Source organism: Diabrotica virgifera, chromosome 9 (genome assembly GCF_917563875.1).
Source record: "Diabrotica virgifera virgifera chromosome 9, PGI_DIABVI_V3a".
NCBI classification, from domain to species: domain Eukaryota; kingdom Metazoa; phylum Arthropoda; class Insecta; order Coleoptera; family Chrysomelidae; genus Diabrotica; species Diabrotica virgifera.
The window spans coordinates 30,127,737-30,416,094 of record NC_065451.1 but is presented as its reverse complement, the minus strand read 5'-3'; the positions used below and the strand labels follow the sequence as shown (position 1 = coordinate 30,416,094).

At 32.7% G+C, this 288,358-nt stretch overlaps 5 protein-coding genes across 8 annotated transcripts in view; all 5 read left to right on the top strand.

Annotated features, from left to right (window-relative positions):
• LOC126892617 (gastrula zinc finger protein XlCGF57.1-like) overlaps positions 1–88,161 on the top strand; it is a 96,469-nt gene extending 8,308 nt beyond the window's left edge. Inside the window, exon 2 of one of the 2 annotated variants that reach the window (XM_050662200.1) lies at positions 82,236–88,161. In XM_050662200.1, the coding sequence (XP_050518157.1) occupies positions 82,236–83,965 (1,730 nt within the window). In that variant the 3' untranslated portion in view covers positions 83,966–88,161. Of the gene's footprint in view, positions 1–20,574; positions 23,678–82,235 lie in introns of those variants that run through there. The other variant, XM_050662198.1, reaches the window with a different exon arrangement.
• A 32,122-nt stretch (positions 88,162–120,283) lies between these two features.
• Positions 120,284–236,260, top strand: LOC126892622 (zinc finger protein OZF-like). Of its 3 annotated transcripts, none has more exons than XM_050662233.1 (2): positions 120,284–120,675; positions 232,501–236,260. In XM_050662233.1, exons 1-2 carry the CDS (start codon positions 120,477–120,479, stop codon positions 233,622–233,624), a joined length of 1,323 nt encoding a protein of 440 aa, XP_050518190.1. In that variant the 5' UTR covers positions 120,284–120,476; the 3' UTR covers positions 233,625–236,260. The 3 variants fall into 3 exon arrangements, with proteins under 3 accessions (XP_050518190.1, XP_050518189.1, XP_050518191.1); XM_050662232.1 differs by lacking the exon at positions 232,501–236,260 and adding an exon at positions 149,478–152,861; XM_050662234.1 differs by lacking the exon at positions 232,501–236,260 and adding an exon at positions 166,714–168,032 and having other exon boundaries at positions 120,294–120,675.
• Positions 192,573–196,846, top strand: LOC126892615 (zinc finger protein 208-like). Its single transcript, XM_050662190.1, has one exon. It carries the CDS (start codon positions 192,584–192,586, stop codon positions 195,890–195,892), a length of 3,309 nt encoding a protein of 1,102 aa, XP_050518147.1. The 5' UTR covers positions 192,573–192,583; the 3' UTR covers positions 195,893–196,846.
• On the top strand, positions 198,077–199,511 carry LOC126892639 (uncharacterized). Its single transcript, XM_050662277.1, has 2 exons — positions 198,077–198,786; positions 198,986–199,511. Exons 1-2 carry the CDS (start codon positions 198,759–198,761, stop codon positions 199,297–199,299), a joined length of 342 nt encoding a protein of 113 aa, XP_050518234.1. The 5' UTR covers positions 198,077–198,758; the 3' UTR covers positions 199,300–199,511.
• Positions 236,261–242,088: 5,828 nt separating the features above from the next.
• LOC126892619 (gastrula zinc finger protein XlCGF57.1-like) lies at positions 242,089–274,797 on the top strand. The gene is made up of 2 exons (XM_050662213.1): positions 242,089–242,858; positions 271,085–274,797. Exons 1-2 carry the CDS (start codon positions 242,654–242,656, stop codon positions 272,881–272,883), a joined length of 2,004 nt encoding a protein of 667 aa, XP_050518170.1. The 5' UTR covers positions 242,089–242,653; the 3' UTR covers positions 272,884–274,797.
• Positions 274,798–288,358: the final 13,561 nt, after the last annotated feature.

The window sequence follows — 288,358 nt, the reverse complement described above, 5'->3', positions numbered from 1 at the left end:
CAAAATTATATGATCATATATTCATTAAATAATTTAATCGTACACAATTTTGCAAAAAAAAAATAATTTTAAAACACTGCTGACCCATATTTTTGGACCCGGTCTCCTGCACCGTGCGCGAGTATCCGATCACAAAAAGTTGGCGCGAGTAACGAAAGGTTAATAACAAAGATACTGAGTGTTTTATGTATTTTGCCATTTTCTTAATTGGTTCATAACTTTTTAACCACACTGTATATTTATTTTATATTTGGCACGCAAATATCGTTTAAGGTGTACAATAAATTAAATTATTTACAATTATAAAAGATCCAGGTCCGGATTAAAAAAATTGGAAAAATATTCCAACCCAAAAATAACACCCTGTACATTAATTTTTTTTAAAATGGATTTTTCAGTTGAAAAGAGAATGAAAAACTAAATTTAGTGTTATACTTTGAATTTTTGGCAAAATGATTTTTCTAATCAAATTTTGAATTTAAATTCTGAAATTATGTGGATTTCGAGAGCACTAAGTAGAAAAAAATTGAAATACAGCTTACAACTTGTCAACCGCACTGTATATTCATTTTATATTTAACACGCGAATATTCTTTTAGGTGTCCAATCAATTAATTTCTTTGCAAATAAAAAAAATCCAGGTCCAGATTAAAAAATATTGTATAAATGTTCCGACCCAAAAAAAAACACCCTGTATATTAAATTTTTTTAAATATATTTTTCATTTGAAAAGAGGCTGAAAAACTAAATTTAATGGTATACCTTGAATTTTCGGCAAAATAATTTTTCTGGTAAAATTTTGAATTTGTATTCTGAAATTACGTGAATTGCGAAGCTCAAAGTAAAAAAAAATTAAAATATGATTTAATTTTTATTGATACCATTATTTAATCTAAATTGGTAAAATATTAACATTTTGACACATAACAATAATTTTTGATGGTGGTAATTTTGAATAGGTACTTAAATTTTGAATAGTTATGCTGCACATTTTCTCTGTTTTGTTATAATTTTTAGATACTTTACTTTGTTGATTAAAGTGATGTATTCTTTATTGACTCTTTATTATTTATTCATTATTTAAAGATGAATATTCGCCATAAACTATTTGTCACAGATAATCAGATAATAAAAAAAACACTGAAATGTTTTAACATTTTACCAATTTAGATTAAATAATGGTATTAATTAAAATTAAGTCGCATTTTAATTTTCTCTACTTAGAGCTCTCGCAATTGACATAATTTCAGAATTCAAATTCAAAATTTTATCAGAAAAATCATCTTGCCGAAAATTCAAAGTATACCACTAAATTTAGTTTTTCATTCCCTTTTCAAATGCAAAATCCATTTTAAAGAAATTTAATATACAGGGTGTTTTTTGGGTAGGAACGTTTTTACAATATTTTTTAATCCAGACCTGGATTTCTTATAATTGTAAATAAAATAATTGATTGGACACCTAAAAGAAGATTCGCGTGTTAAATATAAAATAAATATACAGTGCGGTTAACAAGTTGTAAGTTGTATTTAATTTTTTTCTACTCAGAGCTCTCACAATTCACATACATAATTTAAGAATTCAAATTCAAAATTTGACCAGAAAAATCATTTTGCCGAAAATTCAACGTATACCACTAAATTTAGTTTTTCATCCTCTTTTCAACTAAAAAATTCATTTTAAAAAAATTTAATATACAGGGTGTTTTTGGGGTCGGAACCTTTTTACAATATTTTTTAATCCAGACCTGGATTTTTTATAATTGTAAATAAAATAATTGACTGGACACCTAAAAGAATATTCGCGTGTTAAATATAAAATAAATATACAGTGCGGTTAACAAGTTGTTTGTATTTAATTTTTTTTTCTACTTAGAGCTCTCGCAATTCACATAATTTCAGAATTCAAATTCAAAATTTGACCAGAAAAATCATTTTGCCGAAAATTCAAAGTGTACCACTAAATTTAGTTTTTACATATATATATATATATATATATATATATATATATATATATATATATATATATATATATATATATATATATATATATATATATATATATACACCTCAGTATGTTTAACTCCTCCTTTCGGAAAGCAGCTATAAGTCGTCTCCCAGAAGGAGTGAGTATATGTACTTTTCGATTTGAGTATATCGCTTGAAACATCTTTATGATATGCAGTGTGGAAAAATATAAACCATTTTTTTTTGTTATTTTTTTAAACTACTATTTTTCTCTCCTCCTTACATTGTGCAATGTTTGAATCTTCCACGTGTATAATTGCATTATCCATTTCTAACAGGTTTCGGTCTTCCTGAGTATATTTTTGTTACAAAATGCATTTAATAGATTAACCAACCTGTGTTGCCAGATTTAGACGTTTGTCTCGCCATGGCAAAATTTTAAAGGAACCGTTACGTCATGAAATCACCTGTTTGTTCATAGTGATGCGTTTGTTTAAGTTTTATTTTTGATGTTATACCTTTGCTTTAATTTGGTTTTGTTTTGTGGTTTTTAACCCGCGAGTAGTCGCGCGGTGAGATAGAATCTCAATTTTTATCCTTTTTCGCGATAACTTGATGAAAAATGTTGCAATTTTGAAAAAATTTCGTAAGTGTCTCGAGGAAGGGTGTAGTAATGCGTAGGAATTTTTTCTTCTTCTTCTTCTTTTTGTGGAATTTATGACTTTGGGGAGAGCCAATTAGCTTTAACCCGCGAGTAGTCGCGCCGTTAGATAGAATCTCACATTTCATCCTTTTCCGTAATACAGTAAAACCTGTCATTAACGGCCACTAAAAATGAAAGAACTATTGGCCGATATAGAAAGGTGGCCGCTATTGCCAGTTTTTGTAGTCAACATATAATTGGTCTGGGAAATTTTTCAACTGGCCGTTAGGACAGGTGGCCGATGTTGGCAGGTGGCCGTTAACACAGCTTTTACTGTACAGTAAAATTTGTCAGTAACGGTCACTAAAAATGAAAGAACTATTGGCCGATATAGAAAGGTGGACGATGTTGCCAGTTTTTGTAGTCTACATATAATTGGTTTGGGAAATTTTTAAACTGGCCGTTAGGACAGGTGGCCGATGTTGGCAGGTGGCCGTTAACACAGGTTTTTTTAATAAAATTGTTAGAAATATATATTTTCAGTATAAAAAGTAGATAAAAATAGTACAAAATAAAAATTTGTTTTAAATTCTTATTTTGAGATAGAATCTCTCACGCGATTATCGACGTTACAGAAGTGAGCGCGACTACTCCCGGGTTAACATTTATATGAAATTAATACTTGTGGTGAATCTGATAATAATTATTATAAATATACTATTATCTGTTTTTAAAATGTTATAGGTATATTTTGTATTAGTTTAATTGCGTTATGTACCTACTTTCGTTAATGAAAAAGTCGATTTCTAAAATAATATTAATGTCTGTAAGGTGTAAATTTTGTTTATTCTTTTGTTATTTAACTCGGGTTCCGTAAATTTGAATCAACATAACAAAGATATTTTAGTAAATTATGTTTTACTTCAGCATTTGCCCTAAAACGAGTTTGGAATCTTAAAGTTATTGGGTGCGTTCGGACGACCATAGCGGCTGGCTGTCAGCAGAAATCGGCTGAGTGGTTGTATCCAGCCGTGATAGGAAAAGCTTAGTAAATCTCTCAGCGGCTGACTTCCAGCGATGACGTGTGACAGCTACTGCTGGCTCGGCTGTCCAGCCGCTGTGGTCGTCCGAACGCAGCCATTGATAAAACATTAATTCTTCAACTAGAAAAATCCATACTTATAAAGAATGTAGGCATCTATTCTATTTATAAATATGTGTATCATAATCAGATCCTGGAAGCTCGTAAGATTCTATTAGAAAACATCATCAGTTTTTTATTCATAAGTTCTCTTTATTCTTGTGGTAGGTATTTGTCATACCCCTATTTGGCTGGTCCCCCCACTTTGCACAAATTAAAAAACAACTGCGATAAATTACGAGCTATATATGAGAGTTTTGTACTTGTTTTGGGATTCTATCCTCATCCATTCTTTGTACGTGACCAAACCATCTTAGTTATATTTAGTTGATTTCCTCATTTATTGTATATGTGACCTTCATTATTTCTCGTATCCGTTCATTGGTGACATGTTCTCTTCTTGATCTTCCAGAAATCCATTTCGGTGACCTCTAACATTTGTTTTGATTTTTCCTTCATATGCCATACTGTGCAGCTGTACGTTATAATGCTTTATACTATGGCGTTATAGATCTATTTCTTGTTTTGATTGTTTATCTGCTTGTCCGAGAGTACTGAGTTTAAAAGCGTAATTGCTTTCCTGCCCTGAATATTCCGTTTTTAATGGCTCCGTCCAGTGTTCGTGATTTTCGTGGTTTTAGCTCCAGGTATTTATAATCGTTACATTTACTAATTGTTTCTCCTCCGTCTAGTAGCAAGTCCTGCTGCGTTCCATCGATATTCATATATTTGTCTCTTTGATCTCTAGTCTCCATTTCCTATATTCCTCTATTAGCTTTCTTGTCATGTAACAGATATCATCGTAGTCTTGTCATCGTTGTCTTAATCCCCCAAACAACCCTTTAATCGATTCAACAAAGAGAAAAACGTTGAAAAAGATTAAAATATTTATCGTACCGCAGATATAATTCGTATAGCATATAAAGTATAAGATTAAACTCTTAAAATTCGCGCATTTTGATTATTGAGCTACAACCCCCTCTCAAGAAAACCTACTCATCTTCCAGCCTTAAGAGAAAATTGAACTTAAAATGAATAAAATTAATTATTAAACATCTAATAAATTACTTACTTGAAAAAAACTTTTAATAGAATAACCTTTCGATTTTTTAGGAAAAAGTGAAAAATAAAACAGACGCCATTTCCACAAAAATTAAAATATTTAGTAATCCCTATGCGACTTTTTTATTTTTGGCATAAGTAATGACATCATAAATTTTGTATAGAGTTTTTTTTTGACACAGAACGAAATTTATGTTTCTTTGTTAGCAAAGATTTTACTTGTCTTTTTTTATTTTTGAAGGATACAAAATAACCGAGACAGAAACACTTGAAGCCTAAATTTTACTGCGAAAACCATGTAACCGGGGCCCTTTAATTAATCATTTTATCTTAAAAAATGTATTTAAATTTAATAAAATTTTATAGCTATTAAAATTGCCTTTCAAATGGTTTTTGGATCAACCTGATATAATAAAAATTAACGGAGTTATGAAAAAAAAAACAATAACATTTGCTTGGAAAAATGTTTGGAACATAAATTTGGATGCTATCAACTTCTTCTGTAGCTCAGTTAATAGGTATTTCAAAGTACTTTGACAAGTGTTAAGTAAGTGTATGTTATAAAATGCACCGTTTTCTCGTTATTTAAGCTTGAACGCTTCGATTTGAGTAGGTACTCGCCGAAAAAAAATATACATTAAATTAACTATTCGCTCCGTGCATGACTTCACAATTTGGCATTAAACATATACACATTTGAAATATTTGACGTTAATATGTAATATTTATTTGCCATTTTTGATTAAATTTGTTATACATACATATAGTCTAAGATCCGAATAGGAGGTAGAAATGTACCCATCTGCTTGCCGGATGAAACATTTTTTTTATTAAATTTCATATATAGACAAACTCGACCAGCATGAGTTGTCTATCAAGATCGTGTCATAGCAATCCCTAAGGGGGAGGGCGTAGTTTTTTGCACAATAAAGGGCGAAAATCAACATATTTATTATTGTTAAATAATAAGCATAAAGCAAAAAATATGTCGACAGCGTTACCTCAAGGAATGTCTAAAGAAAATATATACGCAATTCCAGGTGGGTCGGTCAAGTAGTTCTTGAGTTGCAATGTCTACAGCCTTTGAAAAAAGTAGTTTTGAGGAAAAGGCGTTTAAAGTATTGTCAACTTTTATTTTCAATTTCTTTTTTGTCTGTCAAATCGTCAAATGATGTACACCGGAATATCTTTTTGAATCGCGGAGTACTTTACAAAAGAAAATGAGAACAGCTGCTGACCGTTGTTCTTACGTTCAAGCGTGCTGACGCGAACCTGCTGCAAAGCGAGTCGAAGATAGGGATATTCAACACTATCTTCCTACCTTCGACTCGGTTTGCAGTATCTTCGCGCCAGCGCGCTTGAGCTTAGTGTGAAACGGTCAACAACTGTTCTCATTTTCTTTTGTAAATTACCCGGCGATTCAAAAACATTCCGGTTTGCATCACTTTATGATTTGACAGACAAAAAAAAAATGAAAATAAAAGTTGACAATACTTTAAAAGCGTTTTTCTCAAAACTGCTATTTTCAAAGACTTTTAGACATTGTAACTCAAAAACCACTTGACCAACTCACCTGGAATTTTGTACATATTTTCGTTAGACATTCCTTTAGGTAACACTGTCGAGATATCGTAATACACTTTGTTTTATGCTTATATTTTGTTTAACAATAATGAATATGTTGATTTTCACCCTTTTTTCTGTAAAAAATTTCATTGTTTTGACTTCTGAGTGATACTAAAAAGTCAAAGATCATTAAAACTAAAAGAAACTTGACAGCGTTACCTCGAGAAGTCATAAGCTAATAAAATCTTTTTGAATTTTTTGTCTACCATGATCCAATGATAAATTCTGATTAACTATTTTCTATGGGAAATAAGCCACAATTTTACTAAAAAAATGAATTTATTAACGTTTCGAAGCCCAAATCGGGTTTCGTTGTCAAAATACAAAATACTTCTAAACAATTACATGAAATCAATCCCTATTTATCGAATGAACTATCTTTTAGTAAAGTCGTCCCAGGAACGCAACTCATAAATATTGGCGATATCACTTTAAAGTCTTCTACTTTAAAATGTATAATATACGTCTGAATTGCCAATATAAATGAGTCAGATTAAATAAATTATTAGAAGAATTTTTTTACTTAGCAAAAACATTTTTGTTTATTTTAGAAGTATTTTATATTTTGACAACGAAACCCGATTTGGGCTTCGAAACGTTAATAAATTCATTTTTTTAGTAAAATTGTGGCTTATTTCCCATAGAAAATAGTTATTTATAAAAATGCCACAAGGAAATAGCTTCAGAACAACATAAATTCTGATGTCCACCGTTGGCTTATTTTTCAATATTTTTTCTTGAATTTTTTTTAAATAGTTTTCGAATTATACTTAATATGCTTATTTAATTTAAAAATAAAATTATTCTCTCATACTTTCAAAAAAAATTCAAAAAAGTGTGCTTAAAATGTTGATTTCAACCCCTACTGGATAGCTATGACACGATTTTGATAGGCAACCCATGCTGGTCGTGTTTGTCTATGTATGAAATTTAATAAAAAAAATGTTTCATCCGGCAAGCAGATGGGTACATTTCGACCTCCTATTCGGATCCCGTACTATTAAGTGTGTTCGCGGAGACAGTCAAGGACTAGTCCACGACAAGTGGAGCATGCGCACTTTAAAATAATATAAATAATACCGTTGATAGATAAATATACACGATATATTTAATATTATTAATTATACAGACAATTAAAATATACGGGGCAGAAAACTTGGTACTGAACGACAGACAAAGAAAAAGATTACAAGCTACAAAAATGAGATAGTTTAGAATAGTGGTGGGAGCAAGAAGATTAGACAAAAGAAGAAACGAAGATATAAGACATGAACTACAGGTAAAATCGTTCAACGAAAAAATTGAAGAAAAGCCGTTAAATGGGCTGGACACATGATAAGAATGACTGGTTACATAGAAGTGAAAATGGCATGGGAGGCCAAAGCAGTGGATAAGAGCACGAGGGGTACACCAAGCAAAAGCTGGAACACTAATGTAAACGAAATACTGGAGAAAAGAGGAACATCGTGGAAAGAAGAAAAAGTTTTAGCAGCAGATAGGAAGAAGTGGGAAATTTGCAGAGAGCAGCATATAACCTTGGGTATAAGAGGCAATCGATTATGTATGTATGTATTAATTATTAAAATACAGGTATATTTACTAATAAACGATAATACATTACATAAATATAATTGGAATTAAAATGTCCATGCGTTTGTCGTGGACTAAAACTCACTATATTAATTTTAATTAATATAATAGTAAGAATAGCGAAATGTATGTTTTGATCTATATTATAGAATTATATGTACACACATCTAAATCAAATGTAAGATTAAACAAAATAAAACAAATATAAAAAATAACTACTAAATCCACTGAAAAACTAGAATGAACACACAAATAAACATAGTTTAATAAACAATGGAAAAAAATAACAAAACCAAAAAAAAACAGAAACAAAAAACATCAAAAATAGAAAAACACTGAAAAATTATACACGCATTTATTTATGAAACCACTATATAGGTAGTCATAAATAAACGGTGCTAATACTTCAAGATATTAGACGATAAACGACGCGAGAGACCAACAGTCGAATATTCCTAACGTAGATTTAATTGCATGCAGTGTTGCCCGATTTGCGGAATACCTATGCTATGTAAAAATATAAACATATATTCAGCGGAAGACCTACCATCGGAAATACCTACATTTCGTATACTGCAGTCAATATACGTAGAGCGGTGGCGCCGCCGCAACTCTCGGTCATGTCTCAAACTAAATTATACAAAATGTTAAAAAAACCATAATAAGTCGTCCCTCTAAAAAGTTGTAGAAAGGTGAAATATGATAAATTAAATCGATTTACATTGATTTCTTTCGCTCCTCCATATACTGTGGAGCTATGTCGGTCGGACGACCTAACATATGAAAAATGTCAATGAATGGAAGAGTGAAACATGGTGGGGTATATATACATATATATATATATATATATATATATATATATATATATATATAGTCTAGTATGCATTGAAAATTTGAAATAAAGTCTCTCCCAATGATTCCGTCGGTTGGAATAGGAAAGCTAGGTTCCACTAATTGAAAGATATGCTCAAATCGAGATCCTTTTACTTCTAGTGTTGTTTCAACTTCTCCCATTGTTTGTAATTCTCCTTTAGTTACTCCTTTTATTTTCGCTTTTGTGTTTGGTTTCACATGTTGCTTCATAAAATCTTGTGAACATTTCAGTATTGAAATATCAGCTCCTGTGTCTATGATAAAGGTATTTGTGTTTTCTAGGATTCCTGTTTTCATTTGTACAAAATTCGTTAGGTTTAAGTCGAAGTTGTAAATATTATATTCCACTTCTGACCGTGTACTTTCCTTGTTTCGTTCATTCAAAACCCCAACTGCTGGTTTTCTGGTTCCTCTTGGCTGTCTTCTAACTCAAGTAGCCTTACGTTTCTGTTTCGTCCTCCTCTCTGGTTTTCTCTGTACGTTTGGTTGTTGAATTGTCTATATCCTCTGTTGGAATAATTCCGTTGGTTTCCTGTTTCTTCTCCTTCGTTCCGTTGTCCGAAGTTATTTCTGCTTCATCTGTCGTATTTGTTGTGGTATCCTCTTCGGTATTGCTGTTGTCCTCTCCTATTTTCATAATTCGTCCTATAATTGAACACTCTTCCCTGTGTGTTCTCCTCTGTCGTATCAATCGATAAAAATTTAGATACTACTTCCTGCGGTGTTGTGAAATTACCTGCCTCCAGTATTAACTTTGCTCTATCCGTATTAGCGTTTCGCTTCATTGTTGCTACAACTGTTTCCGTTGTGTATTTCTTCGCTAGCTCCAATGGCATTCCTTCCGCTATGTATGCTACCTTTAACTGTTCCGCTAATTCCTCTACTTCGGATGCGTACACTGCTGCATCTTTGTTTCCTTGCATTTTCTTTGCTAACTTGTCTATTATCGTTTTCGGATTGTCACCTCTTAATTCCTTCTTCAGTGCCTCTGCTATAAGTGGGATCGTATCCTCTGTAGTTATCAGATTTCTAGCCTTATTAGTCAATCTTGTTTTTATTAATGTTATTGCTGTTTCTTCATGTCCTTCTGCTATTTTTCCAAGTAACTCTAATGCGTCTAAAAATGGTTGTAGTTTCCCTGCGCTTCCATCAAACTCGTTGGGCAATACCTTGCTTGCAATATTCAAAAATTCGTTGATTGTCAGAGCCATGTTTAATATTTTTATCTCTTGTTTTATGTCGCTTTTTCCCTCTTTTATTTCCTCGTCAATTTTTTCCTCTATCTCCTCATCACTTTTTTCCTCTTCTACTTCTTCGTCGCTTTGTTCTTCCTCTATTTCCTTGTCGATTAGTTGGTGTATTGAACTTGGAACTACTGTCCTTAAGTTTACAGCTTGAAATGAGCGTATAACTTTGTCTCTTATTTTTCCGAAATATTTGTTGCACGCTTCTCTTTGTTTGTCCGATAGCGCTTCCCAATTTTTCTTCGTTAAATGTGTGAATTTGTTATACAATTTAATTAGCTGTGTCGTTACTTCTTCTTGTATATCCTTAGATTTAGGTACTTTCTTCTTCAAGACCCTTCTACTTTGTCTTGTTACTTCTTGCGTAATCTCCTCAACTATTTTGATGAAATCTTCCCAAGTAACTTTGTTGCTACTCATTTATTCATAATTTTCTTATTCCTGTACCCGTAACGAACGCATAAATTTGACAGTCTTACGAGGTATAGTAAATATATATGAAAAATATTATGTCAAAAATAGTAAAAAATATAGTAAATTGCCATAAAAAAAATCAGTATATCACTCAATATAAATCACCATTAAAAAGGGGTCTACTGCTTAGCCAATACAAATGTAATAAAAATCAGTAGTCAAATAATAAATGGATAAAAATCAGCAAAGATAAAATATGTTGGTAAATATATAAAAAAAAATCATATAAAAATCAGTATCAAATAAAATGTATCATTACGTCCTATAAATAACTAATATCAGGGTTAAAAAAAAATTCTGTATATTTTGATAAATATTGGTATCATAAGGAAATTAAAATAGAATAATTAAGTAAAAATAGGTAAAACTTAAAAGGTAATGTGCATCTTAAATTATAATTACGTTAATATTACTTTATACTTTATACGAATCAGGAAATACCATAAAAATAGCTAATATGGACTTACCACTTTAAACGTCTTTGTTCGTGTCACCCAAAAGTTCTCGCTGCACGTTCCATAGCATTGTCCCACGATGTTCTATATGGTAGTTCCGTCTCCATTCCATTCCATTCAGCTCCGCGTCGGCCTGATGTCTCCATTATTTCCATGTAGGTACCACACTGTTGTCTAGGGTGGTCGAGGTGCCGGAACATTGACGTTTTTCTCCATTTCTATACTCGTCCTAGACTGCTAGTTCTGAGTTCTCGCCTGGTCTTGGATCGCCATATGGTGGCTCCCGTCCTCTGAGCCACCCTGGATACTTAGGGGTGGTTACCCCGACTATGAGGGTTGATGTAGTAAATATAGTTCGTTGTTAAGACATTTATTTACACGTTAAATATATCACAGAAAGTAACTGGTGGTATATTATGTACTTGAAATCGATGTTACCCCGTCGAATCTCAACTGCTAATTCATTTATCTGTTCTCGTAAAAATATAATTAAAGTCGGTTATTGTTTATTTACTGTTTTGGTAAGCCGAGGTGACCGTGATTCAAAGTGCTGACTGTTAATAAACACCCACTGAATATTATTGCAACTCGACCTTGTATCAAATACTAGCATGCATCGATGCAAAAACTAGGTTAATCGTATTTATTAAAACAACCATTACCACGGGCATTTAATTATTAAAAGGTTTATTTTTAATATGATGTTTACTGAGATGCTGTGTATCCCAATTCACTGGCGAATCACCTCATAGCGAAGCCATGAAAAAAGAGAAGAAGAAAGAGAAAGGTTAGAAAGTCATAATTCATAATAATAAAAAATAAAATGATAAAAACATAAATAAACATAAACATAAAAAGACTACTGTAAAGTATTTTGGTAATGGTTAATTTACATATATTATCCTTCCAGTTTTCAGTAGATATATATTTTTTATAATACGAGATAAAAATAACAATCATGTTTAATCAAACTGAAGTAAAACAAGAGGTAGCTGAGACAACTTGCAAAAGAGAAATAGAAATAATAGATAATGAAGTTCTACAGGATACCTTTAACACCGAATTTAAGGTGGAGCCTAAGACAGAAAGTGCCTGCGATACATTTGATTTTGATTATTTAGATGTGAAGAAATGCCCTATAAAAGCTGAAATAGATCAAGATGATGGTAAGTGAATAAAGAGTAGCTATAGTACCTCCACTCTAAGTACCTTTTCAGACTAAGCCAATAGCAGCAAAGCATTGTTTTAAATAAACGAATACAGATGAGCCACTTTGAGTGTCTGGCTGATTTTAGTGGCTCAACAATGATTTGCTGCAATTGAATACCGGTGGCGGACACCAGTGTCTTAATCTGAAAGGCTACTTACTAACTTTTCCCATGCACAAAATTATTCAACAACTACTTTTTATACTAGGTCTCTTTTTAACTCACAGAAACTAGTACAGTAGAACTCCAATTATACAGACTCCAATTATCCAGATCGCCAATTATCCGGATCAGATTGAGAAAACGAAAAAATCAAGTTTGTAAAAAAATAATTCATTTTACTGTGATTCAGTATTGTGTGTCAATATTACGTGATGTAAACTTTGTCATTTACATATTGTTGTGTATACTATATTGTTTTTCATAATAAATACCGTATATATTCTCCATTGTGTTTTGCTGTAATGACGTTTCGAGACAAATCCAATTATCCGGATTTTTGATTATCTGGATCGGGTCCGGTCCCAATTAATCCGGATAATTGGAGTTCTACTGTATCGTAAAATTAAGCGGCTTTTCCATAGAAATCACAATAAGTTAAACAATATTGAATGTCTTTGACAGATTATGAATTTTGACTGTTGATGTGTTGATTTATTTGCATTTATGGTTTATTTGGTTTTATATTTATTTATTTATTTATCAACGAGCAATCACCCAATTAAAATACAGTATAAATATTAATCACATGAGATTTTTAACCTAATCTACAGTAAATTTAAAAATTTTAATCATACAAACTAGGAACATAAAATAACAAACATTAACAATAAATGTACAGAACACAAGGACATTAAGTTACCACACACAGTTTTTAAGCTGAGCTTTAAATTCTTTTCGAAAACTATAACAATCTAAACTTTCCTAATATTGGTTAGCAAACCTAGGTGTTCTAGACATGAAAGAGTTGTGTCCATAGTTTGTGCGATGGGGTCTAATGTAAAAGGGTTGATTTAGCCTTGTTTGTCTACTGGGAACATGGAGGCTAATTTTCTCCAATAGTTGAGTACCAAAATTATTGGAGTGTAGTATGCTATAAAACATTGTGAGATCCTTATGCATGCGTCAGATTTGGAGAGAGGTTATGTTGAGAGACTTTTCCATATTAGAATAGTTAATTTCATCAACCCTCTGGTTTTGTTTAAATGCAACAAATCTTAAGAACTTGTGCTGAACTCTCTCAATAGCTTGAACATGGGTGGAGACAAAACACATGAACAGTAATCTAGGTGAGGTGTCACAAGAGAACAATACAATATTTTTATGGATGGGATATTTAGAAAGTCTTTAGCACAACGTTTGATAAACCCTAAAAGTTGAAGTGATTTTGAGACAGTAGATGAGATATGGGGGATGTAGGATAAGCTGGAATCGAGCACAACACCTAGGTCTTTTATCTGAGATACAGAGACTAAAGGACAATCCTTATTAGTATAGATATGATTTGTAGGAGTTCTATTTCGACCAAAAACCATTAAGTGACACTTTTTAAGATTAAGTTCCATTCCGTTGCTATCACACCAATAGCTCAACCGATCCAAGTCAGATTTTAATTTTTGATAGTCACCATCATTCTTGATTTTCAAATATAATTTTAAATCGTCAGCAAACATTAGGAAAAAAGCAAAGTGGAAACAGGAGGCAATATCATTAACATAGATATTGAATAGAAGGGGTCCCAAATGTGACCCTTGTGGTACTCCTGAAGGTACCCTAATTTCAAACTATTGAAAAACCTGAAAACGTACTATGTATGTGTATTCTTTCAGATAGGTAGGATAACAACCATTCTAAAAGTTCACCCTGGATACTCACACCTCTCAACTTCATGATTAAAATCTTGTGATTTACCCGGTCAAACGTCTTTGTAAAATCTGCGTATACAGCATGAACCTGGAAGCCACCTTCAAGAGATTCCACAAGGAAGTCAGTAAATGTCAATAAATTAAGTTCAGTGGAGCGGCTAGAGAGAAATCCAAATTGCTGGTCGATAAAACAGCATTTTAAACTTGCTGACAAATAGTCACAAACAAGGCTCTTAAAAACTTTGGGAATACAACTCAGAATGCTAATCGGACGATAATTGTTCACTTGAGACTTATCTCCAGATTTTAATATTGGGGTATTAAAGCTAGTTTTCCAGTAGGCTGGGAACGTCCCTGTCTTTAATGACAGGTTAAAAATGTGAAAACGAGGTCTAGAAAGTAAAAAGCTTAAGTGTTTAAGAAAAGAAGGTGGAATACCATCTGGACCTGGCCCCTTGTTGCTATCCAAAATGGAAAGTTTTTCATTAATAGACGAAATAGAAATGTAAAATTGAGATATAGTAAATTGTGATAAGTTAATGTCACCAGAATCTAAAATATTATCCTGCAAAACACAATCTCTACCACTATACGTTATATTTATATAAAATAAATATAATATTTCAGTTAAATAAAGGAAGAGTTGCAATATTGACTTTTGGGTCTCCAGACAAAGACAATTATTAGTAATACCACAGTGTTGTCAATTTGTGAAAAATATTCTGCCAAATAGAGGTTTGGCAGAATACCAAACGCCAAAGTATCTACCAAAAGAGGTTTTTCCAGTAGGAGGTTTTTCTGTTTTTTACAATACCACATATTTTTAAAAATATTTGTATAAAAATAACAGCAATATCTCGTATTAGGAATAGACTATGCACTACCATGCGATATTCTGAGATACAAACTCAAATAATAAATTATTATGATACAGGGAATTTCTTATCAATTTTAGATATATTCAGTTACGGGGTATTAGATAACCTGTAGGTTCCTAGAATTTTTTGTTTAGAACGGAGTTTTGTGTATACGCTCTGAGCTTCGCTGGTGGCGCTCCTAGCGGATTACTAATTCAACTTTCAACGGTAATTTTTAAATTTATTATTTAATTGTTATCGCTTAACATTTACAACGCAACAAATTAATTAAATCGTAATCGATTATTTTAAGATTTTGCTAATCATTTTGACATTCTATTCATAAAATATGAATTTCTTACTTCGGATACTTTCACAATTATCGTGTAGATGGCGCTAAGATTTTTAGATTAAATTATAATTACATATTACGCAACATTAAAAAAACTTAAATTCAGTATTTAAAACGTAAGTATATTTAAGGTAAAAATATACAGGGTGTAACAAAAATACAGGTCATAAATTTAATCACATATTCTGGGACCAAAAATAGTTCGATTGAACCTAACTTACCTTAGTACAAATGTGCACATAAAAAAGTTACAGCCCTTTGAAGTTACAAAATGAAAATCGATTTTTTCCAATATATCGAATACTATTAGAGATCTTTTATTGAAAATAGACATGTGGCATTTTTATGGTAGTAGTATCTTAAGAATAAAATTATAGTGAAATTTGGACATCCCATAAAAATTTTATGGGGGTTTTGTTCCTTTAAACCCCCCCAAACTTTTGTGTACGTTCCAATTTAAATATTATTGTAGTACCATTAGTTAAACACAATATTTCAAAAACTTTTTTGCCTCTTAGTACTTTTTCGAAAAGTCAGTTTTTATCGAGATATTTTGAATATTTGTCAAATCCACCACATATTTGTATATGGCTAAGTACGATTATGGAGACTTGCTAATAATATGAAAATTATTAGGTGGCAATAGTGTAACGATTGACCAAAATAAGAGACACATCGATCTGACCGTTCAAAAATTATGACGAATACAAATTTCTGTCAAAATGCGAAACTCGCCCTGTACATTATTAAACAATGGGAGCAGACACTTTTTAATGGTCATTTGTTATTCCCCATAGGAGCCTCTATACGAGGTAGGAGTATGTACAGTTCCTTATGACTCACCCTGTATAATATATAGGATCATAATATTCGACTCCAGCAATAAAATTGCTGATAAATAACCTTTCTTTGTACTTTACTAATTAGACCAGCGTATTATAACTATTTTTTTTCTTCAAAATTTAAAGATTATGCAAAAAAACGAAAAATTTATGTTTTGTCGATAAAATATTATATAATCATCTCATCTTTATAATCCTTATACGTTTGATCAATGTATCATGATTATTTTGGTTATTATTGCGATCCTAAATTGTTAATTAACAATTGCATTTTTGCTAAAATATTCGTTTAATTTTCACCGACTTCTGGAATTACAATCTATATCAAGAAAGCTTTGATGTCACTAAGTTATTTAATTATTGATTAATAATTACTTACCTAAAACTTTATTTGAAAATTAGAGATTTTGTTGGGAAAACCCGCATTTTCCGAGAAAAATTTTCGTCGGAGCAAATCGAGGAAAACATATCTCTATGCAGGATCTAATTGCGGTGAATTTTTATTTGGGTGTTTTTGTTATAAAGTTAAAATCTTCGGAGTTATAAAGCAGTAATTGAAAAAAATACGATTTGTCGGCGCCATTTTGTTTATAAAAAAGTAGCACACTATCTGCGGACTTTGCATACCTATAGTATTAATATATCCTATATAGGATCTTATCATTCGATTCCAGCAATAAAATTGCTGGTAAACAACTTTTCCATGAATTTTGCTAATTAGCCCAGAGTAATAGGTCCTGTGACGAAACATGGCTTAAAATATCTGCTTTTATTTGTTCTTTAAAGTTGCATTAAAAAATTCCAGTACTCAAGTCAGGTGCATTTAAAAAAAATTTGTACCTTTAAATATATTTTTCTCCACTTTTTGAAAAGTGTAGTTAGTGAGTTTTACCTCGAATAGGACGAATATGGTTATATCTGTGGTATACCTCGTAGTTGTACCTCCTCTTTCAAATAAAATTTTCACAGATGCCACCGAACATTCCTCTCAGGATCCTTCGTTCAAATATAAGCAGAAGGTTTTCATCTGTTATCATATTTTATTCATTTTTATTTAATTACATTACGAGGATAGATTGATATAAAACTAGCCTTTGATATATGGCGTTACTTGATACCGAATTGCTCTCGGTTTGGACATTTGCCCTTTATGACATGACGTCTGTCTAAATTTTAAGCCAATAAAACTATTAGTTTCGTTTTACTGGTGTCAGAAGCAAACAACTTTTGTGTTTTCGGAAAAATGGAAAATCGAGTATCGTTCGGTGATTAAGTTCCTCTACAAAAACTGGAAAACGAATGTGTAAATCAAAGCCGACCGAGACGAAGTATATGGTGAGGCTGCACCTTCGTTAGCAACAGTAAAATTTTGAAAAGCTGAATTTGTTCGTGGTCGTACAAGTGTTTTTGATAATGAGCGTCCCGGGAGGCCAAACGAAGTCACCACGCCGGAAATGATCAACAAAGTCCATCACATGATTATGGCAGATCGTCTAATCAAGCTCCGTTAGTTATTAGGGGTCCTAAACATTTCCTACGAACGCGTACACAACATCATTCACCATTGTTTGGGAATGAAAAAGATATCTGAGCGATGGGTGCCACGTTTGCTGACAATCGACCAAATGCGAAAACATGTGACCACTTCGGTTACGCTTTTGGCGATGATACGGCGCTATCCGAAGGATTTTTTACGTCGATTGATCACCGTCGATAAAACCTGGGTGTATTATTACACACCGGAAACCAAAGAACAGTCGAAACAGTGGCGCGAACGCGGCGAAGGCCCGCCTAAGAAGGCAAAAACTGCACATTTGGCCGACAAAGCGATGGCGACTGTTTTCTGGGATGCGAAGGGCATCATCCACATCGACTACTTGGAAAAAGGAAAAACAATCAATGCCGAGTACTACACAGCAATATTGGATATATTCGATGCCAAATTGCATCGAAAATGCCCCGGTTTGGCACGGAAAAAAATACTTGTTCACCAAGACAACGCACCGGTTCACCGAACGGCAGCAAAATTACACGAATTGGGCTATGAATTGGTTGAACACCCACCGTATTCCCCAGATTTTACCTCGAGCGACTTTATAAGGGACAAATTATAAGCAAAATTTGTTATATAAAGTTATTAAAATAAATCAAAATTTTTTGAGTTATTAAAGATCAAAGATTTTAATTTTTCGTGAGAAAAATGCATGTTTTTAACCAATTTTTCATAAATAACTCAAAAACTATTAGTTTTTACAAAAAAGTTATTCTCAAAATTGAGGCTAATAAAAAATCAAATAAACTCCTTACTAGAAAAACCTTTCAATGTTAACTAAAAGTGAGTTATAGGTAATTGAATGTATATTTCTTTCGTCGAGTACCCAAATCTAACTATTCAAGCATACCGGGAAAATTACATATTATATAACATAAACTTATTAAACATTTGTCAAAGTTCATAGATATTTTGATATATTATGTTCATATGAAAAAAGAAGAAGATGTATAATGGAAAAATGTGGTGAGCAACTTGGACAGTCCATAGCGGTCAGCTGCGGCTTTTGAACTGAGGAAGCTTCTGAGCTGTGGAAGAGTTTGCTATGGAACTCTAAGGACCTCATTGCCTTCTTTATGTATGAATAGAAAACAAAAAGTTGTGACTGGCTAATTGACACCCAAGTCTATGCCATAAAAGAAAAAAAAAGTTCATAGAAATATCTATAAATAAGCCCTCGAACAAGTTGATAGCATTAAAATTTATGCACCAAAATGTTTCAAAATTTATCTTATAAAATCTTTGATATTTAATAACTCAAAAAGTATTGATTTATGTTAATAACTTTATACAGTATGTCCCTGTAAGTTGTATCCATATGGAAAACTTTTTTATTGTTAATTTTACGAAAAAAAGTTATTCTTCATAAACAGCTCTGCATGGTCCAAAACCGAAGATTCAACCATCAGATATCAAATTTTATGAATATTATACGAGGTATGTCAAAAAGTTTGAATTCCACTCAAGAGTAAAGTAGCTTTATTTTTCACAATATTGAAAATTGCTATTATGAAAACTTGTTTGGAATTAAAAACTATATTCTAATATGCAATTGCATCCTTCTAATTGAAATTTTTTTTTGATAAATTATGGATAACAAACATTATTTTCAGTAATTTTAATTCTAATAACTCTTTTATTATTAATTTTACGAAAAAAGTGATTCGTAATAAAAAGTTCTGCATGGTCTAAAATACTCTAAAACCTAAAATACAACCATCTTATGTCAATTTTATACTAGGTGTGTAAAAAAAGATAAATTTAGATTAAAAGTAAAGTACCTTTATAGTTCAAAATATTTCAATAAGAAGGATGTAATTACATACTGAAACAAGGTTTTTAATTCTTAATAACTTTTCATAATAACAATTTTCGATGTTGTGAAAAATAAAGGTATTTTACTCTTAAGCCAAATTCATATTTTTTGACATACCTTGTATAAAATTGATAAAGTTTGACATAAGATTTTATGTATTTTAGGTTTCAGACCATGCAGAACTTTTTATTAAGAATCACTTTTTTTCGTAAAATTAATAATAAAAGAGTTATCAGAATTGAAATAACTGAAAATAATGTTAGTTATCCATAATTTTTCAAAAAAAAAATTTTCAATTAGAAGGATGTAATTGCATATTAGAATATAGTTTTTAATTCCAAACAACTTTTCATAATAGCAATTTTCAATATTGTGAAAAATAAAGCTACTTTACTCTTGAGTGAAATTCAGACTTTTTGACATACCTCGTATAATATTTATAAAATTTTATATCTGATGGTTAATTCTTAGGTTTTGGACCATGCAGAGCTTTTTATGAAGAATTACTTTTTTTCGTAAAATTAATAATAAAAAAGTTTTCCATATGGATACAACTTACAGGGACATACTGTATAACAAAGTTTGCTTAGAAGTTGCCCCTCTATCGATTTCTGGTATTATTTTTAATAAAAAAACTTTCACCCTCGAGAAGGGGTGGCATCCACCCCCAGGGTAAAAGCGTAAGTTGGCATCATGTCACCTTTGTTCCTTGAAGTATCTTCTAACTACTCACCAATTTTCATGAAAATCGATGAAGGTTCAACGAAATCGGAGGTGAAAACCTTCAGTGACTCCACTATTCGGCCTATTTTGAAGAGCTCGAGCAAAAATACTATTTGAAGGAGATAAAAAATTGGAACATAGACTTACTAAGTGTATCAAGCTAAAAGGGGACAATGTTGAGAAATAAATCCATTTAATCGAAAAAAACTTGTTTTTTCTATCAAAGGTTAGTTTTATATCAATCCACCCTCGTATTCTGATTTAACAGATTATTATAATTTTAGGTTTCTGTTGTAAAGATATGAAAACTGTTGCCAGAAGCCTCTTAACAAATGATGATCTAAGTGACAGTAATTTGATCCCATATATAACTTCCCCTACCAATGTTACCGCTGGAGGACAACGTTTTATGTGTATCATTTGCAACAAACCATTGTCAAGCAGTTCTCGTTTAGCATTACATATGAGGATACACACTGAGGAAAAACCATTTGCATGTGAAATTTGCACCAAACAGTTTTCAAAAAAGGCGTATTTAAAAAGTCATATGATAGTGCATACCGGTGAAAAACTATTTGAATGTGAAATTTGCACCAAACAGTTCTCCCTAAAGGGAAATTTAACAAAGCATATGAAATTGCATACTGGTGAACAACCAGTTGCATGTGAAATTTGCACCAAACAGTTTTCAAGGAAATTATATTTAAAAACGCATATGAGCGTGCATACTGGTGAAAAACCATTTGAATGTGAAATTTGCACCAAACAGTTTTCAAAAAAGGCATATCTAAAAAGACATATGACAGTGCATACCGGTGAAAAACCATCTGAATGTGAAATTTGCACCAAACAGTTTTCAACCAAGAGTAGTTTAAAAATACATATGACAATGCATACTGGTGACAAACCATTTGAATGTCAAGTTTGCAATAAACAGTTTTCAACGAATTCTATTTTAAAAACGCATATGAAATTGCATACTGGTGAAAAATCATTTGAATGTGAAATTTGCAACAAACAGTTTTCAACGAAACCACTTTTAAAATCACATATGACAGTACATACAGTTGAAAAACCATTTGGTTGTGAAATTTGCACCAAACAGTTTTCAATGAAACATGTTTTAAAACGGCATATGGTAGTGCATACTGGTGAAAAACCATTTGAATGTGAAATTTGCACCAAACAGTTTTCAACAAAACCAATTTTACAATCCCATATGACGGTGCATACTGGTGAAAAACCATTTACATGTGAAATTTGCACCAAACAGTTTTCAAGAAACGCACATTTAACCATACATATGAGAGTGCATACTGGTGAAAAACCATTTGAATGTAAAATTTGCAATAAACAGTTTTCACAAAGTTCTAGTTTAAAATATCATATGAGAATGCATACTGGTGAAAAACCAGTTGAATGTGAAATTTGCACCAAACAGTTTTCAACAAACGGTAATTTACTGAGACATATGAGAAACCACACTGATGAGAATTCATTTGAATGTGAAATTTGCACCAAAGAATTATCACCAAAGAGTAGTTTAACGATGCATATGAAATTGCATACTTGTGAAAAATCATTTGAATGTGAAATTTGCAACAAACAGTTTTCAACGAAACCACTTTTAAAATCACATATGACAGTACATACTGTTGAAAAACCATTTGGTTGTGAAATTTGCACCAAACACTTTTCAAGAAAACAAGTTTTGAAATTGCATATGACAGTGCATGCTGGTGAAAAACCATTTAATTGTGAAATTTGCACCAAACAGTTTTCAATGAAACATGTTTTAAAACGGCATATGGTAGTGCATACTGATGAAAAACCATTTGAATGTGAAATTTGCACCAAACAGTTTTCAACAAATCCAATTTTACAATCCCATATGACGGTGCATACTGGTGAAAAACCATTTACATGTGAAATTTGCACCAAACAGTTTTCAAGAAACGCACATTTAACCATACATATGAGAGTGCATACTGGTGAAAAACCATTTGAATGTAAAATTTGCAATAAACAGTTTTCACAAAGTTCTAGTTTAAAATATCATATGAGAATGCATACTGGTGAAAAACCATTTGAATGTGAAATTTGCAATAAACCGTTTTCAGCGAAAAGACTTTTAAACACGCATATGAGAGTGCATACTTTCATATGACTTTTTGGTGAAAAAACCATTTGAATGTAAAGTTTGCAGAAAACAGTTTTCAATGAAGTATTATTTAAAAACGCATATGAGAGTGCATTCTGGCGAAAAACCTTTCACATGCAAAGTATACTAAAAAAATTTTGAAGCCTCTATATTTTGAAGAACCACTTTAGGCGAGCGACAGCAACCCCTAAAATGACGATATTCCGACCACGAAAATCAACTTTCCGGTGAATGCCCACTTTTGGTCATTCTCTATGTTTTCGAAGACGCTGAATCCGAATATGAAGTTTATTTTTATCTAAAATTGGTGGAACATGTTTAAAAATCAAATTTTATGCACAAATGCGACGTTTATAAATAATAACGTTTCGTTATTAAATTACAGTCAAATCGAAGTAATAATTAGGGCCGGTTGTTCGAACGCTAATCAACAATGATCATTATCAAATAATTAATTACTGCCACCAACTGTCAATGTCAACTTTGTTTGGGTTGCTAAAAACATAATTGATTACAATTCTGAGACTATAATCAATTAATATAACAATAATTATTAACATAATTGATAATAAATCTCATAATTGTAATTAATTATGTTTTCAGCAACCCAAACAAAGTTGACATTGACAGTTTGGTGACAGTAATTAAATATTTGATAATGATCATTGTTGATTAGCGTTCGAACAACCGGCCCTTAATATTTTAAAAAAGTATTTCTTTTAATGACGTCACACCTAAACGTCAGTTGGCTACACTGGTTAAGTTTCGTAAATTTGGTATAGAACTGCGCCATCTGGTGTTGACGATTTCATTGTCGAACGAGAGAGATTCGATCTTCACTTGGCTGTAGCTGAGTTGTTAGGGCAACTGGGAGAGGCCGCTCTCAGCTGGCGTTCGACAATGAAAATGGCAACACCAGATGGCGCAGTTCTATACCAAAATTAAGAAACTTAACCAGTGTCGCCAACTGACGTTTAGGTGTGACGTTATTAAAAGAATTATTTTTGTCAAATATTAGTTATTATTTCGATTTGACTCTAATTTAATAAAGAAACGTTATTAAAATTTAAAAAAAATAATTTTGCAGATTATTGAAGGTTTTATTACTAATGAATACATTAGTAACGTGACGGAACGTTACAACCAACTTTATTGTGAGCGTAACTTGTTTACTTTTGATGCTAGAATTTTTTTTTGTAAAACAAAAATAAAGCTTTTTTTAAACACTTTAATTTTTGATTTGGTACAATCCACAATGATCTTCTTTTCAACTTCATTCACCAAACCGCTATCATCTATTTAGTGACATACATATAAATTACTGATATCATTATCCACATACATCTCCATTATACAGGTTGGTCCTTAAGTCAGTAATTGTACAAAAAGAAACACCCGTGTTGAGCTGCCCCCCCCCCCACTTGCAAAAATTAAAAAACAAATAGCCCTGATTTATGAGCTTTCATATTCATATTCCTAAAAATTTTGAGCTCGTTCCACTGAGCAGGAATTTAATACTTTATGGGGGAGGGCTGAGTCAGCCCCCCCACTACTTAAAAATAGGAATATTGAATCGGTTTTTGCGGCAGAATTACGAGCTATTTATGAGCTCTTGAAATTATATAGTTTAGATTTTTGAGCTCATCCCCTTCACCCCCAAACAACCCTTAGTTGATTTAACTTAAGAGAAAAATGCTGAGAAAACATCGTATTGCGGATATAATTCCTATAGCTTATATACTCTAAGAATAAACTATTAAATCACGTGCATTTCGATTATTGAGCTACAACCCCTTCGCAAGAAAACCACCCTATCTTCCCGGCTTAAGAGAAAGTTGTACTTAAAGTACATTAAATTAATTATTTGGCGACTACATATCATTTACTAATTTATAAGCTCCCAAATTCCGCGCATTTACATCAGTAAATTGCAATTTATTTTGTATAGTGCAGTCACTGAAGGTAAAAATCAACGATTAACTTCAATTTCGCTGAACCTTCATCGATTTTCACGAAAATTGGTCAGTGGTTAGAGGATACCTCAAGAAACAAAGGTGACATGGTACCACGTTGCGCTTTTACCTGAGGGTGGATACCGCCCCTTCTCGGGGGAGAAAATTATTTTATAAAAAATAACTGCACAAATCAATAAAAGAACAAATTATAAGCAAAATTTATTATATAAAGTTATTAAAATAAGTCAATACTTTTTTAAGTTATTAAAGATCAAAGATTTTAATTATTCGTGAAAGAAATGCATGTTTTGAAGCTGTTTTTCGTAAATTACAGAAAAATTGTAAGTTTTTACAAAAAAGTTAATAGTAGTTTAATTCGTATAGCTTATATTCTAAGAAAAAACTCTTAAATCACGCGCCTTTCTATTATTGAGCTAAAACCCCTTCGCAAGAGAACCATCACATATTCCCGGCTTTAGAAAGAGTTGTACTTAAAATAATTTAAATTAATTATTTGACGACTACCTATCGTTTATTAGTTTATGAGCTCGCAAAATATACGCATCTCAATTATTGAATTGCCATTTTCTTTCTATAGTGCAGTCACTGAAAGTAAAAATCAACTATGACCTTCGATTTCGGTAAATCTCCATTAATTTTCACGAAAATTGGTGAGCAGATAGAGGATACCTCAAGAAAAAAATTAACAATAACAACTTAGCTGGGAGTATATTTCACCTATAGAATTTCACCCCCTTCTCGGGTGTGAAAATTACTTTATTAAAAATAACCCCACAAATCAAGAGAGAGACAAAATCTAAGCAAAATTTGTTATATAATGTTATTAAAATAAATCAATACTTTTTGAGTTATTAAAGATCAAATATTTTAATTTTTGTGAAAGAAAATGCATGCTTTAAAGCGATTTTTCATAAATAACTTAAAAACTGTAAGTTTTTACAAAAAAGTTTTCATCACTATTGAAGCTAATAAAAAAATATAATAAATTTCTGACTGGAAAAACCCTTTAACGTAAATTTAAAGTAAGTTATAGGTAATTAAATGTATAGTTTTTTCTGCGACTATTCAAATCTAAGGATTCAAGCTTAAATAACGGGAAAGAGATGCATTTTATAACACTTACTAAATACTTGTCAAAGTACTCAGAAATACCTATCAAATAAGCTCCAGAAAAAATTGATAGCATCAAAAATTCATACTCCAAAAATTTTTACAAAAAAAATGATTTTTTTTAATCACTGTTAATTTTTATGATATCAGGCACATCCAACTATTTGAAAGTTAATTTCAAGAGCTATAAAACTATTACATTTAGGCCCGATACTTTATGTCTCCATTAACAGCCGGTTAGTTCACCGGGGTTTAATCGTGACCTCTTTAGGGTTTCTTGCGTTGTAACAAATGCAATTATAAGTATTATTATTATTACTCTTATTTATAATCATAATAATACTTGTAATTGCATTTATTACAACGCAAGAGACCCTAAGGCGGTCCCGATTAAACTCCGGTTAACTAACCGGCTGTCAACCGAGACATAAAGTACCGGATTAATCTTTCAAATACTTTATTTTTTAGGATAATAGGTTAAATGGCACCCTAGGATATTCTCAAAAAGATGGTTTTACACAGAATATAACAGACATTTTATAAAGACCATTAATCGGCTGAGAGCCAATCATGCTCTTACGCCATATTACATGCATAGAATCGGCTTGTCAGATACTCCCAATTGTACTTGTGGCAAAATCGGAGATCTAACACATGTCATATTAGAATGTCATTTAAACATAAATAACATAAACGACCTTTATAAAGAATTAAGAGATTTAAAATGTTTTTTCCCAATAAACCTTAATACTTTAATATTTACAAATGATATGGAAATTCTTCATCTCATTTATAAACATGTTAAATTATGTAAATACAAGTTGTAAACGTAATATAATAGGCATAATTTGTTAATGTGGTTTGAAAAAATTTAAAATATATATATATATATATATATATATATATATATATATATATATATATATATATATATATATATATATATATATATATATATATATATATATATATATATATATAAAAACACACAATAAAATAATAACAAAAAAATTATAAATAAAAAAAAGAAAAAAAATAGAAACAAACATAAAAAAAAGAAAAAAAAATAGAAACAAACATAAAAAAAAGAAGTGTTTCGCACAAATTAAAATTTATATTAAAAAAACAGTAAAATAATTAAAAAAAAAACAAAATAAAAAAAAGCTACACAATGTACCAATGTATCTATAAAAATAATATTGTAGAATGTACTTATGTTTATAAAAAATTTATGACTATGAATCTGCAATCAATCACAAACAAGTCTGGCTAATTGGCTCTGCCAAAGCCATTTTTCAAAAAAAAAAAAAGGTTAAATGGCTCCAGTTACATTGTTCTCGTAGTAAAGTTTAGTTTACGTTTCTATCTTCGTTATTTTGATTCATACATAAATCAAAAGACAAGTAAAATCTTTGCTAATAAAAAAAACCCAAATTTCGTTATCTATTATTTTTTACGTCAATCGAGTATTGTTGAAGTTATTATTTTAAATATTATCTAAAAAAATAAAGTATTTGAAAGATTAAATGTAATACAGTTTTATAGCTGTATACTTTATAAATATAAATTTTGATGCTATCAACTTTTTCTGGAGCTCATTTTTGATAGGTATTTCTAAATACCTTGACAAGTATTTAATACCTAAGTGTTATAAAATGCATCTCTTTCCCGTTATTTAAGCTTGAATCCTTTGAAGATTTGAACAGTCGCAGAAAAAAATATACATTGAATTAACAATAACTTACTTTAAATTAACATTAAAGGGTTTTTCAAGTAAGCAATTTATTATATTTTTTATTAGCTTTAATTTTTGGTGATGAAAACTTTTTTGTAAAAACTTACAGCTCTTAAGTTATTTATAAAAAATCGCTTTAAAGCATGCATTTTCTTTCACAAAAATTAAAATATTTGATCTTTAATAACTCAAAAGGTAACAAATTTTGCTTAGAATTTGTCCCTCTTTCGATTCGTGGGGTTATTTTTAATAAAGTAATTTTCACCCCCGAGAAGGGGTGCCATATACCCCAGGCTAAAACCGCAAGTTGTTATTGTCAATTCGTGAAAATGAATGGAGATTTACCGAAAACGAAGGTCATAGTTGATTTTTACCTTCAGTGACTGGACTATAGAAAGAAAATGGCAATTCAATAATTGAAATGCGTATATTTTGCGAGCTCATAAATTATTAAACCATATGTAGTCGCAAAATAATTAATTTAAATTATTTTAAGTACAACTCTCTCTTAAGCCGGGAATATGGGATGGTTTTCTTGCGAAGGAGTTGTAGCTCTATAATCGAAAGGCGCGTGATTTAAGAGTTTATTCTTAGAATATAAGCTATACGAATTAAACTACTATTAACTTTTTTGTAAAAACTTACAGTTTTTCAGTGATTTACGAAAAACCGCTTCAGAACATGCATTTTTTTCACGAATAATTAAAATCTTTGATCTTTAATAACTTAAAAAGTATTGACTTATTTTAATAACTTTATATAATAAATTTTGTTCTTTTATTGATTTGTGCAGTTATTTTTTATAAAATAATTTTCACCCCCGAGAAGGGGCGGTATCCACCGTCCGGGTAAAGGCGCAAGGTGGTACCATATCACCTTTGTTTCTTGCGGTATCCTCTAACCACTGACCAATTTTCGTGAAAATCGATGAAGGTTCAGCGAAATTGAAGGTAATCGTTGATTTTTACCTTCAGTGACTGCACTATACAAAATAAATTGCAATTTACTGATCTAAATGCGCGTAATTTGGGATTTTATAAATTACTAATTGCTATGTAGTCGCCAAATAATTAATTTAATGCATTTTAAGTACAACTTTCTCTTAAGCCGGGAAGATAGAGTGGTTTTCTTGCAATGGGGTTGTAGCTCAATAATCGAAATGCACGTGATTTAATAGTTTATTCTTAGAGTATATAAGCTATAGGAATTATATGCGCAATTCGCAATACGATGTTTTCTCAGCATTTTTCTCTTAAGTTAAATCAACTAAGGGTTTTTGGGGGTGAAGGGGATGAGCTCAAAAATCGAAACTATATAATTTCAAGAGCTCATAAATAGCTCGTAATTCTGCCGCAAAAACCGATTCAATATTCCTATTTTTAAGTAGTGGGGGGGCTGACTCAGCCTAAAGTATTAAATTCCTGCTCAGTGGAACGAGCTCAAAATTTTTAGTTTGCGGAACATGAAAGCTCATAAATAGCTCATAAATCAGGGCTATTTGTTTTTTAATTTTTACAAGTGGGGGGGGGGGGCAGCTCAACACGGGTAAAAGAAACAGTAGATTCTATACTCAAAATAATACGATTTAACCCAACTTACTTTAATAAGTATGAGGAATTATAATTTGATGCATAATTTTAATGTATCTCATAGAGGAAGCCACATATGCCACATATTTGACATAAATTTGCGCTTAACTTTTTTGCTCCTCGATTTAACACTATTTTTCTGATAAAATATTAAAGATACGATATTTCAACAAAAAAGGTATACTTGTTAACAGCTTCAAAACTGAACAGTTTTCGAGATAATCGTATTTTACATATCAGCTGCATAACTCTGTTTAACGCAATTATTCCAGACAACGAAGGAAAAATAGAAAAAAAAACATCAGTACTTATAAATTTTGGTATGGAATACCTTCAACTAAAGTTGATAGTTTCCAAAACATTACAGAAGAAATAGTATACGCTATTATTTTTTTACATACATCATTAAGAGGATCGGTACGTATTTTCGGCTGCAATGCAATTCAAATGGGGATTCATTTTTTTCGAATCCTGAGAAAACTAATAAGTATTTTTGAAAAATTTAAACGCAGAATGAAAGATCACGTTATTAGCGAGGGCCGAAAGTCCCTGAGACCTTCTATAATGTTTATTTTAATAAGTTACAGGGGTGAAAAACTAAGAGAAAATTTAGTGTGATTTTTAATTTCAAATATATCATTCAAAATAAACTTTTTATTTATTCTAAGGGACTTTCGGCCCTCGGTAATAATTTAGTCTTTCGTTCTGCGTTTAAATTTTTCAAAAATATTTATTGGTTTTTTCAGGATTCGAAAAAAATAAACACAATGCCGTGGTAATATTTTCCAAATCTATCTTTGTCTTACAACGCACTCAGCCGAATATAATATTGTCAGCATATATTGTCAGTCAGACACTGACAATCAGTGACAATTTTAAATATTTGACATTGCATCGGGAATATGTTGAGTTATTGATTAAATATTATTGAAATATAGTGTATTTGATAAATAATTGATTTAAGACGTGAACTTAATAAAAAGTTATTTATTGTGTATTATTTGTGGAAGATCCAAGCAGAGAATACATCAGGATAATATATTCTGTGATCCAAGTATTTTGTTGTTAAAGATGTTCAAAATTGTAAGCGTTCCATAACAATATATTATTAAAAAATCACTTTAACACTTTTCCTCTTTTCTCGATTGAGTATTAGTCTTTGTTGTACAAATAAATTATTACAATCACTGAATACATAGTTAGTGAAAAAATTATCACATTTATTAACTGAATTAATAATTTCCAATTATAAAAATAACAGTTATCCAAGAACATTCAAAACCCATCTCTTGAAATTAATAATGACATTTTCAAGTAGAATGACATTCTAGTAATGTTTACATATCCATACCAGTGTGAATTTTACTACGCGTAATTTGCCGTGTAAAGACAGAAAAAGTAGGGATACACGTAAAATATTTGCGAATTATGTACCCATAGCCTTAAGATAATATTAATAATCTGTTATTGGAATCAGCTACATAATAATTCTTAGTTGTGATATTTGTTCGTTAAAGCACTGAATACCTGATAAATGCTTCATTTAGAGCCAGTTTGGATGTCATCATTAGACAACTCCATTCTTATTTAATTCATTACGGCAAATTTTAACATAGTAGACTGATATCACGAATGATATTGACAACTTAAAATAAGTATTGTTTCATTAACATAGTAGGCTGATGTCACTAATGATGTTGACAACTTCAAATAAGTATTGTGTCAATAAATGAGTGACTTTTGTAATATTTAGTTTATTTTGGTTTATTAAACAAAAGCAGAAAATGCCGAGGCATAATAATTTTTCAAATGTCGATATGAGAGATATGATTGCTATTTATTGTCAGCAATATTTTAACGGGCGTGCAGCGAAAAGGGAATATTTAAGACTACCCAGACAGGCTGCAACCTAATCACCAAACATTTCAACATCTATTTCGGAATTTGGGCAAAAGTGGTTCATTTCGTCCTAAACGTGACAATTTAGGCCGACCGAAAATGATTACGCCTGATCAAGAAGATGAAGTAATGATTCACGTTGACGATGATTCTCAAGTAAGTACACGACGTTTATCTTCAGCGTTAGGAATCAGCAAAACTTCAATTTTAAAAATCCTACACCGCGAGCATTTTCACCCTTACCACTTTACACCTGGACAAAATCTATTGCCAACAGATTTACCTTTAAGATGCAGATTTGCAAATGATATTCAAAATAAGATAGCTAAAAGGAACTACAACGTTAACGGGGTTTTATTATTTCATATGGTCAATGGACATCTATATACGAAAAAACCGCGGAGTGCTACCATTTAAAGGGGTGCGTTTTTGAGAAATGGGTGAATTAGTCCCTGGGCACAGGTTACATTAGGGTGAGTTCTCTGCTCTTTTGGTACAAACACGTCTACATAAAAATTGTTCCTGGTTAAATTTCCTATCTAAATATCACTTTTTAAAGTCAACGATACTTTTTTTTACAAAAATATATTCAAAAGAAAAAGCACAAAAAAACCCAAAAGAAAGAAATTTTGTTTTTTGTGCCATAACTTTTGTCCACGAGGATATAGGTATAGACATTGCTTTACAGAAAAAAAAACCTACATAATTCTTCTTTAAAATATTGTTTAGTAGAGGTAATTAGGATTCATAGTTTTCGAAATATAATTCTTCAAAGTTCGCCACTCACAGCAATTTTGGGCAATTTTCCTTGTTATTTCGCAAATATTGTTCTGTAACATTTTTCTACCTAAAATTTAGGTATATGCTATGGTACACGTAATAGGAATAGAAATCAATTACCTTTAAAATGGTCTACTGTATAACGTACGACTTTTTTTTAAAGAAATTATGGTTTTTCAAGGTTTTATACTTTTAACGATTTTTTATAATATAATATAAAAATAAAATAATATTATATAATACCTAATATAAAAAAAAATAATATTTTTTACATTTTTTACGATTATTTTTGAAATTTCTCATTTTAACTTTTTTTTCTTGTACATGAATATACTATATTTATATTGCTCAATAAAGAGGGCTTTTATTTTACAAAAATTACATAAACGTTGACATTTAAAAGAATTTTAAAATCATCCATCTTTTCGTTAGCATTAGCTTCAATATCTTCCTCTGACACCTCAGTTATCTTAGAGCTCCCACAATTAGTACCCATACACATGCACCCTTTGTACATTTTTTGGTAGATTTACGTGCTATTTTTTCAAGCAAAGCTTGTGCAGGAGCTTTGACAGTAAATATTGTAATTAATCCATATTTTGAAGTTTGCCCGGCCGAGTCAAGTGGATCCAAAGTATTACCTATAAAAAATAAGATTCAATCATCACACAATCTCATAAATAAGTGATAATGAGAAATTTAAAAAATAATCCTAAAATTAAAAATCGTTGCAAGTACTTATTACATTTTGAAACAGCATATCTTATTCAAAAATAACCCTAGAATTTTTTATAATACACCATTTTAAAGTAAACAAAATAAGCTTTCTTTTTATTATACCTAAATGTAGAAAAAAGAAGTTATAATGGGAAATTTAAAGAATAATCGTAAAAAATGTAAAAACTCGTTAAAAGTATAAAATCTTGAAAAAGATAACCTCTTTAAAAGAAGTCGTACAACATTATACAGTAGAACATTTTAAAGGTAATTGATTTCTATTCCTCTTACATGTACTATTGCATTTGCCTAAAGTTACGTAGAAAAAAGTTACAGAACAATATTTGCGAAATAACAAGGAACATTTCCCAAAATTGCTGTGAGTGTCGAAATTTGAAAAATCATATTTCGAAAACTGTAAATCCTAATTACCTCTACCAAACATCATTTTAAAGAGACAATATGTAAGTTTTTTTTTCTGTAAAGCAATGTCTATACCTATATCCCCGTGGACAAAATTTATGGGATAAAAAACAAAATTTCTTTCTTTTGGGTTTCTTTGTGCTTTTTCTTTTGAATATATTTTTATAAAAAAAAGTATATTTGACTTTAAAAAGTTATATTTAGATAGGAAATTTAACCAGGAACAATTTTTATGTAGACGTGTTTGTACCAAAAGTGCATAGAACTCACCCTGATGTAACCTGTACCCAGGGACTAATTCACCCATTTAGCACTCCGCGGTTTTTTCATATATAGAGATTCATTGACCATATAAAATAATAAAACCCCGTTAACGTTGTAGTTCCTTTCTATAGCACATAATCAATAGCCTATTACGGACGAAGCTACATTCACACGCCGTGGGGTTTTTAATTTAAGGAACAATCATTCCTGGGATATTGAAAATCCTCATGTTAAAAGAGAAAGGCATTTTCAACATGAATTCAAAATAAACTTATGGTGTGGAATCATTGAAAATCATTTTTTGGGGCCATGCGAGTTACCTCGTATTGTCCTTTTCATGATCATTTTTCAGTGCGTAACAAATGATAGGAAAAAGGGTAAGTCCGTGATAATACACATTTATGACATTTATTCTAACATGACATTTTAGTTAAATCTGACAGTTGTCACATTTTATTTTCAATTTGGAATAAAAACCAATCAAATGTGTTTCTTGAATATATAAAATGGTATTTTCTTTGATTTGTATAGTCTTATAAATTATACAGATTATATTTGTAATATTATTATCTAATTAAAAAAAAATATTTTTTTATTATGGCGCCATCTATCGACTAGATTATAAATGTCATCGACGAAATGTAATCACCGACGTGCCTTTTTTTCTGTCACATACAATTTAATTCGTTAGAAAGAAATCGAAAAACTGTGACGCACTGAAAGATGATCATGAGAAATACCGTAATTTGAATTGTGATAACTATTTACATTTTTTACAAAATTATTTTATTTATTTGCTGGAAGGATTGCCGTTAAACTTAAGGCAAAATATGTGGTTCATGCAAGATGGTGCACCACCACATTATACGAGAGCAGTGAGAACATACCTAGATAACAACTTTCCTGAACGCTGGATTGGTCGTGGTAGTAATTTTCCTTGGCCACCACGCCACAGTGGTCCTTTCTGACGATCTATGGTTGCAAAAGTATTACACCACAATTAGTCGGAGAGATAGAAGAGGATTTTGTGCGTGATAAGTAATATGGAAAAACTATACGGGAATATGTTGAATTAGTTGTGTACATGACTTTCCCCAACGGCCGGAAACCAGAGTGGGGGACGAGGGTAGTTATAAGGGGTCAAAGACGCGGTTTTTATTGATTTTTTTTGTGACGCTCATGATCGAGATAGTGCACCAAAATTTGGGAATAAGTAGGTCATGACGTAAATAAGTAAAATCTCCAGGGGTGGAATGCTGCTAGGCCGACAACGGGATGGGGGTAGGGGTAATTATAAAAAATATAAAGGGTTTTTTGCGATGTTCGTGACTGAGATAGTGCACCAAAATTTGGAAATAAGTAGACCATAACTAACTAAGTAAAATCCCCAGAGCCGGAAACCAGAGTAGGGGACGAGGGTAGTTATAAGGGGTCAAAGTCGCGGTTTTTATTATTTTTTTGTGACGCTCATGATCGAGAAAGTGCACCAAAATATGGTAATAAGTAGGTCATGACGTAAGTAAGTACAATCTCCCGAGGCGGAAAGTTGCGTGCCGACAAAGGGGTGGGGGCAGGGGTTAATATAAAAATTATAAGGGATTTTGTGACGTTCGTGATCGAGATAGAGAACCAAAATTTGGGAGTAAGTAGATCATGACGTAACTAAGCAAAATCTCCAGGGGCGGAAACCAGAGTTGTGGATGAGGGTAGTTTTAAGGGGTCAAAGTTACAGTTTGTATTTTTTTTGTGACGCATCACAACATTTGCCCGCCACGTAACGTTCCGCCCCTGGAGATTTTACTTAGTAATGTCATGATCTACTTATTCCCAAATTTTGGTGCACTATCTCCATCATGAGCGTCACAAAAAAATAATAAATACCGCTACTTTGACCCCTTATAACTACCCTCGTCCCCCCCTCTGGTTTCCGGCTGTTGGGGAAAGTCATGTACACAACTAATTCAATAATAAATAGTTTTTCCATATTACTTATCACGCACAAAATCCCCTCCCAGCTCTTAGACTAAATACAAGGGACTGAAAATTCGTATACAGGTAAAACATTGTTGTATATGTAAAATACAAGAACCTACAAAAATTTAAAAAATATAGAAAGAGCACGTTCGAGCACACAAGAGTAACTTTTTCTGAGAGATAAATAAATAAAGTAACAATAAAAAAATAGTTTAGTAACAATCCCGAACAATCCCAAAAGTTCTACTCTATTAAAATGTTTACAAATTCTTATTTTAGTGCTAATCTGTCATCATCTTTACAATCAAATATTTTTTTTATCAACAAAGGACAAAGGTACAACTATTGTTTTATAATATTGTAAATATACCTGTTCGCTCGACTTCCATTTCAAAAAAATATTAAAATAACAGTTTTAGGTACACTTAAATTCACTTGGAAAGGGCGCGGGCGCTGGTAAATTGCCTGAAACTACTGAACGTAAGTTCAGTAAAGAAGTACAACTTTCGGTTTCAATTGTTCACTTCGAGGTGGAAGTTGAGTTCTAACAACGATTTATTTTGTTTACCTGGTTATCTAGGTATTCAATGAGTGTCATTACAACCGATTATTTAAAGATGAATTTTATACCTTTTGCAACCATAGATTATGAAAAAGGACCACCGTGCCACGTAGCCCAGAATCCGCTCGATTTTGGTGTATGGGGAGCAATGAAACAACATGTCTACAATAATGTCATAAACACTCGCAACCAACTTTGGAAAGAAATAAATGTTGCAGCTGTTTCTGTTCAACCAATGATACTATTTAATATGAGACGATCTTTTATGAAACGCATTGATAAATGCATTGAAGAAAATGGTGGACATATCGAACACTTACTTTGATAAAAAGTTTTATGTTATTCAGTTGAACTATTTCTTAATTTTAATTGAAATAAAATATATTATTATAAAGATATTATTATGACTTTAATATGAAATGTAAAATGTTTGATGTCAAATTCAATAACAGATTATTAATTATCTTAATGATGTATGTAAAAAAATAATAGCGTATACTATTTTTTCTTTAATGTTTTGGAAACTATCAACTTTAGTTGAAGGTATTCCATACCAAAATTTATAAGTATTGATGTTTTCTTCTATTTTTCATTCGTTGCATGGAATAATTGCGTTAAACAGAGTTATGCAGCTGATTTGTGAAGTGCGATTATAACAGATTATTAATTATCTTAATGACGTATGTAAAAAAATAGCGTATACTATTTTTTCTTTAATGTTTTGGAAACTATCAACTTTAGTTGAAGGTATTCCATACCAAAATTTATAAGTATTGATGTTTTCTTCTATTTTCCATTCGTTGCCTGGAATAATTGCGTTAAACAGAGTTAGGCAGCTGATTTGTAAAATGCGATTATCTCGAAAACTGTTCAGTTTTGAAGCTATTAACAAGTATACCTTTTTTTTTGTTGAAATATCGTATCTTTAATATTTTATCAGAAAAATAGTGTAAACTCGAAGAGCAAAAAAGTTAAGCGCAAATTTATGTCAAATATGTGGCGTCCTCTACTTGATACATCAAAATTATGCATCAAATTATAATTCCTCATACTCAAAACCTCTACTTATAAATTTTTGTAAATAAATCTCCATGAACATGAAATTTATGGCGAAAATTTAAATTTTAAATTTCAACTTTACCACCCTGTATCTTTCTTAATATCAACATTTTATTAAAGTAAGTTGGGTTAAATCGTAATATTTTAGAGTGTAGAAACTACTGTTTCTTTTTGTACAATTACTTAAGGACCACCCTGTATTGTATATATTATATCATATAATATAACAGTAGCATCGAATTATTAAATTCTGTCATTGTACACATCGGAGTCGACAAAATAAAAAATAATGAAATTTTTGAACTTTCTCCAATATATGCTCTAGTGATGTTCTTAAAGCATTACTCCATATTATCATTTGATGTCATTAATAATACGAATATATACGTTCTAAATGATTACATCTTTGTGGAGATGTTCAACATGACATGCAATCTTCTGTAACTAGCTCTATTACCATCGTTCCTTAAGAGAAAGGAATTTAAGCATTTGTTGAACTTTCCCATGAATTGTTTTGGAGGTAGACATCCCTTCAAAGATGAACCACTTGAAACACTCAGAACGATGTACTCTGATGACTTGATTAGATTCGGAGGGGACAAATTGAAGTTTTGTGAAGAGGTCCCTGAAAAAATATAAAATTTAAAACTATTTCCAAAAACCCTGTGTGAAGGGGTTTCCGAACCTCCAAGGAAGAAAAATTTATAAGTATTGATGTTTTTTTCTATTTCTCCTTCGTTGCCTGGAATAATTGCGTTAAACAGAGATATGTAGCTGATTTGTAAAATGCGATTATCTGGAAAACTGTTGAGTTTTGAAGCTATTAACAAGTATACCTTTTTTTTTTGTTGAAATATCGTATCTTGAATATTTTATCAGAAAAATAGTGTTAACTCGAAGAGCAAAAAAGTTAAGCGCAAATTTATGTCAAATATGTGGCGTCCTCTATGAGATACATCAAAATTATGCATCAAATTATAATTCCTCATACTCAAAACTTCTACTTATAAATTTGTGTAAATAAATCTCCAGAAACATGAAAGTTATGGCGAAAAATTAAATTTTAAATTTCAACTTTACCACCCTGTATCTTTCTTAATATCAACATTTTATTAAAGTAAGTTGTATAAATTTTCACCTATACAATCCACCGCCCTTAATTCTATATATGACTATTTTCACCCCATCAATCATAGCATACCACTTGATAACACTCATTCTTACTAAAAACAAATCAAAAAGTCTTATTTTTTCTTTCTGGTTCATGTTCCATTCTCATTAATTATCTCTTATACATCATATATTCCAACCTGTTCTTCCCCTACTGTTAACTACATCTTATGAAGGTTTGGTTTCAAACCATTCGGGTTCCGAATAGCCTGCGTGGTTCTTGGGAATCAGTCGCCTAAGTCTGAGCTTGTTTTTAATGATATATCCCTCCTAGATTATTTGAGATATTTTTACACTTCTGTCACCCCTACTGTTATTTTTTCTTGAACTTACACAAATTCCAACAATTACCAACTATTTAAATAAAGTCGATAACTTTAAATCGACATAAAATGCTTTTCTAAATCCTAGGTCTCATCACAAGAGGATTTATTATCGATTTCACAGTTTTCGATTTTATGTGTAACGTGGTTGCCTACCACCTTCATTGACAACATACTTGACTGCATTTTCATAACTATAACATCATGTTTAATTTTACTTTAATTGATTATTTATCACAGTGGAGTGATTGTCGTTACTGTTCTCAATTTAACAATCTTTACACCAGAGTCTACATAACTAACAAATAAATCTTTCAACTTCCTGTGGAACTGTCATTTCTGTCATGTCATCCGTTATCATTACCACTTGCCATCATAGTCAACATGTGAACAAGTCAATTTTGGGCTCAAATGGTACCTGGAGCATAATACATGGGATGTAGTAGAATACGTAGTCAAAATTTAAAAACTTTGCATTATCTTATCAGGTTATACGCATTTTAGGTAAGCATTGACGATGATCGGTCATCCAATCGAAAGCTAGTTCTGTGATGTAGCCCTTTTTAGGGATTTTAAGAAATATACCTTTTATAAAGGATTTTAGTCGTTTTTTGTAATATATGGTATTGGCCGTGAGCCGATGAGTAGAGGGGATTTGACGGTCTTCGCCAGCGCTGTTAGTGGCATTTTTGTGCATTGAATTTGAACAATTTTATCAGAACAATACAAGTTTCAAACCGCGAGAGAGCGCTACCGACGAAACTCGCACGAATTTATATATTAAATATTAAAATTATAATGAATAAAATAAAAAGAATAATTACTTTTACTATTAATTCTGTGTTTTCGTTCAGTAATCAGGTTACAATAATATTTCAGTTCATAATTTGTGTTTTTCTAGATAAATATCTATTTTTCTCGTTTTGTATATTTCACATACACCAATTTTATCAGAAAAATACAAGTTTCAAACCGCGAGATAGCGCTACCATCGAAACTCACGGCCAACTACAGGAAACTTTTTCGTCGTGAACTTTAAAAAAGTTGTAATAAGTTTCCTAAAAAAGTGCTTCAGTTTTTGGTTACTTCACGTTAAAATAAGATTGTCAAATAACTGTCAAAGTGTGGACACGAATTTTTATTCTCCGCATTTTAATAGTTTGATTTTAACGATACAAACGAGCAGTTCTCGGTGTATTGTGTGTTATTGTGTTAATTAGTGTTCCTTTTGTTAATTTTCTTTATTGTTTATAATAGGTAGGTTAGGTAAGTGATTAAAAAAATATATAATGGATGAGACCTCGGGTGGCACTTCGCCACCCGAAAATAAGGACGCAGAGGAGGATAGGTATGTAAATAATTTTATAGATTTAAATAATAGATATAGAACTGAGGATAAAGGTCCATATTTTGTATATATTGAGAGTACTGATAAGCATTTGGGAAGAATTTTCCCAATCCGGATTGGTCACGTTTTGTTGACTGACAATTATATAAAATCCGATGTTCTTGATATCAAATCGATTGGTCTTAATCGCGTTAAAGTTATTTTTAAGTCTTATGAAAAAGCTAATTATCTAGTTAATAATAAAATTATGTCTAATAATAACTTAGTAGCGTATATACCCAAATTTTTTACACACAAGAAGGGTGTGTTGAGGAATATTGACACATACTTTTCTGAGGAATATTTAAAAAATGCCATAATATCTAATAAAGAGGTGGTTCAAGTTCAACGCATGAAACGAAAGGTAACAGATAAAGACGGTAACATTTCATATGTAAACAGACAAATGGTTATTGTTCAATTTGTAGGAAATGAACTTCCTCAAAATATAACAATTAATTTATGCAATTTCTCTGTAGAACCATATATATTCCCCGTTGTTAAATGTTTTAATTGCTTGCGATATGGGCATTCTGCCAAGCAATGTAAAACCAAATCTTCTCACTGTCGAAACTGTTCTAGCCTAAATCATACCTCAGACTCTTCTTGCGAAAAATTCTGCATTTATTGCCAAAATAATGAACACTGCTCTACATCCAGAGATTGTCCAGTATATAAGAAACAAAAAAATATCAAACAACTCATGGCCAGGGAAAATATTACATTTAAAGAAGCTGAAAGATTGCATGATAATCCATCTTATGCCAAGATTTCTACAAATAATAGATTTTCAGTTCTTAATAATTCCACTAATTTTCCCTCTCTGCCACTCCCCAGTACGTCCCAAACTCCAAATTCTAGCTTTTTGCTACGTAAACCCATTGTTCGAAATACTTCACCCAAAAGACAAGTGAAAAAACGTAAGCCATCTGCTTCGGAGTCTCCACCTATTTCTCCGTCTCTGCCTACTTCTTCCCATTTTCAATAAAAAAAAACCAAATCTTCACATAATCCCATCATACCAAATCCTCACAGAGATGACTTTATCCAATATAAGGAAAAACTAACAAGTCAGATAATAACCGTAGTTAAACAAGTAGATAATTCAGATTCATCCGAAACAAATTACAATTTAGAAGAAAATATTAGAAATATGATCTCCTCTATATTAAGTCCTTCAAATCTAATTCCAGAAATCGATATTGAATCTTGTTCTGATGATTCAATCCACTAATAAGATAAGTACACCCAATAGTAAAAACATTAAAGTTATCCAATGGAATATTCGTTCTTTCTCTAAAAACCATCCAAGCTTATTAAATTTTTTACACAATAATCCTGTAGATATTATAGCTTTATCAGAAACCTTGAAAAAACCAAACCATTCTTTTAAACTAAAAGGGTATAAGATTATCCGACAGGATCGTGAAAATGGCTTTGGCGGTGTGGCCATTGCAGTTCGCCAAGACATTAAATTTATAAATTTTAAATGTCCGTCCTTAAATATCATACTAGTATCGGTGTATAAACCACCTAAATTAAATGTTTCTAAATCAGATTGGTCAAATATCTTTCGGCAATTTAATTCTCCTGTTATCTTCTGTGGCGATTTTAACAGCCATCATACACTTTGGGGATCTCATATTAATAAAGCTTGTGGTAATCAATTAGTAGAAGCCTTAGATGACAATAACTATGTTGTTCTCAATAATGGTAAACCAACTAGAATTTCTCGTCCAGAAGAGCTACCTTCGGTGGTAGACATTACATTTTGCTCTGCTAGTTTGGCTAGTGATTGTTGTGTATGGGATGTCGTATCAGATGCGTTAGGTTCAGATCATTGCTTAATCAAATTTGAAATTATTAGGGATAGAGTTATAATAAATAAAAATCCAGCATCTAAATGGAATGATAAATTAGCTGATTGGTCTGCATACTCCACTATACTGGAAAATTCGTTAATTAGTACAAACCAAAATCTAAACTCCAATCTACTAAGCTTCTCTATTTTTATGGAAAAGGTCTCAGAGGCAGCATCCGCAACTATTCCCCTAAAAAGAGCAAGACAACAAGTAACTCGACGTCCAATATGGTGGGATACCGAATGCTATGATATGTTTCGTCGCAGAAAAGAAGCCCTGAACCAGTATAAACGTGTCTCAAACTATACAAACTATTGTCAATATCAAAATGTAGCTAGTCAAACTAAATTACTATTTTCTAAAAAAGCTCGAGATAGCTGGATATCTTTCATAAGCAATATTAATAAAAACACGCACCCTACTAAAATTTGGCAATTTATAAAAAAAAATATCAAACAAAGACTCAACGGGATCGGGCAGTATATCAGCTGATATGGTGGACGATTTTTTTGAGTTTTTTATTCCCAAATTTGCATCAAATAAAATCGACTTCAGTAAATTCAATAGTAATGTAGCATGCAATGAATCATTTTATATGCCTATCAGTTTGGAGGAATTACGATTAGCAATCAAACAATCTAAAAGTACAGCACCGGGTTTTGATAGCATTACATATAAAATGATTCAATACTTGCCTGAAATTGCTAAAGGAATTCTTTTAAATATTTTTAATAGTTGGTGGTTGCAAGGAATATATGACCAAAGTTTAAAAAAAAACTGTAATTTGCTTACTTGCTAAACCCAACAAAAATTTAAGTCTACCTAACTTTTACAGACCAATTTCATTAATATCATGCATTACAAAAACATTTGAGAGAATTATCAAATTAAGAATGGAATTGCATTTTGAAAGTAATTGTTTATTACCTATTAATCAGTTTGGATATCGCAGAGGCATAGGCACCTCTGAAGCATTAGCTCAATTAGTTTCCGACATTCAGAATGCACTTTCCGTCAATCTTATAACGGCATGCTTGTTTTTAGATATTAAAGGGGCTTATGATACTCTGGATATTGATATTTTAACTGTTCAGCTCATAAAATACGGTCTAAATTATAAATTCGCACAAAGAATCACAGATTTGTATAGGGACAGAGAAGTTTTCATTCGAGATTCAGAAAATCACATTTACGGCCCTCAATTATTATCAGTCGGAATTTCGCAAGGTTCAGTCCTAAGTCCAGTACTTTTTAATATCTATAATAATAATAATAATAAGATGTTCCCTGAGACGGAGGGTTCATTACTGGCCATTCAGGATCAGGTTATACCAACAAGAAATTACCTGAAATATATCATCAAAGACCCTCAGGTTCAAAACGACAGATGCCGATATGGATGTCAAGCCCAAGAAACCATCCAACATCTTACAGGGGGCTGCCAGGCATTTGCTGCAACTGAATACAAGGAACGGCATGATGCAGTGGGAAAAATCCTTCATCAAGAGATAGCTATCAAGCTGGGACTTCTCCAAACAGACCATCTCCCGTATTATCAATACGTCCCTGAGAGTATGCTTGAGGATGGCAACTACAAGCTATACTGGGACCGCACTGTGCTCACAGACCAAACAGTGGCACATAATAGACCAGATCTCGTACTAGTTAATAAATTAACAAGACAAACAACACTAATTGATGTGGCGATACCTAACAACAATAATCTACGTAGTAAATTTACTGAAACGATCGCCAAGTACAGAGATCTAGAAATTCAAATACGAAGGCAATGGAGAATGGAAAGTACCCAGACGATACCGATTATTATGTCTACTACTGGAGTCATTCCGAAGACCCTCCTCGAAAGCATAAAAAAGCTGGGTCTGAATGAACATCTTTATAAGACCATGCAGAAAGCTGTACTACTCGCGACGGCCAGATGCGTACGAAAATTTCTGGGAGATACACCTGCATTCCAAGTCACCTAGGGCTCGATAACACGGAAAGAGTCCCACCAGAGCTCAATCCTTTTGATACCGTAGGTATCTGGGATGAGTTAATTTTTCCCTTAGAGGGAGTGTGAGCCGTATGGCTAAATCTGGGATAATAATAATAATGACTTTATTGCTTTTTTTCAAAAAAAAAAAATACAAACTAGACAAACAGTAATAATTATAATAAAGCAAAAGGCGACGTTCGCTCTTAGATGATGTTCCTAGAAACACCAGCTAAGAAGCGCTCTTCCACGTAACCGCAATACAAATAATTACTATGCTAGTGTAACCTAAAGACCTTATTTACATGCTAAAATAAATTTATCGTATATGATAATAACACTAATTATCTATTTTTATTGAATAAATTTTTATTGAATAAACTTTGCAATCATTCAAACAAATTTACGTGTTTATAATCTAAATTTTAATTTTATGCTATTATTAAATAGAGACTTTTTTACGTTGGATTTAAATTGAGAGATGGGTAAAGTTTTGAAATTTTCAGGGATCATATTGTACAGATTAGCAATATTGTAAGAGAAGCAAGATCGAAATAACGAGGTTTTATGTTTCGGTATATTAAGTTTATTTTTGAATCTGACATTAATATTATGTACTTCTGACCTTTTTTTAACTTTTTTATATAAATAATAGGGCTTTTTGGTTAGCATTATTTTATGAAATAATACTGATCGTGAAGAATACGCCTGTTACTAACATTTAACCATCCTAGATCCGCAAGATGCTTAGAAGTTGGATTTCGACGTCTGATACCACAAATGAAACGGACACACATATTTTGAATTCGTTGCAAACGATTCTGATCTAGTTGTGTTAATGCTGGTCCATATATTACATCACAGTAATTAAACTGTGAAAGCACTAAACTATTGCAGAGCATAATTTTAGTGGTTCTATTAAACATTTGTCTATGTGAGAATAAAAGTTTTAAATTACAAAATGCTTTCTGAATTATTGATGAAATATGATTAGAGAACGTTAGGGAGTCATCTAATATGAGTCCCAGGTTTTTTTCACAATTAGATAGAATTACATTTTCGTTATTGATTTTTAAATGTATTTTATTATTTACTCGATTTTTCTCAATTCTACGTCCAAACAGCATGGCTTTGGATTTTGAGGGATTTATGCTTAAGCAGAATTTGTTTGAAATGTCTGAAATAGATTTTAGTTCTTTATTAATTTTAGAACAAGCATTTTCAACTTCTGATTCTTTAAACTCTAAGTACAATTGTGTGTCATCTGCATAATAGTGAGATTTCATATAATTTAAATAACTTGAGAACTGGGAGGTGTATATCGAAAACAACAAAGGTCCCAATATAGAACCTTGCGGAACTCCTCGTGGTAGGTAAATTTTATTTGACGACTTTTTATTTAAAAACACGCTTTGAGATCTTTGATCTAAATATGACTTCAACATTTTTTGCGCTTGTTTATTAAAAGACATAAAATTACATAGTGAGAGAAGTAGAGGGTGGTTAATTTTATCAAATGCCTTCGAGTAATCTAATAAAACTAGTATGCACAGGTAGTTGGAGTCAATATAAGAGTAAATGTCATCTAAAACTTTAAGAAGTGCGGTAGTGCAGCTATATCCAGGACGGAAACCTGACTGATGTTCTGGTAGGAGGTGAAATTTGGTAATGTGTTGCCTAATTTGTTCATCCATCACTTTTTCTAGGATTTTAGAAAAGGTACATAGAATGCTTATGGGACGCAGCTCATTGTAGTCAACAGGACTATCAGTTTTTGGAAGAGGTATGACTTTCGACTCTTTCTAAACAGAAGGGAAAATAGATTTTTGTAGACAAAAATTAAATATGTGAGTAATAAATGGTAAAATGTAGGGGCAACAATAAAGAATCATAGTGATATTAATGTTATCATGTCCAGAAGCGTTTGATTTTATTGAAAGTATTTTTTCATATACCTTTAACTCATCAATTACTGTAAAACTAAAATTATCAACACCAGGAAATTTAGAAGAAGAATAGTGGTTTAAAACGTCAGCATCAGGAATGTCGTGACCACCAATACCATGAACGAAATAATTATTTATAGAATCCGGATCTTGCAAATGATCAGGAATAAATGACGACGATTTTTATTACTAATGATGTTATGCTTCTTCATTTCTTTCCACATATTTTTTCCTCGCCGTAACTGAAATTCAAAATACGCCTTCTTTTCGCGTTTAATTGCATGATTAACTTCATTACGAATTGATTTGTAAAAATTCCAATGATTCTCATTTTTTTGATTTTTTAAATTTTAATAATGCTTTATCCCTTAATTTCATCATATACCTTAATGTGTCTGTTAACCATGGAGCCTTTTTTCTTGTAATTTTAATTTGACGAAGAGGTGCATGAATTTGAAATAAATTTAGAATAGTGGAATTTAATACGTTGATTTTACTTTCCAATATCATTAAGTAGATAAATTTGTTGAAGGTCGGAAGCTGCTAGATCTCGATGAAAATAATGCGGTTCAAAATTTCTAAAGTCACGAAAAGTGAATTCAAAAGGTTTAAATTTTTTTATACCCGGTGATCCAAAGTAACAAGATGGCATGGAGTGATCTGATACTAAAGGACACTTAGTAACTTTTACATTACTGATTTTTAAAGCTTCCGTACATAATATAATATCGAGTAGTTTTGGACCTCTTGTTGGTTGGTCAACAACTTGAGTAAGGCTGTAAGTGTCAAAAATTGACTGTAGAGTTCTACATTGTAGGCTACTCGGTTCTAAAAAATTAATATTAAGATCCCCAGCAAAAACAATATAGTCATACGATGGCGATAATGTACCTAAACATAAGTCAAGATCGTTAGCGAAATCGTGATAAGAAAAATCATTAGGCCTGTAAAGTGAACCCAAAGCGTAAGTTTTATTATTATAACAAAACGAAATCCATAACTGTTCGGAAGTAATATTGTCCAGATAGTAATAGGTAATAGGTTTAGGCTTTAAACTATTTTTAATATATACAGCAGTACCTCCACCTATTCTCAAAGATCTATCCCGTCTGAAAATTTTGTATCCCGGTAAATCAACTACTCTATTTACAATATTAGGTTTTAGCCAGGACTCCGATACTGTAATTAAGTCAAATTTATTAAACACAGCATCTTTAAAAGCAATAAAGTTAGCCAAGATAGATCTTGCATTTATATGACAAACAGATAATGGCTCATTCATTCTATTAAATAAGTACAAAATCCATCAAAATATATTCAAACTAAATAATACCCAAATTTAAGCGTGTTAAAAAGACGTATTATGAAAAAAAAAAAAAAAAAAAAAATTACAGATATACTAAGCTGAAAAGAATTGAAAATAAATGTACAATTTTAAAATATTGTTTTTTTTTAGTTAATGTTGTCTATATAAGCATTCATATAATTTTTAGTTGTTATATTGACGCATAGTTACAAATATTGATATGAACGACATAAAACTCATTTAATTATAAAAATAAATAAATTCCCTAATCACCAGAATACAAAAGAAGAAAAATAAATTAGTATAATCTAGCATAAAAATCTAAGAAACAAAATTAGAGTTCATTCCACCAAAAAGAAATAAAGGAGCCTTTATTTTCTAGCGTTCGCAGTTTGTTTCTGATTTCTCGTTTTAGGGCTGTAGTTAATTTTTCCTCGCTTCCGTTTCTTGAACACTGGCTTCTCACTCTGTTGGATCGAAGTGCCGGCCTCAGTATGTTTATGAACAGTAATATTTTGGTTGGATTTAGTGCTACATGTATCACTTTCATCTGAAGACGGCGAGTCTACTTGTTGTTCTAGGTCTTCCAAATCATCTACTGTGTATATCTGGTCCTCTATTTCTAATTTATAACCTCTTATCTTAGCTCGCAGGTTCTGTTCTCTGGCTAACTTTAAATGTTTTGAGAGTTTTTTTTTGTATTACCCGGTCCTCAACGGATGCATCATTTACTATTGATATACCTGTTCCTTTTAATTTTACAATATTTTTATACAGATCTTGCTTTCTTAAAAAGGAGACAAACTCGAGAAATACAGGAGACTTTTGAGGATCTCTTTGTGTTTGATAGACGTTGTTGATGTCTTCTGCTTTGAGATTTATCTCTAAAAGGGAATTTAATTTTGCAAGAACTTCTGACAGTAAATTATTCTTATCTGTGATTTTGAAGCCAAATATAACCACATTATTTTTTCTTATCTTTCTATCTAGAAAGCAAACTTTATTTTCAAGTTCAATTACTTTTTTATTTTGTTCTATTATTTGCGAAATGTTGTCCAAACTAGCAGCAATTTCATTTTTAATTTCAAGTGTTTGTTTACTAGTAACTTCTTTAATCGCGTTATGTATAAGATTGGTCAGGTCTGAAACGGTAAGTTGAGATATATTTGTAGCTTCGTTATATATACTGCAGAATTGCATGACATGTTAAATGAAACAAATAATACAATTAAAATTATTCAGTATGCAGACGATTTCTGTATATACAGCAGCCGTAAATCATATAATGAGTGTTTATGCGATTTGGAACTGATAATGCAATGTGTAAAAAGATGGTCTATGGCTTTTAATTTCACGTTATCCCCTGAAAAATCTAGCATCACCTTTTTCACTAGACATAGGTTAAGTTCCCCTACCAGTATAAATTTAAGTAATGTTGATATTAATGTATCCTCTCACCATAAGTATCTGGGCGTGGTTTTAGACAAAAAACTAACCTGGACACTCCATGTGAATCACATTATCAACAAATGCGAAAAAGGTTTAAACATGCTTCGTTGCATATGTAAAGCTAGATGGGGTGCCGACCCAAAGATAGCATTAATGTTCTATAAATCGTATATTCGGTCAATCATTGATTATGGATGCTTTTTATATGGTTCATCGTCAAAATCTAATTTATCAAAAATCGATCATATTCAGTATAAGGCAATACGTATATGTATTAGTGCGTTTGCAATTCTAGCAGAAGCGCAGGAACCTTCTCTAAACCTTAGAAGAGAATTCTTGTCTAATAAGTTTCTATTAAAGACCAGGACTTTAGACTCACATAAATTATTAAGTAAAATTAACAGTCTCACTGAATATAACTTAACAAATTCTTATTGGAGAATTAAAACTTCTCCCCCTCTTACAGATGCTTATCTAGAAACTAACAACTTAAGCATTAACACTAAACAAATATTACCCATATATAACCTTTCTATTGAGGAAATCGCATTATTTCCAAAGATCATAAAACCTACATATAGAAACTTACCATGCCAAAACAATAAAATTATAAAATTAATCTTATCTGAATTTTTTAATTATAAATACATCTATACAGTGGTTCAAAAACATGTAATAGTGTAGGTAGCGCTTATTATGTTTCTAATATAAAAAGTGGTAATTCTTTTAGACTACCTAAATGTACATCTATCTTCACTGCCGAACTTTATGCTATTGAAAGAGTCCTAACTTACGCGGTTGAACAGAACTTTGGAGACACGGTTATACTATCAGATTCTTTATCTGCTCTTGAGGCAATATCACAACCAATAACCAAAAAACACAACAATGAGTTGTTATGCCATATTAGAAAGACAATCGCTCGATTTAAAAATAATAGTAGTGACTTGGTCTTTATCTGGGTAAAAGGACATGCTGGAATCAAAGAAAATGAGATAGTGGATGAAATGGCAAAGAATTCGGCAACTTTAAATGAAATAGTAGATTTAACAATCTCCAGCGATTACATTCCAGAATTGCGTAAAAAATTAAGAAAGAAATGGGAAACTATTTGGCTTAAGTTTGTACAAACTTCGAGGAATCCATACACTTACATATACCCACAACTTCCGCAAAATATCCCACATATATTTGATTATCACGTTACTCGGTTTTATTCCACATCTCTAAGTCGCTTAAGATTAAACCATGGCAATTTTCCTGCACATTTAGCTAAAATAGGAATGCGTATCAACTCTCTCTGTTCATGTGATAACTACTCTACTGCAGATTTAAATCATATAATCTTTAATTGTGAACTTAATAAAACCCATACGAAAGCACTAATTGCTAGACTTCAGGAGCGGAATGTAAGTTTACCGCTGAATATTTCACATCTACTAAGCTTCAATACCAAAACTATTAATGATATTATCATACAATTTCTTAAAGATTCTAAAATAAAAATTTAATATGACATCTTCAATCTTCAACTTTCAAATATCTGTGGCAAAAAGTTTATCAATGCCATCCCCTCTTTGTGAACACACACACACACGTTAAAATAATTTGGGATTTGACGAATAGGCCGTTTCAAGACTTTGACGTTTATGACACTAATATGAAACCTGGGAGGCAAACATTGAAATTATTTATATTTGTACTGCATTGAGTTTTTTGAGTTTTTTACGTTTAATAGTTTTTTTTTATAAAATAGTTATTGTTGTTATAAAATAGTGGTTTATATAATAGTTTAATAGTTGTAAAATAGTTTTTTTTAGTTGTATTTTCCAACATTTTGCTGTTGACATTGTGTAGCTTTTAGCTGTTGAAGTTCTTTAACGACTTTATTTAGTTTTAAGCATGAATAAATAAACCTGAGTGAATATTTTCAAAAGCTGTTGGTATATAGATCTATTTTCCCTCAAGGAGTATGAGTTAACCTACAGTAGAAAAGGTTTTCCAAGGGTAACTAACATGGACATAGTTACTTATTTAGGGCTTAGTAATAGTTTCTACACAGGTCAACAAATGAAGGCATTTAAGAGTTTAAATTCTTACAAATATTTTGAGGCCGGATTTGTATATAATTGCGGAGCTATTAAAATAAATAATTTCATCATAGTGGTTGGTAATGTAAGTTTAAATTTTATTAGCTCTAATAAGGCATGGTTCAGCTCACATATCTTCAAAAATTGCCTTTTTAAAGAATTTGTACCTGCAGTGAAAACATTTCAAGAGAAGACACTGGGAATACTGCCGGAAGAGGTGAAATGTTTTTTGATTTTAGACAATTCTCCTCCCTCTGAAAATATTCTATGATCAAAACATGGCAACTTTAGTTGTATGTTTTTGCCAAAAGATACATTGCTTGGTTGTCAAATAAACGTCAAATAGAAAAGACGAATATTTCGATAATTCTTCAAAAAAGTACCAATTAAAGGTTTTTCGTGACTAATTTATCGTACTACTTTAAATAGAATTAAATAACGAATCAAGTTTTGGTGAAAATTTACATTTTTCCTGTTCCACAACTTAGTAGATAAAAGTTAGTTCAATGAATAATGATTCAGATGGTAGGGAGGTCAAACCTCCCGACATTCAGAACGTTAATAAGCCTCTAGTTGAAGATATTAACATGGAACAACAAAAAATGGAAAACGGAAAAAACCAAACAAGAAATGACAAATTAGAAAATGAAGGCGACAAAATTGAAAATTTATTATACCAAGAAAATGCCATAGGCCCTTTTGTAGTAAATGTAGAAGGATTGGGAGAATGTCATCAAATATGAAGATTTAATCATTTAAAAATCGCAAGAGATCTGTTTCAATTAAATTTAAAAGATATTAAAGATGTGAAAGAAAAAGGAAAAAACAAATTAGGAATATATTTTCTGTCAGCACAAGCTGCCAATAGATTATACAACAGCAATAATCTTGATAAGAGCAAATACAAAACTTATATTCCACGTAATTATGTGTCATGCAAAGCAATAGCTAAACAAATTAATCTAGCTTACTCAGACTCTGACATTTTAAAAATGAGTGAGACTCCATTTAAAATTATTGAAGCAAAACGATTAAACAGAAGAACAATCAATGAAGAAACAAACACGGTAGACTACAAACCCACAAGTATAGTGCTGTTAACATTCGAAGGGGTAATTATACCTAAAGAAATAAGGTTATGCTATTTAAAAATTCCATTGGTGCCATATATTCCAAGAATTACCCAATGTTATGCCTGCTTAGCTTTTGGACATACGAAAGTCCAGTGTAAGGGAAAAGTCAGATGTTTCAGATGTGGTGAACCAAAAAATGATAACGAAAACGAACATCTCACATGCCAAACAAAGTGTTTCTTCTGCAGATCTGAAAATCACTGTGCTACAGATAGAACTTGTCCAGAATACGAAAGACAAAAAAATGTTAAAAGAACAATGGTATTTGAAAACGTTTCACAATATGAAGCCAATCTATTAAACAAAAAACGTACAAATCAGGAGAAAGAGAATATAACAATGAGTTCATAACCAATAGAAAAGATTACCCTACACTACCCAACAAAGTTAAATCTAATGACAACCAAATTGAAGTTAGTCAAAAAGATTTGTTGCAAGTAATTTCGCAGTAAGGTCAAAGCGGACTTATGCCAATGCCACAAATGATCCTCCCCAAAAAAGAAGTCAAACAAATACACAAAACAGATCAGAAATGATCAGTCTGACAAATGGTAGAACTTCTAATATAAAGGATGGAACTTTTTTTATAAACTCAACACCAGCAACGCGTGCAGGCCCTTCCACATTTAGTCACTACAGCACAGACGATAACAGTAGCTTAAAACAAATACAAGGTAACGAAAATTCGAACACAGTTGAACAATGTTATAAAGCCTTTTTAAACTTACCAGTTGAACTCAGATATCAATTCAGAGATACCATCAATACTCACTTTGGATTGTCCCAAGTCAATTTAGATTTGGACAGTTCAAACAATGCTTAACAGTGTCGTTTCTGATATTTTTTATTTATTGTACTTAATTAATGTTTCAGAAAAACTATCCAAAAAATTCTTCATACCTTAACTTATGTAAAGCATATACATACAAAATAAATAACAAAACAATAAAAATTATACAGCGGAATATACGAGGTGTAAACAGTAATTATAATAACCTCATCTCACTGATAGGGATGAAGAACCAGATGTAATACTTTTAAATGAAACTTTTTTAAAAACTACTCATAACCTATTAATTAAAAACTACCATATTACAAGAAATGATATAGATCAAGGGACGAATATTGCTACATTGGTTTCAAAAAATATACATTATAACACAATTAACTGCAACGAAAACTGGCAGACAAAAAGTTTTAGATTAATAATAATAAAAATAGGAAATGTTAATGTGGTAAATGTATACTCTCACCCCACAAATAAAATTAATAAAAATATATTAACCAATATAATTAACAATTTACATGGCCCCATTATTATAATGGGAGATCTAAATGCTCATCATCAACTATGGGGAAGTGACATAAACAATCGTAATGGCAACGTTATAATAGACTTTGTAAGTAAATGAAAATAACTTAATCATTCTAAATGATGGAACTCCGACTAGGTTGACACCCCCAAATCAGAACCGTAGTGCAGTTGACCTAGCAATAATATCAGATAATCTTATATCGACCTCTAATTGGCAGGTTTTCAATGATGTTGGCTTTAGCGATCATTTTCCGACAATATTAACACTAAATATTGATGTACCTAAAAAACAAAATGCCAACACTAACGCAAGACTCAAAATAAAGAATTGGGACAATTATCGTAATAATATTAAAAAATCACTAATTGCATTTAACAGCAGTTATGAAACATTTGTTAATAGTATAGAAGAAGCAGCATATCTAAACTCTAATGTCAAGCAAACACATACACATAAGGCAGGTTGTATCGGGTGGGATACAGAGTGCACAGCAAAAGTAAAAGAAAGAAAACAAGCACTAGCCAAGTTAAAGCAAAACTTTAACCTACAAAATTATATAGATGCAAAGAAAACCATAGCCGCTACAAGAACATTTCTAAAACAAAAAAAGAAATATAAATTAAAAGAGTTTTGTGGTACTCTAAACAGGGAGTCAGATACGAGATATATCTGGTCAACCATCAAAAAATTCTACAATAAAAACACTTCTCAAAATAAAAAAACTACCTTCACGGAGTCTATGTAATAACTTGCTAATGACATTGTCATCATGTCAAATTGATCCTACTTTTCAATTAAGTTTCCCCAATGTAAATTCCAATGAAATTTCCATTCATGAACTCCTATTCAGCATCTCACATAAAAAAGACACAGCCCCAGGTATAGACAAAATAACATACTCAATGATTAAAAACCTTCCAGATATCGGTATTAAATTTTTATTGAATATGTATAATGCTTCCCTTTTAGGTGCATCCATCCCTAGTACCTGGAAAACCCAGATAATCCTACCTTTCTTAAAATTACAAAAAGACCCAACCTTACCAGATAGCTACCGACCTATAGCACTTTCATCATGTATAGGGAAAATTCTAGAACAAATAATAAAAAATAGAATTGAATGGATAGTAGAAAATAGAAAAATCTTTAACTTATTCCAAACTGGCTTTAGGAAGGGCATGGGTATAAATGATAACCTTGCATATCTTACATCCTATGTTCAAGCAGCTTTTATAGAGAAAAATCAAGTTTTAGCAATTTTCCTTGACATTAAGGCTGCATATGATCATGTGAACATTTTTCTATTATACAAAATCATGCAAGAATTCAACATTCCCATAGATTTAATAAATCTAACATTTCAGTTCGTAGACAATAGAACAATCTTCATCAAAGACGATCAAGGAAACCTGATAGGACCAGCTCTGACATCACAAGGACTACCACAAGGATCGCCATTAAGCCCTCTTCTGTTTAATCTATATATGCAATCTATTTATAATATTATCCCAGATAGTGTCAAACTACTGTCATATGCAGATGACCTTGTTATATTGTACAAAACCCAAAATCCTTCATTTGATAGTATCGCAATTAATTTAATATTATCAGACATTAATGAATGGTGCATTGAACACAATTTCAAAATATCAGTTAATAAGAGTGAGGCAATTTGTTTTTCAAAAAACAAATATATCATGAATTTACCACCCTTAAACATAAACCAACAACGGATACCATATAAAAAAGACGTGTCAAGTACCTGGGTGTCATCTTCACAGAAAAGCTTAATTGGAAGAACCATATAGAAAACGTAACCGGTAAAGCTCAGAAAGGTATTAATATAATGAGGTCATTCAGCAGAGTTTGGTGGGGAGCAGATCCAGCAATACTTCTCCTAGCCTATTATGGTTTAGTTAGATCTCATTTAGACTTTGGAAGCACAATAATTGGACAAGCACATCAACAAACAATCAATCAATTAAATAAAATACAATTTCAAGCGTTGAGAGTGGTCCTTGGATGTATGAAGTCGACTCCTACCAATGTACTATTAGCAGAAACAAGTGAAATGTCACTAGAATACAGAAGACAATGGTTAGCTTCTAAATTTATTAGTAAAAAATACTGTTATATTAATCACCCTTTAATCGAATTATTAGAATACATCCATAAAATTGGTATACATAAACCAGTTTGCGGGAGAAACAAAGAAAAATCATATTTATCTGAAGCCTTAAGAATCTGAAGACTCAATTCACAGATATGATAAATTACCCTGTTATGAATTTGAATATGAGATGCAACATCAACCAATTCCAGTAATCAATTTAAATATTTCTAAAAATAACATATATAATAATAATAATATTATTTTCAAAGCGGAAACGAATCATTTAATAAACAAGTACCAGTTTGTATTTACTGATGCATCTAAAAATCAAAACGATCATGTGGGGTTTGGAGTATACATGCCAAAATTAAACTACTCCTATTCTTCAAAATTACCATCTGAATTAAATATATGTAATGCAGAAATTAGTGCAATAAATAAGGGGATAAGCGTGTTCCTAGAAAAAAATATTTCAAAAGGTATTCTCTTTAGTGATTCTATGAGTGCAATAGATAAGTTGAAACAAATTGGATTAAGTGCTAAAACAGATAATGTCACATTATTAACCAGAAGATTAATAGTGGAATCCAACAACAGTGGCAATAATTTCAAATTATCTTGGATCCCATGACATAGCGGCATTGAGGAAAATGAATATGTTGATAAACTAGCAAAAATTGGAAGTAGTCTCAAAATCCCTGCTAATATAAAAATAAATTATAATGACATACTCCCAAAATTGAAAGCCAGAATCAAAGAAAAACATAACAATTTCTGGAAGAACTCCATTCAATTAAAAGGGAAATGGTCCGGATACACCATGGTTTAAAAAGTTTCCATATATTGATAGAAGACACTTAACGAACATAATAAGAATGACAACAAAACATGGTATATTTGGAACTCATTTACATCGAATCAACATTAAAACACATCCATACTGTGAGTGTGGACAGGAAGAAGATCTAGACCACATTTTTCTTCATTGTCCAATTAATAAAGTAAATTTATGGGATATACATAAAGAGCTACAAGCTGCAGGAGCATCTGACACTTCTAATATCAAAGTCATATTACAATTCTGTCTCCCCAATTAGTTCGGATTTGCGGGGTTCTACTGTACCTATATGATGAAGATAACGCAGAAGATACAAGAGGGCAGCATACCTTGCAAAACTTAACTGTTACAAGTTAAAATCAACAATTTGACAAGTTTGCTACAGCATGGAAAGGCGAAACATTAAAAAAGTGGTTGGAAGAATTTGTTTGATGGCCATACATTATATTTAGGAGGGAAGTTCCTGATTTCTGTAGTGTAATACATAATAATGCCAAAGAGGAAGTAACCCTCACCGCTGGACTCCACTTGCGATTGAACACATTGTTTCAAAAACAAGTCAATCCATGATTATTTAGTCGCAAATGGATTGACTTGTATAGGGCTTTTCATTCACAGTCATTTGTTTCGAGCTGCTGTCATATTTCGTATAATCCGTGTATATTAATGTTATACACGGATTATACGACATTTGACAGAGGCTCGAAACAAACGACAATCGATGAAAAGCCCTATTTGAAACAACGTGTTCAATCTTCATGACTACAAATCGCAAGTGGAGTCCGGCGCCAACACCAAAACATTCCATGTATGTTCCTAGAAGGTACACACAGGACTTTGAAAAAATCCCTGGAATATCCCCAAAAGCACAAGAACGTTCCCTGAGCATCCCAGGAAAATTCTGTGTCAGCATTTTAAACATTCCCTGAATCCATGAATGTCCACGAATGTTCTTCGTCACTCAAAGTATGTTTTTTAGACATTCCCTGGATATACCAGAAATATATCCCTTGCTGATGTGACAATACCTCCTATCTGTTTTTTCATGAGTTTTTTAGGAGAGACGAAGAACTTTTTTAAGGTCACATCCTGTTTTCATATGTAAGTTTTGACTTGTTTTGTAGTAAATAGAAAGTGTAATTTACTACAAAACAAGTCAAGAAATATCATATGAAACAGGTGGTGACCCTAAAATAAGTTTTTAGTCTCTCTTGCAAAACACATAAAAAACAGAGAGGATGTATTGTCACATCACCGACGATATGTGGCCATACCAAATAATACATCCTTGATAAATATAAACATTTTTATTGCACAAAATCTTTTCATACATTTTTAATGTACCTAGTTTACTGATATTCTTACATATTTTTAAAAAAATGTGTCACATTTGCTTTGTAATAATTTCTTTTGCCTTTCCTAGCCACATATTCCATTCCCTTCCTGGTTTTTTTGTAAACCACTTCTCTCAGCTGATTCTAAAAAAAAATTAAAATGGTAATTTTTCTATCCTTTACAATTAACAATCAGAAGAAATATTATTTACAGATAATGATATGCATAATAATAATAGGTTTGTTCTAGCATCAGTTTCAAACAGTTTGAAACCATCAGCGAATAGTGGACCAGCACGAGTAGAGGGGATAGTACTGGTGACTGTATAATGTTCTCACTGACCAACTGTTTGCTAACGGTTTTTGACTAGTTTGACTGTTTGCTAGAACAAACCTAATAATAATGAATATTTTGTATTTTGACAATGACATCTGATGTGGAAGTCAAAACATTAATAAAATTATTTTTTCAAGTTAACCTTCACATGAGTGTCTTAAAATTGTACTTTTAATACTTATATCATAAATAACTATTAAAACTAACATTGTAATTTGCTAAACCACTGTATTTTACTCTACTACTACTAACTATTGTCCTTTTCATGATCATTTTTCAGTGCGTAACAAATGATAGGAAAAAGGGTAGGTCCGTGATAATACACATTTATGACATTTATTCTAACATGACATTTTAGTTAAATCTGACAGTTGTCACATTTTATTTTTAATTTGGAATAAAAACAAATCAAATGTATTTCTTGCATTTATAAAATGGTATTTTCTTTGATTTGTATAGTCTTATAAATTATACAGATTATATTTGTAATATTATTGTCTAATTTAAAAAAAAATATTTTTTTTATTATGGCGCCATCTCTCGACAACTAGAATAACTAGAATTTAATGTTATAAATGTCACCGACGAAATGTAATCACCGACATGCCTTTTTTTCTGTCATATACAATTTAATGCGTTAGAAAGAAATCGAAAAACTGTGACGCACTGAAAGATGATCATGAGAAAAAGAATAGCTACCTCATTTTCCACTGTTTCTAAAGACTTGTTTACATGGGTAGAGTTTTGAGGAGAGTAGAGTAGCAGTAGTACTCTACCAAAAATGGCTTGATACCATTCACATGAGGAGAGTACAAGTATAGTACTGATGCTAGTATAGTGAAACCGATTTTTGTATTTTTAAACACTCTTGATTATAAGTGCACCTTAAATTCTTAATTTTTTGCTTGAGCTCGTTTACTCCAAAGCCCCCTTTGCCATTCTTTCGACGATTTCATCCTCCGCAGCTTGCTGCATACTTTTATTTCTGTAGTATACACTACCTAAATTCCATAAACACTGGTATTCGCCGTATTATAGCTCTACAAGTTTTAAAGTTTCATCTTCGGTGAACTTCATTTTCACTATTTACACAAAACACAATTCCAGCCAGAATGACAGCGCCCCCGTGCACTCTCCTACCTACTCTACTGTACTCTGCCATAATTGAGCGTGTTCCATGGGTAGAGTGCGCAGCCGAGCAGACATTTTGGCAGTGGTGGTGGTCGTAGAGTAGTTACTTTGCCATATGTTGCTAGTCACTCTACTTTAACTCCTACTATACACTCTACTTGCTATTCTACTGTGCTGAGCATTTTTACAGGTAGAGTTACTCTACTCTATCAAGTACTTGCATCATTACTCTACCCGTGTAAACAAGTCTTAAATCTACTGAAGTAACAGTAACCTACAATCATTAATGAAAAATGTCTAAAATCATTTACTCACTCACCCACTCACCCAATCATTTATTTGTAGAATTTAAGACAGTCCAGTGCCTTATAAATAATTTCAATATGAATATTTTTTCTTTTAATTCTCCTTTGATACCACTCCATTTTAGATTTTGGAGAACTTATTTCATTGTGTTTATACGCTGTGAGCTCGTACGTAGAGGGGATATTTATAAACTCGCGAGCGCCAGTAGTGACAAGTCTGTAAACGTTTACCGGAAATTTGACATAAATGTCAAGGTGATTAAATTAAAATTAAAATCATTAATTATAAAAAATATTAATTGATCAAAGCTGTGGTATATATTTTTACCTTAAATATACTTACGTTTTAAATACTGAATTTACGTTTTTTAATGTTCTGTAATATGTAATTATAAATATTAATCTATTAATCTTGGCGCCATCTACACGATAATTGTGAAAGTATCCGAAGTAAGAAATTAATATTTCATCAATAGAACGTCAAAATGATTAGCAAAATCTTTAAAAAATCTATTACAATTTAATTACTATTTAGCGTTGTAAATATTAAGCGATAACAAATAAATAATAAATTTAAAAATTACCGGTGAAAGTTGAATTAGTAATCGCTAGGAGCGACACCAGCGAAGCTCAGAGCGTATAGCCCATATTTATTGAAGGAACCCAATCTGGATTGTTATTAGCGATTAAGTCTTCAAAAATCGTTACTGTTGTAATTGTAACTTACCAGATATAAAATGATTACAGCAGACAGGAGAATTTTCATTTCGCTAGTAAAACCTTTACATTGTATTGCATTTAACCATTGTTGTCTCTCAGATGATACCTTCTTTAGTTCAGTTTAAAAGTGAACTTTCTCTTGACTTTATCACGATTACTTTGCATTTCACACTTCAAAACACAACACCAATGAAGCATATTATCTTTCTAAATTAATACTTCCAGAGAAAATGTTAAATTAATCTTTGTACAGCACAAAATTACAAAGAAATACAACTAAAATTATCTAAAATACATTAAGAACAGATAGAATAGAAGAGAAAAAGGCAACGTCGCAATTGATGACGTCGGTAGTCTGACTTTCGGACTACCGCTTTCGAAACTACGATTTTAAAGTACAAATTCTGGTAAAATGTATAGTATTTTTTGAGTCGAACAAGAAAATATTATTAATTAGAAGTTTGTACAAAATAATATTAAAAGTGATTCCTTGTAAGTAACGTTTATTATACAAAAAAAAAAACAATAACAAGAATATAAACGGGATTCATTTTTTTCGAATCCTAAGAAAACTAATATGTATTTTTCAAAAATTTAAACGCAGAGTGAACGATTACGTTATGTCCACTTTACATCAACAATAAATTGACAAAGTTATTCAAGGCCAAATTTGAGCTGTACAAAATGTATGGTTTGTAAAAGAAAATGAAGGAATTTGATGAAATAGAACAATTGGATATGTTTTATTTTGTCAAATTTCTTTATTTTCTTTTTATTCACGGCAAAATTGGATGTAGAATTGTGTTTTGTATAAGCCAAATTTGACCTTGAATAACTTGTTGTCAATTTCTTGTTCAATTATTGTTGATGTAAAGTGGACTTTAGGACCGAGGGCCCAAAGTCCCTGAAAACTTTTATGTTTATTTTAATAAGTTACAGGGGTGAAAAACTATGACAATTTAGTGTGATTTTTAGTTTCAAATATGTCATTAAAAAAACTTTTTATTCATTCTAAGGGACTTTCGGCCCTCTGTAATAAAGTATTTTTAAGCTTTTATTCTGCGTTTAAATTTTTCAAAAATACTTATTAGTTTTCTCAGAATTCGAAAAAAAATGATTACATTTAAAATACAGGCGTCAAAATTTTGCATTTGGTTCCTTTCCCCTTAAAGTGTGTCGCACTTATTTAGAAACACCCTGAATTGATAAAGAACAAATCTAGTTGTTAAACATAAGCGAATTACTCAAAAAAACAGAATGTTAAGAAAACCGGGGTCTATAGTTGGGTTTTAATTTCAGTATTTTATAAATGCCCGGTACACCATAAAAATTTAACTGGTTAGCAACGTGGTTAGCAACAATATTATTACAGCGGTATTGTTAAAGAATTAGGCTATAACATATTACAAAAATCACTTAAATCTGCCAAAAGGTTTAGGAAATATAAGTCATTAAAAATGACAAAATTTTTAAGTGGACGGATTTCTATATGCACGCAAGTTTATATAAAAATATATTATATTGAACTAAAATCATCTTAATAACATACCTTTTAATGTTCTTTATAATTTGGAGGACGAAATATTGTAAAATATTTCAGTTTCTCTGTAAATACAGTGAAAATTATTTAAAAACAAATGAGAACTGTCAGAATTAATCGGTCTACCAATAGATGTTGCCAAGTTTCAACTTCATGGCTTGTTAAGTAAAGGTGGCTATGCCAGTACCCATATTGATTTAATTTTGACAGCATGTTGGAACGGCCTATAGGGCTTTTCATCGATTGTCATTTGTTTCGAGCTTCTGTCATATGTTGTATAGTCTGTGTGTAATATTAATATACACGGATTATATGACATTTGACAGAAGCTCGAAACAAATGACTGTGAATGAAAAGCCCTATGTTAGCATGTTGAACCTATTTCTCATTATTTGATAATCAACAAATGCGCTATCATTGGTGGCGTTCAGCGGCGAATGAGCATAAATAAAGTGATCAGGTAGGATCACGATCACATCTCGCTCCTTCACGCTGAACGACTTTTGAGTTGTGCGCTACATCGAATGAACATCGAGAATTCGATTCATTCGATTCGAAAATGTAGCGGAGTGGTCGTCATCTTTTGGAGCACATTTTGAGTGTAATACTTAGTGTAGCATAAAATGACGCATGCGTAAAAGCAATAAACAGGTACTTTTGGCACAGTATTGGTTCCTATTTTGAGTAAACCAGATTTATAAAGGTATCTATTGTAATATAATGTTACCTGGTAGAAAATAAAACAGTAGCTAGATGATCTGATATCTGATAATTAAACCACAGAATAAATAACCATATATGTGGTGATTAAACTAAATTATTCTGTGATTAAACTAAAAAGGGGTAGTTCCCTGGGTTGGCTGTATACCAAACAAACTCTAACATGAAGTAAAACCACTTCTAGGTAATAGGTATAATTTACTAAAATTTTAAAAAATCCCAATGGATTAAATAAAATATGTTCATTCAGAACGTTTTCAGAATGATAATTAATTCTTTTTTCTTTAGAGTTTAGAGTAGACAAAATTACAAAATAAAATTTGGTTAAGTACTTGACAGCTAAATAAAATATTTGACAAACAAATTGGAGCAGAAAATGTAGCGGAATATAAAGAGCAGTTCATTCGATGTATCAGTAGCGTAAATTGATCACTCACCGCTGAACGCACCAGATGTCACTTAAAATCATAAACGTCAAAATTATTAGTAAACAAGATATCAGCGACGTACTATATTGTTTAGCCTTGTTTAACTTATTGTGATTTCTATGGACAAGCGGCTTAATTTTGCGATACCAGTTTATGTGAGTAAAAAAGAGACCTAGTATAAAAAGTAATTCGTGAATAATAAATTCATACATATGAAAAGTTATAGTGGAAGTACTATATATATGAAAACTCATACTTAACATGTTGGCGGACAGAACGTCTACAGACGTCTAATTTACATCGGTGTAATGTGACACGACGTCTATAGACGACATTTTTAAAATAACGAGCTGTGACAAAAAATGTCACATTACATCCAAAGATGCATATTAAATGTTACACGATCTCCATGATCATCGTCCACATGTTTACAAAAATGTCAAAACTCATTGTTTTCATAAACTAAGCGCTCAAAGAAATTCAGCAATTTTCCTGTTCTACTTTGCAAAATACATATACAGTGATGAGCGCTATAATAACCGGCCAAATAACGCAAAAGATGGAAAACAATACATTGCGAAACAAAATGAGATTAAACTAGAGGAGGTGGAAATTATCGTTATAAACGTATAAATTAACGTTACATTACATAGTTTCCCACCTTTAGATTTTTTGGCATATACAGAGTAAGTTTTATGTATGGAAACACTCAATTATTTGGAAAACGGCTTGCACGATTTTTATAGATTTTGGTAGGTAGGCGTTTTCTAATGCGTTCGATATTATAGTGCTAATTACATTGTTGTCAGATCTTCTGTTTTTCTGCAAATCTAATGAACTTTCTTATTTCAAATGTAACACCCTACATATTTTTTTGCGTTTTGAAGTCCTTAAGAAATGCTGATTATTTTTCATGTTATATTCCCTATACCTAAATGCCATAATTTCGGAGTTACTGCTACATTTATTTTTAATTTTTTTTTTAATTTAAACAAATAAAAATCAATTTTCTCGGCCCAGGTGGATATTATTTTAGGTTCTTTGGATCATTGGGAACAAAAAAGGTCTTTTGTAATTTTTCTCTAAAATCTTTTTCGAGTAATCAACAATTTAAAACTGAAAAAAATCGAATAGTGACGATTTTTAAGGTTCTAAAACAAAAGTAAAAAATGTAATTTTTGAAATTATAAAGTACCTAAATTCAAGCCCAACTCTTCTTCTGATAGCTTGCCATAAGATTTTGTGTCTCTTTTTATTCTAAAACATTGATTTTTCATTTTTAATGAAGTGCATATGAGAGGACCGGCGATCGGGCTGCATTAACATTTAAAATTACAATGTTTTAAAATGAAACAATCTTAAATTACTTATCGGTATCTGATAAAATAAGGCTTGAGGTTGAATTTGGGGACTTCGCAGTTTCAAAAATAAAATTGTTTATTTGTGTTCTTGAACCTTGAAAATCGTCATTATTCGATTTTTTTCAGTTTTAAATTGTTTATAACTCGGAAACGATTAATTTTAGAGAAAAATTATAAAAGATCTTTTTTTTTCCCCATGATCCAAACAACCTAAAATAGTGTTTACCCGGGTCAAAAAAATTGATTTTTATAATTTGTTTAATTTTTTTTTTAAATAAATGTAGCAATAACTCCGAAATTATGGTATTTAGGTATAGGGAATATAACATGAAAAATTATCCGAATTTCTTAGGGACTTTAAAACACAAAAAATATACAGCGTGTTCTATTTGAAATAAGAAAGTTCATTAGATTTCCAGAAAAACGGAAAATATGACAACAATGTAATTAGCACTATAATATTGGCCGCATTAGAAAACCCATACCTACCAAAATCTATAAAAATCGTGTAAGCCGTTTTTGAGATAATTGAGTGTTTTCATACATAAAACTCACTCTGTATATCGTACTAGTGACGTCATCCATCTGGACGTGATGACCTAATCGATGATATATTTAAATGAGACGAGGTGTAGTGTGCTAGCTCATTTGAATGGCTATTAAATCCTCTACTCAGTAATATAAACATTAACATAATTATTTATACAGACAGGCGCGGATCCAAGGGGGGGGGGGTCAATGAAATCAATTGTCCCCTGCTTGAGACCTCGCCTGGTGTCTACTGACACTGTTTTTAAGACAGGGATTACGATTGAACATAAATAGTGAATTTTGTGTCGTGTTGATAACTGAATAACTGAAACATAATATGGCAGAATTCCTTGGAATCGAAAATTATTAGTCTTTGGAACATAATAAATGAAAATGTCCCACAATAAATCTGTTTATTGCCATCTATTCAATTCAATGCCAGAGACGGGTGTAATGCTAGTTCGCCTTCTTGTGGTGCACCCTGGGTAACGCTAAATGAACTAGCAAAAAACATTGGCGGCAGACGAACGAAAAACAAAAAAAAAATCCTGCCAACATCACAGATCACAAACAGAAATCTTATCTATACGTAAACATACGATGGGAACAAATAAAAGTTCTTCTCAGAACCAACTGACTAGAGATCTCGGACCGTGTCTCCGAGTCTGTCACCTTAACATCGAGGGCATAAGCAGGAGCGTCATTTCAAATTTTGTTTGGGGGGGGGGCAAGCACTATATATACAATACATTATATATGAGGTTATGATGAATATTGATGTATTTTTTGTAAATTTCAGTCATTTTTTAGGGCCAGGGGGGGGCAAATGCCCCCCCTGGACGCCCAAATGACGCCCCTGGGCATAAGCAAGGCAAAATGCCAAATGTTGCAAAAAATCCTACACGATAACGACATTGACCTGGTTGCCATACAAGAGACCCATACTGAAGACAAAGTCCAGCTTGATTTAAGGGGGAAAATACCTGGCTACGATTTACTGGGAGCCACCTATGATAAACATTACGGCGTCGCAACCTACATTCGCTGCAATATAGAAAATGGTTTCCTGCTTTCTGCTTCCAATGAAAATAATATACATGAAGTAGTCACCAAGATTGGAGATATTACCGTAGTTAATATATACAAACCTCCAGCCACTACGTGGAACCCAGAAGTGCTAAAGACTCATCCACATCCTACTATATACATCGGCGACTTCAACAGCCACCACGAAATGTGGAAGTATACCACGAATGATGAAAATGGGGAGGCACTAGTAGAATGGTCCGAAGAGCAAAACAAATATCTAGTTTTTGATGCCAAAGACAGAGGAACATTTAAATCAGCTGCATGGAGAAAAGAATATAACCCAGACCTATGTTTTGTGTCAAAAGATACCAATGATAGACCACTAACAACTACTAGAAGTGTCCTTGCAGACTTACCACATACTCAACATCGTCCTCTGCTTATCGCCATCGGAATATCAATTCCAATAATTAGATCGTATCCTCGATCCAGGTGGAATATTTAAAAAAGCAAACTGGAAGAAGTTCTCTGAACAACTAGACCGGACCTTGAGCTGGTCCCTCCAACCAGCAAACATTAGGAGAGGTTTGTGGGTTCAGTAATAAGCGCTGCCAAGGAAACCATCCCTAGGGGGTATCGCAAAGAATATGTGCCCGGATGGACTGAAACATGTGAAGACTTATACACGAAGTTTCTCGAAAGTGGTGACAGAAAAATGGATAAAGACTGTCGAAAACCTTGACTTCAAAAAATCAAGCCGGCAGGCATGGTCACTATTCGGAAAATTGGAGGAGCTAACCAGCTGGAATCCAGAGAGTCTAAAATGTCTCCTAACAAGGTTGCATCCCATATAGTATCTCTATCCAGAGCTCCACGAGATCGAACACATACTACCAACGTGAAAAGAGAATTAAGGGCATTAAAACAAATGAACAGAACGAACTCCGAATATTCAGCAAGAATACTTATTTTTAAATCACACGTGCGCTGAAAAAAATGAAACCAGGTAAAGCACCTGGGTTTGATGGTATCCATCCAGAGTTCTTAATACACAGTGGTGCATACACGAAACAGTGGCTTGCACTGTTCTGTAATGATATACTTCAGTAGGTAACATTCCTTTCTCACTTAAGCGAACAAAGATAATTGCAATTCCGAAACCGGGCAAATCAAACGATAAGCCAGAAAACTACCGCCCCGTAGCTCTACTCAGCATGGTGTATAAACTATTAGAAAAGCTTCTCCTCAACAGAATTCGTCACAGGATACTAGAAAATGTCCCCATTGAACAAGCTGGCTTCCGCCCTCATCGAAGCTGTACGGACCAAGTGCTGTTATTAACAACTTTTATAGAAGCTAGTTTTCAAAAGAAACAAAAGTCAGCAACAGTATTTATAGACTTAACAGCAGCATATGATACTGTTTGGAGACAGGGATTAATATATAAACTGGCCCGTATTATCCCCTGCAGAAAGATAATTAATCTCATTGACAACATGCTGACAAACAGAGCCTTCCAGGTTATAATGGGAAAGGAGACGAGTAGACAGATGAAACTTAACAATAGTCTTCCACAGGGTTCTGTCCTTGCCCCTTTACTTTTCAGCCTCTATATTGCTGACATGCCTGAAACCGAATCTCGGAAGTTTGGATATGCTGACGACTGGACCCTTGCAACAAGCCACCAGTCTTTAGAGACTACAGAAATCACTCTCACGAATTACTTATCCATCCTCAGCGAATACCTTAAGAAATGGAGACTACAGCCAAGTACTACAAAAACTGAAGTATCAGCTTTTTATCTCAACAACAAGCTGGCAAACAGAATTGCGAGTGAATTTTCATAACAAGCTGTTAAAACACAATAAATACCCGAAATACCTTGGAATTACTCTAGACAGAACGCCCACCTTCAGAGAACACCTGACGAAAACAGCAGCAAAATTGAAAACACGCAACAATATAATATGGAAACTCTGCGGCACTACATGGGGTCCACAGCATCAACATTAAGATTCTCTGCTCTTGGCTTGATATATCCGGTAGCAGAATACTGTTCTCCAGTGTAGCTAAATAACAGGCATACCCACCTGGTCGACACCCAACTAAACCGTGCTATGTGTATGATAACAGGCACAATTAAGCCCACCCCTACAATGTGGCTACCCACCCTTAGTAATATAGCACCACCCACACATGCATTGGTTAAAGAATATAACAAAATAATGGACAGTCGCCAGCTTCTAGTCCACAACGACATCCCCGATATTCTTGGAAACCGTCTCCGATCCAGGTTACCCCCTCTACAATCTGCTCAAGCGCTGCAGCAATCCAACTTTGACTTAAATACCCGATGGAGAGAAGATTGGGAAAGTAGGACAGATCCGCATTACCATAGTCTACCGGACATCATAGAAAAACCTGGCGAATTTAAACGTCCCCGTAAGATTTGGGCAGCCCTTAATCGCATTCGAACAACCTGTGGAAGATGCGCCGACTCCCTCTACAGATGGGGTAAACTCCCCTCGCCTTCTTGTGACTGCGGAGCTGCAAGACAGACGATCAGTCATATTGTTCAGGACTGCCCACGCAGAGCATACACAGGCGACCCTATAGACTTTGTAATGGCAACCGAAGGGTCAATCGAATATATAAAAAAATTGGACATCTGTTTGTGATGCATTGTATAATGCATAAGTCTAAATATATTCTGTGATGTACTTAAGCCATACGCTAAATAAAAAAAAAAAATAAAATAAAAATAAATAATGCCAGAGACCATATAAAAATAGTAATTTTCGGTGCTATGTTATGGTAATTTGATCATAATTTAATAAAACCCCCCGAATGGCCGCTTTTAGAAGGATGTCCAAAGTATTATGTAACAGTGACCTAAAATTGGCATTAAGGATCCGACTACTTCCCTGCTACGTGTTCTCGGTCTTACTGTATGGAGTCGAGTCTTGCACTGTGAATAAAATCGATCTAAAGAGATAGCTGGATTATTTCTGACATTTAATGAGAGGTCCCAAATATAGGTTGCTACAAGATATTATGCAAGTGAAAATAACAGGCAAACGCAGTCCAGGACGAAGCAGAACTTCATGGTTGATTTAGGCTGGCAATAAATAAAATTAAGATAGCTATGATGGTAACCAACGTTCTGAAAGTACATGGTACATGAAGAATAAGAAAATAACAGCCCATCCCGAAAAAGAATCCTGCGTACGTCAGTCACGAGAAAATTTTTATTTCATTGTCCCCACCTTGCAAGGTTGTTGGATCTGCAGTTGTATACAGGGAAACCAAAAAGAAAATTTTTAATTAAATTAATTCACATTTGAATACTAGGAATATTAGTTTTGTCCGACAAAATTAGTCACGCAAATGTACGATGATTCATATACGAATCATACTAACTTCAGTCTCTAAAACATACTTGGGGCAAGATATTCATAATACCATGTCGTATTTGAATAATAATAATAATAATATGTAAGCACTAGAAGTCCCGTGGCTTAATGTATTATTATTCTTTTCCACTCCCTTTTGTCAGTCGCTTTTATTTCCCAGTTCCTTACGTTAATTCTTCTCATATCTTCTCTAACTCCATTACTCCATCGTGACCTCGGTCTTCCTCTTCTTTTTTCCCCTGCCAATGCACTAGATATACCCCAGGCTGTGGGTGAAAAATAGGTCGATTTCAGGATATAATTCAGGAATTTTTGAAACCTATCAGGTGTTGTAAAGGACGATGCCAGAAATAACTTCTACTAAAATGTAACCAAAAATATTGTGCGCTTTTTTTTATTGCGATTTTCATTTCTTAAATTTGCAATTTTTAAAGATTTTTAATTTTGCAGCTTAGGATATTGATTTTAGAGAAAAACTTTTTAATAGAAAGTTGTAGTAAATTAAAAAACCTACAATTTGAGCTATGGTAAGTTTAATTTCGTTTATTGGTTATTGCAAAAGAGCCTGCGAAAGGTCCAAAATGACCGTTTTTTACAATTGCATTATTTATTGTACAAATCATTTTTTTATATTTTTTAAAGCTTTAAAATGAAGATCATTCAATTCCAAACATAAAAAGAAATTGTAAAGCCAGATTAACGAATTTGTTGCTTAGATATTATAAATTGTTTATCCCAAGAGTTCAAATGTTGAAGGCTATAACTTTTTGAAAAAAAAAATCGTAGAGAGTTGGTGAAACATCCAATTTCCTTCTAAAGAGTTATATTTTCATATTCTGATGTAAATAAATGCGTAAAACATTTTTATACCTCTAATTTTTGGGTTTGAAAATAAGTAAATAAATAACAAGATAATATATTGCACATCCGGAAGTCGTGACGTAACTGGAGACCGGCAAGTTCGTAATGGTTCGTAATCATTCGTAATGTCCGATTACTTTGAATTTTTCGCGGTTGTATTTTATATTTTATCTTTGACAGTTATTTTGACTGGAATCTCGACACTAAATTCTTTTCGAATACATTGAAGTTTAATGTTATTTTGCTAATTGAATAATTTCATCACATAATGCATACAAATCCCATTTAACTTTAACAAGAATTCAAATTCAACTTCCGGTCTCCAGTTACGTAATCAATGCGCGAACGCGGACGTATTTGAGCTACGGGAAAATGTTATCTCTTTATTTATAGTATCATGTATAATGGTACCAAACTATTGTTATAAACGGTTTAAACATGCTTATTAATAACTCTTACTTATTTGCTTTGACACCTCGCATTTCTCCAATAGAATAGCTTTTACTACTTTTTATAAAAGTTGCCACGGTGAAGACATCAACGGTAGGTAAGTTAGTCAGATTGACCTTTTGAAAAACCCTCGTCCGTCATATTATGCGTTTTAAACTCTTTACAAAGTAGCACTCAGCTTTATCAATTTCAGTTTAAAACTAAGCTGATTGGGGAACTACTTATTACAATATATAAGATGAACATAAATAATACCTAGGAATTTTCCATTAAAGACGATTAAAATGTAATATACCCGTGATACCTACCCTAATCGCGTTGTTTCCGACTAGCTAGCCCGGTTGACGGTGGCATGACGGTGGCCCGTGACATAGGCGTAACCAGGATGATCCTAAGGGGGGGGGTTACATCTACCTGAAAGGGGGGGGTTACAACTACTGGAAATATCTGAGGGATATGATGTTAAGGCTGTTTTATCAGTTGAAGCACAGTGCAATTTGGAAGGGGCGTATCGCTTACATTTCTACACTGGCGACGTCAGACCCACGTGACTCTCTACTTCAAATTGATTTGAAGTAGGGTGTGCGATCTACAATTCGATCTTTACTCAGTGGCGCCGGCGGACAGGTAGTTTAATGATAACAAAATACATTATTTTGTCGGGAATACCTTTTTAGATTGATTATCGTAGATAATGTTTTAAAAATAATTATCGCATTTTTAATTTATAATATCTTAGCTAAATATAGTATTGAATAAAAATTTGTGAAACGTGACTCCAAAAAACATCATGGTGTGTATTTATAATAAATTTAAAATAACATAAAAATATTATTATAAAAAAATTACAATTTGTTGTCACAAACAAATAACCAATTTCGCAATTATAGGTTGAAAATGATTTCAATAAGTTATTTATTTATTAGAGAAAACTGATATTAGCATAGAAAAATTAAAATACATATTTTTATTTATCTATAAAAAATTGGTACCTGCCAAACCATCATAATAGTAAATGTATTTATCTGGCAAGTCCTCTGAATGGAATATGTATACATTATTTTAATATATTTATAGGTTGCAGTTACATAAGAAAAGTTTCCAATTGATGAATAAAACACAAATCGCGGATAGTAGTATAATTTTCTGTATTATTTTAAAACACCCTGTTTTGTATTTTATTAGAAGAAAGTATATAATCTGAAAATACTTTTGTTATTTAACTACCTACTTAAAATATGTGGCAACATATTTTCAATATAAAATTTTTTCAATTTTGGCAATATTTGCTTCCAAAATTCCGGCTCGGCTTTTATCTGTAATTATAAAATATGTAAATTAGTTTGTGTAGTTTAGTATGTGCAGGTATCAGTATTAAGTATACGATAAATAATGATACATAAATAATACTAACAGTAATCATAAAAATATTATATATATAATTTGTATATACAAATATATATAATATTATATATAACAAAAATACAGGTCATAAATTTAGTCACATATTCTGGGACCAAAAATAATTCGATTGAACCTAATTTACCTTAGTACAAATGTGCACATAAAAAGTTACAGCCCTTTGACGTTACAAAATGGAAATCGATTTTTTCGAATGTATCGGATACTATTGGATATTTTTGGTCCCAGCATATGTGATTTAATTTATGACCTGTATTTTTGTTACATCCTGTATATTAAAAGCCGGAGATACAGGATGCAGCCAGAAAGCAGTTTATTAACGAAAAGTCTTAGATTTAAAATATTGTTTATTATAATTTTATTTCAATTATTCTAATTGTTTAAACATTAGTAAACTTTGTATCTAGGGCTTTTCGTTGTTTTCCTCGCATTGCGAGAGATGTCGCTGGATTGCGTCTCAAAAGGTGTAATCATTGCATCGTGATGGTTTCCCTTAAATAGGCAGGATTGTTGATATTTCTTTCAGAGTTGTGACTACATAGCTTCACTGAGGATGCATGGGATGCTGAAATAGGCTATATGGAGATAGTGGTCCAACTCTGAATCAAATAAAAACAAAAACTGCCTTTATCTTTTTCATAAAAATATTGTTTGAATATTAAAATTCTGACATGAAAGAAAAGGTTTCTAATACGTTTATAGACTAATATAAATATGTACCTTATCAACAATGAAACCCATAGGTGTCCAAACAATAAAGTAGCAATATTTTTTCTGAGCTATTGCCAGCTGTCCTTGAACTTGATAAAAATAATTATCGGTTTGTTTTAATTTAAAAGTATTTTCTTCGTGTGTTAGGTATTTAATTATTTTTAATTTGACAGCTTCTTCTGGGGACAACTTACAAGCCGAATAGGGGCATTTTACTTCTACGATATGATCGTCATCAATAATGCCATCCGGACTCGCTGCCAGAAACGGATTTTCTTCAGAAATGAATAATCCACATTCTCGTACTTTTAAATTATATTTTGCTTCAAATTCCAGTTTTGCAATTGCCTCATGATCTTGCCCCCACCTTGTAGCAGCAGATCCGTGAAAATCTGAAAACAATATTTTTTTTGTAGTGTTTGCAGGATTTGTAGATTTCCTCAATTTGCATACAATTCCAAAATTAGAGGCTGTCAAACGATTGTGTCTGTATTCTTTCCACAAAAAATTTGTAGATTGGCCCCTGGTAGATTGTTCTATTTTTGCAATCTCCTCATTACTTTTTCGTAAGGATTCCAAAAAACTCTCTTTCTCGCTTGTTGTTATTTCTATATCTACTGCACCGTAATTTTTATCAGCTGGTGCACTTTTTCTTTTTTTCTTTATTAATGGGTGTAATTCTCTACGCAGTCTTCTTTTGTTCCTTACTCTTTTGATTTTTTCTATGTATTTAGTTGTATATTTTCCTGGACTTTTCATGGTCATTTTCTTATGTAGGTCACTAAAGTAATGCTCTCTTTCATTGAATGATATCGCTGCAGCTTTACACCGTGTATCGTAGCTACCTCTCAGAACAAAATTAATTCTTTTACCCCCAACAAACTTTGAAATCACAGAGTTATATGTTTCTGCTGCATTATTATTCATATTCAACAATAAGCTATGAGTATGTTGAATTAGTCTGTTGCCACACGAGAGAATGTCATTCAATAATCCGCATTCTTCTAATTTGATAACAAAGTTTATTTCGTTTTCTTTGGATCCTTTACAAAAATATTGATCGCAGTTTGTATGTTGCCCAAAGACATGGTACGGACAATTTTTTATGTCTTTTATTAAGTTTTTCATTTGAATCTCCATACTATTTGTTTCATTTCTTCTGTAGGCGATCGCTGTTTTGATTCCTAGTCTTAATCTCGGTATATTACTAGACAAACGTTTTCTTAGTTCTGGCGCCACAGGTTTCATTTTAGTTGAAATTTTTTTTGCTGCCAAATCTCTTAATTTACTGCAATAATTGCGTAAAAGGTGATTTATGCATTCAATTTTTTTTATTAAAATATTTGGACCATATGGTTTTTTAATGCATAATGAATTATATACACTACTATCTCCGTCACCCACTAATTGTATGTATTTTAATCGATGCATCTCCACACTTCTTTTAAAACCTTCAACTATTATATCAGTTTCCATGGACGTGGATGATCCTTCCCAATTTTTAGAACATGTATGGGATGTAACTGTTTCATTTTTTGTTGCTGCTCTCGCGCATATAATGCAGTATTTATTTCTTGTAGCAACAAATAAAATCTTTCCAGTTTTGGCACCGACTATGCAAGCCTAAAAAACAAAATATATAGAAAGATTGTCTATCTTGTCAATACAACACACTTACTACACCTGAAGAAGCATCGTAGTTTACTTTGTACGATCTTTTGGACCAAGCACCATCAGCTATAACGGTTATTAACCCATTTCCGTCGGAATCTACTTCCCCAATTTCTTTGGCTAAAGCTAATTCCTCCCGTCCAGCCTCTTCTACGGAATCAGAAAGTGTTTGGCAGATGATATCTGCAACTGTCTCCGTATGTTTTGCATACTGCCTGTAGGACATCACAGGTATATTTAATGCAGCGTGTTGCTGCTGTATGCCTGAATAACCAGACCCGGTGGATATAGTAGCCATCACTTGTGCTACATTCAAATTCAGTGAATTGTTACCAGAATCCTCTGTTGCTATCTCCTTTTCAATATTGCACATTTTACATTTAAATGTCAATGTACTTATCAATCCATCCATTTTTTCCTTAATAATCTCCATATAAGAAAAGTTGCATGAAAATGGAAAATGATCATTCAAACCTTGAATCGATTTAATGAAAAAGTTCATGTCCACTATTCTTCTGCCTTCTACCGAAAAAGATGGTTTTTGCTGAGATGCAATCTCAATTAACAGAGGACAGCTATCACTAGAAATAACAATAAAATTTAAAGTATTTTCTACAAATGATATTATTTGTTATTATTATTATTTAAGAGTAAAACATTGGTAATGTTTTGACCATAGACAAATAATATGTAAGATCATGAACCCTGTATTTACTTTACTAAAAGTATTCAATACTATTACCATATAGGTTAACTATTTAGATATAAGAATATAGAATATAGAATAATTTTATTAACGTTTCGACGCCCAAATCGGGTGTCGTTGTCAAAATACAAAATACAGAAATATTTCCCATATAAATAGTTAATCATAAAAATGCCACAAGGAAATAGCTTCAGAACAATACCATATATAGGAATCATAAAATATAGTCATTTGTAAAATGGTTACTTACGAATCGACACTACAACTAGGTGAAGCAGATGTTTCTGCTAATCCTTGATGGAATGAACTATTTGATGAAGAACTTTTGTTTAAAGTAGCTTTTTTGATTTTTAAGTTCCTAAAAATATGAGAAAGAAACAAAATTATTCTAGGAAAAAGATACGACCTTACTGAAGATGAACTATTATGATATTTTTAAAATAAAACGAACAACGGGTGTTTGTGAAGAACGTAATCAACGCTATATACAGGGTGTCCAGAAACTCTACCGACAAACGAAGACAGGAGACTCCTCATATAATTTTAAGACATTTAAACCCAATTCATCTAGTACGAAAATGCTTCTTAAGGGAGCTAGAGCTCTTTGAAGATGGCGTCTTGTAATTAGTTTTTCTTATATACCTCCAGAACCCTTGTATTTAGAAAAACAAAAATTGGTACACATATTTATCTTCCAGAGGTGCATCGATTTCATTCATCGTGAATTTCTAGTACCGGTCATAGGCGTCCGTTATGGGTAGGGCAACGGTTATTTTATCGCATAAGTTTTTTATCTTTAGCTTTTAAGCATTTTTGATATTGGATTATTATACTGTGAGATATTCTAGTACTAAAAGGTGCTCTTGATTTAAGTCCGTAGGACACACCGTTTTCTAGAAAAATCGATTTGAAAATTTTTCGTCTTTTAAATTTGACTATTTCACAAATTTAATTCGCGAAAATTGCCAGGCAACAAACTTTCATACCAGTCGAAAATATTGCTGGCAAAATTTTCTCTCTTGTGATATACGAAACAAAGACTGCAATAAAGTTTAAAAAAAAACAGTGTATTTTACTAACTTATACCAAGAGTAACTTTTAGTATTAGAATAGCTCATAATTTAATAATCTAAAGTCACAAATTCTTAAAAATTAAAGACAAAAATCTTATGCGATAAAATAACTCTTGACCTACCCAAAACGGACGCATATGACTGGTACTACAAATTCGCAATTAATGAAATCGATTCATCTCTGGAATATAAATAAACGTACCAATTTTCCTTTTTCTAACTGGGTGTTTCTAAATAAGTGCGACAAACTTTAAGCGGTAATTCTGTATAAAAAAATAATGACCGTTTGCTTTATAAACATATGTCCGCAAATGTTTCGTTTCCGAGATACGGGATGTTGAATTTTTTCTTACAAACTGACGATTTATTTATTATTCTAAAACTAGTTGAAATATGCAAATGAAATTTAGTAGGTTTTAAGAGGTAGTTATTGCGCATTTTTTGACATACAATTAAGAATTTTATATTCACCATTGGCGTTCATACGGGTCATATTACTCGATCATTCTACCCATATGCACGCCAATGGTGAATATAAAATTCTTAATTGTATGCCAAAAAATGCGCAATAACTATCTCTTAGAACCTACCAAATTTAATTTGCATATCTCAATCGGTTTTAGAGCAATAAATAAATCGTCAGTTTGTAAGAAAAAAATCAACATCCCGTATCTCGGAAACGAAGCATTTGCGGACATATGTTTATAAAGCAAACGGCCATTATTTTTCATGCATAATTACTCCTTAAAGTTTTCTCATTTATTTAGAAACACCCTGTATTGATGAAGAACGTTGCTAGTTGTTAAAGTACCTAACTTTTTTATTATCCAACATAAGCGAATGAATCAAAGAGCAAAATATTAAGAAAGCCTAAGACTGCACTTTAGTTGTAATTTCAATATTTTATATATGCTAGAATATTCCACAGGGTGTTCCAAACTTTGAAGAAAAAACAGATTATCATTGTTACACCCGGTATACAATGAAACTTATCTGTTTAGCAACAATATTGTTACATCGATATTCTTGAAGAATGAAGCTATAACATATTAAAAAAATAATAACCGCACTATATAAGTCAAATTAAATAAAAGCTTTTAAAAACGGTTGTAAATACTCGTATATAAATAATAAATACTTACTGTAGTGCAATTCCTCTCCTTTTCCTTGGCCTAGGACGTTTACTGGGACTCATTTCTTATCTTGTCAACTTATATCACTAAACTAATCTAATACTTAAAAATACGCGTAAACTAAAGAACTTGTAACTTATACCACTAAACTAATAATATATTACTTAAAAATACCCGTAAACTAAAGAACTTTTTTGTTTTCAAAATAACTAAGAATACTATAAACTGTAAACACTAGAAACACTAAGAAAATACAAGAATGAATAACTACTGGAAATAGTTTCTAATTTAAGCGAACTGACCGGACCGACTCCGACTGACCGTACGTTTATGAGATTTTGACGTCACGAAGGCGATAACGTTGAAACTAAGCACCACTGATGGGTAACACGTTTCACTATAAGATTTCAATATTTTTAGCAATTTTCTTCAAAGTTGGAACACGCTTTTCTCGATTATTACTGGACACAGAAAGGTGAAAAAAATATCAACGATTACAGAAAAAAAAACTCTTTCAAGTGATGGGAGTAAAAAGTTTGGTTATAATAGAACGTTAAACATTATAATCCAATTTTTCAACAGAATTTTCAAAAAAATAAAAAATTAAAACCATCACTTTCAAGGCAACATAATTTCGAATAACGTGTCCAAATTTCGAGACATTCTGTCGGTAAATAACAGAGAAAACACTGTCCCTAGGTTTTGGTGCACCGATAAAACAGCCTTAAGCGTATAGAGCTGAAAGTACATCCCAATGGGGGGGGGGTTACAACCCCCAAAACCCCCCCTGGTTACGCCTATGGCCCGTGACGTCAACCAATCGAAGGACGTTCAAGAGCCTCCTAAGATATTTGAATTTTATAGCATTTTCAAAACGTCGTAATTAGCCTACGGGTTAAATATATTTGTTTTTTTCGCATGCAAGCGTTTTAAGATCATGTTACCTTATGTTTTTTAATATCATTTTAATATTTAAAAATTTATGCAAGTTCCCTATTGTAAGACATCTTATCAAACTCAGAAAGCGGTTTTCAGATTACTTTCCAGATCTTGATACACGTACTGTCAGTTGGATTTTAAATTTGAAATTGCTATGATACCAGAACAATCTTCAGGTTTGGCAGAAGCAATTCTTGACCTTCGATCTAATACTGAAGCATGTATTCAAATTGAGAGTAAACCAAATCAGTCGTCTTGTTGGATGTCAAAAGCTGAAGGTTTTCAAAATTGCACATGAAGAGGCGGTTAAAAAATTGCTGCCATTTGAAACAACATATTTGTGCGAACAAGGCTTTTCCACTCTATGTACATAAAAACGAAGAACAGAAACCGATTAAACGCCGAAGACTGTATTCAAATCGCTCTTACATCAAAAAGTCCCAATTTTGAAGCAACTGTAACGAACATGAAACAACATCATTTCTCCAAAACGTGAAGGAAGAATGTTAATTATTCTTTTTTTATTATTTTTTCAATTCTAATTTTTGTTTGTACCACCGTTATTATTTTTATTATAATTTGTTACAGTAACCCAAATTGTCAACCCTAAATTGTACCCCAATGGGTCTCAATTTGTTATATATATTATTTATGTTATATTACTATCATTACCATTATGTATTACTATAGTTTATTTTTTAACCAGGAGGAGTAAACTAAAAAGACAGATTTACAATCAAGAAAGTCACTAGAATAATAGCCAAATACATCTTCTGTTTTGGTTGATCTAGTCGGCTCTCAACGGTATTCCATAAATATTGTATTAAATTAATACGTCGCTAAAGAGTTCCAAAAACAACTGCTTTTTATATAAAAGCAGACTAACAATCTAAAAATTAAAGGAATAACACAGAAAACATAAAAAATCGCCGATATAACTTAATTAACCTATGAAATGCCAAAAGTGTCAAAACTTGATAAATCTTATTAGTGTCAAAATTTTATAACAGTGTAGTAAACTTGCCTACGGTTGGACCAATTACAAACAAGCAATAGAGCGCGGTAAATTTGAATAACTCCTCTTGGTTTAAAAAACAAACCATAGGTATTACATTGATAAATTGAATAAATGATGTTTAAATTAAATTTTTAGTTATTGTTTTCTTTTTAAAATTATCATGGGATGCTATAATATTAAAGATGCTAAAAAGAGGCGATTTCGATTTTTTTTGCTCTTTGCCATGGGGTAATATCAACTTACACAAAAATATTTTGGGGTAATGATAAATAAGTTCCCCGACTGCTGATGTATATAGTTTACATTAATATTGTTATTGTCTCAAAATCGACATTTTAGAAGACGATAATTAAAATACAGAAACGAAAAAGGGTTAACAGTTCGAGTTTTCGAGAAGTGTAATACCACAATATAAAATGTGGACGTTTTGGATGTGGTATTAGTATTACACTCTAGAAATCGTCTATTTTTTTTCGTCTCACTATCTATTCAAACGAACCATAAAGTACATTTGGGGAAAAATGTCACATAAGCGGTTTTGGTTCTTCGAAGACGAAATATAAACAGTGGCGGCTCTTGGCTTTAGGGACAGGGTCGCCAAGGTTTTGTCTCCAAAGGCTTCAATTTCATAGGAGATCTTTGGTTTTTGTTTTTTTTTGTTTTTTCCTATAAATTTAGAAACTATACCTGTTTATAAATTAACTCTAGTCTATGTTGTTTCGAAGTAGCAAAATGGGTTATAATGTATGTAATTGTAAAATTTATTATTGTTTTGGAGGGATTTTAAAAGTTTTTTTCTATCGACATTTGAGACAAGTTTGACATTCTCTACTGTTTCATGGTGTTTCGACAATACGTTTTGACTCTTTTGAGACAAGAGAAATCCCGTTCATTTGAGACAGAATTTGCCCACATTTGAGCACAATAATTTATTAATTTCGGGAACAGTTTGTTGTACCTAATGAATTGCAGTATATAAAATTATACATAGTCTGTAACTTATCAAACCTTCCGAAAATATTTGGATCAGAATATAAAACTGTTAATTCATTTTCTTATTTTATTTGATTAAAAAATGATGGATAATTTTTAATGAACTTATAGATAATGAACTAATAGATATTTTGAAAATTCTTTGGCGTAACTTTTAAATTTTGAATAGTCAAAGAGGTCAATGACTTATAACAGTGAGCAAATAATAGTTTTGCCTGGTGCAATTGTTTTAACTTTTGTCCGGAGACCATACAATTCACTGGACATCAAGACAGCCCCGTCATAAATTTGCCTTACCAATTTATTTTTGATATCAAAAAATTTAATCTATCCATTAAATTAAAACACCAAAAATATATTCTGTCTTATGGCTTCTACTCACGTCTGAACACCTAACAACCTCTCATAAATTTAGACGTAACGCGTATCGAAGAACAATTATTGATACTTGTGAATGACATGTTACCTCTATCAGTAGTTTCGTCTACTTCTACCGAAAAGGATCAAAATGTAACTTCTAATTGATTCTTTCATTCTGTGCTGTTTTAGGTACGCCGGTATATTCTTCGAGTCAGAAAATAAATTGGAAAATTCCAGATCGTATTTGTTAAACAATTTTATTTATTCTCTATAATTAACTTGATTTAACGAATGCTTCGATACATCCTGTCCCCTAAATGGTAATTCCTAACAACTTAAAAGAATTACAATATGTATACACCGTTCTTAGGCGTCAACGCCCTTCGGTAGGGATCTATGGAGGAGTATCACCAAGCCGGAAGCCCTTATCCCTTCCCGTATCGCTCCTCCATAGGCCGATCAGACGCCAGTTTATTCCAGACCAAGCCGTAGACTCTATTGAGTTTTATACTACGGCGTTGGCCTTTTATTAATTTCATGACCTAGCTGAGGCTCGAACCAGCGACCGCAAATCGCAAATCCACTAAACTTGTCGATCGACTGAGCCCCAGCTAACTGGACCGTCAAGACCGACAAGAATTACAATATCACTAATCATATTAATAATTAAACGACGTAAAACTACTTAAGTACCTATTTCATAATTATCCCGGGCGCGCTAGCAAGGCAATACATGGCTACGTACGTGCCTTTCTGCCGTTTGCAGATCACCGCTCGGCCTCGGCAGAGGTACCCGCTGCCGTACTTGCCATTCAAATAAGTACGGAGAATGTATAATTGGTTGCCTATCGGCTAATATTCCATAGCTTCTTATTATATAGCAACTCCTCGATCTGGGGACGGCATGCCGTGCCGGGCTTTATAATAAGAATTCACACAATCGCAATCGGGTGCGGGTGCATGGCTATAGGATCATTAATTTGAAAGTCTCTTACGCACAGCGCACAGGGATCACTTAACTAACGTATCGGGATCGAAGTCTTTTAAAAACAATGAATAAAATTTAGTCTGTATTATCTCACAGATATATTTTTTATTTCACAGAAACGAATATCATCAACTCCGATTAAATTAAATATTTAAAAAATCTATAATGTGTCCATAAATGTGTGGGTCGGCACTGCCGACCCTGACGAGCCGCCACTGTATATAAATAATAAACAAATACATATTATAATTGCAAAAACATGAAATACGTTTGCACAGTTCATCTAAATTACGTACTGTTGTATACAGTATTGTTTATTACTTGGTAAAAAAACTCAGTCAAAGTGAAAAATGTTTGTTTTGTCTGATGAAAATCTGTCCAGGTTAGCCGGACTTCCGGGCTATCGGAAACCGACTTATCGGGGTTCCACTGTATTTATATTTTCTTTAGAAATTCATTTAACGCTGTCGAGATATTTTTTGTTTACCAATAATAAATATTTTGATTTTCACCATTTGTGCAAATAATCTCGTTGTTTTGACTTCTGAGTGATATCAAAAAGTCAAATTCGATAAAACTAAAAAAAACTCGACAGTTACCTCGAGAAACTCAAGATAATAAAATCTTTTTGAATTTTTTGTTTACCATGATCCAATGATGAGTTCGAGTTCTGATGTCGACCGCAAAATCCATTGTTTTTTGAGGAGTCTTTAAAAAGTTGCCACCGTTGGCTTATTTTTAAATATTTTTCCTTGAATATTTTCTTGAATAATCTATGGATTTTACTGAATATTTCAAATTTTTATTCAAAAATATGTGTGTACAACATTTTACATTTAGATCCTATATTATTAGTGTCGACTGACTCAGCACCATGCCTAGGCAAGAGTTGCCTGTTTTGCACTGTCCTATGCCAATCGAAACTGTATCAATTGTACATAAAAGTAGTATTAAGGTTGGAACTAAGAAATAACATACCTAACTATCGAAGAGATAATGCAACAGAACAAGACGAACGGTAAACCTCTTTAGCTGCTGAATACTTTGTTAATTATAATACCAATATACACCGAAATTTTACTCTGATTATGCTGTCGTTCATATATTAAGACAGTGCGTCCAAAAATAATTGTAAGTGGGTTTTTAGATAGGTTTTTATGTATTTTTTAAATTTAAATAATTTGCCTATAAATAATTAATTTCCCTATTAATGTTAAATATTGATTTCAACCCCTACGGCCCCCGTTTAAGGCTAGCTGTGACACGATTTTGATAGGCAACCCATGGTAGAAATATTCGTCTGTGTATAAAATTTAATAAAAAAAAAATTTCATCCGGAAAGCAGACGTGTGCAAACACAATTTTAGGCAAACTGTCTTTCAATCCACCGAGAAGATTTACTTTGTTAGTTTCTGTTTGGAGAAGATAGTCTCTTGGTTGAGATCTATTGTGCGATGTGAGACGAAGTCTTGCTGTAGCGCCATCTATTAGATAATAGCCGAACTACATATTACATAGTCGGATCCCGTACGATATGTTATTCATTTTTATTTAATTACAATATTCTGATTTAACAGATTATTATAATTTTAGGTTTCTCTTGTAAAGATATGAAAACTGATGCCAGTAGCCTCTTAACAAATGATGACAGAAGTGACAGTAATTTGAACCCATGTATAACTTCCCCTACCAATGCTAACGCTGGAGGACAACGTTTTATATGTATCATTTGCAAGAAACCATGGTCAAGCAGTTCTCGTTTAGAATTACATATGAGGATACACACTGAGGAAAAACCATTTGCATGTGAAATTTGCACCAAACAGTTTTCAACAAAGGGTAATTTAAAATCGCATATAATACTGCATACTGGTGAAAAACCATTTGAATGTAAAATTTGTACCAAACAGTTTGCAACAAAACCACTTTTAAAATCGCATACGAGAATGCATACTGGAGAAAAACCATTTGCATGTGAAATTTGCACCAAACAGTTTTCAACAAAGGGTAATTTAAAATCACATATAATACTGCATACTGGTGAAAAACCATTTGAATGTAAAATTTGTACCAAACAGTTTGCAACAAAACCACTTTTAATTTCGCATACGAGAATGCATACTGGAGAAAAACCATTTGAATGTGGAATTTGCAACAAACAGTTTCCAACAAATTCGCATGTAACCATACATATGAAAGTGCATACTGGTGAAAAACCATTTGAATGTAAAATTTGCACCAAACGGTTTTCAATAAAGGGTAATTTTAAAACACATATGACAGTGCATACTGGTGAAAAACCATTTGAATGTAGAATTTGCACCAAACAGTTTTCATCGAAACAAAATTTAATATCGCATATGAGAGTGCATACTGGTGAAAATCCATTTGGATGTGAAATTTGCAGAAAACAGTTTTTAACAAAGACAAGTTTAACAATACATATGAAGTTGCATACCGGTGAAAAACCATTTGAATGTGGAATTTGCACCAAACAGTTTTCAACAAAGAGTAATTTAAAATCACATATAATAGTGCATACTGGTGAAAAACCATTTGAATGTAAAATTTGCACCAAGCAGTTTTCAACGAAACAAATGTTACAATCGCATATGAGAGTGCATTCTGGTGAAAAACCATTTAAATGTAAAATTTGCACCAAACAGTTTTCAACAAAGGGTAATTTAAAATCACATATAATAGTGCATACTGGTGAAAAACCATTTGAATGTAAAATTTGCACCAAGCAGTTTTCAACGAAACAAATGTTACAATCGCATATGAGAGTGCATTCTGGTGAAAAAACATTTAAATGTAAAATTTGCACCAAACAGTTTTCAACAAAGGGTTATTTAAAAACACATATAACAGTGCATACTGGTGAAAAACCATTTGAATGTAGAATTTGCACCAAACAGTTTTCAACGAAACAAAATTTAATATCGCATATGAGAGTGCATACTGGTGAAAATCCATTTGGATGTGAAATTTGCAGAAAACAGTTTTTAACAAAGACAAGTTTAACAACACATATGAAGTTGCATACCGGTAAAAAACCATTTGAATGTGGAATTTGCACCAAACAGTTTTCAACAAAGGGTAATTTAAAATCACATATAATAGTGCATACTGGTGAAAAACCATTTGAATGTAAAATTTGTACCAAACAGTTTGCAACAAAACCACTTTTAAAATCGCATACGAGAATGCATACTGGAGAAAAATCATTTGAATGTGGAATTTGCAACAAACAGTTTCCAACAAATACGCATGTAACCATACATATGAATGTGCATACTGGTGAAAAACCATTTGAATGTTAAATTTGCACCAAACGGTTTTCAATAAAGCGTAATTTAAAAACACATATGACAGTGCATACTGGTGAAAACCCATTTGAATGTAGAATTTGCACCAAACAGTTTTCAACGAAACAAAATTTAATATCGCATATGAGAACTGGTGAAAATCCATTTGGATGTGAAATTTGAAGAAAACAGTTTTTAACAAAGAGTGGATTAAAAGCACATCTGATAGTGCATATCGGTGAAAAACCATTTGAATGTGGAATATGCAGCAGACAATTTTCAATAAAGGATTGTTTAAAAAAAACATATTATGACAGTGCATAGTGATAAAAAACCATTTCAATGTGAAATTTGCACCAAACAGTTTTCATCAAAGAGTTATTTAACATTACATATAAAATTGCACACCGATGAAAAAGCATTTGAATGTGACATTTGCACCAAACAGTTTTCATCAAAGAGTACTTTAACATTACATATGAAATTGCATACTGATGAAAATGCATTTGAATGTGAAATTTGCAACAAACAGTTTTCAATTATATTTAAAGGCTCTATGACACTATACATTTTCTTGTATCATTTCTAATATCGTTTCTGATATGTCAAAAAAATGCATAGTGTCATACACAGATACAAGAAACGATACAAGAATTTGAGTCAGACACAGATTCTTGTACAAGAACTGCGCCAATTTCTGCGCAAAGAGCAAAAACGTAAAACCTGCTGGTAAAACATCTAAAATGTCATTATTACTTACTCATAATGGCGGCTGAAATGAAAATGGGATCATGTATTGATGAATTTATTTGTGTTTTTGTAGGTATTATTTATAAATCATTTATTGATACTTAATATACCGTTTGGTATGGACTACTGTTCTACTAATAACCATATATTTAGCTCCTGGTAAAGTTCAAACTATAAATTTAGGTTTCATGGTGCATAATTTTTTAATAGACAATACAGTAGAATACAATAGTTCCTAATTTGGATCAAACTGAAGATAATTCTAATGCAAATATTTTAGCACAAATATCAAAACAAAATAAAAACACAAATAATCAACCTTAAACAGTCAACGTAAAATTCTGGTTAACATTAAAATGTTAATTAAAAGTTTACAAAATCTTTAAAATCAGCTGTAGCTGTAGATGCAGTACTACCATAACGTGACACAGGGTGACAAACAAAATTTCGACCAATCACGTGCCGAATTTCATACAATTTTCGATACAAGAACTTGCATAGTGTCATACATGGCACAAATGTGGACGTACAAGAAATGATACAAGAGAATGTATACAAGAAACGATATCAGAAACGATATTAGAAATGATACAAGAAAATGCATAGTGTCATACAGCCTTAAAATCGCACATGAGAGTGCATACTGGTGAAAAACCATTTGGGTGTGAAATTTGCACCAAACAGTTTTCAACGAAAACATTTTTAATAAAGCATATGAGAGTGCATACTGGTGAAAAACCGTTTAAATGTGAAATTTGCACCAAACAGTTTTCACAGAAATCATCTTTAAAATCGGATATAAGAGTGCATACTGGTGAAAAACCATTTAAATGTGAAATTTGCGCCAACAAATTTTCATCAAAGAGTAATTTAAAAGCACATATGACAGTGCATTCTGGTGAAAAAGCATTTAATTGTGAAATTTGCAACAAACAATTTTCATTAAAGAGTAATTTAAAAAAACATATGTTAGTGCATTCTGGTGAAAAACCATTTAAATGTGAAATCTGCAACAGTTTTCAACGAAACAAGTTTTAAAAGCACATATGAGAGTGCATACTGGTAAAAAACCATTTAAATGTGAAATTTGCACCAAACAATTTTTAAGAAAGCGTGATTTAAAATTACACATGAGAGTGCATGCTGGTTAAAAGTAAACAGTAGCGATCAACAGGTAGCAACAAAATATAACTTCGGGAGATAGTATCATAAACTTTGGCAACAGTGGTAATCTTCGACGTTATCTAAGATTAATATTTTGACAATATCATAGTCGCGCTAAATGGAAGTGATAGAAAACGATTTTATTATTAGTAAATAGATGTTTATAAAAATAAACCAAAATGGGTGAAAATTTTATTTTAAGACAGGTATTTGCATGAAATATCTAATAATAAAACAATAATAAAATCATTTTTCGTTGTGAAGCGAAACAAATTTCAATTTTCGCATAATTCTAGCGCGGTTTTTAATGTACTTTTTCTTGGAAGGTTTCGCTTTATTTTTCGTTTGATTTATTTTTCCCATTTTCTTAAACTATTGATAATATTTTTAGAATAAAAAATCCTAAAACTTTATATACTCACATTAGAATTCGAAATATTTTTACGTAGAATATACTTACTTACCTACATATAACTAAAACTCACAATTAACAACAATCTATTCTTTCAAAGAGGTGTACAACAACAACAAAAATATAATAAATTAACTATCAATAAACACTACTTTCCTATGAAACAACAATAACGAATTCTTAAATTAACACACTACTGCACTGAACAGATATCGATAAAGATGACAGAACTGATTAGAGAAAATCTGACGCAGGTTTGTCAAAATGACAGACAATTTCTCTATGTTGCCTAATTAGTTATTAGTTATAATATGTTCTATTTCTTGTTACAAAATAAAAAATTTTAGTAGTTCCAAGATTACACAAAATGTAGGCATGGGATAAAAAAGTTCATTTAAAGAAAGTTTATTTTTTTGTTCTTCTTAATGGCGGTAAAGCCCATTTTTTAATATTCTTTTTAATTACAGAGCAATTTCCACATATTAATATATTTCTCAATTTGGGCTCTGTACCGCCATTCTTTATTATAGTACGAATATGTGTGCCAAATATATCGAAAAAATATTCAAAATTACAGCCGCAATCTTGGAACGCGTTTGTTGCTACCTGTTGATCGCTACTGTGGCCTCTTAAAAATCATTTAAATGTGAAATTTGCACCAAACAGTTCTCACTAAAAGGAAATTTAACAATACATATGAACGTACATACTGGCGAAGAACGATTTAAATGTGCATGAAAAAGTTTTGAACTACGACTCAAAACGACATGTGACAGTGCATACTGATAGAAAACCATTTATGGATAATCCCAAACCCTTTTTACAGTGTGTCACAGATTATCGAATTCTCTCTAACGCATTACGCTAATTACACACATACACATTGATTTCTAACGTTTAATTGTCCAATCAGCTGGAAGACACCCAACCTTTTCTCACCTGCAACTCCAAAGGCAGCTTTTGGAAGCTACAGGTGTAACTGTTTCAGTTGGAACGATAAGAAGAAGAGTTCGTACCATGAAGTATACAGCAGCAGGCAGTTATGGGTTCCCTAGTTATCCAGGCAGCACAAGATTGATCGCCTAAATTGGTGTCTTCACCACCAAAACTGGAACATTGGGAATTGACAAAATGTGCTATTTTCAGAAAAAGTCAGGATTTGTGTAAAATCAGGTGATCCACGAAATCGTATACTTAGAGGTCGAAGAAGACAAGCAAGAACGAAAACTGTCAGATCTGTTCACAAATATACAAGAGGAAGTGTAATGTTCTGGAGAGGAAATGTGATCCATAAAAAACTCCTTTAATTTTCATTCAATCGACTTTAACTGCTCACAAGTATGTTGATAACCTGTAGTCAGGCTTTGGAGAGGTGCAACAGGGGAAAATTTAATTTTATTGCATGATAATGGACCTCCACATACCATTAGAGTGACAGCAGACATCATTGAAACAGAAGGTATCCCTTGTTTGGAGTGGCCTGCTTACTCACCCGAGCTTAATCCTATAGATTATTTGTGGGATATGTTTAAAAGAAAATTTAGAACTCGCCAGGATAATCCACAAAACACCGCACGACTAGTACAAGCTGCTCTTAAAGGATGGAACAACCTACCACAACAAAATGTTGATAATTTGATTATGAGCGTGCCCACGCACACTGGAGTTTGCATAAGGACTAGAGGTGATAACACTGACTACCACAAAATACAAAAAAAGATAAATAAAAACAATTTAAACATTATTCGTTTTATATTGAAATTTTGTATGCTGTTGACTTTAAAACAACTACTTACAATTTGTTTGTTAAATACTTTATTGTTTTATTAAATTGTTATGTATTTGTTATTAAATTGCTTCAAAATAAATTTTGTTTGACTTCGTGTGTTCGTTTTTTTAATTCGCACGCAATAGTAAGAAATATAAGATGATTCCATATAAGTTTGGGTGTGTGTACTTTTACTTATACAATTAATGTATTATTATAGTAAACACGAATGCCTAATTTTTTATTTTATTGTTATGATTTCCACCACCTAAAAGAACATATTCAATTCACCCAGTCTAGCTTTGACTTCTATAATATTATGAAGGGTACAGGAAAAAAAGGGGGGAATGTCAGAAATTTTCATTTTTTGTTTTAATTATTCATTAGATAGGTTATATTCTGTACTTTATTATACGTAAATAACACTGGTTAAAAATGGGTTGTGTCATGAGATAACACTAATAATAAAATACCTCTACAAGAGAAGAAGGGGGAATGTCACGGTGTTAGCGGTTAATTAGGGGAAATGTCAGTTGTAAATTACGCAGAAATAAGTGAAAACACATTGTTTTCGTGTGTTCCCACAGAGCAAATTTTCCAAGCATGATTTTGAAAAAAAAATTAAAGCGCTCATGGGAGTGCCGACAGATATGAAAACTTCTTATAGTATATAAATTACGAGCTCAATGCTTTGTCCCCATCCAAAAAGAAGTGCTATACCTATATTATATACACGTTGCGTACGTTGTATGCTATTTATGTATTCGCGGTCTGCAAGTACTCGGAAGGGATACGCGAAACGATCGTGCGCGAATAGCGGAGAAATATTGCAACTTTCTTAAATAATTCATATTGTCAATTGAAATTGTCAAATTGACGTACATTTCATAACTATTGTCATTTAAGAAGAAAAATTATATATTGCTCCACAATATTGATATGATATGCAATTATTATATAAAGGTAAATTTAATTAATTGTATTTTGCTTGCAGTACTGCATTTTAATAACTAATTTTATTTACTACATACAAAATTGTTTGCGTTTTAATAACTAACCTAAATCTTAGTTTGTCTTCTTATTATTTTTTTGGACTATGGCCTTGACAATTATCCAGTAACCAGAACCATAAGATTGGCCAATATAATTAAAAGTGCGAATAAAAGTGCAGAGCGTAGAAACCAGGTGTCGCTTTTCCGAACTTGCACGGTCCCAATACATACACATAATAATGTATATATACGTAAGCAATATAGTTCGGCAAAGTGATGACAGTCGCAAACTCAATACTTTTTCCCCATCGAAAAAGTGCACAACGTCCCTAAAGAAGTTTTCACTTCAAAAATTTATTTCGTCGTCATTGCAATGACGGTCTCAAACTCAATACTTTTTCCCCATCTAAAAAGTGCACAACGTCCCTAAAGAAGTTTTCACTTCGAATAGCTATTTGTATAACAAGGGAGGAAAGTGCTACTTTTCCTCCCGAGAATTAAGTTTACTGTCCGACGCTTAGCGAAGGGCAGTAATCATTCAAGGGAGGAAAAGGAACTTTGCTCCCATGTTATACATATGGTTTTTCCACCTTCCTCAAATAACAAGTAATTTTTTCATTTTTACTTAATTTATTTATGTAACTAACCAACAAAATTTATTAGAACTAAAACTAACAAGTAGGTACAATATAACTGTCAAATATAGGTCAAATTAATAATCTAAACAATACTAATTCAATACTTTTTCTCCATCTAAAAAGTGCACAACGTACCTGAAGAAGTTTTCGCTTTAAAAAATTTATTTCGTCGAAGCAATTTGTAATAATATATACCAGTTTGTTGACATTGGAGTTTGATATAGTTATTGAAGAAAAGGAAAGAAGGTTTACTACGGAAAATAAAACCATTTTGTAAAAGTACAGTTTTCTATGAATAAGTTCAAACGATCAAAACACTTGTAACGTCAAATAAATGTATTTTCTACTGACGTTTATAACGTCTAATTTAAAATTCTGTTTACTTTGTTGGAAAAATGTAAATGTACGAGTGACGTCACGACGCGTTTTAGACCACCTGTTTTAATTTGAGTTTTTAATCGCCTTTGGGGGCCAAACGAAAGACCTACAAAAATTTTTTATCTTTGATACATGTTTTAAATTATGTTCTGTTGTCATTTATAACATTTTTTTTATTTAAAAATTTATGCAAGTTCCCTATTGGATAAGTATGTTTTATTCAAATTTCTTTGTTTTCTTTTTATTCACGACAAAATTGGATGTAGAATTGTGTTTTGTATTGTATAATACCCGCTTTACACCAACAATAAATTTATCAAGAAATTGACAAATTTATTCAAGGCCACATTTGACGTGTTAAAGCACACTTTGGCATCCAAATTGGTTCGTTATCAAGTTTACGTACAGAAATTGACAATATAAATCTGATTAGATTTATTATGCTGTGTCATTGCATTGGTACTACAGAAAATATTGACACTTTTACAACATTTATTCCAAGTTCCTTCAATTTCAATTTGTTTGAAGTCAAAGAAACTTTGACGCCAATAAATTCACCAATTTATTGACATGAAATTAATAATCCGGTAATACTATAATTTATCTATGGTTAATAACGAACAAAATTGGATGTCAAATTAATTGGTCAATTTCTTGAACAATTTATTGTTGGTGTAAAGCGGGTAGTCAAGGTTAGTCAAATTTGACCTTGAAGAAGTTGGTCAATTTATTGTTGATGTAAAGCAGTAAAGCGGGTATTTTACAGAGATATGTAAAGAGAATAGATCTGGCTAGGGATATGCTACTCAATGCATCGGGGTGTAACGCCGATATCAAAGAATACATATCTCCCAAGAACCGACACAAACGGATTATCTATGAACTAAATTTTTATGCGCATGTGCCAGATCGGCCATTTCTCAATTTGTATGAATAGCAAATAATTTTGGTGACATTTGTCTTGTACAGGATCGGCGTTTGTTGTCACAATTGTTTGTTTGGCTTGGCTTGGCGTTAGTATTTTGTTTTTGTATCAGTTTGTAGCTCATAACATTTTGTATAGATTTATTTTCTATATATATTTTCTTATATAGCCTAAAACTATTAATTGTTATTTTCCAACATTTATACAATTTAATTCTTTTTGAGATATCTTGATTATGTGAATTAATTATTTTAAGCTTTTTCATGAACTATAAACTATCGTATAAAAAATTAATTTTGTATTTATTGGGATTTCACAAAGAATTTGATTCTAAAATATCATACAAATTGTCTAACCTTTCTTTGACCTCTACTGTACCAAATGCATCTGCAGGAAGAGCACAAAGTCATATTTTTATATGTGTTCATTCCACAAGCCACGTGGTGTGTTTAAAAAGTTGAGAATCCAATACTCACAAAAACTTCCATAAAGTACTTTTATCAGCAAACCTAAATTAAATTTAATAAACTATGTTTCATTAAATTGTTTCTGTAGTTTGTATAAAACAATAACTTAGGTCAAATATATAAAACAATTTATGACTGACTACTTGAAATTTAGGATTTTCAGGAGTAACATTATATAATTTAGCTAATTCAAAAAGTTTGATCCAATATCACTTGAAATTGTTTCAACATTCAAGTTAATGCTTGATAATTGACAATACACTCTTCATAATAGGTTTACATTCTCTTGATTATACTTGCGTTCCAACAAAAAAAGCTAAAGGCTGCTTTCATATGGAATATAAGCTTCTGACCATAATGATCAAAACGTTTCCATATATATATATATATATATATATATATATATATATATATATATATATATATATATATATATATAGTCTGACGAAGTTAGGTAAAATAATATCGATAGTAATTCAAATCTTCAAACCCGTTCTCTGGATATCCAACCAGTACAGGAAAATTCAGGAATAACAAATTTTCAAGGTCCTTCGAGAAATTTTACGGAAAATAACCCTACCGCAAATAATCATTCAGCGAATCACTCTGTTCAGTCAGTAAAAAATAGTCATATTCTTCTGGGTACTGCAAAAGTAACCTTACTTGGTAAAAACGCTAATTTCTGCATAGCGAAAATTCTTTTGGACACAGGATCCCAAAATTCATTTATCGTAGAGAAGCTTGTGAACAAGTTACAATTAGATACGTATAACAAGTCAGTACATATATCAGGAATAGGAGGGAGTGGCTCGACTTGTACTAAAATGTCAGATATAACCATATTTTCCAATTATGATCGTCGAAGAAGTTTTCATTTTTCAGTAGTTGTATTACCCGAGATTACTTGTGCTCTCCCTCAATCAAAAATACTAGTGAAAAAATTAAATATTCCGGAACAATTCTTTCTAGCAGACGACGAATTCTTTAAGCCTTCTGAAATTGACATTCTAATTGGTTTAGATCTTTATTACGATATTATTTTACCTAACTTCGTCAGACTTGGCAAAAATCTTCCAGTCTTACAAAAGTCTCACTTAGGTTTCGTGGTAGCTGGTACAGTTCCTGATCATTTTACTGTATCCAATATGTCTGTTACAGATAGTAGTTCAGAAGTTTTAACTGAATCTAATTCACTTCTTTCCACATTACAATTAGACAGCCGTTTGAAAAAATTCTGGGAAATCGAGGAAATTCCCAATAAATTCTATCTTTCAGAAGCTGATGAGGCATCTGAAAACCTATTCCGTTCTACAACCAAAATTTTACAAAATGGTAGATTTCAAGTAAGTTTGCCGCTGAAATCACCTTCAGAAAATCTAAAGTTAGGAAATTCTTATTACATGGCCAGAAAGCGTTTTATTTCTTTAGAAAATAAATTTAAAACTAATTGCAACTTTTATCAAGACTATAAAAAAGTTATTGATGAATTAATTGAACTTAAACATGCTCATTATGTACCCCTAACTCTGCTAAATGCCAAATCTGAAAATAAATATTTTATTCCGCACTTAGGTGTAGTTAGAGAATCCAGTTTAACAACGCGTTTGCGCGTTGTCATGGACGCCAGCGCCAAAAGTTCCTCAGGGTATTCCTTAAACGACGTGTGTTTAAAGGGATATCAGGTCCAGCCAGAATTGTATGACATTCTATGTAGATTTAGACTTTATACTTTTGTATTCACGGTAGATATTAAAAAAATGTTCCGACAGGTCCTCGTGAACCCGGAACAAAGTTTTCTTCAAAACATTTTATGGCGAGAAAACCCTGATGAAGACTTTAAATGTATCCAACTCGATGTTGTAGTTTTTGGAACCAATTCAGCCCCGTTCTTGGCAACAAGGGTTCTTAAAGAAATTGCTTGTCTAAACTATTTAGAATTTCCTCTTGCGTCTGATGCAATTCTGAATCAATTCTATATGGACGATGGCCTTTGTGGTTCATATAATCACAACGAACTTTTCAATTTATACTCTCAATTAAATACCATCTTAAATGAGCATGAGTTTGAGTTGCATAAATATTGTTCAAATAGTGATTATTTTCTTAAAAATATTTCCAAAGATATTTCGGAAAATCAAAAAGCTGATTATGACATAAACATAGATGAAGTCCCAAGTAAAGTTCTTGGGCTAAAGTGGAGTACAGCAGAAGATACTCTTTGTATTTCCGTGCCTCAAGAAATCGTGCACGGTCCAGTTACCAAAAGAAAAATACTTTCTATCTTAGCTCAATGTTATGATCCGTTAGGCTTGATAAATCCTGTTATAGTAAAAGGTAAGATGCTGATGCAAAAATTATGGTTCAAAAAGTTTCATTGGGACACCGTAATAAACGACGCTTGCATTCTTAAAGATTGGCACAATTTTATTGAACATATCCCCTTGCTTTCACAACAAAAAATAGCTAGACAATATTTTCGTCCGAAAACTATTAGCAAAATAGAAATTCATGGCTTTTCTGATGCAAGCATAGAGGCTTATGGTGCTTGCATTTATTTTCGAGTTCTTTATTCTGACAATGATATTTCTTCTACTTTAGTATCCTCAAAATCTAGAGTCGCCCCACTTAAATCAATTACCATTCCAAGGTTAGAACTTTGCGCTATGCTCTTGCTGGCGAAACTTGTAAACAAAATTCTACAAGTTTTCGAACATAAATTAGAGTATGACTCAATAAATTTGTGGACCGATTCTCAGGTTGCTTTATGTTGGTACAGGGCACACCCTAGTAAATGGTCAGTGTTCGTATCGCATAGAGTTGCTCAAATTCAAGAACTGACGCAAAATTGTCAGTGGCGATACGTTAAATCAGCTGAAAACAGTGTTGACATTCTATCACGCGGTTTATCAGCCCAAGAAATTCTGGACAACAAGTTGTGGTGGTCCGGTCCTGCTTTTCTTCTTAATCATTCTTTAGAATTCTGTGATGAACCCCCAATAGCTGATCAGCTAATTACAGAGCACAGAAAAACTCGTTCCAATATACTCACAAACGTCAACTCAAAACCTCCTTGGGAACAATTATTTCAAAAATTTTCTTCTTTTTCTCGATTACGTCGTACTATCGCATATGTACTCAGATTTGTCAGTTGTTTAAAAGGAAACAAACAATCTGATCCCCTCACTGTTGAAGAATTGGACCAAGCTCTGTATTTTATAGTTCGGCAAGTTCAGCTAACCAATTTTTCTAAAGAAATTTCCGAACTTTCTGCAAACCAGCAACTATCAAATAAACAATTATTATCTTTAAATCCATTTCTCGATGAATTATCAATGCTGAGGATCGGCGGACGGCTTTGTAACGCCTCCATTCCCTACCAACAGAAACATCCCTTGCTTTTGCCACCCCATAATCATACGACCTCCCTCATACTAGAGTACGAACATAGGCGGCTCGGGCATGCTGGTGCTCAAACCGTTCTGAGCAATATTCGTTTACGTTTTTGGCCCCTTAATGGGCTCAGAGAGATCAAAAAAATCATTCGAAATTGCAATATGTGTTTTCGATTCAATAATCAAGTCTGCCAACAGATTATGGCAAGTTTGCCCTCTGATCGTGTAAATGTTTCTAGACCATTTCAGAAAGTTGGAATTGATTTCGGAGGATTCTTTCAAATAAAATCCTCAAGGCTTCGTAAATCTCCACTCATAAAATCATACATTGCGGTTTTTGTTTGCATGGTCACCAAGGCAGTTCACATAGAGCTAGTTCTTGGAATGTCTACTGACTCCTTTCTGAACGCTTTAAAACGTTTTGTCTCGAGAAGAGGAAATCCGTCAGTGATCTATAGTGACAACGCCACCAATTTTTTAGGTGCAAAAAATGTCCTACATGAGTTGTATCAATTTTTCAAAACTAATAATAATGTAAATATTATCTGTGACTTTCTTTCACAAAATGAGACCAAGTGGAAATTCATTCCACCTCGATCTCCGCATTGGGGTGGAATCTGGGAATCCGCCATCAAAAGCGCAAAATTTCATATCAAGAGATTGGTGGGTAATGCTTTGTTCACTTCAGAAGAGTTTAACACTATTCTTTGTCAAATCGAGGCAATACTAAATTCTCGGCCCTTAGGTCCAGTTTCTAATGACCCTACAGATTTAACCTGCCTTACACCGGGACACTTTCTGATAGGGTCTCCTCTCACCGCTTATCCTGAAAAGGATCTTTCACATTTAAACGAACATAGACTTTCCACCTTCCAGCAGATTTCTAAAATTCAACAAGTTTTTTGGAAACGTTAGTCGGTTGATTACTTAAATCGCCTTCAGAACCGGCCTAAATGGGCTGAAGAATATTCTAACCTGCAAGTAAATAAACTAGTTTTACTCAAGGAAGATAATGTACCTCAAATGATGTGGCCGTTGGCGCGCATCATTGAAGTATATCCTGGTGAGGATGGCAAAGTCCGTGTGGTTAAGCTCCGTACGGCTTCCGGAGAGTTTATCCGATCCATTTCAAAGCTTTCTTTATTACCAAATCAAACTCAACCTTAAAACGACCAACATGCTTATTTCTAGTTTTGCTACATTCTTCCTAACACTTTGTTTTTTCTGTTTTTGTTACTGTGTAATTTAGTTGAAGCAGGGATGCTTCAACGCGGGGGAGAATGTTGAAACTTTATTATATAATCCAAATTCTAATCTTTGCTTTATTACGCCCCTAAAATTGTGTCACATTTAATACACGATTTTGGCCTTCTTAAAAAATCTATCTCAAAAAATGAGTGACAATTCCTAAATAAAATATTTGTCAATGTTACATATATTTAAAAAAACGATAGCTTTTTCAATTATAATAGTTCATAATTAAGTCCAAATTAATATTTGGGACTTTTTTGTACAATATTAATTCTCGATGTGTCTGGCGTAAAAGCTAAACTTAGCTTTAGTAAGTGTAGTCTTTTTAAATAAACCAATTAGGAAAAAGAAGTAATTTATTCTACAACCAAGAGACGGAGAAAACGGTTTGGGAATTAATACCAAAGCGATATTTCTTCATATATATATATATATATATATATATATATATATATATATATATATATATATATATATATATATATATACAAGGAGACAAGGAGAGGTTAGCGCGAGTTAATAGATATCGGCATGGCTCGCAATAAGTATGAAAAACAAAATATGCACAAGATGGAATGCAACCATAGACACGTGTTTCTGACTTATTAGTCGTCATCAGTATGATATAGCTAAACAGGAGCAATGCAACCAATTTGTGGCTGTAATGTTAGAAGACCCTCAGGATTCGAGAGCAACAACTAACAAATCCACGGAGGAAGCTACAGCTACCTGAGGCAAGGAATGCCAAACGTTTAGAACGTTTTAAACAATCAAACAAGGAGAGGTTAGCGCGAGTTAATAGATATCGGCATGGCTCGCAATAAGTATGAAAAACAAAATATGCACAAGATGGAATGCAACCATAGACACGTGTTTCTGACTTATTAGTCGTCATCAGTATGATATAGCTAAACAGGAGCAATGCAACCAATTTGTGGCTGTAATGTTAGAAGACCCTCAGGATTCGAGAGCAACAACTAACAAATCCACGGAGGAAGCTACAGCTACCTGAGGCAAGGAATGCCAAACGTTTAGAACGTTTTAAACAATCAAACAAGGAGAGGTTAGCGCGAGTTAATAGATATCGGCATGGCTCGCAATAAGTATGAAAAACAAAATATGCACAAGATGGAATGCAAATTGTTTGATTGTTTAAAACGTTCTAAACGTTTGGCATTCCTTGCCTCAGGTAGCTGTAGCTTCCTCCGTGGATTTGTTAGTTGTTGCTCTCGAATCCTGAGGGTCTTCTAACATTACAGCCACAAATTGGTTGCATTGCTCCTGTTTAGCTATATCATACTGATGACGACTAATAAGTCAGAAACACGTGTCTATGGTTGCATTCCATCTTGTGCATATTTTGTTTTTCATACTTATTGCGAGCCATGCCGATATCTATTAACTCGCGCTAACCTCTCCTTGTTTGATTGTTTAAAACGTTCTAAACGTTTGGCATTCCTTGCCTCAGGTAGCTGTAGCTTCCTCCGTGGATTTGTTAGTTGTTGCTCTCGAATCCTGAGGGTCTTCTAACATTACAGCCACAAATTGGTTGCATTGCTCCTGTTTAGCTATATCATACTGATGACGACTAATAAGTCAGAAACACGTGTCTATGGTTGCATTCCATCTTGTGCATATTTTGTTTTTCATACTTATTGCGAGCCATGCCGATATCTATTAACTCGCGCTAACCTCTCCTTGTTTGATTGTTTAAAACGTTCTAAACGTTTGGCATTCCTTGCCTCAGGTAGCTGTAGCTTCCTCCGTGGATTTGTTAGTTGTTGCTCTCGAATCCTGAGGGTCTTCTAACATTACAGCCACAAATTGGTTGCATTGCTCCTGTTTAGCTATATCATACTGATGACGACTAATAAGTCAGAAACACGTGTCTATGGTTGCATTCCATCTTGTGCATATTTTGTTTTTCATACTTATTGCGAGCCATGCCGATATCTATTAACTCGCGCTAACCTCTCCTTGTTTGATTGTTTAAAACGTTCTAAACGTTTGGCATTCCTTGCCTCAGGTAGCTGTAGCTTCCTCCGTGGATTTGTTAGTTGTTGCTCTCGAATCCTGAGGGTCTTCTAACATTACAGCCACAAATTGGTTGCATTGCTCCTGTTTAGCTATATCATACTGATGACGACTAATAAGTCAGAAACACGTGTCTATGGTTGCATTCCATCTTGTGCATATTTTGTTTTTCATACTTATTGCGAGCCATGCCGATATCTATTAACTCGCGCTAACCTCTCCTTGTTTGATTGTTTAAAACGTTCTAAACGTTTGGCATTCCTTGCCTCAGGTAGCTGTAGCTTCCTCCGTGGATTTGTTAGTTGTTGCTCTCGAATCCTGAGGGTCTTCTAACATTACAGCCACAAATTGGTTGCATTGCTCCTGTTTAGCTATATCATACTGATGACGACTAATAAGTCAGAAACACGTGTCTATGGTTGCATTCCATCTTGTGCATATTTTGTTTTTCATACTTATTGCGAGCCATGCCGATATCTATTAACTCGCGCTAACCTCTCCTTGTTTGATTGTTTAAAACGTTCTAAACGTTTGGCATTCCTTGCCTCAGGTAGCTGTAGCTTCCTCCGTGGATTTGTTAGTTGTTGCTCTCGAATCCTGAGGGTCTTCTAACATTACAGCCACAAATTGGTTGCATTGCTCCTGTTTAGCTATATCATACTGATGACGACTAATAAGTCAGAAACACGTGTCTATGGTTGCATTCCATCTTGTGCATATTTTGTTATATATATATATATATATATATATATATATATATATATATATATATATATTGATGTGATCTTGATTATTGATATGAGATAATATCTTATATGTTACTTAATTTAATCAATGTATTAATACTAATCTAATTAATTAACCAGATCACATATCAATATGTTTTCAATCTCAGGGCGAATTATAAATTAATTACTTACTTCCGTGGCTTCTAAATATTTCTTAATGGTTCCTAATCGGGATAGAAAAGAAAAGAGTAAAAAAAATACACATATGGGTTACAATTATAATCAAAATATTTTTTATTTTATTTAAAAGGCAATCAATGCTTAATATTTGCTATTTCTTATTATTCTTAAACATAACATTTACAAATGGGAATCTTATTTCCTTTTGGTTTTCAATTGAAAGTTTTTATTAACATTTAACTATTAGGAGTTATTAGGAACAACTCTATTTAAGTTTGATGAAGCTTTTCTGATATTATTGATTATGTTATTCAATTTTTTATATGGAATTTAATACGAAAAACCCATACATTCATGTCCAAACAAATGAGACTGACCTTTTCCTGGTGAACTGAAAATGTCCTCACACAAGACCCTTTCCTGCTATCCTTGGCTGCGATCAAACCTCGTCCTGGCTTCCAGTGATGTTCTCCTTTGAAAAACTAGCTCGAATAGCTCTCGTTCCTGCTTTTGTCGTGATGCTGTGTTCTACCTTTTTCGAAACTGCTATCAGCTACCGGGACACTCTGGGCTCAAGGAGGTTCTTTTACTCTCGACCTGGCCTACTTCTCGTTCCACGATAGATACTCCACACTCACGGAACTACACCGGCTTTCTCACTCCTCGAACACTACCGTCTACTACTCGACTTCACTTCTCGACAGCTCAAAACATTCTGATCTCACTTTGTCATTCATTCCCCTACTTTCTAAATATGCTTAATGGATTTCAAAAGAAAATATTTAATTCCCATTCTAAAATACTTTCTAACTATTTACAAATTTTAATGACCTATTCTCTCTTTCAAATGAGTCTTATTTAGCATAGGCTAATGATCGAAACCTTCCGCGAAAAACGATAATGAACTATCATCTATTTCACTGAGTTTTATTTAGCATAGGCTAATGATCGACCTTCCGCGAAGAAACGATAATGGTACGCGTCATTCACTTTGTTTATTCTAAGCACATTGTTCCGAGTTTCGTACGCTTATTCTAATCACTTCTTAAAATTACATATAACAATTTGTTGTATACAGGTTGTTTTAAATTTATATGCCCGTGGTTGAGAAAATTGAAAATATTTTATATTAAATAGAATTCTGTTTATAATTATCAAAATTTAATTTTCATATCAAATAGAAATATAACAAATCCCCGCCTTGTATTCGATAAAATTTATCTGCATTTTTAAATAAATTTTCTCGAGGCAAAACCAACTCCCTGTATATTTCCTTACTTTAATCTACGTCTTATATCCTAACTTACTATCTACTTCATGTAATTCTGTCTTTTATTCGTGATATTTGTATACATCGTGAATATTATAAATTCCTCGGATCTTTTCCGAGTTCCTGTGCCTCAACTCATAACTATTTCTCCCATTTTCATTATTCACGATGTACGGGCCTTCGAAAACAGGCATCAACTTTGCGCAAATGCCCCCAGGAAGATTTGATACTCGTAATGCCCTCACGAGTACTTTTTCACCCTTTTGGAAAGTCACTGGTCTTCTTTTTCTATTTTGTTCCTGTCTTTGGATATATTTTTCGTTGCTTCGCCGTAATCTTCTCTGTACGGTTTCAATCACCTGTTGATATTCTTTTGGCTCTTGGTCTTCCCATGGCCTTATCGGCAATACACCCTTCATGATGTATTCTGGGGTCTCTTTTGTTACTGTGCTCGGAATTGTATTTAGATACCTTTCTATTTCCGCCATTTTCCTGTCCCAGTGGCGATGTTGACCATCTGTTGCAATGCGAAGAAATTTCGTCACTTCCTGTATGAATCGTTCCGAAGGATTACTCTGTGGATGCCTGATGCTGACAAAATTTGTCTCTATTCCTCGTTCTCGAAGTTGTCCCTTGAAACGATCATTTCGGAAATACGTTGCATTGTCCAGTAGGATCTTTTTTGGTGTTCCTACTATGGCTATAAAATTGTCGATTTTTCTTAATATTTCCTCCCCCTTTGTGGTGCGGCAACTATATAATTTTACGTATTTTGAAAACACATCCACCATTACCAGAATATGTTTGTTCCTTTTAGTGGTCATAATTAGATCGCTTAACATATCTATTGCTACAATGTCTAGTTTGTTTCGGGCTTCAATATTTTTGGCAACATTTTCGTTTTTGAAATTCCGACTCTTATATTTTTGACATACATCGCACTTCTGGGTAATTTCCTTTGCAATGCGGTAATCCTGTCGGCTGATGTAATTTTCCCTAAAAACGAGCCAAACTTTTCTGTTACCGATATGCCCATTGTCCTCATGTAATTTCTTTATTATCTTTTCGGCCAATGTCTGTGTCACTAAATATAGTTCCTTTCCGTCTATTCTCTTAAAATATATGTCATTTTCTACTTCCGCTCTTCTTTTCTCTCTTTCCTCTAGGTCTTCTTGGTTTGTCCTTATCTCATTTAACGAATATATCCCTTCTTCTTGTATTAATCTATTTAGTCCCACCTGTAGAGTAATTGTTTCCTTTTTTCCCGTGTCCTCATCCCGTGTTAGAGCGTCGGCTATTATGTTGTCTTTTCCTTTTATATATCGGAACTCAAAATCATACTCCTGTAATAATAGAATACCTCTATGTATTCTATTATTTACTAATCTATTCTTCATGATATGTACTAAAGCTGCATGGTCTGTTTCGATTGTGAATTTTGCTCCCAATAAGTAAAACCTCAATTTGTTTACGCAATATAGTACACTGGCAAACTCCAATTCTGTAACACTATATTTTCTCTCATGTGTTTTAGTCACTCGCGATATAAAACATATCGGCACTTCTTGGTCGTTTTGTATTTGAGACAGAACTCCTGCAAATTTTTGTATGGACGCATCAGTTCGGAGTATAAAAGGTAAATTGTAAATGGGGTGGTATATTTTCGTTCCTTTTGCGAATTCTCGTTTTAATGTTTCGAAAGCTTCCTCCTGTTCTTCTTTCCAATTCCATTTTATTCCTTTTTTAAGCAACTTTATCAGAGGGATTTCCTTTTGGCTCAAATCGGGAATCAGTTTTTTAAAATAATTAATCGTGCCAAGAAAACCTCTCAATGTTTTCAAATTCGTTGGTCTTGGGTATTCATCTATGAGCTTGACTCTGTCTTCGGATAATCTTACTGTTTTGGTGTCCAATTGAAAACCCAAATAAATGACTTCTTTTTGAAAAAATTGACATTTTTCAATGTTTAATTTCAATCCCGCTGTGTCCAATTCTTCCAGAATTATTTCTATGTGTTTCAGATGACTCTGAGTATCTTGTGAAAAAATTAATAAATCATCGATATAATGAACTATGAAATCTTCGTGGCGATTCAAAATGGTATGTAGAGCTCGGACGAGTGCAGCACAAGCACTCTGCAATCCAAACGGCACTACCTTAAACCGGTAGACAATACCATCAATAGAAAAAGCGGTGTAGTTTCTACACTTTTCAGCTAACGGTATCAACCAAAAACTGTGTTTTAAGTCAATTTTCGAAAATATGTGTGACCCGGTGATTCTTCCAAAAATGGCCTCGATGTTTAGAGGTGATTCATATTGTGATACAGTGTGCTGGTTGATATTCCTGGCATCTAAACATAATCTCAATTCTCCACTGCTTTTCTTTACTATCACAATCGGGTTAACATACGGTGAATCACATCTTTCGATGATTTGATCTTCCAACATTTTATTTATTTCTTCTTTCACCTCTTGTCGATACTTGTATGGAATCGGGTAAGTCTTTGATCGAAAATTTCCCAAGTTTTTCACCTCAAATGAATGTTCGTACTTTTTAGCCACTCTGTTTTCCTCATTGATCAAATTTTCGTAGTTTCTTAACATCAACCGCAATTCTTTTTCTTTCCCTTCTCCACATATCAATTTTCTGTCTTTTTTCTCAGATTCTTCACACATGTTTACCGTGCATTCTGCATCCTCGTTTGCATATACCTCCTCTTCAAATACCACTGTTTCAATCATATTCTTTTCACTTTCATTTTTTAGCTTTATTTCTTCTTCTCCTGAGCCCGTCTCTTCTTTTGAGGAATCCCAGGTTTCCTTTGTTTCTGATACTCTCAAATTTTCTTCTTCTGGGCTCAACTCTTCTTTTGAGGAGCCACAGGTTTCATTTTCTTTTATCTTTTTCTGACCTTTTCGCCTTTTTCTTCTTTGTCCTTGCTTCGCTGCCAAATTCATTTCCACTGTTTGTTCTTTACCTGATTCGTCCGTATTTTGTTTCTCATGTTCCTTGTCCTGTTCTTTTTCTTTTTCTTCTGTTAGTTTCATCGTATTATTTTTAAAATCTATCACTACATGTTTTTCTGCCAATTCGTCCACTCCTACTATCATGTCATGTGACATGTTTGGCATTATTACACATTGTAGTGCATACATATTCTTGCCCAGTCGTACCATTACTCGTATGCCTTCATTTATAGTTGCCAATGTCCGTTTGTTTGCGCCCACTAAATTTACCCTAGGTATTTTATAAATTAAATTTGTTAAGTTAACTTCTTCTATTAGTTTTCTGTTGACCAATGTTATTTCAGATCCAGTGTCTATCATAATTTTAATTGGTTTCTCGTTGATAAATCCATCCACAAATTTTAAATTAACTCCATTTTTCTTTTCGTTGTTTCCTGCCAATTTAATAAACTCCTTGGGGTGACAAAAGATTCCTGTTTGATTTTTGGTTTTTAGTGAGCGCCGTCGTGAAAAGACGCCGGTTGCTCATCGTTGTTTATATTTTCGTCATAATGTCTCTCTCCGTCATATTCATCTGTCTGGGTATTATTTACTTCTCTTCTATTTTCTCTTGGTCTGTCGGATCTGTTTCGGTTTTCTCGATATCCCTGTTCATTTTGTCTACCATTATTTCTGTTTTCTTGATTTGAGCGTGTGGTGTTTCTATTCTGGTATTCTCGATTTCTGTCCTCATTCCATTGCCTATTTCTTTGTTCATAATTTCCTCTTCCGTTGTCTCTATTTTCGTTTTCCCTTCTGGAATTAAAATCTCGTCTTGTATAGTCCCTCCTATTTTGATTTCTATCTCTGTAATCTTGTGTTTCTCGGGGCCTGTAATCTTCTCGCGACCTTCTTGATTTTCTTTCTCTTAGACGTGATTCTCTTATTTGTAGGAATTGGCATAAACTATCTATGTCTTTGTAATTTTGCAATGTGATATGGTCTTCCAGCGTTTCCTCGAAATGTCTTGCAATCAGTTCGACTAATTGTTCCGATGAGTAATTATATTGTAAATGTTTTGCATTATTGTAAATTTGCAAAGCATATGTCCTTTCTGATACACCCATCCTATCATTGTATTTCCCATTTTGCAATTCCTTGTTAATTTCCAATTGTTGGACCTTTCCCCAGAAATAATTCAAAAATTTTTGTTCAAATTGTTGCCAATTGCCGAATTCTTCTTCTTTACTATCGAACCATAGGCTTGCTTCATATTTGAGATGGTTTCTGATAGTTTCTTTTGCTGTATCGAAATTTCCGATGTGTTGTATTTTCTTTTTCAGGCTATTTATGAACGGCACTGGGTGTAATCTTCTTACATCCCCGCCAAACCTTATCTTCACGTCATCTGTGCTATGTATAACCATTTCTCTTCTTTCTCCGACATTTTGTTGAGTATTGATTTCTGCAATCTTTCTTTCCACTTCTTCTATGTCTGCTTGAATAGCGTTTTGCAACTTGTTTTCCAAACTTTCCATTTCTTTTTTCTGGCAATTCGTTATCTCATTTATTTTGCTTTTGATTTCTTTAATCTCTGTCTCTTGTTGTTGCATGTGATCTTTAATTTTCACTTCATACTTTTCTATGCGTTCCTCCATTTTCTTGTTGTTCTCTTCTATTGCTTGTTTCATTTTTTGTTGTGTCTCATCCATTTTTTGATCCAATTTTTGTTGTGTTTCATCCATTTTTTGTTGTGTTTCATCCATTTTTTGTTGTGTTTCATCCATTTTTTTATCCACTTTATCCATTTTCTTTGATGTTTCATCCATTTTTTGATCCAATTTTTGTTGTGTTTCATCCATTTTCTTTGATGTTTCTTCCTGATTTTTATCCATTGTTCGTTTTGCTTCATCCATTTTTTGTGACTGGAGTTGCATAAGTTGTAATATCTTTTCTAATTCTGACAATTCTTTTTTTCCTGTTTCCATGATTGTTGTGTTTAAGATATCTTCTTGGTCTGAATTTTCCTCTTGATCTGAATGTTCTTTTTGTTTTTTGTTGTCTTTGCTTTGGCTTCTTGTCACAGACATTTGTTTTCAAGAAGTACTATCCCCGCCAAATGTGAAATTTTAATAGTATGTTACCCAAAACGACTTTTTCTCACCCAAATATTATAAATTGTCAATAAATATATCAAATGTAAATATCGTAAAATTAAAATATTAAATCAGTTATGCAAAATTTGTACCTAAAGAGATCTAAAATTTTATGTTATCCAATGTAAGTATCTCACTTTTTACCACAGGCATATAAATTTTCAAATACCGGCTTTACTCTTTCTATCCTTCAAATTTGCCACTAGAAATATTTTTCAATGCTTTCCACGTTGGACGACAGTTGCTGTGATCTTGATTATTGATATGAGATAATATCTTATATGTTACTTAATTTAATCAATGTATTAATACTAATCTAATTAATTAACCAGATCACATATCAATATGTTTTCAATCTCAGGGCGAATTATAAATTAATTACTTACTTCCGTGGCTTCTAAATATTTCTTAATGGTTCCTAATCGGGATAGAAAAGAAAAGAGTAAAAAAAATACACATATGGGTTACAATTATAATCAAAATATTTTTTATTTTATTTAAAAGGCAATCAATGCTTAATATTTGCTATTTCTTATTATTCTTAAACATAACATTTACAAATGGGAATCTTATTTCCTTTTGGTTTTCAATTGAAAGTTTTTATTAACATTTAACTATTAGGAGTTATTAGGAACAACTCTATTTAAGTTTGATGAAGCTTTTCTGATATTATTGATTATGTTATTCAATTTTTTATATGGAATTTAATACGAAAAACCCATACATTCATGTCCAAACAAATGAGACTGACCTTTTCCTGGTGAACTGAAAATGTCCTCACACAAGACCCTTTCCTGCTATCCTTGGCTGCGATCAAACCTCGTCCTGGCTTCCAGTGATGTTCTCCTTTGAAAAACTAGCTCGAATAGCTCTCGTTCCTGCTTTTGTCGTGATGCTGTGTTCTACCTTTTTCGAAACTGCTATCAGCTACCGGGACACTCTGGGCTCAAGGAGGTTCTTTTACTCTCGACCTGGCCTACTTCTCGTTCCACGATAGATACTCCACACTCACGGAACTACACCGGCTTTCTCACTCCTCGAACACTACCGTCTACTACTCGACTTCACTTCTCGACAGCTCAAAACATTCTGATCTCACTTTGTCATTCATTCCCCTACTTTCTAAATATGCTTAATGGATTTCAAAAGAAAATATTTAATTCCCATTCTAAAATACTTTCTAACTATTTACAAATTTTAATGACCTATTCTCTCTTTCAAATGAGTCTTATTTAGCATAGGCTAATGATCGAAACCTTCCGCGAAAAACGATAATGAACTATCATCTATTTCACTGAGTTTTATTTAGCATAGGCTAATGATCGACCTTCCGCGAAGAAACGATAATGGTACGCGTCATTCACTTTGTTTATTCTAAGCACATTGTTCCGAGTTTCGTACGCTTATTCTAATCACTTCTTAAAATTACATATAACAATTTGTTGTATACAGGTTGTTTTAAATTTATATGCCCGTGGTTGAGAAAATTGAAAATATTTTATATTAAATAGAATTCTGTTTATAATTATCAAAATTTAATTTTCATATCAAATAGAAATATAACAATATATATATATATATATATATATATATATATATATATATATATATATATTAATTCAGTGTTTCCCAAAGTGTGGGTCGCGACCCCCTGGGGGGTCGCAATGAGGTACTAGGGGGGTCGCCGGAAATTTCCAAAATAAGACAAAAACACTACTTTGTTAAATCATGTATTTTTATTTTAATAAAGCCGTAAATAAAAATTAACAATTAATTATCAAACGAAACATAAAACTAAATATTAAAAGTCCTTAAAAGTAAAAGAAAAAAATAAAGTCAAATATTACAATGTTAATGAGACCCATGCGCCTGTTTTTTTGAAACTAGTCTTTCAAATCTAGGCTGTGTATTTGAGACACACACAATTATATCGTTTTCAAGTACGAGACGATTTCTCACTTTTGTTTTAATGGCAGTCATAGACGAGAAACTTAACTCACATAAATATGATGTTACAAATGGAACCAAACATTTTACAGCTTCATTCGCCAACTGAGGGTATTCCTGCATCTTTTTGGTCCAAAATTCGTCCGGGTTCTGGGAAAAAAATTGGAGCTTCAACATTCCATCACTTGATATTTCAATAAGTTGCTCTTTCATGTTTATTGGTATTTCAGCATGTTGAAAGGAATCGGCTAAAAACGGATTCAGTATCCATCTGCAACTGTCGTAACTGTTTTGAATTTCTTCGGGGAAATAATCACAGAGCTGTTGTTTTAAATTAAACAAAGTAACTTGCATGCCTGCATAAACTTGTTCAGAATTTGTAGCACTGTAACATACATTTTCTATAATTTCCTGAACGCACTGGAATGAATCGAGCTGCTTTTTGCCAAGTGAAGTTGACCATAAATCGATTTTTCTTATAAACCCCTTAATTTTATCTGTGGCTGTAATTATATTAATGTCGCGACCTTGCAAATTACTGTTCAAAATATTTAATTGTTCGAATATATCAGCAAGGAAACCTAGTTTCAAAATCCAAATAGGATCGGAAAATTGATTTTCATATGGGGACTTCTCATCTTTCAAATACATTAAAAGCTCTGCTCTTAAGTCAAATACTCTTTTTAAGACGTTGCCCCTTGAAAGCCACCTTACTTCGGTGTGATAAAGAAGATTTTGAAATATAGCACCCATGTCTTCGCAGATTTTTCGAAAAATACGGGTCTGTAAAGCTTTTCCTTTAATGGAATTTACAACTTTAATGATGGATTTCATAACACAGTCCATTTCAGGAGGTAAACCTTTTGACGCCAGAGCTTCTCGATGTAAAAAACAATGTCTCCATGTGGCATTAGGCATTATTTCTTGTAATCTGACGACAAGACCAGATTGATGTCCTGTCATAGCTTTAGCGCCATCTGTGCATATAGCAATACATTTTCCCCAGTCAATAACATATTTACTTGTGCGTTTCACAAAACTGTCGAATAAACATTTTCCAGTGGTATTGGTCTCCAATGGGGAACAAAATAAAATATCTTCTTGAATGCCATTATTTGTATCATATCTTACAAACGTAATAAATTGGGCACAGTTAGATATATCCGTAGATTCGTCCATTTGAAGAGAGAAGTACGTGCATTTATTAAGATTTTCCACAACTTGCGCTTAAATATCTTCTGCCATATCACTAATTCTTCTTTGGATAGTATTTGACAGAGGTATTGTTTTTAACTTTGCAGACTCTTTTTCACCAATCATTATATGTACCATTTCAACAGCTGCTGGCAAAATCAGATTTTCAGCAATTGTGTGCGGATTACTAGTTTTGGCAACGCGATAAGCAACTTTATAACTTGCTAATAATGCTTTTTCGTTAGTAGTGGTTGCCAATTGAAAAGTATCTTGCTGTTTGTGAAGGACGTTCAGCTTTCTTTCAAAGAATTCTACGGGTTTGTCTTTTTTATCTGGATGTTTGCTATTTAAATGTCGAAGTAACTTTGATGGCTTCATGCTTTCGTTTGACAATACTTCTCCACAAATAACACATTGTGGTTTATTGGAAATAATGGTAAAACCATATTTAAGATATTCATCACTGTAAAGTCTGTTTTTCTTTTTATTACTGCCACTTTCAGACGTAGATGGTTCTGCACTTCTTTTTAAAAACTTATCCATAATTTGTAATTTATCGTAGACGTAAATACGTAAACGGGAATACGTAAGTCGCAAAATATTTACTCATTACTTAATACCGCTGCATTCGCCACAACGTGCTGTTTCGAACTGAGGTCTCATTGCACATCGCCGCTTATATAAAGCCAAAACGAGGCTACGAGAACGTTCCAAAGTGCCATCTAGTAGCGAAGTAAGGAGTAGAGCCTTCGCGAATATCATGGAAAAGTATTGCGATGTAGACACAAAGATGTCGCGGTGTACAATGTGCAGTCGACTTTTTATTATTTATTATTTTTATTGTAAATGCTAGTCTGGCAGAAGTACTACTAGTGTACTAGTGGGACAGATCGCAATTATTAAAATAATTGTTGAATTTTTTAAATGTATTTAGTTTGAATTTAAACAGTAAAGTAAAATAAAATTTGAGAAACCATCAGTTGTAAATTAGGCACGCTATTCTTGTCGCTATTTTGGTTTGGGTGATGAGTAGGGGGTCGTGAACAATTTTTTTAACAAAAAGGGGTCGCGCTTTAGATAAGTTTGGGAAACACTGTAGGTATTAATTAATATATTAATAACAGTCAGTAGCCATGGCAGGAGAAGCACGTTCAAATAACACTGCCGATATCAGTAGTAATATAGTTTGCAGAAAATGTAAATCTAAAGTAGTTTCACCGGTAAAGTGTATAATATGTGATAGCTGTTATCATCCCAGTTGTGCCAAAAAACTGGAGTTACAAATTTTTGACAAAGTTTTTACTAAATGTTGTGAAAAAACCGAAGATAAAGCAAACGGCGACTGTGATGACAAATTTTTCGATGCCATCGAAAACTTAGCTGCGTCGACAGAAAATAAGGTAGATATACACATCTTTAAATATATTATCAAACAAAAAGATCTCTTAATATCAGAACTAAAGGAAAAAATATTCCTATTAAATACCCAAATTGACTCATTAAAACAATTAGAAACAAAACAAGTTCCGGAAAAAACTGACTATTCTTTATTTAAAAAATCTAAACACAAAGCTGATAACAATAAACAAGTCTTCAATTCACCAGAGTCAACAATAGGCCAGGAGAAATATAAGGAAAACAATTCAATTAGCGCTAAAGATGTCAGCGAAGCCATAAACCGAGCGCAAAATATAATACCTGCATCTAGCCGAACCGAAAAGACTGGAGATGCCAACATGCAAATAAGCAGTAACATTCCTACTGATTGGCAGAAAGTGACTTACAAAAAAAGAACACCCAAAAAAAACTTATTAGTGGGTAACTATTCTGGAAATTCTAATGTAGAAGGAGTGGATCAAACAGTTGCTTTACACGTATTTAATCTGAAACCGCAAACATCTGCAGAAGACCTTCAATCATTTTTATCAAAAAACCTGCCAGAAGCCAGCTGCTCAGCTCTTCCATCTCGTCGTCCTGATATATATTCTTCTTTCAAAGTGGAAATCTCGAAAGCAAACTACAATAAGGCGTTGGATGCCTCGATTTGGCCAAACAAAGCCTGTATACGAAATTTTTTTCAATTGAGGAAAAAGAAAGAGCAAATCGAGTAGAAGTATCTATCGACAATGAAACAAAACATACGGCAATTTTTAAAATTATACAGTTAAATACAGCGTCTATTAGAAACAAACTTGAAAGGTTGGAAATTCTGCTTGACCAAGAAAATCCCTTTGTCGTCAGTATTGCGGAGCACTGGTGTAAGCAGGATGAAATATCTCTAATGGTAACTCCGGGTTACGATCTTGTAACCAGTTATTGTCGACCTATCCATGAGCATGGCGGATCAGTTCTGTATGTGAAATGTGGGTATGAATATCAGATCATCAATGTGTGCCAGTTCGCTGTGGAGATGCATTATGAGTGCAGTGCGGTAAAAATAATGTTTTGTGAGAGAAAAGTTGCAGTCATCAGTATCTACAGGCCTCCCAGTGGAGACTTTTATTTGTTTTTGAAGCAGTTTTCCTATACGATTGAACTCTGTAATAGGTATGTTGACGATATTTTTATTTGTGGTGACTTAAACATTGATTATTTAGAAAATAGTTTATTTAAAATTCTTTTTAACGATGTTCTAATGAGCTACAATCTTAACATAACCTCTATGGTTCCCACAAGGGTAGCGACAAATTGTTTGAACCAAACTTCTATCAGTAAGATTGACTATATTTTAACCAATACAGCTAATATACTTGAATGCAATTCTAATGTTTTTGAAGCGCATTTAAGTGACCATAGAGTAATCAGTTTGGAATTTGTAGTAGACATTAATAGTAGCTGTACTAAATCCAATGACCAGCCTAATTATAAATATTTTAGAGACTTGTCTGACAACAACCTTAAACAAATTTCTTCTGTGCTATCTGTAACTGACTTTGACGATATTTATTTAACCGATAATGTTGATAAATCCTTTGAAAATTTTATAAGTAGTTTAATATATGTATTAGATTATTGCTGTCCAGTAAAACGGTATAATATCAGTAAGCAGACTTGCAATAAAAAATTGATTACTCCGGAAGTTAAGCAGTCTAGTGTTCATTTAAAAAATGCTTACTGGCTTAATAAGGAACTAAAAGATGCCAATTCTCTTGCAAATTATAGCAAAATTAAGAAAGGCCACGCGGAACTATTACAAAAATCTAAATTAAAATTCCATGATCAATTGATAAATAATTCAAGTAATAAAAATAAGACTGTATGGAATCTTGTTGACAAGGAAACTGGCAGGAAGTCTATCCAAAAAAACATAGCATTAAATATAGATGGTGAAAGTTGTACTGATTCTAAGCAGTTGTCTGAAGTTTTTTGTGATTATTTTGCTACAGTAACCGAAGAGAAACTGTCAAATCATTTTGGGAATTCTCGATCTAATAGTTGCACATCTTCTACTATTTTTAAAAACAGTTTCTTTAGACCTGTTGTTGGTAATGAGGTAATGAATGTGATCAATAATTTAAAAAATAAAAAAAGTACTGGACTCGATTCTATCTCGGTACGAGTATTAAAGGCTATGTCATCTGATATAATAAACCACATTGCATATTTGATAAATTTATCAATAGGTAAAGGAGTCTTTCCAAGTATTCTAAAAAAAGCAATCGTTATTCCTATTTACAAAAAAGACGATCCGGAAGACATTTCAAATTATAGACCTATTTCCTTATTGTGTGTACTTTCCAAAGTATTTGAGAGAATTGTGTATAACCGTATGTCTGAGTTTTTGGGTAGATTTAAAATTGTAAGTGATTGTCAACATGGCTTCCGTACCGGTAGATCCACTCAGTCTGCTGCCTGCAGATTTTGTGAAAGGGTCTACAGATCTTTGGATGCAGGTGAATATGTGGCAGGTCTCTTTTTTGATCTAACCCGTGCCTTTGATTGTCTTGATAGTCGTTTTGTTAGCAATAAACTGTATAATATTGGTTTTAGAGGCATATTTTTAGATTGGCTAATCAATTATCTATCAGATAGGATCATTTCTGTTAAAATCAATGAAGCTATTTCGGAGGAACGTTTTATTAATCTGGGAGTTCCACAGGGCTCTGTATTAGGACCCCTGATTTTTTTGTTTTTTATTAACGATGCATCTAACCAGTTTGATATTTTAGACCTGACGATATTTGCAGATGATACTTCTCTTGTGGTCTCAGCACAGACCTATGAGAAATTGGCATCTACTTGCAATAGTTTTTTAGCTCGGTTTAATGACTGGTGTCGATCTAATAACCTAATTTTAAATGTAGACAAAACAAAAGTAATATATTTTAATAACTTAAATTCTGTTAATCCTGTACTACATCTAAGTTTTAACAATGTACTACTGGATTCCTCAAATCATACTAAATTTTTAGGTATCCATCTCGACTCAAAATTAAAATGGTCAGTTCACATAGACATGCTCAGTAAGTCCCTTAATAAGTCGTACTATGCATTATCCCGTATTAAAAATATTATGCCCATCTCTGCGTTTTTAAATGTATACTATAGCCTTGTTTATAGTAGACTTTGTTACAACATAGTTTTATGGGGGAATGCAGTCAACAGTGACAGAATATTTATAACACAAAAACGTATAATACGAAAAATGTTTGGAATTAGACCTCTTGAGAGCTGTAAGCCCATATTTATTAAGAATAATATTTTAAGTTTTCCATGTATTTATATCTTCAGAATGTTACTATATGCTGTTGATAATATTCATATGTATGACAGAAATTCTAGTTTCCACAATTATTCGACACGAGGTGGCGACTTGCTGAGGGTACCTGGTCATAGATCGAGTAAATTTGAAATGTCAGTAAAGTATATGAGCATTAGATTGTTTAACGTTTTACCAAAAAAATATAGAACAATGAATAAATATTTATTTAAGAAATCCATTAAAAGCTTATTGCTTACCAAATGTTATTATACTGTGGAAGAGTTTGTTTCGGACAGAAATATTACCTAAATGTTATCAATTCTATCTACCTTAAAATGTTTATAAAATTTATAAATGTATTAATTTTATTGTTTGTTTGTTTGTAAAACTAATGACATGTCCTATACATTGTATGTCTTAAAGGATGAATAAATATTATTATTATTATTATTAATTAAAAAAATTACTTTTTCTCTTTTCTCGATTGCTTATTAGTTTTTATTGTATACTATATATATTTTTTCAGTTATTACATCTTCAGGAGCGTCATTTGAAATTTTGATGGGGGGGGGGGGCAAGCATTATATATACAATACATTACAAAATTGATCTATTTTTTGTAAATTTCAGTAATTTTCAGGGCCAGGGGGGGGGCAAATGCCCCCCTGCCCCCTATCAAATGACGCCCCTGTACATCTTTATATTTATAGAAATAAAATAGTACAATACTTATTGGTTTTTTATTTATTTACCCCGATATTCGACTTTAAAGAATGTACTGGCTGGTTTTGGCTGGAATGTACGGAATGTTTTGGCTGGTTTCCAAAACAATAAAAATTGAAAATATTGACATTCGATTTTAACATACAGTTTCTTGTTGTTGATCACGAACATTTGTCATCCAAAAAGAATTGGATTCCGTGACGGTTACAACGGCTGTTATTTTTCGATTATTTTACGAAATAACGAATATAATGAATTAGGAAATACCTCGACAAACAAGTAATTGGTCCTAGGTTTCACCCAAAGTAATCGAATGTAAAACTGGAAGTCGATATTGGAACTCTTCGTGTAACTTTGCGTCGATTGATCTACGATTTTACTAATTTTGTCATCTTGTTTTACATTCATATCATATTTTGAGTGACTTTAAAGCAGTACCTACGGTTGTAACTCTAAAACCTAAGTCCGATGTCAAATTTCTCATCTTTAATACCATCCATGGGTTACCCACATAACAATGATGTTCGCATCATGTTCTAAGCATATACTACCAACATTCGTCGGAGTATATTCTTTTTAGTATATGTGTAGTACAAGCATAGCATCTACCTTAAAAAACATTCTAAATTTCATGTTCTTTGCATATACTTCAACGTATATTCTCGTACCGAATATACTAAGTATATTCGTGTACGTAGGATCTCGGAATATTCGTAAAAGTTTATTCTTAGAATATACCTTTATCGAATATTCTTAACACATACTTATAAGTACATTCTTAACACATACTTATAAGTAGATACTTTTAAAATATCTTAAAAATAATTTGTATGTATAGGAAGTATAATATTAGCCTTATAGATTATCAACTTCGTTATTTTTTAGAATACATAATTAATAAAATTTATGTATGTAGGTAGTATTGGACGAATTTCATTTCAAAATTGTTGTAGGGTAAAAAAGTTTAAACATTAATTGTATTAACGTTTACATAGATACTATTAAAAATTCGTTTTCATAATTGAAATGACTTTACCATTTCGAGTTTATCATGAATCATTAGTATTTTTACATCCTTGGAATTTGAATTTAGGTACATTCAATTCAATAGGCCATTTCGCAGAACCAAAACGTGCCAAACTGCACAACCAAAGCAACCAAAGGCTTTGGCGTTGCCAACCGTCGAGTAGGCTTTTTCCGTCAACTTACCTTAAAAATTCCCACTTTTATAAAAAAAAAAAACTTCCCTCCTGTTTACAAAATCTGAGAAGATATGTTGAATTATTTTCAAATATTTTGATTTTTTCTTAATGTTACAATTTGGACTGGAACAATAATTCCCTTTTGAGTTAACTTTTTCCCTTTATCACTTTTTATGTTGAAAATTCCCGCAAAAAGGGAAATTTCTCTCCGTTTGGCAACACTGACCACCGATTTTGTTATTCCACAATACATTCATAACCCCCCCCCTCCCCCCATCATATTCTGACCATTTCTATTCTCTGAATGGATCAGGGATAGGAAAAAACCGTAAAATATGAAAAAGAAAACAGGCATTATTTCATTATTTGTATCATCCGTATCATCTATGGATCTATGCACTATGCAGTGTTAAGGATGAAGGCGAATGATGTAGTACTAGGACTAAAGAACATACATAATCTGTTATATTTTGTTTGCGGTGCTTCAAAATACATATAATCTATTTTGATAACTCAATATTACTTAAATAGGTAAGTACATATACGTATTATATAAATTTTAGTTACTTATTATGCATAGTTTAGTTTAGCTAAATATTATAAATAATGATTTATATAAATAACTAAAATTTATAAATATGTACTTACTTTTTAAGTAATATTGTAGAATGTAGGTAGGTACTAACTACATTCTCATTTGCAATTAAAATATGTAAATAGATATTTGGTAGAACCAGTAGAACCTAAGATGAGATTAGGTGATGCTGAAAACATACTTCTAAGCAATATAGCACTTGATAGCACTTTCTTAGAATATTCTTAAAAATATAATATTCTTCCCATACAAAGATGTGCGGTAGTACGTTCTTAGTATATAAATAGAAGGTTTATAGCACTTCCTTGGAATATTCTAAAAAGTACCTTCTTGGTATAAACTAAAAAGATGTGCGGTAGTATGTTCTAAGTATACACATAGAAGGTTTATAGCACGTCCTTGGAATGTTCTAAAAAGAACATTCTTGGTATATACTGAAAAGAAGTGCGGTAGTACATTCTAAGTATATACATAGAACGTTTAAGTACTGTAATGTAGTATATACTCAGTATCTGCTCTGCACATTCGCAATGGTAATTACGCACATTCTCAGTATATACTTTTTCTGAAAAGTATGTTCTATGAATCTACTAAGAACATGAAATTGTTATGTGGGTATAAGCTTTCATTCGACACCTCATTTGTCATTCTATGTGTATTAGTAACTGAGGAGTTGTATTCGCGGTCGGACGGACAGACAGTCATGAAACCAGAAGTATATATTTGTTCTCGTCTTGCGAATGCGCGTCGAATAATATATCACTTGTGCTATTGCGGTGACTTTAAAAGAGTACTTCCGGTCGCATTTCTAAAACCGGAGGTCCTAGGTCAAATTTCACACCTTTAGTACCATCCATGTATTATGAGCTTTCATTCGACACCTCATTTGTGATTCTACCTGGTATAGTGACGGAGGAGTTACATTTCCGGTCGGACGGACAGACAGTCTAGGTCAAATGTCCCACCTTGAGTACCATCCATGGATTATAAGCTTTCATTTGACACCTCATTTGTCATTCTACCTGGTATAGTGACTGAAGGAGTTATATTCGCGGTCGGACGGACAGACAGCCTATTAGGCCACACCAAGTCTTTTAAATTCTCACCAACTTGTTCACACTTTTTCAAAATTGGTGAAAACAATAAATTATATTTTGTATCGTTGTATCAATATAAACCAAAAAGAATAATTAGTGAATGTCACGCCACTATAATATATTTTATTATTGGTCTTTCAATGCTAAAATCAGGATAAAAAAGGTATTTTATCCATGGTTTTAATCAATATAATTCTCACCATTACTTTGTGTTGTATTTGCAACCTTTTGTAAATCAAAAATAATTCCACCATATTAAGAATGTCAACAAAAGCCGGCCCTGCATGCAACCTTTCTCTCAGTGCAACTAAAATTTTATTGATACACGCCAGAAATGTGCGAGACTTTTCTCAGTGTACTCGCGTGTACACTTGCCAACTCGATACTAAAATTAAGTACATGCTAACAACAAAAGAATCGCCGTCCGTGTCGGTTCTTGTGAGAGATATGTATTCTTTGATATGACTAACAAGGATTGTGTCTTTAGAAAAAATGTGCAGATGTTTGTTAAAACAAAATAAAATTAAAAATGATTACACAAATCACGTGTATAATCCACTGACATACGTCAAAAATATATTGATTTTTTGATTTGTTTGGAAAAATATTTGACGTCACACTATCAAGGCCGCGTACCACCATCAAATAATTTGATCAAACAGTTTGAGCAAACTCCGGAAGTACGTCAAAGTGACGTCACAATTGCAGTTTTTTTGAAATTCTAAAAATCTGTGCGCTCAGTCTAGTTTGATCAAATTTTTTGTATTGAGTTGTCTAACTTGTTTGTACTTTATTTAAAATTAAAATTTTTCATTATTATCCACAATGAACACTCAGGATGTGACGTCACTAACTGTCACTTTCAGTTTGCTGAAACCAGTTTGATCAAATTATTTGATGGTGGGACGCGGCACTGTGACGCGGCCTTCACGGTCCATTGAATAAGAAATTGACCAAGTTATTCAAGGCCAAATTTGACATGTACAAAATGTATGGTTTGTGGTACAAAACACAATTTGACATCCAATTTTACCCACAGATCACCTAAAGTGTACTTTAGGTGATCTGTATGTACTAACTTTAATGTGAATCAAAAGAAAATGAAGGAATTTGATGAAATAGAATAATTGGATATGTTTTATTTTGTGAAATTTCTTTATTTTCTTTTTATTCACGGCAAAATTGGATGTAGAATTGTGTTTTGTATAAGTCAAATTTGACCTTGAAGAAGTTGGTCCATTTCTTGTTCAATTTATTAGGGAGTTTTTGTGCACACAAATACGTAAACGTAACGCATCTTTTTGACATATACGCTTGCGCATTAATGGTTGAACTCCCGTATCGCGATACGTATTACCTAAGGTTACGGGCTGGTACGTTAGGTTCATACGCATCCCTATCGAGCCGAAAGTCACCGAATGCACACGAGGATCTTGCCCGATTACCTACCAAATGAACATTTCATCAGCGTACTACCCGTTTATAAACATTTTAAGGTTATATTGGTTATTGGTTTAGTCTATTTGAGTAAAATTATTCTGTGTTTGTAATTGGAACTTCATAATAGATTTAAAATTTTATTGTTTTTAAGTTGTCTATTAATAAAGCAAAACAAACAAATCTTGTATTAATTTAAGAAATACAGTGATCACCACAATTAATAACTAGATAAACAAATGACCTAGTTTCAGTAAAATTTTCAAATAAATATTACCACACTATTTACATTATACCTACTGGAATTCTGATGTAGGTATACAATAATTTACAACTAAAAAGTAGGTATAAACAAAAATAAAAAAAATTTAACCTAAGGAAACATAATATTTTTATATTTAAATAGAAGCAATTAAAACCATACAATTTCATCATTCATTTATCTTTTTTTACATTTGTATATTAATTGTATATTGTGTGAACATTGTTTTATTTTTTTGAATGTCAACGGAATTTAAAAATGACTTTACGATTTGCTTTACGTTACGTTAAGGCAGTTACAAAAACTACCTATTTTAACATTCATCCTCTACGACACGTTAGTTGCTTTACGTATACGGAGATGCGTACGTTACGTAGCAACAAAAACTCCCTATTGTTGATGTAAAGCGGGGTTTACTCTTACTTTACTCAGTTGCTCGTGGTTGTCCAGCCCTGTGGTCGTCCTAGTTCTAACGCCGCTGTGTCTAGGTACACGCTAACGTGTACGCAAATAAAAAAGTTAGGTACACCCTTAAACGTCATCAAGTCAGTGACGTCATTATTTAGTTGGTACACGCTAATTTGAGCCTTATGGCCTTATTAAGTATCTGTAAGTATCGCGAGTGTCAGAGTGTGGTTAGAATATTTGTCTAATCGCGTTATGTTTACACTTTAATATTAATTTGCCAAGAGTTTCCTTATTTTTACTTGTTTAGGGCCGGTCTCAGGGGCGTCATTTGATAGGGGGCAGGGGGGGCATTTGCGCCGGTCTTTTCACCTCCGAATAAAAGTTATTCGGAGGTTTATTTGACAGATTTACATGTAATCTGCCGCATAAACTTCCTAATAAATAGTTATTCGGAGGTGAAAAGACCGGGCCTTAGTGTTTTTTTGTTAATTAACTATGGAGTATGGACAATTATTTAGTTCGTTTAATGAGTTTAACAACATTCTAAAACAGTATGAATAAGATAAGAGACAAAAATTTGTGATTAAGGGTAGCATAAGTAATAAGATAAAATATACGGGGTGATTGATTAGTGTGATAAAGCTCAGTAGATTCGCTATAGTAATAGATAGCAATAAAAGTTAGTAACAAAATTTTAGCAAACTTTGAGCTTCATATTACAAAATTACTAAAATCAGTTAGAATGTTACAGGGCGTTCGATAATATAGTGGCAGACGAAACTTATGTTTTTTAAATGGAACACCCTATATTTTATTTTATGTTCGAAATCTTCTTAACTTCCATATCACAAAAATATAAAAGTTTATTATGTTATACAGGGTATTTACAAAGTTATAACCAATTTTACATGAAAATCGTAACAAGTTCAAATCCCTGTATAAATGAAAATAAACACCACAGCAAAAATGAACACCAATATAAACTGGTATAATTAACTTACGTATAAAAATTATTTTAGCAGTATTTTGTATATTATATCATATATCATGTTAACGAATAGCTATTTATTTTGCTAACCTGAATATATACTTTTATATACATATTGTTTTAGTACAATTAAGTTTGAAATATCTGAATAGTTTTGCTTCCCTTCGCCCCTTCACTTAATAAAAATATTTTCTATCAAACAAACAACAATAAACACAAACATATCAAAATAGCGTGTACCAAAATATAAAGTCACTGCGCGCACGCTAAATAATGACGTCACTGGCTTGATGAAGTTTAATTCGCGTGTACCTAACTTCTTTATTTGCGTACACGTTAGCGTGTACCTAGACACAGCGTTCTAACGCTAACGCCTAACGCACTCTACCGGCTGCCATATTGATTTAATTTTGATAGCATATTTGAATGCCCTATTTTGGCTTGGCATCTTTTCTTTTCTGATATTTGTTTATTTATTGTTTACAATTTACAAAAGGTAAACATATATACTAAAAATCATGTTTGTTCAAACTCAAACTGAAGTAAAACAGGAAATTTCTGAGACAACTTGCAAAAGAGAAGTAGATGAAGTTCTAGAGGATGCCTTTAAAATAGAAATCAAGGAGGAGCCTACCAGGGAAAGTACAAATTATGATGCATTTGATTATTTAGACGTTAAGAAATGTTCTATAAAAGCTGAAATCAAACAAGATGATGGTAAGTAAATAAAGAGTAGTTAGGTATGTAGGTTTCTATGATCTTGCCGACTGATACAAATATAGTGGAACCCCGCTAAGTCGGCCTCCGATAACCCGGAAATCAGGCTATCCCGGACCGATTTTCATCAGACAAAACAAACATTTTTTCAGTTTGACCAAGTTTTTTACCAAGAAATAAACCATACTGTATACAACTGTACGTAATTTAGATGTGCATAATATGTATTTCATGCTTTTGCAATTATTATAATGGAGTTTATCTGTAAGTGTCCCGTGTTTTAGTGGTGGAATAACAGTAGCTGGTAAGAAAATCTCCAATTTAAGATTTGCTGATGACACTACACTTATAGCAGCAAATGAGCAAAAAATGGTTGATCTCCTGCGAAGAATTGAGTAGGTACGAAACCAATAAAGTTGATCTGAAAATCAATAAAGCTTAGACAAAAATAATGGTGGTCGACAGATTTGACACTATTCAACTGACTAACATGTTACAGGAATACCAGATAGTAAACGCCTTTGTCTATCTCGGCTCTAGTATAACCAACGATGGTAACTGTGAAGCAGAAGTTCGGAGACGTATTGGTATGGCAAAAAATGCAATGAGTCACATAACTAAAGCTTGGAAAGACAGATCTATCTCTCAAAATATCAAGATGAGACTGGTGAATGCCCTTGTATTCTCAATATTTCTATACAGCGCAAAGACTTGGACTCTTCACGCATGCGAGTGCCCAAAAATTTAGCCTTTGAGATGTGGTGCTGGAGAAGAATGCTGCGCATACCTTGGACAGCTCATAGGATAAATGTTTCCATTCTAAACCAACTCAATATTAAAAAAAGGCTGTCCACAATATGTCGGCAACGAATACTGCAATTCTTTGGTCACGTGGTTCGCAGAGGTGACTACAGCTTGGAGAGATCAACTGTTTCTGGAAACGTTCCGAGGAGAAGATCAAGAGGACGATCACCAACTAGATGGTCCGACCAAATAAAGAATTCAGCATGAAACTCATTCTGCGAAGCTCTTAGAGCAGCTGAAGATAGAGACCAATGGAGAAACATCGTTAGGAATATTGGAGGAAATCACGATCCTCAGTAATGGGGAAATCACAAGAGAGAGAGAGAGAGAGATACCGTGTTTTATTGAAATTGAAATAGAAATCCTACTAACAATATTTAAATATGAATTTGCTTAATTAAATGTAACATACAATATATGCAATATTATACAACACATACAGATTTATTAAAATTTTTTTTTTATCTAGGTAAAATATATGTCTTCAGTAATTTTTTAAAAATTTGAACTGTCAGTGCATTCTTAACACTGGGGGGAAGATGGTTAAATTCATTCATACATTTGTAAAACAGGGATGTCATTGTGCTATGTTTATTAGTTTTTTGAATATCAAAATCTTCAATATTTCTCATGGTATATGAATGAACTTGACCCCTCAATGTAACATATTCATTAAAATATGCAGGCAGCATTCCTTTTTTTAATTTAAAAATGAAAACCATAGTAAGGTAGTAAAGCCTTTGTTGAACTGAAAACCAACCTAAAGTAGAGTACATCATCATTATTAATTTTTACCATATTCTCTGGCTAACCCAGATCGGCCGCAGTGCCGATTAATCCGACTTATCGAGGTTCAACTGTAATATGTATTCCTTTTCAATTTTCATCATCTAATTCTAATACTATGAGGGCTGAGGACAATAAGGTTCCAAGCGCCATTTCATAAATTTTTCAGGAGACAAATTTCTAATTTTAAACTATCATAACTTCGTTATTTGAAGGACTGTAAATCTTAAAATTATTTTATAGGTACCACAGTGTGGTAAATTGTGATAATGCCTCACATTAGATAATGTCATAAGTAATAGAATAGAATAATAGAATAGAATAATTTTTATTTGCATAAAATTTTTACATATTTGAGCAAATAACGTCAAGTGAATGTAAAAGTAAAAAGAAAAGAGATTGTATAAATCTAAAGTACTTACATAGAACAATTTTTATCATAGTTAAAATTAAAAATAAAAATTAGACATTACATGTTACAAAAACAACTAATACTCCAGGTATTCCACCACAGTATATGGTTCTACAATGACCAGATATTTAAATAACTCTCTTTTAAATCTTCCAAATTGAATCTCTTGTTTTAACGCTGATGGTAATTTGTTGTGGAATTTGATACAGGCATATAGTGGACTTCGTTCTGTTAGAGTAAGCCTGTGTCTAGGGATAGTTAGGTTTAGAGCTCTTGTGTGATGGGTATGATTGGGGATGTAATGGTTAAATAATGAAGGGTTCTTAAAAAGAAACTTTAAACATTCATAAATGTAGATGGCTGGAAAAGTAAGTATATTTAGTACTTTAAATTTCCCCCTGCATGAGTCCTTGATTTTCATCCCAAGAATAATCCGTATTACTTTTTTCTGAATGATAAGAAGCTCTGATGTTGCCACTGCATTTCCCCAGAACATGATTCTATAACATAGTTGAGAATAAAAGTTAGCATAATAAACAGTAAGAAAAGTATCCTGCTGTAAGTACTCTTTAAGCACTCTTATTGAGTAGCATGCAGAGTTCAGTTTTTTACATAACTGCAATAGGTTTACATCCCACTGCAGATATTGGTCAATGTAGATACCCAGGAATTTGACAGAGTTGGATGTTTCTATGTGGTCTGATTGAATATTTACCATATTCGTGATCGGACCTCGAGACTGAATGGTTCTAAAATAGATGAAGACAGTCTTATCACAGTTCAACAATAATTTATTCCCAGCGAACCATCTCTCAGCCCTCTCCAGATTTTCATCTGTTTTCAAGAGCAACTCTTTGGCAACGGTTTTGGCCCAAATCAGATAATTTGAGTTATCTGCGAAATTAATAAGGCTAGATGATTCATCTGTTACAGATTCAGCAAGATCATTGATGTATACAAGAAATAAAAAAGGTCCAAGAACACTTCCCTGGGGTATCCCCAACTCGAGATTCAGTGCTTCTGAGAGTGTCCTCTCACCATCAGTCTCCAGACAAACTCTCTGTGACCTTCCTGTGATAAATGACTCTATCCAACGTAAAGCTGGGCCTCGTATTCCATACTTGTCAAGTTTGATCAGCAGTATTGATGATCTAAGCTGTCAAATGCTTTTGACAGATCTAGAAAAGCTCCTAATGTTTTGTTTTTTAGTTCCAAGTTTACAAGTATTTTAGTAACAAAGTCAAATATAGCTGTATCAATTGATTTGCCCCTTAAGGAAACCATGCTGTGTTTGTTTGAGAAGATTTTTTGACCTGAAGAAATTTTCAAGTCTATTATACATAGCTTTTCAAAAATCTTAGAGAAGGACGAGAGAAGACTGATGGGTCGATAATTTTCCACTTTAGTTGGATCCCCTTTCTTGTGCAGTGGTTTCACCAGAGCTATCTTTAAATTTTGTGGAAAGAAGCCATATGCGAAGGAATTATTTATAATGTAAGTTAGAGGATAACTTAATTCATGTACAACATACTTAATGATATTTGTGGAAATTCCATCATGACCAGAGCTATGTTTATTTTTTAGATTTTGAATTATTTTTAGAATTTCAGTTTCAGAAACAGAAAACAAAAACATGCTTTCTGAGACAGTGCTGATATTAATGCTGAAGTTTTCTACCGGCTTGATTTTATTGACTGCATTTATAGCTGCATTTGCCATAAAAGTGTTGATTTCATTGGATAGAGCATTTGACTCACCTTGTAAGCCCAGAACATTGGAGCTTTTTGAGTTCCCTTTAATTTCTTTGATTATTTGCCATGAAACTTTGGACTTGTTATCACTACTTTCCAACCTTTTATGATAAAAGTTTTTTCGAGATTCAACCAAAAGTTTATTATATCTACGCTTTTCAGCCCTGTAGTCCTCTCGATACAGCTCATTATTGGCACTTAAAGTGAACAAAATATCCAGCCGTGATTTACAGGAAGTAACCTCTGGTGCACATGTCCAACTCTCTTTATGATTTTTGCTATTAAATCTTTTTATAGGAAAACATTGCTGAAATAATGTTTCTATAATATTTTTAAATTCTTCCCATTGGCTGTCTATTTGTGAAGAATGACATGCAAAGAGATTTGACCAATCCACCTGACTTAACAAGAATTTGAAATGTTGTTTGTTTTCTGCATTAAACTGACGTTTTTTAATAGTTACCGAAGGCACTCCACCGATCTCAAATCTAACTATCTGAGCCAAATGATCTGATGTGTGAGGGTTGAAAACTTTTGATGAAAATGCTTCAATATTTGTAAAAATATTGTCAATGCACGACTTTTTGGCACCACATATGCGTGTGAATTCTGTTATTGAAGGAATTATATTAAAAGAGCTTAAAAAAATACCTGGCCATTTTGCGTCCTGGAGTATGTTAAAATCTCCTGCTAAAGGTCTAATTAATAAAGATCTAATTCTAATACTACGAGGGCTGAGGACAATAAGGTTCCAAGCGCCATTTCATAAATTTTTCAGGAGGCAAATTTCTAATGTTAAACTATCATAACTTCGTTATTTGAAGGACTGTAAATCTTAAAATTATTTTATAGGTACCACAGTGTGGTAAATTGTGATAATGCCTCACATTAGATAATGTCATAAGTAAGATTCTAATGTGCAATTTTGTAACACATTTACTGGCGTCTGCAGGTACTTGGAACCTTATTGCACTATAAGCCTTGTACTTGGAACTATATGGAATTATAAGATAAACATTTCACAACAAATTTTAAGTTTTCCAAAAATTGTTAGCGCAATTGGTGAAATTAAGGTATAAATTTCAAAATAAAACGAATATTTATTTTTAAATAGAAAATCATAACACAAAACATTTTTTTCCTAAATTTAGCTTAAACAACATGTTGGAAAACCAACCATAGAATTGTAAATGTCTAAATATTTATGTTGTCAAAGGCCACACTTCCAAAACTTCTGGTTCCTCAAAAAATCACATTTCCATTTACTTCTGAAAAATCACTTCCACTTCCGCCCTCTTAAAAAAAGTTGGAAGCAAGTGACGCCATGCAGATCTTTCACTCTTAACATTTTCACTGTTTTGTCAGTTAATATCTCGTCTAATAGTTAAATTTTCATTCTCTCATTTAAATGCTATAAGAGAAAAGTAGTTTATTAAGTTTATAAGGGTTTTTCATAGTTTTCATGTTTAAAAATAAATCAGTACTTCAAAATAAAAATCAGTGCAGTGTATTTCACCTCCATAAAAAATAGGAAACTGAACCAGTCGGCCACACACTGCAAAATCCTGTAAACTGTAAGTATGTACAATACTTATACGACATACTCAAATTCGACAGGTTGTCACGAGGGTTTGACGCTCTAGGAGGAAATTAGTGGCACACCCCAGCGTTTCCTCCCTATGGTCCTTCATTGCTGGATTCCTTTATGGTTATTTCTCGCTAGATCTCTTGTGGAAGGTGAAAAAGAAAAATTTTAATTTTAATTCTCAAGAAAAGAAAAATTTTATCGAAATCGCCAAGCTGCCAGAGCCTGCCCTGTTGCTTCTCCTTCTGATAGTATTAGCTGTGTTAGTTTGCATCCAGAACTACTCACGGAACAGTAGTTGTCAGCGAGGCATTTTTTGTTTCACTTCTACCACCGTAAGCGGCGTATCTCTCTCTCTCCCTGGTTCACCGAGATAGAAGACACAAGTCTGAAGTCAGTTAAAAGTGTGACGTCAAGCAGGGCCCCCGCAAGGCTGATTGGCGCCCGCGTGAGGGACATATCTTAGCACCCTTTAAATCTACTATACAGGGTGAGTGGGGAGGAACGCACCAAACTGTAAGAATATACGTAAAAATAATGAAGAATAATATTCTTCATTATTTCTTCTAATAATATTCTTCATTATTTCATGTTTCCGAGATACGGGGTGTTAAAAATTTTCTTACAAACTGACGATTTATTTATTGCTCTAAAACCGGTTGAGGTGTGCAAATGAAATTTGGTGGGTGTTAAGACATATTTTTTGCACATGTTTTGACACACAGTTAAGAATTTTATATTCACCATTGGCACCCGTACAGGTAATAGTCTGAAATTTTTGGGTATTAGTCAAAAAAATAGTACCTACGCCACTGAAATATTTCAAATTAAAAATTATTTTCGAATTCCCTATTCAATTTCTGACAAACAATCTATCTTCATGTTTGTTCATACGACGCTTCGTTTTCATGCAAAAAATAAAATATCTTAACGCTTACAAAGTATTCGAAATAAGTTTTTACACATTCATATAGATGAAACTTCGTCAAAAACTTTGTAAGCGTTAAGATGTTTGATTTTTTGCATGAAAACGAAGCGTCGCATGAAAAAAGGGAAGATAGATTTTTTGTCACAAATTGAAAGAGGAATTCAAGGAAGATTTTTAATTTTAAATATTCCAGTGGCGTACCATTTTTATCTTTAAAAAATTTCAGACTATTACCCATACGCGCGCCAATGGTGAATATAAAATTCTTAATTGTATGTCAAAACATGCGCAATAACTATGTCTTCACCAGTAAACCCACCAAATTTCATTTGCACACCTCAACCGGTTTTAGAGCAATAAATAAATCGTCAGTTTGTAAGAAAAATTTTAACACCCCGTATTTCGGAAACAAATGAAAATCGAATAACAACATGAGCTATTTTTGAATATTTTTATTTATCTTATACATTCTTAAAGTTTGGTGCGTTCCTCCCCACTCACCCTGTATAAAATTAATAAATATTTTTGAAAAATTTAAACCCAGAATGAAAGATTACATACATTATTACTGAGGCCGAAAGTCCTTGAAAACTTCTATAATGTTTATTTTAATAAGTTACAGGGGTGAAAATAAAAGGGACAATTTAGTGTGATTTTTAAGGCTATGGGTACATAATTCGCAAATATTTTACGTGAATCCCTACTTTTCCTGTCTTTACACGGCAAATTACGTGTAGTAAAATTCACACTGGTATGGATATGTAAACATTACTAGAATGTCATTCTACTTGAACATGTCATCATTAATTTAAAGAGATGGCTTTTGAATGTTCTTGGATAACTGTTATTTTTATAATTGCAAATTATTAATTCAGTTAATAAATGCGATAATTTTTTCACTAACTATGTATTCAGTGATTGTAATAATTTATTTGTACAACAAAAACTAATACTCAATCGAGAAAAGAGGAAAAGTGTTAAAGTGATTTTTTAATAATATATTGTTATGGAACGCTTACAATTTTGAACATCTTTAACAACAAAATACTTGGATCACAGAATATATTATCCTGATGTATTCTCTGCTTGGATCTTCCACAAATAATACACAATAAATAACTTTTTATTAAGTTCACGTCTTAAATCAATTATTTATCAAATACACTATATATCAATAATATTTAATCAATAACTCAAAATATTCCCGATGCAATGTCAAATATTTAAAATTGTCACTGATTGTCAGTGTCTGACTGACAATATATGCTGACAATATTATATTCGGCTGAGTGCGTTGTAAGACAAAGATAGATTTGGAAAATATTACCACGGCATTATGTTTATTTTTTTCGAATCCTGAAAAAACCAATAAATATTTTTGAAAAATTTAAACGCAGAATGAAAGACTAAATTATTACCGAGGGCCGAAAGTCCCTTAAAATAAATAAAAAGTTTATTTTGAATGAGATATTTGAAATTAAAAATCACACTAAATTTTCTCTTAAATTTTCACCCCTGTAACTTATTAAAATAAACATTATAGAAGTTTTCAGGGACTTTCGGCCCTCGCTAATAACGTAATCTTTCATTCTGCGTTTAAATTTTTCAAAAATACTTATTAGTTTTCTCAGGATTCGAAAAAAATGAATCCCCATTTGAATAGCATTGCAGCCGAAAATACGTACCGATCCTCTTAATAATTGCAAATATTTAATTCAAAAGAAACTTTTTATTTAGTTTAAGGGACTGTCGGCCCTCGGCAATAACGTTATCTTTCATTTTACGTTTAAATTTTTTAAATATACATTTTCTACAATTTCTATCCCTCAAATTTCTATTTCACTTTTAATACTCCTCAGAAAGTGGACATGATCATAGGTGCCAGGTTGTTCTGGGAACTGCTATTAGAGGGCAATATTAAATTAGGTAAACATGCACCAGTACTTCAAAACACCAAACTAGGGTGGGTAATCTCTGGTACTCTCATAAATGCATCATCAAGGTCATTACGCAATTTTTCACAATGTTTTATACCAGAAGACAATCAATTACGTAAATTCTGGGAAATCAATGACATCAACGAATCTCTACCATTATCCCAAGATGGCATCCAGTGTGAGAAACTATTTAACAAACAAACTCGAAGAGTTGAAAATGGTCAGTTCATAGTAAAGTTGCCCCTCAAATATTCTACCGATTTATTGTGAGATTCGCGAGAAATAGCTGAAAAACGTTTCGTATCCCTAGAAAAACGATTCAAAATTCATTCTCAATTCTATCATCTATATAAAACTTATCCACGAATATATCGATTTAGGTCACATGACCAAAGTGGAAGGTGACATGGTCACTGAACCAATTTATTTCTTTCCCCACCATGGCGTATACAATCCTAGCAGTCTGACTACTCAAAGAGTGGTCTTTGATGGATCAAGTCCAAGTAACTCTGGATGGTCTCTCAATGAGTTACAATATGTCGGACCAAAGGTGCAAAATAACATTTTTGATATTTTAGTCAGGTTTCGATTATATAAATACGTTGTATCTGCCGATGTTAGCAAAATGTATAGGCAGATTCTTATCCACGACTCACACAAGCCCCTTCAACAGATTCTGTGGAGAGACAACCCAGCAGATAAATTTCCAATTTATCAACTAAACACAGTGACATACGGTTGTACTAGTTCGCCGTACTTAGCAATAAAATGCATAAATCAGTTAGCGATTGATCACAATAATAAATTTCCTATAGCTTCCCAAACAATTCTCAACGATTTCTATGTTGATGGCCTAGTAACAGGTTCCAATGATCTTTCCGAATTACAAGACCGATATAAAGATGTCTCCGATATATTAAAATCGGCACAATTCGTACTTCTAAAATGGGTTACAAATAATCCAAGTGTTCTCATAAAAATTCAATGTTCCGATATTCCAAATGAAATATTAAATTTGGGTGTACCAGGTGTCCCAATAAGAATGGCTCTCGGCCATATCTCAGGAACCGTTTATACTACAGCTTTGGGAAAAAAATTTTTAGTTGCCTACAAACAACAGTTGCCTACAACAACAAACAACAGTTGCAACAAAAGTTGCTCCGAGAAAAGCCTGTAAATTATTTTCATAATTGTAAGTCCACCGCTAGAGGGCGTAATTGAATATCAAAAATTAAAAAATCGAAATTTTACAAAATTTGCGTAATGAAAGGGCACTGGAAATCCAATCATCGTATTCTTCATATAATTCTGTGCATATTTTATTTCACAAGTTTAAGTCTACCTGTGCAAATAAGAGGTGGGGATGAGTGGGAACCTTGTTATGAAAAAATCGCTGTAAGTCCGGTTCTGCTTAATCGATTTTTACAAACTTGGTCTTGTTGAAAACAGCTCTTTTTCGTCAATGTAATAGTTATACTTTGGAAACAGCCTATTACGTAATATGCCGGCTAGAAGGCGCTATTAATTTTTTTTTAGAAATCTAGTTTTCTTTGGAAAATATTAAATACAAGTATGTATTTTTTTCCTGTATTACAAAATTAGACCAAATTAGCAACAGAATACCGAAAACCGCATGTCTATACCTTTTTTCTATCTCGAGATATCTTAAGAAACGTGTAAATTTTAAACATAAGTGTTGCTGTCATATAAGTGGAAATATATAGAAGCAAGTAGTGTGCTATGGAAAAAAACAAAAGAAACATTTTCCAGATGTCACCGTATATAATAAATCAAAACAAAATATGAAAAACTCTACTACTGGGGTGAGGTCTTTGGGGATCTTTCATTGCATATATTCTAGCCGCAACAGTTGCATTTCTTATGCATTCAAAGAATGTGTTGCTGTCATATAAGTGAAAATATATAGAAGCACGTAGTGTGCTATGGAAAAAACAAAGGAACATTGTCCAGATGTCACCGTATATAATGAATCAAAACAACAATAAGACAAATAACACTATAAAATATAACAAAAATAGGGTGTGTGTACTTTGTACGCCAGTAAGGAGTTATACTTCTATTATTATGATTTTAACGAAATAAATATATTTTAAACAGTTTAATTTTATTTTTATTTAAAAATGACACTAATTTTAATACTTAAAATAATACCAAAGAAAGCGTTAATATGTCAATTTTTATGCATTGTTGCCTCCGCGCATTTGCTTTTCTCTCGATGAATCGTAGAAAATGTAAAAACGTCAGATTTTCTGCACAAATTTTTAATTTTTATTTCATTATATTCTAATATCAATTATCCTATTCCCAACTAAGATAAATACATAACTGTTATTGTCACCGGTAAACTAAGTTAAGGAAGTCAAACTGGAAACAAGTAGTGTGCTATGGAAAAAATAGAACTATTAGAAGTATTAACTTCAAAAAGTCATCATGTGTCAAATCAGTAAAACATAAAAATTTGTTCATTGATGGTTTGTTGCGGTTTGTTTCTATTAAATTTTATATAAAATTTATACAGAGTGAAATTCAAGATGATTCTTACAAACTAAGAAGCATTTGACATGATAGCCACATTCTTTGAATGCATAAGAAATTCAACTGTTGCGGCTAGAATATATGCAATGAAAGATCCCCAAAGACGTCACCCCAGTAGTAGAGTTTTTCATATTTTGTTTTGATTTATTATATACGGTGACATCTGGAAAATGTTTCTTTGTTTTTTTCCATAGCACACTACTTGCTTCTATATATTTCCAATTATATGACAGCAACACTTATGTTTAAAATTTACACGTTTCTTAAGATATCTCGAGATAGAAAAAGGTATAGACATGCGGTTTTCGGTATTTTGTTGCTAATTTGGTCTAATTTTGTAATACAGGAAAAAAATACATACTTGTATTTAATATTTTCCAAAGAAAACTAGATTTCTAAAAAGAAAATAAATAGCGCCTCCTAGCCGGCATATTACGTAATAGACTGTTTCCAAATTATAACTAATACATTGACGAAAAAGAGCTGTTTTCAACAAGACCAAGTTTGCAAAAATCGATTAAGCAAAACCGGACTTACAGCGATTTTTTCATAACAAGGTTCCCACTCACCCCACCTCTTATTTGCACAGGTAGACTTAAACTTGTGAAATAAAATATGCGCAGAGTTTTATTAAGAATACGATAATCGGATTTCCAGTGCCCTTTCATTAGGCAAATTTTGTAAAATTTCGTTTTTTTAATTTTTGATATTCAATTACGCCCTCTAGCGGTGGACTTACAATTATGAAAATAATTTCCAGGCTTTTCTCGAGGCAACTTTTGTTATAAATTTTTTTTCCCAAAGCTGTACTTTAAACGGTTCCTGAGATATGGCCGAGCGCCATTCTTATTAGGACACCCGGTACATGAAAGCTGTAAAACCTTAGGTGTACAATTTAATAGTAGCAAAGACATTTTAAATTTTAAAATATCTCCAATTCCTCTCGATTATTCGATTACCAAGAGACAGATACTATCTATTATTTCACAAATCTGGGATCCCCTTGGCCTTCTATCTCCAGTAATAGTACTTTCTAAACTCCTAATTCAAAAATTATGGACCCTCAAATTAAATTGATATTTGGACATAAATGGACATTTATATTCAATGGACACAATTCTACAATCAATTATCCCAACTCAATAAATTAGAGATTCCCAGACATGTCATTGGATCCAATAATTATATGCAAGCTGCATATATTTTCGAAGCATAGTTGCAAGTGGCAATAATCAAAGTCATTTAATTTGCTCCAAAAGTAAAGTTGCACCACTAAAGCGACTCTCAATTCCCAGATTTAGAGTTATGTGCTGCCCTACTGGTAGCACAATTAACAGCACAAGTTGTCAATGCCCATTCACCGTCAGTACCGATCTACTATTGGTCGACTCTCATAGACCGGAAGATATTATACAGAAGTTCAGCCACGATTTTCTCAGTCCTGCCTTTTGCAATACTGGAAGGGTAGACGAAGTACTTACAATCTGTGGAAACATCCACAAATTTGCTGTGACATTTTCCTGTAAAAACTAGATTTTCCCAAAAAATAAAAATAGGGTTTTGCGATGAATTTCTGAGTCCTGCCATATCCGTAGAATGACAGGATACTATCGATTTTGTTAAGAAATTTTTTTGGGCAGGAGGGTTGCAAACGGGCTAACGGAGTATATATGTATACAAACATGTAAGGAAAATAATGAAATTTTCATGATTTTCTGGGTCCTGCCAACTTAATAAATTAAACATATTTGTTTCAAAATGATCAAAAAAAATATTGGCATGACGTCTCCTAATGTTTAAGTATACTTGTCCCTTGGAAAATTCTGCGGAAAATTTTCACCTTGATTCCGTGATTTTCTCAGTCCTGCCTTTAAAAAGTTTTAATACTCAAATGCCATCAAAACTTCGGTACTCGGCAGGAAGGTTAAACGGTTCTAGTAAGACGGCAGGAGTCCTAGGTTTGTAAGAAAATTCGTGAAAAATTCTATGATGTTCTGAGTCATGCCATTTTGCATATGTTTCAAGAATCTTAAGATAAGTCTATTTACAAAGAGACAGGATGGTTTTATACTTATTTCGTATACAGGGTGGGGCATTAGTGTGACAAAGTCCAATTACTCGTTTGTCGTAAGAGATACGAAAAAAAGTTATTTAGGTAAAACGTGGGGCAAAGATAAAATCATAATTTAAAAATATTTTCTAATACACAGGGCTACCCGTATTGGCAGGGCGACACAAACTTATGTTTTTTTTTTAATGGAACACGCTGTATATAATTTTAAGATTCCTAAGATCATTTTAAGACAATTTAACACAATAAATTCACCTAATCCAAAAATGTTTCCTAAGGGAGCTAGAGCTCTTTGAAGATGGCGCCTTATAATTAGTTTTTTTTATATCTCCAGAACGCTTCCATTTCGATACACAAAAACTAGTCCGCCTTTTTATCTTCCAGAGATAAATCGATTCCATCAATTGCGAATCTCTAGTACCGGTCATAGGAGTCCGTTTTGGGTAGGACAACGGTTATTTTATCGGATAACTTTTGTGTCTTTAACTTTTAAGCATTTTTGACACTATATTATTAAATTGTGAGGTATTCTAGTACTAAAAGGTACTCTTGATTTAAGTCGGTAGGATGCACCGTTTTCTAGAAAAATCAATTTTAAAATTTTTCGTATTTTGAATTTAAGGAAAATTTGAATAATAAAATAAAAAAAATACGGTGTATTTATCGACTTAAAGCAAGAGTAACTTTTAGTACTAGAATACCTAATAATTTAATACTCTACTGTCAAAAATACTTAAAAATTAAAGCAAGTTATGAGATTTCGTTGATCTACCCAAGACGGACGCCTATGACCGATACTAGAAATTCACAATTGATAAAATCGATTCATCTTTGGAAGAGAAATAAACGTACCAGTTTTCGTTTTTCTAAATAGTTTTTTTTATTTTTTTTTTTCAAATTCAAAAACCGCAAAATTTTTCAAATCGATTTTTCTAGAACCTTTTAGTACAAGAATACCCCATAATTTAATAATCCAATGTCAAAAATGCTTAAAAGTTAAACACAGAAAAGTTATGCGATAAAATATCCGTTTCCCTGCCCTAAACGGACGCCTATGACCGGTACTAAAAATTGACAATTGATGGAATCAATTTATCTCTGAAAGATAAATAGGTGTACCAATTTTCGTTTTTCTAAATAGAAGTGTTCTGGAGCTATTTTAAAAAAACTAATTACAATACGCCATCTTTAAAGAGCTTTAGCTTCCTTAGGAAGCATTTTCGGACTAGGTGAATTGAGCTAAATTTTCTTAAAATTATCTGAGGAATCTCCGGGCTTCGATTGTTAGAAGAATTTCTGGACACCCTATATAATAGGTACAATCCCTGCTTTAACCAATTAATTGTAAAATTATTGATTTTCTTCCTATTACTTTTATTACGTTTACTTAGATACAAATATGATCTAATCGCTTAAAATAAAGATCTTACAGTTTGGTATTAGATTTGAAAGGTGTGTAAAAATCCGAGACATTACTCAGGAAAATAATATTTAATACCGTACGATTGTTTTAACGATATAAAAATTAATTTTTATGTATTAAATATCTTTGCGATTATCCTGCCACGTTGTAAACGGTTTTAGATTAGTGTTTTTTAAGCATACTTGACATGCCATGACTCAGAAAATTGTGGTGATATGAATATGTTTGTATAACAACCAGCAATAACTTTACAGACTTAAAATTTTGTTTTTATATACGAAATAACTACACAACCATCCTGCCTCTTTGTAAAGAGCTTTATATTAACATTCTTGAGATATGTGCAAAATGGCATGACTCAGAAAATCGTGTAACTTTCCACGAATTTTCTTACACATTTTTTAACTATGTATAGAAAAAAGGTGTAACTAAACATCCTGCCATTTTAAATGTTGTCTACTTAAATTATTTATTTTATAATAAAATTTATTTTATGACTCAGAAAATCACGGAACCAGGGTGAAACTTTTCCACAGAATTTTAAAAGGGACAAAAGCGCAGTTATACATTAGGAGACGCCATGCCAACATTTTTTCGATCATTTTCAAATAAATATGTTTAATTGATTAAGTTGGCAGGACTCAGAAAATTATGAAAATTTCATTATTTTCATTACATGTTTGTATATCTATATTCGCGGAGTGCAAGTACTTGGAAGGGGAAACGAGAAACGACCCTGCGCGAGTCGCGGAGAAATATTGCAACTATCTTAAATAATTCATATTGTCAATTGAAATTGTCAAATTGACGTATATTTCATACCTTCTGTCAATGAAGCAGAAAAATTATATATTGCTCCACAATATTGATATGATATGCAATTATTATATAAAGGTAAATTTAATTAATTTTATTTTGCTTGCAGTACTGCATTTTAATAACTAATTTTATTTACTACATACAATTGTTGACGTTTTCATAACATAACCTGAATCTTATTTTTTCTTATTATTATTTTTTTGGACTATGGCCTTGACAATTATCCAGTAACCAGGACTAATATAATTGGCCAATATAATTAAAAGTGCGAATTTTAGTATAGAGCGTAGAAATAGGGGTCGCTTTGCCGAACTTGCACGGTCCCAAAAAATTTTCTAACTAACCCTCCTGCCCAAAAAATTTTCTTCATAAAATTGATAGTATCCTGTAATTCTATGGATATGGCAGGACTCAGAAATTCATCGCAACTCCCCATTTTTTTCCTCACGAAAAATCTAATTTTCACAGGAAAATGTCACAGGAAACCCGTGGATTTTTCCATAAATTGTAAGTATTTTTTCCAACCTTCTAGTATTGCAAAGGCAGGACTTAGAAAATCGTGGTTGAAGTTCTGTTATTATCTTCCGGTATATCAGGTCGTAGTATGCTGGATAAAAAAGGATCCTAATCAATTACAACAATTCGTATCCAATCGAGTCACCAAAATTCAACAATTAACCAATAAGGATGACTGGCATTACGTTAATACCAAAGAATATCCTTCAGACCTGGCTTCCAGAGGAGTTCTACCAGAAGGTCTGGCCAACCGTGAAATATGGTGGAAGGGGCCAAATTTTCTGCTTGGCCCCGTAGACAAACCCGCACCTCCTGCCATGCCTGAAATCGAACTTCCTAAACAAAAGGTTGAAAGATCCATGCTAGTAGCTACCCATTCTGAACCACCCTTTCTGTTCTCTCGATTTTCCAATATTTCCACTTTAAAACATGTCGTTAGTTGTTGTCTTCGATTTCGTAATAACGCTTGTAAAAAAAGGTCAGAAAGAACGATAGGTCCATTAACTCTTGCAGAAGTAGAGCAAGCATCATTGCGGCTAATTAAACTTGCCCAATTAGATTCCTTTCTTCTTCTTCTTAAAGTGCGGTCTCCTCAATGGAGTTTGGCTACTACAATTGCAAACTCTTTTGTCTTCAGCTGTTCTTATTAGCTGTTCAAAATTTAGCCCTGTCCATTGTCGGATATTTCTGAGCCACGATAGTCTTTTCCTTCCTAGTCCTCTCCTTCCCTCGATCTTTCCTTTCACTATAGTCCAGGGCGGATCTGTTTTGAGATGGACGTTGAGAGGTGACTCAAATTTTTTTGCAGAAATTGCTTGAAAATAACTCTAATAATAATATTTGATTTATTCTCCCACTCAAAATGGTCCGGAACATCGTTTAAATAATCAAAATGTCAATATATGAAGGAAAAATTCGATTTTTTTATTGGTTTTTTGATTATAACTTTAAAACTATTCATTTCTGAGAAAAGATATACAACATAAAAGTTGCGCAATTAAATTTACTACAATATAGAATTGGTCAAAAATTAAAAAAATAGTCACCCTTGTTGCAAAATAGCAATAATTGCGAAAAAAACCATACAAAAACAAGTATTCGCATTTTACATTTTTCAACCATTTATGCTACACTTAGGACCTTCATATTTTACCCAGAAAAACTTTATGATATAGTAACACAACACTGTAAATTTCATTAAGATCGGTTTAATAGATTTTGCAAAATAAATTTTGCAATCTAGCTTTCGCAAAAAAAAATTCATTTTTTTTAAATGTTGCAGGACTGAAAATAAAGCAGATAGCAAGTTGAAATTTTTTTTACGTTTAGAAGTGTACTGTACCTTTCATCTGCAATTTGCAAAATTAAAATCGATTAATTACCACGGCGTCAGGAAATTTTTTAAATAAACATTAATTTTTGGTGCTACGCGCAGGACAGCGGTGTTCGATTCACACAAGTTGATTTCCACCAAAATTTCTTCCAATGTTTATCTAATATATTATTTTCTTACCCTATATTTTGTTGTATTTTAATATTTTAATTCCACAAAAATCAAACTAATTTTATTATTGTTTGTGAAATATTGTTTAAACAATTGCATATGTTTAAAAATAATAAACTTTTATTCTCTGAGTTAAAATATATGAACAAAGAAAGTTTTTGCTAAAAAAAGTGTTATTTCAAAGGATAGAGTATGTGTTTTTATTTGGCAATAAACAAATGTATTTATTTATATCGAAATGTATTCAAAATTAAAATATATCAATCATTATCAAAGGTCATTGGAATGCCCAATCAGAGCAAACTATCCGCTGTCCTGCGCGTAGCACCAATAATTAATGTTTATTTAAAAAAAATCCTGACGCCGTGTTAGTTAATCGATTTTAATTTTGCAAATTGCAGATGAAAGGTACAGTACACTTATAAACGCAAACAAAATTTCAACTTGCTATCTGCTTTATTTTCAGTCCTGTTACATTTTGAAAAAAATGAATTTTTTTGCGAAAGCTGGATTGCAAAGTTTATTTTGCAAAATCTATTGAAGCGATCTTAATGAAATTTACAGTATTGTTTTACTGTATCAGAAAGTTTTTCTAGGTGAAATATAAAGGTCCTAAGTATAGCATAAATGGTTGAAAAACGTAAAATGCAAATACTTGTTTTTGTATGTTTTTTTCGCAATTATTGCTATTTTGCAACAAGGGTGACTATTTGTTAAATTTTTAACCAATTTTATATTGTAGGAAATTACGCAACTTTTATGTCAGTACAACTTTTCTGGAAAATGAATACTTTTGAAGTTATAATCAAAAAACGAAGAAAAATATCGAATTTTTTCTTCATTTTTTGACATTTTGATTATTTAAACAATGTTCCGGACCTTTTTGAGAGGGAGAATAACTCAAATATTGTTATTTGAGTTATTTTCAAGCAATTTCTGCAAAAAAATTTGAGTCACCTCTCAACGTCCAAATGTACTAATATTTTTACAGATGTGCCCTGGTCTACTATAAGTTGAGCATATTGGTACTTATTATTTCTCAGTATGTGGCCCAGGTATGATGTTTTTCTGACTTTCACTGCGTTGAAAAGTTCTCTTGCCTTGCCTATTCTATGCAGCACTTCTTCGTTTGAGGTATGCGATGTCCAAGAAATTTAAAGAATTCTCCGGTAGATCCACATTTCAAAGGCCTCTAACTTATTTATGGTTGATGTTTTAAGAGTCCATGTCTAAACTGCATAGAGAAGAGTCGACCAGACGTAGCATTTGGATAAACGTAGTCGAATTTCGAGATTTATTCGAGAATCACAAAGATTCCTTTACAGAGGAAATATCTATTTTAAATTCCAATAAAACATTTCCACCGAAACATAAACTTTCAAATCTTACTCCATTCTTAGATGAAAACCATATATTACGAGTAGGCGGGCGACTTAGACTATCTGCATTAGACTTTAACTCTAAGCACCCCATATTGATTTCATCTAATCATTCCTTCACTAAACTGATCTTTGAACATAAACATAAAGTTCTATTACATGCAGGTCCTCAACTCCTCTCATCAATTCGACAATCTTATTTTCATATTCGGGGGAGAGACCTTGCAAGAAAAACTGTAAGAAATTGTCTTATTGTTTTAAATTTAAACCTGAATTTGCCAGTTGTCCTATGGCAAGCCTGCCCGAAGCTCGCACAACACCATCAATGCCATTTCAACACTGTGGCATAGATTTTGCAGGACCATTTTTATTAAATAAAAAACCAGGTAGAGGAGCCATAGCAATAAAAAGTTACGTTTGCGTTTTTGTATGCTTCTGTACCAAAGCAATTCATCTTGAGCTCCTATCAAATCTCACAACCGACTGTTTTCTATCCTGTTTGAAACGTTTCATAGCTCGACGAGGTATCCCAAACGACATTTATTCGGATAACGGATCCACTTTCGTTGGAGCTCGCAATGAACTTAAGCAATTTGGTCAATTTCTTTTAGACAATAATAATTTTATTAACAATTATTACGCAATTCAACATAATATAAATTGGCATTTCATTCCACCGTATGCACCAAATGTTGGAGGCCTGTGGGAGGCGGCAGTCAAAAGCATGAAACATCATTTAAAGAGGGTGTTACTCGACAAAAAACTAATTTACGAGGATTTCAATTATTTGCTTATTCAGATCGAGGGAGTCTTGAACTCCAGACCTATGTTCGCACACTCTAATGATCCCAATGATCTAACTCCAATTACTCCTTCCCATTTCCTGATTGGTCGTCCCATTACTACCCTTCCAGACACTGACTTGTGCAAAATTGTAATAGGCAGGCTCTCCAACTACAAAACGATTCGGCACATGTACCAGCACTTTTGGAATCGTTATGTGAAAGAATATGTTACACAGCTGCAGCATCAATACAAATGGAAAGACTCTTCGTCTGATCTAAAGATTGGCACTTTAGTGCTAATCCGCAATTTTCAACAACCACCATGTAGATGGCCTCTGGGACGTATTACCCTATTGCATCCCGGTAAAGATAAACTTTCACGAGTGGTTGAAGTGAAAACAAACAACAACACTGTTCTTCGTTCTGTTCGCCATTTATGTCCGTTGCCAATGCAGCAAGAGACAATTATTAGTAATAGTGTTAATGCTTAAGACTTTAATTATATGTATATTCTATCTTGAAGGTACCCTTCAACGGTGTAGTTTATTTAAAATTAAGTCATATTTATCTATTTTTAGTTCATTATCTCATAATTCATCTTACACTATTTTTATTGTGTTAATTATGTTTACATATTACTATTTCAATTCTTAGCTTTAAATATTATTTCGCCTATACGGCAACGATGTAAGCTTTACTCCAAATAGGGGTGGAGATATATTTTAAAAATCCGAGTATGTTAAGATTCGACCATATGTGTTTCATCAATAAACAAGTGTGAACATCTACCAATTGTTTGTTCCACTATATCGATCTAATATTTACCACTATATCCACAATTAAACCAGCGACCTAACAACAATTCAATCAACAATTTATACAACTTCTTATATTCCAAGTACCAATTTTTAATATTTTCTCAGGTTTTTTGCTGTTTTTGTCGTTTTTTTCATCATTTTCCAAAGTCGTTATCCCTTTTTTTGTCATGTTGATATCATAATATGATATGTGGGTGACATATTATGTCACCCACTGTTCTTATGTTGTTAGTTTTTTGGATCTTTTGTTAGTTGTTCCTACTCTTCATCCCATATCCAGATTTTGCAATTAACTATCAGTTTCTTGTAGCCGATTCTCGTTTCTTACCTTTGCTTCTTTCTACTTTTGCTATTTTAGTTATTTCCTTTGGTATTTCTTTTTTTTTCGATTTCCAGTCGTTGTTTATATAGATACAATCTTTATACTGTTTTAGTTTACTTTTCTTAAAACAACTAAAATCCTTTATAAAAGGTATATTTGTTAAAATCCCTAAAAAGGGCTACATCACAGAACTAGTTTTCGATCGGATGACCGATCATCATCAGTGCTTACGTGATTCTTACACGCTAACCACCATAATACAAAAATATATGGGTAAAAACCCTTTAAAATTGATACGTCATGGAAACATAGATAAAATATGTGAACTTAATATGGATGTACAAAATATCCCAAGTATTATGCTCCAGGTACCATTTGAGCCCAAAGTTGACTTGTTCACATGTTGTCACTTGCCACCATAATAGTTTGTGTGTCTATGTGTGTTTATGTTTTATTGGCACTGGTTTAAGCAACTAACTGGCCAGTCAATGTGTTTTGAATTCTCTCTTTTACAACATTGCTTAGTATCTAAATTTAAAACTATTACTACTAATACTAAGTTTTTACTCTGTTTTTTTTTTATTTTTTTTATATATTTTTTAACATTTTTTTATTGTATTTTTTATTATATTTTTTATTTTTTTTATTTAGTTTTTCTTTTGTTTTTTTTCCTTTGTTTTTTTATGTATTTTTTTGTATATTTTTTTTACTACGCTAAGACCTAGACCCGATTCAACCTCTTGGATGTTTAGATCTTAGTAACTTTTTATTTTATTATTTTTTTTATAATTTTTTTAAATTTTTTTCCAGAGCTTTAATTTTAAACAATTAACATGGTTGTATAAAATTTTATAAACATCTAGATTGTTTGATTGTAAAAGGTATATAAAATTAAAAGGAAATTGTACATTAACTTGAACTAGATTGGTATAGAAATTTGATATTTCAATAAAATATAAAGGACATTCTAACAGCATATGTTGTAGATCAGCTAGCTCTCCACATAAACATTCATCATTATCTATAAGTCCTATTTCTCTTTTGTAGACTGGAGTCAGACAGTGATTACTTCTTATTCGACAAATAGTTTTGATAAAATCTCTTTTGAAAACTTGATTAAACCATGTCTTGATGGGAAGTGAAGGTTGGATTTTTTATTTTATGACCATAATAGTCAACATGTGAATGTGAATAAGTCAATTTTGGGCTCATGGTACCTGGAGCATAATACATGTGATATTTGGTAGAGTTGGTGCAAAACCTCGTGAACCTTGAAAATGCGTATGTATAACCGAAATAAAATGAAGCCTAAAAACATACGACTATTTTATTTGCCGCGAATTGCGCGACAGGGTCCCATCTGCACCCTGATATTTTCAGTAATGTCGGATTCAATCGTTTCGTTCGTATATTGACGTCACCAAATGAATGAATTAGGTTCACGAGATTTTGTAACAGCAATATCCATGTTTAAATTCATATATTTTACCTGTGTTTCCATGCCGGATCTAGGGTTTTTACCCATATATTTTTTGTATTTTGGTGGTTAGCATGTTAGAATCACGTAAGCACTGATGATCATTGGTCATCCGATCGAAAACTAGTTCTGTGATGTAGCCCTTTTTAGGGATTTTAACAAATATACCTTTTATAAAAGATTTTAGTGGTTTTTTTGTAATATATGGTATACAGCCAACTACAGGAAAACTTTTTTCCACCTACCTCTACCGAAAGTATACTTTTCCGTACCTGATTGTTGTTGAAAAGTTGTACTTTTCCTCCCTGCTATGGAGGAAAAGTAAAAGTGACGTCATGGTAATTTATTCATGAAATATAACTTATTGACGCCTTGTACAATATCTATTTTCTATTACGTAAGTTTCTATACATTTTAAAGTTTATTTAGAAACCACCCTGTATTTTTCAGAATGGTAAAAAACAATACATTGTTATTTTGATTTAACAATGTTTACATTATTAATTTGATTTATATTTGACAGTTGACAGTTATATATTGTACCTACTTGTTAGTTTTAGTTCTAATAAATTTTGTTGGTTAGTTACATAAATAAATTAAGTAAAAATGAAAAAATTACTTGTGATTTGAGGAAGGTGGAAAAACCATATGTATAACATGGTAGTAAAGTTCCTTTTCCTTCCTTGAAACTTCATTCTCGGGAGGAAAAGTAGCACTTTCCTCCCTTGGTATACAAATAGCTATTCCTCGTGGATTTTTACTTTTCTTGTTTAGGATTTCCGTTCTATCCGTTTAAATAATCCGAAAATAATCCGTTTTTCCACATAACTTAAAAACTATTAGTGAAACAAAAAATCTCAAACAGGAAAAAATGTAGATTTTGCTTTTCTGATTATTGTAGATTTTTTGTTTTTCTGTAAGACAAAAATTGATCAAGATATGGCTGTTCAAAATTTGCATACACTCGTGATTAATGACTCGTTCAAGCTCTTTCAACAATAAGCACTTTGCACCGATGAAACTTACGGATCATATAAACAATACGTAAGTAAAGTAACTCGTGAAACGGTAACGATTAAGGGGATGGGTACGTAGTTTCTGTTCCAATGCTATTCAAATGAGATTCATTTTTTTTCGAAACCTGAGAAAACTAATAAGTATTTTTGAAAAATTTAAACACAGAATGAAAGGTTACGTTATTAGCGAGAGCCGAAAGTCCTTGAGAACTTCTATAATGTTTATTTTAATAAGTTACAGGGCTGAAAAACTAAGAAAATTTAGTGTGATTTTTAATTTTAAATATCTCATTCAAAATAAACTTTTTATTTATTCTAAGGGACTTTCGGCCCTCGGTCATAATTTAGTCTTTCATTCTGCGTTTAAATTTTTCAAGAATATTTATTGGTTTTTTCAGGATTCGAAAAAAATGAACACAATGTCCGTGGTAATATTTTCGAAATCTATCTTTGTCATACAACGCACTCAGTCGAATAGAATATTGTCAGTCAGACAGTGACAATTTTAAATATTTGCCATAGCATCGGGAATATTTTGAGTTGTTGATTAAATAATTAAGAATGATAGTGTATTGATTATAAATAATTGATTTAAGACGTGAACTTAATAACTTAATTTAATAGTTATTTATTGTTTATTATTTATGGAAGACCCAAGCAGAGAATACACCAGTATATATTCAGAGATCCAAATATTTTGTTGTTAAATATGTTCAAAATTGTAAGCGTTTCATAGTAGCAATATATTATTAAAAAATCACTTTATCACTTTTCCCCTTTTTTCGATTATTTTTTTGAAGATATTCTTCTTTAGGCGCGATTCGATTGAGGGTAAAATTGTACATAAATCTGCGCGCCTGCGCACTCATAACAGTATGTAGTTCATTGCTAATCTTTCAAGATAGGTATGTATGTATCTGTAACCGTGCAAATAAGTCATTAATAGAATATATTAGTGTTTTTATTAAATGTATTATTTATTATAATTCTTGTGTTTTTGGATTTGTGTTTCTCTGCAGTAAAATAATAAAATATTATGTAGGCATAACATTTTTACACTATGTGTCGCCGTGTTGTGTAATTATATCCGAAACTTACATGTCAATTACAAGGACCTCGCTGGAGTAGTTGGTAGAGCGTTAGCTCCGAGATTGGAAGGACGCGGGTTCGAATCCTGGGCGATTCATATTTTTTTTTATTTTTGGTTGTTTTAATAAAATTTTTTGAAAGTGGTAGATAAGAAAGTTAGTTTAATTTTTAAATAAAATACAAATAACCTGTTAAGTATATACTTCGTTTAAATTACCTATATAATAGAAGAATATCTTCTTACGTGCGTACAAAGTACACACACATTCTTTTTTTTTTGTTGTACAGTAAATAAATTATTACAATTACTGAATACATAGTTAGTGAAAAAATTATCATATTAATTAACTGAATTAATAATTAAAGCAATTAATTATACAAGTAACCCGTTGTCCTAGGGGAGCGACGGAAAACGACGCGACGCGATGCGATACGATGCGACCAGTAATTCACGCGACGTGTGGCTTATGTAGCGTCGCTTTGCATTGCTCAATCTAGGACAAACGTGACGATGTCAATTTATTTCTATTCTTAAGTATGGGGAAGTATACGGCAGTGTTACGAATAAACGAAGAAGACAACAAATATTATATATTTTAGAGCGAAATAAATTTGGAGAGTTTTATCATTTATATTCGAAATTAATAAATAATTCACGTTGGTTTCAAATGTATTGTGGCTCACAGGGGCGTCATTTGATAGGGGCAGGGGGGCATTTGCCCCCCCCCCCTGATCCTGAAAATGACTGAAATTTAGAAAAAATAGATCAATTTTGTATTATGTTTTCATATAATGTATTGTATATATAATGCTTGCCCCCCCCCCTACCAAAGATTTAAATGACGCTCCTGGTGGCTCATTACCATGCACTTTCGATTATATTATTGCAGCTGTTAAACCCAGTATTCAACTGTCAATAAGTAATTTTCAAAAAGCAATTTCTATTGAGGAGACGCTGTTACTGGCTTTAAGGTATGTTAATGAAAAAACACTGGTACTATATTAATTTTTATTTATTTAACAAACTATTGAGTAGCATAATTTGAATTGAAAAAAGTAACTTGCACTTGACACTGCGTCGTGTCTCGTCGCGAACAAAACAAGTTCGCACTTCATCGCGTCTTGTCGTAGACTGATTAACCCGAAAACGTATGCCACACACAAAATACATCCATTACGTGATATTTTCGCGTCGTGTCGCGTTTGTCGTTCACCTAGGACCACGGGTTACAGTTATCCAAGAACATTCAAAAACCATCTTTAAAGTTAATGATAACATTGTCAAGTAAAGTTTACATATCCATACCAGTGAGAATTTCACTGCACGTAATTTGCCGTGTAAAGACAGAAAAAGTAGGGATAGCAGTAAAATATTTGCGAATTATGTACCGATGGCCTTAATTTCATTTGGGATGCTAATTAGGGGGTGATTTTCACGAGTTTTTTTACCAAAAAAATGGACCAACTTTATTTTGAGTGCAACTTGCTTACTTTTTATTCTAGAAAAATAAAGTTTTTTCTTAAACGTGCTTAATTTTTTCGATATTTCGGTTTTGGCTATTCGCTGTGTATACTATATGCTATGTGCTATACTTTTTCAAGTACTTGGAGGGGATACGAGAAACGATCATGCGGAAATATCGGAGAAATCTTGAAATTTTCTTAAATAATTCATATTGTCAATTGAAATTGTCAAATTGACGTAGGTATATTTCATACCTACTGCCATTGAAGAAGAAAAATTATATGTTGCTCCACAATATTGATATGATGTGCAAATATTATATAAAATTAAATTTAATTAATTGTATTTTGCTTGCAGTACTTCATTTTATTAATTAATTTTATTTACGACATACAATTGTTTACCTTTTAATAACATAACCTCAGTCTTACTTTTTCTTCTCATAATTTTTTTTGGGTTGTGGCCTTGACAATTATCCGGCAACCAGGACTAATATAATTGGCCAACACAATTAAAAGTGCTAAAATTGTTGCTGAGCTATGAAACCAGGTGTCGCTTTTCCGAACTTGCACGGTCCCAATAGTAGAAAAATGGGTGGAAATGCATAGTTGCATTTTAAAGTGTATAAAATGCATCAAAAGTACATAAACATACCAAAATAAGTGTATTAAATATGGTTATATCTGTGGTATACCTCGTAGTTGTACCTCCTCTTCCAAACACAATATTCACAGATGCCACCGAATATTCCTCTCAGGATCCTTCGTTCAAAAAATATAAGCAGAAGGTTTTCATCTGTTATCATATTTTATTCATTTTTATTTAATTACATTACGAGGATAGATTGATATAAAACTAGCCTTTGATATATGGCGTTACTTGATACCGAATTGCTCTCGGTTTTGATATTTGCCACGGAATGGGACGTTTCGATGCCGCCGGTTCATCGCCGGCCGTTTCGATGCCGCCGGTTCATCGCCAGTCGCATTTCATCGCCGTCATATCTCGCATTTCCTAGAATTCCTAATTAATACTAAAAATAACTAATAATTGTAACTGTCGAAAATTCGGAAATATATCGATTAATTGACTGGCGATGAATCGGCCGGCATCGGCATCGAACTGGTGGCATCGAAACGGCGGCGATGAAACGTCCTAGACCCATTTGCCATTCATGATATGACGTCTGTCTAAATTTTAAGCCAATAAAACTATTAGTTTGGCTTTTGCTGCTGAGCAATGCTCAGCATCCCGGAAGCCGGGATGATGAACATCCCGGGATTCCAAATGAAGTCACCACGCCGGAAATGATCAACAAAGTCCATCACATGATTATGGCAGATGGTCGAATCAAGCTCCGCTAGTTATTAGAGCCCCTAAACATTTCCTACGAACGAGTACACATCATTCACCATTGTTTGGGCATGAAAAAGATATCCGCGCGATAGGTGCCACGTTTGCTGACAATCGACCAAATGCGAAAACGTGTGATCACTTCGGATACGCTTTTGGCGATGATACGGTGCGATCCTAAGGATTTTTTACGTCGATTGATCACCGTTGATGAAACCTGGGTGTATTATTACACACCGGAAACCAAAGAACAGTCGAAACAGTGGCGCAAACGCGGCGAATGTCCCGCCGAAGAAGGCAAAAAGTACACATTCGGCCGGCAAAGCGATGGCGACTGTTTTCTGGGATGCGAAGGGCATCATCCACATCGACTACTTGGAAAAAGGAAAAACAATCAATGGCGAGTACTACGCTGCATTATTGGATCGATTCGATGCCGAATTGCTTCGAAAACGCCCCGGATTGGCACGCACAAAAGTACTCTTTTACCAAGACAACGCACCGGTTCACCGATGGCAAAATCGCAAATTACACATCGCGATGGCAAAGTTACACGAATTGGGCTATTAATTGGTTGAACACCCACCGTATTCCCCAGATTTTGCCGTCAGCGACTTTTTTCTGTTTCCAAACCTAAAAAAATGGCTCGGAGGACGCCGTTTTGCAATAAACGATGAAGTCGTCGCTAAAACTTTGGCCTATTTTGAAGAGCTCGAGTAAAAGTACTACTTGAAGGAGAAAAAAAATTAGAACATCGTCTTACTAAGTGTATCAAGCTTAGGGCCAAACTAGACAGGCCCCTCTGCAGCGCTACTCTGTGGATCCACAAAGCAGCTTCCGATGATTTACCGTGGGTTCTTATGTGAAGTGGACGTCGCTCCCCCAGACGAGCGACTGTGGCCAGCACCAGTCGCCGAGCCTCACTGCTAGTGGCGTCCACTAGTGGCAAACCCCATTCAGACGGACCACATTTGTAGCTGCCGCAGATGTTTACGAGAATTTACACGGTGAGCACGTAAAATGAATTTTGATTCCGAAATGTTTTTAATTGAATTCCAAAACAGACCGGCTATATGGGGTACAAGAACCCGAGGGTATAGTTATAGGGCATTGAAAGGAAAAGCGTGGGACGAGATCTTTGAATGATTTATTCCTGATTTTAAAGAAGGTAGCCCCATCGAAAAGAATAAATCCGGTAAGCAATATGTTCTCTATTTATATTTACATTTTATTCTACATTCTAACGAGAAAGAAGACTTTCCTCGTCTGAATCTATCATTGAACTGAATAAAACAAATACTCACAATCTTGTTTGTGTATTTATGTTAAATAGTGGGGTCCCATCCTATGCCAAAAAAGGTTTTATTGTTTGTTGTAGAAAACAAAACGATAAGATATCAGTTAAAAGAGGGTTGCAAGTTAACATGTTTACATTATATTTAATGTCATCATCTCCTTAAAAATAGGACCTCGTTCACTCAGTTGTAATGGGAATCTTACTATTTGTGTGTGTTTTTTTGTGTTGAAAATTGTATCAAACTATTTTACGGCTGTAGAATACCAGATGTACTGGTTAATTTTTTATGTGTTTCTTTCTGTGATATAGCTGCTTTTGTCTGGTTCTTCTTAATTCCATTTATGGAGTTTATTGGTATTTTTTCAAAAGGGTAGAAATTTTATAAAATATTTAAAACTATGGACATTACACTGACTTTGACGAACACACTTTTTTAAAAGATTAGCCGGCAAGTTTTTAATCATTTGAACAAGCCTACTTTTTTCTCACTCATTACATTAACGCCGCACCCTTCTAAACGATCCACTTCGCAGCGTAGTCGCCGGCGCTAGAAAATCGCCTGTTTCAGCCACTCTGTGGATCCACAGAGTAGCTGTGAATGTTGAGAAATAAATCGATTTAATCGAAAAAAACTTGTTTTTTCTATCAAAGGTTAGTTTTATATCAATCCACCCTCGTATTCTGATTTAACAGATTATTATAATTTTAGGATTCTCTTGTAAAGATATGAAAACTGATGCCAGAAGCCTCTTAACAAATGATGATAGAAGTGACAGTAATTTGAACCCATGTATAACTTCCCCTACCAATGTTAACGCTGGAGGACAACGTTTTGTGTGTATCATTTGCAAGAAACCATTGTCAAGCAGTTCTCGTTTAGAATTACATATGAGGATACACGCTGAGGAAAAACCATTTACATGTGAAATTTGCACCAAACAGTTTTCAACGAAACCGTATTTAAAATCGCATATGAGAGTGCATATTGGTGAAAAACCATTTGAATGTGAAATTTGCACCAAACAGTTTTCAAAAAAGGCACATCTTAAAAGTCATATGGTAGTACATACCGGTGAAAAACCATTTGAATGTGAAATTTGCACCAAACAGTTCTCACTAAAAGGAAATTTAACAATGCATATGAAATTGCATACTGGTGAACAACCATTTGAATGTGAAATTTGCACCAAACAGTTTTCAACCAAGCGTAGTTTAAAAAGACATATGACAATGCATACTGGTGACAAACCATTTGAATGTGAAGTTTGCAATAAACAGTTTTCAACGAAACCAGTTTTAAAATCGCATATGATAGTGCATACTCGTGAAAATTCATTTGGATGTGAAATTTGCACAGAACAATTTTCATCAAAGTGGAATTTAAAAGCGCATATGATAGTGCATAGTGGTGAAAAACCATTTGAATGTGGAATATGTACTAAACGGTTTTTAACTAAACGACATTTAAAATCGCATATGAGAGTGCATACGGGTGAAAAACCATGTAGATGTAAAATATGTAGCAAACCGTTTTCAACAAAAAGTACGTTAAAACAACATATGTCAGTGCATTCTGATGAAAAACCGCTTGAATGTCCAATATGCAGCAAACAATTTTCAACAAAGTATTATTTAAATCAACATATTATGACAGTGCATAGTGATAAAAAACCATTTCAATGTGAAATTTGCACCAAACAGTTTTCAACAAATGGTTATTTACTGATACATATGAGAAACCATACTGGTGAGAATCCATTTGAATGTGAAATTTGCACCAGACAATTTTCAGCGAAGAGTAGTTTAACAATGCATATGAAATTGCATAGTGGTGAAAAATCATTTGAATGTGAAATTTGCAACAAACAGTTTTCAACTAAACCACTTTTAAAATCGCATATGACAGTGCATACTGTTGAAAAACCATTTGGGTGTGAAATTTGCAACAAACACTTTTCAAGAAAACAAGTTTTGAAATTGCATATGAAAGTGCATACTGGTGAAAAACCATATAATTGTGAGATTTGTACCAAGCAGTTTTCAATTAAACATGCTTTAAAATCGCATATAAGAGTGCATACTGGTGAAAAACCATTTGAATGTGAAATTTGCAATAAACAGTTTTCAACAAACAGTCATTTAAAATCACATATGACAGTGCATAGTGGTGAAAATCCATTTGAATGTGAAATTTGCAGTAAACAGTTTTCAGCGAAAAGACTTTTAAAAAGGCATATGAGAGTGCATACTCTCATATGACTTTTTGGTGAGAAACCATTTGAATGTAAAATTTGCAGAAAACAGTTTTCAATGAAGTATCATTTAAAAACGCATGATAGTGCATTCTGGCGAAAAACCTTTCACATGCAAAGTATACTCCAAAAATTTTCACATGATTCTAGTTTAAGAACACTAGTACGTTCTTTAACGGTAAAATATTACAAAACCTCTATATTTTAAAGAACCACTTTAGGTGAGCGGCAGCAACCCCTAAAATGACGATATACCGACCACGAAAATCAACTTTCAGGTGAATGACCACTTTTGGTCATTCTCTATGTTTTCGAGGACGCTGAATCCGAACATGAAGTTTATTTTTATCTAAAATTGGTGGAACATGTTTAAAAATCAAATTTTATGCACAAATGCGACGTTTATAAATAATAACGTTTCGTTATTAAATTACAGTCAAATCGAAGTAATAATTAATATTTTAAAAAAATATTTCTTTTAATGACGTCACACCTAAACGTCAGTTGACTACACTGGTTAAGTTTCGTAAATTTGGTATAGAACTGCGCCATCTGGTGTTGACGATTACATTGTCGAACGAGAGAGATTCGATCTTCACTTGGCTGTAGCTGAGTTGTTTGACACAATACATTTTCTTGTATCATTTCTAATATCTTTTCTGATATGTCAAAAAAATGCATAGTGTCATACACAGATACAAGAAACGATATCAGAAACGATACAAGAATTTGAGTCAGACACAGATTCTTGTACAAGAACTGCGCCAATTTCTGCGCAAAGAGCAAAAACGGCTGGTAAAACATCTAAAATGTCATAATTACTTACTCATAATGGCGGCTGAAATGAAAATGGGATCATGTATTGATGAATTTATTTGTGTTTTTGTACATATTATTTATAAATCTTTTATTGATACTTAATATACCGTTTGGTGTAGAGTACTGTTCTTCTAACAACCATATATTTAGCTCCTAGTAAAGTTCAAACTATAAATTTAGGTTTCATGGCGCATAATTTTTTAATAGACGAAAATACAATAGTTCCTAATTTGGATCAAACTGAAGATAATTCTAATGCAAATATTTTAGCACAAATATCAAAACAAAATAAAAACACAAATAATCAACCTCAAACAGTCAACGTAAAATTCTGGTTAACATTAAAATGTTAATTAAAAGTTTATAAATTTTATGAAATCCTTAAAATCAGCTGTAGCTGTAGATGCAGTGCTACCATAACGATAACGTGACACAGGGTGACAAACAATATTTCGACCAATCACGTGCCGAATTTCATACAATTTTCGATACCAGAACTTGCATAGTGTCATACAGGGCACAAATTTACGTACAAGAAATGATACAAGAAAATGTATACAAGAAACGATATCAGAAACGATATTAGAAATGATACAAGAAAATGCATAGTGTCATACAGCCTTAAGGGCAACTGGGAGAGGCCGCTCTCAGCTGGCGTTCGACAATGAAAATGGCAACACCAGATGGCGCAGTTCTATACCAAAATTAAGAAACTTAACCAGTGTCGCCAACTGACGTTTAGGTGTGACGTTATTAAAAGAATTATTTTTGTCAAATATTAGTTATTATTTCGATTTGATTGTAATTTAATAAAGAAACGTTATTAAAATAAAAAAATAATTATACAGATTATTGAAGATTTTATTACTGATGAATACATTAGTAACGTAACGGAACGTTACAACCAACTTTATTGTGAGCGTAACTTGTTTACTTTTGATGCTACAATTTTTTTTATAAAACTTGTTTACTTTTGATGCTACAATTTTTTTTATAAATCAAAAATAAAGCTTTTTTAAACACTTTAATTTTTGATTTGGTACAATCCACAATGATCTTCTTTTCAACTTCATTCATCAAACCGCTATCATCTATTTAGTGACATTCATATAAATTACTGATATCATTATCCACATACATCTCCATTATACAGGCTGGTCCTTAAGTCAGTAATTGTACAAAAAGAAACAGTAGATTCTACACTCAAAATAATACGATTTAACCCAACTTACTTTAATAAGTATGAGGAATTATAATTTGATGCATAATTTTAATGTATCTCATACAGGAAGATGTATCTCAGCAAAACTCATATTTGACATAAATTTGCGCTTAACTTTATTGCTCTTCGAGTTAACACTATTTTTCTGATAAAATATTAAAGATACGATATTTCAACAAAAAAAAAGGATGCTTGTTAATAGCTTCAAAACTGAACAGTTTTCGAGATAATCGCATTTTACAAATCAGCTGCATAACTCTGTTTAAGGCTATGGGTACATAATTCGCAAATATTTTACGTGTATCCCTACTTTTTCTGTCTTTACACGTCATATTACGTGCAGTAAAATTCACACTGGTATGGATATGTAAACATTACTAGAATGTCATTCTACTTGAAAATGTCATAATTAATTTAAAGAGATGGCTTTTGAATGTTCTTGGATAACTGTTATTTTTATAATTGCAAATTATTAATTCAGTTAATAAATGTGATAATTTTTTCACAACTATGTTTTCAGTGATTGTAATAATTTATTTGTACAACAAAAACTAATAATCAATCGAGAAAAGAGGAAAAGTGTTAAAGTGATTTTTTAATAATATATTGTTACTCTTTTTCTCATGATCATCTTTCAGTGCGTCACAGTTTTTCGATTTCTTTCTAACGCATTAAATTATATATGACAGAAAAAAAGGCACGTCGAGTATTACTTTGGTAATTATTCTAGTTCGGTGATTATTCTAGTTGTCGATAGATGGCGCCATAATAAAAAAAATAATTTTTTTTAATTAGATAATAATATTACAAATATAATCTGTATACTTTATAAGACTATACAAATCAAAGAAAATACCATTTTATAAATGCAAGAAACACATTTGATTTGGTTTTATTCCAATTTGAAAATAAAATGTGACAACTGTCAGATTTAACTAAAATGTCATGTTAGAATAAATGTCATAAATGTGTATTATCACGGACCTACCCTTTTTCCTATCATTTGTTACGCACTGAAAAATGATCATGAAAAGGACAATATTATGGAACGCTTACAATTTTGAACATCTCTAACAACAAAATACTTGGATCACAGGATATATCTGATGTATTCTCTGCTTGGATCTTCCACAAATAATACACAATAAATAACTTTTTATTAAGTTCACGTCTTAAATCAATTAATTATCACATACACGATATATCAATAATATTTAATCAATTTCTCAAAATATTCCCGATGCAATGTGAAACATTTAAAATTGTCACTGATTGTCAGTGTCTGACTGACAATATATGCTGACAATATTATATTCGGCTGAGTGCGTTGTGAGACAAAGACAGATTTGGAAAATATTACCACGGCATTGTGTTCATTTTTTTTCGAATCCTGAAAAAACCAATACCTAAATATTTTTGAAAAATTTAAACGCAGAATGAAAGACTAAATTATTACCCAGGGCCGAAAGTCCCTTAGAATAAATAAAAAGTTTATTTTGAATGAGATATTTGAAATTAAAAATCACACTAAATTTTCTCTTAGGTTTTCACCCCTGTAACTTATTAAAATAAACATTATAGATGTTCTCAGGGACTTTCGGCCCTCGCTAATAACGTAATCTTTCATTCTGCGTTTAAATTTTTCAAAAATACATATTAGTTTTCTCAGGATTCGAAAAAAATGAATCCCCATTTGAATAGCATTGCAGCCGAAAATACGTACCGATCCTCTTAACGCAATTGACACATATTTGACATAAATTTGCGCTTAACTTTTTTGCTCTTCGAGTTAACACTATTTTTCTGATAAAATATTAAAGATACGATATTTCAACAAAAAAGTTATACTTGTTAATAGCTTCAAAACTGAACAGTTTTCGAGATAATCGCATTTTACAAATCAGCTGCATAACTCTGTTTAACGCAATTATTCCAGGCAACGAAGGAAAAATAGAAAAAAACATCAATACTTATAAATTTTGGTATGGAATACCTTCAACTAAAGTTGATATTTTCCAAAACATTACAGAAAAAATTAGTATACGCTATTATTTTTTTACATACAGCATTAAGATAATATTAATAATCTGTTATTGGAATCAGCTACATAATAATTCTTAGTTGTGATATTTGTTCGTTAAAGCACTGAATACCTGATAAATGCTTCATTTAGAGCCAGTTTTGATGTCATCATTAGACAACCCCATTCTTATTTAATTCATTACGGCAAATTTTAACATAGTAGGCTGATATCACGAATGATTTTGACAACTTAAAATAAGTATTGTTTCATTAACATAGTAGGCTGATGTCACTAATGATGTTGACAACTTCAAATAAGTATTGTGTCAATAAATGAGTGACTTTTGTAATATTTAGTTTATTTTGGTTTATTAAACAAAAGCAGAAAATGCCGAGGCATAATATTTTTTCAAATATCGATATGAGAGATATGATTGCTATTTATTGTCAGTAATATTTTAACGGGCGTGCAGCGAAAAGGGAATATTTAAGACGATACCCAGACAGGCTGCAACCTAATCACCAAACATTTCAACATCTATTTCGGAATTTGGGCGAAAGTGGTCATTTCGTCCTAAACGTGACAATTTAGGCCGACCGAAAATGATTACGCCTGATCAAGAAGATGAAGTAATGGTTCGCGTTGACGATGATTCTCAAGTAAGTACACGACATTTATCTTCAGCGTTAGGAATCAGCAAAACTTCAATTTTAAAAATCCTACACCGCGAGAATTTTCACCCTTACCACTTTACATCTGTACAAAATCTATTGCCAACAGATGTACCTTTAAGGCTATGGGTACATAATTCGCAAATATTTTTACGGCTATCCCTACTTTTTCTGTCTTTACAAATTACGTGTAGTAAAATTCTCATTGGTATGGAAACTGCAGATGTAAACATTAGGTTGACAGTGACATTGTCATTAGAAGGGTAGATATAGCTATTTCTATGTAGTACGTACTTGAAACATTAGCTGACATTTTATGCCACCATTTGCACTTTACTTTATAGCTAAACTCATACATATTTACCGTTATCGGAACAAACTCTTATAAAATAATACTTTTATTTGAACTTTAATGACTTGGAATACTTGGTTTTCCATATATGTATAATATATAAACAATAAATAACTTTTTATTAATTGTACGCATTGTGTGTAAATACTTATTAGATTGATTAGTAGATAGTAGATTAAGTAGAAATACTTATTTGATTGATTAGTAGATAGTAGATTAAGTAGAAATACTTATTTGATTGATTTTATTATCATCGTAAAAGCGTTAAAAAGCAGTAGCAGAATGAACTGCTACATCAAAATAGTGGGTCGGACACATCTCTACTTGTCACTATCTTGAGTCTTGTCATAACATTATATTCGAATGAGTGCGTTGTATGACAAAGATAGCGAATGTTCGATTTCCACGGACATGGTGTCCATTTTTTTCGAATCCTGAAAAAACTAATAAATATTTTTAAAAAATATAAACACAAAATGAAAGACTAAATTACTATCGAGGGCCGAACGTCTCTTAGAATATAGGTATAAGAAGTTTCTTTCGAATGAGATATTTGAAATTAAAAATCACACTACATTTTCTCTTAGTTTTTCACCCCTGTAACTTATTAAAATAAACATTATAGAAGTTCTCAGGGACTTTCGGCCCTCGCTAATAACGTAGTCTTTCATTCTGCGTTTAAATTTTTCAAAAATACTTATTAGTTTTCTCAGGATTCGAAAAAAATGAATCCCCATTTGAATAGCATTGCAACCGAAAATACGTACCGATCCTCTTAAGATGCAGATTTGCAAATGATATCCGAAACAGGCAAAATCTTGACCACTCCTTCGTCGATAGAATATTATTTACGGACGAAGCTACTTTCACACTCCGTGGGGTTTTTAATTTAAGGAACAATCATTCCTGGGATATTGAAAATCCTCATGTTAAAAGAGAAAGGCATTTTCAACATGAATTCAAAATAAACGTATGGTGTGGAATCATTGGAAATCATTTTTTAGGGCCATGCGAGTTACCTCGTAATTTGAATTGTGATAACTATTTACGTTTTTTACAAAATGATTTTATTGATTTGCTGGAAGAATTGCCATTAAATTTAAGGCAAAATATGTGGTCATGCAAGATGGTGCACCACCACATTATACGAGAGCAGTGAGAACATACCTAGATAACAACTTTCCTGAACTCTGGATTGGTCGTGGTAGTCATTTTCCTTGGCCACTACGTAGCCCAGAATTTAATCCGCTCGATTTTGGTGTATGGGGAGCAATGAAACAACATGTCTACAAGAATGTCATAAACACTCGCAACCAACTTTGGGAAGAAATAAATGTTGCAGCTGTTTCTTTTCAACCAATGATGCTATTTAATATGAGACGATCTTTTATGGAACGCATTGATAAATGCATTGAAGAAAATGGTGGACATATCGAACACTTATTTTGATAAAAAGTTTTATGTTATTCAGTTAAACTATTTCTTAATTTCAATTGAAAATGAAATATGATATTATTATGACTTTAATTTAATATGAAATGTAAAATGTTTGATGTCAAATCCAGTAACAGATTATTAAATGATGTATGTAAAAAAATAATAGCGCATACTATTTTTTCTTTAATGTTTTGGAAACTATCAACTTTAGTTGAAGGTATTCCATACCAAAATTTATAAGTAAAGTCTATTCGGTAGACTTACACCGGTCATGGATTAAGAAAGAAATGAACGAATTTACTGGTCCGCTGTAGTTTAACTATTTACACATGGGCGCAGTAATTTTTTATTTGAGGAGGTTCTTATATAAATCAAATAATTTTAAATTTTAGGTGTTTGTATAGCCACAGAAGCCTAAACGACATAATTTCGTGATTCTTTATAACAGTTCATTATCCGTAGCCAAAAATCAATATACCTAATATTAATTGTTGCATGAATATCAATATAATAAAAATAAAACAAATTATAACTTATAAAAGGTAGAAGGCTAAACGTTGCTGTATTGTTGATGTTTTAATTTAATCTCTAAAATGGTTTTCTATAAAGTCACAATCAATTTAAGTGATATATTGACGTTGGATGTTTTTAAATTAAAGTCAATTGACGCGTGTAAAAAGCGTTTATATGACATTGTAAACTAATTTGAGCTTGTTTTATTCTTTTATCAGATCGCATGTTTTCTATGTTAGTCATTTATATTTTATAGTTTATATGTATAATGGGGTATTTTTCCCGTAAATAAAAATTATTAAAAACAATATTATAATATTACGTATGTACCTACAATATCTACAAATAGTTTCGATTTCAAACAAATCACGCCTTGAAAAGGATCCGGAAATCCTACAGCAGGGCATTATGTAAACATCAAATATTTAAGTAAAATGCTAAATATTATTAAGTCAATATACGTACCAATTTTTTTTACTAAAATGATTTAGTTGTTATTGTTCACACTATCATCGCCATCGCTGTCATCATCATCGCTGTCGTCACCGTTAATTGTTATTATATATATATATATATATATATATATATATATATATATATATATATATATATATATATATATATATATATATATATATATATATATAATCGGTTTATAACGTTCTACGACGTCTTCCGATTCCCAATCGCCATTGCTCTCGATCGTAGCACATGTCTTCGTTCAAGCCTCTTTCTCCGATTTCCCTATGGATTCCTTCTATCCAGCTTTTCCTAGGTCTTCCTCTCTTCCGCCGTCCTTTTGGTGCCCATCGTAGCACTTGCTTGGGTAATCTGTCTTCTTCCATACGTTGTACGTGGCCAAACCATCTTAGTTGCTTTGTTTTTATATCGTCCATTATTGTATGCTTTACATCCATTATCTCCAATATTCTTGTATTTATGATTTTTTGTATTCTTGATATACCAGCAGATCTTCTCCAGAAGTCCATTTCAGTTGTTCTGAGCATATTTTCGGATTTTTCTTTAAGTGGCCAAACTTCGCTGCTGTATGTTATAATGCTCTTAACAATGCTGTTATAGATGTTACGTTTATTTTCTTTGGAGATACTTTGGTCCCATAGGATTTTGTTCAATAATGCGATTGTCATAATTGTTATTATGATTGGGCTTATTTCGTTAATTTTATTTTCACGAATCCACCAATCCTCAATTAATTTTTCGCACTTGTATATACAGTTCCGCCATACTTCTGGAGTTGCAATTGAAAGTGCTTCTCGCCAAGTTTCCCAAACCGCTTCGTCTGTATACCCATTAGGCCCAATATGGTTGTCGTAATATTATTTTGCTATTCCCCATATATATTCGATGGGATTAAACTGGCAGTGGTATGGTGGAAGACGTAAAACTTGATGCCCGTAACTTTCAGTAACCTGATCCACCACAAAGATTTTTGGTTTTGCATGTTCTTTTGCCAAACGTAACAACTCAGACTTTAATATATGCTGTGGAATAGATATGCGTTCATTTGTTAGCCATTCTTTAATCTTATCTACATTCCACGAATTTGTTGGACTTTTGTTTAGTATTTCTGAATGATAAGGCGCATTGTCTAAAATAATTACGCTGGGCTCACTTAATCCGGGAAGAAGTTTTTCACGCAACCATTTCACAAACATTTCCGTGTTCATATTGTCACGATAGTCACTGTTTTTTGATGTAGACGAAAATATTAAATCAGCACCTTCTATAAAGCCTGTCTTCCCTCCCGCGTGCAGAATTATATGTCGCTTCCCTTCTCCACTAGCATGCTTGATCGATTTTATGTTGTCATCTTGCCATATTCTCTTGGTAGCACCCTTAGAAAATATCCATGTTTCGTCTAAATATACAAAAGTTGATCCTTCTTCTTTAAATATGTTATATTTATTTTCTCAGAAACTCAATTCTCTTGTGTACAACAGAACTTCTTTCACAAAGCGCTTTTCTGTTATCCTCTTTTTTAAATTTGAATCCTATGTTATGTAGGACTTGCCATAAACTTGTTCTGCCGATGTCACCAAATTTCCTCTCTTTTAACTTAAGTAAAATTGTACCTAAAGTCACATGTTCCTTATTTGCACGCATTTGATATATGATATTACGAATTTGAAATTTTCGTCCTTCTAACATATTGTTCGTTTTTAATAACAGGCGAGTATGGTGGTGATCGTTTTCCGGCACTTCACTATTCTCGTTTTTAATTGTAGATCTTAATTTTGATTCGCTAATTTCTAAAGCATCGCACACGCGTTGTTGTACAGACGTTACCGATTTTAAAGGACCACCATTGTTTTTTTTCCGCAATAAAGTACTTATGTAGGTTACAAATTAGAGTATCTACATCTAAAACACGTCTTGGCATTTTCGGTTAAACAGCACGAACAGATTCTCACAAAATTAACAATATAAGGCGTTACCAATTCGACAGAATAAATTCAACTGGAAGATAACAAATGTCCTTATAGTTTCTTATAGCATTCCTGATTTGTTTGTCGACCCATTTAGTTAAATTACCTATTAAAATTGCATTAGTTTGTCATACTTTCTCTAATTTGGTTTTGCACCTATTTGGGTAATTAAGTACTTTCACTTGAATAATTAAAATGCCAAGACAGTACCGTAATTAAAATACCTAGGTCAAAAAATGAGCTTTATTTTGATACTATACAGTATGGTGCAAATGAAAGGAATAAATTCGTTATTTCGTAAACCGGCGACTTTAAGGAAAAATCCTGAAACAGGTCAATTTTTATTTTTAAATTATGATATTTTGCCATAAATGTCATACTAGTAACGTCATCCATATGGGCGTGATGAAGTAATCGATGATTTTTTTAAATGAGAATAGGGGTCGTGTGCTAGCTCATTTGGATCATTCAATTCTCTATTTATTAATATAAACATTTACATAATTGTTTATACAGGGCGCCCAAAAAATTTTTTTAATTTAAATTATTTGACAAAAAAAGAAGAATCTATATAATTTATTTAATTTAAAATACATTTTATTGCTGTTAGAAATCAGTAAAAAAATGTTTATATCACAAATAAACATTGTTTTTCGCTTAAATTAAATGTTCAAACTTCCTAAGAAACAGGTGGCTGGCGGGAGCTGGCTTGAACATTGAATTTAATCGAAAAGCAATGTTTATTTTTGAAATAAACATTTTTTCTGTTTCTGGGCAACAGTAAAATGTATTTTGAATTAAATAAACTACATACATTCTTCTTTTTTGTCAAATAATTTCATTAAAAATTTTTTTGCACGCCCTGTACAAATAATTGTGTAAATGTTTATATGACTAAATAGTGAATTTAATGACCTTTCAAATGAGCTAGCACTCGACCCCTATTCTCATTTAAAAAAATCATCGATTACGTCATCACCCCCAGATGGATGACGACACTAGTATGATATATATGCCAAAATATCATATGTTGAATGGGTTTATTGACAGATTTTAAAACACAATGTAGGTATACCCCCAAAATATATTTTATTACTATTCCTTTCTTTTATCTGTTTCAATAGTTTATTAATGTTTCTTCACTGCTTATATCAATAATACATAGTCTCAATTTACAATCAATTACTTTCAACTGAATTTTAATCCCTTCCTTTCTTTTCTTTTCTACTCTAATTCTCACCCTTTAATTTATATCTCAATTTCATGTACCTACATTGTTGTCTATCAATTCACATTTATTACTGTTATTACTATATGACTGCTAATATACCCTTTTAGCTACAATTTTTAAGCTTTCCGATTTTTCATTCTTTTTACGACCACTACTCCTCTCATTAAAACATCAAGGAGTATTGACTTTAACAATTTAGGTTACAGCTGCACGTCCACATCTAACATACATATTAGATATCGACCCGTTTTGATCCAAACGTTGTTAGTCTTACACTAACACATACACTAATAAATAGAAGTCTTTAATAAATATAAATAAAAACAAAAATCTTTTAATAAATAGAAATAAAAATCTTTAAAACCGGTACAGATTTGTTGGTTGTCTTTCACCAACTATCTCTTCACCCTCAAAAATTCCCAAATTCCATAAACTTGTTTACCTTTGCAACATTCTCCGTCTATTCCACCATATCCCGTTAGCATAACTTAAGCAGATATATCATGTTAATGAATACTGAGGTAGTACCTCCTTGTAACCGAATCATTTAGTTACTTGTAACCGTTGACCTGAAGATGCTCTGCATAGTTTAGAGAGCGAAACCGGTCGTCGGAAGTTACAATAAATGATTGAGAGTACGTCTGTCTTTTACTTCATTCAAAATATCATAATTTAAAAACAAAAATCGACCTGTTTCGGGATTTTCCCTAATGTCATCGGTTTAAGAAATAAAGAATTTATTCCTTTCATTTGCACCATACTGTATATACGAGTAGTTGCAAAATTTACTGAATGCATTAACATTATTTAGTGGTGGCCGCATATCGAAATAACTACTCTGTGATAGACCACATAACGAATTAGTTACTCTGCGGTAGACCGCATATTGGATGGTAGACCGCATATCGAATCGGCACTAATCTATATATTTTTTCGTATTTAAAATATTACTTGCGGGTAAATCCTAATTGTTCTTTTAGTCAAGGAAGTCTCTTCGCATCTGCTCGGGAAAATGTTCTAGTCAGGTGTTTTGCATAATCTTACTCCTAAGTTAGTATTAAGTTTTTGCTAAGAAAGGTATTTCTAACAAGGGTGCATTGTATTTTATTATTTATCTTATTATTTTTCCTTAAATTATCCTGTTTATTAAATTTTAATCAAAAAATTACTAAAAATTCAATAATTAAATAGATATTGGCCCTCTACGCACCCGAGGTCTACGCTTATGTTACTGGTATACCTAAAATATTACAATCGACCTGCCGATTCGTTTGTTTCTTTATTAATCCGTGACCGGTGTATCCCTACCGAATAGAGAATATTGATGTTTTCTTCTATTTTTCATTCGTTACCTGGAATAATTGCGTTAAACAGAGTTATGCAGCTGATTTGTAAAATGCGATTATCTCGAAAACTGTTCAGTTTTGAAGCTATTAACAAGTATAACTTTTTTGTTGAAATATCGTATCTTTAATATTTTATCAGAAAAATAGTGTTAACTCGAAGAGCAAAAAAGTTAAGCGCAAATTTATGTCAAATATGTGGCATATGTGGCGTCCTCTATGACAGCGGTTCTCAATCATTGGTACATGTACCACTGGTGGTACATTTCATTTTTTGAGGTGGTACACAAAACGCAAAACAGCCAAAATCAGCACCACTATTATAGTTAATTAGATCACCTAGTTAGATATGTTTATATTATATATATTAGTATTATAGTTTCAATTTTTCAAAAATATTTATTGGTTTTCCATACTGGTTATAGGATTCCAAAAAAATGAACACAATGTCCGTTGTAATATTTTCGAAATCTATCTTTGTCATACAACGCACTCAGTCGAATAGAATATTGTTAGCATATTGTCAGTCAGACAGTGACAATTTTAAATATTTGACATAGCATCGGGAATATTTTGAGTTGTTGATTAAATAATTAAGAATGATAGTGTATTGATTATAAATAATTGATTTAAGACGTGAACTTAATTACTTAATAACTTAATAAATAGTTATTTATTGTTTATTATTTATGGAAGACCCAAACAGAGAATACACCGGGATATATTCAGAGATCCAAATATTTTGTTGTTAAAGATGTTCAAAATTGTAAGCGTTTCATAGTAGCAATATATTAGTAAAAAATCACTTATTATTTTTTTTTGTTGTATAGTAAATAAATTATTACAATTACTGAATACATAGTTAGTGAAAAAATTATCAGTAGTAATTGCACAAGAGCTCTAAAATTCTATATTAAGTTTAGAGTTCGAGTGCAATTTGTTGCGATTATTTCATGAATAAAACTGTTCAAAACCAAAATTTTATTATAATTTATTTATGTAAGTACAAATTAGTGCAATTAAACACACAGTTGTTATAAATATGTATTTGATGGTTGAAAGTCATCACTTTTATAATTTTTAAAACATTTGTCATTAATGTCACTGAATGTATTTTTTCATAGCAACGAAGGGCATCTGACGTAATATGCTTGACGACGGGAGATTATCAAAAATTATCGATTTAATTCAGATTTCTGCAGCTTTCTATTGGTCAGAACCTCCTATGAATGAAATAATCATATTAATTAACTGAATTAATAATTAAGGCAATTAATTATACAAGTAACAGTTATCCAAGAACATTCAAAAACTATCTTCAAAGTTAATGATGACATTGTCAAGTAAAGTTTATATATCCATACCAGTGAGAATTTCACTGCACGTAATTTGCCGTGCAAAGACAGAAAAAATAGGGATAGCCGTAAAATATTTGCGAATTATGTACCGATGGCCTTAATTTCATTTGGGATGCTAATTAGGGGGTGATTTTCACGAGTTTTTTTTACCAAAAAAAAAAATGACCAACTTTATTTTGAGTGTAACTTGCTTACTTTTTATGCTAGAAAAATAAAGTTTTTTCTTAAACGTGCTTAATTTTTTGGATATTTCGGTTTCGGCTATTCGCTGTGTATACTATATGCTATGTGCTATACTTTTTCAAGTACTTGGAGGGGATACGAGAAACGATTGTGCGGAAATATCGGAGAAATCTTGAAATTTTCTTAAATAATTCATATTGTCAATTGAAATTTTCAAATTGACGTAGGTATATTTCATACCTACTGCCATTGAAGAAGAAAAATTATATGTTGCTCCACAATATTGATATGATATGCAAATATTATATAAAATTAAATTTAATTAATTGTATTTTGCTTGCAGTACTTCATTTTATTAATTAATTTTATTTACGACATACAATTGTTTACCTTTTAATAACATAACCTCAGTCTTACTTTTTCTTCATAATTTTTTTGGGTTGTGGCTTTGACAATTATCTGGCAACCAGGACTGAGCTATGAAACCAGGTGTCGCTTTTCCGAACTTGCACGGTCCCAATAGTAGAAAAATGGGTGGAAATGCATAGTTGCATTTTAAAGTGTATAAAATGCATCAAAAGTACATAAACATTCCAAAATAAGTGTATTGAATATGGTTATATCTGTGGTATACCTCGTAGTTGTACCACCTCTTCCAAATACAATTTTCACAGATGCCACCGAATATTCCTCTCAGCATCCTTCGTTCAAATATAAACAGAAGGTTTTCATCTGTTATCATATTTTATTCATTTTTATTTAATTACATTACGAGGATAGATTGGTATAAAACTAGCCTTTGATATATGGCGTTACTTGATACCGAATTGCTCTCGGTTTGGCCATTTGCCATTCATGACGTGACGTCTGTCTAAATTTTAAGTTAATAACACTTTTAGTTTGGTTTTTACGGCTGTCAGAAGCAAACAACTTTTGTGTTTTCGGAAAAATGGAAAAAATCGAGTATCGTTCGGTGATTAAGTTCCTCCACAAAAAGGGGAAAACGAATGTGTAAATCAAAGCCGACCGGGACGAAGTATATGGTAAGGCTGCACCTACGTTAGCAACAGTAAAATTTTGAAAAGCTGAATTTGTTCGTGGTGGTACAAGTGTTTTTGATGATGAGTATCCCGGGAGGCCAAATGAAGTCACCACGCCGGAGATGATCAATAAAGTCCATCACATGATTATGGCAGATCGTCGAATCAAGCTCCGCTAGTTATTAGGGGTCCTTAACATTTCCTACGAACGCGTACACAACATCATTCACCATTGTTTGGGAATGAAAAAGATATCTGAGCGATGGGTGCCACGTTTGCTGACAATCGACCAAATGCGAAAACATGTGACCACTTCGGTTACACTTTTGGCGATGATACGGCGCTATCTGAAGGATTTTTTACATCGATTGATCACCGTTGATAAAACCTGGGTGTATTATTACACACCGGAAACCAAAGAACAGTCGAAACAGTGGCGCAAACGCGGCGAATGTCCCGCCGAAGAAGGCAAAAAGTACACATTCGGCCGGCAAAGCGATGGCGACTGTTTTCTGGGATGCGAAGGGCATCATCCACATCGACTACTTGGAAAAAGGAAAAACAATCAATGGCGAGTACTACACAGCAATATTAGATATATTCGATGCCAAATTGCGTCGAAAATGCCCCGGTTTGGCACGCAAAAAATACTCGTTCACCAAGACAACGCACCGTTTCACAGAACGGCCGTCTCCATGGCAAAATTACACGAATTGGGCTATTAATTGGTTGAATAACCACCGTATTCCCCAGATTTTGCCGCCAGCGACTTTTTCCTGTTTCCAAACCTAAAAAAATGGCTCAGAGGACGCCGTTTTGCAACAAACGATGAAGACGTCGCTGAAACTTCGGCCTATTTTGAAGAGCTCGAGCAAAAGTACTATTTGGAGGAGATAAAAAATTGGAACATCGTCTTACTAAGTGTATCAAGCTAAAAGGGGACAATGTTGAGGAATAAATCCATTTAATCGAAAAAAACTTTTTTTTCTATCAAAGGTTAGTTTTATATCAACCCACCCTCGTATTCTGATTTAACAGATTATTATAATTTTAGGTTTCTCTTGTAAAGATATGAAAACTGATGCCAGAAGCCTCTTAACAAATGATGATAGAAGTGACAGTAATTTGAACCCATATATAACTTCCCCTACCAATGTTAACGCTGGAGGACAACGTTTTATGTGTATCATTTGCAAGAAACCATTGTCAAGCAGTTCTCGTTTAGAATTACATATGAGGATACACACTGAGGAAAAATCAGTTGCATGTGAAATTTGCACCAAACAGTTTTCAACGAAATCATATTTAAAATCGCATATGAGAGTACATACTGGTGAAAAACCATTTAGATGTGAAATTTGCACCAAACAGTTTTCACAAAAGCCACATCTAAAAAGTCATATGATAGTGCATACCGGTGAAAAACCATTTGAATGTGAAATTTGCACCAAACAGTTCTCACTAAAAGGAAATTTAACAATCCATATGAAATTGCATACTGGTGAACAACCAGTTGCATGTGAAATTTGCACCAAACAGTTTTCAAGAAAGGATAGTTTAAAAAGACATATGACAGCGCATACTGGTGACAAACCATTTGAATGTGAAGTTTGCAATAAACAGTTTTCAACGAAAAAAGTTTTAAAATCGCATATGATAGTGCATACTGGTGAAAATTCATTTGGATGTGAAATTTGCACAAAACAATTTTCATCAAAGTGGTATTCAAAAGCACATATGATAGTGCATAGTGGTGAAAAACCATGTATATGTAAAATATGTAGCAAACCGTTTTCAAGAAAAAGTACGTTAAAAGGACATATGTCAGTACATACTGATGAAAAACCATTTGAATGTGCAATATGCAACAAACAATTTTCAACAAAGAATTATTTAAAACAACATATTATGACAGTGCATAGTAATAAAAAACATTGAATGGTGAAAAACCATTTGAATGTAAAATTTGCACCAAACAGTTTTCATCAAAGTATTACTTAAAATCGCATATGAGAGTGCATACAGGGGAAAAACCTTTCACGTGCAAAATATGCTCCAGAAAGTTTTCACATCATTGTAATTTAAAAAAGCACAAATGCATACTCACACCGGTGAGTACCTATGAAAACTCACACTTAAATCCTGTAGCCTGTAGCGTAAAACTGAGTATCTGTCTAATTAATGACATTTCCGAGAAACAACCCATCGAGATCACCTTTAAAGGGTGATTACGTCTGCAGCGTCAACCAAAAATCCGTAGATATAATAATTATATCTTCAATCTCTAGTTCAATTATTGAACTCTCTTGATTATTTCATTCATATAAGATTCTGACCAATAGAAAGTTACAGAAATAAAAATTAAACTGATTATTTTTTGATGATTTTAACTTCCAATCGTATAGTAAGATATTTGATCACGTGTTTAATTCTGTCCAATCAGATTAAAATTAAACTGAGAATTATCTACTGCAGAAAATTCCCAATAGAATTTTTTTGTTTACCAATTTCCTAGTGTTGACAACTGTCGCATTTAAGAAAATATCCATAATATACGTATTAAAAAATAATCTTACGAATATCACACGACAGTAAGAATAAATAAGAAAATAATGCTTCATTTTTACTCACATTTGTTGTCATTGGGCAATAGCCACTTGAGCCCTGGGGGCTCTCGTGTCTATTGCCAGAAAACAAATTTTCGAAAAACTGTCGCATTATTTTCAATTTATTCTCGCTCTCTTGTGATATTATACCCGATAATTTTTGATAATTTCCCGTCGTTAAGTATATTACGTCAGATGCCCTTCGTTGCTACGAAAAAATACATTCAGAATGTTTTAAAAATTATAAAAGTGATGACTTTCAACCGTCAAATATTTATAACTGTGTGTTTAATTGTACTAATTTATACTTAGGTACATAAATAAATTACAGTAAAATTTTGGTTTTGAATAGTTTTATTCATGAAATAATCGCTACAAATTGCACTCGATTTTTAAAATTAATATAGAATTTTTGCCCTCGTGACACTTTGACATAATTTCACTCCCCTTCGGGTCGTGAAATTAAAACTGTCAAAGTGTCACTCGGGAAAAATTCAATAATTTTAGATCTCTTGTGCAATTACTACTGAAAATTTTTTATAGACCCCCATTATTAATGTTATATTTATTTGCCGATGGCACTGTAATAAAAGTTTAAATTTAATCGCTTGTGAATAATTTTACTTATACTATTAATATACAGGGTGTTTGGTAAAGAATGCGCCATAGCTTAACCTTAGATTCCTGAGGATAAAATAGGTCGATTTAAGCTAACTTACTTTAGTACGTAAATTGATATAACCGAAATACAGGCTGTCAAAGTTAAACTTTTATTTTATTTATTCTTGAATATTTCCTGACAGGCACGGGATAACAACACGAAATTTGGTAAGCGGGTTTTTTTTGGCAAGAAATCTAAATTCGCCAACCACAAATGATGTATTACCCAGAGGGCGCCACATACCTCTTTCAGTGATCATTTAATACGTTCAATTTTTTTTATCCCCCACTCTATATACTTTTTAAAGCAACACTTTTATTCTCCTAATATTTTTACAATTATTGATTGATTTTAAATTTTCAAGTTTAGTGTTATTCGATAGGTTTTCGAAAAGTATTAAAAACCTTTTTTTTTGGTTTCTCATTTGGAAGTGTATTTATCGAGATATTAGACCGTTTCTATAATTTACCTATGGTATCAGGATAAATCGTTTTTCCCAATTATAGCGCCATCTATCCACAGTTCGAAAAAATGTCTTGAATAAAAGTTGCTTACTTTTACGTAACGAATCCAAATCTGCAAGAAAAACTAGGGGTTTCCATTTGAGATTTTAAAGTTACCCCCTACCCCACCTCCAGGGGGTGTAGTGGGGGTTGGTGTTTGGTGTCATTGGATAGATTTTTGAAAATGATTGAACATGCATTTTTCAGTTTTTCGATGCGATGTTTAGTTCGCGAAATATTCGACCGTTCCACTACTTTTGGGACACTCTGTATAATTGACGACTAGTTTCTTATTTAATATTTATTGAATACAAACTCATTACATTAAGATTATATCTGAAGAGCCTTCTTCTTCTCTTCATGTGAATGGCCTTAGCTGCCAGGGCTATCCGGCCAGGATCCGTTATTATAGACTTGAATATTCAAGAGCCGTATCTGAGGTACATCTGGGCTTAAGCTCATAGCTCCTGAATCTGAAATAATTAAGAGATAAAAAAAACTTTGTAATTGTTTAAGAGTTCCATAACTAAAGTTCTACTATTAATGGTCTAGTACTACCTTGCAAAACCGCACTAAGCACATGCATTGTAAGCAAGCATAAAGTCTAAAGTTTTTAAGCAAGCTATACACGAGTCATTGTTGATGTTAAAAACTTTTGCACTGCGATTAATGTCTTTGAGTTTAAATTTTTAAACAACACATCAGTTAATGTCGGATCACCTTCTAGTTCCCTTCTAAGCAACTGGGACTCTCTTTGGAACCTAGTACATTCCAATAAAACATGTTGTAAAGTTCCTACACTGCCACATAAACACTGGTTTGAATTCACTACCTTCAATCTAAATAAATGTACAGGAACACTACAATGTCCACTTCTCATACGACACATTTGTGTTATTATACCTCTCCCCAGGTTGGGAAATTTTGTAAACCATGCCTTTTTATATGGAACTGTAACTTGTGAGCAATAAGTAATTCCTTTTGCCTGTCCTATTTGTTGGAAACGATTTTCCCAACCAATCCATAGGTTTTCTTTATATTTAATTTGAAAATCTTTAAAGGGGGCCTTTGGTTCTTCACTAATAGGCAGCTTTCTTCCAAGATTCGCAAGATGGTCAGCTCTATCATTCCCAATAATTCCAGTGTGACTTGGAATCCATGAAAATTTAATTTCTCTTTGTTGTTCATCAAATTCATATAGTTTTTGTTTTAGTTGGAGAGTTTGTGTGTCTATTGCCGCCTTGTAGCTTGGTCTTGTGATTTTCTCTAGAGCACTTTTAGAATCACTACAGATGAGGCACTTTGTAAAATTATTCTGTTGGATTAACTCTAATGCTTTTTTAATGGCAAATACTTCTGCTGAGCAAATTGAATTAGCGGATGGTAATCTTGCTGTTAACTGTGTTCTCTCGTTAAGGTATATCCCAATACCTACATTACCTTGTTTATCTTTGGATCCATCTGTGAAAATAAGTTTATATTCTGACCAGTTATTGAGGTACCATTCCATAAACTTGGTTTGGTTATTTGTCTCTTTGCCAATATTGACAGTTTCATAAGCCATAGGAGAAATCTGAGTATTAAGTGGAAAGGAGTGACAAGGAAATAAGGAGCTATGTGCTACCTCATGAATTTCATGTAAAGTATTCTGGAAAGCAGCCAGTATTGGTGGGAAATATTTTCTTCTCCAAAAACTAAAGTAACCCAAAAAGACATTGTGAAATTGCTCAATTGAGGCATATATTGGGTTGTCATAGGCTACTACTTTTAAAATGAATTTAGATGCTAGCCATATTCTTCTGAGATCTAACGGTGTTTCTCCACACTCTGACAAAATTATATGAACTGGAGAAGACCTCATAAATCCCCCTACCACTCTAAGAGCTCTATACTGAACCTTATCCAATTTTGCAAGTAGAGAACGTGCACAACCTCCCAGAAAAATAGATCCATAGTCAAGATGTGATCTAATGTATGCCTTATATAGAGTAAGTAAAGTTGCAGGATGTGCTCCCCACCAGGTTCGACACAAACAACGAATAATATTGACTCCACTGGAAGCCCTCAATGCCATCTTTTCAATTTGACTTCTCCAAGAAAGGGAACTATCTAGAACAGGGGCTCTCAAACTTTTTGAGTCATGTACCACCTACAGTTATTTTAATTATTTTTGGTACCACCTATATTTTTAGATTGTATTATCAAGACTTACTAAGCACTACTATTTTAATTTTTTTTGTGTCTTGTGTACCACAGCGAATAATGAGATGTACCACCAGTGGTACATGTACCACAGATTGAGAGCCGCTGATCTAGAATAACTCCCAAATGAGAAACTTCTTGTTTCCAATCTAAACGTGTGTTATTCACTGATATTAGTGAATTCGGAATATTATTCCTATTTCTATCAAAAAAAATTGCTTGATTTTTGCTAGATGAAAGACACATTCCCATATCATGAATTTTGTTAGAAATACTTTCTACTGTACCATTTAATTTTTCCACAACATCCACCCAGCTGTTGCCGGAGCAATAGAGGGCAACATCGTCTGCATACTGAGTAATTAGAACATCCTCTGGCACACAAAATGAGATTATATTGATGACAATATTAAATAGTACTGGACTCAAAGGGGAACCCTGAGGAAGGCCCACATTGGTAGTTCTTGGTCCTAGCAGATTTAAGGAAATAGGATCACGAACAGACACCAAGCGATTAGTCAATAAGTGTTTAACCAATTCAATAAGGAACAATGGCACATTGAGATCTCCCAAAGCGTCCAATAATTGGATGATTGACACTTTATCATATGCAGAAGAAATGTCTAACATAACAGCAGCTGCTGGTTTCCTTTTCGAGATATTCATTGAGATTTCATTGACCAGATGAATTAAGTTTTCAGACACCCCTCTACCTTTACGAAAGCCAGTCTGGAAAGGCGATAGGATCATATGATGTTCTACATACCAATCTAACCTTATTTTTATCATGTTCTCTAACAGTTTACTAACACACGATGATAAAACGATTGGTCTCCGAAAGACAATTTATATTTTTATTGGGTTTGGGAATTAAACACACTGTGATTTCCATTGAGTGGGAATATGCATTCCCTCCTTTAAACATAAATTGAACAATTTTAACAGGAACTTGATTGCTGACTCTGGAAGATGTTGCAACATAGAAAATGTTATACCATCCTGGCCCGGCACAGTATCCTTTCGTTCAACTAAAACCAATGAAAGTTCGTTTAAAGAGAAGAGTTCACACTCGATAGTATTAGATTTCACTGGGTGAGACGCAATGTCCTCAAATACAGGTGGAGTCAATGAGCAAAGCATTTCCTCCCCTAACGATGAATTACTGGGAGTTCTAGTTGAGGTTTTAGTGAAAGCCTTATGGAAACTTCTCACTTTTCTCCACATTACTGATATTGGAGTACCAGGGGAAATTGTGGAACAAAACACAACAAATGATTTTTTCTTCTTGGATTTAAGTTCTTTTTTACAATGTGCCCTAATTTTTTTTAAATTAATGAAGTTTTCTAAAGAAGGTACCTGTTTGAACTTCTTGACTGCCTCCCTCTTTGATTTAATTAAAACTGAACACTTCATCCCACCAAGGTAATTGTGGTTTATGGAATCTAACACGCTTTTTCTTAGGGATGAACCTGTTTGCTGCGTCTAATATTAGGTTTTGAAGATCTGTGTAAGACTCATTAGGAATGTTGTTAATGTTAGACTCAATATATTGATTGAATTGTTCCCAATTGGCTTTTTTCACATTAAAGATACTGCGATCTTGAAGAGGGTCATTTCTTTGGGGGTTATTTCTATCCTGCCCGTAACTCACTACAAAAGGAAAGTGATCACTTGCTCCTATCTCTGGAAAAACTTCCCAAAGGCATTCCACAGCCAAACCTGGAGATGCTATAGCTACGTCAGGGACACTGTTTGAGTCAGGCGGTGAAATTCTTGTCGCCTCACCTGTATTGAGAAAACACAAGTTATCCTCTTCCAAAAGATCTGCAAGACGATTGCCGTTCGGATTGTTAGATGATGAACCCCATAAAGAATGTTAGCAATTCAAGTCACCTATGAAGAAAAACGGTTTATCACACATTTGAACCAATTCTCTAAAGATCTCCTTACGAAAACGAACATCTGGTGTCTTATACGATCCTATAATAAATTTTTTTTCAAATTTGACAATGATAGCCTGCCATTTTTCAGGCAAGTGAATATGTGAAATGTCTATCCTATCAGCTGCCAGAGACTGATATAAGAACCGCTATTCCACCCCATCCATCAATCCTATCATCCCTATAGCAGTAAAAATTGGGAATATGCAAGTGCTGTGAAAATTTCAGATGTGATTCATTTAGAAGAATGATATTAACATCATATTCGTTAAGAAAAACCATTAGATCTTGCTTATTGTTAAAAAAACCATTAATATTCCAATGTAAAATATTAAATGTCATAACTATATATACAATTTGTTAATATTATTATTTTTTTCTTTTTAATATAAAAAATAATATATTATATTATTCATAAATAAATGACAATTCAGTCAACACTACTTTTACTAAAATTAGATGTATTATGTGACTCATCAAAACCTGCAAAATCCATATTATTATCAGAGGTTAAATCAACATTTTTTGAAGATACACTATCCTGAGAATGTACAGGATTGCTTGTTAGTGTAAGTGCAAAACTTGGGCCTTGTGATCCCATATGCTTTTGTGAATCATATAATTTGTTTAAAATCGGTAATCTAGGTAAGTTTCTGCTTAGATCCTCATTTAGTAAAGCTTAAAGGCCCCGTCTCACCATCAAATAATTGACAGTTATTTGATCAAACTTGACAGTTAGTGACACAAAGTGACAGTTAGTATGTATAGTTTGTGTCACTAGTCAAGTTTGACTGTCAAGTTTGATCAAATAACTGTCAATTATTTGATGGTGAGACGGGGCCTTTATGCGCCTCTTTGTCATAACTAATGTCTTTAAAAATTACTTTATTTTTCCTTTTAAATGGGACCACATGACTTTGACTCTGGAAATGGTAAGTGTAGGATGGGGATTTTTGAAGAACTTGAGTTAATGCTCTGGGTGAACTGGATAGTAAAGAAGGAAAATCATTACTTCTCCTTTCAAACATTCTAGAATTCTCTGGCTTTTCCTTAATTGGGGGAAACAGCTTGGCAGCTTCAAAAAAGGTGAGATCTTGAAAGACCATTACTTCATTTATCTTTTTTTGTCTTTCGAATTCTTTGCAAATTTTATTGGTGGCAAGGTGTTCGAGATCGCAGTATAGGCATTTTGGTACAGAAACTGTGCAGTTTTGTAATGTATGTTCATTGGAACATTTCGGGCATCTTGCTTTTCCCCTGCATTGTCTTTGTGAGTGCCCAAATCTTAGGCATTTGAAGCATTGCTGTACAGGAGGGATGTATGGGTCTACTGTTACCAAGTTTGAATAGACAATTATTTCTTTAGGGGGAGTTCTTACGTCAAAGAGTAGTTGTACAGTTCCTGTTGGAATGTATGTAACGGTTCCATTGTCATGTAAAACTCTTCTGTTAAGTCTTCTTGCCTATATAATTTTCCCGTTTTTTTTGTAATTTACTGTCGTTAACTATGTTTTCCATTGAAATATTTATACTTACATCTCTACCCAGATAGCACAAGTACGTTTTATGGACATCCAATGGACGTACATCTGTGTACATTGGAACGTCCAATGGACGTCCCGCTAAGGTACAATGGACATCCGATGGACGTCCAACGAATGTCCAGAGTTCACAAAATTGGACGTCCATAGAACGTCCGCTACAAACGTACATTGTACGTTGTATTGGAGCTTTCAGTGTACACCTTATGTACATTCAATGTACGTCTTATGGACATTTGTAGGGCACTTTTCAGAAAGCAATCTAGTATCCATAATTTTGTGAATACATTGCAAAAAGCCTTTATAGGAAATAGTTCCTTATAATACTAAACTTATATTTAAAAATATTACACAAAAGACCTCTTTTATTTCTCTTTACTATAACTTCATTATAATATATACTTTATTATAGGAACTAGGAACTTCATTAATGCACGACTGCACTTGCACGATAAACAGAAAACACAAATATATCACAGGATGTATTTTCATAAAGACGAGATTCAGATAATGACGCCCTAGGAAGCATGCACATTAAAAGAGGTTTAATCTCTGTTCTGTTTCTGTTCCAAACTATTTTTAGAGTCAGTACCGTTGTTGTATATTACAAACGCGTTTGCCATTCTGTGAATTATCATAAATAAACCATCCTTCAGTATTCCACAACAATTAACAGCGATAATCCCCTAAAAGTACCTGCCTAGTACTACCTTTCACGACCGATAGCGCGAAGAGCGACAACGTTGTCAAGAAGATTCTCATTTAGTTTGTATTGGGACTTAATATCATAGTCGCGTTTTGTGTAAAATATCCATGGACCACAAATGGATGTCCAATGTACGTTGAAATCAAACGTCCAATGGACGTCCCGTAATGTACGTACATAGTACGTCCAGTTTTGGTCCATGGACGTTTGGACTTTAAATGTACGTTATATGGACGTACATCGGACGTTGTGTGCTATATGGGTAATAATACCCCTTGATGTTAGCATTTTTTGAGGTATATAAGCAAGAAATCCTTTCTCAAGGATCTCTGTGCTATTTAGTACCATATTTGCCTGTCTTGAGGTGTTAAAAATTACTCCTATTCTATTCATGCCCTTTCTACTAATCTCTTTAATTCCAGTCGTGCCCATAGTATGAAATACTTTCCCAATATCCATAGGATGGATATTACCTGCTTTTCCCTTGTCACTCTCTATCATAATAAGGAATGGGCCGAAGTCAGTGTCCTTGTATTCCACTTTTCTTCTACTAATATTTTCAATCCTGGATGATAAGTTATTAACTTCTGTTAGCATGGTCTGATTCATTTGAAATTTATTTTTTAAAGCACAGAGTTCTTTTTCTATTAGATTAATATCATTTTTATGTCTCGGGGCTAGTATGTATATGGAATTTAAAAGATTTTGCGAGTTTAATGAAAGAAAGCATAGATCCCGCCCCCTTTGTCAGGGGGACCGGGAGAGTTTGTGTCCATCTCCTAAGCCAGCCTCTACTCTACTATACTACTGCTACTATGATTATATAAAAGCAAAACTTACAGAAAGGTCCTTTTAGAATTTCTTATTCACTACTAACGTATTATCCCGTTTTAACTTTTAACTTAACTACTAAATTAATGTTCAATCACTAACTAACTATATCTACAGTATAATTACTTAATTTATAACAATTTTAACGCGATGGTTTAGGATTTTTCTGACAAAACCTATAATCACACCGACGCCATTTTTTTCAAAAGCTGCTTCTTCATCTGAAGAGCCCCCTTGACCTATCTGTCAACTGTCCATGTCTGTTGCCATCTTCACTCCACACCATGTCACTAATGTTAAGGCCGACTCACAAACACTAAGGCAGGTCTCACTTAACACTATATAACAAGAGTCTTTACATGAAAATGACTGTAAAAAAATATGGAGGAAAAATATGGTTGATACAAATTTGAAAGGCGGCTCATTATAGGGTTAAATATTTTTCGTACACATCTCTATTTAAATTTATATTTATTTGCCGACGGCTCTATAATAAAAATTAAAATTTAATTGCTTGTGAATACTTTTACTTATACCATAATTAATATATTATTATAGTAAACATGAATGCCTAATTTTTTATTATTATAATTTCCACCACCTAAAAGAACATATTTCCTTCAGCCAGTCTAACTTTGACTTCTATAATCACATACAGTAACCGCCGCCCTACTAGATTCATAGGAACATTGAGCTATAGACCAGGGCGCATCTGTAAAAATATTAGTACATTTTTGGACGTTGAGAGGTGACTCATATTTTTTTGTAGAAATTTCTTGGAAATAACTCATATAATAATATTAAAGTTATCGGAGGATAACTTTAATATTTTCCACCTTTTTGAGTGGAAAAGGTCCGGAACATTGTTTAAATAATCAAAATGTTTAAAAATGAAGGAAAAATTCGATATTTTTCTTTGTTTTTTGATTATAACTTTAGAAGTATTCATTTTCAAGAAAAGATGTGCTAACATAAAAGTTGCATAATTAAATTTCCTACAATTAGGATTCGTTAAAAATTTTAAAAATTGTCACCCTTATTGCAAAATAGCAATAATTTCGAAAAACCGATAAAAAACAAGTATTCGGATTTTACGGTTTTCAACCATGTAGGTATTCTACACCTAATAGGACCTTCATATTTTACCCAGAAAAACTATATGATATAAGAAAACAATACTGTGAATTTTATTAAGATCGGTTCAATAGATTTTGTAAAATAAATTTTGCAATCCAGCTTTTGCAAAAAAATTCATTTTTTCAAAATTTTGCAGGACTGCAATGAAAATGGGGGACATGAAAGGAGCCTCCACGTAGATTGTGATCACTTGTGAATACAATCGGGCGTCCCCTGGAAACGAGTAATGTCGGCTAATCCTTTCAACACCGGTGCACCAACAACACAGATGCAATCAAAATCAAAACGGTCTTTATCAAGGCCATTTTTGATGACGACCTCAATTAATATTGAAGGACTGTCAGCAGATAAAGAAGACCTATTGTCTAATATGTGCAGAGAACATGGTGTCGATGTTCTACTGGTTCAAGAAACCCATAGAGGTACTGCAAGCCGCAGACCAAGGATTCGGGGTATGAAGCTCATACTGGAGAGACCACACGACCAATATGGTAGCGCAGTCTTCGTCAGACCAGATATCGACGTAGCATCCACATCTCTAACAGATCAAAATGACATCGAGATCCTCACAGTGGAGATAAACTCCTGTACAGTAACGTCAATGTACAAACCACCAAACGCTGACTTTGCTTTTGAGGAACCGAATAACTTTCAATCACAGCAAATCAAATTCGTACTGGGTGACTTCAACTGTCACAGTGTCGCGTGGGGTTACAACGAAACAGATTCCAATGGCGAAGAACTAGAAAAATGGGCTGAAAACATGAACCTAAAACTTATTCACGATCCAAAGCAGCCTGCGTCGTTCAACAGCGGAAGATGGCGCAGAGGTTACAACCCAGACAATATATTTGTCAGCGACAGAATTGGAGACCAGGTGACAAAAATCGTTGGAAGCGCTCTCCCAAAGACACAGCACAGACCAATAATTTGTCTTTCCAACGCGGCAATCAGATACGAAATTGTTCCTTTCAAGAGAAGGTTCAACTTTACTAAAGCAAAATGGGAAAAATTCTCTGAAACATTGGATCAAGAAGTTTCCCAGCTAGAACCTTGCCCTGATTCATACGATAAATTTGTAGAAATCGTAAAGCAAGTATCACGGAAATTTATCCCTAGAGGTTGTCGAACTGAGTACATAGCGGGGCTCAATGAAGAATCTAAACCCCTACTTAAAAGATACGAACAGCTATATGAAGAAGACCCTTTCTCGGAAGCGACAATACAGGCTGGGGAGGAAATGTTACATGCGATATCCGCCAACAGAACGGAAAGGTGGTGCAAGCTGGTCACGAGTCTGGACATGAAACAAAACAGCAGACGTGCCTGGAAGCTGATTCGGAATCTTGGCAACGATCCCGCTGCTCCGGCAGTCAACATGACAGAAGTCACACCCGATCAGATAGCCCATCATCTTCTAATGAACGGTAAGACGACATCAAGAAAGAACAAGGTGAGAGCTCAACGGAATATCGACGAAGAAAGAGATGTTCTAGGTACCTCTTTTTGTCTAGAGGAGATGAGAGGCGCGATCCATCAAATGAAAGATAATAAAGCGGCTGGCCTGGACGACATACGAACAGAGCAAATAAAGAACTTTGGACTAAAAACCGTAGAGTGGCTCGTAAAAATGATGAATTGCTGCATCCGTACATTACAAATCCCCAAAATCTGGAGAAAAGCTAGAGTGGTAGCCCTCTTAAAACCAGGGAAGGATCCGGCGGATACAAAGAGTTTTAGACCTGTATCTCTCTTGTGCCACCTTTTCAAGGCCTTTGAAAGAATGATACTGAACCGGATCGCAGAATATGTGGAGACTAAAATTATTCCAGAACAAGCAGGATTCAGACCCGGAAAGTGCTGCTGCAGTCAAATTCTTAATCTCACCCAACATATTGAAGATGGTTTTGAACGGAAGGAAATAACAGGAGTAGCGTTCATAGACCTAACTGCCGCCTATGATACAGTTAACCATCAACGGCTACTCGCAAAACTCTACGAAACTACAAAGGACTTCCGACTAACAAGGTTAGTGAAATGTCTCCTCCAGAATAGACGCTTCTACGTAACGCTCCAGTCCAAGAACAGTCGGTGGAGGGACCAAAAAAATGGGCTACCACAGGGAAGTGTCCTCGCGCCGTTTCTATACAACATATACACCAACGACCAACCCATACACCAACAAACAAGGCAATTTATTTACGCTGATGATACAGCGGTGGCAGCTCAGGGAAGAACCTTCAATGAAGTCGAAGTGAAGCTGACAGATGCCCTGGGAGACTTAGCTCTATACTATGATAAAAACCATCTGAAACCCAATCCCACAAAAACCCAGGTATGTGCTTTCCACCTGAGAAACAAGCATGCCCGAAGGTCGCTGGAGGTGGAATGGCGTGGTCAGATGCTGGAACACAACAAGACGCCAAAATACCTTGGCGTCCGTCTGGATAGAACTCTGTCTTACCGATACCACTGTCAAGATGTTAAGAAGAAAGTAAGTGCCAGAAATAATATCATCCGCAAGCTAACTAATACAAAATGGGGAGCACAACCACACACTCTCCGCACTTCTGCCTTGGCATTATGTTTTTCGGCCGCGGAGTTTGGAGCACCAGTATGGGCAAACTCTGCTCACGCAAAGAACGTCGACGTGGCTCTAAATGAAACGGTCCGTATAATATCGGGTTGCCTGAAACCGACACCTATCGAAGAGGTATACCCCATTGCTGGAATTGCTCCACCACCAATCAGGAGAAAGGTCACGTCAGAGGTAGAACGGAAAAAGCAGGAGACGGACCGAAGACACCCCTTATATGACCACCAAACTCAGCCAAACAGACTAAGATCTCGGAAAAGCTTCCTGAAAACATCAAGATCCATCCCCGAAGCGCCAGAGACGCGCCGAATACACCTATGGCAAGCGTCAACTACTGCGACACATTTTCCTCCCTCGGAGGAAATGGCTGCTGGACACAATTTACCGTATCCGACTTGGAAAGCGCTAAACAGACTAAGAACCGGCGTTTCACGTTGTGCTAGTAACCTGAAAAAATGGGGATACCAGGAGGACGATACCTGCGACTGTGGCGCGGTTCAGACCAGCCGGCATCTACTATCATGCACAGAGATGAGAGAGACCTGCACAGAACAAGACTTAATTATAGCAAATGACAGGGCCATCTATGTGGCCAACCATTGGAAATACAGAATTTAAAGTTGTTGGTGTTCCGGACACGGAAAGTAAGTAAGTAGGACTGAAAATAAAGCAGACAGCAAGTTGAATTATTTTTTACATACAGAAGAATACTGTACCTTTCATTTGCAATTTGCAAAATTTAGAAGTCAGAAATTTTTTTCTTCTTCTTCTTCTTCGCGCGACTAGGATTACTCCTGTTTGTCTGCCTCTTATTCTGTTTCAGTTGTTGTTGACTGTACATTGTCTTTCCACCTTTTCGGCGGCCTTCCAACGGGTCTTTTGCTATACGGCTTGTCGGCTTGTTGTTTTTACAGATGTTCGCTAATCTATCTGGTTCCATTCGATTTACATGTTCGTTCCAGTTTTTCTTTCTTGTTTTTATCCACCTGTTAATATTTTGAATTTTGCAACGTTCTCGTATACTTCTGTTGCTTTGTCTGTCTCTTAATGATATGCCCGCTATTGATCTTAATACTTTCATTTGATTTGTTGTTTCGTCTTTCTTGTATCGGTCCTTGTCTCCGCTGCATATGTTAGGATAGGTCTTACTGTTGTCTTGTATACTTTTATTTTGCTTTCCGTGGTCAGATATTTGTTTCTCCATATGGTTTCTCGGAGGCAACCACTTGCTCTTGCCGCTTTTGTCGCCTGTGTTGTGGTCTCTGTTCTTATATACCTGTCACTAGTGATCTCTACTCCTAGGTAATTGAATTTCATTACTTGTTCTACAATTTTGCCGTCTATTTCTAACTTGCATCTACGCGGCTCTTTACTTATCACTATACATTTAGTTTTTTCTACCGATATTCTCATTAAATTTATTTGCTGTGAGATTGAAAGTGTGGAGCTGCCTTTGTAGGTCATCCTCATTATCAGCAATTAGTACTGCATCATCGGCATAGCATAGTATCGTGATTTTATGCGCTCCCATGTGGTATCCATGTCGTTTTCTGACTTCGTGAATTATTTGATTCATCATCATATTGAATAACAATGTGCTGAGCGAGTCTCCTTGGCGGATTCCTCCTTTTAGTTCTATGCGTTCTGTTTCTCCTGCTGACATTATAACTCTGGTCTTGTTGTTCTTGTTAATTTCCTTAATTAGCCTTATTATCTGGTGGTCTATTTGTTCAGCTTGTAATAAATTTAAGATATCATTTCGCCTCACCCTGTCAAAATCACTTTTTAAATCTACAAAGCACATGTATGCTGGTTTTCCATATTCAATAGACTTTTCTACTATTTGCCTGATAATAAAAATTGCTAGAAATTTTTTTTAATAAACATTATTTTTTGGCGCTACGCGCAGGACAGCGGATAGTTTGCTCTGATTGGGCATTCCAATGATCTTTGATGATTGATAAATTTTAATTTTTAGTACATTTCGATGTAAATAAATAAATTTGTTTATTGCAAAATAAATACACATACTCTCGTCGGTTCCCTGCGAAAGGTCACTAACTGACATTTTGTGTGAAATTTACTTAACTACATCTAGTGGTCTACTGTGGGCAGTTTGTTCATCTGTAGAAGTCACTAACTGCAAAACTGAATGGAACATAGTAATTTAGAATTGATATAAATCATTATATGACATCTAACAAAAATATAAAACTGGTAAAATTCACTAACGGAGTTAACGACTTTTTCCAATAAGATCAATGTGTTATAATATAGGGAATATTGTATGTTAAAAAATCACTAATGGCAGTTAGTGACTTTTGCCACAATAGTGTTCTCGACAAAATGAGATTACCTAGCTAGGGATGGTTGGAACAGGGGTTTTTCAATAACTGTTACAATCTGTTTCAGTTCCAAAAATTATCTGTTTCAAAAAAACTACTTCAGTTCCAAACTGTTCCAATTCTAACACAGTGTTGCGGCACGTTGCGGTTTGCTGCACTGCACTAGAAGGTGTATCAATCAAGATACAAAAGACAAAAAAGTAACCCAGTTTGGAACTTTATAACCATAGCTGACATTGAAAACAGGATTGCGAAGTGTAATATATGTGTCAGTTACAAAGGTCCTATAAATTATCAATAAACAAACTTAAAAAAATTGATATTGACATTATTAAAAGCACAACACCACAACATCGATCTCTGTTAGTAGTAGTTATAAGTACACTCTCCAAATGATAATACCAAGATTGCAGAGTATGAAAACAACATTGAAAATGGCGGACATCATCCATTGCAACAACCAACGACATCGTCACCTAAACATTCTCGTTGGCGTCAATCAAATTCATCCGAATGGTCTCGTAATGTCGAAAAAAAAAATTTACTTGTTTATCATACAGAACTAAAAAAAATGTATTAAAATCAGCAAAAGCTCCAAAACCAATAAAATGTGCATTATGTAAATTTAAATGTCAGGAAAAATTTGATGAGGCGGAGAGATTACATATTTGTGAATCTTTCTGGGCTCTTGCTGATTATAATCGTCAGAAAGACTTTATTTTCGAATTAGTTGAGTGAAAATTACCTGTGAGGCCTATAGTAAATACTCCTAAAAACGCAAATGTAGCAGATCATACTTTTTTGTAAAGAATAATAAAAAATTAACAGTGTGTCAAAACTTTTTCCAAAAGACGTTGAACATTAGCAATGGGCCCATTAATAAAGCGTTTGAAGGTTGTAAAAATGGAGTTTTTGTGAACGAAGACAAGCGTGGTAAACGCTCTCCAAAAAATAAAACAAAGTCGCTGATAAGTTATCTATTCGCAAAATGTTCTCACTTTATACTATATTATGTGAAAAAAAAAAAAATAAAGTTCCAGTAGGTCATTCAGTATACCGAAAAGTTTTGTGAATCGTACAATTTGTCATTTTTTGTACCAAAGAAAGACTAGTGCCCTTTGTGTAATAAAGTTTCTGAGGAAAAATTAGTAGGAGAACTAACAGAAGAGCTGAAACAGCACTTTAATGAGCATATTCAACGAAAAGAAGCAGCCTATGAGGCAAAAACCAATGATAAAATTAGGTCACAAGAAGATGCTACATTTATGTCAGCAACATTTGATATGCAAGCTGTTCTTCAGATACCCTCAGGAAATGTATTTTATTATATTACAGCCGTTAACTGTGTATTTACAATTTATGCATTTATGAAGCTACACCTCCAAATGAAGCACACTGTATGGTATGGTCTGAAGTAAATGGCAAAAGGGGTACTAATGAAATTGGCACCGCCTTAATGCAGTGGACTACTGGTCTTCCTAATAGTATTAAAGAAATTTCGTTGTTTTCTGACACATGCGGAGGTCAGAATAGGAACCAGCACATAGCAGCACTTTTTCTCTTTGTGTCACAAAATTCCCACCTGGATGTCATTGAGCATAAATTTTTGGAATCTGGACATTCCTTTATGGAGGTGGACAGTATGCACAGCGCCATCGAGTCAGAAAAAAGCACACCACTGTAACTTCTGTTATGGATTGGATTAATATCATGAAAAGAGCTAGATCCAAATGAAAGAGAAACTCCGCCAATCCGTATCAAATCAAACAGCTTAATTTTTTCGATATGTTGGATTTGAAAGGTCTTGCTAAACTCTTAACAAAAAATCGTTTAAAAGATGAAAATTGGGACACAGTTAAATGGCTTCAAATTACGTTTTGAAAAAGCTTGTCCACGAGTTATAAAGTTTAGATATGGGTACACTGGACCTTAGGTCAAACTCAATGTAAGTGGAAAAGTTCATCAACCCCATGTTACCGAAATTAAGAAAGCATATCAGCACCCTATTCCGATCAGTTTATTAAAAAAAAGGATTTGTTACAACTTTGCAAGAAAGAAGTAATACCTCAGGAACTTCATGCCTGGTATGCGTCCTTACCAACAGTGAATGCACCGGATTTAACACAGGAACCAGCCGTTGATGAAGAAGACGATGATGAAGAAGCCTTATCAGAATAACAACTTATTTTATAAATAATTATTGTAATACAATATGGGATGCAGCCAGAAAGCAGTTTATTAACGAAAAGTCTTAGATTTAAAATATTGTTTATTATATTTTTATTTCAATTACTCTAATTGTTTAAAAAGTAGTAAACTTTGTATCTGGGGCTTTTCGTTGTTTTCCTCGTAATACGAGAGATGTCGCTAGATTGCGTCTCAAAAGGTGGGTTCATTGCATCGCGATGGTTTGCCTTAAAAGAGGCAGAATGTTTATATTCCCTTCAGAGTTGTGACTGCATAAACTTCACTGATGATGCATAAGGATGCTGAAATAGTTGCTATATGGAGATGGTAGTCCAACTCTGAATCGAATATAAACAAAACCTGCCTTGGACCCTTTTTTATCTTTTTCATTTTACTCAGTTTTTGAGTATTTAGAAACTGTCTTTCGGTCCTTTTCCTAGACGAAGAGAAGGTAAATGCGTGTCCTAAGTGTCCTCTATTTGCTTTCTCCTATTTTCGTCGTCTCTACGTGATTATATATTGTAAAATCCGGAGATATGGGATGCAGCCAGAAAGCAGTTTATTAACGAAAAGTCTTAGATTTAAAATATTGTTTATTATATTTTTATTTCAATTATTCTAATTGTTTAAAAAGTAGTAAACTTTGTATCTGGGGCTTTTCGTTGTTTTCCTCGTAATACGAGAGATGTCGCTAGATTGCGTCTCAAAAGGTGGGTTCATTGCATCGCGATGGTTTGCCTTAAAAGAGGCAGAATGTTTATATTCCCTTCAGAGTTGTGACTGCATAAACTTCACTGATGATGCATAAGGATGCTGAAATAGTTGCTATATGGAGATGGTAGTCCAACTCTGAATCGAATATAAATAAAACCTGCCTTGAACCCTTTTTTAACTTATTTTATCTTGTCATAACTATACTAAATATAATAATAATATTGTCTTAATTTTTAATAACTCATTACTAGCATATGAGCTCTATTTAGTATTTGGAAAAAATCTCTAACTGCTTTTTTTGCCAAAAATCAGACGTATTACTAACTACTCTCGGATTATACATAACACTCATTATTCACTTATTGCAGCTTCACTAGAAACAATAAACATGGAAAATATTTTGTCAACGGTTTATTTATAAATTTAAATTATTACTTCAAATTAATATATCTCGAAAACAGTAAAATGTCAGTTAGTGACTTTTCGCAGGGAACCGACGATCCTTTGAAATAACACTTTTTTTAGAAAAAACTTACTTTGTTCATATATTTCAAGTTAGAGAATAAAAGTTTATTATTTTTAAACATATGCAATTGTTTAAACAATATTTCACAAACAATAATCAAATTAGTTTGGTTTTTGTGGAATTAAAATATTAAAATACAGTGAAACCTCCGTTAACCGAAATAATTGGGGGAAGGTCGTTTCGGATAACAAAAATTTCGGTTAAAAATAACATTGTTTTTTGTATCCTTTTTATATCAAATTACATGGTATTGGAGAGATATAGCTGCAACACATCGTTGGTCAAAGTAAAACACAGAAGAAAGTAGCAGATTTATTTCAAAAACATGTTCATTTTCCTTAATTATATTGCTTTTTTTTTAAATTCACTTTTTATTGACAAAATTTTTGAAACTGTCAGCCATTTCGGTTAAACGATGTTTCGGTTAACGGAGGTTTTACTGTACAACAAAATATAGAGTAAGAAAATAATATAATAGATAAATATTGGAAGAAATTTTGGTGGAAATCAACTCGTGCGAATTGAACACCGTTTCCTGCGCGTAGCACCAAAAATTAATTAACTGCTTTGAAAGAAGCAGTTTTGAGGAAAACGCGTTTAAAGTATTGTCAACTTTTATTTTCAATTTCCTTTTTGTCTGTCAAATCGTAAAATGATGCACACCGAAATATCTTTTTGAATCACGGAGTAATTTACAAAAACAAATGAGAACAGCTGTTGACCGTTGTTCACTACGTCCAAGCGTGCTGGCGCGAACCTGCTGCAAAGCGAGTCGAAGGTAGGAATATTCGGACTAATATGTCTGTGTAGATTTTGACATTGGATCCGACCATCACATGTAACACCGTTGCCGTATCCTCTATTTTTTCATACTATCAAATTACAATTTTTTGTTTGTGTGTGAAATGTATCATTTGTGTATTTTAGGTATCTTCTAATATGTTATGTACAGATAGGTTTTTACTTGACTATTTTAAATCATTGTGGAGTTTAACTTGCTAGAAACCTTGTAATATTATGTAATGTGTTAAAAATAAGTACCGGGTGTCCCAATAAGAATGGCTCTCGGCCATATCTCAGGAACCGTTTATAGTACAGCTTTGGGGAAAAAAATTTTATAACAAAAGTTACCTCGGGAAAAGCCTAGAAATTATTTTCATAATTGTAAGTCCACCGCTAGAGGGCGTAACTGAATATAAAAAATTTAAAAATAAAATTTTTACAAAATTTGCCTTATGAAAGGGCACTGAAAATTAGATCATTGTATTTTTCATAAAATTCTGCGCATATTTGATTTCACAAGTTTAAGTCTACCTTTGCAAATAAGAGATGGGGGTGAGTGGGAACCTTGTTATGAAAAAATGACTGTAAGTCCGGTTCTGCTAAATAGATTTTTGCAAACTTGGTCTCTTTGAATACAGCTCTTTTTTGTGAATGTAAGAGTTAGAATTTTGAAACAGCCTAATAAGTAATATGCAAGCTAGGAGTCGCTATTTTATTTTTTTCAAAAATCTAGTTTTCTTTGGAAAATGTTAAATACAAGTATGCATCTTTAATCCTGCATTACAAAATTAAACCAAATTAGCAACATAATAGCGAAAACCGCATGTCGATACCGTTTTTATATCTCGAGATATTTTAAGAAACGTGTAAATTTTAAACATAACTGATGCTGTCACCGGTAAACGAAGTTCCGGAAATCAAAGTGGAAGCAAGTAGTGTGCTGCGGAAAAAAATAGAGCGTAGCACTTGCGGTGTGCCGACAGAAGTGAATACTTCTCTTAGATTCGATTATGTTCGGCTCGATTCAATTCTATTACATTCGATTAAATTTAATTTTATTTAATGTATTATATCTTATGCATATAATTTAATAGATATACATAATATATACCCAATTTAATACATAATATATACTAGTGATTTTACCCGTTAATTTTAGGATTAATAAATATAAAGTTACATAGAGCTTTAAATTATTTTTCTTGGATTATAAAGTAACCAATATTTTTTTCAATTTGGCGAAAAATTTAATTACGGATGAAATATAGTAAATAGTTCGTGTAAATTTGAATCGTAAATAATGCATGGAAGAGTTAATTTATTATTAGATAGGTAATCCCGTTAAAGGGGAGGCCCTTATACAAAAGTGACCTTTTTAAAGTTGTTAATACATTATTCCTTTTAACCTACACATCCTCGAAATTGTATTTTTAAACATTTTATTAATTTTATATAATAATAATTAAATTCACTTATATCAAATTTGAAATATATTTTTTTAAAGTTTGTTAATCCTAAAATTAACGGGTAAAATCACTAGTGTTTTTCAAACGTAGCAAAACGTTTAAAAATCTTACAATCGCCAGAACGCCTCATGCTGATTGTAAGATTTTCAAACTCTTTGCTACGCTTGAGCTTGACAAATCATATATATTGTGTATTAAATTGTGTATATCTTATAAACTAAATTATAGGCATAATTGGTATATTCTTAAATAAAATTAAATCTCATCGAATGGAATCGAACCGAATATAATCGAATCTATAGGAAATATTCACTTCTGTCGGCACTCCGCAAGTGCTACGCTCTATTTTTTCCATAGCACACTACTTGCCTCCACTTTGATTTCCTGAACTTCGTTTACCGGTACCAGTATCAGTTATGTTTCTAATTTATACGTTTCTTAAGATATATCGAGACAGAAAAAAGGTATCGACATGCGGTTTTCGCTATCCTGTTGCTAATTTGGTCTAATTTTGTAATACCGGATTAAAAATGCATACTTGTATTTAATATTTTCCAAAGAAAACTAAATTTCTGAAAAAAATAAAATAGCGCCTCCTAGCTGGTATATTACTTATTAGGCTGTTTAGAGATTATAACTCTTACATGGACGAAAAAGAGCTGTTTTCAACGAGACCAAGTTTGCAAAAATCGATTTAGCAGAACCGGACTTACAGCCATTTTTTCATAACAAGGTTCCCACTCACCCCCACCTCTTATTTGCAGAGGCAGATTTAAACCTGTGAAATCAAATATGCGCAAAATTTTATGAAAAATACGACGACCGTATTTCCAGTACCCTTTCATTAGGCAAATTTAGTAAAATTTTGATTTTTAAATTTTTGGTATTTAGTTACGCCCTCTGGCGGTAGACTTACAATTAAGAAAATAATTTCCAGGCTTTTCCCGAGGCAACTTTTGTTATAAAAATTTTTTTCCCAAAGCTGTAGTATAAAAGGTTCCTGAGATATGGCCGAGAGCCATTCTTATTGGGACACCCGGTACATAGTTTTGAAACACCAATTAAGTAAAGTTTATTATGTTGTTGTTTTCACCAATTTTGAAAAAATGTGAAAACATTGAATTATCCACGTCTGCCTGTCCGTCCGTCTTGTATGTCTGTTTGCAAACTCAACTCCTATGTCATTATACCAGGTAGAATGACAAATGAGGTGTCAAATGAAAGCTTATGCAAGGATGGTACTAAACGTGAGAAATTTAACCTATTCTGTCTGTCCGACCGCGAATATAATTCCTTCGTCACTATACCAGGTATAACAACAAATCAGGTGTCAAATGAAAGCTTATAATCCAAGGATGGTACTAAAGGTGAGAAATTTGACCTAGGATGTCTGTCTGTCTGACCGCGAATATAATTCTTCGTCACTATACCAGGTAGAATAACAAATAAGGTGTCAAGATGTACTAAAGGTGAGAAGTATGACATAGGCTGTCTGTAAAAATGTTTTTAAATCGAAGTTAATTTAAATCGTTATAAAAAAGTAGATAAATAGATAAATCAAACAGATGAATGATTATAATAAATTTAAAAAGAGTTTTGAAACACCAATAAAGTAAAGTTTTTTAATACAAAAAGCTCAAAAGAGGCATTTTAAATCAAATTTACCTTAAAATTGTTATGACACTTTCATTTGATAACTCATTTGTCATTCTACCTGGTATAGTGACGGAGGAGTTATATTCGCAGTCGGACGGACAGGCGGACAGACAGCTTATGTCAAATTTCTCACCTTTTAGTACCATCCTTGGATTATAACCTTTCATTAGACACCTCATTTGTCATTCTACCTGGTATAGTGACGGAGAAGTTATATTCGCGGTCAGACGAACAGGCGGACAGACAGCGTATGTCAAATTTCTCACCTTTAGTACCATCCTTGGATTATGACCTTTCATTAGACACCTCATTTGTCATTCTACCTGGTATAGTGATGGAGGAGTTATATTCGCAGTCGGACGGACAGACAGCTTATGTCAAATTTCTCACCTTTAGTACCATCCTTGCATTATAACCTTTCATTAGACACCTCATTTGTCATTCTACCTGGTTTAGTGGCGAAGGAGTTATATTTGCGATCGGGCGGACAGACAGCTTATGTCAAAGTTCTCACCTTTAGTACCATCTTTGGATTATAACCTTTCATTAGACACCTCATTTGTCATTCTACCTGGTTTAGTGACGAAAGAGTTATATTCGCGATCGGACGGACAGGCGGACAGACAGCTTATGTCAAATTTCTCACCTTTAGTACCATCCTTGGATTATAAGCTTTCATTTGACACCTCATTTGTCATTCTACCTGGTATATTGACGGAGGAGTTATATTCGCGGTCGGACGGACAGGCGGACAGACAGCCTATGTCAAATGTCTCACCTTTAGTACCATCCTTGGATTATAAGCTTTCATTTGACACCCCATTTGTCATTCTACCTAGTAAAATGACGGAGAAGTAAACGTTCTTATTCTATTATTCTTGTAGGTAGATTTAACATTGATTGAAATTATGAAAGAAATAAACAGCATGACAACACTGTGACGCACAAACATAAGATTCAGCTGTGGCTTACATAGGGTGCACTAAAATCCAAGATGTCCGAATATTCAACACTACCTTCCTACCTTCTACTCCCTTTGCAGCAAGTTCACGCCAGCGCGCTTGAGCGTAGTGAGAAACGCTCAACAGCTGTTCTCATTTACTTTTCTAATTTACTACGCGATTCAACAACATATTCCGGTGTGCATCACTTTACGATTTGACATACAAAACAGAAATTGATAAAAATAAAAGTTGACAATACTTTAAACGAGTTTTTCTCAAAACTGCTTCTTTCGAAGGCTGTAGACATTCTAACTCAAAAACTACTTGACAAACCCACCTGCAATTTTGTATATTTATATATTCTTTAGACATTCCTTGAGGTAACGCTGTCGAGATATTTTTGTTTTATGCTAATTTTTTGTTTAACAATAATAAATATGTTGATTTTCACCTTTTTTGCAAAAAAAACTCGTGGTTTTGACTTCTGAGTAATATCAAAAAGTCAAATTCGATAAAACTAAAAAAACTCGACAGAGTTGCCTCGAGAAACTCAAGCTAATAAAATCTTTTTGAATTTTTTGTTTAAAATGATTCAATGATGAGTTCTGATGTCAACCGCAAAATCCATTGTTTTTTGAGGTGTCTTTAAAAATTTGCCACCGTTGGCTTATTTTTCAATATTTTTCCTTGAATTTTTTCTTGAATAATCTATGAATTGTACTGAATATGCCTATTTAATTTAAAAATATAATGATTCTACCATAAAAAAAGAATGTGTGTGTACTTTGTACGCACGTAAGATGTTATTCTTCTATTATATAATTTTAACAAAGTAAATATACTTAACAGGTTATTTGTATTCCATTTAAATATTAAACTAACTTTCTTATCTACCACTTTTAAAAAATTTTTATTAAAACAACCAAAAATAAAAAAAAAATGAATCGTCAAGGATTGGAACCTGGGACCTTTGGATCTCTGACCGAACGCTCAACAACTAGACCACTGAGTCTCCTGTAATTGACACGTAAGTTTCGGATATAATTACACAACACGTTGACAAATAGATTGAGTGGTATCGTGATAAAAATGTTATACCTATATATGTTATTATCTTATTGCAGAAGAAGAGAAATTCAAAGACACAAAAATTATAATAAATAATACATTTACTAAAAACAATAATATATTCTTATAAAGACTTATTTGCGCTGATACAGATACTATCTTGAAAGATTAGAAACGAACTACATACTGTCTGTTTGCGCATGCGCGTATATTTATGAAAAATTTTACTCTCAATCGCGCCTAAAGAAGAATAACTTCAAAAATTGTGCTTGAAATATTGATTTCAACCCCTACGGCCCCGCTTAAGGATAGTTGTGACACAATTTTGATAGGCAACCCATGCTAGAAGTATTCGTCTGTGTATAACATTTAAAAAAAATGTTTCATCCGGAAAGCAGATGGGTGAAGGTCGACCTATATTCGGACCCCATACTGTTTGTTTTTCATTTTTATTTAATTAAATTATTCTGGTTTAACAGATTATTATAATTTTAGGTCTCTCTGGAAAAGATATGAAAACTTATGCCAGTAGCCTCTTAACAAATGATGATAGAAGTGACAGTAATTTGAACCCATGTATAACTTCCCCTACCAATGTTAACGCTGGAGGACAACGTTTTATATGTATCATTTGCAAGAAACCATTATCAAACAATTATGGTTTAAAACTACATATGAGGATACACACTGGGGATAAACCATTTGCATGTGAAATTTGCGCCAAACAGTTTTCAAGAAAGGATAAGTTAAAAATTCATATGACAGTGCATACTGGCGAAAAAGAAAAACCATTTGAATGTGAAATTTGCACCAAACAGTTTTCAACACAGGTTAATTTAAAATCACATATAATAGTGCATACTGGTGAAAAACCATTTAAATGTGAAATTTGCACAAAACAGTTTTTAACAAAGGGTAATTTAAAATCACATATAATAGTGCATACTGGTGAAAAACCATTTGAATGTGGAATTTGCACCAAACAGTTTTCAACAAAGGCATGTTTATTAACACATATGAAGTTGCATACCGGTGAAAAACCATTTGCATGTGAAATTTGCACCAAACAGTTTTCCAGAAAGGATAAGTTAAAAATTCATATGACAGTGCATACTGGCGAAAAAGAAAAACCATTTGAATGTGAAATTTGCACCAAACAGTTTTCAACAAAGGGTAATTTAAAAGTACATATGACAGTTCATACGGGTGAAAAACCATTTAAATGTGGAATTTGCACCAAACAGTTTTCAACACAGGTTAATTTAAAATCACATATAATAGTGCATACTGGTGAAAAACCATTTAAATGTGAAATTTGCACCAAACAGTTTTCAACAAAGAGTAATTTAAAATCACATAATATAGTGCATACTGGTGAAAAACCATTTGAATGTGGAATTTGCACCAAACAGTTTTCAACAAAGGCATCTTTATTAACACATATGAAGTTGCATACCGGTGAAAAACCATTTGCATGTGAAATTTGCACCAAACAGTTTTCCAGAAAGGATAAGTTAAAAATTCATATGACAGTGCATACTGAGGAAAAAGGAAAACCATTTGAATGTGAAATTTGCACCAAAAAGTTTTCAACAAAGGGTAATTTAAAAGTACATATGGCAGTTCATACGAGTGAAAAACCATTTAAATGTGAAATTTGCACCAAACAGTTTTCAACAAAGGGTAATTTAAAATCACATATAATAGTGCATATTGGTGAAAAACCATTTAAATGTGAAATTTGCACCAAACAGTTTTCAACAAAGGGTAATTTAAAATCACATATAATAGTGCATACTGGTGAAAAACCATCTGAATGTGGAATGTGCACCAAACAGTTTTCAACAAAGACATGTTTAACAACACATATGAAGTTGGATACCGGTGAAAAACCATTTGAATGTGGAATTTGCACCAAACAGTTTTCAACAAAGACAACTTTATCAACACATATGAAGTTGCATACCGGTGAAAAACCATTTGAATGTAAAATTTGTACCAAACAGTTTGCAACAAAAGGTCTTTTAAAATCGCATACGAGAATGCATACTGGAGAAAAACCATTTGAATGTGAAATTTGCACCAAACGGTTTTCAATAAAGGGTGGTTTAAAAGCACATATGAGAGTGCATACTGGTGAAAAACCATTTGAATGTGGAATTTGCACCAAACAATTTTCAACAAAAACAAGTTTAACAATACATATTATGAAAGTGCATACTGGTGAAAATCCATTTGGATGTGAAATTTGCGGAAAAAAGTTTTTAACGGAGAGTAGATTAAAAGTACATCTGATAGTGCATAGCGGTGAAAAACCATTCGAATGCGGAATATGCACCAAACGGTTTTCAAGTAAATCGCATTTAAAATCGCATATGATAGTGCATACGGGTGAAACACCATATAGATGTAAAATATGTAGCAAACCGTTTCCCACAAAATGTAATTTAAAACGACATATGACAGTGCATATTAAAGTAAAACCATTTGGATGTGCAATATGCAGCAAACAATTTTCAATAAAGGATAGTTTAAAAAAACATATGACAGTGCATATTGATAAAAACCCATTTCAATGTGAGATTTGCACCAAACAGTTTTCATCAAAGAGTTATTTAACATTACATATGAAATTGCATACTGATGAAAAATCATTTGAATGTGAAATTTGCACCAAACAGTTTTCAACAAAACAAGTTTTAAAATTTCATATGAGAGTGCATACTGGTGAAAAACCATTTGAATGTGAAATTTGCGCCAAGGAGTATTCAACGGAACAACTTTTAAAATCGCATAAGAGAGTGCATACTGGTGAAAAACCATTTAAATGTGAAATTTGCGCCAAACAGTTTTCATCAAAGAGTTATTTAACGTCACATATGAAAGTGCATACTGATGAAAAAGCATTTGAATGTGACATTTGCACCAAACAGTGTACATCAAAGACTAATTTAACATTACATATGAAATTGCATACTGATGAAAAAACATTTGAATGTGAAATTTGCAACAAACAGTTTTCAATGAAATTATATTTAAAATCGCACATGAGAGTGCATGAAAAACCATTTCGGTGTGAAATTTGCACCAAACAATTTTCAACGAAACCACTTTTAAAAACACATATTATGAGAGTGCATACTGGTGAAAAACCATTTGAATGTGAAATTTGCACCAAACAGTTTTTAATTAAACCACTTTTAAAAATGCATATGAGAGTGCATACTGGTGAAAAACCATTTAAATGTGAAATTTGCGCCAAAAAATTTTCAACAAGGAATAATTTAAAAGCACATTTGGCAGTGCATTCTGGTGAAAAAGAATTTAAATGTGAAATTTGCAGCAAACAATTTTCAACGAAACAAACTTTAAATACGCATATGAGAGTGCATACGGGTGAGAGACCATTTGAATGTGAAATTTGCAACAAACAGTTTTCATCAAAGAATAATTTAATAGGACATATATTAGTGCATTCTGGTGAAAAACCATTTAAATGTGAAATTTGCGCCAAAAAATTTTCAACAAAGAATAATTTAAAAGCACATATGGCAGTGCATTCTGGTGAAAAAGAATTTAAATGTGAAATTTGCAACAAACAATTTTCAACGAAACAAAATTTAAATACGCATATGAGAGTGCATACGGGTGAGAGACCATTTGAATGTGAAATTTGCAACAAACAGTTTTCATCAAAGAGTAATTTAATAGGACATATATTAGTGCATTCTGGTGAAAAACCATTTAAATGTGAAATCTGCACCAAACAATTTTTAAGAAAGAGGTATTTAAAACGACACATGAGAGTGCATACTGGTTAAAAACTATTTAAATGTGAAATTTGCACAAAACAGTTCTTACTAAAAGGAAATTTAACAATGCATATGAACGTACATACTGGCGAAAAACGATTTAAATGTACATGGAACAGTTTTCAGCAAATATTAATGTAAAACGACATGTTAGGACAGTGCATACTAATGAAAAACCATTTATAGATGATCCCAAACCCTTTTTTCAGTGCGTCACAGATTATCGAATTCTCTCTAACGCATTACGCCAATTACACACACATCGTTTTTTAACGGGCGATTTTTATCGTGAAACGTACCAAATTCCAATAGTGAACCATATGCGGAATAGCACATTTCACACACGCCACCGCTGAATCAGTGACGATAAATATCGTTCAGCAGCCGGTCACTGCCACGGTATTCGCCGGCACTAGTGGCTTACTTGACTCAATATAGCCTTACACACGCATAAGCTCTATTCGCGCTGGACATCCTGAACGTACCCAGAGGGAGAATACCTGCGCATTGCAAAACTGAGCGTTCGCGGAGGTCGAATATTTCCCTCGTGAACACCCTCCGGATTTTAATTCGGTGTTCGCACAGTACAGAAAAAAGACCGTAAACGTGTCCGGGATACCTTCTCAACGTTCGAGGATTTTGTTTCGGATTTTAAGTTCGCACAGACTCACAAAATATTTCGGAAGAATTTCTTAGCATTATGTTCTTATTCCGTCCAATTCTTAACCTAAAATATTGTTACACAACTTGTAGATGTAGATTCTGGTTTTTAAAGTTTTGAAATTATGTAAAGTGTTGTATTAGTATGGTATAACTAGATCCAAACCCAGACATCCAAAGTGAAAGTTATCCTCCAACACCAAATTGTTCTATATGGTCCACATAATGTTCAGAAAAAAGTCACACCATTGTGAGCGTCGGGTTTGGGGGAGAGGGGGGAGAAATTGGTAAATTCGTAGTTTTTTAAGTTTTTCGTCAATATTTCTAAAACTATGTGGTTTAGCATGAACAACCTTCTATACAAAAATGTTCTACATTAAATTTGAAACAAAAAAGATCCTATGCATAATCCTTCTAAAATGAACGGTTCCAAAGTTCCGGAGGTAGTATAGTATAATTAACTATTTTCTATGGGAAATAAGCCACAATTTTACTAAAAAAATGAATTTATTAACGTTTCGAAGCCCAAATCGGGTTTCGTTGTCAAAATACAAAATACCTACTACTAAAATAAACAAAATGTAAAAAAATTCTAGTAATTTATTTAATCTGACTCATTTATATTGGCAATTCAGACGTATATTATACATTTTAAAGTAGAAGACTTTAAAATGATATCGCCAATATTTATGAGTTGCGTTCCTGGGACGACTTTACTAAAAGATAGTTCATTCGATTACATGAAATCAATCCCAACTCAAGAATATCCTTGATTATTATATATACTAATAATAACATTAAACGTTAGAATAAGTGAACATCAGTCTTATATTAAAAATAGAGAATTTGATAGATCTCAAATATGTCAACACGCATGGGATAATGAACATAGAGTTCAGTGGAGAGATTCAAGTATAGTCCTGAAAGAATCAGATAGTAAAAAGAGAAAAATCAAAGAAGCGGCTCTAATTATGCTAAATGAAACCAATTGTGTCGCAAATTCCTCGGTAGAATGCAGCAGGATGTGGTTACCCATACTGAAAGAGGAAGTCAATAGAAAGAAAATACCACGATTAGTAAGTTAATAACATATCGATTTAGTACAAATTTTATATTTTAGTATTACTTATTGTATATCTATGTATTATTAATATTATTTATAATTTAAACATTAAAATCAGAATTTGGTATTAATATTTTGAAGGTAAATTACATATAAGACCAAATACTTACGATGTCGGGATAGTATCACGAGGTTTTTTCCTGGGTTTCCCTCATGATTTACTATGGTATCTCTAACGCGAGAATTTTACTGTCGTCGTTGCATTTGGTTGTCTTTTTAAAGACAGATCACATGCTATGATTTTTTTGCGACGGATATTCTTGAGTTGGGATTGATTTCATGTAATCGAATGAACTATCTTTTAGTAAAGTCGTCCCAGGAACGCAACTCATAAATATTGGCGATATCATTTTACAGTCTTCTACTTTAAAATGTATAATATACGTCTGAATTGCCAATATAAATGAGTCAGATTAAATAAATTATTATAGCCACTTTACACGATGCAACTAATTGCGCAATTAATTGCACAATTTATTGCAGCAATAGAAATTGCATCGTGTCATACGCGAATTGCACAGAAAAGCTGCAACTTCTTGCAGCAATTTCTTGCTGCAAGAAGTTGCAGCTAAATAGAACATGTCCTATTTTTCATGCAATTTTTTCTGCAATTTGGTTATATTTTTAGTAACTTTTAAGGCTACACTGTTTGTTTTGACATTCTGTCATCCTAAATTTCAAACTAAACAATTTTTGACAAAACTAGAGGAACTTTTTTTACCAATTTCACGCTTCACAGATAACATTATTCTGGTGGATAACTTTAATTATGCAACATAGGGATTAAAGAAACTATATTCTATTTTTATTTCTTTTGTATTTAACAACTTGCTTCCTTTTGTAAATGAATAATGTATCATAGGTATACTTGCATTAGGTATGAATTTATTTCGTTATACATAATACACCCTTTCAGCACGTAGCCACACGATTGTGTGGGTTTGTTTTGAAACGATATAAAACTGCTTAATCGTAAAATCTAGCGTTCATTACGAACGACGATGGTCGTGTAGGTTTAGTATTGTGCTTTGCGCTACCCGACGCGATTGTTAAGTTTATTTTGTTTCGACAGTCACAGCTTGTCTTGCAAAAATGGCGGGTCGTCATTTCCGTAAGAAATGTAAGTAGGTTTTTTTTATTAAAAAATGTCAATAATAAAATGTAAATGCATGTAGACTACTAACACATGTCTGTAGAAAACACCTATACATACATATTTTAAAAAATGAATATTAATGACCTTAGAATATACAATTACATTACTACTAACACGATTGTGTGGGTTGGGTGATCGTTATTGAATTTCTCTTTTTTTGAAGATTTTGACTTTAACAAACCAGAAGATGTCGAGGCATTAATGAACATTATAAATTATGATTCAGAACTAGAAGGCCTTAGTGATGACTCAGATTCTGATCTGACGTGGTGGAAGGAGCTAAATAGCCTTCCCAAAAGCCTCGGAGACAGTGATTTCTCGGATTCTGACCAAGAAGAAGATACTCGTGAGAATTCCCTAATTCCAAACAAAAACCCGCCTTTTCAAAATGACACTGAGGTTCCTGGTCCTTCCGGTATAAGTGCAGCTCCCGTATTAGATCAACCACAAACTACTGAAGACCTTATTCAGCCTTAACTACAGCCAGATTTTGCAGAAGATCGGGTTGTAAAAGCAGAACCCGTGTTCGATGTCTTAAGTGCAATGTTTATCTATGTCTCACCAAAGACCAGAACTGTTTTTTGAAATTCCATACAAAATAATAATGTGTTGTAATGTATTAGATTTTTATACCATTTGCTTAAAATAAAACCCAGCCTACACAATTGTGTGGGTATGTTATTTCTAGACACCCTGTATAAATAATTATTTTATTATTTTTCCTGTATTACTTTACACATAAGAACATAGAGTACAAAGTTTCGAAATATTTGTTGAACATTTTTTGTTGCCGTGCTGAAAGGGATAATACATATTATAATTTTCTTAAATTATAATCTAACATTTTTAATCTAATATATCTGATAACTCTACTCAAAAAATACATTTTTAATTTATAAAAACAACATAACCTAAAATTTATGGTATGTCAAAGTTTCTGTCCATTTCATATCAGTTTATGCAATTACTTGCACCGTGTAATCACTTTATTGCAGAAAGCTAGTTGCAACTTATTGCAGAAGTTCTTGCTGCAAGAACTTGTGCAATAAATTTCGCAATTACTTGCATCGTGTAAAGTGGCTATTAGAAGATTTTTTTTACTTAGCAACAACATTTTGTTTATTTTAGTAGTATTTTGACAACGAAACCCGATTTGGGCTTCGAAACGTTAATAAATTCATTTTTTTAGTAAAATTGTGGCCTATTTAACATAGAAAATAGTTAATTATAAAAATGCCACAAGGAAATAGCTTCAGAACAATAGTATAGTATAATTGGTCCAAAAAAGGCCTAACCCAGACATTAAAAGTAAAAGTTTTCCTCCAACACCAAATTGATCTGTATGGTCCACATATTGTTTGAGCGTCCGGTTTGGGCGGGGGGGAGGTGGGGGAGAAATCGGTAAATTAGTAGTTTTTTTTTTTAATGTTTTTCGTCAATATTTCTAAAAATATGCTTTAGCGTAAATAATGTTCTATACAAAAATGTTATACATCAAATTTAAAATAAAAAAGGTCCTATACATAATTGTTACACAAAATCAACGATTCCAGAGTTACGGAGGGTGAAAAGTGGAGGTTTTCGATACTTGTTATATTTTTTGGGCAATTTATAATATTTTTACTGATTGAAAGAAATTGTCTAACAGGATTTGCTATTTCAGTGGCCGATGGTATCTTAGTGATAAGCCCATGAAGTAACGTCAACCTCACCATTCAAAATCATCAACAATTGCCCAAAAAATATAAAAAGTATCGAAAACCTCCACATTTTACCCTCCGTAACTCTGGAATCGTTGATTTTATAACAATTATGGATAGGACCATTTTTGTTTTAAATTTTATGTAGAACGTTTTTGTATAGAACATTGTTTACGCTTAAACATAGTTTTATAAATATTGACGAAAAACGTAAAGAAACTACTAATTTACCGACTTCTCCCCCCAAACCGGACGCTCAAAATGGTGTAACTTTTTACAGAACAATATGTGGACCATATAGAACAATTTGGTGTTGGAGGAAAACTTTTACTTTGGATGTCTGGGTTAGGCCTTTTTTTGGACCAATTATACTATACTACCTCCGTAACTTTGGAACCGTTCATTTTAGAAGGATTATGTATAGGGCCTTTTATATTTCAAATTTAATGTAGAACATTTTTGTATTGAAGGTTGTTCATGCTAAACCTCATAGTTTTAGAAATATTGACGAAAAACTTAAAAAACTACAAATTTACCGACTTCTCCCCCTCTCCCCCCCCCCCAAACCCGACGCTCAAAAAGGTGTGACTTTTTTCTGAACATTATATGGACCATGTAGAACAATTTGGTGTTGGAGGATAACTTTCACTTTGGATGTCTGGGTTATGTCATTTTTTGAATCAATTCTATCATACTTCATACTATATCATTTAAATATTCTTCAAACAAATTTTAATATTGTATGTATTAAAACTTTTTTAGTAGTTTTTGTCAATGTTTTCCATTTAGTATGTTTATAAATAAGTAGGTATTGACCATTCCAGGTCACGTGACTTTCGACATCGTTGCTGAGGGGCAAAAATTGTGTTTTTGGTGTTATTTTTGCTATTTTCTCGCCTTATTATAAAAAAAGAATGTGTGTGTACTTTGTACGCACGTAAGAAGTTATACTTCTAAATATGATTTCAATGAAATAAATATACTTTCGGGCAGTTTATTTGTATTTTATTTAAATATTAAATTAATTTTTACTTACTACTTTCCAAAAAATTTTATTAAAACAATACCAAAAATTAAAAAAAGTTTAGAAAACACTAGGATTCGAACCGGGGTCCTCTTAATCTCCAGTCCAACGCTCTACCACTGAGCTATACCCTTTTGTTTATTCGGGCTACAAGATTTCTCAGACATAGTGACAAACAGACGAAATGTTATATTTATATTATATATGTATATATATATATATAAAAAAAAAAAACAAAATATGCACAAGGTGGAATGCAACCATAGACACGTGTTTCTGACTTATTAGTCGTCATCAGTATGATATAGCTAAACAGGAGCAATGCAACCAATTTGTGGCTATAATGTTAGAAGATTCATGCATATTCAATTCAAGCATTCCTTGCCTCAGGTAGCTGTAGCTTCCTCCGTGGATTTGTTAGTTGTTGCTCTCGAATCCTGAGGGTCTTCTAACATTATAGCCACAAATTGGTTGCATTGCTCCTGTTTAGCTATATCATACTGATGACGACTAATAAGTCAGAAACACGTGTCTATGGTTGCATTCCACCTTGTGCATATTTTGTTTTTCATACTTATTGCGAGCCATGCCGATATTTATTAACTCGCGCTAACCTCTCCTTGTTTGATTATATATATTATATATTATAACCAATTATAAAATACTTTAAATTTAAATTGTTTAAATATTACTTTTTATCTTATTCCCGAGGTAGAAAAGTCCAAATACACAAAAATTATAATAATAGTTACCTATTTATGATATAAATGTTAAAAGAACAATTTTAAGGCACGTATGTGAAAGTTTCGTGTGAAAGATTCGCTTCGCTCATTCTGCAATTCACCCGTGTTGAGCTGCCCCCCCCCCACTTACAAAAATTAAAAAACTAATAGTCCTGATTTATGAGCTATTTATGAGCTCTCATATTCCGCAAACTAAAAATTTTGAGCTCGTTCCACTGAGCAGGAATTTAATACTTTTGGGCTGAGTCAGCCCCCCCCCACTACTTAAAAATAGGAATATTGAATCGGTTTTTGCGACAGAATTAAGAGCTATTTATGAGCTCTTGAAATTATATAGTTTCGATTTTTGAGCTCATCCCCTTCACCCCCAAACAACCCTTTAATTGATTTAACTTAAGAGAAAAATGCTGAGAAAATATATCGTATTTCGGATTTAATTCCTATAGCGTATATACTCTAAGAATAAACTATTAAATCACGTGCATTTCAATTATTGAGCTACAACCCCTTCGCAAGAAAACCACTCTATCTTCCCGGCTTAAGAGAAAGTTGTACTTAAAATGCATTAAATTAATTATTTGGCGACTACATTCATTTAATAAGTTATAAGCTTTCAAATTACGCGCATTTAAATCAGTAAATTGCAATTTATATTATATAGTGCAGTCACTGAAAGTAAAAAATCAACGATTATCTTCAATTTCGGTGAACCTTCATCGATTTTTACGAAAATTGGTCAGTGGTTAGAGGATACCTCAAGAAACAAAGGTGACATGGTACCACCTTGCGCCTTTACCCTGAGGGTGGATACTGGGGGTGGATATCCTGGGGGTGAAAAATTATTTTATAAAAAAATAACTGCACAAATCTATAAAAGAACAAATTATAAGCAAAATGTATTATATAAAGTTATTAAAATAAGTCAATACTTATTAAGTTATTAAAGATCAAAAATTTTAATTATTCGTGAAAAAAATGCATGTTTTGAAGCGGTTTTTCGTAAATCACTGAAAAACTGTAAGTTTTTACAAAAAAGTTATTAGTAGTTTTATTCGTATAGCTTATATTCTAAGAATAAACTCTTAAATCACGCGCCTTTCGATTATTGAGCTACAACCCCTTCGCAAGAAAACCATACCATATTCCCGGCTTAAGAGAGAGTTGTACTTAAAATAATTTAAATAAATTATTTGTCGACTAGATATCGTTTAATAATTTATGGGCCAACAAAATATACGCATCTCAATTATTGAATTGCCATTTTTTTCTATAGTGCAGTCACTGAAGGTAAAAATCAACTATGACCTTCGATTTCGGTAAATCTGCATTCATTTTCACGAAAATTTGAATAAAAAAATTGAATGAAAGTGCTCATTTTTGATAGGTATTTCTAAGTACTTTGACAAGTATTTAGTACCTAAGTGTTATAAAATGCATATCTTTCCCGTTATTTAAGCTTGAATCCTTAGATTTGAAAAGTCGCAGAAAAAATTATACATTTAATTACCAATAACTTTAAATTAACATTAAAGGGTTTTTCAAGTAATCAATTTATTATATTTTTTATTAGCTTCAATTTTAGTGATGAACACTTTTTTGTAAAAACTTACAATTTTTGAGTTATTTATGAAAAATCGCTTTAAAGCATGCATGCATTTTCTTTCACAAAAATTAAAATATTTGATCTTTAATAACTCAAAAAGTATTGATTTATTTTAATCACATTATATAACAAATTTTGCTTACAATTTGTCCCTCTCTCGATTTGTGGGGTTATTTTTAATAAAGTAATTTTCACCCCCGAGAAGGGGTGACATATACCCCAGGTTAAAACCCCAAGTTGTTATTGTTAATTCGTGAAAATGAATGGAGATTTACCGAAATCGAAGGTCATAGTTGATTTTTACCTTCAGTGACTGCACTATAGAAAGAAAATGGCAATTCAATAATTGAGATGCGTATATTTTGCAAGCTCATAAATTATTAAACGATATGTAGTCGCCAAATAATTAATTTAAATTATTTTAAGTACAACTCTCTCTTAAGCCGGGAATATGGGATGGTTTTCTTGCGAAGGGGTTGTAGCTCTATAATCGAAAGGCGCGTGATTTAAGAGTTTATTCTTAGAATATAAGCTATACGAATTAAACTACTATTAACTTTTTTGTAAAAACTTGCAGTTTTTCAGTGATTTACGAAACCGCTTCATAACATGAATTTTTTTCACGAATAATTAAAACCTTTGATCTTTAATAACTTAAAAAGTATTGACTTATTTTATTAACTTTAAATAATAAATTTTGCTTTTAATTTGTTCTTTTATTGATTTGTGCAGTTATTTTTAATAAAATAATTTTCACCCCCGAGAGGGGGCGGTATCCACCCTCAGGGTAAAGGCGCAAGGTGGTACCATGTCACCTTTGTTTCTTGACGTATCCTCTAACCACTGACCAATTTTCGTGAAAATCGATGAAGGTTCACCGAAATTGAAGGTAATCGTTGATTTTTACCTTCAGTGACTGCACTATACAAAATAAATTGAAATTTTCTGATCTAAACGCGCGTAATTTGGAAGCTTATAAATAATTCAATGATATGTAGTCGCCAAATAATTAGTTTAATGCATTTTAAGTACAACTTTCTCTTAAGCCGGGAAGATAGGGTGGTTTTCTTGCGAAGGGGTTGTAGCTCAATAATCGAAATGCACGTGATTTAATAGTTTATTCTTAGAGTATATAAGTTATAGGAATTATATCCGCAATACTATATATTTTAGGTTTTCTCAGCATTTTTCTCTTAAGTTAAATCAATTAAAGGGTTGTTTGGTGGTGAAGAGGATGAGCTCAAAAATCGAAACTATATAATTTCAAGAGCTCATAAATAGCTCGTAATTCTGCCGCAAAAACCGATTCAATATTCCTATTTTTAAGTGGTGGGGGGGTTGAGTCAGCCCCCCCCCCCACTAAAGTATCAAATTCCTGCTCAGTGGAACGAGCTCAAAATTTTTAGTTTGCGGAATATGAGAGCTCATAAATCAGGGCTATTTATTTTTTGATTTTTGCAAGTGGGGGGGGGGGGGGCAGCTCAACACGGGTCTGCAATTCACATGAGTGCCTTAAAAATGTACTTTTTAACACGTACCTATATCATACAATATTTTTTCTACAAACGTCTTATATATCAACAATTATAATTTATTCATTCTCAATTACAGGACAATATCTACAAAAACTTTTACTTGAACTTGACTGACATTCCATTTTTATATTTTTCTTGACATTACATCAAAACTGCCTATACCTACTGTCAAAACTTAAATCAGAATAACATCTACTTTTATTTTTGTATATTCTAACAAATTTTAATAGTTTTTTTCTACAAATGTGTTAAAAATGCAATAATACAGTTTAAATAAAATTTTTAAAAACCTTTTAAACCACCTTTTTCAAATTGCGCAAGTTGTATTATTAATATTAATGTTAATAAATGAAATATAAATATTTTGACGTTTCACAATTTGACAATTCACTTTTAACTGGAGTACCTTAAAGATTTTAAAGCACTGGTGGTTTAAAGTAGCATTTTTAACGCTCCTATGGAGTGCTATAAATTGCAATTTTAACACGTTGTAGAAAATTATATTTAAAAACACTAATATATTCTTTCCACACCTTTTCTGGACTGATACATACATAAATTAAAACATTTAGTAACGAAATCCATACTGCATGTGTTCGCATGCGCGCAGATTAATAAAATTTCACCCTTAATGAAATCGCGCCTAAAGAAGTATAACTTTAAAAATCTGTGGTTTTAACTACAAAAATTTCAAATATTGGATATAGGACACCCTCGTAGGGGGTGCAAAAACCCGGTATAATCAGAAAATCAGTTTTCTTGGCCCATATCGTCGTTCTGTTTACAGTGTATTGTGATTATAGTGATTTAAAACATTTCGGTTTTTAAATGCGGCTGATATTATAAAAAACTTACTTTATCTCTTTTACCTTTACTGGAACACTTTCAAACTGAACAAAACGCTGGTATTTTAATCATATTCTTAAATTAAACAATGGTTTTCTACACTTAACCTAGTTTGTTTATAATATTTTGCCCACCAGTCGCTGCCAAATGACGTCACCCTGGAATGGTCTATACCTATTCTAGTATTATTATCTTATTACTTTTCATTCGATATTCGATAATTATCAGTATTACAGTAGTTGTGCAATAAATTGTATTCTGTTTGTACTTAATTCCTTCTATCTAGATGAACTTATAAGTATAAAAACATAAGATGTAGATCTTTGAAACACACTCAGTGATCAAAAGATCCAAGGTTAATGGTTTAACGACCACTCGTACGAAATCAACAGATGAAATAGAGAATGTGGAAAAATCCCCTTACGAACAATTCACACATCCACCATTTCGGGCTGGGAAAAATTTTTCGAATAGAATCAAAGATCCAAACACCAGTTCTTAGAAATGTGTTTCGCCCTCTTCAACCTCTCTGGGCTCATCAGTAAAGATGAGAGGTTGAATATCTTTAGACACATTCCAATCAAAAAACAACATTCGAGACCTAGACATAGAAGGAGCGTAAATGTACGGCAAATCCGACAATGACAGTCTCAAGTTTTAATTCCCTAATTACTTAAAGTAAGTAAAATATATGTTTAAAAAACATAAGATGTAGATCTTTGAAACACACTCAGTGATCAAAAGATCCAAGGTTATTGGTTTAACGACCACTCGTACGAAATCAACAGATGAAGTAGAGAATGAAAAAAAAACATTCTCTATTTCATCTGTTGATTTCGTACGAGTGGTCGTTAAACCAATAACCTTGGATCTTTTGATCACTGAGTGTGTTTCAAAGATCTACATCTTATGTTTTTTAAACATATATTTTACTTACTTTAAGTAATTAGGGAATTAAAACTTGAGACTGTCATTGTCGGATTTGCCGTACATTTACGCTCCTTCTATGTCTAGGTCTCGAATGTTGTTTTTTGATTGGAATGTGTCTAAAGATATTCAACCTCTCATCTTTACTGATGAGCCCAGAGAGGTTGAAGAGGGCGAAACACATTTCGAAGAACTGGTGTTTGGATCTTTGATTCTATTCGAAAAATTTTTCCCAGCCCGAAATGGTGGATGTGTGAATTGTTCGCAAGGGGATTTTTCCACATTCTCCATTTCATCTGTTGAACTTATAAGTACCTACATATTCTGGTGGTGTATTTTTCATTTTAATTTATGAGTTAAATTAGTCTCTTATTGAATATCACAAAACATATAAACAACACATCAAACTTATTCTGAAACTATTTCTTATGTCTAGTTATATTTCATTATTTTTGTGGTGTAATAAACCACAATACAATGCCAATTCAATATATCAAAATTGGAAACGATTGCTTAACTAAATTATTCCTTCCTTCAGATAATTTTCAACCCCCTGGAAGTTAAAGGTAATTTTTATATCTAAATACCAAGTTGCAATTTCCAAGTAAATCGACAATCTTTTACTCTCTACAAAAATTTATGCCGGATTTTGGCGTGGAAATACCAAATTATATTGTCGAAATAAAAGACGCTAATCAAATTTCTAACTTCTAAGAAAGTGATTAAATAGAAAGTTAATCCATTGCCATTGTTTTCAGTCTGGTGGGATGTAGAGTAACATTATGTTGCTTTAAATGCCATTAGAGTGAAAACTTAGTCTTTTGGTAGCAGTTGCCGCTAGGGCATCTATGCCATTTCGTTCGTTGCAATCCGGGACTGCACGCCGGGGTTTGTTTTGGTTAGATCAGAGAGAGCAGCATATGTGCCTCCTGATGAGATACTAATAAGTTTCGAAACCGATAGAGATGCTTGCAGCACTCTCTGATTGGACTCGAATATGTTGCGGCTGTATTTTCGTTTTGCGACGAAATTGAAAATGATTATTCATTTTTGATTAATCCATTGCCTTTGCCTGTTGCGTTATTCTTTCTCTTTGTTATTGTTGATGTTGACATACAAATTTGTTGCATTTGCATTTTTTGTTTTCGAAATTTAAGAAGTCTAACCTTCTAAAAGGCTTCCTTCTCTAACCTTAATGTATGCAACCCGTCATTACATTACGAATCCGAAAATTGTTCGCGGAGAATAAAATCCTGAACATGTCCAGGATAAGTTTACGTTGATGCCCGAACTTACTCTGAATACGTCCGGGGCATACAGCGCGAATACTGCTATCGTTTTTTATCGGCAAATTCCATTCAACAGATCGTTGAAATTTTAGGTGTACGTTGTAATTTTAGCTTTGATAGTGCTTGAATATAATTTAAATTATAGTCCTGTCGCCAGGGGGGTACAACGGCCTCCTTGATTCAGATGGACTTACCCAAGTTTTTTTATGTATTTTGCCCCGTAGAACACGAATATTTTGGGTAACAGTTGATCCGGATGTCGATAAGATTGTTATAAACAAATAACTTGATGAATTTCATAACAGCGATTTTTCGCTAAACAAAACATTTTTTTTGTATTTTTTGGGTCATTGTAAGCAAAAAATGTTCTAAAAAAGTTTCTTCGTAGGATGCATAGTTTTCGAGATAAACGCGGTTGAACTTTCAAAAATCGAAAAATTGCAATTTTTACCCGAATAACTTTTGATTAAAAAATAAAAATAGCAATTCTGCTTACCGCATTTGAAAGTTTAAGTCAAATTATACCGATTTTGATTATTTGCATTACTAAAAATTAATTTTTTTATTGTCAAACAAAGCTATAAACAAATAGTGTTTCCCGTGTCCAATGCATGCGTTTTAATGTATAGTATTTTTACTACAAAAGCGATATTACGTAGGTCAAAATTTTTGACGTAAGAGAACTGTCAAAACATTAGAATGTGACTTTTCATTATTGCCATGTTTATTATACAGTGAAAAGCTAGGCATCATTATTTGTCAGATATATTTTCTCTGTTATTGTTTATTGAACAAATAATATCCATAATTCTTTATTTTAATTATTGATGTCAGTTGGATTTCTATACTTGCCGAGATATATTAATTAACAACAATATTATCATAATGTATAATCAATAAAATAGACAATTTAACTATGTGTTCACAGGTACATTGTTATTTTTATTTATATTATTAACTTGACATAAAAAAATACTAGATCTAAATATAGTTATTGAAATAAAAATACTTTTTATTCGTATATTTTATATTTAGTTCGTATTAAATACTACTCGGAACATCCATCTGTCATTTTTAGCCTTAATAGCTATTTGTATAACAAGGGAGGAACGTGTAACTTTTCCTCCCGAGAATGAAGTTTACTGCCCGACGCGTAGCGGAGGGCAGTATTCATTCAAGGGAGGAAAAGGCACTTTACTCCCATGTTATACATATGGGTTTTCCACCTTCCTCAAATAACAGCCATTTTTTCATTTTTACTTAATTTATTTATGTAACTAACCAACAAAATTTATTAGAACCAAAACAACAAGTAGGTACAATATAACTGTCAACTGTCAAATATAAGTCAAATTATTAATGTAAACATTGTTAAATCAAAATAACAATTTACTGTTTTTTACCATTCTGCAAAATACAGGATGTTTTATAAATAAACGTTAAAATGTATAGATACTTCGTAATAGAAAATAGATCTTATACAGGGCGTCAATAAGTTATATTTCATGAATGAAATATCATGACGTCACTTTTACTTTTCCTCCCTAGGGAGGAAAAATATTTTCCTCCCTAGGGAGGAAAAGTACAACTTTGCTCCCTACAATCAGGTCCGGAAAAGTATACTTTCGGTAGAGGTAGGTGGAAAAATATATTATTAAATGATCTCTTTTATTGATTATATACACTTAAAATTATTATTTTTGAACTTAATATTGAACTTAAATAATTGGTTTATAAAATTTATATTATTGATAATAATAAATATTTTTGGTTATTTAATTAATATAATTCTAAAATTCTCAATGCAATCGCGATTACGTTTTTCTTATTAAAATACCATGTGGACGCTTATACAAGATCGGGCAGTTCCGTGTTGGTGTTGTATTTTAGCTTTGCTCTAGAGAAATTCAATTCTAGAGTTGATGTTATGGAATATCATTATGTATTTTCGGTAACATTAACAACTATTTTGGGATATGAATAATATATTTCCGCAATTGATGAAATCCGATTGACATCATTAATTAGAATAAAGAACTAGAGATATTATTTGTACAGTAAACAAAAACAAAGAAAACTATCAAGTAATGACATTAACGTGGCCATGATGAAAAGTCACAATCTAATGTTTTGACAGTGCTTTTACGTCAAAAATTGTGACCTACGTAATATCGCTTTTGTAGTAAAAATACTATACCTATTCTACGTAGAAATAGTCTGTTCAGTGGCGTAGCTGAAGATTGCGGCATTATTATATGCGGGATTATAAGATTGCGACAATTTTTGTGGGCCCCGTATTATAAAAATAACGATAACTTATAACAGTATAATTCTAAAATATGTGTAAATGACAATATTTGGCCTTTTTTATAAGTCTCCATCAGTTAGTGTTAATAAATTTTTTGGGAATAGACATGAACACCTTTTAAGTATACCTTCATATCCCAATAAATGACCGTTTTGGAGTGTAATTTTCAGAGGCAACTCCGAATTGCATGAAAATTTGGATTTAGGTTCTACTTACCCTCCACTTCAAAGTTGAATTTGTGCCGTTGGTTGCTTTTACTTGGGGGTGACATTTACCCCTCTCGGGGGGTGAAAAACGCGTGTTTAAAATAAGGCCGGAAATGGATAAATTGACTTATTTTAAGCACCTCTTGTTCTATAAAGCTTTTTACGTAAGTTCTTACTTTTCAAGTTATTCGCGATTTAAAATCTTGATTTTTCGACAAAAAACTACGTTTTCAAACCGTTTTTCCCAAATAACTCAAAAAGTAAATATTTTATCAAAAAAAATGTTTTTAGTAAAAGTGTAGCCTATAAAAAAAACGAAAAAAATGGTGTACCAGTAAAGTCTACAGATTGAGTAGACGCAAAGTTGTAGCTCACGAAAAATACGTTCTTATTCGTCTAATTCCAAATCGAATAATTCAACGCGAAATCACCGAAGAAGGAAGCGTTTATCGGGAAAACTTTATTAACATTTTTAAAGTATCGAAAAAAAGCTTATTATTTGTTTTTTACAAAAGTTTACAGCATCAAAAATAAACGAGTTGCACTGAAAAAAAGTTGGCCCCTTTTTTTTTGGTAAAAAAAATCGTGAAAACCTCCCTCTATCTAGCACCCTAAATGAAATTAATCGTTTGGTTTTACCATCTATTTTAACTGTATGTGTATTGTTTATATGATCTGTAAGTTTGATTGGTTTGAAGTGCTATTTTTGAAAACATTTGGTTTTATAGTAAAAAAAATTTTTGAAAAATTTCATTTTTTTCATTTTTTCAAAAAATAACTTAAAAAGTATTGGTGATAAGAAAAATCTTAAAGAGTAAAAAAATGTAAGTTTTGCTATTATAAATATGCTAGTTTCATTTTGTTTCTCCGTAAGACAAAAATTGGTTAAAATATGGCTGTTCAAAATTTCCGTACACTCGTGATTAGTGACCCATTCAAACTTTCTCAATTATAACCCTTTAAAAAATAAACACTTTAAACCGGAGAGACTGACAGATCATATAAAAAATAGATAGGTAAGTAAATTGTTTGTAAAGCGGTAGCGATTAATTTCATTTGGAGAGCTAAACACGGCGAGATTTTCATGATTTTTTACAAAAAAAAGAGCGCCAACTTTATTTTGAGCGTAACTCTCTTATTTTTAATGCTAATACTTTTGTTAACAATTATAACAAAGCTTTTTATAAAAACTTTAAAAAAGTTTAAATGGGTTTTTCCCGAAAAGTGCTTAATTTTTCGGTGATTTCACCTTGAAATATTCGATTTGGAATAAGACGAATAAGAACGTATTTTTCATGAGCTACAACTTTGTTTTTATTTGATTGATAGACTTTACTGATACACCATTTTTTTTTGGGTTTTTTATAAGCTACACTTTTGCTAAGGATATTTTTTCGAAAAATATTTACTTTTTGAGTTATTTGCGAAAAACCGTCTGAAAACGTAGTTTTTTTGTCGAAAAATCAACATTTTCAATGGCAAATAACTCGAAAAGTATTGACTTATGTAAAAAACTCTATAGAACAAAAGTTGCTTAAAATCAGTCAATTTATCCATTTCCGGTCTTATCTTGAACGTATGTTTTTTCACCCCCGAAAAGGGGTAACTGTCACCCCCCAAGTAAAAGCAACCAACGGCACAATTTCAACTTTGAAGTAGAGGGTAAGTAGAACCTAAATCCAAATTTTCATGCAATTCGGAATTGCCCCTGAAAATTACACGGTATCGCCGAATTTCCCGTTCATTTACTGGGCTATCATGTCTCTTAATCCTACAAAACTATTATTAAGTTGTTGCAATACTATTTATAAATTTACATTGAAAACGTTAACTTCAAAACTTTTTTTGCTACAAGTTATTTTTTCGTTGCAGCTGAGCTCTTCGTAAAATTTTTTATACCTTTTTTTCGTTTATTTTTAAATTCCGGTGTAATCCCCACTATTCTGCTATTCCTGCTCCTTCTGATAAAATTTCGGAAAAAGAATTTCTCATTTTTGTCGAAGATTATCACGAGTGTTTTCAAAAAGTTGAAAAACCGTAAACTCTGCCGTTTCAGATTGCAGAAGTTTTAATGTTAGATGAATAAAGTTAAGTATTTCAGATTGAATAGTAATGTTAACGGCAAATTCAAAATTATTCATATGCTCTAATAATGCATTAGCTTCTAATTTTTCACAGTTTTTTGATAACAGTGAAATGTTCGTTAAAGATTTCATTACTTGTCGGAAAGCTCGACGCAAAGCTATAACAGCATCATGTCTGGATGACCACCGGGTTTTACATAACCTTAAGTGTTGTCAAACGCGATGAAGCCAAAGTCATAATAGTACATAGTACATCCCATCTTTTAATACTTGCACACAAAAGAGATATTTTATAATCTCTTTATTATATTGTAAAAAACAACCCCTGTACACCAGCAACGGCATCATTCAACATTAGGTTCAGATTATGGGATGCATGAACATAGGAAACTGTTTTTTTTTTCAATGTCAGTTATGCGCCTTTGTACGCCTAAAAATACACCACTCATAACGCTTGCCCCATCATACCCCTTTCTTCTGCAGTTGTATGGAAAGGTGCTTTGATTATATAAATTTTAAAATTTCATTGACAGGACCTTCTGCACTTTGGTCTAATATACGAATAAATCCCAAAAACAACTTCTGCTTGGAGTGTAAATTATTTTCATCTCGAGTTATTTTTACATACCGGAAAATAAAACCAAGCTGATCGTCTTTGCAAATATCTTGAGTGATATCAAGAATTATTGAATAAAAGCAACTTTTTTTAATTAAATTATTCACTTTGTTTTCAGTTTCTTAAGCCAGCAAATTTATAACTTCGTTTTGTATTTGGGGACTCAAGTAATGTTTAAGTTATTGTTACTGTTTTTATCGATTAATTTAGCTAAAACATGATCATATTTAGCTAGTAAAAGAACCATCGACAAAAAATTACCTTTTTGGAAATCACTTTCATCTAAACTACCAATATGTCCACGAAACGCTAAATTGCACCCGGAAAGAGTAATAGTTACGTCAATTACCCGCTTCATTACTTCCTTCCAAATTCTATATTTTGATGCTTATTAGGAAAATATGTTTTGATCCCCAATTTAAAGAAAGTAGAAGTATTAAGCTTGAAGGCTTTAAGGGGCCCCGACTTCCGGCCCTGCGGGCCTGTCAGCTACGCCACTGAGCCTGTTTGTAGGTGCGCCTACTCGTTCGATTTTAAATAGGCATTGAAAATATCACTCAAGCACTATGTGTTTATAGCTTTGTTTGACAGTAAAAAAATTAATTTTTAGCAATGCAAATAATCAAAACAGGTATAATTTGACTGAACTTTCAAGTGGGGTAAGCAGAATTGCTATTTTATTTTTTAATCAAAAGTTATTCAGGTTTGAAAATTGCAATTTTTCGATTTTTTTAATGTTCAACCGCGTTTATCTCGAAAGCTATGCATCCTACGAAAAAACTTGTAAGAACATTTTTTGTTTAGAATGACCCAAGAAGTACAAAAAAATGTTCGCTATTATATAATTCCTCAAGTTCTTTGTTTATAACAATCTTATCGATATCCGGATCAAGTTACCCAAAAGATTCGTGTTCTACGGGTCAAAATACATAAAAAAGACTTGGGTAGGGGAAGGGGGGTATGATGGGGTAGCTACCCAGATAGCACAAGTACGTTTTATGGACATCCAATGGACTTACATCTGTGTACATTGGAACGTCCAATGGACGTCCCGCTAAGGTACAATGGACATCCGATGGACGTCCAACGAATGTCCAGAGTTCACAAAATTGGACGTCCATAGAACGTCCGCTACAAACGTACATTGTACGTTGTATTGAAGCTTTCAGTGTACACCTTATGTACATTCAATGTACGTCTTATGGACATTTGTAGGGCACTTTTCAGAAAGAAATCTAGTATCCATAATTTTGTGAATACATAGCAAAAAGCCTTTATAGGAAATAGTTCCTTATAATACTAAACTTATACTTAAAAATATTACACAAAAGACCTTTTTATTTCTCTTTACTATAACTTCATTATAATATATACTTTATTATAGGAACTAGGAACTTCATTAATGCACGACTGCACTTGCACGATAAACAGAAAATACAAATATATCACAGGATGTATTTTCATAAAGACGAGATTCAGATAATGACGCCCTAGGAAGCATGCACATTAAGAGGTTTAATCTCTGTTCTGTTTCTGTTCCAAACTATTTTTAGAGTCAGTACCGTTGTTGTATATTACAAGCGCGTTTGCCATTCTGTGAATTATCATAAATAAACCATCCTTCAGTATTCCACAACAATTAACAGCGATAATCTCCTAAAAGTACCTGCCTAATAATACTACCTTTCACGACCGATAGCGCGAAGAGCGACAACGTTGTCAAGAAGATTCTCATTTAGTTTGTATTGGGACTTAATATAATAGTCGCGTTTTGTGTAAAATATCCATGGACCACAAATGGATGTCCAATGTACGTTGAAATCAAACGTCCAATGGACGTCCCGTAATGTACGTACATAGTACATCCAGTTTTGGTCCATGGACGTTTGGACTTTAAATGTACGTTATATGGACGTACATCGGACGTTGTGTGCTATATGGGTAAGGAAAATAACAAAAATACAACATAATTACTACGTTTATTACTACTACCAAAGAATACATATCTCTCACAAGAACCGACACGGACGGCGATTCTTTTGTTGTTAGCATGTACTTAATTTTAGTATCGAGTTGGCAAGTGTACACGCGAGTACACTGAAAAAAGTCTCGCACATTTCTGGCGTGTATCAATAAAATTTTAGTTGCACTGAGAGAAAGGTTGCATGCAGGGCCGGCTTTTGTTGACATTCTTAATATGTTGGAATTATTTTTGATTTACAAAAGGTTGCAAATACAACACAAAGTAATGGTGAGAATTATATTGATTAAAACCATGGATAAAATACCTTTTTTATCCTGATTTTAGCATTGAAAGACCAATAATAAAATATATTATAGTGGCGTGACATTCACTAATTATTATTTTTGGCTTATATTGATACAACGATACAAAATATAATTTGTTGTTTTCACCAATTTTGAAAAAGTGTGAAGAAGTTGGTAAAAATTTGAACGACTTGGTGTGACCTAATAGGCGGTATGTCCGTCCGACCGCGAATATAACTCCTTCAGTCACTATACCAGGTAGAATGACAAATGAGGTGTCAAATGAACGCTTATAATCATGGATGGTACTCAAGGTGAGACATTTGACCTAGACTGTCTGTCCGTCCGACCGGAAATGTAACTCCTCCGTCACTATACCAGGTAAAATCACAAATGAGGTGTCGAATGAAAGCTCATAATACATGGATGGTACTAAAGGTGGGAAATTTGACCTAGGACTTCCGGTTTTAGAAATGCGACCGGAAGTACTCTTTTAAAGTCACCGCAATAGCACAAGTGATATATTATTCGACGCGCATTCGCAAGACGAGAACAAATATATACTTCTGGTTTCATGACTGTCTGTCCGTCCGACCGCGAATACAACTCCTCAGTTACTAATACAGATAGAATGACAAATGAGGTGTCGAATGAAAGCTTATAACCCATGGATGGTATTAAAGATGAGAAATTTGACATCGGACTTCGGTTTTAGAGTTACAACCGTAGGTACTGCTTTAAAGTCACTCAAAATATGATATGAATGTAAAACAAGATGACAAAATTAGTAAAATCGTAGATCAATCGACGCAAAGTTACACGAAGAGTTCCAATATCGACTTCCAGTTCTACTTTCGATTACTTTGGGTGAAAACGTAGGACCAATTACTTGTTTGTCGAGGTAATTCCTAATTCATTATATTCGTTATTTCGTAAAATAATCGAAAAATAACAGCCGTTGTAACCGTCACGGAATCCAATTCTTTTTGGATGACAAATGTTCGTGATCAACAACAAGAAACTGTATGTTAAAATCGAATGTCAATATTTTCAATTTTTATTGTCTTAGAAACCAGCCAAAACATTCCGTACATTCCAGCCAAAACCAGCCAGTACATTCTTTAAAGTCGAATATCGGGGTAAACAAATAAAAAACCAATAAGTATTGTACTATTTTATTTCTATAAATATAAAGATGTATTACCTGAAAAAATATATATAGTATACAATAAAAGCTAATAAGCAATCGAGAAAAGAGGAAAGGTAATTTTTTTAATTATTAATTAATATACACTCACCGGCAGAGAAAACGGGCACCCCAAAAAATGGGTCATTTTTAATGTCTTGTATTTCCTAAACTTGATGTCCGATTTAAGTAATTTTTTTAATATGTTATAGCCTTATTCTTTATCAATATCGCTGTAATAATATTGTTGCTAGACAGGTACATTGTCATTGTATACAGGGTGTACGAATCAAACTGTGTTTTTTTCTCAAACTTTGGAACACCCTGTGGAATGTTCTAGCCTTTATAAAATACTAAAATTAAAACCCAACTATAGCCACAGATTTTCTTAACATTCTGTTTTTTTATTCATTCGCTTATGTTGGATAATAAAAAAGTTAGGCACTTTAACAACTAGCCCTTTTTTCGTCAATACAGGGTGTTTTTCAATAAGTACGGCAAACTTTAAGGGGTAATTCTGCATGATAAAATAATGAAAGTTTGCTTTATAAACTTATGCCCGCACATACTTCGTTTCTGAGATAGGGGGTGTTGAAATTGTTCTTACAAGCTGACGATTTATTTATTGCTCTAAAACGGTTTGTGATATGCAAATTAAATTTGGTAGATTTTAAGAGCTAGTTATTGCGCATTTTTTGGCATACAATTGAGAATTTTTTATTCACTATTGGCGTGCATACGGGATATATCTAAAATATTTATACCCGTATGCACGCCAATGGTAAATCTAAAATTCTTAATTGTATGCCAAAAAATGCGCAATAACTATCTCTTAAAATCTACCAAATTTCATTTGCATATCACAAACCGTTTTAGAGAAATAAATAAATCGTCAGTTTGTAATAACATTTTCAACACCCCCTATCTCGGAAACGAAACATTTGCGGGCATACGTTTATAAAGCAAACTGTCATTATTTTATCATGCAGAATTACCCCTTAAAGTTTGCCGTACTTATTTAAAAACACCCTGTATTAACGAAAAACAGGGGTAGTTGTTAAAGTGCTTAACTTTTTTATTATCCAACATAAGCGAATGAATAAAAAAACAGAATGTTAAGAAAACCTGAGGCTATAGTTTGGTTATAATTTCAGTATTTTATAGAAGCTAGAACATTCCACAGGGTGTTCCAAAGCTTGAGAAAAAAACACAGTTTGATTCGTACACCCTGTATACAATGACAATGTACCTGTCTAGCAACAATATTATTACAGCGATATTGATAAAGAATAAGCTATAACATATTAAAAAAATTACTTAAATCGGACATCAGGTTTAGGAAATACAAGACATTAAAAATGACCCATTTTTTGGGGTGCCCGTTTTCTCTGCCGGTGAGTGTATAGTGTATATATGGAAACATTTTGATCATTATGGTCAGAAGCTTATATTCCATATGAAAGCAGCCTTTAGCTTTTTTTGTTGGAACGCAAGTATAATCAAGAGAATGTAAACCTATTATGAAGAGTGTATTGTCAATTATCAAGCATTCACTTGAATGTTGAAACAATTTCAAGTGATATTGGATCAAACTTTTTGAATTAGCTAAATTATATAATGTTACTCCTGAAAATCCTGAATTTCAAGTAGTCAGTCATAAATTGTTTTATATATTTGACCTAAGTTATTGTTTTATACAAACTACAGAAACAATTTAATGAAACATAGTTTATTAAATTTAATTTAGGTTTGCTGATAAAAGTACTGTATGGAAGTTTTTGTGAGTATTGGATTCTCAACTTTTTAAACACAGCACGTGGCTTGTGGAATGAACACATATAAAATATGACTTTGTGCTCTTCCTGCAGATGCATTTGGTACAGTAGAGGTCAAAGAAAGGTTAGAGAATTTGTATGATATTTTAGATTCAAATTCTTTGTGAAATCCCAATAAATACAAAATTAATTTTTTATACGATAGTTTATAGTTCATGAAAAAGCTTAAAATAATTAATTCACATAATCAAGATATCTCAAAAAGAATTAAATTGTATAAATATTGGAAAATAACAATTAATAGTTGTAGGCTATATAAGAAAATATATATAGAAAATAAGTCTATACAAAAGATTATGAGCTACAAACTGATACAAAAACAAAATACTAACGCCAAGCCAAGCCAAACAAACAACTGTGGCAACAAACGCCGATCCTGTACAAGACAAATGTCACCAAAATTATTTGCTATTCATACAAATTGAGAAATGGCCGATCTGGCACATGCGCATAAAAATTTAGTTCATAGATAATCCGTTTGTGTCGGTTCTTGGGAGATATGTATTCTTTGCTACTACTAATTGATGGCACTATACGTCATTAATCTAACTATGATTTGGTACAATCTTTGGAAAATCAACCTATCACATTTTTCAACAATTAGCCATTAATTAGAACATTATGAAAAACCATCTTGCCCCATACTATGGGGTATGATGGGGTAATGGAATTGCGGCATGATGGTGATGCTAATTAATTCTCACAAAACAAACAAAAATGTGTTTTGGTCCAGATCTTCATTGTCCACCCTAGCACAAGCATTGTGAGCTCAACATCCGCAGATCTGGCAGCCTACCCAGGGTTCTGACGATGTCACTTTATCTATGGCTGTTTTCATAGCATCTCTCGACCACTCTCCTCTTTTTGTTTTTTTCTTGTAAGTACGTACCATGGTATTATCTAAAATAATAATCCAATGTTATTTATTAAGAAATTTAAATTAACCCAGACTTACCACCAATGTCCCATCATACCCCGCACCCAATACCCCATCTTGCCTCAAAAGGTAACTTTGAACAAAAAAAAATTCACTAATTAAATGTTTAACGTATTCACACAAACAATATGCCATTATCAAAATAAGAATACTAGTAAACAACGATAAAAAAAGACATTAATGAGGTGATCACAATTACCTTAAAATAACGATGGTTGTCCTTGCACAAAATTAGATCAACGGATCGCTAAAACAGTTTTCCGTGTGTAAACAAAAAACGCTTGCACTCTCATTCACGGTTTCTCTTGCAGGGACCGTTAGTCTAATGACTCTTCCTATTGAGTTACTGCATGCTATTCACCAACGTGTAGTTTCTTGTTTGTGTGCCGTACCCCGTCTTACCTCGAGACCCCGTCATGCCCCCCATTCCCCTAAGTCCATCTGAATAAAGGAGGCCATTGTACCCCCCCTGGCGACAGGACTATTAGTAAAATGAGTAATGAGTGATTTTACTGATTTTCTTGATATGATGTCCGTATTTCGTTAGTGGAGGCAAGACCTGTTTTGTGGGACAAAACTTTCGATATAGGGGAGAGCTGGATAAAACGGGATAGTCGGATAAAACGGGATACTAAGCCTAGAGACCCAACTAGTGCTGCTATTAATCGGACAACGACGAAAACTTGTTCTCAGTCGTCATTTTAACATTCTCAGTTCGTTTTACCTCGATGCCATTATTTGATGAAAAGTTGTTGTGTTTAGAATTGTTTGACTCTATTTTTTTGGTACTTTGTACTTTTAAGTGCGTTGTTTTCGATATTATATTGCCTACATATCTAAACATATAATTCCGGTGACTATTACATTTAATTAAGCACTCCTTAACGAATATTCGCATGTGTAGTCTATCTAATTTTACTTTCACGTTTAGGCAGGAGCCATTTTTGTTTTGAAAAATGTCTGAGTTGGACAAAACGGGACACTTATAAGTTGGATAAAATGGGATACAGTTTTTATGTCCCGTTTTATCCGACTATTTATTTGTCGGCATATTAATTTTTTAAATAGCGATAAAGCGTGTTCTCATACTGCAGAAAAGAACAACATATTTTTATGTGACTTTTGTTCTGATATACGTACCTAGTCCTAAATAAAAGGTCTTATTTCCCATTTTGCAATTAAACATAAAAAAGGCCTATTTTTAAGTTTCTGATTACTGAAGATATTGTTTTTTCAAAAGTAAATTTTGCTTTGCAATCTTACATCTACTTAAATACACTTTTTAGATAATTTTATGCAAAAAATTAAATATTGTGAACCTATCCCGTTTTATCCAACCGTGGTATGCTAAAACGGGATGTGCAGGACTTTAATAAATATTTTTTTTACTATTTTCCAGTCATTAATAATAGCTAAAAATATGTTTTTTGTGTGCTTTAATAAATGTTATACCTACAAAAAATAATAATATGATAATTTCTTTAACATTTTTTCCGTAATAAAAATAAACAAGAATGGTATCCCGTTTTGTCCAACTCTCCCCTATTTAAGGACAGGAATCTAACTACGCATGCATGTAGAGGCCTTAGTTCTTCAAACAGAGTGTAGAATGTCCACATTTTTCTCTGTTTTGATTGATGGGATGATTCCACCATTTGCGTTTAATCCTACGCACTTAATCTTGCGTTTTAATACGGCGATACAATAAACACACACACACACCAACAACTCCAATAACCTCGTATCACGACAACCAAGCAACTGATAGTTTCAACGGTAAATATCGATGTGTCTGCAAGCCCGTGCTTTAGAGCTTTTCATCGATTGTCATTTGTTTCGAGCTTCTGTCATGTGTCACATAATATTAATATATCTACGTCATACGTTTTATTGGTATATACCAATGATACAAACCAAAGATGCCAATGTGTCACATAATATTAATATATCTACGTCACACGTCTTTGGTTTGTATCATTGGTATATACCAATAACGTAGGTATATTAATATTATGTGACACATGACAGAAGCTCGAAACAAATGACTGTGAATGAAAAGCCCTATACCAGGCAAATATCGGGCGATAAAATTCACCGGTTAAAAATCGATTTGTGTGTATTTAGCGTAATAACAGATTTGAATAGTGAATCCGTCTGTAGCGTCATCGCCAAAAAAATCCTAGATACAGTTGAACTCTTTTAAACCTACAATGCGTGATTTTGTTATTTTGCAATTAAAAATTTGTTGATGGTGAATAACGCCCGGTTTCATAATCAACTTAAAGTGAACATTAACTAAAGTTCACTTTAACGTTGACATTTACCCATATGAATTGCATTGACAAGGGTACCAACTTAAAACTTAAAGTCCACTTTAACTGATTATGAAACCGGGCGTAAGAGACACTAAAACAGGTGTGATATTGAAAACTTGTTTAATTTTTAAGGTTTATTTAAAAAAATTGGTTGATTCATATTTGAATCACTGCGCAATAGGGAACTTGCATAAAACTTTAAATTCGAAAAAATGGTATAAATCACAACAGAACATAATTTAGAACATGTATCAAAGATAGAAAAGTTATGTTTGTCTTTCGTTTGGCCCCTAATGACGACTAAAAATTCAACTTATACCAGCCAGGCAAAAACGCGTGGTGACGTCACGGTGTTGTATGTTTACATTTTACACCAATTGTATATATAGTTTTAAATTAGACATTATAAACGTCAGTAGAAAATACAGTTATTTGACGTTGCAAGTATTTTTGATCGTTTGAACTATTCATAGAAAACTTGTACTTTTACAAAATTGTTTTATTTTCAATAGTAAACCTTCTTTCCTTTCCTTCAAAAACTGTATCAAACTCCAATTTTAACAAACTGGTATATTATTTATTACAATGACATACGATAAATGTCATTAGAATCTAAATATTTTTCCTTTATTTCCCGACAACGAGCTGGCCAAATACCTAAGTAGGTGGAGGCCAATAAACTAAAGAAGAAGAAGAAGAATATACCTATATACCAAATATAACCATAAACCTAACTCTATAGTTAAACTCTGTGACGTCACGGGCCGTTCGAACTATTTTAAGATACCGAAGGCTTTAACCCTCCGTTAGTCTATCGGTGTCACACACCGACGACAGAATTATTCATTCGGGATTTACAAAATAACTGTTTTTTTCTAACCCCACTTTCTGTACCTCTTCCTATCAACTAACCTCGTGTTAGTGTACATTCTTACCTACTTGGGTACAGTTGTGCGAGTTTTATAGCTATTTTCGGTGCAAGATTCCGTAGCGACTAACGGTGTGGTTGTTACTTTATGGGCATAACTTGCAGTTCAGGTAAAGATTCGGCATCTTATTATTGCATTTTATCGGTAAGTTTTGGTCAAGTCTTATTTATAGATGTCCTTTGAAGCCGAACAAAAACGTTGGAATGGAATTATGGGAAATGGTTCCTTGCGACGATGAAAATTATTTTGACGATGAGGGAAGTGAAAATGAAAGCGGTTTTTCATTTTATATCTGTTGTTTTTAAATAAAACATTTTCAAAAATATTTTTCAGTCATTCCTATACACAATATAAAATATTTGTAATAATTTTATAGCAATAACTATTTTTTTAAATTGTCGGTCTCTGACACCGTAGCGACTCTTGATGCTCCGTTTATCCTAGCGACTGACGGAGGGTTAAATTTGTATTTCTAAGTTATTATGAGTTTTTGAAGCGTGAAATTTTGGAAATCTCATTTTTATACAAAACTGAACATTATTATGTAATAAAAAAATGTGCAAGGTCCTTATTGTAATACTTACTATTATACATTTTTTTTGTGAAAATCTGACGAGTAGTTCTTGTCCTTGTTAAAAAATAATGCTGTCTCGCATTTTTACACATACTATAACATGAGTTGACCTGGTTTCTGGGAATAGCAACCATGAAATTTGAAGCGGACCCTTTTGTTATTCCATTTGGGAAAATGGTTTTCCTTGTACACACTTGACCAAATGAACAGGTCTGGCGTCACTTTGAACACCCTTCTCCACTTTAACACTTACTTAATAAGCTCCGCTCACTGACGTCACAGACCACACCCCACGCTTACTGACAATACGGGCTACGCCCAGGCCACACCCACTAACGTCACAGACCATAGGTAACGGCCAACCCTCGCCCACTGACGTCACAACCCAGGCAACCAAGTGACGTCATATATAATGTTGAGGAAACGTCAGTTTTTGATTGAATATAACACGTATTTGAACATTACGTCATACAGACGTCTTTTGTAGGTGATTTTAAATACGTAAGATTAATGACGTTAAAATTACGTTTAAAAAACGTTTTAATTTCAGACAGCCTAAGTCTGACGTCACAAAATTGGGAGGAGCTTGCTTGTTTGTATTGACTCCAAACAATTTCGTTTGGGTATAGATAACGCTAAATATTCATAAGAAATTTCTCATTTATTGTTTACGTGGTTTGTGCCTTGTGTGATAAAATAAGACTTTTCATTTAGATATTTAGTTGAAGAAACGTGTAAATTAAGCGATTTTTATGTGTTTTTGCTCAGTGAGTTAGTTTAATGCAGTAATTCTTCTTGACAACTATTTGAGGTTATGTTTATTTGTTTTTAATTAAGCGTTAAATGAAGATATTAAGACAGCGTTAAATTAAGATATTAGTATGCTGGATAACTTGTTAATAAATTATTTATTAGTTTCATATTTATGTTGTTTCAGTTTTGACACAGTAAGTAGGTACCTATATATAACTAGTGAAAATTCTAAAATGTGAGGGCTGGTACAATCATGCAGAATTAATGATGCTTCTAGCCTAGCGCACAAACGATCTTAAACAAGTGGTAGTACTTATATCTTCGACACATGGGACGTAGGCCTATAGGTTTCATGTTATGTACCTATTTTTTATACTACTTTGAAACATCTGAAAGAGGTCACTTTTTGAAAGTATTAAAGACGTGATTTTACCGACGTGAAAAAAACGTAGATACGATTACGTTTTAAAATCGTCACAATTATGACGTCAAATCGATGAGACAAATACACGTGATTTTCAACGTCAGTACTACGTCATAGAAACACGTCAATTGGTCACTTTTATGACGTGTTATATACGTTATAAAAACGTCGTTTGGTTGCCTGGGAAGTACCACCCTAAGATGGCCGTCCTCTTCCTCTTTTCGGCTGTCATAGTGTCAAATCTTGGCGAAGATGTTAATGGTTTACTAAATATTTCCTCTCTAATTGACTGCTCCAGCGTGACAGGATTAGATTCTATTATCTCTAAAATTTTATGTATATTGTTTACTGTGAGAGAAGAAATGTCTTAATCGTCATTGTTATCTAGCATATCTTCATCAATTTCCTATTCATCTTCACTCTCATAATATGGTATGTTTTCAATAAATAATTCATTTGTAGTCACGGCCTCCAAATCCACGTATTTTGATCTTTTTGATGCACAGTGGCATCTAATAAAATAAGTCACCATTTTACAAAAAACATCATCAATACTATAATATGTTTTTTGATATTTGAATATTAGTTTTGTCTGACAAAATTAGTCAAGCAAATGCCCGATGATTCATATATGAATCATACTAACTTTTCAGTCTCTAATACATACCTGTGACATGATATTCATAATAACATCTCGTATTTCAATAAAGTACACTTAAATAGGCTTGAAAAAAAGTTTAACTTGTCTCTGTTTAAAATGAGGCAATTATTTGATCTTGTAACAGGAGAAAAATGTTCATAACACTGACTCAACGGTTAAGAAAACAGTCAGTTTCGTCGATAAAATAGATTGCATCTACGCCGCATGGTTACTAGTTGTTCCATGGACGGTATTTATACATTCTAAAAATAGGTAAATACTCAGAGAATGTGACTCTGTAAAAATATAGAGGAAAATGTGGTTGATTCAAATTTGAATCACGGCTCATTGTAGGGTTAAATATTTTTCGTAGACTTCTATAATTATTAAGTTTATATTTATTTGGCGATGGCTGTATAATAAAAAAAATTAAATTTAATTGCTTGTGAATACTTTTACTTATACAATTAATATATTATTATAGTAAACATGAATGTCTACTAATTTTTTATTTTATTGTCACCGCCTAAAAGAACATATTTCCTTCACCCAGTCTAGCTTTGACTTCTATAATCATATACACTATGGTGCAAATGAAAGGAATGAATTCGTTACTTCGTAAGCTGGAAACTTACGAAAAATCCCGAAAAGGTTGAATTTTATTTTTAAATTATGATTTTTTGGCATATACATAGGTATACTACATACTAGTGACGTCGGCGTCGTCCATCTGGACGTGACGACGTAATCGATGATATTTTTAAATGAGACTAGGTGTCATGTGCTAGCTCATTTGAATGACTATTCAATCCTCTATTCAGTAATATAAACATTAATATAATTATTTATACAGGGAAACCAAAATTTTTTTTATGAAATTAATTAATTCATATAAAAAAAAAAGAATGTACCTGTGTATTTAATTTATTTAATTCAAAATACATTTTACTACTGTTAGAAATTAGAAAAAAATGTTTATTTCACAAATAAACATTGCTTTTCGCTTAAATTAAATTTTCATACTTCCAAGAAGCAGGTGGCTGACGGAAGCTGGTTGGAACATTGAATTTAAACGAAAAGCAATGTTTATTTTTAAAATAAACATTTTTTTCTGTTTTCTGTCAATAGTAAAATGAATTTTGAGTTAAATAAATTACATACATTCTTCTTTTTTTTAATTATTAAAAATTTTTTTGGACGCCCTGTATAAATATGTTTATATTACTAAATAGAGAATTGAATAACCTTTCAAATTAGCTAGCACACGACCCCTATTCTAATTTAAAAAATCATCGATTACGTCATCACGCCCAGATGGATGACGTGACTAGTATGGTGTATAGATATGCCAAAATATCACAATTTAAAAATAAAAATCGATCTGTTTCGGAATTTTTTTCCAAAAGTCGAAGGTTTACGAAGCAACAAATTTATTTCTTTCATTTGCACCATACTGTAGGTTTGATTTGAATGAGAATACCATTTCTTATTACTCATTATTGTCTGTTGTTGGCTTTTAACGTTCATTTAACGAAGTACATTGAAAATAAGGAATTAAAGACAATTGTAAAATTGTCTCAATCCGAAATTCTAATCTTTTCTTTAACTTACTGCTTTTCTGATGCAAATATCGTTAAAAATAATTATTCAGGTGTTTGGTAAATAATGGGCCATAGCTTAACCTCAGATTCCTGAGGATAAAATAGGTCGATTTAAGCTAGTACGAAAGTTGATACTAACCGAAATACAATGTGTCAAAGTTAAACTTTTATTTTATTTATTTTTGAATATTTCCTAACAGGCATGGGATAACGAAATTTGATAAGCGTGGTTTTTTGGGACGAGAAATCTAAATTCGCTACCAAAAATGATGTATTACCCAGAGGGCGCCACATACGCCTTTCAGCGCTCATTAAATATGTTCAATTTTTTTATTACCCACTCTATATACTTTTTGAATCAAAATTTTTATTCTCCTAATATTTTTACTTAAAAAAAGGTATACTACATTCATCTCGCTAAACTCAGCCGTTTTCAAGATAAGCTCATTTTAAATCTGCGAGGAAACATAATTTTTTGCATAATATCATTGTAGTGTTACACCCGAAAAATAACTTAAAACCATAAAAATTTACAAAAATGTATCTCAAATTTCTTCAAATGGAATTTGAAATGCAATGACATAAATATGAGAACTGGCAACTGGCGCAATTATTATGGTTTGCAAGTTTATTTTTCGGGTCTAACTACAATGATAGGTATTATGCAAAAAATTATGTTGTATCGCGGATTTAAAATGCGTTTATTTCGAAAACAGTTCAGTTTAGCGAGATGATTGTAGTATACCTTTTTTAAGTAAAAATATTAAGAGAATAAAAATTTTGATTCAAAAAGTATGTAGAGTGGGAGATAAAAAAAATTGAACGTATTAAATGAGCGCTGAAAGACGTATGTGGCGCCCTCTGGGTAATACATTATTTTTGGTGGCGAATTTAGATTTCTCGTCCCAAAAAATCCCCACTCACCTGTTACCGTTTGTTGTTATCCCATGCCTGTCAGGAAATATTCAAGAATAAATAAAATAAAAGTTTAACTTTGACACCCTGTATTTCGGTTAGTATCAACTTTCGTACTAAGATAAGTTAGCTTAAATCGACCTTTTTATTACTATGTATTCTACTCGCATGTAATGGCTATTACTCACTCTGATGAATTACGACACTCGCCTACGGCTCGTGTCGCAAACTTCATCATCGTGAGTAATAGCCATCATTACATGCTCGTTGAATAATATACTATTTTTACATTTTCCAAATAAGTATGTAGATAATTTTTTATTGCAATACAACTGAAACATTTAGAATTACGTACCTGTGGCTCTTCAAAACTATTGAAAAAGTCACACTACAATTATAAACTTGCCTTTGTTTCTGTCACAACAATAAAAACTAATATATACAAAATTTGTTTACCGATAACCTCCATATCTATTGAACAATTATTGACAGATCATTTCAACACCCATTCAGAGCCCATATAACGACTAATACCATACTGTTGGTGTGCGCATGCGCCCAGGAAAATAAAAATTCACCCTCGCGTCTCAAGAAGTATAACTTCAATAACTTTCGCTTTGGATGTCTGGGTTTGGGTCTAGTTATACCATAATATGAGGGGTATACGAGATATTGAGCAATAAGACGCCAGTTCTAAATTTTAAATTAATTTAGTCAGTGTAGATGGTAATACTAAAGTTGCATAATAAGAATAAAGGGTGCTACTAGGGTATGCGGTCTACCTGAGAGATCCAAGTAGCCTTGGATGTATAGCAATCAACTCAGAGGGAGCTGTCCAACTTGACACTACTAATAGAAAATTTTTCAACAATGAAGAATAGAAAAAATAATTTTGTTTAACAGTGTGTCATTATTTAAAACAATTTTAAAAAATATATTCATTCACTTTTCATGTTTAAGCTTGTCTAAGTTTAATCAAATATATTTCTTATAGTATAACCGTTGATTGATAAATACGGATTGATAAAACCAGTATATTTATCAGTCAACGGTATAACTATATACAGCTAGAACGCACTCTTTACCAGTTCAATGCATTAATTTTAAGAACACAAACTCAGGTCAGGACCTTGTAAACGTTTATTGATTCAGTGAATTTGTACCCTACGAGCTCGCTAGTGGAAAAGTTTTGGGGTAGTTCTGATTTCTTTCATTATATATGGATTTTGGGCTGCTGAATCCGAATATGAGGTTTGCGGACAAAATTTCCTGCCGGAACATTGAAAAAATCGCGAGAAAATCGAACAATTTCATCTTTTTTCCGATTTCTTGCTCAAATCTCGAAGACTATTAACTTTTAGTAAATGGTCTGTTAATAGAAATTAAAGTACTTAAAATTATCTACAACTATCACTATTTACTTTTTTTTTCAGACTAACCGTTCGGTCTAAAGTGCAAGTTGAAAATTGCCAATTTTTAACGGTCTCGGCAAAACCAACTTTTTACATTACAAAACTTTAGTTTTTATTGGAATGCTGTCATTTGATAAATTTCTCCTAGTTTTCTGTACAAATAATAAATGTTAGTTCATAATATGAATATGGTATTTCTCTTCTCACAGCTTCCATGAATCCATTCGATCCTAAAATACCGATATCTCTGCTTTTCCCTTAGAGCCACAGAAGATCAGGCACAGATGGAGTCACAGTTTAAGTTGTTGTGAACATTCCCTTCGGATCTTGATTTCTGATAAACGTTGAGGTTTTGTCCTTTCAAAATGTATTAGTTGAACAGCTCTCTGACTTCCATAAACCTCAGGTGCGGGTTTAGTTTTTAGCCGAGGAATGGATTGGTTAGGAGCAATACAAGAAATGCCACCAATGACGTAAAAAGTGTGGTATCCGTCCATTGTATGTACGTTAACCCTTTCTGTCCCAACGCTGCATATATATGTTTTTGAAAAAGTGGGTCTGTATTTCCAGCCGCCGTATATATACGTTCAAGGTGTTATGGTCTCAATTTACCAAAGCCGAAAATATGGGTTGCTTATAAAATTTTAGACTCATTGGTGTCCCAATGCCGTAGAAATATGTCCGAGAATGTTAGATTATTGTTCCCAAAGCCTCAAAATGTTGCCACCTAAGACAGGTCATGCGGACCCATTGCCGTATATATTTGTTCACATATTTTAGATATATATGCTATATTGTAGCACTGGTGGCAACGCTTATAGGTAGCTGCTAGGAGTTGAAGCGTTTGTAGCCACAGAAAAGACCAGAAAAAAAGAAGCGAATCTAGACACATGTGTGCAAGATGCGGAGTCGGCCTTTGTGTAGTGTCATGTTTTGAGGAGTACCACACAAAAGAAAACTTTTAATGTTAATTTACATTACATTATTTTTTTTAAGTTAGTTACATTTTTCCAATTTAAGTTGGTTAAAAAAACTCATTAAAAAACATGTTTTGGTTATTTATTTGTTTATTTATATGCGACGTATATATAAGGCAATGGGACTCTAAGCATGAAAAAACCTTTGGGATTGAGGGACCAACATGCAAATTAAGGCCTGGCATAGAAAGGGTTAAAATCAGCGTTTTCGAACACCTGTTGTGTAAAGCACGGCTGGTCAATTTTCTGCGGATCGCCTGCGATTGCTGACACTTCCAGATAAGCAACGCCCTTGCTCAAAGTCTTGTAGCGGCAGTAAGGCCCAGATAGTTGGTCTCACAATTCCTTGCAGGGTTGGCCGTTTCCTCTACAAAAAGTACGGCTCAAGAAAATAGGTTGATGTAGTTTCCTCTTTTTTGAGGTTTTGTTCATCCTATACAGAAGCTGTTCTCCTGGAAGTGTCAGAATTAGCAGGCGATTCGCAGAAAATTTACTTGCCGTGCTTTACACAGCAGGTGTACGATAACGCTGATTTTAACGTACATACAATCGACAAATACCACACTTTTCACGTCATATGTGGCATTTCTTGTATTGCACCAAAACATGCAGTAGCTCCTAAGCAATCCATTCCTCGGATAAAAAAGAAACCCGCGCCTGAGGTCTATGGAAGTCAGGGAGCTGTTCAACTAATTCATTTTAAAAGGACAAAACCTCAAGGTTTATCAGAAATCAAGATAACAGATCCGAGGGAAATGTTCACAACAACTGAAACTGTGACTCCATCTGTGCCTGATCTTCTGTGGCTCTAAGGGAAAAGCAGAGACATTCCCGGCCACTTAGGACAGAATGGACTCATGGAAGCTGTCACAATAGACATACCATACCTATGAACTAACATTTATTATTTGTACAGAAAACTAGGAGAAATTTATCAAATGGCAGCATTTTAATAAAAAATTAAGTTTTGGAATGTAAAAAGTGGGTTTTGCCGAGACCGTTAAAAATTGGTAATTTTCAACTTGTACTTTAGACCGAACGGTTCGTCTGAAAAAAAAAGTAAATAGAGATATTTGTAGATAATTTTAAGTTCTTTAATTTCTGTTGACAGACCATTTACTAAAAGTTAATAGTTTTCGAGATTTGTGCAAAAAAGCGGAAAATAGCTGAAATTTTTCGCTTTTTTCGCGATTTTTTTCAATGTTCCGGCAAGAAATTTTGTCTGCAAACCTCATATTCGGATTCAGCAGCCCAAAATACATATAAAATGAAAAAATCAGAACTACCCCAAAACTTTCCTAGTCAAAACACAATTTTATTGAATCATATTTATTAATACAAAAATAGACTATGAACGTTATAATTTTTGAACTGTTTGTAACATTGTAAAGCGCCTTAAAACTCACCATTTTAACCTTAATTTTTCAAAATTTTCCGAGAGATTGCCACCGAACCCCTCGTTCTCTTGAGGAAGGGGGGTTCCATACTCCACAGACTCTCCGGTAGGTACCGAAAATGCTTCTACGGTCCATGGGGGCCCTTCGTGTGCTTTGCATGAGGCCTAAAATTTGTAGATCCGGGCCTGCGCTTGAGCACATTTCTCAGGTGTTATATTTCTAGATTATCATTGGATATTAGCACATTGAGCAATAGAATTCCGAAATGCGTAAAAATCAAACCTCAACAGACTTAAAGTCGATCTACCATTTAAAAGAACTGAAAAATCAAAAATTCAACAGCAAAATCTTGTCAGTGTCATTATCTTTTATCGTTAACAGAAATATTATTCAGGGGTCCTTCAAAATATAGTATAACTTTGTACAGTTTATTTAAATTGGCAATAATTTACTAAAAATAATTAGTGCCTTAATTTTTTGAAGCAGCATATAAAACATGAATACCTTTATTATTACAATTTGTACGACCTACACACACATTTTCTAAAGCGAACCTAAATATATTTTCTGCAATCATTTTTTATTATTTTTTTTAATTACATTATTCTGATTTAACAAGCAATTATAATTTTAGGTTTCTCTTGTAAAGATATGAAAATTGATGATAAAAGTCTCTTAACAAATGAAGATAGAAGTTACAATAATTTGAACCAGTGTATATCTTCTACTACCAACGAGGACAAGAGAGGACATCGTTTTATATGTATCATTTGCCAAAAACGATTGACAAACAATTATTGTTTACAACTACATATGAGGATACACACTGGGGATAAACCTTTTGCATGTAAAATTTGCACCAAACAGTTTTCAACGAAACCACTTTTAAAATTACATATGAGAGTGCATACTGGTGAAAAACCATTTGAATGTGAAATTTGCGCCAAACATTTTTCATCAAAGAGTAATTTAAAAGCACATGTGAGAGTGCATACTGGTGAAAAACGATTTGAATGTGAAATTTGCACCAAACAGTTCTCAACGAAACCACTTTTAAAATTACATATGAGAGTCCATACTGGTGAAAAACCATTTGAATGTGAAATTTGCGCCAAACAATTTTACTCAAATAGTAATTTAACAGCGCATATGACAGTGCATCCTGGTGAAAAACCATTTGAATGTAACATTTGCACCAAACAGTTTTCGACCAAATCACTTTTAAAATCGCATATGAGAGTTCACACTGGTGAAAAACCATTTGAATGTAAAATTTGCATCAAACAGTTTTCAAACAAACCACTTTTAAAATTGCATATGACGGAGCATACTGGTGAAAAACTATTTGAATGTGAATTTTGCACGAAACACTTTTCAACAAAGAGTTATTTATTAATGCATATGACATTGCATACTGAAGAAAAACCATTTGAATGTGAAATTTGCAAGAAACAATTTCCAATGATATTATATTTAAAATCACATATGAGAGTGCATACTGGTCGAAAACCAGTTCAATGCGAAATTTGCACCAAACGGTTTTTAACAAAGTATTATTTAAAAATACATATGAAATTGCATACTGGTGAAAAACCATTTGAATGTGAAATTTGCACCAAACAATTTTCATCAAAGAGTAATTTAAAAACACATATGAGAGTGCATACTCGTGAAAAACGATTTGAATGTGAAATTTGTACCAAAAAGTTTTCATCGAAACAAGTTTTAAAATCGCATATGAGAGTGCATGCTGGTTGAGAACCATTTGAATGTGAAATGGACCGCGATAGTCATGACGTCAAATTAATGTTGGCTGCTCTGGAATAATTTCTAAACAAAACAGAAATGTGTCAAAAATTCACACATGGTGTTATTTTAGTTTTTATAATTGGAATATATTGCTTGTAGGTGTAGGATGTTTAATTTTTACAAAATGGTAATGTTTTGGGTACCCACGATTGTAATCAATGCTCATAATATATTTTCCACCATATTTCCAAATAGGACAAGTTAAGGACCTAAAGAAACGCAGTAAGTAGGGGAGACCGGGGTTGGTTGTCATAAATTCGCCTATTACATTTTTTTTAAGATTAGTACATATTACTTGTTTTGAAAAGTTCGCATTACCGTAAGATAAAGTGAACATTACTTCAATATTCTCTTTTTTTCTAGACCTCTAGGTGTATTCCAACATACTCATATAAAATAATAAGAGTAGCTCTACAACCTATGTCAATTTACCCCGTGATTGGGGCAAATTGTCATAGCCCTTGGGGTAGGTTGGCATATAGGTATAAAACATAACTACACTTGTACAACATGCAAAGGAACAGTAATCAATAATAGGTAGGTGTATAAAATAATAGAAGTCGAAAAAATATGGGTAAATGTATTTAATAAGAAAGTATTAATTCAAACAACTTTAATTTTTTTATTAATAAAATAATTAGAAATGTGTATTTAGAAATATTGTTAGTATTCATCACAATCGCAGTTTAGATATCTATATGGCACAATATTGCCATCAGGGCATTTGAAGTGTGCTGAAAAGTTGCATTCAATGCATTCGATTCACTGTTCTTCAAGGCGGCTATTGGAATGTGGCTCCATTCAAACTAGACAGAAAGCATTATCCTGGTCTGAGTCTTTATCTGAAGATACTGTTAATGGACGCTTCTTCTTTATTTTTCTCTTGAATAAATCTTTTTTTGGCATTATCAACCGTCGCGCTGCCTTTTTCTCTCTTCTAAAGCTCTTTGGATTGGTGTGTCTGTGAGAATTTCAGTGGGACGTATTTCTCTTCCTCGTTCGGTATTTGTTTTTCTGTCGCTAGTTTTTCCTGTTTTCCTGTTTTCCTTTTATAGGTTAGCAGGGTTACGTCTGCAAATAATTAGATAATATAATTAGACAATACTTTTGTTAAAAATACTCGATTTCATAATGATGATATGGGGCAGGTTGGCACAACGTGACAACCTGCCCCATTCATAAAATGCCAACCAACCCCGATGGCGGTTTTTTAACTAAAATGGCTCACACGTGTTTACGAATTCACCCTAACAACACAAAACTTTCCAGGAATGTACTATCAAAGTCCTATTAATGTTTGAATGTCCTGGACATTCAAGGAACATTCGGTGAACATCTGATTAAGTTATTCGTGGAATGTTACCACAAAACATTCTATGAACATACTACCAATGTCCTATATTTTAAGAGAGGCCATTTACTATTCAATTTGCATTCATTTTCAAATTTGCCTCGCGTGTATATTATGTATTTAGGCAATCCAAGCCACGTGACTTCTGGTTGGCATACAACAAAAAGTTACAGGTTACAGAGGTTATGTTTGTAATATCATTTCATTTCATTGTTTATCGTCGTATTTTGTCTATTTTGGATTCATTTGGATTTCGTTTGCTGTATTTAGTGAACTTTATAAACTTTATCACACTGCAAAGTGATTATTTAAGGAAATTATTATTTTAAACTCCAGACGTTTGGAGAAAGGTAGGGGAAACAATTTTTATTTACTGTTCATTTTTCTCTGATATTTATCAATATTCATGAATTTTGCAAGCAATAACATTATTTCTTTTGTGATTTGAGAGTTGTGATTTCTGAGCTTCACTGAAGACGCATAAGGATGCTGAAATAGCTATATGGAGATGGTGGTCCAACTCTGAATCAAATATAAACAAAACCTGCCTCGAACCCCTTTTTCATTATTTCTTTTATTTTTTTACATATTTATTGAAGCTGAAAATAATTGGGGATTTAGATCCATATACAATTCAGTCAGAATTGGATTTTACCATAAAGTGCATTCCACCAAATTACTATTATAGATATTTATCCATTATAAATAGTTGATTATATCTGGTGGAGTCTCACAGTTACTACTCTAAGCAAGAGATGAAAGCCTTCAGGCACATAAATATTTTACAGCTGGATTTGTTTTAAAGTTAGAAGTCACAAGCAACAACTTCGTAAGTACCTACAAGAATATCGAGGAAATCCAGCTCCTCGATACTACTGGGCAAACTAGAAGATTGAAGAGGACAAAGCCTTTTGAACTAGTTTGAGTGATATGTGATAGTGAAAAGCAGAGCATAATGCTTGTGTGCTTGTGTATGTTAGAATAGTGCGGTTAGAAAAGCAGGCATAGTGCTTGTGTGCCTGTTAGATTAGATAAGAGACGCTATGGGGTAAGCTCTTCATCTTCATTTTAAGGAACAGTAGTAATTTAGGTTAAATTAAAATTGCTCATTGGTCAGAGTTATAACCTGATTGTAATTGTAATGTACAATTCAATACAATGAATCGTCATCGTAGTAATGATTATGGAAAAAAATATATGACAAGATTTTGTGCAATAAAAATGTTTATATTTATCAAGGATGTATTATTTGGTACGGCCACATATACTTCTGGTATATCGTCGGTGAAGTGACAATACCTCCTATCTGCTTTTTAATGAATTTTGTGGAAGATGAAAAACTTGTTTGGGCCACCTCCTGTTTTCATATATTTTTTGACTTGTTTTGTAGTAAATTCAACTATCTATTTACTACAAAACAAGTCAAAACTTACGTATGAAAACAGGAGGTGACCTTAAAAAATGTTTTCGTGTCCTGCAAAACTCATGAAAAAACATATAGGAGGTATTGTCACATCACTGACGATATATTTCAGAGAATGTCTAAAAAATATACTTCGAATGTCCTAAGAACATTCGTAGACATTCATGGAATGTTTCAAGACATTCATGGAATGTTTCAACAAGACATTCAGTCTAAAAAATATACTGTGAATGTTCAAAGAACATTCGTAGACATTCATGGAATGTTCCAACAAGACATTCAAGGAATGTTTAAAATGCTGACACAGCACTCTCCTGGGACTTTCCAGGGACGTTCGTGTGCTTTTAGGGACATTCCCGGAATGTTTTCAATGTCCTGTGTGTACCTTCTAGGAACATTCCTGGAATGTTTTGTGTTATTAGGGCATAAACTGTAAATTTGCTTACGTCAGATTAAAGAGCTATCAATATACTTTCACACCATCATCACAAAAAATAACTTAAATGTTTGTACTAGATTATATATTAAAAAAAAGTGTATGACAACGAAAAATTACTCACCAAATGTAAAATCACACATTTTCACTATATTCACTGGATAAAGTTATAACTTCGACTGAAAGTATGGTAACACAAGCGCCAACGGTTTGTGCATGCACAGGTCGACGCGCTATGTTTAACTATGAACGGCGCGTAATTTAAATTCACAATGTCAACGTACCCCGTATGACAACCAACCCCGGTCTCCCCTACTATATAGTGTGTAAATACTTGATATACCTAAAGAAATGCAATAAGTACTATGTAGTGTGTAAATACTTGATTCTATGTGAACAGCCTTAGCGCCGCGGCATGACAACTGGTCTCATAAGCCAGAGCGCCCGGGTTCGAGCCCCGGTACAGACAATCCATTTTCATTTCTAAAAATGATACGAGCTGTTCACCATGCCTCGGAGAGTACGTTAAACCGTCTGCCCCCCTGGGCTAGTGTTTACATCGACACTATAGTTACTTGAAACAGTGTTAAAGATGTAAGTGGCGCTGGAACCTATCCGAAAGGATCTCCCCGGCAAAAATTCCATCCGATATTATTATTATTACTTGATTTTGTGTAGGGACATTTGAGGCGTGTAAATGTAAAACTCGCCTTATGGGAGCTTACTCTTCTGAGATAATCAATAAAAACGTTTTTTTATCGTTATAAAACGAGAGTTTTGCATATTTCTCTGATTTTTACATCACAAAATAGCCGCTTAGGAGACAGTTTTGCAAATATTTGGTAAGTTTTTCTAAATGTACGTTGGTGAATTAATTTTAAACTACAGTCAAGTCATATTCGGTATTTTTTGCAAAAAAGCGAGTTTTGCATTTATACGCCTCATTTATAAAATTAAAAGCTATGACTGATATCACTAACAAGGATTGTGTCTTTAGAAAAATAGAAAAAATGTGCAGATGATTGTTAAAACAAAATATAATTAAAAATGATTACACAAATCACGTGACAAACGTGATATTGACAAACGTCACTTTGCTTTATTTGGAATATTTTTTGACGTCACACTATCACGGTCCATGTCCATTTGCACAATTTTCAACAAAGGGGAATTTAAAATCACATAGGAGTCCATGTACATACTGGTGAAAAAGGTGTCGCATGCAAAATATGTTCCAGAAATTGTCAGAAATGGGCTGTAGCGGTCGGTTCCGTTGCCGACCAATTTGATCTTAATGTGCGCAGACCTTTAATCGCAGTTCCGAACAGACACACATCGGGTACCTATCAGTGATTAAGTGTGCAACGCCATCTTCAAAAATCTCTAGATATAAGGCGCGTTCCAAGTGACATGAAAACCGTCCTTCGTACTGCCCTCGTCATACGCATTATAAAAAATGCGTTCCAAGCGAACATGAACGATGATTGGTATCGTACACCGCTATTAGAATCTTGATTTCCGTTTAAATAATTATTAATTCTTTTTTTTTTCAAATTAATCTTATAAATATGGATAATTTATTATTTTTTTTTTCATAGGAGACAACGATTTAAATCGATTCTGAGGAAGATTTTGAAGCTGAAGTGATGTTTAATGAACATGTTAGAAATATTAATTTCTAACCATCTAGCAAACTACTAGTGGTACAGTGGTACTCGTACTGAAAATGGCTCAGGCGCAACTCGAACTTGAAACGGTACACCAATACGTTCCAAGAGGGTTACGTACCGGTAATCGGGTTCGAGATCGAAAGAAAACCGTTCAAGGGCGATTCGGCGCATTAAAACAGTCCAATCGATTTCGTGGCGGTTCAAGGGATCGTACAAATGTGTCGTCTTGGAACGAACCTATAGTTGAAATCTATGGAGTAGTTTTCATAGGCTCCTAATGGTAGGGGAGCAAAGTATGCTAAATGTGCAGTCACTCGAGCGTAATTGGGACCTATTGGGTTGTGAAGAGTAGGTCCTAAAACCAAAAAAAGTTAAGTAAAGTTTTACATTTTAGTGGGGACTTTCCATTTTTAATTCAATTTTCCATTTCGAACAATCGTACAAAGTTCCTCCTCTTGTAATAATCTGACACGCTCAAGTAACTGGAAAATCCCCGCTTGGGCTCCCCTACCATAATTAAGTTTATATCTATATGTTTGCTGATGGATCTATAATTAAAGTTTATTTATTTATTTATTATTTATTTACGGACCGAAGTCCATTAGTACATGATACAATTAAATTAAAATGTCACACAAATTAGAAAAATAAGATCTATAGTAGGTACAAAATTGGTAAGTACATAACAAACAATAATAAAGAATAAAATTACTTGCTCTCATTTAACAATTGAGAGCTAGAACATTTTGAAATTGACAAATACAACTTATCCTAGAACAAAGACAATAACAGTAGTTGACAAATCAGTCTTGAAATTAGAACATTAAGTTAAGTATAAATGTAATTGTGTGGAAAACGCAGTAAAGTCGTTCACAAAGAAATCAATTTGCGGAGATAATGTGTTTGCTAATTTAATAGTTTTAGAGAGATAGGAACTTGAACCATAATTTGTGCGGTTAATGACCTCGTGGAAGGTGGTCACAGAACGGGTGGTTCTTGAAGGTACATGTAGAGCAATTTTATTTAAAAGTGGGATACAGAATTTATGACCATGAATTAAGTTATATAAGAAGCAAAGATCTTTATGTTGACGACGACTCTGTAATGAGTCAAGTCGAATAATTTGCAGTAAAGACTCATAACTTTGAACAGTGAGATGCATCTTATAAGCATAATAACGTAAGAATTTAAATTTAAGTTCAAATGTAATTGCTTGTTAATTATTTTACTTATACAATTAATATACAGTAAAATACGAATACTCAATTTTTTATTATCATGATTTCCACGACCTAATAGAACATATTTCCTTCACCCAGTCTTGACCACTTGAGATGTTGGAACTAGTGTTTGGAAAAATCCGGACGGGCGTGATGGTAGAAGTCCTTTTGTCTTATTCTTCCGAAGAAAAAAAGGTTTGTTCCACTCCCATATCACTGGTTCCAACCATGATACTATAAATAAAGAGATAGTATTTTCCCGTAGCTCAAATACGTCCGAGTTCGCGCATTGATTACGTAACTGGAGACCGGAAGTTGAATTTGAATTCTTGTTGAAGTTAAATGGGATTTGTATGCATTATGTGATGAAATTATTCAATAAGCAAAATAACATTAAACTTCAATGTATTCGAAAAGAATTTAGTGTCGAGATTCCAGTCAAAATAACTGTCAAAGATAAAATATAAAATACAACCGCGAACAATTCAAAGTAATCGGGCATTACGAATGATTACGAACCATTATGAACTTGCCGGTCTCCAGTTACGTCACGACTTCCGGATGTGCAATATATTATCTTGTTATTTATAGTATCATGGTTCCAACTATGGAGACCTGTAAGAAGGAGTGGAAACGCAATGCATCGTTTGTGGGCTAACTTTTCAACCTCTAATTCAACTTTCAGCAATCGCCGATAGAGGCGCAAGTGTTCGAATAGGTGCTACAAATACATTAGCTCATATGGACTTATTTATTATTTAACTCATTTTATTATTGTTTTTAGCGTAATTAGACATTAATTTATTGGTGGATTGTAGCTGAATATGTTTTATTCCAAAAATAAATTATTTTAACCTTATAACATATCGACGTGTGGTAAGAAGTGTATTCTTTTTATACCATTGTAGATGGAGATGTGACATCAAATTTAAATTTGTCATTACTTTAATAAGTAGGACAGCTTATTTTGAAGCGGAAATATTTTGTCACATTATCTAACTGCCACATTTATATACCAATGGTATTTCAACTGCAAATTAATTTGTTAATATCTTTGTAACTGATATCAAAAAGTTTGTTAGTTGAAAAAATTGAACTTAACTGTACGTAATTGTTTTTAAAAAGTTTAAAAAGTTATTTAAATAATTTGAAGTTTATTGATACGTTTTTTTTTGAATTATTCTTTTTATCAAAATTTAAAATGCTTTTTCTTTTGAACACTTTATTTATCTATATTCTGAAAGCTTACCTACCATATGTTTAAATTTAGTTAATAAAAATATATGTAAATTAACTACAGACGACAGTCTGACTTTCAAGATCCTTCTACTATTATTTTCAGGTTAAAATAAAAACCAATAATAGGTAATACACAAATTTAATTTACACCGAAGGAAATAACATACAAACGAATAGGTATAATCCATGAACGTTATAAATAACATAAAGACAAATCTTATAAAAAGTCTTTATTAACTTCGTTAAGTTCCCTTTTGAATTTTTTATCGGAACGATAACTCGATATAAATCCCGGTACGAAGCAAGTTCTTTTAGTGTAAGCTTTCTTGGCACTCATATTTAAATAAAATATATTAACCACCAAAAGCAATAATCTTATATTAACTACGAATAATTAATTATTTTCACATTCACTCCAATGCAAAACTAGCATCTATCTCTACGCCACCGCCGCCCTAGCGAGAAACCAAGCAAACAGGCAAAATCGTGTACACAAATTTCAAGGTCGTCCTATCTCGATTCCTCTCCTCTGTGTAGGTCTCCATAGTTCCAACATAACGAGAAACCGTCCATGTAATGATCACCGTCCTGCGTGGTCCTGCGCAGTAAACAAAATAACTCATGGAACGCACGAAATACAGACATGGAACGTATTATTTTATAGTAACGTCAAAGAATATATTATAGCTCCTAGAAGTAGCTTTTATATGAAACAGATGGTCAAGCAGGATTGTTGACGAGGGATGTTGCGGGCGGTGGTAGTCCATAGTCGCTGTCAGGTCTATGCACCTCCATGGCACCTACTCAGTTAGAACGCAAAATCCTATGCTAAAACGTTACGGGGCCGTACCTTTCTATCAGGGTATATATTCGTTGGTAACGTGGTCTCTAAATGACGGTTCTCGTTGTGTTGAAACTTGAAACAAACCTAAATTCATCACTTTTCAAGCGCGCTTATCTGGTGAACACAACCATATGTTTGCCTCCTGGCTGTCATATTGATTTAATTTTGACAGCGTTTTTGAATGCCCTATATACGTTGTCTGATTATAGGGGTGTTCATTTCAAATATACATCGATGTTTTTTGCGATGCATCAATCGGAAAGCTTGCATCGATGTTTTTCGATACATCGATGTTTTCGATGCATCGATAAAAACATCAAATGCGCATGCGCGCGTCAATTATCATGTGAAACGCGCATGCGTAGTAGCCATGTTGAACGAAAACGGGTTTGAAGTTGAAAAAATAAGAGAAGAAGAGGGAGTTAATGCCATTATCCGCAATGGATACGGCAGGAGAAAAAAAAGAAGTCTAAAACAACTCTGCGCTAGAGCTAAAACAGAATGAAACAAAGAGAGGATTAGTTGGAAAAGATGACTTGAATTTGACTAGTTTATTCGATGCATCGAAAAAAATACATCGATATATCGTAAATATTCACTGTATCCGATGTATCGGATTGATTCGATGCATCGAATGGTAAATATCGATGTTTTTCGATGTATCGATGTATATCGAGCATCCCTAGTCTGATATAACCAAAAAATTGCGGTTTGCTTCTATATTCATTGTTGATATTACTATTATGATTGATATTATGTATATCATATTATATTACTGAACAAATAAATAAAATCATGTTCAATCAAACCGAAGTAAAACAAGAATTTAGTGAGACAACTTGCAAAAGAGAAATAGACGACGAAGTAGATGATGTTCTACAGGATAACTTTAAAACTGAAATTAAGCAAGAACTTACCAGGGAAAGTACAAATTATGATACATTTGATTATTTAGACGTTAAAGAATGTCCAATAAAAGCTGAAATAGGTCAAGATGATGGTAAGTAAATAAAGAGTAGTTATGTACATTTAAGCTCATATTATCTTGGCCACTAAAAATATTCTTTTTCGTCCTTGAATACTAGGTTAAGGATCTTAAACCTCTAATTGTAGAATGTAAGCTATTGATTATGTACTTTAGAACCGTTTCAATTGATAAATTGAATCTCTTGAAACACCAATATCAGGTGCTATGGTAGTTACAGAATCCTGTTTCTTGAGTAACGTTGAAGCACAAACTTTTTGTTCATGTTTCTTTGGCTCTATAGTTTTTACTTCAGTTTTTCAAGGAGTTTCATATTGACTACTTGTATAAAGCCAACTGTGTGTACAGTACAAGCGCACAGAATAAACTAAAGAAAATAAGATGTCAGTAAACTACAGACACCTGTTGATGCAAGTACATCATCACCGCTCCCCTAAAACGCTAAACAGGCTCAGTGGCTTAGTTGACTTTATACAAGTAGTCAGTGTGAAATTTCTTGAAACAATGAAGTAAAAACTATGGTGCAAAAGAAACTCACGTATGAACAGAAAATTTGTGCTTCAACATTACTTAAGAAAGGGGACTCTTTAATTACCATTGCACATGATATTGGTGTTTCTAGAGATGTAATTCATCAATTGAAATGTTCGGATACATTGTAGCCTTCTGAGACTGTTCTGGAAAGAAAACCTAGTTCTGGAGCACTTAAAAAACATCATCTAAGTCTGATACCATAACCAGGCATGTAGTAACGTTGAACCCTTCCATAACTCACAGAACCCAAACTTAAATATCCTTATAAAGTATTAATTTATAAAGTTAGAATAATAATTATCCTAATGTATGTGTTTTATTCACTTTGTAAAGATTTTTTTTGCTGGCACTGTACATTTAGGTAGGTATGTACATTGTGGAATAAAAAGAAAGCTTATTTTCTTTGCTTTAACTCATCTGTATTGTAAATAATTCTAGGACTATTTTTAAACAAGATAAGAGTATCTGTATCTTGAGAAAAATTTTGATTTTTTTTTTATTAGAAGAATATAATTGAAGGGTGTCGGGAGAAAATCATGGATGTCACCAATTGGGTGATATTTAGGTAAATACGTCATTCTCTAGATTTTAACGAATACTATCACATCATTCCTTCAAATAGGTAGAAAACGTCGAATGTTCAGAGATTTTAAGCCATTTAAATTGACCATGTCGGGAGAAAACGATATTTGTCCACACGTAATTGGGTGACAACAATGATTGTCACGTCGGCATGCTGCGTGGTAAAATGTATATTTTTCGGTTGATTTGTAATACACACGTGTTTAGGTAGGTTAGTGGTTAGTCGTTAGTTTGTTTACAAATTATAACAACAGTGCAGCAGATTGTTTTATAACTACGAAAACTGTACAGTATTGTTTAGTGTGAGTTCAATATAATATTATATAACTACGAAAACTGTACAGTATTGTTTAGTGTGAGTTCAATATAATATTATAATAATATTATCTCATAATGGCTAATAATGAAAAGAGTGATGGAAAAAAGAAAAAAATGGGAAGGATGTACGAGGTTATGAAGAAAATAATTAAAAAATACGATTTTTTAACTAAAATGTTTTATTTGTGACTATAATCCTGTGACTAAACGCCTGTACTTGGTGACATCCATCGTTTTCTTCTTTAAAAAGTGGACATTACGCGACTAATTTTTTATTTTCTTAAAAACAATTTAACTCTTATGCTTTGTTTACATTAGTTTATATTATCAATACATTTTTCTATCATTATGTTTATCTTTAATACCTCCCAACACATTTTTTTTGTCGTAAATAGTCTTATAACTTTAAAATTCATTTTTCTCAAAATCATTTCTTGGTGATATCCATGATTTTCTCCCGACACCCTTCAATTGAATTGGTCATTGCGAAAACATGTTACAATGTGTAAATTTTTCAGGAAACGTAAAAATCTTTCCATTACTAGTTGGATATTTTAAGGTAATACTATATTTTATATAAGTATTATGGGTTATAAATGCATCTTTCTGAAAGACAAAAAAAGTCTAAATGTTGTGTATTTTTTTTTATATTAAATTTTTAAGTTTTTTAACAAGTTGTTTTCGAAATGAACCATAGAGAGAGAGAGAGAGAGAGAGAGAGAGAGAGAGAGAGAGAGAGAGAGAGAGAGAGAGAGAGAGAGAGAGAGAGAGAGAGATATTTTATTGATACAATGTACCAAAAGGCCATCGACCGAAGTCTTTCAGCCAATTTACACAACTAATATACATTAATACAGTGTATATGTTTTTTGTTAATATTAATACAGTAAAACCTCGATATAACGGACCTCTATTTAACGAACTTCGGATATAATGGACAAAAAATCCGGTCAAATGTAAAAATATTAAAAACTTCCTGTTAATATTATACGTACTTAGCCCTGCCCATACCAAGATACATTGCATAACAACGGGGTCCCGTGGATCCCAAACGCTATATTTTACAAAGAAATCCAATAAACTTTTTATTATAGCATAATGAGGACTGAGGACACATTTCTAAATAGTCTGATTTATTTTAAACCTATTTTTATATAACGGACTTTCGGCTTTATCGGACACCCCGTCCCCCCAATTAGTCCGTTATATCGAAGTTTTACTGTACAATACAATAATTTAAAAAAAATTGTATGTGGCGGTAATCACAATATCACTGACAATTAGTTACAATACAGATGATGATTTAGATAGAGTTGTTTATTGTCTTGATGTGTAGCAGATTTCTTCAAAAAGAGTTCTTCCTGGATATCTACGGGCACTGTCCTCTGGTATCTTCACAATGTGGGGCTCAATCAAATTTTTGTTATTGTCATTAATAAAGAGATATTTAAACAGCTTATTGAGTCTCTCATTAATAGGTTCAATTCCAGTTTTCTCGTACAGCATTCTGTTTGATGGATTATGAAGTGGATTATCAGGATGACGCATTCTAGTAATTTTTCGAAGGCTAGTTGTTTCAGCCACTTTTATATTATTTTTGGCAGGACCTTTAGAATTATAGAAAATTGCAGAACCATACTCCAACATGGGCCTGCAAATCATTTTATAAATATTGGCTGCTGTTTCAATCGTAATTCCCTCATTCTTGTATGTTAAACTTCTGAAGTGTTTTGCTCTAGTTATAATTTTCCTTTTTATAACTGCTGTGTGGTGGTTGAACTTCAATTTGTTATCTATTTCTATTCCCAAATACTTAACAGTTTGGGAGGGTTTAATAATATTGTCGCATATGTTTATAGTTGGTGAGTGATCTTGGATTCTATGGTTAAATATTATTAGTTTTGTTTTAGAAGGATTTATTGTTAATCTCCATTTATTCATCCAAGATATTGTGTCATCCACCTGTCTCTGCAATAAGTCCATTGTCTTTATTAAATTTTTTCCATGATATCACTGCAGTGTCATCAGCAAATTGTAGCAAATTAGTATTGGTTAGTCTGTTGTCGCATATGTCACTGCAATAGAGATTATACAATAGAAAGGAGAGTGGTGAACCTTGTGGAACTCCTTGTTGTACTGAAAATGAATGGGAATATGTTTCATTGATCTTAACTATACACCTGCATCTTCTAAGAAATTCGTCAATAATCCATATTAGAGAAGGGGGGCATTTCATTCTGTGAAGTTTGTATAACAATCCTCTATGCCAAACGGAGTCAAAAGCCTTCTTGATGTCCAAGAAAACTCCAGCGGCCTTTAGTCCTTGCAGTCTTGCTGCCTGTATATTGGATGTTACTATTGAAAGAAGAAGGATTGTAGATGATTTTTCTCTAAATCCAAACTGGTGTGCTGGAATATGTTGGTTTAATTCATTATATAATCTTCCTTGGATAATTTTCTCAAAATTTTTTCCAATTACTGGGAGAAGGGTGATTGGACGGTAATTTTGGGGTAGTTGATGGTTAGTATAAGGTTTAGGAATAACTATTACCATAATTTTTAATGTTTTTTCTTTATTTTTAGCAAGAAACAGTCACAATACATAGAAATTTAGATATATTATTATGTATATACAGGGTGTCCAGAAACTCTACCGACAAACGAAGACAGGAGATTCCTCAGATAATTTTAAGATATTTTAACCCAATTCATCTAGTCCGAAAATGCTTCCTAAGGGAGCTCTTTGAAGATGGCGTCTTGTAATTAGTTTTTCTTAAATAACTCCAGAACGCTTCTATTGAGAAAAACGAAAATTGGTATACATATTTATCTTCCAGAGATAAATTGACTCCATGCATTACAAATTTCTAGTACCGGTCATAGGTGTCCGTTTTTGGGTAGGGTAACAGTTAGTTTATCGCATAACTTTTTTTATCTTTAATTTTGAAGCATTTTTGACTCTGGATTATTAAATTGTGAGGTATTCTACAACTAAAAGGTACTCTTGTTTCATGTCGATAGAATACACCGTTTTCTAGAAAAATCAGTTTGAAAATTTTTCTTTTTTTGAATTTCCAAAAAACATTTCAAAAAGACTATTTAGGAATCTGAAAACTGGTACCTTTATTTACATTTCAGAGATGAATCGATTTCATTAATTGCGAATTTCTAGTATGGGTCATATGCATCCGTTTTGGGTAGGTCCAACAGTTGTTTTATCGCCTAACATTTTTGTCTTTAATTTTTAAGCATTTTTGACTCGAAATTATTAGGTTATGAGGTATTCTAGTACTAAAAGTTACTCGTGCTTTGAGTTGGTAAAATACACCGTTCTTTTTTTGAAGAAATTTTTCAAAATTTTTATTCAAATTCAAAAAACGAAAAATTTTCAAATCGATTTTTCTAGAAAACCGTGTATCCTACCGACTCAAGAGTACCTTTTAGTACTAGAATACCTCACAATTTAATAATCCTGTGTCAAAAATGCTCAAAATTTAAAGACAAAAAAGTTATGTGATAAAATAACCATTGCCCTACCGAAAACGGACGAATATGATCGGTACTAGAAATTGGCAATGCATGGAATCGATTTATCTCTAGAAGATAAATAAGTGTACCAGTTTTTGTTTTTCTAACTAAAAGTGTTCTAGAGGTATTTAAGAAAAACTAATTCCAAGACGCCATCTTCAAAGAGCTCTAGCTCCCTTAGGAAGTATTTTCGGGCTAGGTGAATTGAGCTAAATTGTCTTAAAATTATCTGAAGAATCTCCTGTCTTCGTTTGTCGGTAGAGTTTCTGGACACCCTGTATATAAGAAAAAAAACTACATGTTTCTGAGTTTTTTTCATATTAAGCTTTTAATTTTGTGGACTTAGTTGTTTTCGAAATGAACCATGATGGTTAATGTTTGTACTAAAACTTTCTTTATTGTCAGTAAGAAACAGTCAAAATACACAAGTAAAGGACATGTGTTGTTTTCGAGTTGACCAAAAAACATATCGACCTATGAAACAATATTTAAACATGCAATATAAACAGTAACTGGCGTTGTTTTTGCGCGGAATGGTTGATTTAAATCTTAAAAACTATGGACAAATCAAAATATGGACTTAGATTGTTTTCGCAATGACTGATTCAATTGCATATAAGAACATAATTTTTAATTCCAAATAACTTTTCTTAATAACACTTTTCCATATTGTGAAATATAAAGGTACATACTTTACTCTTGGGTGAAATTCATATTTTTTAACATAACTCGTACACTATTGATAAAATTTGATCTGATGATCGCATCTTAAGGCTGTATGACACTATACATTTTCTTGTATCATTTCTAATATCGTTTCTGATATGTCAAAAAAATGCATAGTGTCATACACAGATACAAGAAACGATATCAGAAACGATACAAGGATTTGAGTCGGACACAGATTATTGTACAAGAACTGCGCCAATTTCTGCGTAAAGAGCAAAAACGTAAAACCTGCTGGTAAAACATCTAAAATGTCATAATTACTTACTTACTCATAATGGCAACTGAAATGAAAATGGGATAATGTATTGATGAATTTATTTGTGTTTTTGTAGGTATTATTTATAAATCTTTTATTGATACTTTATATACCGTTTGGTATGGACTACTGTTCTACTAATAACCATATATTTAGCTCCTAATAAAGTCCAAACTATGTATAACTTTGGGTTTCATATTGCATAATTTTTTAATAGATGAAAATACAATAGTTCCTAATTTGGATCAAACTGAAGATAATTCTAATGCAAATATTTTAGCACAAATATCAAAACAAAATAAAAAACACAAATAATCAACAGTCAACGTAAAAATTCTAGTTAACATTAAAATATTTGTTTTTAAAAGTTTATAAATTTTATAAAATCCTTAAAATCAGCTGTAGACGCAGTACTACCATAACCAATGTAACCAAATGTAACGTGACACAGGGTGACAAACAAAATTTCGACCAATAACGTGCCGAATTTCATACAATTTTCGATACAAGAACTTGCATAGTGTCATACAGGGCACAAATGTACGTACAAGAAACGATACAAGAAAATGTATACAAGAAACGATATCAGAAACGATATTAGAAATGATACAAGAAAATGCATAGTGTCATACAGCCATTAGATCTTAGGCTATGCAGAGGATTTTATGAAGAATATTTTTTTTATTAAATTAATAATAAAAAAGTTTTCCATATAGTTCCAACTAAGTGGGACATACAGGGTGATTGATTAGTAGGGTAAAGCTCAATAGCTCCGCTATAGTAATAGATAGCAATAAAAGTTAATAACAAAAATTTTAGCCACCTTTGAGCTTCACATTACAAAATTAGTTAGAATGTTACAGGGTGTTCGATAACACCGTGGCAGACCAAACTTATGTTTTTTTTAAATGGATTTAATATTTTATTTTATATTCGAAATCCTGTTAACTTCTCCATCACAAAAATATAAAGGTTTGTAATATTATACAGGGTATTTACAAAGTTATAACCAATTTTGTATGAAAATCGTAACAAGTTCAACTCCCTGTATAAATAAAAATAAGCACAACAGCAATGGTTTATTACTGCCATATTTTTTAAATTATTCTCAAAATTTTTAAGAATTATTGATATTGCTAATTTTCTTTATATCAAATACAGGGTGAGTCAAAACGCAAGTACATTATTTTCTCAGTAATGCTAAATGGAACATCCTGTATTTTATATCATTAGTGAAAAGTAACATTAGCGTACTTTAATTTTTATATAACATTCCCTATGCCCAAATTAATTAGTTTTCGAGATATTTTAATTTTTCAGAGCAAATTATTTTAGGTGTTTAAATTTATCTAAATTTTAAGTAAGCCATGGCTGAATTGACAATTGAAGATTACCGATTATCAATCCGGTAATCAATGTAACACTGTAGCAAATAAAAAAATAAAAATAATTCATTAGTAATACATTTTACAAACAAAAACACAACCACTACATGCAACATTTTTGAAACAATTAAAAACTATCTTTTTATGTAAATGCAACAAATAAACAAATAAAATTAGTAATAAATTTTACAAAAAAACACACAAACACAAAATACAATATTTTGTGAAGACAATTAAACACTACTTTTGTATGTAAATGTAACAATGTAACAAATAAAGAACGAAACATAATTTATCAGTAATACATTTTGCAAAAAAACATGTTTGAAAAAATTAGAAGCTACTTTTAATAAAATATTTTTAATATTTAATTACATAAGGTGTTTCAAATTATCTCCTAACACATTTATGTACGCCTAAAAACGATCATTCAATGAGCTACTTACTCTACGGAGCATTTGTAAATTAACACATCGAAATACACTTTGTATTCTATTTTTCATCTCATCCCTTGTTGTTGGAGGTATTTTATAGACTTCATTATTAACGTAAACCCAAAAAAAATCAGTCCAGTTCATTAAATTCTGGTGATTTGGGTGGCCACGCTACTGGTCCATTGAAAAATGAAAATATCTCGAAAACTAATAAATTTAGACATAGGGAATGTTATTTAAAAATTAAAGTACGGTAATGGTACTTTTCAATAGTGATATAAAATACAGGGTGTTCCATTTAAAATTACTGAGAAAATAATGTACTTGCGTTTTGACTCACCCTGTATTTGATATAAAAAAAAAAGCAATATCGACCATTCTTGAAAATTTTGACAATACGTTAAAAAATATGGCATTAATAATCCATTGTTGTTAGGGAGTTGAACTTGTTTCGATTTTCATATAAAATTGGTTATAACTTTGTAAATACCCTGTATAACATAACAAACCTTTATATTTTTGTGATGGAGAAGTTAACAGGATTTCGAATTTAAAATAAAATATAGGCTGTTCCATTTAAAAAAACATAAGTTTGGTCTGCCACTGTGTTATCGAACACCCTGTAACATTCTAACTAATTTTGTAATGTGAAGCTCAAAGGTGGCTGAAATTTTTGTTATTAACTTTTATTGCTATCTATTACTATAGCGGAGCTATTGAGCTTTACCATACTAATCAATCACGCTGTATTGTATGTGTATTTGTCACACGTTGAAAAAGCATATCTGGCTTAAAAATAGTCCTAAAATTTTTTACAATCCACCATTTTAAAGTAAAGGATATAAGCTTTCTTTTGTATTCAGCAATGTAGGTACCTAAATGTAGAAGAAAAAAAGTTATAATGAGAAATTTAAAAATAATCGTAAAACATCAAAAATCGCTAAAAGTATAAAAATTGGAAAAACCATATCTTGCTTAAAAAGCAGTCATACAACCTTCTATAACAGACCATTTTAAAAGCAATTGACTTCTCTTTCTATTAAATGTACCACTGCATATACCTACCTAAAACTGCAAAGAAAAAAGTTACAGAGCAATGTTTGTGAAATAATAGGAAAATGACAAAAAAATGCTGTGAGTGGCGAACTCTAAAGACTTTTACCAAACGTCATTTTAAAGAGGAAGGATAGAAGTTTTTTTCTGTAAAGCAATGCCTATACCTATAGTCCAGAGAAATAAGATTTTTCTCGTGACACATCCCCCTCCAGGCCGAGACCAAATTTTTTGAGTAGTATGGACATCTATATTATTAACCTATATGTTTCCTGCAGCCGATTTTGATGATATACATAGTTATAAACAAATGAAGATCAAAAAACGGTAAATTTTCTCATTTTTCGTCTATTACCAAAAAGTTAAGCACTTTAAACAAATTTGAGAGTAAGAAACTCATAAAGCGTATAAAAAAACTTCAATATCTCGTTCGCTGAATATGTCCATCCTTATTGGTTGCTAAGAAAATTGCAAAATAAATCATAAATTTTGAGTTTTTATAAATATTCATAACTTATGTAAAAATTAACTTAGAACCTTCTTATTAGACGGAATGCTGAGACTTCTTGTACTTAAATTATATTTTAAATTTCAAAGCAATTTGTCAAATAGTTTAAAAGTTATTTAATTTGTTTTTCCCAAATTCATTTTTTTGCAACACTATAAGTCAGAAAATTATGAGGTTACAATAATACTTCGGACAGTTTATGAAAGAAGAACATTTATACTAGTACCTTAATTAAAAATAAATGACAAAAAAAATTTAAACATTGTAAAATTATTTTGCAAAAACATGTCGATTTTTTGCTTACTTATAAACAATTAGAATAACTTTTTAACCGTTACCCATAAAAAAATTATCTTTTCATATTTAGAAAGACTGAATTTTTATACACATTTGGAAAGAAAAATAACTGTCCTAGGACAATTAGGGACAAAGTTAGCCCCTAATTTTTTTAATTCACATGTTTTTGCAAAATAGTTTTGCAATATTTATAATTATTTTTGTCATTTTTTTTAATTAAATTAATACTGTAAATTTTCTTCTTTCATAAACTATCTAAAGTATTACTGTAACTTCATCATTTTCTGACTTACAGTGTTGAAAAAAAATAATTTGGGATAAACAAATTAAATAACTTTTAAACTATTTGACCAATTACTTTGAAATTTAGGGTATGATTTAAGCACCATAAATCTCAGCATTCTGTGTAATAAGAAAGTTCTAAGTTAATTTTTACATAAGTTATGAATATTTATAAAAACTCAAAATTTATTATTTATTTTGCAATTTTCTAAGGAACCAATAAGGATAGACATATTCAACAAACATCATATTAAAGTTTTTTATACGGTTTATAAGTTTCTTACTCTCGAATTTGTTTAAAATGCCTAATTTTTTAGTAATAGACGAAAAAAGCGAAAATTTACCGTTTTTTGATCTTCATTTGTTTATAACTATGTATATCAACAAAATCGGCTGCAGGAAACATATAGTTATAGTTTATTATAATAGATGTCCATACTACTCAAAAAATTTGGTTTCGGCCTGGAGGGGGTTGTGTCACCAACATGATATTTTTTTCCTTATTTCTCTGAACTACTATATCACCGTGGAATTAAGTTATGGGACAAAAAACAATTTTTTTTTCGTGCTTTCTTGCATTTTTTTTTAAATATAAAGTAAAATAAAATATTTTTTACTTTAAAAGGTGATATTTTCATGTTAAATTTACCCTGAAACAATTTTTATGTAGACGTGATTGTACCAAAAGTGCATAGAACTCTCGCTAATTCACCCTGTACCTAGGAACTAATTCATCCCTTTCTCAAAAACGCACCCCTTTAAATTGTAGCACTCCGCGGTTTTTTTATATTTAGAGGTCCATTGACCATACGAAACAATAAAACGTCGTTAACGTTGTAGTTCCTTTTAGTGTTCTTGTTTTGAACACAATCAATTAATACTGGCAAGATTCTAAAAATTATTCTATTTATTATAGTTGGCAATTTTTCCAAGTTTGATAATGTAGGTGTTAAGAAATCTAGAACAGCTATTAAAATGTAATTATCAGTTTTTGTTTGGCTTCCAGGTAAAAACAGGTTTAGGGTTCCTCAGGTGCCCAAAACTTACCCTGGAACTGATATCGGTTCGGATCATAATCCAGTAGTATCTGTGTTAGAAGCTAGACCAAAGAAAATGAGAAAAACCATCATCCCAACGTTAGACTTAAGTCAGCTTAAAAGTGAACACCGACGACAAACAGTGCGCGAAGAAATCAACACCGACCTCAGTGTAGCAGAAAACCAAATCCGCAGAACAGACAACATAGATGAAAAACTGAAGTATATAAACACTATAATAAGAACTACGGGAAAGAAACACCTAACCAAATCTCCAAAGAAACATAAGGTGTGGATGACACCAGACATACTAGAACTAATGGATGAAAGACGCAAATTGAAGAATAATTCAGAAAAATACAGAGAGGTTGATAAGAACATAAAGCAAATAATAAAGAAGGCCAAAGAATCATGGATTAAAGAACAATGTGTAGAAATGGAAGACTATGAAAGAAAGTATGACACATTCAATATACATAAAAAAGTAAAAGAACTTACAGGAACCCAAAGAAGACATCAAATAAGTTTGCTTAAGGACAAAGACGGAAATATTATTGTAGACTTAACAGAAAAAATTAATAGATGGAGTGAATACATAAGAGAATTGTTTGAGGACAACAGAAATAACATTGACAAGGTAAATGGTGAAACGGGACCTGAAATCCTAAAATGTGAAGTAGAAATGGCACTTACAAATTCCAAAACTGGAAAGGCAAATGGACCCGACGAGGTTCCTACTGAATTACTAAAGCTCTTGAATGATGAATCAATAGGTATAATATTGCACTTATTTAACACAGTATACAATACTGGTATTATACCTCAAGAGTGGCTGCTGTCTACATTCGTTACACTGCCAAAGAAATCCAATGCAAAAGAATGTTCAGAACGTCGAACAATATCTTTAATGAGCCATCTACTAAAGATATTTCTAAAAATCATCCACAACCGAGTTTATCAAAAGTTGGAGTCAGATATTAGTAATACACAGATGGGGTTCAGAAAAGGACTAGGTACTCGAGAAGCTCTCTTCGGTTTGAATGTTCTTACACAAAGATGCCTAGACGTTAATCAAGAAGTACATGCATGTTTTATCGATTTTGAAAAAGCGTTTGACAGAGTACGATAGGCTAAGAGACATTCTTGAAAGAAAAGACATAGATAATAAAGATCTGCGAATAATTCTCAACTTATATTGGAATCAGAAAGCTAACATCAAAATAGAAAACGAGATATCAAAAGCAATAGAAATACGTAGAGGAGTAAGACAGGGATGCATTTTGTCACCACTGCTATTTAATGTATATAGTGAAAGCATCTGTCAGGAAGCCCTTTTGCAAGCAAATGAAGGAATCGTAATCAATGGAGAGGTTGTAAATAATATTCGATACGCAGACGACACTGTACTAGTTGCAAGAACAGTAGAAGAATTACAACGATTACTTACAAACATAAATATTTCTTGCAACAATTATGGCATAAACATTAATATCAAAAAAACCAAGTATATGGTCTTCAGTAAAATCATGACACAACCAGCACATATTAGTATAAACGGCATTCAAATTGAAAAAGTATCAAGTTATAAATACTTGGGAACTTTAATAAACGAAACTGGAGACCAAAACAATGAAATAAAAAGACGTATCGAAATTGCCAGGGCCACCTTCATAAAGATGAGAAAATTCTTCTGCAACAGAGATATAAGCATCCCTCTACGATTAAAAATGCTAAGTGGCTACGTATTTAACACGCTATTATACGGTGTAGAGGCCTGGACTCTCAAACAGAACAACATAAAAAATATTGAAAGTTTCGAGATGTGGTGCTACCGTCGAATGCTGAAGATAAGTTGGGTTGAAAGAATCACAAATCTTGAAGTAATACGAAGGATAGGAAGAGACCCAGAAATTTTATTAACGATAAAACGAAGAAAACTCGAGTATTTGGGTCACCTGATGAGAGGTCATAAATACGCATTACTTCAAAATATAATGCAAGGAAAAATAGAAGGAAAACGGAATCCAGGCCGTAGAAGAATGTCGTGGATGCGGAATTTGAGAGAGTGGTTTGGCTGCACCATTAATGCACTTTTTAGGTCAGCTGTAAACAAAGTCAGGGTAGCCTTGATGATTTCCAATCTCCGATAGGAGTGGCACAAGAAGAAGAAGAAGGTGCCCATTGCCAGTTTAAGTTAAAAATAGCGTTTTATTAATTTGACTGGTTTTTATTAAAATAAACATTAAAAACAAACAGAAAAAAATAGGTGTACACTATTTTTATGGTGATAATGATAAAAACAGTTTTTGGCATTAGATCAACATAAATGAAGATCACATTTGCTATACACACATTTGAGTTTTCAACATTTTGCAGAATTTATATTTTTTTACCACCCTTTGAGTTGAGCCAAAGTGGAAAGTGATCAATATCGTCGAAGCAAATGACAGGAATGGGATGTTTTGCTTTTTTCCAATGCCAGAAGTAGTTGGTTGCAGTGAGCTCGATTGTGATCTTGATGTTTGAAGGTCGGCTAAGTACAAGTTTTTTATTAAATGCAACAAGAGCGGCCAGTGCCGGATTTAAGGCAGTGGGGGCCCCTAGGCAGAATTGTTGTGGGGCCCTACCTCCTACCATTAAGCAATTTGTTGTTATGGCTATGGTATGGTTAAAGTCCGGCATTGATATGATACGGCAACAACGCATTGTGCGAAATAAAAGTGTTAAACATTTTCACCAGAGTTTATCCCGATTTTTGAGGTAATAGTGCGAAATAAATACTTAACTATATGTGAAAAATTGTATAAGGACATAAACTATCTACAGTGCAAAAAAATAATGACAAAAATCGTCCTATAAGTAAGTTATAGAACATTTTACTTTAATCAAAACAAACGACGTTTTATAAATTCCAGTTCTTTTGACAACAGATAAGAGAACAAGTCTTGATCAAATTAAAAGCGACGTTGCCGGTTTTCCAAAAAGTTTTAAAAATCAAAGAAAGGAAATCAATCAATTAATAATGAACTAAATAAACAAAATTTAGAAGAAAAAAGAATTTTAATATATTTAAAATCATACTCAATTATTGCTTGAGAAGTTCTAGAGCCTCCGCCGGGTCGACTGGGGAACTAGAGCTTACCGCTTGCTATAATAGAGAGTAAAAATACATAAAACGAAATAAAAATGGTGAACAGCGATGAAAACAAAATAGATCAGCTTTTAAAAATGATGCAATATTTAACAGATGAAACACAACAATTAACAACGGAGGTAAAAGGAATAAAAGAAGAACAACGAGAATATATAAATGACCTAAGAGAATTAAAAAAAGAAATAAATGAATTCAAACAAAGTAACCAACAACTAAAAAAAGAAAATGATGAAATGAAACAGGAACTAAAGATAGTGAAAATGAAGGTAGAACAGTTCGAGAAGGAGAGAAAAGCTAACAATGTTATTGTCCAGGGTCTACCGATGGATACAAATAACCCAAATGTAGTCAACGAGGTTATGGCAAATTTCGTGGAAAGAGAATTAGGTATTAAAGTAGAAATAGAAGAAGCTTATAAAATAGGGGACAAAACATGTCTTGTAAAACTAAAAAACAAAAATGAAAAAATTAAAATTATGAAGAATAAAAACAAACTAAGGAAATCAAAGCCGGAAATATACATCAATAACGATCTAACGCAAGAAGAGATGAAAATACAACAAGAAATACGGAAAATTGCAAAATTTCAAAAAGAAAACGGTAAGAACACTAGAGTAGGTTATCAAAAACTAAGTATTGACGGGACTATATGGAAATGGAACAAAGAGAAGAATTAACTGGAAAAGGCAAACCAAGACACGCCAAAAAACTGATAAAACAACAAATATCGGATACAACACAAAAAACGGACACGAAAATGGCAAAGGAAAAGGATCTGAACAGATTACATAAAATAAAACACACGAACAGAAAAAAATATAATAAAAAAACGAAAAAATGTGATCAAATAAAAATAAGTACAATAAAATAAAAATGTGTGTACCATTTTTATATATTCGGCTGCAATACGAAGGAAAAACAATCTTACTTTTTAATTAGAATAAGGAGTGCAGCCAGTCCCTTTAACTGCAATTTTCTGCTCTTATTGGAGCTTCATCAGAAGGAACGTAGGCACTGTTCTCCTTAATCCAATCAAATCGCATCGAAATGTTTTTCCAAATATTGCAGCCAAAATGATGGTATTGGGTGGCTAGCGCCATCTGGCCGTAAAAATACGAAGCAAGCTTTCAATCCTAATAGTAAATAATTAATATTGAAAAATATCAAAAATTACTAAAAGATTTTTAAATTGAAAACTTAAGTACGTGGAACATCAGAACAATGCTTGAACCAGGAAAAATGCAGGAGATCGTCTCAGAACTAGAAAGATACCAAATTGATATTGCAGTGATTCAAGAAATTAGATGGGCAGGTCAAGGAGAAATAAATAAAAAAAACTACACACTACATTACTCGGGACATGAAAAACAAGGTCAATATGGAGTTGCTTTCATAATTATGGGAAAAATAAAAAATAACATTATGCAATTTAAACCAATAAATGAACGCATGGCTTACTTGAGAATTAACGCCAAACCATTTAATATATCAATCATAAACGTATATGCCCCAACTGAAAGTACTGCTGCGGAGGAAAAAGACAAATTGTATGAGGAACTCGAACGAGAAATAGAGAATTTACCTAGAGAAGACACAATACTGGTAATGGGAGATTTTAATGCCCAAATAGGTAAGGAAGACTACATTAACCAAGTAGCAGGTAAGCACACAATACACGAAAAAACTAATGACAATGGTCAACGATTATGTAACCTAGCAGCTAGTACCAATATGATTATCGTTAGTACAAAATTCGAACATCCTAAATATCATAAAGTAACGTGGATTTCCCCAGACCAAAAAACATTGTCACAAATAGACCATATACTGATTACAAGAAGGAAGCAAACATCGGTAACAGACGTGAGAACCTACAGAGGTGCACATGCAGACACAGACCATTTTATGGTGACTGCAAAGGTAAGACAAAAAGTCAAAAGAACTCTAAAAAACACGACAACAAAAAATAAATGGCACGTAGAAAAACTGAATGCTCCAGACATAAGGATTAAGTATGCTGACGACATGAACAAAAAACTGAAGGAACAATCTAAACCTACAAAGGATATAGAAACAGATTGGAGAAATATAAAAAAATGTATAAATGAAACAGCGAATGTACACATCGGGATAAAAAGAAACAAAAAAAGACAAGAATGGTATAACGAAGAATGCCATAACATGCTAAAAAAGAAGGTAGAAATGAGACAAATGTGGATAAGAACAAATAGACAGGATTATAGGGAAGAATACAATAGAATAAGACATGAATGCAAGAAAAAAATAAGGAAAATTAGACGTGACTGGTTGGATGATAAGATAAGAGAAATAGAAAAAGAAAGTAAGAACAGAAACACAAAAGAATTCTATAAGAAAATTAGTGAGCAGAACAAAACTTTTAAAGAAAAGATAAAAGGCATAAAAGATAAAAATGGAAAAGTATCAGAAAACGATGAAGAGTATAAAGAAATTTGGACTAACTATTTTAAAGACTTATTAACTGAACAAGAAGATCAAGACCTAAATGAAAACATAAAAGAAGAGATGATGATGTTAGGAAACCAGCTAGAAATACCAACAAAAGAGGAAGTTGAGGAAATTATTAATAGCAGCCGTAATGGTAAAGCCTCAGGATCGGACTGTATCAATATGGAGCTTATAAAATATGGTGGTGAAGAATTAAAAGATAAATTATACAATTTAATAAAAGACATATGGAACGAAGAAAAAATGCCGGAAGAATGGTACAAAGGACAAATTATCACGATTCATAAAAAAGGAGATCAACAGATGTGCAATAACTACAGAGGACTGACGCTATTAAACACAGCATATAAAATCATGTCCGCCTTAATACAACGAAGACTGACCGAAGCTACCACGAATATCATAGGACACTATCAATGCGGATTTGTTAAGGGAAAGTCTACAACAGATGCCATACATACGATTAAACAAATTATGGAAAAAACACATGGATATAAAATAGAAATTGAACTGCTTTTTATAGATTTTCAGCAAGCATTTGATACAATAAAAAGATCAAAATTAATGGTAGCTCTGAAAGAAATGGGAATACAAAATAAATTAAGAAGATTAATACAAATGACAATGAGTAGAACTGTAGTTAGCATAAAAACTCAAGTAGGCGACACAGAAGAATTTGTCATCAATAAAGGCGTGAGACAAGGAGATTCATTATCAGCAACTCTGTTTAATCTTGCCCTAGAATACATCGTCAGGAAGATCAACAAAGGCACCCTCCGAACGAGAGAAGGACAAATAATAGCATACGCTGATGATATTGTTCTAATAACAAAAAATAGAAAAACAATGGAACGAATGTTAAACGAATTGGTAACAGAAGGAAAAGTAATGGGATTAAAAATAAACCAAGAAAAAACAAAATAATGAGATTTGACAAAAACTTTGAATAGAGAAAGGTTAGAGTAGGAGAATACACTTTTGAAGAAGTCGAAAAATTTAAATACTTAGGAATATTAATAACAAACAATGGAGAAAGAGAAACCGAAATCAAAGAAAGGATTATTACAGCAAATAAGAGCTTCCATGCAAATAAAAAATTACTTAAAAATAAGTTATTGAGTAAGAAATCAAAAATGAAAGTATACAAAACAATAATTCGACCGACGATGATGTATGCAGCAGAAACTCTTAGCATGACAAAAAAACAAGAGGAAAACCTTAGAATACAAGAAAGCAAAATACTAAGAGCAATACTAGGACCAATAAAAATAAGTGACAATGAATTTAGACAAAGAACGAACCTTGAGCTACTGGATGAAATTAAGGAAGATATAGTGTGTAAAATAAAACAGGAAAGAGCAAAATGGCTAGGACACATATGGAGATCCGGATCAACTACGACGATATTCTCAATATTGGAATGGACACCAGCTGGCAAGAGAAGACGTGGAAGACCAAGATCTACATGGTTACAAGAAGTAGTAAGTGATCTCAACAAGGCGGGCATACGACATTGGAAAGAAAAAACCAGAGACAGGAAAGAGTGGAGAAAAATAACCGAGAAAATTAAATAACGAACATGAGGACTGATCTACCTCAAACCATAGATCTAGAGAGCGTAAGCGGCGTAACCCCTAAAGGGGTGTTTAGCCACTATATATATAGGGTTAAAGTCCGGGTACTTTTCGAGATTTTTTAACTGAAAATTCCTTGATTATGTCGGGCATGTCTAGTTGCTTTAAGGCGTTGTGTTCAATGCTCATTATAAAGAGATGGTTCAAACGTTCTTGGCCTATCAATGACCGAAGTCGTTTTTTAATTAACTTAAATTTTTAGAATGATCTCTCTCCATTGCAGTTAGTTACTTACCATCAGAACTAAATATAAACGAAGTGTCACTACAACGTTTGGAACTGCAGAATTCACATTTTTCTCTTTTAACCGTCGGTACATTTGAAGTTTTTTACTTATATTTGATGAGCCGATTTCCTCTAAATGAATTGAAAAATTATACAAATTGTACTAGTTCGACACCTACTTTTTCATCTAAATCATTGCTATAATTGTCGGTAAGCTTCAGTGAGTGAGCTTCAATTTCGTTGGGAGTTGAATTTTCCAAATAATGTAAAAATCCAAAATTGGAAAAAATGGATTAATATACCGAAAGCCTATGACTTGAAGAGGAAATGAAGTGATCTATAATAGCTATAAAATTTTGAGTCCTAAATTTCTCTGATGTTGTCATTTCAGTCTCTGAAATATTCCTTAAAAGAATATAAATTTTTTAATTGATTTAAGTGCCGCCACTCCTGAATTAAGGTCAATATTTGGAGAATACGACTTGTGCTGTTTGTCCTCACTAAGATTTCATTCCAAAATATTGCAAATATCCCTATTTTCAGTAAACACACTTGATTATACAAACCATTTGTATCGCTACGAGTTTCAAATTGTTGCCCATCGTCTTTTGAATTTTGGATAATACTCCTTTAATCTGATTATAACCTTTAACTAATTCTTTTGCGGCATCACTTCTAGACGACCATCTAGTAGTATTTACTCTTTTTTAGGAACAATAATATTTCTGCCATGGTCGGCGTTGCTTTCGCTTAAATTAAAGACGTTTTTAAACATTCGATTAACAAGTTATATCTATATGTAGAGGAAGTGGAAAATACATAGGGTTCATACAGTCCTTTATGACCGTTAAATATTACAGTTAATTGATTGACAAAAATTATTCTATGTGAATAATGTGCTAATTTTTTTAAGTTTGGGGCTTTGTGGGGGCCCCTGGCAGCTACCCAGCCTGCCATCCCTTAAATCCGGCCCTGAGGGTGGCAACAACTTTTCAATTTCCGCTGAGGTATTGCTCAAATCATTGCATTTTTCAGCATGTATGCGACGCCGACGGTACAAAATATAAGTGTTTGTTACAGCCATATTGATCAAGTGGTAGAAAATTCAAACCATTGCACTTCGGATCTTCGCTCTAATTGTCGTAGCGACCCATCAATCTATCATCAGATTGACTCCTCCCATATGCCTCTCCCTTTTTTAAAGATTCGACATATGCATCAGCTTCGATTTGCACCGCCCTTGTCATTGTTGATGATGCACCAAGTGCTTCTATGTCACTGCCACTGCGGCATGTTCACATTTTGAAAAAAGTAGCCGCTTGTTTCACCTGCTTGTATTTCACGGACACACTCTGTAATCATGTCATCTGGAGCAATTTTATCCGGCTCATAAGCTGCATAGATGTCTGGATCATCACTGCTATAATCATCTTCTAACGAATCCGTTTCAACAGAATCCATAAGTTCTTGGATTTCATCTTCGACCATTACCGACAAATCAAACTTTTTCTTTATATAGTTGTTATTGCCTGCCATTTCCAAAAGCAAAATATACAAGTGATGAAACGTTGGGAGTTGGGAGACAATAGCACAACACAACAATCACAACAAATTGAGACCAAACTTCACATAAATCGGCAAAGGGTCCCTCAGGAACCCTTTCTATTTTAATATTTTTTGTAATAATTTTAATATATAGTGATGAGCGCGCTAATCGGATAATTACGCAAAATATGGAAAACATAATACATTGCGCAATAAAAAGAGATAAAACTAGTGGAGGTGGAAATTATCATTATAAACGTATAAATTAACATTACATTACACCTTTAGACGTATCAGAGGAGTATGACAACTGTCACTGTGACAGTAGAATTTTGTAAAATACTCCTGTCACAGACGTCTAAAGGTGGTAAACTATGTAAAGTAATGTTAATTATTTATATGTTTATATCGATAATTTTCACCTCCACTAGTTTCATTTCTTTTTGTGTCGCAATGTATTATGTTTTCTATCTTTTGCGTTATTTTGCCGGTTATTAGAGCGCTCATCACTGTATAGTAAAACTCAAAGCTCCAAATCACTCAAAAAAAATGTTTTCACTTAATTTAGATTCTTGCAATATCAAAATTTTACTTTGAAAAAAAAATTAATGAGAGATACATAATTGTTCTGCGTTCACCTCGACTTGTCGCACAAAAATGAGACAGAAATGTAATTATAGGCCGTAATGAATGTAAAATGCATTTGAAAATTTGAAACATCTCTAGACAAACTAGTGGAGGAGATTCAAAACAGTTTGCAGCTATCTGAATTTTACCTGCGGCTTAAATAAATATTAAGCGAAGGTGTCCTCAGGGACCTCTCACCAGCGGCGTTATCTAACTGCCCCACGAACTACCTGGGCCCATTAATCCCAAGTACCTGCTGCCCCATCGCCGAGAAAGTTGGGGATTAAGTCTTAATGACCGGAAATTCCAAATTTGATTATAGTTGAAAGTAAGAATATAAATATCTTCAGTTATTCACTTCAGAAAGTATTACGGTATAGTTTTGTCCGTTAGTGTTTAACTTTTAAATGGCGAATCCAACGACTATGTTTAGTCAAAGGGGAGAACTTTTATTAATAATTAATGAATATAAATATTCAAAGGCCCATGTCTCCAAAGATGGAAAAGTTAGATGGCGATGCATCAAAAAAGAGTGTCAACAAAAAGTGTAAACAAAGAAGTGATGAAAATTACGTTATTCTTGAAAAAGCACCCGTGGAGCATAATTATGCTCCAGATATCCACGTTGGCCGGCAAATTTTTAGTAATTCTACAAAGAGGAAAGCTGTAGAAGATATATGTGAAAGACCTTTAAATATTGTCCACAAGGAATTGAAGAAGGAAAATTTCAGCAATTTACCGTTGACGACGAAAGACATTTCTTGCGTTCGAAGAAATATCTATGCTGCAAGACGAAAATCCACACCATCATCGCCCAAGTCACAGGAAGAAGTTCTACAAGTGTTAGTGAACTTAAATTTAAAAACAAATACAGGTGAAAACTTTTTATTATCTACGACAAATAATTCCGCAATTTTTAGTTGTTTCAAAAATCTTTACTTTTTGTGTAATGTAGATTCTTTGTATGTAGATGGAACTTTTCAATACTGTTCTAACTATTTTTGTCAGATATTTATTACACATGGCTACAAAAATGGTTTTTATGTTCCTCTAGTATTTTGTTTGTTAACAAATAAATCACAGCAATCGTACAAAAGTACTTTTGATACATTAATAACGATATGTATAGATTTGAATTTAAATTTCAAACCGAAGCGAATAATTTCTGATTTTGAAATAGCAATTCAAAATGCAGCCAAGTTAGTGTGGCCCGACATTATTATTTTTTGTTGCAAATTTCATTTAATACAAAATTGGTACCGAAAAATTCAAAATTTATGCTTGTCCTCAGAATATAAAAATCAAACTGTTATTGGAAAATATTTAAAATTGTTTTTCGGCATTCCTTATTTAGATCCAAATGATGTTGGTGACTTTTTTTCTGATGAACTTTTTAATATTATGCCAGAAGATGACACGAGTTTTGCAATTTTGTGATTACCTAGTTGATAAATATATAACGGAAGATTCAACATTTCCACCTTACATGTGAGCTTCAGATTCATCATCTTTCATATTTTAGTACATCCTTTCACGGTTTTTGCTCTAAATTTTAAAGAACCGCTTGGATTGACATGAAATTTGGCATACGCATATCTTACATGTCAAAGAAAAAAAGTTATATTGTGCCGATGTCTGCTTTTGGCCTGGGGGTGACTTTCACCCCCTCTTGGGAGTGAAAAAATATATGTCCAAAATAAGTCCGGAAATTGATAAACTGACTAATTTTAAGTAACGTTTGTTCTATAGAGTTTTTCACTTTTCAAGTCAACACTTTTCGAGTTATTTGCGAGTGAATATGTTCATTTTTCAACAAAATAACTACATTTTTAGACAGTTTTTCTGAGCAAAACGTTCTAAGCAAAAATATAGCTTGTAAAAAAGTTTAAAAAATGGTGTACCCGTTAGGTCGCTGGACCTCGTAGAACCAGCGTTATAGCTAATGAAAAATAGATTCATATTCACCAAATTTCAAATAGAATATTTCGAAGTGAAATGTTAAAAATATTAAGCGCTTTTTGGGGGAAACCCATTATAACTTTTTTTAAAGTGTTTAAAAAAAGCTTTGTTTTTTAAAAAGTTTCTAGTGTTAAATTTAATCAAGTTACGCTCAAAATAAAGTTAGTCCATTTTGTTTTGGCAAAAAAAATCGGGAAGACCACCCCCTAATTAGCAGCTTAAATGAAATTAATCGTTACCGCTCCACAAATTATTTTATTTATTTCTTACTAATGAAGTAAAAACCTCACATGTAGGTAGGTGGTATATAATTATATTTATATATATATTTATATATATATATATATATATATATATATATATATATATATATATATATATATATATATATATATATACAGGGTGTCCCAGACTAATTTACCCACGCTATATCTCTTAAACGAATAGAGATTTTCGAATGGGACAAAAAGTGGTCTATTCTACTTGTAATACACTTTAATATGGCGTAGAAAAAAATTATCCCCTAAATATTCATCCCTTAGTTACAACCACTAACTTTAATTTTTTTAATAGCACCCTGTATATTTTTTTTATAGTTTTGGATATGGACTTCTATCGTCTATTCAACACATTTTTTAAAAATAAAATCGGTTCGTAAATAACCAAGAAAATATCAGTTAAGTTTTGTTAATTATGTGTCCCAGACTAATTTATCCAGGCTATATTTCTAAAAAGAATAGAGATTTTCGAATGGGACAAAAACTGATCTATTACATTTGTAATACACTTTCATATGGCGTAGAAAAAATGCATCCCCTAAATATTCATCCCTAACTTACAGGGTGCTATTTAAAAAAAATTAAGTTAGGGGTTGTAACTAAGGGATGGATATTTAGGGGATATTTTTTTTTCTACGCCGTATTAAAGTGTATTACAAATGTAATAGATCAGTTTTTGTCCCATTCGAAAATCTCTATTCTTTTAAGAAATATAGCCTGGATAAATTAGTCTGGGACACATAATTAACAAAACTTAACTGATATTTTCTTGGTTATTTACGAACCGATTTTATTTTTAAAAAATGTGTTGAATAGACGATAGAAGTCCATATCCAAAACTATAAAAAAATATGCAGGGTGCTATTAAAAAAATTAAAGTTAAGGGTTGCAACTAAGGGATGAATATTTAGGGGATGATTTTTTTCTACGCCATATTAAAGTGTATTACAAGTAGAATAGACCACTTTTTGTCCCATTCGAAAATCTCTATTCGTTTAAGAGATATAGCGTGGGTAAATTAGTCTGGGACACCCTGTATATATATATATATATATATATATATATATATATATATATATATATAATTATATACCACCTACCTACATGTGAGGTTTTTACTTCATTAGTAAGTTTTTATTATGGTATACAGCCAATGAGAGGAATCTTTTCCTTTATATTTTATTTTATTTATGTTTTGTTTATATGATCTGTAAGTTTCATCGATTTAAAGTGCTTATTTTTGAAAAAATTTGGTTTTAAAGTAAAATTTTTAAAAATTTTAATTTTGAAAAATATGCTTTTTTTCAAAATAACTTAAAAATTGTTAGAGATACCAAAAATATCGAAAAGCAAAAAATGTCAGCATTGCTTTTTTGAATATCATGTATTTTTTTGTTTTTCTGTTAGACAAAAATTGATTAAGATTTAATGTTTCTAAATTTGCATACATTCGTGATCAGTGACTCGTTCAACCCCTTTTAACTACAGCCCTTTCAAAAATAAGGACTTTATACCGATGAAATTTACAGATCATATAAACAATACATACACGAGTCAAGAAACTTGTGAAGTCGTAACGATTAAGTTCATTTGAGATACTAATTAGGGGGTGATTTTCCCGATTTTTTTACCAAAAAAAAGGGACTAACTTTATTTTGAGCGTAACTTGTTTAATTTTGATGCTAGAAATTTTTTTATGAAACAAAAATGAAGCTTTTTTTAAACACTTTAAATAAGTTGTAATGAGTTTTCCCCAAAATGTGCTTCATTTTTGGTTATTTTACGTTAAAGTATTCCATTTGGAATTTGACGAATATGAACCTATTTTTAATTAGCTATAACTCTGCTTCTACTGGGTATAGAGACGTTATATATACACCATTTTTTTAAATTTTTTACAGGCTATATTTTTGCTAAGAATGTTTTTTCGACAAAATACTTACTATTTGAGTTATTTGCGAAAAACTGTCTATAAGCGTGGTTATTTTGTTGAAAAAAGGAACATATTCACTGGCAAATAACTCGAAAAGTATTGACTTTTTTATAGAACCAAAGTTACTTAAAATTAGTCCGTTTATCCATTTCCGTACTTACTTTGGACGAAGATTTTTTTACCCCCAAGAGGGGGGTTTCGCGCTTACCCTTCCCTTTTGTAGACTACTCCGTGATTCAAAAAACATTCCGGTGTGCACCTCCTTACGATTTGACAGACAAAAAGAAATTGAAAATAAAAGTTGTCCAAACTTCAAACGCGTTTTTCTCAAAACTTCTCTTTTAAAGGTTACTCGGCCGATCTACCTGAAATTCGTAGATTTTCTTTGAGCATTTAATGAGGTAGCGCTGTCGAGATATATTTGGTTTTATGCTTATTTTTTGTTTAACAATAATAAATATGTTGATTTTCGTGCTTTTGTTACAAATAATTTCACTTTTTTGAATTCCGAGTGATACCAAGGACTCAAAAATCTTTAAAATTAAAAAAAACTCGCTAATGAAATCTGTTTAAATTTTTTATTTCACATGATTCAGTGACGAGTTGTGATGTCCACTTCAAAATCCATTTTTTTGAGGTGTCTAAAAATTTGCCGCCGTTAGCATATTTTTCAATATTTTTCCTTGAACTTTTTTTTTGATATTCTTTGAATTGTACTTAATATGCTTATTTAGTTTAAAAATAAAATAGTAACATGGTTTTAAAAAGAATCACAAAAATGTGCTTAAAATGTTGATTTTAAACCATACCCTTCCCTTAAGAGAACTGAAAAAAAATCACTGGTAAAGTTTATTATTGAACAGCAAAAAATTGCCAGTACCATTCTTTTATCTTTTCCCGTTAAAAAATATTACATATAGTCCACTCTTTCACGGTTTTTGCTCTAAATTTTAAAGAACCGCTTGGTTTGACATGAAATTTGGCGTACGTATAGCTTACATGTCAAAGAAAAAAGTGATATTGTGCCGATGTGTGCTTTTGCCCTGGGGTTGAATTTCACCCCCTTTTGGGGGTGAAAAAATATATGTCCAAAATAAGTCCGGAAATGGATAAACTGACTAATTTTAAGTAACTTTTGTTCTATAGAGCTTTTTCGCCAAGTCAACACTTTTCGAGTTATTTGCGAGTGAATATGTTCATTTTTCAACAAAATAACCACATTTTTAGACGGTTTTTCGCAAATAACTCAAAAAATAAGTATTTTGTCGAAAAAACGTTCTTAGCAAAAATATAGCCTATAAAAAAGTAAAAAAATGGTGTACGCGTTAGGTCTCTGGATCTCGTAGAACCAGAGTTATAGCCAATGAAAAATAGATTAATATTCACCAAATTTAAAATAGAATATTTCGACGTGAAATATCCAAAAAATTAAGCACTTTTTGGGGAAAACCCATTATAACTTTTTTAAAGGTTTAAAAAAAAGCTTTATTTCTGTTTTTACAAAAAGTTTCTAGCATTAAATTTAAGCAAGTTTCGCTCAAAATAAAGTTGATCCCTTTTTTTTTACAAAAAAAATCGGGAAGACCACCCCCTAATTAGCAACTTAAATGAAATTAATCGTTACTGCTCCACAAATTATTTTACTTATGTTGTGTTTATATGATCTGTAAGTTTCATCGATTCAAAGTGCTTATTTTTGAAAAAATTTGGTTTCAAAGTAAAATTTTTAAAAATTTAAATTTTGAAAAATATGCTTTTTTTTCAAAATAACTTAAAAATTGTTAGAGATACCAAAAATCTCGAAAAACAAAAAAAGTCAGATTTGCTTTTCTGAATATCATGTATTTTTTTGTTTTTCTGTTGAGACAAAAATTGATTAAGATTTGATGTTTCTAAATTTGCATACTTTCGTGATCAGTGACTCGTTTAACCCCTTTTAACTACAGCCCTTTCAATAATAAGGACTTTGAACCGATGAAACTTATAGATCATATAAACAATATATACACGAGTCAAGAAACTTGTGAAGTCGTAACGATTAGGTTAATTTAAGATACTAATTAGGGGGAGATTTTCTCGATTTTTTTACCAAAACCAAAAGGGACTAACTTTATTTTGAGCGTAACTTGTTTAATTTTGATACTAGAAATTTTTTTTATAAAACAAAAATGAAGCTTTTTTTAAACACTTTAAATAAGTTGTAATGAGTTTTCCCCGAAATGTGCTTCATTTTTGGTTATTTCACCTTAAAGTATTCCATTTGAAATTTGACGAATATGAACCTATTTTCATTAGCTATAACTCTGCTTCTACTAGGTGTAGAGATGTGATATATACACCATTTTTAAAAAAATTTTACAGGCTATATTTTTGCTAAGAATGTTTTTTCGACAAAATACTTACTATTTGAGTTATTTGCGAAAAACCGTCTAAAAGCGTGGTTATATAGTTGAAAAAATGAACATATTCACTGCCAAATAATTCCAAAAGTATTGACTTAGTGAAAAAACTCTATAGAACAAAAGTTACTTAAAATTAGCCAGTTTATCCATTTCCTGACTTTCTTTGGACGAATATTTTTTCACCCCCAAGAGGGGGTGAAAACCACCCCCAAGGCAAAAGCACATATCGGCACAATATCACTTTTTTTTCTTTGACTTGTTAGCTATGTGTATGCCAAATTTCATGTCAATTCAAGCGGTTCTTTAAAATTTAGAGGTTTTGCAATATTTTACCGTTAAAGAACGGACTAATAGAGGTCTTTCAAAACGAAATAAAATACTATTGGGACCGTGCAAGTTCGGAAAAGCGACACCTGGTTTCATAGCTCGGCAACATTTTTCGCACTTTTAATTATATTGGCCAATCATATAGGTCCTGGTTACTGGACAATTGTCAAGGCCATAGCTAAAAAAATTAAAAGAAGAAAAAGTAATATTAAGGTCGTTATTAAAAGGTAAACAATTGTATGTAGTAAATAAAATTAATTATAAAATGCACTACTACAAGCAATATACGATTAATTAATTTTACTTTTATATAATAATTGCATACCATATCAATATTGTGGACCAACATATAATTTTTCTTATTCACTGACAGTAGATATGAAATATACGTCAATTTGACAATTTCAATTGACAATGAATAATTTAAGAAAGTTGCAAGATTTCTCCGCTATTCGCGCACGATCGTTTCTCGTATCCCCTCTAAGTACGTGCACACAGCGATTACAGTTTATTTAAATTGGTAATACTTTTCTAAAAATGATATTTAGTGCGTTAATGCATTGGAACGGTGTATAAAACATGAATAGCTAATTTTTTATTGTTACAATTTGTACGATCTACACAAACATATTTTTTTAATCCAGTCTAGTTTGACTACTAAAATTATACATTATGTACTTATAATTTAGTTGCATTTTATTGATTTAATAGAGGTTTATAATTTTAGGTCTCTGTTGTAAAGATATGAAAACTGATGCCAGTAGTCTCTCAACAAAGGATGATAGAAGTGACAGTAATTTGAACCAATATGTGTTTTCCAATACCAATATGAACACTGGAGGACAACGTTTTATATGCCTCCTTTGCAAGAAACCATTTTCAAGCAATTCTCGTTTAAAACTGCATATGAGGATACACACTGTTAAAAAACCATTTGAATGTGAAATTTGCTCCAAACAATTGTCAACGAAACAAGTTTTACAATTGCATATGAGAGTGCATACTGGGGAAAAACTATTTAAATGTAAAATTTGCGCCAAACAGTTTTCAACAAAACACACTTTGCAATCGCATATGACAGTGCATCCTGGTGAAAAATCATTTGAATGTGAAATTTGCACGAAACAGTTTTCAACGAAACCACTTTTAAAATCGCATATCAGAGTGCATACTGGTGAAAAACCATTTGGATGTGAAATGTGCACCAAACAGTTTTCAACGAAACCATTTTTAAAATCGCATATGAGAGTGCATACTGGTGAAAAACCATTTAAATGTGAAATTTGCACCAAACAGTTTTCAACGAAACAAGTTTTAAAATCGCATATGACAGTGCATACTGGTGAAAAATCATTTGAATGTGAAATTTGCACCAAACAGTTTTCAACGAAACCGCTTTTAAAATCGCATATGAGAAGGCATACGGGTGAAAAACCATTTGAATGTCAAACTTGCGCCAAACAATTTTCATCAAAGGGTAATTTAAAAGCACATATGACAGTGCATCCCGGTGAAAAACCATTTAAGTGTGAAAGTTGCACTAAACAGTTTTCAACGAAACCACTTTTAAAATCGCATATGAGTGTCCATAATGGTGAAAAACCATTTGAATGTGAAATTTGCACCAAACAGTTTTCAACGAAACCACTTTTAAAATCGCATATGAGAGTGCATATTGGTGAAAAACCATTTCAATGTGAAATTTGCACCAAACAGTTTTCATCGAATCAAATTTTAAAATCGCATTTGAGAGTGCATACTGGTGAAAAACCATTTGAATGTGAAATTTGCACCAAACAGTTTTCAACGAAATCAATTTTAAAATCACATATGAGTGTACATACTGGTGAAAAACCATTTGAATGTGAAATTTGCACCAAACAGTTTTCAACGAAACCAATTTTAAAATCACATATGAGAGTGCATACTGATGAAAAACCATTTGAATGTGAAATTTGCTCCAAACAGTTTTCAACGAAACCATTTGTAAAATCGCATATGAGAGTGCATACTGGTGAAAGCCCATTTAAATGTGAAATTTGCACCAAAATGTTCTCAACGAGACAAGTTTTAAATACACATATGGGTGTGCATACTGGTCAAAAACCAGTTTCATGCGAAATTTGCTCTGAACAGTTTTTAACAAAGTATTATTTAACATTACATATGAAATTGCATACTGGTGAAGAACCGTTTGAATGTGAAATTTGCACCAAGCAATTTTCAACAAAGAGTAATTTAAAAGCACATATGACAGTGCATCCTGGTGAAAAACCATTTGGATGTGAAATTTGCACAAAACAGTTTTCAACGAAACCACTTTTAAAATCACATATGAGAGTGCATACTGGCGAAAAATCAGTTGAATGTGAAATTTGCACCAAACAGTTTTCAACGAAACAAGTTTTAAATACGCATATGAGCGTACACACTGGTCAAAAACCAGTTACATGCAAAATTTGCTCTGAACAGTTTTTAACAAAGTATTATTTAACAAAACATATGAAATTGCATATAGGTGAATAGCTATTTGAATGTGAAATTTGCACCAAACAGTTTTCAACAAAAAGTTATTTTTTAATACATATGAGAAATCATACTGGTGAAAAAACATTTGAATGTGAAATTTGCGATAAGCAGTTTTCGATGAAACAAGTTTTGAATACACATATGAGAGTGCATACTGGTCAAAAACCAGTTGAATGCGCAATTTGCACCAAACAGTTTTTAACAAAGTATTATTTAGCAATACATATGAAATTGCATGCTGGTGAAAACCTATTTGAATGTGAAATTTGCACCAAACAATTTTCAACAAAGAATAATTTAAATGCACATATGACAGTGCATACTGGTGAAAAACACTTTGAATGTGAAATTTGCACTAAACAATGCTAACATGCTAACGCGCGTTTTAATGAGACGTGCGTTGAACGCTGCATCAGCACCCGACTGTTGTAAACGAGCGTCAGCTTGCGCTCTGAGATCATTGGTTTTGTGTGTTACCGTTCAGATGGCCAGATGACCGCTCGCTTTTGATGCAGATAGATATTTTTTGGGTTGTCAATGACATTAAATATTTTTGTACAATATAAAAGAACCTATAATATTCTATTTGTTACCCATAATCGGTGGGCTGAAAAATTCGTAGGATAATATAGAACGAATTTTTTTTTATATAAAAGTTGATTTTATTATTCATTATAATAGTTACCTTCGAGAACGATACAACGATTATACGGTCATATAGTTTGTCATTTGTCTTTAGTCTTAAAATAAGCTCAGTTTCGGCGATTACCTTTTCATTGGTGCTAAATTTTTTCCAGCGAGCATTCTCTTGAGCTCAGCGAACAGGTGGTAGCTGCTGAGAGTTATATCTGGTGAATACGGTGGCTGCGGAAGCAACTCGAAGCCCAATTTATGATATTTTGCCGTATTTTCATTGATTTGTGACACGGTGCGTTGTCGTGATGAAATAGCACTTTATTTTTCTTCAAATGGGACCGTTTTTTCGCGATTTCGTCCTTTAAATGCTCCAATAACGTAAGGTAATTGTTGCTGTTAACGGTTTTTCCCTTTTCAAGATAGTCGTTGAATATTATACCATGCACATTCCAAAATACTGATGCCATAACCTTGCCTGCCGACTGTTGCGTCTTTCCACGCTTTGGAGTCGGTTCATCACGTGCAGTCCACTCGGCAGACTGTCGATTGGACTCCGGTGTGGAATGATGGAGCCATGTTTCATTCATTGTAATATATCGATGCAAAAATTTGGTTTTATTACGATAGAATAACTCAAACTTCTCAGAATCATCAATTCGTTGTTTTTTTTTTATCGATTGTGAGCTCTCGCGGCACCCACTTTGCACAGAGCTAGCGCATACCCAAATATTCATGCACAATATATCCAACACTTTTCTTTGATATCTTTAGAGTCTCAGCTATCTCGAACAACTTCACTTTACGGTCAACCAAAATTATTTTGTGGACTTTTTTTATATTTCCGTCGGTAACAGCCTCTTTGGGACGTCCACTGCGTGCATCATCATCGGTGCTCATTTCGCCTCGTTTAAACTTAGCAAACCCTTTCTTAACGGTTGATTTTCCTGATGCATAGTCCGAATAATATGTTTATCAAGCCAAGCTTTGGCTTTAACAGTTTTTTTTTTCGCCAAAAAGCAATGATTTATTAAGACACAAAATTTTTATCAATTTTTTTAAAACTAACACAAGTTGCAACTAATAGTTCGACAGCTGTCACATTTATACACGCATCTTTTGAAGGTTAGGGCTGAATAAAAAGAATATAAATTTAATACCAGTAGTGCCATCTATGTGTCAGCCTACGAACTTTTCATCCCACCTGTTAATAAGATCCTAGATAATAGAAAAAAAATTAAAGTAAGATCATTGCAAAAAATAAAACGTTTAATTTAATTATTTTGTTATTTAAAGAATACCATAATAATCATTTATTGAAATTAAATTTATGGACAAGGTATTATTATAGTCTAGGCGCCAAATAGAGTTCACCGTGTCCTTTTCAATGCTGATGGACAAACTCAACGGTTTCTTATGTATTTTTGGCTGCTGACTACGAATTTCGGGGGTGGATTTCGATCCTAGTGGTCGAAAAATTGTTATTAACAATTTAATTGTTTATAAGGCTCTGGATCATAGACTAAAAGAGATAAAAAAATGTTTCAAATAAAATTTGTTCCTTAATAAAAAACGAAGAAAAAATCGTTTACTAAACTTAAATCCACCTATTAGGACTCAACATATTGTAAAATTAGTGCACAATGCAAATTGCAAATTAAAAAAATAAGTATTTTTCGAAGCTTTATCGATCGTAACTCGGCTTCTACGCATGCAAACGAGCTTTAGAAGATCTTATTTTAAAGCCTAATTAATAGGCTTCCAAACAAAGTTTGTTAAATTACTTTATCTTCATTTGAAGTTATAATTTTCTTAAAAAAATTGTACATTAATTTGTTTACAAGGGTTTCAAGCAAATTTGACCTATAAACATTTATACTTTAATTAACAATAATGATAGAAGAACTCACAAGGAACAATTTGAGCTTATGAAAATGTTCGTAAGTTATTTTTGGCTAAGATATCGATATTTAAATGGTGCGCTATGAGGCGCAAGATCGGCTCACCGCGTAAAGGTTCAGGCGCTATTTTCTCGACGCAAATTATAATTTCTATGTATACATACGTTATCTTCATTTTTCATTTTTGAAGATCCTAATAAGATTTTATCATATAATTCTTATAATAAAATCATCATATTGTACTTCGTATCACCTTTCATTCTATTTACTCTGTCTTCTATTTTTTGTACTAAATGCGAAAAAAAACATTAAAAACTAATATTTCAGAAGTATAACTAAAAAATAATTTGATATTATTTATTAATACTATTTTTACTAACATTTTTTTTTCATACATCTGCATAGAGATACACAGGGAATCTCAGCTTTTTTACATCTGCATAAGTTCTTAGAGAAATTTTTATGTTACATGTTTACAAGTCTGTTCTTGTAGGCAGTAAATCTAAAACTTTTTGCGACTTCAGAGTCTAACTCTCTATATGATATCCATATAAAGTGGATCTACTTCTTTTGAAGCATCATCAAGGCCCGTCAATTGTGTGTATGCCACCATATTATAAATGCTCGTTTTATATGCAATGATGATGCTGCAAAAGAACTCGATCCATTTTTATATGGGTAATGCATATCACATATTGGTTCATTTGCTTGCGTAGAAGCCGAGTTACGATCGATAAAGCGTCGAAGAATACTTACTTACTTACTGTAAGCCGATCTTGTGCCTCATAGCGCGCCATTAAAATATCGATATCTTGGCCAAAAATAAACATACGAACATTTTCGTAAGCTCAAATTGTTCCTTTTGAGTTCTTATATCATTGTTAATTAAAGTATAAATGTTTATAGCTCAAATTTGCTTGAAACCCTTATAAACAAATTAATGTATAATTTTTTTTAGAAAATTATAACTTTAAACGGGTATAACTTTAAAACAAATGAAGATAAAGTAATTTAGCAAACTTTGTTTGAAAGCCTATTAATTAAGCTTTAAAACGAGACCTTCCATAGCTCATTTACGTGTGTAGAAGCCGAGTTACGATCGATAAAGCTTCGAAAAATACTTATTTTGCAATTTGCATTGTGCACTAATTTTACAATATCTTAAGTTCTAATTATTGAATTTAACAATTATATTAAAAACAATTTATAAACAATTAAATTGTTTATAACAATTTTTTGACCACTCGGATCGAAATCCACCCTCTAAATTCGTAATCAGCAGCCAAAAATCCATAAGAAACCGTTGTGTTTGTCCATCAGAATTGAAAAGGACACGGTGACCCCTCGGGCGCCTAGACTATTAGGAGATAGTTGATATTGTTATAGAAAGAACATTTGATATTTTGAAGAGAAAATTTTCCATTTTAATATGTGTAATAAAACATAGGCGTAACCAGGCGGGGTTTTGGGGGTTGTAACCCCCCCATTGGGATGTACTTTGAGCTCTATACGCTTAACACCATAGCCCTCAGAGACCTTCCAGTAGTTGTAACCCCCCCCCTTAGGATCATCCTGGTTACGCCTATGTAATAAAATGCAAGTTACCTTTTGTTCAAAGGATAATAACAGATTGTTTATTTTTACATAATAGTGCAGTAGTTCATAGAAAGCATTGGTATACTGGCAAATGAAAATGCTTTTGATATTGTAACAAAAGAGAAATCTTGGACCACCGCCGTATAACAGTAAACACCTCGAGAATGACGTCATCGAATGATCTAGGCCTCGGCGGAAAGGAGGAGGGACTTCTCGAACGTACGATCCGTAGGCGCCAAGTGTAACAAAAGAGAAATCTTGGACCACCGCCGTATAACAGTAAACACCTCGAGAATGACGTCATCGAATGATCTAGGCCTCGGCGGAAAGGAGGAGGGACTTCTCGAACGTACGATCCGTAGGCGGAACACGCTGATAGCTAGAGATGGGCGTCGATTGTTCCAGAATAACAACTGGGTATAAATACGAGCATATTTGTAAATACAGTTTAGTCTTAAGCTAAAGTTTGTAAAGTAAACTTGTATAAATAAATAATAAAGTCGTATATAAATACGAACCGCTAGTTTTATTGTAATTATAAGTAATTACAATAGTCACGTTACAGTTGGTGTCGGTGTTCGGTTAACTTAGTGCGATATAAATAAGTGAATTACAGAGAGACTTTAAAAGACTTTTGAACTTTATTCGTCGGGAATAACCGGAGTGCGTTAATTGTTCGGTATTCGGAAAGACTTTTGGACTTTATTCGTCGGGAATAGTTAAAGTGCGTTGATTGTTCGGTATTCGGAAAGACTGTTAAAAGACATTTTGGAAAGTACGTGTGTGCCGACCAAAGATGATGCTACAAGAACTTACAGTAAAACAGCTCCGTGAACAGCTAGAGGAACGGGATCTGGACAGCAGTGGGCTCAAGATAGTCCTACAAGCACGACTCGAGGATGTCCTCACGAAGAACGGAGAAGACCCAAAGACGTTCCACTTCCAGTCAGCAGAACAAGCAATCTTATCGAAATTAAAAACTGTTTCTGAAACGATCGATGAAACTTCTAGAAAAAGCGACGAGAAATTCGAAAACGTTGCTAAAAAATTTGACGAGACTTCTCAAGTAATTAAAGAAGTTAGTAGACAGAATAACGAGAAACTTGAAGAAGTTAGTAGACAGAACAACGAGAAATTTGAAAGTGTTTCTCAAAAGATCGATGAAACTTCTAGAAAAAGCGACGAGAAATTTGAAAGTGTTTCTCAAGTAATTAAAGACGTTTGTAGACAGAATGACGAGAAATTTGAAGAAGTTTCTAGAACATTCGATAAGATGCAGAAAAGTGTAGAGACCGTAGAAGAAAAGATCAAACAACTAGAGAGCATGATAACCGATACAAAAGTACAACCATCAGTTAATGCAGCAGCGTTAGATCCTGTAGTCAAAGATGAACTACCGAGAGACGAAACGTCGCATAATATGAGATTCAAATTACCACCATTCGATGGAAAGTCCTCTTGGTCCATATATCTTAGACAATTTGAAGCTATTGCGACCGCCAATCATTGGACCGAACAGGAAAAGGCTGTTTCCTTGACTGCTGCTTTGCGAGGTGATGCTGCAGATATATTAAGATCAATTCCTAAGGGTCAAGAAAATTGTTACCAGACCTTGTTCACTCGTCTAGAAAAACGCTATGGAGATGCCCATCTACAACAAGTATACAAAGCACAACTGCGAAGTAGAAGTCAACGAGCAAGTGAGAATCTGCGAGAATTTGAAGCAGATGTGGCTCGTGTGGTGCGGTTGGCTTATCCAGAGGTGCCAGACAGCGTTTTAGAAGAAATTGCAGTAGATACCTTCGTCAATGGGCTGAAAGATAATGAACTACAGAAAGCTTTACGACTAGCAAGACCGAAAGTTTTAGATGAAGCACTTGCTATTGCCTTGGAACACGAAGCAGCTAGCCAAGCTTCACGAAACAATCGAGTAATAACCGTGGAAAAAGGCGATAAGAGAAAAGATGAACGTTTGGTGGAAATGGTACGGAGGGTGATTCGTGACACGATGCCGAAGAGACGCATGAAGAGGGCTGGAAGAGTTGGTTCAAATACAGATGCTTCCTCGATACGGCCATGCAGTGAAAGTTGTAATCACCGGCTTAAAGTAGATGAACAGCTTTGCCCTGTGAGACGAACTACCGTCGTTAATGAGCAATGGCAGCCACAACAGTTACAAGAAGCCCAAGAAGACGATCCATGTATAAAAAGAGTATTGGATTGGATGCGTCGAGGTGAGAGACCTAGTTGGCAAAACATTAGTGCATGTAGTCCGGAAGTCAAGGCCTACTGGAGCCAATGGAATTGCCTGATACTAAAAGATGATCTTCTGTACAGAACCTTTGAGAACGATGATGGTACAGAATCTAAGCTTCAGTTGATTGTACCTAAAAGTAAAGTGTCAGAAGTATTGCGTCAGTTGCATGACGGTACATCAGGTGGACACTTTGGTATTACGAAGACTCTGCAAAAGGTTCGAGAACGGTTCTATTGGGTGAACTGTAAAGATGATGTAAGAAGATGGTGCCAGAAATGTGAACTGTGTGCATCCGGTAATGGTCCAGTTGGTAAAAAGAGAGCACCCATGAGACAGTACAATGTTGGCAGTCCTATGGAAAGAGTAGCAATCGACATTGCAGGTCCATTTCCAGAAACTGATGCTGGAAATAAATACATCCTGGTAGCCATGGATTATTTTACGAAATGGACCGAGGCCTATGCATTACCAAATCAAGAAGCTGCTACCGTTGCAGAGGTACTTGTTAAAGAATTCTTCAGCCGATTTGGTGTTCCCTTGGAGATCCACTCCGACCAAGGGCGAAACTTTGAGTCAGCTCTTTTCCAAAACGTTTGTAAATTGATTGGTGTCAATAAGACCAGAACAACACCCCTGCATCCTCAATCAGATGGGATGGTCGAGAGGATGAACCGAACGATGGGTAAACACTTGTCCAAAGTTGTATCTGAAAATCAGCGAGATTGGGACCAACACATTCATTTATTCCTGATGGCCTACCGCTCGGCCGTAAATGAAACTACAGGTCAAACACCAACCTGCCTGATGTTGGGTCGTGAAGTTCGGTTGCCCTGCGACCTAGAGTTTGGTTGCGGACCTTCTGAGGAACATGTTGCAGGTGAAGAATACGTCGACCGCCTGAAGTTACGAATGAACAACATTCATGAACTTGCCCGACAACACATCCAGATAGCCAGTGACAGATTGAAAGATCAATATGATTCTCGATGCAAGATTGAAAGCTTCGAAATAGGTGATCTTGTCTGGCTTTATAATCCACAACGTCGTCGCGGCTTGTGTCCTAAACTACAAAGACAATGGGAAGGTCCGTATGAAGTTAAGAAGAAAATAAATGACGTAATATACAGAATTAAGAAGTTGCCAAACGGTAAACCAAAAGTTATTCACATAAATCGTCTCGCACCATATGCTGGCTCAAATGAAACAGAGGAAGCCCGAGTCCTCCAACAGGAGATGAAAGATGCACCACAGCCAAGTTTTAAGGAATTTATGTCAAATTACGCAGAAAGAAAGAGTGCTAGATTCGGCGTGACCACAGAAGTTCAGCAAGATCTGTTTGGTGTTCCAGAAAACGTCTCTCTAGCCCACTGTGTTGCCCAAGACCTCGAGATGACTAAAGGAATCTCGTCCGTATTCAATAGAAAGTTCGGCCGCCTGGACGAGTTAAGGAATCAACAACCTAAAATTGGAAGAGTATTGCGATTGGAAGATGGTCCTCGATCTTTGCTGTATATAGTGACCAGGAAGTCTTATACGGACACGCCAAGCTACGAGAACATATGGCGTGCTCTAACTAATTTGAAGAAAATCGTGTGTAATTATGACATCAAAGATTTGGCTATACCAAAAATAGGCCATGCAGTAGAAAGTCTGGATTGGAAGATTGTGAGAAGCATGCTTGAAGTGATCTTCAGAGAAACTGGCGTACGAATTACTGTGTGTTGCATGAACCCGAAGATGTCATACCCTTCAAAGACAGTAGACTGCTATTTCTTCTTGAAGGGTGTATGCAGAGATGGAGAGTCGTGTAGATTCCGCCATCCTGGGCCTTCATCTAGAGTTGCTGATCGGGACGCTCAGATCTTAAGAGGGGAGCAGTGTAACAAAAGAGAAATCTTGGACCACCGCCGTATAACAGTAAACACCTCGAGAATGACGTCATCGAATGATCTAGGCCTCGGCGGAAAGGAGGAGGGACTTCTCGAACGTACGATCCGTAGGCGGAACACGCTGATAGCTAGAGATGGGCGTCGATTGTTCCAGAATAACAACTGGGTATAAATACGAGCATATTTGTAAATACAGTTTAGTCTTAAGCTAAAGTTTGTAAAGTAAACTTGTATAAATAAATAATAAAGTCGTATATAAATACGAACCGCTAGTTTTATTGTAGGTAATTATAAGTAATTACAATAGTCACGTTACAATATAGATATAGTTCAAGCTGAGGTAGTACATTTTCAACCAGTAGCAATGGATCAAATCTAGTCCAGCGAAATTTTATAAATACACTGGTCAACTTGAATTTTTAGTCCGAGTTCTGTACCTCTGATTGTGATTACATATGCCTAACTAAAGAAAGAAAAAATATTTTTATCTAATAAAGTTTGCTTTTGTACCTATGTACCAGCACGAAATTTCAAATTTGATAAAAAAGCTCATATTTTAATTAAAATTATTTTTAAAAGTAAACAAATTTTGAATTATATATTTATATTAACTTTAATTATAAAAGGTGGCATGTATAAAAACCATAAATACAAAAAACAATATAAATAAAACTTTAAACATGAACAGTTTTGGTATTTCTATTATGAAAACAAGGACTGTCTCGTAGGAGTCCTCAAATGTAGTTACCATCATGTTCTCATGAAATTCTTCGTGATACCGTTGATCGAAGTCCATTACATCTTGGTAAAAGCATTCCCCTGCTCTTCTGAATATGCACCTAAGTTGTCGTTAAACTGATCCAAGTGAGCATGTAGCATGTGATGTGTACTTTAAGAGATATCCTGCAACCCATACACATGAGTTTGAAGCTGTCAAGCATGTTAGAAATAAGCTCTTTGTAATTGTCAGCCTCTGATAGTTTCGGAAAAATTTATTTAAAAATTGAAAGGCGTCAGAATCTTGATGAAGAGCCTTTACGAACTAATTCATGAGACTTAATTTTATATTCAAGAGGCATTAATGTCACTGAATGTTTTTATACAAAGATTTGATTTTTATATTTATGTAAGTATTAAAAAATACTCTGTCGACTATTACACCATAGTAAGAATAAATAAGAAATCAATGCTCCAATTTTCTTTCTTAAACTTGTTTCCAATCGGCAGTCACTCAAGCCCTCCGGGCTCTCATGTCTATTGCCGAGAAATAAGTTTTCGAAAAATTGTCACATTATTGTACATATCTATTCTCACTCTCATGTGATATTAATGTTGATTATTTTTTAATGATTTTAACTTCCAACCGTGTAGTAAGATTTTTCATCACATGTTTAATTCTGTCCAATCAGATTATTATTACAGCGGTAATTTTCTACTCTAGATTATTATAGTGGGAATAATTTTAAATAGATTGTTTATGTTTAATTGCAACCAGTTTCCTAGTTTTGACAACTGTCACATTTAAGAAAATAATCATAATAAACTTTTAGTTTTGCATCTAATCTCAAATTGTCACGAAGAGAACACAAATCGGCAATTTTAAGCGCTCGGGTTTACTTCGGTAAGATTATTTCATGAATAAAACTATTTATAAATAATTTAAACTAATATTTTATTAATATCTTTGTCTGAATATTTGCTAAACTATGCTGTTCACTTTGACAAGTTGAAAAATGTGTGTCACATTAATTGGGATCAATTTCACTGAATGTTTTTATACAAAGATGTAAGGATTAAATAATACTCTGTCGAATATCACACGATAGTAAGAATAAATAAGAAAATAATGCTCCAATTTTCTTTCTTAACCCGGGAGTAGTCGCGCTCACTCCTGTAACGTCGATAGTCGCGTGAGATTCTATCTCAAAATAAGAATTTAAAACAAATTTTTATTTTGTACTATTTTTATCTACTGTTTATATTGAAAATATATATTTCTAACAATTTTATTTAAAAAACCTGTGTTAACGGCCACCTGCCAACATCGGCCACTTGTCCTAACGGCCAGTTTAAAAATTTCCCAAACCAATTATATGTAGACTACAAAAACTGGAAATACCGTCCACCTTTCTATATCGACCAATAGTTCTTTCATTTTTAGTGGTCGTTACTGACAAATTTTACTGTACATATTACGAAAAAGGATGAAATGTGAGATTCTATCTAACAGCGCGACTACTCGCGGGTTAAAGCTAATTGGCTCTCCCCAAAGCCATAAATTCCACAAAAAGAAGAAGAAGAAAAAAAATTCCTACGCATTACTACACCCTTCCTCGAGGCACTTACGAAATTTTTTCAAAATTGCAAAATTTTTCATCAAGTTATCGCGAAAAAGGATAAAAATTGAGATTCTATCTCACCGCCCGACTACTCGCGGGTTAAACTTGTTTCCAATCGGCAATGGTCACTCGATCCCTCCGGGATCTCGTGTCTATTTCCAGGAAACAAGTTTTCGAAAAATTGTCGAATTATTGTCAATTTATTCTCACTCTCTTGTGATATTTGAGAATAAACTTGGCAGTGACACTGACTACTGTCAAACACTGACAGAATAAAGTACTCTTTATACTTATACAATATTCAAAGTGCAGCCAATGCAGTACCAATGAAGTTGGGATTGGGAGGCGGATAGCACATCAGTTGGTTTGCGTAAAAACTCTTCACTTGCCGATTTTAGCACTGCCTTCAGTCGCTCCCAGATAACAATATAAACTAGTTTCAAACTTGCAACAAGTTTGATACATCAAACTTAAAAGCTTGCTGCAAGTTTGCCATGGCAACTCTGCAAACTTGCAGCAAGTTTAAATCAAACTTTCTAGTTACAGTGTGACAAAGGCTATAGCGGGATAAGATGGTTAAAAATGCCCCCGCACCGATCAGCCCCGCTACCTATTTTTTCGATAAAGGATATAAAATTATGCCCTCATGCAAATTTTTAGCTTCCCAGAGGTCCTAAAACATCTTAAATCAAGAAAAAAAGAATTTTTAGGTTTTATTTTTTTTGTGAGCGCAATTTTATTTTAAAAAATCTGAAAAAATTCAAGACGTTGTATCTTTTGGACACAAAACAACCTAATTTTTTTCAGATTTTTTTAATGAAAAATGAGCCCAGGAAAAATTTTCGAAATTTTCAAACAATTTTTAGGTTATGATAATATGATTTGGCCAACTTTTAGATAGTATTTTTGTGTGTAGTTTTTGCCGTTATTTTAAATGGCAGAGGCAGAATTTTTAATATCTGAGCGGAAAGAACGAAAAAATCGAAAAAACCGTTTTTGGCTGTCTCGAGATGCATCTCGGGACAGCCAATTTTAGGATTTAGGATCCTGACTACAACAACTAAAAAAAAACTAAAATTGTGAATTTTGTCATAAAATTTGGTATGTGGGGTTATAATAATATTTGGAACAACTTTTACAAATAACATGGATATCTGTAACGCGAAGCAAATCGAATGGTATATCGAAAATTCACCCCGTTTGTAGTAGGCCGCGTTTAAAATTTAAAGTTTAGTTGACTATTTTAAAAGTTGTGAACCATCACCCTGTATGACTGTGCAAAATTTCAAATCTGTATATATTTTTATAGCCGAAACATAGAGGTGTCTTCATCTTAAATGCGACACACTGTATCTTATCAATTTGATAATTTATTGCAATTAATATAGTCGTATTATTTATAGATTCAAAATATACAATCAACGTACTGACTAATTCACTAATTTTATCATAAAAAATTCAAATTGATTGCATTGAAGTATTGAACCAATTATTAATGTGTATTAATAAAAAATAATGTTTATATAATTATGTGTAATAATATAATATATAATATACTGAGCGAGTTTTATGTATGGAATTCCTCAATTATCTCGGAAATGGCTTGCACGATTTTTATGGATTGTGGTGGGTTGGGGTTTTCTAATGTGGCCGATATTATAGTAATACTTACATTGTTGTCAGATTTCCGTTTTTCTGAAAATCTAATTAACTTTCTTATTTCAAATAGAACACCCTGTATATTTTTTGCGTTTTGAAGTCCTTAAGAAATACTGATTATTTTCCATGTTATATTCCCTATACCTAAAGGCCATAATTTCGGAGTTATTGCTACATTTATTTAAAAAAACTTTTTAAACAAATTATAAAAATCAATCTTTTCGGCCTGCGTAGACATTATTTTACGTTCTTTGGACCATTGGGAACAAAAAAGTTCTCTTGTAGTTTTTCTATAAAGTTAATCGTTTTCGAGTTATAAATAATTTAAAACTGAAAAGAAATCGAATAATTACGATTTTCAAGGTTAAAAAACACAAATCAAAAATATTATTTTTGAAACTGCCAAGTATAGAAATTCAAGCTAAAGCCTTATTTTATCAGTTACCAATAAAACTATTTGAGCTGGTTTCATTCTAAAATATTGTTTTTTAGTTGTTGATCGCCCGTCCTCTCATATGCGCTTCATTAACATTTAAAAAGCAATGTTTTAGAATAAAACGTGCCAAAAAATTTTATAGTGAGCCCCTGGAAGTAGAGTTTTGGGTACCCCGCAGTTTCAAAAATAATGTTTTTTATTTTTGTTTTTGAACCTTGAAAATCGTCATTATTCGATTTTTTTCAGTTTTAAATTGTTTATATGTAACTCGAAAACGATTAACTTTAGAGAAAAATTACAAAAGACCTTTTTTTGTTCCCAATGGTCCAAAGAACGTAAAATAATGTCTACACGGCCGAAAAAATTGATTTTTATAATTTCTTTAATTTTTTTTAAATAAATATAGCAATAACTCCGAAACTATGGCATTTAGGTATAGAGAATATAACAAAAAATAATCAGTAATCTTAAGGACTTTGAAACGCAAAAAATATACAGGGTGTTCTATTTGAAATAAGAAATTTCATTAGATTTCCAGAAAAACGGAAAATCTGACAACAATGTAATTATCACTGTAATATCGGCTGCATTAGAAAACACCTACTTACCAAAACCTATGAAAAACGTGCAAGTCGTTTCCGAGATACTTGAGGGTTTTTATACATAAAACTCACTCTATTATAAGTATTATAATAATAATTATAATAATATTATATTAATACGCATTAATTGGTTCAATATTTCAATGCAATCAATTTGAACTTTTTATGATGAAACTAGTGAATTGGTCAGTATTTTGATTGTATAATTTGAATCTATAAAAAATACGACTATATTAGTTGCAATAAATTATCGAATTGATAAGATACAATGTATCGCATTTAAGATGAAGACACCGCCTAAGTTTCGGCTATGAAAATATATACAGCTTTCAAATTTTGCACAATCATACAGGTTGATGGTTCACAATGTTTAAAATAGTCAACTGAACTTTAAATTTTAAACGCAGCCTACTGCGAATCCACAAACAGGGTGAATTTTCGATATGCGATTCGATTTGCTTCGCGTTACAGATATCGATAAGTTATTTGGAAAAGTTGTTCCAAATATTATTATAACCCCACATACCAAATTTTATGATAAAATTCACAATTTTAGTTTTTTTTCCAGTTCTTGTAGTCAGGATCCTAAATCCTAAAATTGGCTGTCCCGAAATGCATCTCGAGACAGCCAAAAACGATTTTTTCGTTTTTTCCGCTCAGATGTTAAAAATTTCGCTTCTGCTATTTAAAAGAACGGCAAAAAGTACACAAAAAAATACTATTTAAAAGTTGGCCAAATCATATTATCATAACCTAAAATTTTTTTGAAAATTTCAATAATTTTTCTTGGGCTCATTTTTCATTACAGAAATCTGAAAAAAATTAGATTGTTTTGTATACAAAAGATACAACCTCTTGAATTTTTTCAGATTTTTTTAAGTAAAATTGCGCTCACAAAAAAATAAAACGTAAAAATTCTTCTTTTCTCGATTTAAGACGTTTTAGGACCTCTGGGAAGCTAAAAATTTGCATGAGGGCATAATTTTATATCCTTTATCGAAAACATAGGTAGCGGGGCTGATCGGTGCGGGGGCATTTTTGACCATCTTATTCCGCTATAGCCTTTGCATGAAGTTTGTTTTTTCAAACTTGACATAACAAACTTGCTGAAGGTTTGTTTTGTTTTGCATGAAGTTTGTTTTTTCAAACTTTATACAAACTTGATATAACAAACTTGCTTTGTTTGTTGGTTTGTTTTGACATATTTGCCACAATTTGAATAAAACAACGTGAATAAAAAATACAATACCAGTTTATAATTATGTATAATTAATCACTCAAATAAAATCTAAAAATACAATCTATTATCTAAAATTATTCATTGGAACCTACATTAAACCCCCTATCTTCAGATTTCGATGCTCGGTTTTGTCTATCAGCTCTGAAACAACAAAAAAAAGAAATTGTTATAAACTCTTACTGTGTGAACAGAATTAATCTATGCTATTAAAAGAGGTAAAAATATGTTAAAGTAACAATTTTGCAATAGAACCTAAAAATTTTTATACAAGGTGTCCCAAAAGTAGTGGAACGGTTGAATATTTCGCGAACTAAACATCGGATCGAAAAACTGAAAAATATGTGTTCAATCATTTTCAAAAATCTATCCAATGACACCAAACACCAACCCCCCACTACACCCTCTGAAGGTGGGGTGGGGGTAACTTTAAAATCTCAAATGCAAACCCCCAGTTTTTCTTGCAGATTTTAATTTGTTACGTAAAAGTAAGAAACTTTTATTCAAGACATTTTTTCGAACTGTGGATAGATGGTTCTATAATTGGGAAAAACGATTTATCTTGATACCATAGGTAAATTATAGAAACGGTCTAATAACTTACGAAATACACTTCAAAATGAGAAACTAAAAAACAGATTTTTAATCTTTTTCGAAAACCTATCGAATAACACCAAACATGACCCTCCAACCAACCCCCTGGAGGTGGGGTGGGGGGTAACTTTAAAATATTTAATAGCAACCCCCACTTTTTATTACAGATTCGGATCCGTCATGAAAAATTAAGCAACATTTATTCGAAATATTTTTTAGAATTGTTAATAGATGGCGCTTTAATTGGAAAAATACGATTTATTAGCGCCATCTATCAGAAATTTTAAAAAATGTTTCGAATAAATGTTGCTTAATTTTTTATGACTAAT

Coding starts and splice junctions, on each gene's coding strand:
- LOC126892622 (XM_050662232.1), top strand. CDS start 120,477: ATGTTTGTTCAAACTCAAACTGAAGTAAAACAGGAAATTTCTGAGACA. Junction 120,676..149,477: donor TGAAATCAAACAAGATGATG/GTAAGTAAATAA, acceptor TTATAATTTTAG/GATTCTCTTGTAAAGATATG.
- LOC126892615 (XM_050662190.1), top strand. CDS start 192,584: ATGAAAACTTATGCCAGTAGCCTCTTAACAAATGATGATAGAAGTGAC.
- LOC126892639 (XM_050662277.1), top strand. CDS start 198,759: ATGGCGGGTCGTCATTTCCGTAAGAAAT. Junction 198,787..198,985: donor TCGTCATTTCCGTAAGAAAT/GTAAGTAGGTTT, acceptor CTTTTTTTGAAG/ATTTTGACTTTAACAAACCA.
- LOC126892619 (XM_050662213.1), top strand. CDS start 242,654: ATGTTCAATCAAACCGAAGTAAAACAAGAATTTAGTGAGACAACTTGC. Junction 242,859..271,084: donor TGAAATAGGTCAAGATGATG/GTAAGTAAATAA, acceptor TTATAATTTTAG/GTCTCTGTTGTAAAGATATG.